At 45.9% G+C, this 226,211-nt stretch overlaps 4 protein-coding genes across 8 annotated transcripts; 2 read left to right on the top strand and 2 right to left on the bottom strand.

The window, feature by feature from the left end:
* Window positions 1–3,099: 3,099 nt before the first annotated feature.
* TIMM22 (translocase of inner mitochondrial membrane 22) lies at window positions 3,100–9,312 on the bottom strand. Its single transcript, XM_005888222.3, has 4 exons — window positions 8,930–9,312; window positions 6,874–7,070; window positions 6,190–6,262; window positions 3,100–4,148 (listed from the first exon to the last, which is right to left on the bottom strand). The coding sequence occupies exons 1-4, from the start codon at window positions 9,165–9,167 to the stop codon at window positions 4,072–4,074; spliced, it is 585 nt and encodes a 194-aa protein (XP_005888284.1). The 5' UTR covers window positions 9,168–9,312; the 3' UTR covers window positions 3,100–4,071.
* Window positions 9,313–27,882: 18,570 nt separating this feature from the next.
* On the top strand, window positions 27,883–190,634 carry NXN (nucleoredoxin). 2 transcript variants are annotated; one of them, XM_070390298.1, is made up of 8 exons: window positions 27,886–28,365; window positions 165,235–165,352; window positions 167,733–167,866; window positions 168,370–168,470; window positions 170,162–170,268; window positions 183,800–183,979; window positions 185,731–185,855; window positions 189,015–190,634. In XM_070390298.1, the coding sequence occupies exons 1-8, from the start codon at window positions 28,006–28,008 to the stop codon at window positions 189,195–189,197; spliced, it is 1,308 nt and encodes a 435-aa protein (XP_070246399.1). In that variant the 5' UTR covers window positions 27,886–28,005; the 3' UTR covers window positions 189,198–190,634. The 2 variants fall into 2 exon arrangements, with proteins under 2 accessions (XP_070246400.1, XP_070246399.1); XM_070390299.1 differs by lacking the exon at window positions 183,800–183,979 and having other exon boundaries at window positions 27,883–28,365.
* A 4,021-nt stretch (window positions 190,635–194,655) lies between these two features.
* MRM3 (mitochondrial rRNA methyltransferase 3) lies at window positions 194,656–202,600 on the bottom strand. Of its 4 annotated transcripts, none has more exons than XM_070390295.1 (4): window positions 201,710–202,600; window positions 200,826–200,993; window positions 198,522–198,721; window positions 194,656–195,946 (listed from the first exon to the last, which is right to left on the bottom strand). In XM_070390295.1, the coding sequence occupies exons 1-4, from the start codon at window positions 202,518–202,520 to the stop codon at window positions 195,917–195,919; spliced, it is 1,209 nt and encodes a 402-aa protein (XP_070246396.1). In that variant the 5' UTR covers window positions 202,521–202,600; the 3' UTR covers window positions 194,656–195,916. The 4 variants fall into 4 exon arrangements, with proteins under 4 accessions (XP_070246396.1, XP_005888327.2, XP_070246395.1 ...); XM_005888265.2 differs by lacking the exon at window positions 194,656–195,946 and having other exon boundaries at window positions 196,238–198,721; window positions 201,710–201,954; window positions 202,207–202,577; XM_070390294.1 differs by lacking the exon at window positions 194,656–195,946 and having other exon boundaries at window positions 196,238–198,721; window positions 201,710–202,596.
* GLOD4 (glyoxalase domain containing 4) lies at window positions 202,583–221,982 on the top strand. Its single transcript, XM_005888223.3, has 9 exons — window positions 202,583–202,736; window positions 205,954–206,003; window positions 206,546–206,666; window positions 210,616–210,760; window positions 213,524–213,660; window positions 214,588–214,674; window positions 214,948–215,061; window positions 215,151–215,237; window positions 221,632–221,982. Exons 1-9 carry the CDS (start codon window positions 202,647–202,649, stop codon window positions 221,695–221,697), a joined length of 897 nt encoding a protein of 298 aa, XP_005888285.1. The 5' UTR covers window positions 202,583–202,646; the 3' UTR covers window positions 221,698–221,982.
* The last annotated feature ends 4,229 nt before the right edge of the window (window positions 221,983–226,211 follow it).

Genomic DNA, 226,211 nt, shown 5'->3' with positions numbered 1-226,211 from the left:
GTAGAGACTCACCAGAGACCTGCTGTCAAGGCAGCTAGAGGGTCAGGAAAGAATCGGGGGAGGTGGGAGAGTCAGGTTGCCAAGGAGACAGAGCAAGTGGGCTGTTGAGAGGAGTGCCAGGGAGCGCTGGGCATCCCGGGCTGGGAGCAAGTTGTCATGGCGGCTTTTCTGGTGGAGCCAGGCTTCTGGGAGGGCAACCACGAGGGCTGAAGCAGGCGTCTCGAAACAGGCAGGCTCCGTCCGAGAGGGCTAGCCCTTCCTGGTGCCTCCCATACCTCGTGGTACCTTTGCCTTAGACGTTACACACTCCACAGCCAAGCACTGCCATGGGGCAGCCCCCACGGCCACGTGCGCCCCAGGGCCTGGGAAAGTCAGGCGCGGTCCAGCAGTAGCCAGCCGTCACGGTGCTGCCTCCTGCCCCTGGCTTCTGAACGCAGCCTGGTGGGTGAACTCGGGGGAACTCTAGGAGTTGGGGTGTGCCAGGTACCTGCCTGTCTCGGGACTGGGTTTTGCAGGGGACCCTGGTGGTGGATGCTCGACTCATCCGCAGGGTCCGATCCCCATGTTGAGGGCCGCTGCTCAGTACTGGAAAGGAGAGAGAAGCGCCTGCAATGTGCAGTTTCTTCTCTCCTGAGCAGCGCTGCCAGCCTCCAGCAGTTCACCTGGGAGGAGACAGCCCTGGCGGCAAGGGCTGGAGCTACAGGACACGGCTCCCTGGCTCTCCTTTGGCAGAGACTAGATTCCAAGCCCTGGGGGTTGGGGAGAAGAGCTCCCCATAGCTTGAGCTCAGGGTGGTTTTAAAGAAGGGTTTGGGGCCCTGAAGCCTTAGTACCGGCTCAGTGAGAGGAAGGCCCCGTTCTTGTCTCGTTTACACCTGTGGCCCCGCGTGGGCAGAACGGTACACATTCTGTGCACATCGGAGGATAGATGCCCAAGAGGAGAGAGGTACTGACGCCCTGGCTGCCTGCTAAGTAGCTGAGCGAGGAGCCCCACTCCCTAAGATAAGGGGCTTGGGCCACAGGTGGAGAAAGAATGCTGCAGTCTGAACATCCCCCATGTCTGACCATCCCTGGAGCCTGCTCGACACTCGGGAGCCGGCAGGTGGCCTGGAAGGTTCTTGCTTCCATGGCCACTAACTGGAATGAATTGGAGCCCCACCTAGAGCTATTTACAGCCCCTAACAGGTGCCTCCCACCTTCAGCGTCAGGTAGCTACTGCAGCCCCCCAACCTCTTAGGTGATGAGAATGGGAGGAAGGCTGGAAGGGCTGAGAAATGGGAAAGGCTCAGCATATTTACCAACTCGACCCCCAGAACCAGGAGGGGTGGGTACCAGACCTGGACTAAGCTGCGCTGAGGGAACAGCCCATGGATTCTCCTGAGCGGCAGGGACTGCACAGAATCCCAGCCATTGTGCCCAGCAGGGCAGGCTGTGCCGACAGGAGCCCACAGGCTACAGGAATCCACACACCTGTCCTTGCTGGCGATGGCTGCGGGCTGCCGGTGTTGTGCTGTTACAGGTATGATGGGACCCTTCATTAATATTTGACTTTCATAAGTTGGTAAGGATATATTTTTCTTTGGTCTATGTTCTGTTTCAACTTATGTAGATTATTATAAATTGATGTAAGCCACGTGAGAGGAAAATGTTAATAAAAAAAAAAAAAAAACCTGCAAAGCCCTGACATTTGCACACAACTCAGCCCTGCGGTGTGGACGTTTGTGTTCCCGGGAGTCCAGGGAAGATCACCAATCTAAATATTTAACTCTTCCAGCTGCATCCAGATGTGAGTTTCCAAGAATCTCCTTACTAGTGAACTCCCCCTGGTGCGTCCCTTCGGCCTGTGGGGACCATGGCAGTTTGGGAGATGAGCCCACGCCCTCGCCTTGCTCTTTCACAAATGCCCGCAGCTGTCACCAGCCAGTTCTTTTCATGAAAATACAAATGCCCCACCAGAGACCTGGCCATCAGTATGCCTCAGAGATGGCAGGAAGTTGTCTATTCAAGTGGAGTTTATTTTATGCAAACATCTCTACAATTTCCTTGGAAATTGCAGGTCTTTGGGGCAGCCTGCTGGCCTAATCTCTGTTGGGGAGGCTGGATCCTCTAGAGGTCCCAGCCTCCCTCAGGAGAGCTAGCGGGGTTAATGTCGGCTCCCACCAGCCTCAGCCATTGGACACTGTGTTTATTCTGGAGATCGGGAACAGATGTCTCTGAAAATTGGTGTTTGGTTTATGAGCTCATACTGCCTCCTTAGCCATCTAAAACAGGAAACTATTCATCTCCTCTCCTGACTGAATAGTCAGAGTGGACAATGCTTGGCTTATTGAACTGACGGCTACTGACAGCCCAGGACTCGTCATTCCCAAGGCAGCCTCGAGGGCAGCGGTGCTTGTTCTTGGTCGTTTGACCCCACGTGCTAGACTGGATTGTAGACGCCAGGCTTCTGGCACTGCTGACAGGTGGCAGGTAAGAGTGTCTGCGTGTGCTCTAACTGCTTACAGGTGCCTTGTTTAGGGACAGTGGAGGACCCACTCCAACATTTGTTCTCAGACCTGTGAGGATTCTCCAGGCAGCCTAGCAGCAGTGAAGCCTCTTGACCGAGACTGGGACAGGCATTCTATAGAACTACTCCACCTCCTCCCCCTGAGAAGGGCACGAGCCTTGTGCACTAGCTCATGCTCATTCCAAAGGCAACAGCAGACAAGGCCAGAGGAAGGTGTTACCAGCTGGGCTTGACATCATCACTCATGTACACACACACACACACACACACACACACACACTCAGGATGTCTAGATGGTTCAGCTGAGTCTGAGTTCTGGTTAAGGTTTAGAAGACAGCCCACAGTGGGGGAGACAGCCAAAAAAGGCACAGGAATGACTCTAGTGGGATAAAGGAGACAAGACCACTGGCTGCAGGCGGCTGGAATTACAGGCCCCCACCGTGCTCCCTGCTGGTCTTAAGTTCATCTTCACCCCACCACCAAGGCACCAGAGCAACGCAGCATCTGCAGCAGGTCCTGATTGTAAAAGGGCGTTTTTTTTGTGTATAGCACACAATTAGGCTGAGCTGCTACTGTCAGAGAAAGGCTACCAGGTCAAGTCAAAAACACCAATGTTTAAGTAAGGAACAAACCCCTGACATCAGAGGAACAGGGTGCTGGTGAGCAGCTCCTGAACACAGTCTGGTTGTAACCAGCGGCTGCTGGAACTGGGTCATCAGGATGACCACAGCAACACAACCCTCACAGTCTGTCCTTGAGGCGGGCCTGGGCGGATGGTCAGGGCAGAACACCCACATGTGGCTCAGACCGCGGGCGTTCCCACCGGCCAGCCCGAGGGTTTCGCAGACGAGGCCAGCAGGGTTACGCGTGGAATGTCACTGCGTCCTAGGACACGGTTAGGCTAGGCTTCTTCAGCGGAAGTCTGGGCCACTGCAGCAATCTCAGGATAACGCTGCTCTGCGGACCCTGGGAGTCGAGCATTCCCAGACTTCTCAGGAGCTGGCTCATGCTTTCTCCTTGGATGTTCAATCTTTGGGCCACCTGGTACTATTTTGGGGAGTTGTGGAATTTGAAAATAAAAATAAGCCAAACTTTTGAACTGTAGTATAAATACATACACACATACATCTATATGACAAGGATAGCAAGGCACTCGACAAGATGACACGACTGGTCGGACGGCACGGCTCCACTCGGCCCTGCCCTGAGGTCTGACATGGGTGACTGCAGGCGTGGGTCAAGTCCCCTCCATCCCCACAGCACCAGAGGCTTCGGGCTGAACCTTTGTGGGACTCAGTTCCTACAGGTCAACACACTGACTCCTTGACTGCCCAAAAGAGAGAGTCTGGCATGGCATCTACCCTGCACAGACTGGCTCGAGTCCAGGTGCAGAGAGCATGGCTGCTCAGAGGTAGCCGGTTGTAGCCAGGCGGCTCCCTCACAACACCAACTATGTGAGAGAAAACAAATGTCTTCAGTCTCTGAAGCAAGTGCCCTGGAGAAACTGCCCTCCACAGAGCAGCCTTGATCTTGGGCTGCCATCGTCCTTGCCGGACACCAGTGTTCTCACCGTAGGTAATAGTCAATCGCAGCGGAGAAAGCAGCGAAACCTCCACAGCCGATGACCCCAGCCTTCAAGCCAGCTGTAAAGCAAACATAAATGACATTACCTGTGGTGAGAGACGCTGGGTCAAGCTGCACTCAGGAAGAGTCTGGGTACTTAGAGATGTAAAGAAGCTGGTGAACATGTTCTCAGTCGTTCAGCATAGCAGAGCTGGAAGACTTTAGTGAGGCTGTGCACACGAGCTGATCCAGTGTGCTTTTATCTAACTGTATGTTCATTTAAGTTTCTCATTCCAAAGAACTGCGATTTCTAGTCTCGTGAAAACAGCTCCTCACAGGCAGGAAAGTGGTTAACAGAACCAGCCCTTGGAATCAAGTGAAAGCATATGGCCTGTTACTCTGATTTGTTTATGGAATAAATTCCTGGGAAGGTGATCAAAGCAATCCCAGAGGGAGCTGAGCCTCTCAAAGGCCCTGACAAAGCTGAGAGATGGGAAGACCAAAGAAGTTACGCCATAAATCACAAATGGCTGTGTGAGGAGGAGAATCAGGTTTTAATGACAGAAAATCATCCTGCCTTTCAGAAAATGAGAAAACAGCCTTTTTGCTTTGGGTAAGTCTGGGCACAGCAGATGGAGAGTGGCCCAGTGATAGACACTGTTAGGGAAGTTAAATCACTGACGCCCTGCTCTGCACTCTTGATAGATACGCCAACAGGGAGAAGTGGCAGGGAACCAGTTTCTTGGTTGCTTACAGTAGATAATCCAACATTTCTAGGATACCTATATTTGGCTTTCAAAGGGTGAACATCTAAGAACCCTAAACTGCAAAAACATTACTGTGAGAACTTATATATAGAATTAAAATGACGACTGCACAGTATGAAGAAAGATGCCTGTTTGAAATGCGTGGAGCTGAAAGTTAAGCAGAGCTTGCTGTTTGGACAAACGGGCTTCCCAGGGCTGAATGGGGTCCAGCTATGCTTCTGTACTATCCTGCAGAGCAACACATTCCAGAGATTACTTATTATTATGAAGTTCTTCCCATATGTTCAATATGGGGACAGTTCTTTATTCTAAGATAGATATAGTTCTCCATGGGTTTCACCTGGGGCTATTTGTCCCCTAGCGTTTCTCATGATGTACTCTGCATATAACTTAAATAAGCAGGGTGACAATATACAGCCTGAAGTACTCCTTTTCCTATTTGGAACCAGTCTGTTGTTCCATGTTCAGTTCTAACTGTTGCTTCCTGACCTGCATACAGGTTTCTCAAGAGGTAGGTCAGATGGTCTGGTATGCCTGTTTCTTTCAGAATTTTTCACAGTTTATTGTGATCCACACAGTCAAAGGCTTTGGCATAGTCAATAAAGCAGAAATAGATGTTTTTCTGCAACTCTCTTGCTTTTTTGATGATCCAGCTAATGTTGGCAATTTGATCTCTGTTCCTCTGCCTTTTCTAAAGAAGATCCAACCAGTCCATCCTAAAGGAGATCAGCCCTGGGTGTTCATTGGAAGGACTGGTGTTGAAGCTGAAACTTCAATACTTTGGCCACCTCATGTGTAGAGTTGACTCACTGGAGAAGACCCTAATACTGGGAGGGATTGGGGGCGGGAGGAGGAGGGGACGACAGAAGATGAGACGGCTGGATGGCATCACTGACTCAATGGACATGGGTTTGGGTGGACTCCGGGAGTTGGTGATGGACAGGGGGTCCTGGCGTGCTGCGGTTCATAGGGTCACAAAGAGTTGGACACGACTGAGCGACTGAACTGACTGATTTGTCCCCCAAGGTACACTGGAAACACTTCTACTTGTCACCACTAGAGGGTGCTACTGGCATCTAGTGGGGAGAGGCCAGGAACAAAACTCCTCTGGGCCAGCAAACACTCCTCTGGTCCAAAATGTCATCAATGCCAAGGATCAGAAACCCTGATCTAGATACTAGAAGTTTCCAAAATTGAGTTAACACAGAAAATGTGATTTACTTGTCAGGAGAGGAGAATATCAAGTTCCACATATGCCTTGAGCTGTCATTGGAACACTCATGTGTTTGGAAATCTCAACTTCAGCATGTTGTCCAAGGCCACAAAGAAAAGCATGTGAGAACTGTTTACTAACCTCTGAAACCAATGGCTCCTCCAGTGATGCAGCCACTAATGACACTGTTCTTCCAATCTGATTTTCCCCGGTACTGTGGGTGGAGAAGAGCAGTTCAGAGCCAAAGAAACAAGCCAGACAAGGAAACTAAGGAAGAAAGACAGGGTTTCTAGCTGGCTAATTTAGTCCCTCCCCAAAGGAAACCTATCTTTTTTTCTTTCAAAAGTATAATTCCTAAAATTTGAACGTGTTCACAAATGCTTCCTGCACACAGTACCAAAGCACTGAGCCAAGTGTCACATTTGAGAAGTAATCAGAATCTCTTCTCAGGTTCCCCAGTAAGTCTTCTTTAAAATTATTAACCAGGAATTCTCTGGTGATCCAATCCTTAGGACCCCATGCTTGCTTCCACTGCAAGGGGCCCGGGTTCCACCCCTGGTTGGGGAACTAAGACACTACAAGCCACGAGGTGCAGCCAAAAGCAATAGTAAAAAAATAATTAGCCAACTTCTGGCCTATAAAAACAAAAAATAAGGCAAGCCCAAATCATAAATTCACAAGTGTACATTAGGGACTACTTAATGGAAACTGAATCTAGCGAGTATCGGACACCTCTGACCTGCTTTCTAGTAGCACTGGGTATTTCTCTTGAGAACTCACAGGATGGAAACAGGCAAGGCTTTCTCAGGAGGCAGGGACACTTACAGATTCTACCAAACATTCAGTGCAAGAAAACATGGCGCCCACAATGGCAAAATTTTTGGCATAGGACATTCCTCTCTGGCCCATGTCTTTAAGAACTTCTCTGGCCGTCGGCGTGCGGTAAGGATCCTTAGGGTCAAAGCCCACGTTGGTATCGATGCCAGCGGTGAACACCCCAAATGCACCTCCCAAGACAAATCCTAAAAATGAACAGAGATGAAGATTTCCTTGGCACGTTTTTCAGATGACTGTAATAGGGTCATACTCAAATTGCACCTTTTGGATGGCCGCCAGTGAAGAGGATACCCCGTCCCCTTCTTGCCTCAGAAACTCTCCACTGGCCTGGTTTCCACATTACAAAATCCAAGGTCGATCTAGTTGGCAGCTGCTTCTCTGACTCTTTTTGTATTTCTTCCTCCTTTCATTTTCTAACATTCTTCAAGATTCCATCTTTAACCTCTTTCTCTCTCTACACTCTCACACGTAAACCCTCAAGTTCAGGTATCAACTTTGCAAATCACTCCCTTGACAATGGTGACATTCATAAAAGTCATTTGGTAAGTACCATATACCAATCATTGACACTTAACTGTCCCAGCCTTACTTATTCCTTGCAGTAATCCTGTGAGGTAGATACCATTTTCCATTCCTTTCTGTAGTCGAAGAAACTGAGGCTCAGAGAGGTAAACTAACTTCCCTAGGGTCACAAAGTTCCCAAATGGCAAATGCCACGCTGTGGTCCACAGCTGACCTTCCTGAGCCTGCTGGACATTTCTACATGGATGTCCTCTCGCCACCTCAAGGTCAGTATGTGTTCAACGAAATCATGGACACCTCCCCTCCAGACCTCCCAGCTCACGGCTCCTGTTCTTCAGTCACTCCCGCGCCAAACTTCAGGCGCACTTAAGGCTGTTCCTCTGCTCCCTCCTGTGACACTAAGTCCACAATTATCATCCAGCCTAGGGCCTTCATCACTTCCACCCTGGAGCCCTACAAAGACTCACTCATTATTTCAATAAGATATGTAAGAGATCTAGGGTAGAACACAATGATGAACAAAGACCCAGTCCATGTCTCACTGAGCTTCAGTCTAGCAAATTCCCTATATGGTCTCCCTGCCTACTGACTTTCCTTCCCTTTGCACACTCCACCATGAGTCATCAAGCTCTTGGTAACTCTAAAAACCCATCAATGACTGCCCTAATGCCTACAGGCAAAAAGCTCAACCTGCACCACTCCACCCCAACTTGAAATGCCATTTCTCTTTGTCTACCCTCATTCTCTTAATCCTTCAAGACACAGGCTCCAGTCTCACCTCTTGTGGCCTTCTCCCAAACAAAAAGATCTTTCTTCTTTCTGCTCAACTTCACGTTTCCACCTTCACTATATTCGTTTCTTAATTTCCTTTCATTTCAATGAGACTTCAACTCACCTGCAAATGTCAGCCTCTTAGCACACAGAAGGGACGCCTACATTCTCAAATCCTCAAAGGATTAAAAAACAAAACAAAAACATGCGAAGTCCAGACTTCTTTCCCCCTCGTTCCAGCTGTCTAGTCACACTGAGCTCACTGGCCTTTCTGTTTTTTCTAGCCTGAAGTCACTTCCGGCCAGACCTTTGCAAGTGCTGCGCCCCAGGTCTGCAGCACTGTCCTCCTTCTCAACACTCTCCTTTCTGTATATGTTAAAATATTAGCTTCATGAGAACAAGGCTCTTGTCTCTCATTCTCTTTCCACCGCTTGGCACGTGACAGCTGCTCAGTAATAATTTGCTGAAAAGTAATTATTTTATAGCGAACGAATGAATGAATGAATGAATGAAGTCAACCATTTTATAATCCCCAGGTCCCGACCCAGGACCGATTCTCTGATCGAATTTCCAGAGGCGAAAGCCAACCTCGGGGTCTAGGGAGGCGCTGCTCAAGTTCACTAACAGGCGGGGGTGGGTCAAGGTCGCGGCCCAGGGCCCCCTCGCCTCCTAGGTGCGTGGTCTTCTGAGCAGTGGACCCCGCTGCAGCCCAAGCCCTCAGCCTCCCAAGGGGCCCTTGGCCCCGCCTCACCTCCCACGCAGGCCAATGCAGCCTTGAAGGCACAGCTTTCCATCGCCCTCTCGATCATCTTCTGCTCCTCACTCTTGGCTGGACTCGGGATCCCGCCCAGGCTCCCAGGCTCCAGGAGCCGGGGCTGACGCTTGTCGCCCACCAAGTACTGCAGAAGAAGGCTGTACTGCAGCGGAGCTTCGGCGGAAGCCGCCGCCTCAGGTGCGGAGCCCCCAGCCTTGGGGGCGGTCGCTGCCATGACTGTGGCTGCCCAGGAAACCTGGCGTTCTTCTTCCCGCAGCAGATTCCACAAGCTTCCCGTCGGGCCTTGCGCGCCCAGCCACCGTGCCGCAACGGCAGATTCGCCACACCGAGCGAGCTCGAGGAAGCCGCGGAAGTCAAGTCCGTTCGTGCACACCCGGCGGAAGAGCTATCATGTTCTCCCCAAACCTCCTGTGAATACTGAGTCAAGCTTGTGAGTCATTCCTAACGACACTGACAAAAGATTTCGAATCACCAGACAGCGCCCTCTTCGCGGCTGCAGCGCGGGGCGTCCTGGAATTTGTAGTTCTGAGACACACCCCAGACATTTCCCAGGAAGCCCTGCGCGAGTACGCGCGTCTCCGCCACCTCTCGAGCTCCTGCCGGGCGGGAGGGCAGGAAGGCTGCAGCGTGCCGGGGCACCAGCAAGGGGTGCGCGCGCCTCGCCACTGTCTTTCCAGCCTAGAAATTCCCAGAGTGTGTTGTGAGATGCGGATGGGGTGAGGTGCTTTGCAAATTAACATGAAAACGTGATATGAATGTAAGGAATAAATGTTTTATTCAGTAATTGAGCCGTTGAGGGGAGAGAGAAGGGGCCAAAAAAAATGAGTGAAGTTTTAGACAAAAAAAGAAGAAAAAAAAAAAAAGGAAATCCCCTGGCTATCCACTGCTTGTTGCTGCTGCTAAGTCGCTTCAGTCGTGTCCGATTGTGCGACCCCATAGACAGCAGCCCACCAGGCTCCCCCGTCCCTGGGATTCTCCAGGCAAGAACACTGGAGTGGGTTGCCATTTCCTTCTCCAATGCATGAAAGTGAAAAGTGAAAGTGAAGTCGCTCAGTCATGTCTGACTCTTAGCAACCCCATGGACTGCAGCCCACCAGGCTCCTCCATCCATGGGATTTTCCAGGCAAGAGTACTGGAGTGGGGTGCCATTGCCTTCTCAGGACTCCGTGTTTCACTTCCCAGAGCCCTGGTTCCAGCCCTGATGGGGGAATTAAAAATCTCTCAAGCCGCGCAGCCAAAAAAAAATTAGTGAAGCTAGCCGAGTTTAAGCACGAGGTGGTTATGGCCAGATGAAGAGCGAGGGAGGCCGAGGCTGCTACTCCCTCCAGCCAGTTGTTGTCAGTGGAGTTGACGATGTGGCACTAGCATTGCGGTGAAAGCCACTTATATTATGCTGAATCAGCTGAAGTGTTTACTAGCTTGCAAACTCAGAACCTGGACGTTAACTGAGAGATAGCACCGTGTATGAACCCAGTAGTTTCTGTGGTACCAAAATGGATCCCAAACTATTGTATTGATCCAGACTTGCAGCATATCTGGTTGTATCAGCTAAGAGAAACATAAATGGAAACAGAAGATGGGGGGGCGGGTAGCCAGTCAACAGAGACTGAGAGACCCCTTTGGCAGCCAGAGTTGTCTGTGTCACCAGGCAGAACCTACAGTTCACCCTGCTTCAGCTCCCACCAGACCATGAACCCACTCATCCTAACTGGTAGCTTCCCAGTTGTTGAGTTCATCATTGCACTCGATGGCTCAGCTGCATTTGCTTTGAAGTTTCTTCAGTTTCTGTGGAGCTCCTCTCTCCTCGTTTTGCCAAAGCTTCTTCAGCTTGTCAGTCCTCTGTGCTGACACCTCTCCGCCTGACCCTTTCCTGTTGGTCCCCTTGGGGCTTCATCCTTTATCCTCACTCTGTCTGGGCAGCTCATCCACGCTCCTGACTTCTACTACCACCTGTACTGCAGGGTGCATGCAGGCATGTGTGCTAAGTCGCTTTAGTCATGTCTGACTCTTTGCGAGCCCCTGTACCGTAGCCCACCAGGCTCCTCTGCTCATGGGATTCTCCAGTCAAGAATACTGGAGTGGGTTGCCATGCCCTCTTGCAGGGGATCTTCCCAACTCAGGGATTGAACCAGTGTCTCTTCTGCATTGTCAGGCAGATTCTTTACCACTAGTGCCACCTAGTAAGCCCCTGTTACTGCAGCAGTGACTCCCAAATCTTCATCTCCAGCTGCAAGCCTTCTCATCAGCATGGGAACCAGACATTCCCTACAGGCATCTTTAACTCAGCACAACCTGCCAACCACCCATCCCTTCCAGAAGAGTGAGGGGTCCAGGGTTCTGATTCACGCAGAGGTCTTAAGAGCCAAAGTTAGATCTGAGAGAAGTTGGGACAGACTCCTAGGCAAGTCTCAGGCAAGGTGGCCTTGGAAAGCAAGGAACGATCTAAACAGTTAATCCCTGGGATGAGTTAGAGAGCAAGAGTCAATCCCACAATGAAGAGTCTGCATCAGAGTGCAGATGAGATCAAAGTCAGCAAGTGAAATCAAAGTCACCTGCTTTCCGCAACTAGAAAAAGCCTGCACGGCAACAACAAAGACGCTAGCAGGCAAAGATAAAAAATTTTTTTAAAGCTGTGGTACCAGTGTGACCATGGTGAGGCGGGGAGAAGCCTTTTCTGGAACATGATGGCCTGGATCACAGAAGGAGACACAGATACCCTGATCCGGTACCTCTCTTCCCCCACTCATCTCCTTCCATAGGTGGAATGGGTTTCACCTGATGGAAAGCTTGAACCTCTTCAAGCATATTCCACAAGTAAGAAGTTGTTTCCCATCTCTGTTTCCCTGGCCTGAACCTTTGCCTGTACTCTAGGGACTTTATCTGGCCATGGCCTCACGGGAGTCCAGTCGCTCTCACGTTGTCTGTCCTGGCCACAGGGATACAGGGTTGAGGCAGCATCTCAGTGGGGCAGAGAGAACAGGAGACACTTCATGATAAATGAGATTCACAGAGAAGTCAGAACACTCTGAATTGATGACCCATCACTTGGACTGATGGGTAGTGGCACAGATGGGGAGGTGCCAAACTGGAGGAGGGCCTGATCATCTCTGGCCCTGGGTGTCTGGGAGAGCCTGGCTGGCCTGTAATTGCCTCGGCTTGTCAGGAGCCCAGGAGTAAAAGAAACAGCACGAGTGGGATGGAATGAGGAGGTCTGAGTTGAGAAGCATAGTGTGTCCTGTGTGGATTTGAGTTGTATGTGAATTTGGTAACAGCGATTCGTCTGAATAGTCCCGTTGCTAGCAGGAGGTCTGGCCACATAGATAACTGAGTAGCCAACTGATGGATGGTGGGTACTGGATAAGTGACTTTGTATTTAAAGGGCCCTGATCCATGTCCTTCAAAATCAGAGGACAGCTAGGAGCTAAGGATGGAAATATGGCAGCTGAGAAACTCATGGAAGAAGATACTAACAAGAAGTGGCTGAAGCTTGGCTGGAGCAGATGCTCAGGAACCCCGAGAAGGTGACAGTATTCACCAGCATCCCCAGGATGACTTCCTCTTCATGTGAGGAATGTAGGTCAGAGAAGAAATCCAAGGATATTTGAGAATCAAAACTTGGTACGATCCTGGATTTCCTTGATGGTGCAGTGGTTAAGAATCTGCCTGCCATGGGTTTGATCCCTGGTCCAGGAAGATTCCACATCCTACAGAGCAACTGAGCCCATGTACCACAGCTGCTGAAGCCTGTGAGCCTAGAGCCTGTGCTCCACAACAAGAGCACCCACTGCAGGAAGTCTGAGCACCACAACTAGAGAGGAGCCCCCACTCGCCACCACTGAAGAAACCCTGCTTGCAGCAACAAAGACCCAGTGCAATCAAACATAAATAATAAAATAATAAATATATTTTTAAAAAAGACTTAGTACAATTCTGGCACCCCCTGTCACACGTGGTCACATAAGGCAGTGGGTGAGCTTTAACAGATGGCCACCTGAAGCCTGGCACATCTGTTTGGCTAGAGCTTCTGGTTAGGAAGGAATGATGGTGAGACACCCCATCCGAACAGAGGCTGCCCCTACCTGGATGTACTGCCATATTGCTTCACTCTCCGGGCACAAAACTGTCAGTGATCCCTTTACCCACTCGTCACCATCCCCAAAGCCAAAGTTTTCCGTGTCCTGATAGATGAATGAGAAAGCCTGGAGTGCTCTGGGTTTAAGAAGGAACTTTCCTAGGAGGAGCACAGCAGGCATGCAGCTTTGTTGGGGCCTGGGTCCAGGCAGGGCAGGTATTATTTTCGCTTGTAAATAACTTCTTTAGCCGCAGTTCAGTCACTTGTGAGCTCTGTTGATCTGCAAGGAACACTGACAGGTAGGCCTCTGAGCATACGGAAGAATAAGCCTGTCATTGAATGCATTGCTTGGGCGTCAGTGCCCTGTATGGACGAGAAGAAGCTGTAAGATTGAGAGCTGGACCAGGTCTCAGGATGCTGAGGCCAGCCTGGGTTTTAGAGGGAAACTTCCATCCCTCCATCCAAGAGAAGAGACTTTGGCCCCAAATGGGCTCTGTGAGCACTCAGGAGGCAGCACCAGTGTGAGGCTGGCAGGAAATGCTTTGGACTGTAAACTGGGAGTGAAAGGACAGAAGCCTCTCGCCCCAGTAGGAGACCTCAGAAAGCAAAGATCAAAATAAAGAAATAAACACACTAACCCTCGAAAAAGAAAAAGAGCAAAGATCAGCCTGAACCCATCAGGGGAGCAGTTAGCCAGGGGGGGAAAAAAAAAAAACTATCAGATTTCCAAATCAGGCTCCCCAGGGTCAAGGAAGCAGATCTGAGAGGCAGAAGAGAGGGTTCATCTAACGGGGTGTGGCTTTAATCGTGCACCCACAGGCAGATCCTGTTGTAGGGCTACAGGTTTCAGGTGGACCTGAGTTAGAACTTATTTTCCTCCTCAAACCTGCTCATCTTGAGCTTCCCACTGGGTGAATGGTGCTTCCATGTGCTCCATTAGTCTTAGATTCCATTCCTCCTGCATCTCCTATACACCTTTTAAATGTTTTTTATTTTTTAATATAAATTTATTTATTTTAATTGGAGGCTAATTAGTTTAAAATATTGTATTGGTTTTGCCATATATCAACATGAATCCACCATGGGTGTACATGTGTTCCCCATCCTGAACCCCCCTCCCACCTCCCTCCCCTTACCATCCCTCTGGGTCATCCTAGTGCACCAGCCCTGAGCATCCTGTATCATGCATCGAACCTGGAGTGGCGATTTGTTTCTTATATGATATTATACATGTTTCAATGCCATTCTCCCAAATCATCCCACCCTCGCCCTCTCTCACAGAGTTCAAAAGACTGTTCTATACATCTGTGTCTCTTTTGCTGTCTCACATACAGGGTTATCATTACCATCTTTCTAAATTCCATATATATGCGTTAGTATACTGTATTGGTGTTATTCTTTCTGGCTTACTTCACTCTGTATAATAGGTTCCAGTTTCATCCACCACATTAGAACTGATTCAAATGTATTCTTTTTAATGGCTGAGTAATACTCCATTGTGTATATGTACCACAGCTTTCTTATCCATTCATCTGCTGATGGACATCTAGGTTGCTTCCATGTCTTGGCTATTGTAAACAGTGCTGCGATGAACATTGGGGTACACATGTCTCTTTCAATTTTGGTTTCCTCGGTGTGTATGCCCAGCAGTGGGAATGCTGGGTCATATGGAAGTTCTATTTCCAGTTTTTTAAGGAATCTCCACACTGTTCTCCATAGTGGCTGTACTAGTTTGTATTCCCACCAACAGTGTAAGAGGGTTCCCTTTTCTCCACACCATCTCCAGCATTTATTGCTTGTAGACTTTTGGATAGCAGCCATTCTGACTGGCGTGAATGGTACCTCATTGTGGCTTTGATTTGCATTTCTCTGATGATGAGTGATGTTGAGCATCTTTTCATGTGTTTGTTAGCCATCTGTATGTCTCCTTTGGAGAAATGTCTGTTTGGTTCTTTGGCCCATTTTTTCATTGGGTCGTTTATTTTTCTGGAATTGAGCTGCAGGAGTTGCTTGTATATTTTTGAGATTAATTCTTTGTCAGTTGCTTCATTTGCTATTATTTTCTCCCATTCTGAAGGCTGTCTTTTCACCTGGCTTATAGTTTCCTTTGTTGTGCAGAAACTTTTAACCCATTTGTTTATTTTTGCTTTTATTTCCAATATTCTGGGAGGTGGGTCATAGAGGATCCTGCTGTGATTTATGTCAGAGAGTGTTTTGCCTATCTTCTCCTCTAGGAGTTTCATAGTTTCTGGTCTTATATTTAGATCTTTAATCCATTTTGAGTTTATTTTTTGTGTATGGTGTTAGAAAGTGTTCTAGTTTCATTCTTTTACGAGTGGTTGACCAGTTTTCCCAGCACCACTTGTTAAAGAGATTGTCTTTTCTCCATTGTATATTCTTGCCTCCTTTGTCAAAGATAATATGTCCATCAGTTCAGTTTAGTCACTCAGTCGTATCCGACTCTTTGCGACCCCATGAATCGCAGCACGCCAGGCCTCCCTGTCCATCACAAACTTCCAGAGTTCACTCAGACTCACGTCCATCGAGTCAGTGATGCCATCCAGCCATCTCATCCTTTGTCATCCCCTTCTCCTCTTGCCCCCAATCCCTCCCAGCATCAGAGTCTTTTCCAATGAGTCAGCTCTTTGCATGAGGTGGCCAAAGTACTGGAGTTTCAGCTTCAGCATCGTTCCCTCCAAAGAAATCCCAGGGCTGATCTCCTTCAGAATGGACTGGTTGGATCTCCTTGCAGTCCAAGGGACTCTCAAGAGTCTTCTCCAACACCACAGTTCAAAAGCCTCAATTCTTCGGCACTCAGCCTTCTTCACATAGGTGCGTGGATTTATCTCTGGGCTTTCTATTTTGTTCCATTGATCTATATTTCTGTCTTTGTGCCAATGCCAAACTGTCTTGATGACTGTGGCTTTGTAGTAGAGCCTGAAGTCAGGCAGATTGATTCCTCCAGTTCCATTCTTCTTTCTCAAGATTGCTTTGGCTATTTGAGGTTTTTTGTATTTCCATACAAATTATGAAATTATTTGTTCTAGCTCTGTGAAGAATACCATTGGTAGTTTTGTAGGGATTGCATTGAATCTATAGATTGCTTTGGGAAGTACACTCATTTTCACTATATTGATTCTTCCAATCCATGAACACGGTATATTTCTCCATCTATTAGTGTCCTCTTTGATTTCTTTCACCAGTGTTTTATAGTTTTCTATGTATAGATCTTTAGTTCTTTTGGTAGATTATTCCTAAGTATTTTATTATTTTCATTGCAATGGTGAATGGAATTGTTTCCTTAATTTCTCTTTCTGTTTTCTCGTATTATTGTATAGGAATGCAAGGGATTTCTGTGTGTTGATATTATATACTGCAATTTTACTATATTCATTGATTAGCTCTAGTAATTTTCTGGTGGAGTCTTTAGGGTTTTCTATGTAAAGGATCATGTCATCTGCAAACAGTGAGAGTTTTACTTCTTGTTTTCCAATCTGGATTCCTTTTATTTCTTTTTCTGCTCTGATTGCTGTGGCCAAAACTTCCAAAACTATGTTGAATAGTAGTGGTGAAAGTGGGCACCCTTGTCTTGTTCCTGACTTTAGGGGAAATGCTTTCAATTTTTCACCATTGAGGATAATGTTTGCTGTGGGTTTGTCATATATAGCTTTTATTATGTTGAGGTATATTCCTTCTATTCCTGCTTTCTGGAGAGTTTTTATCATAAATGGATGTTGAATTTTGTCAAAGGCTTTCTCTGCATCTATTGAGATAATCATATGGCTTTTATTTTTCAATTTGTTAATGTGGTATATTACATTGATTGATTTGCAGATATTGAATAATCCTCGCATCCCTGGGATAAAGCCCACTTTGTCATGATGTATGATCTTTTTAATGTGTTGTTGGATTCTGATTGCTAGAATTTTGTTAGGGATTTTTGCATCTATGTTCATCAGTGATATTGGCGTGTAGTTTTCTTTTTTTTGTGGCATCTTTGTCAGGTTTTGGTATTAGGTATTTGGTATTAGGGTGATGGTGGCCTCATAGAATGAATTTGGAAGTTTACCTTCCTCTGCAATTTTCTGGAAGAGTTTGAGTAGGATAGGTGTACGCTCTTCTCTAAATTTTTGGTAGAATTCAGCTGTGAAGCCACCTGGACCTGGGCTTTTGTTTGCTGGAAGATTTCTGATTACAGTTTCAATTTCCGTGCTTGTGATGGGTTTGTTAAGATTTTCTATTTCTTCCTGGTTCAGTTTTGGAAAGTTGTACTTTTCTAAGAATTTGTCCATTTCTTCCAAGTTGTCCGTTTTATTGGCATGTAATTGCTGATAGTGGTCTCTTGTGATTCTTTGTATTTCTGTGTTGTCTGTTGTGATCTCTCCATTTTCATTTCTAATTTTATTGATTTGATTTTTCTCCCTTTGTTTCTTGATGAGTCTGGCTAATGGTTTGTCAATTTTATTTATCCTCTCAAAGAACCAGTTTTTGGCTTTGTTGGTTTTTACTATGGTCTCTTTTGTTTCTTTTGCATTTATTTCTGCCCTAATTTTAAAGATTTCTTTCCTTCTACTAACCCTGGGGTTCTTCATTTCTTCCTTTTCTAGTTGCTTTAGGTGTAGAGTTAGGTTATGTATTTGACTTTTTTCTTGTTTCTTGAGGTATGCCTGTTAAATGTTTTTAAACCCATCCTTCCTTTTTAGACTCAATGCTCTGATTTAGCCTCTAGTCAACTTTCTTTCAGTAATTAATAAATTTTGGATGCACTGGATCTACACTGCTGTGTGTAAGCTTTCTCTAGTTGCCATAAACAGGGGCTACTTTCTAGCTTTGGTGTCCAGGCTTCTCATTGCAGTGGCTTCTCTTGTTGTAGAACACGGGCTCTAGGTGTTCAGGCTTCAGTTATTGTGACCCACAGGCTTAGTTGCTCTGAGGCATGTGGTATCTTCCATGAGCAGGGATCGAACTCATGTCCCCAGCATTGCAAGGCAGATTCTTTAACCCCTGGAGCACCAGGGAAGCCCTCTAGTCAATTCTCACTTAATAATTTACTCTTAATTGTTGTGCATGCCTCCGGTCTTGTTCTTCTCCAAACCATCCACAGGATGGTCTTTCAGCACCAAAGCGTGATCATATGTCCTGCTCAGAATTCTTCTCTGTGTCAGAGTAAAGTCTAAATTTGATGTGTTGCTTCTACAACTTGTGCCCAGGAAGACATATGCTTCTGTCCAAGCTTAGTGCTTTCTTGAACATTTCCATTTCCAGTGGTCTTCTTTCCATAATCTGTTTTGGATCTGGAAGTGGTGGCTCAGAATCATTCCAATAACGTGTGGTCTTTAGTGTTTGTGAGGTGAATTTGGACTTTAGGACTCCTTGTCATTTCTTTGATTTGTGCCCAGTTCTCAGTCAAGTGTAAATATATACAGTATTCTTGCCTGGAGAATTCCATGGACAGAGGAGCCTGGTGGGCTTTAATCCATGGGGTTGCAAAGAGTCAGGCACAATTGAAGTGACTTAGCATAGCACAATACATATATATATATATATGTAGGAATTCCCTGGTAGCTGAGTTGGTAAAGAACCTGCATGCAGTGCAGGAAACCTGGGTTCGATCCCTGAGTCAGGAAGATCCCCTAGAGAAGGAAATGGCAACCCACTCCAGTGTTCTTGCCTGGAGAATGCTATGGACAGAGAAGCCTGGCAGGCTCCAGTCTGTGGTGTCGCAAGAGTTAGACATGACTTAGTGACTAAACCACCACCATATATTTAAATTTTATTTTTAACTGGATAATTAATTCACAGTATTATGTTTTCTGCCACACATCAGCATGAATCAGCCATAGGTATACATATGTCACCTCCCTCTTGAACCCCTCTCCCATCTCTCTCCCTATCCCACCCCTCTAGGTTGTCATAGAGCACCCACCAGCTTTGGGTTCCCTGTGACATACAGCGAATTCCCACTGGCTATCCATTTTACACATGGTAACATATATGTTTCAATGCTACTGTCTCAAATCATCCCACCTTCTTCCTCCCCAACTTTCCAAAAGTCTGTTCTCTATGTCAGCATCTCTATCAACCTTAGATAGGTTCATCAGTATCATCTTTCAAGATTTTATATATATGCATTAATATATGATATTTGTCTTTCTCTTTCTGATTTACTTCACTCTATAATAGGCTTTAGGTTCATCTACCTCATTAGAACCAACTCAAAAAGCTGTAGAAATACAGCGAGTAATATTCCATTGTGTTTCTGTACCACAACTTCTTTATCTTTTCATCTGTCGATGGACATCTTTGTTGCTTCCATGTCCTAGCTATTGTACGTAGTGCTGCAGTGAACACTGGGATACGTGTGTCTTTTTCAATTATGGTTTCCTCAAGGTAGATGCCCAGTAGTGGGATTGCTGGGTCATATGGTAGGTTTACTCCTAGTGTTTTAGGAAATTGCCATACTGTTCTTCATATTTAAAAAAAAAAAAAAACTTATTTAGGCTACACTGGGTCTTAGTTGTGGCATACAGGATCTTGAATCCTCACTGTGGCACACAGGATACTTTTTAGTTGGGGCAATGCAGGATCTTTTAATTGCATTATATGGAATCTTTAGTTGTGGCACGTGAGATCTATTCCTTCAACCAGGGATCGAACCCAGTCCCCTTGTATTGGGAGTGCAGCGTCTTAGCCACCGGACCACTAAGGAAGTCCCAGAAAATGTTTATTATTATTTCTTAATTATTTATGCCTTTGACTTACAATATAGCCATGGTGACAACAGAGGTATCCTGTACTGTCTCCGGTGCCAAATCCTTAGACTCCAGCCTGATTCTGAAGGGTGATCTTAACATTCTGGAGCAGATTTCTTCCAGAGCATAATTGTTTGGAGGTTTTATTGACTAACAATCAGACTTGCTTACTATCTCTTCTGCTGTTGCTTTGGCTTTGCTTATGAAAAGCTGAATTGGAAATTTGGCCTATAGCCTGGCAGCCTGGTGGATGGTTAGAGCCTACTCCAGAATACTTGTGTAATGAAGCACACACACTGCTATATCTGCAGTAGGGTCACATCGATGACAAGTTGTAATCCTGAGATTTGCTCTGAAAAGTGTTGGCGGCAAACATAAATATGCATAATGTGTTTGTAGCACTTTGCATTTCTGACTCAGACAAGAAATACACGGCTTGAAAAACAAGAGACCAGACTCCTGCTTTGCTGAGGGATAAAATGAAATCTAGAAAGAACTATGATGGTGAATTCCTAAAATTACATATCAAGTGGGTGCCAGAAAGAGAAGGAGCACACTACTCTTGTAACCAGGGAGGACAGCACCCCTCTTTCCCTTCCCCTGTTTTTTTTTTTTTTTAATATTTATTTGGCTGCACTGGATCTATGTTTCAGCACATGGCATTGTTGATCTTCATTGTGGCATGCAGGATCTTTTTTAGTTGTGGCACGTGGAATCTAGTTCCCGGACCAGGAATGGAAGCATGGAGTGTTATCCACTGGGCCACCAGGGAACCTCCTCCCTTCCCTCATCTTGATCTTTGTCAAACCTTGCCTCCATATTTTGCTTCTTTCACCTCTCCATCAAACAATTTCCCTTATCAGTACATCTGCCACCAAAGACCAGGTTTTAAAAAAGGAAAAGATAAAGGAGATGCCAAAAACTGTACTAGAGAATTAATTTACAGGTAAAATCTTTTTACAGGGAACTTCCAATTAAATGGAATACATTTTTTAGGGAATTCCCTGCTGGTTCAGTGGTTGACTCCAGGCTTTTGCTGCCGAGGGCCCACATTCAATCCGTGGTCAGGGAATTAAGATTCTGCAAGCCTTGCAGTATGCCCCCCACCCCCTGAAAAGGAATACTTTGTTTCAATCAGTTTTTACTCAAATTTTGTTGACTCAATTATTTCTTGAAGTAAGTGGACTTGGAAAACTTTTATAATCAAAGTGTTCATTGTGTGCTAATAGCTTTGTTTTAATGGCATCTGAATGTGTGTGTGTGTGTGAAACACTTTGTCTCTTTTATTCTGAGATGTCCTGATATTCTTTAAATATTCCTTTCTCCACTTGTAGCATCTTAACCTCGAATAGGTTCTTATTTGAAAATTCAAAATATACTTTCTTTTTGGACTAGAATAATACCTTCCAGATTTTTCTCACATTTATTCCAAAGTTCTTCAATTTCCTTCCCTAAGCAACCTGTTACTATTTTTAAATGTCCTTCCAGATATATTTCATCCATATATAAACTTTACATTTATGTATATATATACATTTTTCTCTCCACTTAAAAATTTACAAGTGGTTGCTTAGTATTTTCTACGTATTCTGCACCTTGCTTTCTCTTGTGTTACATCTTAGAGAGATGTCATACCGGTGTATGTGATGGTGAATTTTATGTGTCAACTTGACTAGGCTACAGCATGCCCTGGTATTTGGAGATAGTATATTTCTCATTTGGGTTTCCTTTTCTGGCCCGTTTTTTTTCTATATTAATTTTTATTTATTATTATTATTATTTTTACTTTACAATATTGTATTGGTTTTGCCATACATAAACATGAATCCGCCACGGGTGTACATGTGTTTCCCCATCCTGAACCCCCCTCCCACCTCCCTCCCCATACCATCCCTCTGGGTCATCCCAGTGCACCAGCCCCAAGCTTCCTGTATCCTGCATCGAACCTGGACTGGCGATTTGTTTCTTATATGATATTATACATGTTTTAATGCCATTCTCCCAAATCATCCCCCCGTCCCTCTCCCACAGAGTCCAAAAGACTGTTCTATACTTCTGTGTCTCTTTTGCTGTCTCGCTTTTTAAAACTTTTTACTTTGTATTGGAATATAGCCATTTAACACAGGGCTTCCCTGATGGCTCAGTGGCAAAGAATCTGCCTGCAATGCAGGAGACTCAGGAGACGCTGATTCAATTCCTGGATCAGTGAGATCCCCTGGAGGAGGGCATGGCAACCGACTCCAATATTCTTGCCTGGAGAATCCCATGGACAGAGGAGCCTGGCGGGCTACAGGGGTTGCAAAGAGTCAAACATGACTGAAGTGACTGAGCATGCATGCATAGCCGTTTGACAATGCTGTGATGGTTTCAGGTGAACAGTGAAGGGACTCAGCCATGCATATACGCGTGTACCTGGTCTCGAGACTCCCCTCCCATCCAGGCTGCCACACAACATTGGGCACTCTGGCCCATTGTTAAAAACATATGTATTTATTTGGCTGTGCTGGGTCTTGGTTGTGGCACTCAGGATCTTTGTTGCATTATGCAGATCTTTTTGGGGGGCTCCAGCGCAGCAGTTGCGATGCGTGGGCTCTGGAGCACGCAGTCCTGGTAGTTGCAGCTTACCAATTTAGTTGCTCCATGGCATGTGGGATCTTAGTTCCCCGACCAGGCATCGAACCTATGTCCCCTGCATTGCAAGGCAGATTTTTAACCAGTGGACCACCAGGGAAGTCCCTCGCTCATTTATTGAGTGACCACAAAAGTTGCTGGTTTTGAGTGGAGTCCAGAAAAAAGGATGACTCTGCAGAAGGTCCAGGCTGCTGTAGAAGCTGCCCTGTCTCCCGTCATATGACCCATGAGATCCAGTGGTGCTTGAGGTAGGTCAGTGGCAGATAGGGATGCTGTTTGGAGCCTTTGGCAGCTGCTACAGGTGAGGCAAAGAAAAGTAGTTATTCACATTCTCTGTGGATAGCTACTCTCCTTTGGAGAAACCACACATGGCCTGCTACTGGGTCTTCACAGAAGCTGAATGCTTGGGCCATGAAATTACCATGCTCCCTGAGCTCATCATGAACTGGGTGTTATCTGACCCACCAACCCATAAAATCAGACGTGGACAGGAACACTTCATCATCAGGTTGACGTGGAATATGTGTGATAGGGCCTAAGCAAGCCCTGAAGGCACAGGCAAGTTACATGCTCACAGAATTCACATGGTCTTACGATGCTCTTACCACTCTGAAACACCTGGTTTGATGGAACAATAGAATGGCCTTTGGAAGATTCAGTTACAGCACCAGTTAGGTGATAGTACCTTGCAGGGCCAGGGTGAGATTCTCCAGAATACTGTGTATTCTCTGAGTTAGCATCTAGTGTATGGTATATAGACTTTATATTGCAGTATTTAAATATTGTTAATTTTACATGATCGTGTTTAAGTCATGTGCCATCAAGGTGAGTAAACATCCTCAAGGAATCACTATCTCTTATGGGGAAGGAATGAGTGCAGTTTTGGTTGCATACAGTCAAAGCTCAGCTCTTCATAATCCATATACTTGTATCATATTTGGCGGGATCATGATCTTGGTATTATCTTTATTTAGAGAGAAAGTGTAGTTTAAGGAGATGCATAGTGCCAAGTTGATAAGGGGTAGGCTTGTGATTTCTGCTTTATTGACTATGCCAAAGCCTTTGACTATGTGGATCACAATAAACTGTGGAAAATTCTGAAAGAGGTGGGAATACCAGACCACCTGACCTACCTCTTGAGAAACCTGTATGCAGGTCAGGAAGCAACAGTTAGAACTGGACATGGAACAACAGACTAGTTCCAAATAGGAAAAGGAGTACGGCAAGGCTGTATATTGTCACCCTGCTTATTTAACTTCTATGCGGAGTACATCATGAGAAACGCTGGGCTCGAAGAAGCACAAGCTGGAATCAAGATTGCCGGGAGAAATATCAATAACCTCAGATATGCAGATGACACTACCCTTATAGCAGAAAATGAACAGGAACTAAAGAACCTCTTGATGAAAGTGAAAGAGGAGAGTGAAAAATTTGGCTTAAAACTCAACATTCAGAAAACGAAGATCATGGCATCTGGTCCCATCACTTCATGGGAAATAGATGGGGAAACAGTGGAAACAGTGTCAGACTTTACTTTTTTGGGCTCCAAAATCACTGCAGTTGGTGATTGCAGCCATGAAATTAAAAGACGCTTACTCCTGGGAAGGAAAGTTATGACCAACCTAGATAGCATATCGAAAAGCAGAGACATTACTTTGCCAACAAAGGTCCATCTAGTCAAGGCTATGGTTTTTCCAGTGGTCATGTATGGATGTGAGAGTTGGACTGTGAAGAAAGCTGAGCACTGAAGAATTGATGCTTTTGAACTGTGGTGTTGGAGAAGACTCTTGAGAGTCCCTTGGACGGCAAGGAGATCCAGTCAGTCCATTCTAAAGATCAGTCCTGGGTGTTCTTTGGAAGGACTGATGCTAAGGCTGAAACTCCAGTACTTTGGCCACCTCATGTGAAGAGTTGACTCATTGGAAAAGACCCTGATGCTGGGAGGGATTGGAGGCAGGAGGAGAAGGGGACGACAGAGGATGAGATGGCTGGATAGCATCACCTACTCGATGAACACGAGCTTGAGTGAACTCCGAGAGTTGGTGATGGACAGGAAGGCCTGGTGTGCTGCAATTCATGGGGTCGCAAAGAGTTGGACACGACTGAGCGACTGAACTGAACTGAACTGAGGCTTGTGATACTTAATTTTATGTGTCAATTGACTGCGGTATGGATATTTGGTTAAACACTATTATAGGTATGTCTGTGGGGGTGTTTCTGGATGAGATTAACACATGAAATAGTAGACTGAGTAAAGCAGATTGCCCTCTCCAATGTGGGTGGGCCTCATCCAGTCAGTTGAAGGCCCAGACAGAACAAAATGTAAGGGAGAATTCACTTTCTCTACCTGCCTTCGAACTGGGACATAGGTCTCCTGCTGCCTTTGGACTCAGTAGGGACTAGAACTTGTACCATCAGCTCTTCTGATTCTCTGGCCTTTGGACTCAGACTAGAATTAATTATACCATCAGTTTTCCTGGGCCTCTGGATGACTGACTGCTGATTTTGGGACTTCTCAGCCTCCATGATCATGTGAACCAATTTCTTGTAGCAAATCTATGTGTTGGTTCTCTTTCTTTGGAGAACACAGACTGATACAGTGTATACAGAAATCTTAATTCTTTTCAGTGACTAGATTATATTCCAAACGATGAGTGTGCCATCTTTTATTCTTCCTCATTGGTACATAATTAGGTGCTTTCCAGTTTTCCAGTCTTTTTCTAAGTCCACCAATGTATCAGTAACTATCTGTACATATACATCTTTTTTTTCCTTTTCTTTTTTTTTTGACCTGGCCCATGTGGCATATGAGATCTTGATTATCTGACTAGGGATCGAACCTGTGTCCCTGCAGTGGAGGTGCAGTGTCTTAACCACTGGACCGCCAGAGATGTCCCAACACAGATATATTTTTGTGCACATATGCTTCTAGTCCTGAAGACCAAGGAATGTGATTCGTGAATCTTACGGATTACAAATATGTATTTGTCCAGTGCATGTTTTGTCTGATATCACATGCCTTAGAATGCAATTTCTCAAAAGGAAAACTCTGTAATGTGTATGTGCTATAAATGTCAGGCATGTTGTGGTTCCTTAACACATATTTTAAAACAATAATAGTTTGCAGAATAGCCAGTAAATTCATATGACATAATTAGCTAAATACCAGTAGGGGTATTTTCTTTAAGTGGGTCTCTTGAACCGCAGATTCAGAGAGCGTGCTCTCCATAAGTCGAAGGATGTTGGCTGTTCTTTACAGGAAGCCCAGAGAGTCCTTCAGGCTTCTTCTTATAACAAACACCCACTCGAACTATGATTTTGGAATCATTTCCATTGCAAATCCCCTCTTTCCACACCCCTTTAAAAGGCAGCTGCAATATTTGGCATGTAACCAGGGCCTGCTGCACCAACAATTCTCTAAATTTTATTTATATTTCATGCACAGTATGTTCAAACTCTCACTTTCCCAGGTGCCAGATGCTGGTTTGGACACACTCCAGTGGAAAGTGCTTTCCTGTAAAATAATAAAAGGAAAATGCTGAACAAACCACCTCTTTATACAGACTTGCACCTAGTATACCAGAGTTAAGTACTGTAATAATGACTTCACTATTTCCCCCAATTTGCAATCCCCCGAATTCCCTCCTCACCTCCCTCCACAACAAATACTTTGTCTCTAGGCATCAATAAGATGCTATGGTCCTCTTATATCTCTTCAGCGTTCACTTGAAAGCATCAGGGTATAGGAGTCTGTCTTACATGCTTTGGATCGCACCTGATGCAACCCATCCACAGGCATTTCAACTATATGATTTGGATGAGAAAAGAAAACATTTTAACCCACTTCCAGAATTTTAAAAAGATATCTAACAAATTAATGTCTGTTATGTTAATGGCTTTTATGTTTTCACTAAAAAGTGATGCTTTCCATGTGTTGGTAATAATACTGTCTCTGCAGTCACATAGAATTTTGCCAGGACTCTCAGAATGAACTCGGAATTCGCCTTTGTCATAGGGTTCTTGCCTGCCTAAAGGCAATCCTCAACCCAAAGAGCCTACTTATGAAATGAGCAGCAGTGTTAGGTGGATACTGAGAAAGTGGCTATCATTCAAGAGATTTCCAGTCCACCCGTGGTGTCTACCTCCGCCTCTTTCACCAGTTTCTGTGGTAACATTTCACTGAGCTGAGAACCAGTACAATTCCTTGTACTATTCCAGAAAAACTGGGAACCTTAGGCATGAAAATTTATGTTTGTGCCAAAAAGCTTGTGGTTATATTATGAGGTTTAAATGAACTCTTGTAAAGCGGGTTATGATTTGTGTGTGTGTGTGTGTGTGTGTGTGTGGAAAGCAGCTATAAAATACAAATATTCTGCTTGGTTGCTGGTATCCCGTTGTCTTTTCTTGCTCTTTCCACTAGATGGCGGTGGATGCCCAAGAAATAACTTGCAAAGGGCTGGTGGAGGGCGGTGAGAGGGGTGTTCTTTTCTTTCACTGGGTTGTTGGTAGCTGAGCTGGCACGCTCTTGTTCCTCTGTTGCAGTGGGCATGGTATTTTTCTTTTTTCGTGTATGTGTTGGGGGGAGGCCGGAAGACTTGCCACAGACCACCTGTTTAATCCAGGTTCAGTTTAAGCATAGGGCAGCATCTCGCCAGCTGGCAAAAAAAAAAAAAAAAAAAGAAAAATCCATAGAATTTCTCTCAACTATCAACAGACTTGGGTAGAAGCTATGGAACCGTTTCAGGAGAGCAGCCAGCATCGATTTAGAGATGCTTCGGCATCTGTTGCCTATATTTGTGGGGATGGAAGAGAGCAACTCGCTGGTGAGGAATGACCGCGGCGACTGCGATCAACCCACAAGTACTTATGGATTCCCTCCCATGTGCCCATCACCGGATCAGAAGCTACACAAAAAACATAAGAGGTGGCGTCCTTCCGGCCTCTTGTGGTAGAGAACACAAAACATACACAGAGAGATCATCAAGACCTAGCCGGACCAAGTTATCATTGTGTGAAGACGGTTAAGTCCTACAAGTATTATGAGATCAGTGGGGGTACAAACGGCCAACGGGATAGCCTGTGGGTAGAGAGAGTGCAGGGAAGAAGAACAAGGAGGGATAAGAGAACTCGGGTGGGAATCTCTGGAGAATTCCGGAGAGAATTTGGAATTAGGGAGCGAAGAGGAAATGGGAGGGAGGGGAGAGGCCAAGCCCGGCCCTGCGCGGACTGCAGCTTCGGAAAGGCTGGCTCAGCGGCCCCTTCTGCTTTCTTCATTTAGGTCCCAGGCATTTCCGACAGACCGGAGAGTCTCGGGTCAGCCTTCTCGCCGGGGCTATCTCGGGAGCACTTCGGCCACTCGGCGGGAGTAACCGCGCACTCCCGCAGCGAGGGCTCGGGAGGCAAGCGCGGCTACAAAGGGGGCGTGGCGTGGCGGAGGGGCGTGGCGTGGGCGTGGCGGGTGGGCGTGGCTCGCCTCCCGCCTGTGCCCGCCGACGCCGCCGCAGCTGCCGCCTCCGCCCGCCGCGCGGACCGAGGGAGCGGTGTCGCCGCCGCCTGCCCGCCCGGGTGCCCGCGAGCCCGGGCTGCGGTGGGCCAGGATGTCGGGATTCCTGGAGGAGCTGCTGGGCGAGAAGCTAGTGACTGGCGGCGGCGAGGAGGTGGACGTGCACTCGCTGGCCGCCCGCGGCATCTCGCTGCTCGGGCTCTACTTCGGCTGCAGCCTGAGCGCCCCCTGCGCGCAGCTCAGCGCCAGCCTGGCCGCCTTCTACGGCCGCCTGCGGGGGGACGCAGCGGCCGGGCCGGGGCCGGGGCCGGGGGCCGGGGCGTCGGCGGAGCCCGAGCCGCGGCGCCGCCTGGAGATCGTCTTCGTGTCCTCGGATCAGGACCAGCGGCAGTGGCAGGACTTCGTGCGGGACATGCCATGGCTGGCGCTACCCTACAAGGAAAAGCACAGGAAGGTGAGCGGCGCCGGCCTCGCCGCGCGTTCCCGGGAGCCGGTCCTCACGGCCCCCGGCGCCCCCGCTGCCCCCTCCTATAGTGCACGCGCTTCCCCTCCTGCTCCTCAGCTTCCCCTGCCTCTGCCCGCCCCGCGTCCCGGAACCCTGCCGGCTCGGGGTTCCCGCGGCGGCAACTCGGTGTCGATGCCAGGCCGCGCCCGCTGGGGAAGTTTGAAACCCCTCGGCCCCCGGGACCCTGACTCACGTCCTGGAGAGTCGAGGGCCGGGTCCCCCCATGTTGGGAGCCTCCCGTAGCGGGTGGCTGCGGTCGGGGGGGGGTTCCGACTCGGTGACCCCCAGCCCCGGGCAGAGGCGCGGGGAGGGGGCCCCTTCCTTCCCTCAGCCCTCGACTCCCCGCGGCTACCTGTGGTGGGGGGCAGGGCGCCGGCCCCCTACCCATAATGCCCGAATCAGGAAGTTTTCTCTCTTTACGAGAGAAATCTGCTTTCCTGAGGCTACCTCCTGCTGTGGCCGAAGGCGGGTCCCCCGGCGCCCTGGGGTGGGGGTGTCGGGCGCTGACCGTGGCTTTGGGCGAGAAGGGAGCTTGGTCGTCTCCCCTTGCCCTCCCTTCGCTCCCCCTTTTCCCTCCCTCGGACTAAACTAGAGGCCATCAGGGAGCCTTTCATTGTCTGGCTGTCCAGCCAGCCATCCCCCCTGATACCTCCCGGGCACTGGACCAGACCCGTCCATGTGGCTGTTAGTGGCTTGGTTGGTGGGCCACTGGTGTCTTGGCATCGAATTAAACGCTGAACCGATTCCTTAAGTGTAGACTGACCAGAAGAATGAGGATGGGGGAAATTTACACTCCTCTGTCAACTTCTCATTCCCTCCTCTCCCCCGGGTTTGCTGCTGAAATTAGCTTGGATTTTTGAGTGTGTCTGTTGGATGAAGATGTCTGTTTTAATAAAACGAATTCAGGAAATTTTGCCATGAATCGAAACAGAAAAAGTTTTGGAGCGCTCTTGCTTAATTAGTATGCCTGCTGCAACGTGTGAATCCAGCCGGGTTCTTTCCTGAGGAGAATCTCTGTTTATGGAGTGGACAGAAGGGTTCTGCTGGGGGCGTTTAGATTCCACTCTGGAGGATGGTAAGGGCATGCCATGTGTTTCTTTAATGCCTATAGAATCTTGTTGAGAAGCATGATTTAGATTTAGTGAGAGTAAAAGGCTTATACTGTGGCCCCAAATGTCTCAAGTAAATCATCCACAGAAGCAATGTAAGGTACAGACTTGGTATTCAAAGTATGAAACACAGTTTAACAAATAGAGTTTGTAAATTTAGCATTGGAAAAACATGGACTCACAAACCACACAGAGGCAACACTTCGCGTTTTAACCACTTTTTAGATGATCTTGCCCATATTTGACTTATCTGCTTGGTACAGGGCAGGGATATGAATAGCCAGTCCTTTTTTGCTCTAAAACATGGGAATCCTTTGTTTTCCTTGGTGGTAGTTTTTATGATCCTTTTGGGGAGGAGTAATGTCCAGAAAGTGATTTATCAAGAAATATTTTCATTATTATGGCCTATTTCTATTGTAGACCAAAGTCTGTGTAAAGTACTGTCCTTATTGGGCAATACAAATGATTTCTAGCTTTTGCAAATACACAATGATGGTAAAATGTTACAGACTTAAGGTCTATTGTTGTTTTCCCCCGTAAGTGATGGAAATAAATTTTCTGGATAGTAAAATAAGGAGCAAATTGAGATGTTTTGCAAATGCCTAAACCTTTTTTTTTTTTCCCAAAAAGAATATTTAACGTGACAAAAGACCCTGATGCGGGAAAGATTGAAGGTGGGAGGAGAAGGGGATGACAGAGGATGACAGGAGGCTTGGCATGCTGCAGTCCAAGGGGTTGCAAAGAGTTGGACACGACTGGACGACTGAAGAATAACAACAGCAACAACAAGCCATGCCTGCTTCACTATGTCTGATCAAGTCCTTTTGCACACACACAGACAAAGTGGTTTGTGACCCCAGCCTGGGCCTGTTCATTTCGCCAAGATGAGGGTCTCGATGAGACAGGGCAGACCCTGATTTGAAAATGCACTTCAGTTTGCTGGCACATGCCCTCGCCATGGTGTGTTAGCATCTTACCAATTTATTTTTTGCTCAGAGTTTTTCTGACTCACATTCTATAGTTCACTTTGTTCTCTAAAACAAGTCGCGATTTTTGAGAAGGTAGTTTCTGCCCCTGGATATTCGTGAATAGGCAACTTAAGATTTGATCCTAGAAACATTCTTTTTCATGGTGACATACCAGGTAAAAAAGCTCTATCCAGCTGGGTTTCTTATGGAAAACATACTCTTGGAAATTATAACAGCTGTGTACTTACTTTGGAAGAAATTATTCTCTCCCTTGAAACCAAAGAGATGTAAAAACATTCCTTTTCTGTAACTTCGAGTTTTTGTCTCTCTTGTTTGAAATCGGGGTGCTGAGAAATCTGTGTGCTTGTGATGCCAATTCTGCGATAATAGTGAAAAACCCAGGGCACCTCCAGTTCAGGGTGCTGACTCAGTGGACACTTACCTTCTTGTTGATGGACCCTGTCCCTGTTGTTTCACCCAACGATAAAAATAGCATTAAAGGTAAGGATTTTGTTTTTACATTGAAGGGAAACCAAAGTTCCAGATTACTAATTTTTTTCAAGTTCTCATTAACATTTATTCTTAAAACCATTCGTATACTTCCCATTGGGATAACAAAGGATATGGTTCTAATTAGTTATTGGCTGGCATTTCTCTAAAGAAAATTGAAAAATTATGGTGGGGAAAGAAAATGCCGTGTGGTATTTTTTCTTCTTTTATTAATTTCCCCCTTATTTAGTAAGAAAGTCCAGGGATAACCGTATATGTTAAAACTGCATTTTGCCTGGCTTCTCTCACCTTGATTGAGACTGTGAGAGAACACCAGCTAATAGGATTCCTGCATCTTTGAAAAAAAAAAAAAAATTATTTATGGAACATTGTCCTGTTTCTGCTTGCTTTCGTGGTCATTGCAAAGGTAATTGAAGCTTCATTTTTTGGCTTCCAAGCACACATATAAATAGCTGTGTAGAAATCATTAGATGACAATAGAACTTTGAGTGCTTTCATAAGAGCTATGTTGTCAGGAAACATAATCCTAAAGTTAAGGCAGTTAGATTTGTTTTAATAAGTAGGTTTGTTTTTTGTTTTGTTAATAGACATTTTTCAGATTTCTGGAGAGAAAATGTGATAAATAGTTGGAAAGTGGTGAAGATTTGGACTTTGGGGATTTGATCTACCTCTTTGCATGTGTGCTAAGTCGTGTCCGGCTCTTTGTGACCCCATGGACTGTAACCCGCCAGCCTCCTCTGTCCATGGGATTTCCCAGGCAAGAATACTGGAGTGCCATTTCCTTCTCCAGGGGATCATCCCAACCCTCCCGACCCAGGGATGGAACCCAAGTCTCAGGGATGAAACCTGAGTCTCCTACATTGGCAGGTGGATTCTTTACCACTGAGCCACCAGAGAAGCCCATTTATGCCTGGGCTGAATGCCTGATGGAAAACATTTGATCGGGTTGTGCGCCCTGACATGAAAAGAGGCAGTACCACTAGTCTTGCTCTGGACAGGTTTGATGGGCCCTGGCTTGGTCCTAGAACTTCCTACCCCGCAGAAAGTGGACAAGAAAGTTGGAGCAGGGGAGTGTCAGAGTCAGGGGTTCTGGCCTAGCATCTCTGGTCTACCCTCTTCAGCCAGGGCAAGTGGTATCTTCCTGTATCCTGTGTCGGTTGTTTGCTCTGGGTGATTGTGGTTCAGACTGAGTCAGAGACTTGGCTTAGGAGTCACCTCAATCCCTTGGCTCTTAGGATGGGCCAAGATTTGGTACCATTCCTGACAGTCTTACAGCTCCATCTCTCCGAACTCTTCCTCCCTCTAATCAAATACCCTAAGCCACCAAGAGAATGATTTCTGCAACACCGCCACACCGCTCTGCAGGTGACAAAAGATGGTAGAAAGGCACGGCTGTGAACACTGGACTTTTCTGCCTCCCTCATAAGAAGCCTGGACCAGCCAGGACAGCTCCCTCTGTTGACTGTGTTTCCAGGATCCATCTCATAAAAGACAACAGTCTGATTAAAGTAATAGGAGCACTTTGCCTCGAGAGGCTTTTTCCTCATTCCATTATTTGTAAAGAATTTTTTAGTCTTGTTTTTCTACTCTGCATAACGAAGCTGTCTAGTGTACTGGATGAAAATACAGACTCTTGTCCATCTGCCTGAGTTTAGATCCTTCCTCTGCCATTCATTAGCTGTGTGACCTTGTGCAAGTTACTCTACCTCTCTGTGCTTCAAGTTCCTTACCTGTAAAATGAAGATGACAACAGGACCCGCCCTACAGGCTTATTGTAAAGATTATACAAGATAACATACACGTGCCTGATGTATAGTGCGTGCTCAGTAAGTGCTAGCAATTGTTATTTGTTAATAAATGGCCGTGAACTTTTTAGTCATTCATTTTCTACATGAGCCTTAGGTATATATCATATTACATACTCACAAAACTGTGACGAGGTGTGTTTCTAACTTTTCAAATAAATGACTTTTATAAGCATACAAGGATCCGATCAAGAATCACTCTCGAAGAGATTACAATCGAGGAGAAAGATATAGAAAAATGGAAAAAAAAGCAAACAAATGTTAGAAACAACATCCCTGAAAGTACTGATTGTGCTGATATTTACTGAGCTTCGTACTTGTATTTGCCAGTGAAACTTGAGACAGCCAGGCAGGGAAGCCAGGCATGATAAAGGATAAGAGCTTTCAGATGATGGGGCACCCTTCTTGAGAGAGATTAATTACGCACTTGGATGGTCGTTTTTGTGGTTTGCCAAAGCCATTAGGCGTGTCTTCTGCGGATCCTGGCTGCTCAAATCTGGGCGGCATGGGGGTGGCAGGATTACTGCTCTTTCACGTGGGAAATGGATGGTGCCCGGTCCCCGGAGCTGTAGAAACCTCACCCCCTACGTTGGAGCCGCCTCCCTTCCCAGCTCTGGAATGTTGTAGGATAGGTTTGTTCAGACCTGTCGCCATTTGGGGTTTAGTACTCATCTTTTAGTTAGTGGCTCAGGCCTGACCCGCTGGCTGTCCACAGCTCTTGCTGATCGATTCCTCTTCTGATACAGGTTGGGAGGGAACCAGAGCACAGAGGAAAGCAGTGGGTTTTGGGGTTAGGGTCATTGATTTCATTTACTCATTTTTTCCCCCCCATCCCACCCCCTTTTTATCACTATGCCTTGTGGTTTGAGGCCTTGTTTTAATATCTGAGCAAATTGGAGAAAGAAGGCTTTGTATTGTATACAGCTGGGGTGGGGGGTGAGCAAGTCCCTCAGTCAGGGGGGCGGGCGGGGAGGGCTGTGGAAGGGGAGGTTCTTCTTTATTTCCTATGAGGACCTGGGGCCCCAGGGCTGGCCCCATTCTGAACTAGTCTGGGCCCCTTACTGTTGATCTTGTTTCGGGGGGAAACGGAGAGGAGGCTTGGCATAGGATGCGTTCTTTCTTCACGTTCTGAATTCCCAACGGTGCTCAGTGTTAACCACCAGGGTGCTTAGGTTTCTGTATTTCATTAACTTACCATTATGCTTATTCAAAGGCACTCGAAGAAAATGGCTTTGAGTTTAGAATCTTTCTGCTGATCCTGACTTTGACGAAGCTCTTGCATACTGTTCCTTTACATCTTGCCATTTAAAAAGTGACTAAGAGTTTTTGAGTCTCAGGAGTCATCCTTGATTCTCCTGCACTGCTCCCATCAAAAAAGGCTCCGAGCCTTGTTGCTTCGGTCTGCTTAACAGCTCTCAGCTCCGACCCCTTCTTTCCTTCCCTTGCTTCAGTTCACTTTTCACACGGACCACAGCAGCCTCCTCCATGGGCTCTTTGCTTCCAGTGCGACCGCTGATTCTCAAGACTAGAACTTCTCAAACTGTCTATAGTCAAGTATTAGTTTGCTTTTGTTAATTTCCAATCAGTTCACACACACACACACGTGGCCCTATTATACATAACTCCTGTACAGCTTGAACCACATACAGCTCCTCACTGAGTTGACAGCACATGGATTGGTCTCTGTCCTATTCAACAAGATGAGACTATTGATCACAGGCTTATATGTTGCTGGACTGTCGAGCTGCTATAAACCATTCTAGGTTCACACTCTCCACTGCTGTACCTGCCCTGTCGTGAACCAGTCACAAAGAACTGATGGATAAGCACTGGGCTACAGACCCTTCTTGAGCCCAGTGCTGCTCTTGACTGTTTCCAGAATGGAAAGACAAGTTCAAAAACACAACTCTGATTTTGTCATTCTGCTGAGGAATTCTTCAGTAGTTCTTCATAGCCTCTGGGGTCAAGTCCAAGCTCTGGAGCATGGTCCCCAACTCTTCTCCTGCCTCATCTCCCACCTGGGTAATATCTTCTCCCACCTGGCTGAGTTTGGATCTCTCTAAAATCAGCCCTGGTTTCCTTGCTCGAAGAACTTTTCCTGTGTCTTTCCTCTCTAGGTGGGATGGTTTTGTGAGCATCCGTAGATGGAGTACATGGTTAACAATTAGCCTCGTGTGTGTGTGTGTTTTGGTCTTTTTTATTTGACTCTAAAGCTGCTTTCGTTCAAAAATTTATTTATTTATTTCTGGCTGCGCGGGCTGCACATAGGCTTTCTCTAGTTGTGGCAAGCAGGGGCTACTGCTCTGCTGAGGTGTGTGGGCTTCTCATTACGGTGGCTTCTCTTGTGGCGGAGCACAGGCTCTAAGTGCACGGGCTTCAGTAGTTACAGTTCGTGGGCTCTAGAGCATGGGCTCCGGAGAAGGCAATGGCACCCCACTCCAGTACTCTTGCCTGGAAAATCCCATGGACGGAGGAGCCTGGTAGGCTGCAGTCTGTGGGGTCGCTAGATTCGGACATGACTGAGCGACTTCATTTTCACTTTTCACTTTCACGCATTGGAGAAGGCAATGGCAACCCACTCCAGTGTTCTTGCCTGGAGAATCCCAGGGACGGGGAAGCCTGGTGGGCTGGCATCTATGGGGTCACACAGAGTCGGACACGACTGAAGCAACTTAGCAGCAGCAGCAGCAGAGCATGGGCTCAGTAGTTATGGCCCACAGGCTCAGTTGCCCCATTGCATGTGGAATCTTCTCGGACTAGGGATCAAACCCATGTCCCCTGCACTGGCCACTGAACCCCCAAGGAAGTCCAACTGTAAGCTTCTTGAAGACAGAAACCAAAGGGGAAGATGATCAGTGTTTTGGTTCTGAGGATTGAATAATATGGTCATAGAAAGTAATAATATGGTCCCATGCAACTTTGAGATTGGTAACTTGAAAACAGTATTTTCCACATTGTGTGAGTTGAATGTGCACTTTCACTAGTACTTAGCTTGATTTTAACATTTAATATTAGAGTTAGGCCCTGACTGGATTGTATAATTGTATATACCCACAGTATGTGGGTGTTTTTGTTTTTGTTTCTTAATGAATGCTTTCAAGAGCACTTCTACAAGCAAGTAGATGTGTAACTCCATTGCCCTATAATTCTGTGCTCAAAAATAGAAAAAGACTAGCCTCTCCTTTTTTGAGATGTCTTCCCAGGTGGCACAGTGGTAAAGAATCTGCCTGCCAAAGCAGGAGAAGCGGGTTCAATCCCTGGGTTGGAAAGATCCCCTGGAGTAGGAAATGGCAACTTACTCCAGTATTCTTGACTGAAAAATCCCATGGGCAGAGGAGCCTAGTGGGCTACAGTCTATGGGGTCACAAAGAGCTGTACACGACCGAGCATTCATGCATGCCAAAAATCTCAGTCTGTTAAAATAGTCTCCTGTCTGCAGGCCTATCCTTCCATGTTTTTATATTTCCTAAATAATTTGTGTTTCTCTGGCGTCTTTCTTCCAAGGAACTCAAACTACATGTGTATTATTTTTACAGCAACTAGTCATCAGTAGGTATTAAGCATTTTAGTTTTTCAAAGTATATTTGAGTTGGAGCATTGATGCAAAGAGAACCGATTATTATTAATAGATCAGGGTCACAGTGTTGAGGATGAAAGCGCACAGCTGAACTCTCTTAAATTCAACTCGGTCCTTTCTGTTCAAGAAATTGGATCTTAAAAAGTGTGTACATCAAACATTCTCCAGGGAAGAGGAGGGAGCCTAAACTGCTCTTTCAACACATCACTTTCCGAGTGGATTCACTCTAGATATACATGATGGACTCTGAAATAAGATAGAGGTGGTTTAACCACTTAAAACGTTTGCTATTGCCAGGAAGACAGGAGAGTTAGAACTCTTTTTCTGTTGCTGCCTTTCCATGGTGGTGGTTTCTAAGGGCCTTTTAATGATCTGGCTTTTTTTAGATCAGCCAGTGAAGTGCCCCCAACTCCCCTTCATCCTATGCAAAGCCTTGGGGCTGCTTTCGTGCTTTTGTTCAGAGACAAAATTGAACTTCAGGTATCCTGCAGAGATCCTAGGACTAAATCAGTCCTCCCTTTTATGAGGTTTTTCAGAAACTGTGGTTCTAACTTCTAGTGAAATCTCAAACATGTGCTTTCTGCTTTATGACAAGTAAGAAGTATAGTAATTGAAAGTTGCTTGAGTGCTGTTACTCTGGAGTGAAAGCCTGTAATGGAAACTTTTGTTCTGTGGCATCTGTGATTAAATGCAAACATAAATTTTATGCTGCTTGCTGGTCATATAACTCTTGGAGCAGATACACAATGGATTTTTGTATGAGCTACACCTCAGAAAAACCCTTTTTTAAAAGTTTAAGCTTAAAATTCAGCATTCCTTTCTAGTACATCTGTTACTCACTCCCCATTAGATTATTTTGAGACATCAGTTAACAGGTAAATTCAAGTAATATTTCCACAGTTAATAATGCTTTTATCTTGGAGCATTGTTGAGTAGTCATAAAATAGGGTGTGGTCAGTTCTGCTGTTCTAGGGATAGAGTTTCCCGCTTTGTTTTCCTAGGAGAATTTTATCCAGCTGAATCGGGTTTTTTTTTTTTTTTAATAGTTTTTTTTTTTTGGTCCTTTTTGGTCAATATCCCTGGGATAAAAACTGAATGGATTGAGTGTGTTTAAAATCAGAAGACGCTGCCTTCCTGCTCCAGCCTCCCCCCGCCCCCCGCCCCCCGCCGCAACCCCCCATACATGATCAGGTCAAGACAGTTTTCTTTTGATCGTGGTGGCTTACAGCACAGCTGCCTCATCTGTTACTCATTTTTGGGGGGGTTTGACGTGAAATATAAAGATTCGGCAGAACAACGTGCACTAGGCAAAAATTACAGTGTAGACTTCTGAGCTCTGAATGGCAGTGGATGTGAGTCTGAGGACAGTGTGTGTTGACCTTTGGGCACGAGTTTGACTGCAACTTAAAAAAGTGTTTAAACCCACAGACCTTCAAAAATACCCCCATTATAAGTGGATATTTAAAATCTGTTGCACAATGAGTAAAAGAATGGACTCTGGATGGAGTTTCTTAAATTTGAATCTCATCTCTATCACCCTCTAGCAAGGTGGCTTTGGTGCAGATTACCTAACTGTGTGTCTCTAAGCTCCTGGTCAGTAAAACAGAGATGATCATATCTACTTTATAGGGTTGTGTTGTTAAGGATTAAATGAGTTAATATTTGAAAATTGTTTCGAACAGTGCCTGGTACATCGTCAGAGTCCCTGAAATGTGTACCCCAGGTGTTCGGTTATGCCATTCCATTTTTTTCTTAAAAATAGTTACTCAGCTTACAGGAGAGAAGGATCCTCAGCCTTTTTGTTTCTTTGTATCCCTTTACTTTCAGCACCTGGCTCTTTGCTTCTAATAACCTATCATGTAATCTGGTTTCTCTTCAGTTTCTAACTAGGACTATAATCATTCTTTGTCAGTTGTTGACGTGATGACATATCCTTGTCTTTGAATGTGGGTATGATTCTAGACTATCTCTTTGACTAATTGCATGCTCAGTTTTACTGAGTGGATTCTATTTTCACTTTTGAGCTGGCAGAGGAGAGGGGAGAGATCTTGGTCTCTGCCTATTCCCCCTGCCATTTATTTATTCGTTAACTTTTTACTATGGAAAACTTCTAACATCACACAGGTGGGGAAGATAGTACAGGGACCATCACCTGGCTTGCGCACCCCACACCCACATACAATAATCAACTCACAGACACCAGCTCCCCTCACCCCAACTGGGTTATTTTGAAGCCACTCCCAGACATCCTATCATTCCCTTCTTAAACATTTCACTAAGTAAGTCTTTAAAAAATAACCACAATATCATATCTTAAAAATCTAGTGATTCCTTTATATCAGCATACATCCAGCCAGTAATTCAATTTTTCATGAGGTTTTTTTTTTTTTTTTTTTTTAAAACAATTGGTTTGTTTGAGTCCAAATAAGGTCTACACATTGCCCATTTGCCTATGTTCCAAATATTTTTCCCCCTCTCCCTGACCATTTTCAATTATTCCCTTTAATTTAAACTTGCTCTGACTCTGGGTCTACGCACTTGCCACATCCCTTACCTTTTCTTAGCTGTGTTTCCCTCTTTGTCTAGGTCTGTGGAATGCTAACTCCTGGGTTGAAAGGGTCCTAGCCGCCTGTATCTCAGAGGCCCAGATGTAGGTCAGCTTGTAGACACAGGTGGCTCCGAGGCTGTCCTCAGGACCACTTGCTGGTGGTTTACTCGCTAAGTCATGTCCGGCTCTTGGAATCATGGACTGTAGCCTGCCAGGCTACTCTGCCCATGGGATTTCCCAGGCAGGGATACTGGAGTGGTTTGCCTTGCCCTTCTCCATCTCTGTGCTCTTCTGGCCTCTGTGTAGGTCCTGACCTCTTCCAGGCCGTTCCTCACAGTGGTGTGAGGGCCCCCAGCAGCTCTGGGCTTGCCTCCTGGCCTCTCAGAACTCTTGCAGGTGGAGGCCAGCTTGGTCCTCTCAGGACCAGTCACCATGGCCAGGGTGTGTAATACTCTGGCCAAACCTAAGTTACAGCTGCACCTGTGTAGTAAGAGCATGGGGGTCAAGAACTAGGTAGACTGAGCATCAGGAAATGGGGGACTCATGCCGGAGAATTGAGGGTGTGTAACTAGAGGGAGAGGCCAAGTATGCTGGGCCAACAGCATCATGGATGCCCAGTAGAGTCCTCTGCACCAACCCCATGAGAGGGTGCCCAGCACGTGGTCATCTAGCCTCTGCTAGAGCATGTCCAGTGACTACAACGTGCCCCTTCCTGAGAAGCCCTGAGATGTCAGAAAGGATTCTGACATCCACCATCGTCTCCCTGGGGACTTTAAAACTCCTCTCTCTTTCACAGGAAAGATCCCCTTGGTCCTTTGACCATTTCTCAGATAATGTGTATTCCAGTTTCTGCACCATCCTGGTCTTTCATATCCGAGCTCTCTCCAAGTTTGTCTAGGACCTCACTTAAAGAGTAGTCCCACACCATAAGCACAGACTCCAGTTCGGTCTGCACCAAGCACAAGGGTAAGCTTAGCACCTCCTTTGTTCTAGATCTTATCTAGTCTTATATTATCATAGTCTGAGATTGCATTCTCTGTTCTGATAATCACATCACACGGTGTTGATTCACAGACCTCCAAAGTCCTTTTAACAAAACTCGAAAAGTCCTTTTCACCAATCTTAATGTCTGAACAGAAAAGAACAGAGTCCCAAGTATTGTGTCTGTCACCTTAAAGAGTCAGTTTATTTATGTTTGATGAGTTTTTGCAGGCTGTTGGAATCTTTCTTATGCCCTTGCGGTTATTCACAAGGATCATTGCCCTTTCTGGCCTTTGAACTATGGGATCCCTTTCTAGACCTTATCTATGTCTGGTGATGGAATCCCAGAGCACAGGGACCCCCTCCAGGCTAATAGCAGCCTGTTGGTCAGCGGTTCGACCTACTTCAAATCCAGCCAGTTCTAAATCAGCCTAATTGTATCTCTATTCAGACCACATTTCTCCATCTGGTTAACATGTTTATCCTAGGAGACCTTAACAAACAGCTTGCTATCACTTAGGTATTTGCTGTTTCCCTTCCAAGGAAAGAGGGTCTGAAATGCTTTGTGTTCTGTAAGCCCATGCTCACTTCTAAATCGATCACTTTTCCTAAGTGTTTAGTAACTGTGATAACCTGTACGGTTTTATTTAAGGGTCACTGTCAACTTCGCCAACCTGTAGGTTGCATAGTCTCCCCCTTTCTGCCCTTTTGAAAATTGATAGTCCTTCCATCTGTGATTGCAGTTAGCTGATACACTGGCCACGTTTTCCCCCCTCTGATGTAATCCATACCTTATAGGAGGACTTGCAAGATCAGCTAGGCAAGCATGGAGTGATGGAACATTTGTTTTCTGCGGAGGACCCTGTGGCCAGACATTCCCAACAGTCAATACATAGTTGCTGCTGCTAAGTCGCTTCAGTCATGTCCGACTCTGTGTGACCCCATAGACGGCAGCCCACCAGGCTCCGCCGTGCCTGGGAGTCTCCAGGCAAGGACACTGGAGTGGGTTAATATATAGTTGGGAGCACTCAGTTCAATCAGAAGGCCCAAATCCTGTGCTTTCTGAAGGTAGTGTTTCTATACTGATTGCTTTGTCCGCATCCCAACACCCTCCCCCCACCCCCCACCCCTCACTGTCTGATTAGGGCACTAATAGAGCCTGAGGGAGTCTTTTCATAAAGCCACTTCTCCCCTTCAGGCGCAGGCAGGATGAGAATCTGCTGGCTAATTAAGTGTGGCATTTTGTTTCAAAATGAGCAAGAGACAATAACTGGTGACAAAGCAACCCAGTGTCCTTGTGTTGAAAGATTTTTTTTTTTTAATATTTGACTTTTTAGGATGAATTAGCCCATTTAATTTGAACAGTTTACCTTGCTTTAAAATGGATTTGCTTTCTTGCCCAAGTGTATTTGCACACTTACAATTACACATGAGTCTGTAACATGTTTTGCAAGCTTGGCACCTAAGAATTCTGACATTTCTCGTGTTAGGCACAAAGATGAATTGAAATTAAATGCCTAAGACACTTTCCTGGTGGAAGTGACTTGCCTAAATTTGCAGAAGGTCGCTGGCTTCAGCCCTTGGCTGTATTGTTTTAAGCTTTTACAAATGTTCTTAAGAGTAAAATACTACTTAATACCACTTGAACATCTTCTCTTTCATTTGGATTTGTGGGAAGTATTAACTGGCAGGGGCTGTGGTGTAGAACACTCTAATTTTGAAGCACTGCTTTCCTGTGAAGGCTCAATTAATGACTTTTTTCCCTGAGATCATCTGAGTCTGTTCTTCAGTTGATACAGCCACAGAGGCAGTAGTTACCAGGTGAATCCCAATCCTCGGACCAGGACATGGTGCTCTTTCACGTATGGGAGTGTGCTACATATGCAGCACAGATCATGGCTTCACTGCTGCTTGCAATAAAAAGCCATTTATATTCCTTCATTCAGTATATACTTAAACACTATTTTTCCACTTATTAACTTTTCGTCATTCCCAAGAGAAAGCCAGAGTTTCGTTGGTGAGTTGTAAGAATGACTCTTTCCAAAGATAACCCACTGCTAATAGTGTCTTGTATATCCTGCCAAAAAAAGAGTAGGCATAGACTGCCTATAAAAGTGTGTATGTTTAGATTTTTTTTTACACAGATTTTAGCATTTGAAATGATCAATATTCTGCAAAAGATAGTGCCTTCACATGTTGGAAGAAATTTCAAGTAAAATGAAAGGCCTGTGGGGAAAAGGAAGAGTTATGATGGGCCATCGTTTGCTTTCCCCGAAGCAGCCACTGTGGTCAGTTTCTTGTGTGTCTCTTCAAAGGTGTTTTGGGAAAACAGTATGAAGGTTGCTCAAGAAACTAAAAATGGAACTACCTTATGACCTGGCAATCCTACTCCTGGATAGATATCCAAAAAAAAGCAAAAACATTAATGCAAGAAGACATATGCACCCCAGTGTTCATAGCCACATTATTCACAATAACCAACGTATGGAAGCAACCTCAGTGTCCATCCACAGATAAATGGGTAAAGAAGATGTGATATATATACACAACGGAACACTACTCAGCCGTAAAGAAGAATGAAATTTTGCCATTTGCAGCAGCAGTATGGATGGATTTGGAGGGCATTATGCCAAGTGAGGAAACACAAGTACTGTATGATATCATTTGTATGTGGAATCTAAAACAATGCCACAAACTAGTAAAGATAACAAAAAAGCAGACTCAAAGAGAACAAACTTGTGGTTACCAGAGTGGAAAGGCAGTTTAGGGGTAGAAGATTAAGAGGTAAAAACCATTAGGTATAAAATAAGCTACACAGGTATATTGTACAACATGAAGAATATAGCTAATATTTTATAATAACTATAAATGGGGTGAAAGTTAAAGTTGCTCAGTCATGTCTGACTCTTTGCAACCCCATTGACTATAAAGTCCATGGAATTCTCCAGGCCAGAATACTGCAGTGGGTAGCCTTTCCCTTCTCCAGGCTATCTTCCCAACCCAGGGATTGAACCCAGGTCTCCTGCATTGCAGGCGGATTCTTTACCAGCTGAGCCACAAGGGAAGCCCAAGAACACTGGAGAGTAGCCTATCCTTCTCCATTGGATCTTCCCAACCCAGGAATTGAACCAGGGTCTCCTGCATTGCAGGTGGATTCTTTACTAACTGAGCTATGAAAGAAGCCCATAAATGGAGTTCAGTTCAGTTCAGTTGCTCAATTGTGTCTGACTCTTCGTGACCACATGGGCTACAGCACGCAAGTCCTCCCTGTATATCACCAACTCCTGGAGTTTACTCAAACTCATGTCCATTGAGTGGGTGATGCCATCTAACCATCTCATCCTCTGTCATCCCCTTCTCCTCCTGCCTTCAATCTTTCCCAGCATAAGGGTCTTTTCACATGAGTCAGTTCTTCGCATCAGGTGGCCAAAGTATTGGAGTTTCAGCTTCAGCATCAGTCCTTCCAATGAATATTCAGGACTGATTTCCTTAGGATGAACTGCTTGGATCTCCTTGCTATACAAGGGACTCTAAGAGTCTTCTCCAACACCACAGTTCAAAAGCATCAATTCTTCGGCACTCAGCTTTCTTTATAGTCCAACTCTCACATCCATACATGACTACTGGAAAACCCATAGCTTTGACTAGACAGACCTTTGTTGGCAAAGTAATGTCTATGCTTTCTAATATACTGTCTAGGTTGGTCATAACTTTTCTTCCAAGGAGCAAGCATCTTTTAATTTCATGGCTGCAGTCACCATCTGCAGTGATTTTGGAGCCCCCCAAAATAAAGTCTGACACTGTTTCCACTGTTTCCCCATCATCAAAATCCCCATATTTGCCATGAAATGATGGGACCAGATGCCATAATCTTAGTTTTCTGAATGTTGAGTTTTACGTCAACTTTTCCACCCTCCTCTTTCACTTTCATCGGGAGGTTCGTTAGTTCTTCTTTGCTTTCTGCCATAAGGGTGGTATCATCTGCATATCTGAGGTTATTGATATTTCTCCCAGCAATCTTGATTCCAGCTTGTGCTTCATCAAGGCCAGTGTTTCTCATGATGTACTCTGCATTTAAGTTAAATAAGCAGGGTGACAATATACAGCCTTGACATATTCCTTTCCCAATTTGGAACCAGTCTGTTGTTCCATGTCCAGTTCTAAATGTTGCTTCCTGACCTGCATATAGGTTTCTCAAGAGGCAGGTCAGGTGGTCTGATATGCCCATCTCTTTCAGAATTTTCCACAGTTTATTGTGATCCACACAGTCAAAGGCTTTGGCATAGTCAATAAAGCAGAAATAGATGTTTTTCTGGAACTCTCTTGCTTTTTCGATGATCCAGTGGATGTTGGCAGTTTGATCTCTGGTTCCTTTGACTTTTCTAAATCCAGCTTGAACATCTGGAAGTTCACGGTTCACATACTGTTGAAGCCTAGCCTGGAGAATTTTGAGCATTACTTTACTAGTGTGTGAGATGAGTGCAATTGTGTAGTAGTTTGAGCATTCTTTGGCATTGCCTTTCTTTGAGATTGGAATGAAAACTGACCTTTTCCAGTCCTGTGGCCACTGCTGAGTTTTCCAAATTTGCTGGCATATTGAGTGCAGCACTTTCACAGCATCATCTTTTTAAGATTTGAAATAGCTCAACTGGAATTCCAGCACCTCCACTAGCTTTGTTTGTAGTATTGCTTCCTAAGGCCCACTTGACTTCGCATTCCAGGATGTCTGGCTCTAGGTGAGTGATCACACCATCGTGATTATCTTGGTTGTGAAGATCTTTTTTGTACAGTTCTTCTGTGTATTCTTGCCACCTCTTCTTAACATCTTCTGCTTCTGTTAGGGCCATTTCTGTCCTTTATTGAGCCCATCTTTGCATGAAATATTCCCTGATATCTCTAATTTTCTTGAAGAGATCTCTAGTCTTTCCCATCCTGTTGTTTTCCTCTGTTTCTTTGCAGTGGTCACTGAGGAAGGCTTTCTTTTCTCTCCTTGCTATTCTTTGGAACTCTGCATTCAAATGGGTATATCTTTCCTTTTCTTCTTTGCCTTTCACATCTCTTCTTTTCTCAGCTATTTGTAAGGCCTCCTCAGACAACCATTTTGCCTTTTTTGCGTTTCTTTTTCTTTTGGATTGTCTGATCCCTGCCTCCTGTCCAATGTCATGAACCTCCATCCATAGTGCTTTAGGCACTCTATCAGATCTAATCCCTTGAATCAATTTCTCACTTCCACTGTAAAATTATAAGGGATTTGGTTTAGGTCATACCTGAATGGTCTATTGGTTTTCCCTACTTTTTTCAATTTAAGTCTGAATTTGGCAATAAGGAGTTCATGATCTGAGGCACAGTCAGCTCCCTGTCTTGTTTTTGCTGACTATATACAGCTTCTCCATCTTTGGTTGCAAACAATATAATCAATCTGATTTTGGTATTGACCATCTGGTGATGTCCATGTGTAGAGTCTTCTTTTGTGTTGTTGGAAGAGGGTGTTTGCTATGACCAATGCGTTTTCTTGGCAAAAGTCTGTTAGTCTTTGACCTGCTTCGTTTTGTCCTCTAAGGCCAAATTTGCATGTTACTCCAGGTATCTCTTGACTTCCTACTTTTGCATTCCAGTTCCCTGTAGTGAAAAGGACATCTTTTTTAGGTGTTAGTTCTAAAAGGTCTTGTAGGTCTTCATAGAACTGTTCAACTTCAGCTTCTTCAGCATTACTGGTCGGCACATAGACTTGGATTACTGTGATATTGATTGGTTTGCCTTGGAAATGAACAGAGATCATTCTGTCGTTTTTTTTTTAAATTACCTTATTTATTTTAATTGGGGGCTAATTACTTCACGATATTGTAGTGGTTTTTGCCATACATTGACATGAATCAGCCATGAGTGTACATGTGTTCCCCATCCTGAACCCCCCTCCCTATTCTGTCATTTTTGAGACTGCATCCAAGTACTGCATTTTGGACTCTTTTGTTGACCATGATGGCTACTCCATTTCTTCTAAGGGATTCTTTCCCACAGTAGTAGATATAATGGTCATCTCAGTTAAATTCACTCATTCTAGTCCATTTTCATTCTGATTCCTAAAATGTTGATGTTCACTCTTGCCATCTCCTGTTTGACCACTTCCAATTTGCCTTGATTGATGGACCTAACATTCCAGGTTCCTATGCAATATTGTTCTTTACAGAATCAGACTTTACTTCCATCACCCGTCACATCCACAACTGGGTGGTGTTTTTGCTTTGGCTCCATCTATTTATTCTTTCTGGAGTTATTTCTCCATTCTTCTCCAGTAGCATATTGCATACCTACCGGCCTGGGGAGTTCATTTTTCAGTGTCCTCTATCTTTTTGCCTTTTCATACTGTTCATATTGAGCTATGAAGGAAGCCCATAAATGGAGTAAAACCTTTTTAAAATTATTAATCACTATATTGTATACTTGTAACTTATGTAATATGGTACAGCAACTATACTTCAATAAAAGGAAAAAAAGATACTTCATACATACATAAGTAAGTACAAAATGACCCTGACACAGCCCTGACACACACACAAGCTTTTACACCAAGCTTTTTCGAGACCTCCTTGGCAGTCCAGTGGTTAAGACTCTGTTCCCAAAGCAGGGAGCCTAGGTTCAGTCCCTGGTTGGAGAACTATGATCTTGCATGCTGCACACTGTGGCCAAAAATTTAAAAAAATAAAACCAAACCTTTTATGTAGATCTTTCTCATATTCTTGGCTGCCCTGATAGGTGCTAGTTTTTTCTGTCTCAGGTGTGCAAAGACTAGAAATGTCGTTTTATAGCCCTATAATACCTTGGTATCTTGTCTGCCTTGATATTGAAGCCAACAAAAATGGAGACAAGGAACAGACCACCCTTCCCACAGAAGGAAAATGACTTAGCCTGACATGCTTATTGGGTACATTGGGCTAAGGAGAACTTAAAAGTGTTTTCTCTGTCTGAGAGGGGCCCCCCTTGAGGACTAACGTAAAAAAAATGAGAAGACAGTGTCTGTGAAATTCCCACTGCTGTGCCCTACTGTTTGGATAAATTCAGAGTTTTGTTCTCTGTTTCTCCTTCCAATAGTATTCAGATTTGTACAGGGACAAAAGGCTTCCCCAGACCAGTCAATTGTATTATGCTGTGCCTTTTGTGGGGACTGGTATTAGGCAGCTTGTATTCAGTATAACTTTTTGTTTATTAAAATATGCTGTACTTATAGAAAGTCTGTCACCTCCATAATCCAAAGTTATGGAATGAAGGGGCATGACAACTATTTTCATTATAGAAGGATCTCTATTTTATTAGGCCAAATTGTTTTAGGTTGTGCACTCCTAAGAGGTGTTGGAAGTGTGATTTCTGCTGCTCAGCAACTCCCCACAGCATTGTAGGACGCATCTATTGCTTTGAGAAAAAGACACAAATATTACACCTCAAGTCTTCTTTTGCAGATCGCACACACACACATTCCCTTTCCCCTGAATATTCCTTATTCTCTTCTGTAGGAGGCAGCTGAGAATACTTATTACTCATTCGGTGGTACATTCATGTAGGCAAGTGGCTTATGAAAAAATCAAAGGGTTGCTATGGGAATGAAATAGGTTTATTAAATAGATAGATAATAGAAATTGTGGAAAGCAAACTTCACAAAGATCTGGTGAACCTTTAGAGGGACCTTGACTTAAGAATGGAAAGGGAATTAGTGTCTGTTTAGAATATTTTCTCAATCGTTAGTCATAAATGCAGACTAAATGTGTCAGAACAAAATGATCATGCCTCATCTTACTTACCTTCTTGAAGGTCTTCTTTAAAGCTGTATATAATAGTCAGTCGGAAATGTCCTCAGTGTTCATCCCTGGGTGGTTGAGTAAATTACAGTGCTCAGCCTCATGTTGAACATGATTCAGTGGCCTTTGCGGGAATATATTGTATTCAAAAAAGCAAGATCCCAAATTACACAGATACCATGATTGCAACACTGTTTGAACAGTTGTATAAGAAGAATGATTGAAGCAAATACCCCAAATTGCTTAATGTTGTCTTAGGGTGGTGGCACCTATGGTTTTGGCTCACTGATCTTCAGGGGTTCTGAATGTAACCATTTTTTTGGTAATGAAAACTTAAGTACATGTGAAGAAAATAACAGGACTCTTGCCTGAAAGAGCGTGTATCCAGTTTTTGAATGCTTCGTCTGAGTGCAGGGTTTTCCTCCCAGTACTGGATCTAGCTAGCAGAGGCCTCTTGAGAAGGATGGGTATCAAGCCAAGAGACATGGGGGGAGAGAATCAGCTTGCCACCACCTACTTCACGAAAGCTTTCTGGAAAGAATAAACTCGAAAGTGACCTTTTCAAAAGCGGGGGAGAGTAGTCCAGTGAGTTAAGAAAGAAAGATATTCTGGATATAAATAACCATGTGGGAATGAAGCGGGGGGGAAAGCTGAGAAGGAGAAAGTTCATTTGATCCAGCTTGGAAAGTGAGTATGGGGAGACGACGCGTGTTGCAGAACCGATGAGTGACGGAGGTTTCCCGTGCTCCGTGGGGAACGTTTCAACCTTTTCTTAGGAAGACAAAACTCCTTTGGCAGATGGTCAGGAAAATACACCGTAGGTGATGCTGATTTGGAGGTGCAATTCTGTGGGTGCGATTTTGGAGATGCGACTCCGGAAAGCCGACAGCAGTGGTCTGTCTGCAAGGTGATGGTGGCCTCTCTCAGGGGGCTTGGGATGAGAAAGAAGGTCTGGATTCCAGACGTGCCACATAGTAAGAAACAGATGATTTTGGTACCAAGAGGCCAAAGTGGGACTAAGGAACCTCTTCCTGGGCCAGGTTGCAGAAATGTGTTTTGTATACGCTTCCATAGATCATAAAGCAGAAATTCTGGGTTAAGGGCTTCTGTTTGTTAAATAAAGGGAAGGAAATTCCTCTGGGGATTTTCCACTCCTGGACAGCAATGAGGAGCAGGGGGAAGCGATGACAGGGACTCAGACGCTCCCAAACTGGACTTCTTACTTCATGTGTGCTCATATTACAAAAATCAAGTTTGCAGTGCACTTTTCATTGCTTTGTATTGGCACTGCTCAGCCTTGGTCAGTCACATGTGTTTTGAGTATCTCATTTGCCTGGGGGACAGTGTCAGGATGCTGAGAAATTAATGACAAAACCCCTGCTCTCAAAGACATTGATAATTTAGCTGGGGAGACACGACATAATATATATGAGATTTACATATGTATATATGAATGATCTATATGGTATAAACAGATTCAGAGTCTATAGGATGATGTCTGGTGTGTTGGTTCTAATGGGACTGGGTGCCACGTGGAGCTCTGAGAACCGGAGCTCTGAGAACTGAATGTCTCATGACCTCATCAGACAACAGCCAGAGAGGCCAACCCCTGTCGTGGATGATCTGGTTCAGATTCATTTCTCCTTATTCTTTCCCTTTGAGACCTTGGGCAAATTACTTTGCTCTTTCTGAGCCTCAGTGTCCCCATCTGCAAAATGGAAATGATAGTAGTACCTACCGGCAGGATGGCCTTTGAATTTTGCAATGGCTCGTAATGTAAAAAGCCTCAGCCTAGTATGGGGCACTGGTCATCCCTCAGGAAGGGGTGACTATTCTCTAATGCCAGACCAAAAGGTTTCTGAGGGACCCTTGTGCTCTTCATCACTGTGTCATTTGTACAGAGTACATACGGTAGATCTGATGAATGCATATTTAGCACAAATATTTATTGAAAGAAAGAATGAACAGTTGGCAGATAGAAAGTGGAATGGAATTCCAGACATAAAGGTGAGTCTCAAAGTTAAAGGCATCCATTCTTTTGTATATTTGTGCTGCAATCACAATTAAACAAAAGCTCTTGTTATATCACATTGGCCAGTGTGATCATTGAGGGTTAAACCGGAAAGGATGTTGGGGATTGAGCAGGCGCAGCCCCCTTCTTTTACTGATGAGGAAACTGAGGCCCAGAAAGGAGGCAGCCACATGGCTGACCAGCCTCTGGGCTCCAGCCTCTAGGGTCCTCATTGCTGGGTCAGTAGTGTTCCTTGGCATTCTTCCTGGTGGCCCTAAAAAAAAGAGACTAACTCGTGCCTGTAAACTGTTGCCAAATTTTGCTCAGAGAACAGAGATAAGCATCCTGAAAAGAGGGAAATGCCACAGTCCTAGTTTTCCCGAGTAATTTTGTGTATCTTGGCCTCTAGGACATGGGACGATTTTCCGGGTCCCAGGAGCCTGTTCCTGAGAGCAGAGCCGTTTTCCTGTGGGAGGGCTGGGGTCAGGTCCAGGGTGCCGGCCAGACTGCCTCTGTGAAAAGCCTCAAGTGGCTGAAAAAACAAGCATGTTACCCCACTGAACAACAGCTCTTAAGGAGGGGATTACCAGGGCTGAAACGTGAAATGTAAAGAAAGGATTTAAAAAGAGCCAGGTGCTTCAAGTCCTGTGTCTGGGCTGATGAGGCTCCAAAGTGTTAAAGAGAAATTCCATTCGGATGAGTCTGCGGCCACAGTATTTGTTCGTGCTGGGCCATCAGGGAAGGGAGAGGGGGCAGCTCCCTGGGGCCTGTTCAGGCAGTCAGGGCCCTTCCTGGGTGGAGGGATAGTCTGGGTCTGAACCCTTGGCGCTGGGCCTGGGTCCTGGGTCACGGGAATTCGCCCTGTGCTCCAAGGAGGTCATTCCAACCTGAGCAGGAAGATGGAAGCCACCATGGAGACAGGCACAACTCTGGATACATACTTGGCTTCGGCCTCCAGCACTTGGAAAGGGGGCTGCTGGGCCAGATCAGCTATTTGACTGTTTTCCTAGAGAGAGAATTGAGATGTTCAGAAAATGGTCTCTAAAGTCAGTTCTTATTAATGCATCATCTTGGTGTGCTTTAAAATACTGTCAGAGCGACTTCCCTGGCAGTCCAGTGGTTAAGACTTATAAAATACTGCCAGAAACCCAGGTCCCCTTGAAGCTGTGGTTTGTAGTGTGCTGTGTACCAGGAGGAGATGAGGCGTGGAGGCTGTGGCGACTGCACACAGCCACGCCCTCCATGGTGACCATATGCAGGGCTGGTTTTAAGTGTGTTTCTCTTTGAAGACACTTTATTCAATACATATTGTTGGCTCAGTAATGCTGAACTTATGACCCAGCTCTATAGCCCTTATCTGAAGGAAGCTTATCTAACACACATTTTCTTCTTAGGAAACATCATAGCTTTCTTGCATTTGGGAACACTAGACAGCCCTTCAGCACGATACATGATACTTGGGGGGCCATTTCAAACAGGGAAATGACCAAAAAAAAAACCCACCAAGCACAAAAATGCAAAAAATGTGGCACCAAACAGACTGCGAAAAGGACGCTTGTTTATAGTAGGAGTTGAATCGAGCAGAGTGAGGCCTTGCTTGACTTCAGCTGGGAACACGTGTGGTGGGTGGGTGACTCGTATTTTTCACCACCCTGTGCACAACTGAGAATGACCACAGAAGTGTCGCCAGACTGACTGGGGGGTTACAAATAAATTTTAGCAAATGGGCAAATTCACAAATAAGGAACTCATGAATCATGAAGATTGACTGCACCCCTTTCTCCCACATATTATGCTGAATGTGCACCTATTATGCTAACCCCCACCTTTTTAATTGTGTTATTTTAAAAATTAGGAGGTACAAATTTGCAAAAGGAAGAATACTAAATTTCACCAACAGGGGACTTCCCTGGTGGTCCAGTGGTTAAGACTCCATGCTCCCATGCAGGGGACATGGGTTCAATCCCTAGTCGGGGAGCTAGATCCCACATGCTGTGCAATGGGGCCAAAACATTAAAAATAAATAAATAAATTCCACCAACCAGAGATCACCACTGTTTACATTTTAGTGCCTGGTGTCTTTCTGGTGTTTTTTTCTTTGCAACTATGTACCCATCTTGCAACTATGTACTTTGCAACTATGTACCGTCTTGGAGAAGGCAATGGCACCCCACTCCAGTACTCTTGCCTGGAAAATCCCATGGACGGAGGAGCCTGGTAGGCTGCAGTCCATGGGGTCGCTAAGAGTCGGACACGACTGAGCGACTTCACTTTACTTCATATACCCATCATCTGTACTTTTATTTTGTATGTGTATATACATAAATGTGTGTGTTTAAAGCAAAATTAGTATCATACCATGCTTATTTTATAGTTCCTTGTTGTTGGGAATCTAAAATTAGAGGCAGGGGAGTGATGGTCCGGTGCTTAGAACTTGGTGCTTCCAATGCAAGGGGCTTGGGTTCAATATCCTGCCTGGGAACTAAGATCCCACAAGCCTCACAGTGCAGCTAAGAAAAAAATAGGGGCCGCAGGGACATGAAGGTGTGGACTGTGTCCTGTTGGGGACCACTGATAGGTTCTAAGCAGTGACAGTCCATAATCAGATTAGATATGCAACCATGGTAGTCAGGTAGACAATGGACTTGAGGGAAAGAAACCAGAGTCAGCTGTTCAGTATGGTGGCTACTAGTTACATGTGGCTGTGAGCACTTTGAATGCAGCTGGTGCTTGTTGAGATGTGCTGAGTTAAATATACACTGGATATAAAAAAGTGTGGTACCAAAAAAATGTAAAATATCTCTTTAATAACTTTTTATACCAATGACATGTTGAAATGATCATCTTTTAGATAAGGTTAAGTAAAATGTATTATTGAAACTAATTTCACTTAAAAGAAAATTTTGGCTGCACTGAGTCTCATTTACAGCATGCAGGATCTTCAATCTTCATTGCAGTTTGAGAGGTCTTTAGTTGTGGCATGCAAACTCTTGGTTGCAGCATATCAGATCTAGTTCCCTGCCCAGGGATCAAACCTGAGCCTCCTGCATTGAGAACGAGGTGTTCTAGCCACTGGACCACCATGGAAGTCCCTCACTTTTTTTTTTTTTTTTTTTTCTGTTCTACTTTTTAATATGGCTACTAAAGTTCTTTAAATGGCGTATATTTGTATATTTCTATTGGCCAGCACTGAACCTGAGGGGGAAGGATGATGAGGGCCACCCCTGCCCCAGGGTCATGGGGATGGGGATGAGGAGGAGCAATGTATTTGAGAAACCTTAGGAAATACAGTCGATAGCTATGTTTTGGCTTTGGAGGGTGCTACAGACTGAATAGTTGTGTCCCTCCCAAATCCATGTGTTGATTTTATTTGGAGGTGAGACTTTTGGGCGGTAATTAGGTTTAGGTGAGGTCATGAGAGTGGAGCCCCTGTTCTGGGATGCGTGCCCTGATAAGGGAAAGGGTTCAGAGCTCACTCCCTAAGCCCCCAGTGCGTGGACACCGCAAGAAAGCAAACTGTCTGCAAACCAGAAAGAGAGCCCTCCTCAAATGCTAAATCTGCCAGACTCTTGATTTTGGAACTTCCAGCCTCCAAAACTGTGAGAAATAAATGTCTGCTATCTAAGCTGTCCAGTCTCTGGCATTTGTTACAGCAGCCTGAGCTAAGACAGGGTGAGACAGGAAGGAGTTAATGTCACCAGCGGAGGCAGGGAAAGTGGGGGCTGGGGGAGTAAAAGCAGTAGAGAAGCTCAGCTGTCTGGCTACTTGATTCCAGCTCTGTGGAGAGGAAGGTCTCTGCCTGGGAAGGATCTGTGAGTCATCGGCAAAGAGAGCCGTGAGAGGGACTGAGAGCCCCAGAGAGCCTGTGGGGAGAGAAAAATCAGTGGCCTGAAGGGGAGGTGCGGGGGAGAACCAGTGGTGATCTGGGGCCAGGACAGCACCGGAACAGAGGGGCACAGATCGGGGCAGGGTGCTCACAGAGGCCAAGGGAAGGTGCGTCAGAGAGAGGGTGAGTGATGCTGAGAATATGAAATGTCAGAAAAGCTGGAAAAGTACCTCATGGATCCATCTGTTTAGGAAGGGTACTATAAATCTTCATTGAGCCATGTCTATGTGTGCGTGCGTGCTCAGTCGCTGAGTTGTGTCTGACTTTCTGCAACCCCATGAACTACCGCCTGCCAGGCTCCTTTGTCGGTGGGGTTTTCCTGGCAAGAATACTGGAGTGGGGCCCCCCGGAATAGGAACTGCAAGGGATCTTCCCGACCTGGGGATCGAACTCACATCTCCTGCATTGGCAGGCAAAATTCTTTACTGCTGAGCCACTGGGGAAACCCAAGCCATTTCTGTATTTTATTATGATTAATAGTAATAGTTCACTTTTGAGAGCATTTACTTTGTGCCAGGCACAGCACACAGCATTGCAGGCTTTGAACAATGAATTCCTAAGTTATTATCCCCATTGTACAGATGAGGATACTGGGGCCTGTGGTCAGTGGCGCCTGCCAGGCTCCAGCCTTGATCTGTCTGACTGCAGCCCCCACAGTGTCACCTAAACTTTTTTTGCAACTCCCTTGCCCTGGCCAGGAAGTGTCCCTCCTGCCTCAGACATGAGTCTCTTAGGCCACGTCGAACCGCTCACCTCCCTTTAGTTCTGGCCTTGTAGGGGCCATGACCGTGGCCGGAGAGTGGGGGGATTTCTGCATTCCAGTGTGCTGAGGTCAGCGCATGCATGCAGGCACCCAGTGGTACTGATTTATAGGGCCGGGGCTTTTCTCTGGAGATAGCCTGGCCCCCTCTGTCCATGCTGTCTGAGTGGATGAGCCTCCACATCCAGGTACCCATTGTTTTTCTGCTTCCCATCATTTCTGCCCTGATGGCTGTTCCACGGAAGAATTCACTAAAGAATCCACAGGATGGACAGGACGCAGGGCAGAGTCCTTCCATCCCTCTGGGCCAGGACTTGCTGCACAGTGAGGAATGCTGCCCCCACCCCCAGCCCTGCCCAGGCTCATGCCTGAGGTTTTACTGCTTTCGTTCACTTCCATACATGGAAGCAGGGTTGCCAGCCTCTGCCGGGAGCGCGCCCGAAGCAGGAGGTTTACCTCCCCACAGCTGACAGACAGCCCCCTGGCTCACATGTAAAAAATGTATTTATTGAAAAAGACCCTGGATTTAACCATACGTGTCTGCCAAAAGAGAGCTCGGGCATCTCTACAGAGAAGAATTGTAAAAATTGCAGTCTGGTTCCTGAGTACTGGGGTTACAACAATTAGCTCCAATTCTGTGATGGTTAGAACGCTCTACTGATGGGAATGATAAGCTTTTAAATCTTCAAATAAATAAAGAAGCTTTGGAAGAGAGGCAGAGATCCATTTTATAAATATAGATATGCAGGTCTTTGTTAACATATATGAACATACAGACAGTTTTCTCACTGATGGGAGGAAAAGGAAAGAAAATCTTGGACCAAACCAAAAGGGAGTAGTGCTCAAAAACAACCCAAACCTGGGCTGTCCATCATGGCCAAGCAGCCAACTGATATATATCAATTTTAAAGAACTTCGATTCTCTTCAGTTCAGTCGGTCAGTTGTGTCTGACTCTGCAACCTCATGGACTGCAGCACACTAGGCCTCCCTGTCAATCACCATCTCCCAGAGCCTGCTGAAACTCATGTCCATAGTTTCATGGCCATCCAACCATCTCATCCTCTGTTGTCCCCATCTCCTCCTGCCTTCAGTCTTTCCCAGCATCAGGGTCTTTTCTATTGAGTTGGCTCTTTGCATCAGGTGGCCAAAGTACTGGAATTTCAGCTTCAGCATCAGTCCTTCCAATGAATATTCAGGACTGATTTCTTTTAGAATGGACTGGCTTGATCTCCTTGCAGTCCAAGGGACTCAAGAGTTTTCTCCAACACCACAGTTCAAAAGCATCAATTCTTTGGCGCTCAGCTTTCTTTATGGTCCAACTCTCACATCCATACATGACTACTGGAAAAACCATGAAAGTAAAAGTGAAAGTTGCTCAGTCGTGTCCAACTCTTTGCAACCCCATGGAATTCTCCAGGCCAGAATACTGGAGTGGGTAGGCTTTCCCTTCTCCAGGGGATCTTCCTGACCCAGGAATCTAACTGGGGTCTCCTGCATTGCAGGCGGATTCTTTACCAACTGAGCTATCAGGGAAAAACCATAGCTTTGACTAGAGGGACGTTTGTTGGCAAAGTAATGTCTCTGCATTTTAATATATTGTCTAAGTTGGTCATAACTTTTCTTCCAACGAGCAAGCGTCTTTTACTTTCATGGCTCTCTTGAGGAAATGCTTTTTATATGCTTAGTACTAGGGTCCTGGGTCGTTTGCTTTTGTTGCATAAATGATCAAGGGTCGGCATAAAAGTTAGACTTCTAGAAAGTAACAGTGGATTCTAAAAGTAGTTTGGGGAAATGATGAATGTGCATTTCTTACAGAGCTATCTCTACTGGTTTTCTTGAGCCAAATTTACCATATCATCTGGTTCTTTGCCCTGCTACCATTTTGGGTACAGTTGTTTGGATATATTTTACTGGATTTTCTTTGTAGTCTGCCTCCCCCTCTGAGATCTGCTGTAGTGGAATCTGAATTATTTGAAAGCTGTAATTCAAGATTGTAAAATTCTGGAAGCTTGGGACAGAGTCTGCTTTTGTTTTGGGGGACTTGATGAAGGGGTGAAAAGATTGCTCCCGGCCTGATGGTTTGCTCACCCCACCCTTCCCCCAAACACTATAGATGCTCTTCCGGCCTTAGATAAGATCTTTTTTTTTTTTTAAAAAAGCTCCTAGTTCTTTCTTATCATGATTTATTTTGAGCTTAAAAGAGCAAACCTTAAACTTCTTGATCTCTGTCCTTGCTCCCTTCCCCCACAGGATCCCTTTCTCTAATTGTATAAAAAGATTTTGAAATTCTTCCTTGATTCTTTCCTGCCTCAAGGGGAAGGGGTGAATCGGCACCAGCTTTATTGCTCCAGTCCGTGATGTTGATCTGAATTCCTTCTCTTGCTTTTTCACGAGTTGAAAGATTTCCTGCTGTGACTGATGGATGTGTATTCGGAGGGTATTGAATTTGAAAGGTGGATGGGACTGCCTTCTGAGTTAAAGGGCTCCTTTTAAGCAACCTTTTCTCCCCTCTTCTGTTTAAAAAAAGTGATTTCTCAAGCGTCAGGCTGTCATCAACCCCACTAATTGTTTAGCCTCCAAGCTGGGCCAGTAGTTGGGGCAAATTACTTCTGGCTGTAGAGCTGTTTAGCCCAAGCATTACCCTCCCAGAAGCTGCTCACCAAATGGCTGTTATCACAGGGTGTCGAGCCTGCACACGGGGTGAAGGATGGATAATGTCTGCCTGCACCAGTCCCAGCTGCTGCTCCCAGGCTGGAGCTCAGGCTAAGTCCCAGGCCTCCCCAGTGGGGTGGAGGGTCCTCACTTCGCTGCTCTTTCCAAATTGAAGAAGGGAGGTACGGTAAAGGAGGCCGGTGGAGGGAAGAGGAGGCTCAGTCTCTGCTCTTCCTATTCTCTTGGGTGATTCCACATCATTGTAGGGAATACAGGTCTCAGCCTCCAAGTGCAGTGGGGAGAGAAGACAGGGAATGGTGCTGGCATCCCAGTTTTGTTAAGCTTCCCTCAGGTGCTTGCTCCAAGTGCAACATCATGGGGTGTTTTCAACCCTGGCTGATAAATTAGGGTCACTGGGGAGCTTTTAAAAATGCAGATTCCTGGGTCTTGTTCACAGCTCTGTCCCCAGCGTAGAGCACATGCCTGGTACAGAAAACATGCTGTATGTAAAATGAGTGAAGTTCCTGAGCAACCCATTCTGTCTGCCCATCATGTCTAGGAGAGTGAGTAGGTACCAACTCTCAGCCCGTCATTCATACACAGAGTCCAGACTAGGCTGGAAGGTGTGTCCTTCCTTCCCACATCAAGTCCCCAGCAGTCAGACAGCTCTGTAGCATCCCACATAAGGTTCTGATGATGATCAGGGCTAACATGCTTTTAGGTTAATACTACGCTCACGTATTTAGTGCTTAGTGATCTGGAAAGACACAGAGAAGGAAGGATGCTGAGAATAAAGAGTCATAACAAAAATAAAAATCACAGCTTTTATTTACAAATCGGGCGTGCCAACTTTGCCAGGCCCTGTCTAAATGCTTTGTATTAAATTCTCACCCAGCACACTGAGTGAGGCACCACTGGCCTGCGTCATTTTCCTAGTGGTGGAGCCAGGAACTGAACTCTGCCTCTAGCAGCTGCCCTGGTGATGTGCTGAGCTCCCTAGTAACAGACCCAGGCTGTCGCTTAAGGTGGAGTCTTCCAGTTGCCAAGCACTGAGATGAAAAGGACTTCCCATGTGCTGCCTCATTTAATCTTCACACAAACTCTGTGAAGTAGGCATCATTACGCCCATTGTAAAGATGAGGAAACTGAGGCCCAGAGAGATAAGAGATGTGCCCAAAGTGGCAGAATCAGTCAGTTGGCTTTCTTTCTAAAACCTATTCTTTCTCCCTGTGTCCCACAGTGGCTTATGGGGGCATAGTTTTGGAGCATTTGGGAAACAAATATGGCCTCTTTGACAGGAATGTCTTAGCCTAGGTGTTACTGGAGATAAGGCAGGCTAGAGAATTGGAAAAGGGAGAGCTCAGAAGAGCGATTGCATGTAGACTCGGTCAACCTCTTGTCTCCTTTTCGTTAACCCAGCTGCCCCAACACACACACATACCCAGCTACCCCAGCATACACATACACACACACACACACACACACACACACAGCTACCCCAGCACACACACACACACACCCAGCTACCCCAACACACACACACATACACACACCCAGCTACCCCAACACACACACACACACCCAGCTATCCCAACATACACACACACACCCAGCTACCCCAACACACACACACACACCCAGCTACCCCAACACACACACACACACACACCCCCAGCTACCCCAACACACACACACCCAGCTATCCCAACACACACACACACACCCAGCTATCCCAACACACACACACCCACCCAGCTACCCCAACACACACACACACACACACCCAGCTACCCCAACACACACACACACACACCCAGCTACCCCAACACACACACACACACCCAGCTATCCCAACACACACACACCCGGCTACCTAACACACACACACCCGGCTATCCCAACACACACACACCCACCCAGCTACCCCAACACACACACACACACACACCCAGCTACTCCAACACATACACACACCCAGCTATCCTAACACACACACACACACACAGCTACCACAACACACACACACACCCAGCTATCCCAACACACACACACACACACCCAGATACCCCAACACACAAACACACACCCAGCTATCCCAACACACACACACACCCAGCTACCCCAACACACACACACACACACACACCAAGCTACCCCAGCATACACACACACACACCCAGCTACCCCAAACACACACACACACACACCCAGCTACCCCAGCATACACACACACACACACACCCCTACCCCAGCACACACACACATACACACACACACCCAGCTACCCTAACACACACACACACACATATACATACACACACACACATACTCTCCTGGCTACCCCAACACACAGGCACACACACACAGCTACCCCAACATACACACACACCTGGCTACCCCAACACACACACACACACACACACACACACACACACACACACACACACACCCAGCTACCCTAGTGCACACACATGCGTGTGCACACACACACAGTCTCTCCCTACCCCAGCGCACGTGCACGCACACACACACACACACACACACACACACACACACTAACATGTGGCTGCCCCAGCACACACACACACACACATACACATGAGTCTCTCCCTACCCCAACACACACACACACACACACACACACTCATGCACACTCTCTCTCTCTCCCCCAGGGAAGAATGTCTGTAACAGCAAAGAAAGAGCCCTTTGAGCAGCCAACAGGGTGAAAACAGCCAAGGTCCCAGGACCCCAGGGACATTTCCAGTCTGTGGTTTGCTGACCTAACCCAGAGGACCTCCTGATTGGTTGGTCATTTCTGAAAGATTAGCATTTCTATGAAAGGGCAGAATTGACAAGATTCTAGAGAAAGAGGGTAAGAAATGAGATAAGCAACTGGTAACACATAGAAGCTGGCTGCCCCAGACACCCTGAATGAGGAAGGTGCTGTTGGGTCACCTCTGCCCCGTGGCCCCTATGATCTGCTTTTAGGTACTGGGTCCCCCTGTTCATTATCTTGGGAGAAACATCCATACCCTTAGTAGCCACTGGCTTTTCAGTATCTAACTTCTATCTCTGTGATCTTAGTGGCTACTGGCTTTTCAGGGTCCAGCTTCTAACACTGTAATCTGGGAAACACTCATTTCCCAAGGTTCCTTGAAGACCCACTTGGAATTCTAGATCATGCCATTGGGCAGCAAGTTCAGATACCGACTGCCCCCTGATTGCATGCAGCACATGGGGAATTTCCACACGATGTTCCGTGCTTAAGAAATGTATAGGAATACTTTTCTTTTCTACAAAGAAACATACTTCTTGTCTGTTTTTCTGGAAACATAGCTCCCTTTTAGTGTATCTTCTCTTTTCTAACCTTTGGTAGAGACTTAGGAGAGAAGAGTAATTCCCTTTTGTCTCAGCTCCATCCTGTGTAAACTGCTAAGTGTGAGTCCAGAGGAGACAGGGAGAGTGGCGAGCCTGGGGCAAATGGAAGAGGAGTGGGGAGAGCATTCTCATCTCAGAGCAGCAGCCTTGCTGGAACGCAGACCTGGATGATCAGATCTTGCAAAATGTTTACAAACTGTGGGCTCTTCTGATTTCTAAGTGCTGTGCTGTGCTAAGTCGCTTCAGTCCTGTCTGACTCTGTGTGACCCTATGGACTGTAGACCCCCAGGCTCCTCTGTCCTCTGGGATTCTCCAGGCAAGAATACTGGAGTGGGTTGCCATGCCCTCCAGGGGATCTTCCCGACCCGGGGATTGAACCCACGTCTCTTACGTCTCCTGAACTGGCAGGTGGGTTCTTTAGCACTAGTGCCTCCGTTGTTAACTAATTGAAATTTAAAACGTTGTGTATGTGTGTCAAATGACACATCTGAGGGCCTGATTTGGTGATTTTAGCTTTAAGGGTAACTGCTGGGGCGCAACTCCCAATGCTGCCCTCTGTACCTGGTCTGTACCTGGCAGACCGGGAGGGGCGGGGGCAGAGGGGGAGATATTCACGAGTATGGATGAGTGGGTTCCAGGGAATTTAAAGAGAAAAGAAGAAGAGAATTTTCCTTTTTAAGGAGAATTTCTCTTTCTCCTTAAAGAGAAAAGACCCTACCTGGGTCAGAGAAGCAATAAAGAACAAGAGAAGATGGCATTCAGTCCTGTGAAAGGAATCAGAAGGCGAGCCCAGGACCCCTCGCATTGGTCAGAGAAGCTCCCCCAAGAAAGCGCAGGGCTTGCCTCTGCCTGGAGGGCAGGGAAGAAGGAACATTTAGGGAGATTTCCCAACAGGACTCAAAAGTGGTCATAACACTTACGCTCCACATAGCACTGGACTGGTTTCAGAGTACTTTCTTAGACTTCCCTCGTGGTTCAGTGGTAAAGAATCTGATTTGCGATGCAGGGGATGCGGATTCAATCTGTGGTTGGGGAACTAAGATCCCACGTGCAATGGAGCAACTAAGCCCAGGAGCCGCAATGAAAAAGATCCTGCATGCTGCAACTAAGACCGATGCACTCAAATTAATTAATTAATTAATAATAGAAAAACCCCAAACTCAAAATGCTTTCCCCAGTATGTATTCCTGACAACAGTGCTGGGGTATGGCAGAACTCACATTTATAGAGACTGAGGAAAAATAGGCCAGAGACCAAGCCCCATGCCCATGCTTTGCCTGCTCTTTTCCACATTATCCACCGAACCACCCTGTGAGGTAGGTGCTATTTAAATCCTCTTTCTTCACATGAGGAAGTTGAGGCTCAGAGAAGTAAAGTGACTTACTCAAGCCATGCAAGTTAGCAAGTGACAGAGGCAGGCATCAAAGCTCAGACCTGTCCCCTAAACCCAGCCTCTACATTCACATAAGTGTCCTGGACCACACAGCTGTAAAAGTCAGACCGGGGACTCGCACCCATTTCCTGGGAGGGCCTGGGATGGATGTGCTTGCTGGGAATAGAAGTGAAGAAGTCTGCACTGTGGGTAGGGCTGGAGAAGCGGACTAGAAAGTTTACACTGAATATAAAATGATTAAAGCAGCTCTTAAAGGGTTTTGAGCAGAAGCATGAGATGATGATTGTGGCGTGTGAGCAAAATTATTACGGTACAGTTTTGTTGGAGGCACTAGAAGGGGAAAGACCGGCCTTTGAGGCTAATGAGAAGGCGTGGGTCAGGGTGGTGACAGAGTGCTTGGCTTGTTACAGGGACAGGCCTGAAGACTGGAGAAAAGGGCTTTCAGCCTCTTTTGGCAATTCCACGAGTTCTTTAGGGAGAAATCCTCCCTGTTACGGATAGTACGTTGTGGATTATCGAGACCACCATTCAGAGAGCTTTCTGGCGAGCCCAGGGGGCGTCTGCTTCCATTTCAGAAAAATCCATTTTTCGGTTTTGTGCCATCTTCTCACTGTGTTTCACAGTTGGTAGGAGGTTTATCACTGTTGGGTTTGAAATTTTCCCCTGTGCGGCCCTCACCTGGAAGAAAACACTGACCCCACTGGCCACAATTTAAGACATTTTGACCTCTGCCCAAGCATTCTTGGATTTTTCTGTTTAGTTTCTAGCAGGAAATCCCAAAACAAAGCCTGATGTTTTCGAGGTAGAAATCAGGGAGAGATTTCAACCTTCCCTCCCCACATCTCTCACCACTTTCACCCCAACAACTGACAAACCCAGTTAATTTGTCAGATAAAAGAAAAAAACTCTGGTCACTTTTAGCTACTTAAACCACATAAACAAATACACAAAGATCCACCAGACTCTTGGCCCTTGGTCGTCTGTTTAACTGGAAGAACCCTCCCATGGCTCACAGCATCACCACTGATTGAAGCAGAGAGAACAGGTAAGAGAAGGTGCCTCAGCTCATAGGAGCACAAAGCAAGGCTTTTGCAGCTGATGGGAAAATCACTCCTTTATTTTTTTTTTTAATTTAAATATTTATTTATGATTCATTTTTATTTTGCTGCTCTGGGTCTTAGTTGTGGCGTGTAAGATCTTTAGTTGTGGCCTGTGAACTCTTGGTGGTGGCCTGTGAGATCTGTTTCCCTGACCAGTGATCTAACCTGGGCCCCCAGCTTTGGGAGCACAGAGTTGTAACCATTGGACCACCAGGGAAGTCCTGACTCCTTTACTTATTTATTTTTTTAAAAAATTGTTTTGGTCATGCTTGAACCCGGGCCCGTGGCAGTGAAATCAGCACTGAATCCTAACCACTGGCCTGCCAGGGAATTCCCAGAAAAATCACTCCTTTAGGAGGCAGTCCTTGTCCATAGAGGTCTCGTATAAACTTTAAACGTCAACGTCAGAAGTATATTTGATCTCCTTGGAATTTGGGTCTAATATGGGTGATATTGGAACAAGATATAGATTCCAAGCTCTCTGTAGAGAAGTTTTAGCAAGTTATGTATAAAAAAATTTTTTTTTAAATTTTTTTTAGTGGAAGAGTTGTTGAGCTAAATGACTTTTTAAAAGGTTTTATTTTCTATTGTGGTAGAGTATCCATAACAATTGACTGTTTTAGCTGTTTTTAAGTGTGTTGTGCAGCTGTCACCATCATATATCTCTAGAACTTTCTCATCTTCCCCAGCTGAAACTCTGTACCCAAAACTGTGTGCCTGTTAAACAGTAACTCCTCATTCCCTCCCCTTCCAGCCCCTGAGAACCAGCATTCTACTTCCTGTTTCTGAATTTGACTCACCTAGGACCCTCATCTAAGTGAAGCCATGCGGAATTTGTCCTTTTGTGTCTGGCTAATTTCACTGAGCATCGTCAGTCATGTTCATCCATGTTGTAGCATGTATCAGGATTTCCTTTGTTTTTAAGGCTGACTAGAATTCTATCATCTTTTGAATGTACCACATTATTGCTTATCCATTCACCTGACAGGAGACATAGAGCTAAATTTTAAGGTCTTTTCCAGCGTTGTGATTTTATGAATATCTGATTTTCCTTTTCTAACCTCTTTTTGTTGTTGTTCATGAAACAGGACAGCAATAATAGATTCTTTGGGCAGGGTTAATTTCATATTTGTTAGTAATGTTCTTTTAAAGAAAAATATATGATTTAATGACAAGGTATTATTGCTTAGTATGTTCAGTGACTGAGGGCTGGGAGAAGTGAGGTGGACAAAGTATGTTAAGTTGTTGAGAGTGTTGAGAGTACACCTTCCTGGGAGTGAGAGCAGAGGACCTGGCCAGGGAATCCTTCCGCCTTCCCATGGTGATCTCAGAACCCTCCGTCAGTAGATCTCCTTTGAACCTCCATTTTCCTCTCTGTGTCTTTTCTCTGGAGGTCCATGCACCAGAACAGTTAATATGGAGCTGGGAGGCAGTTGCCCACAGGGTAACCTCATGCAGGACAAGTACCTTGGTTGAGAGATTTAAAATTCACAAACATTTGAGTCAAGAGAGAATTATGACGCCTGAGAAGGAGCTAACCCTAATATTTACCTTTAGCAATTGACAGCTTATTTTAAAACAGTGAAGTATGTTGGCACAGGGAAGGGAGGATGGAGTCTCGCGCCTGTCTTCCCCATAGTAAATTCAAGGAGGCAAACACATGCTGTGAATTTATGGCTGTGCAGTGGAATCCTGTTTTTAGGCGTTTTGGAAAGCCCACTGGGTTGTTGTACAATAAGACAAGTGGTGAGGTGCCAGTTCTGAGTAGTAGTGGGGAGACTTGTCCAGGCGATAGCTTCGTGAGGGGAGCTGCCTTTGACCTCAGTGAAATTGATTTTTGGCAGCCCTATTGTTGCATTTTCTTTTTTTTTGGCCACACAGCGAGGCATGCAGGATCCCCGTTCCCTGACCAGGGATTGAACCTGCACCCCTTGCAGTGGAAGCATGGAGTCTTAACCAATGGACCACCAGGGAATTCCCACTACTGTTGCATTTTAAAGTTGCTCAAGATTCTTTTTTTTTTCTTCTGTTACCAAAACATCTATTGGGATTATTTTTTTCTTTTTTAGGAGTAGTACAGGATCCTTGTAGAAAGTTAGAAAGTACAGAAAAGTGCATAGAGGGGAAAATCACCTACAGGTCTTGTACCAGAGGTAACTGATGTTCCTGTGTCACAAGGCAGCCTTATCTTTTTTCTGTGTATGCATATTTCCATGTAAGAATATAGTCTTCTAAAAGATGATCTTCAGTAGCCACATGGTATTCCACTATATAAATGAGCCATTTATAATTCAACAATTTATAATTTAGCATTTAACAATTGCCAGTCATGGGAAATAGACCAGTTCCAAATTTTGTTGTAATCAATGCTTGTTAGAAACTTGCCTTTTAAAAATTTTGTTGTTTATCTGTTCATTGGCTGTGCTGGGTCTTCACTGCTGCATTGGATTTTCTCTAGCTGCAGCGAGCAGGGCCTACTTTAGTTGCAGTGGCAGGCTTCTTGTTGCAGTGGCTTCTCTTGCTGCAGAGCACAGGCTGTAGGCCCCCAGGCTTCAGCAGTTGCAGTTCCCAGGCTCTCGAGCACAGGCTCAATAGCTATGGCGCATAGGCTTGTTGCTCTGTGGCATGTGGGGTCTTCCTGGACCAGAGATCAAACCTGGATCGAACTTGTGTCTCCTACATTGGCAGGCGGATTCTCTACCACTGAGCCACCAGGGAAACCCCTAAACTTACTTCTGTATACATCCTTGTGCTTATTGTTCGTTGGTTTGGTAATAAATTACTAAGAATTACTTGGTGAAAGGTTCTGTTACATTTTAGTTATTATTTCCTTTTCATTTGTTCTAGCCTCAATTTTATCTTCTTTTTCATAACTTTAGTTATTTTCATGTTTTCTTTCCCTGCTTTCATTTTGTTCTTCTCAATGCTATTTGTTTATTTATTTGACCCCACCACACGGCAGGCAGGTTCTTAATTTCCTGACCAGGAATTGAACCTATGCTTCCTGCATTGGAAAGCAGATTCTTTTTTTTTTTTTGATTGATTTATTTATTTTAATTGGGGGATAGTTACTTTACAACATTGTAGTGATTTTTGTCACATATTGACATGAATCAGCCATGGTTGTACATGTGTCCCCCATCCTGAACCCCTTCCCTCCCCATCCCATCCCTCAGTGTTGTCCCAGTGCACTGGCTTTGAGTGCCCTATTTCATGCATCGAACTTGGACTGGTGATCTGTTTCACATATGGTAATATATATGTTTCAATGCTATTCTCTCAAATCATCCCACCCTCGCCTTCTCCCACAGAGTCTAAAAGTCTGTTGTTTATATCTGTGTCTCTTTCGCTGTCTTGCATATAGGGTCATCATTACCATCTTTTTAAATTCCATCAGTTCAGTTCAGTCGCTCAGTCGTGTCCGACTCTGCGACGCCATGCGCTGCAGCACGCCAGGCCTCCTTGTCCAACACCAACTCCCGGAGCCCACCCAAACTCATGTCCATTGAGTCAGTGATGCCATCCAACCATCTCATCCTCTGTCTTCCCCTTCTCCTCCTGCCTTCAATCTTTTCCAGCATCAGGGTCTTTTCAAATGAGTCAGATCTTCGCATCAGGTGGCCAAAGTATTGGAGTTTCAGCTTCAGCATCAGACCTTCCAATGAACACCCAGGACTGATCTCCTTTAGGATGGGTTGGTTGGATCTCCTTGCAGTCCAAGGGACTCTCAAGAGTCTTCTCCAACACCACAGTTCAAAAGCATCAATTCTTCGGTGCTCAGCTTTCTTTATAGTCCAACTCTCACATCCGTACATGACCACTGGAAAAACCATAGCCTTGACTAGATGGACCTTTGTTGGCAAGGTAATGTCTCTGCTTTTGAATATGCTGTCTAGGTTGGTCATAACTTTCCTTCCAAGGAGTAAGCGTCTTTTAATTTCATGGCTGCAGTCACCATCTGCAGTGATTTTGAAGCCCCCCAAAATAAAGTCTGACACTGTTTCCACTGTTTCCCCATCTATTTCCCATGAAGTGATGGGGCCAGATACCATGATCTTAGTTTTCTGAATGTTGAGCTTTAAGCCAACTTTTTCACTCTCCACTTTCACTTTCATCAAGAGGCTCTTTAGTTCCTGTTCATTTTCTGCTATAAAGGTGGTGTCATCTGCATATCTGAGGTTATTGATATTTCTCCTGGCAATCTTGATTCCAGCTTGTGTTTCCTCCAGCCCAGCGTTTCTCATGATGTACTCTGCATATAACTTAAATAAGCAGGGTGACAATATACAGCCTTGATGTACTCCTATTCCTATTTGGAACCAGTCTGTTGTTCCATGTCCAGGTCTAACTGTTGCTTCCTGACCTGCATACAGGTTTTTCAAGAGGCAGGTCAGGTGGTCTGATATGCCCATCTCTTTTAGAATTGTCCACAGTTTATTGTGATCCACACAGTCAAAGGCTTTGGCATAGTCAATAAAGCAGAAATAGATGTTTTCTAGAACTCGCTTGCTTTTTCGATGATCCAGCGGATGTTGGCAATTTGATCTCTGGTTCCTCTGCCTTTTCTAAAACCAGCTTGAACATCTGGTTATATAAATTCCATATATATGCATTAATATACTGTACTGGTGTTTTTCTTTCTGACTTACTTCACTCTATATAATAGGCTCCAGTTTCATCCACATTAGAACTGATTCAAATGCTTTCTTTTTAATAGCTGACTAATATTCCATTGTGTATATGTACCACAGCTTTCTTATTCATTCATCTGCCAATAGACATCTAGGTTGTGAAAGGCAGCTTCTTAGCCACTGGACCACTGGGAAAGTCCCTTCTCAGTTCTACAGGATTGGTTCTGTTGGGTATTTTAAATTGTCTTTAAATGGAAATTTTAAAAGTACAATTTCCTTATAATATTTTCTCATATTAGTCAATTAAAAAAATTTTTTTGGTCTGAAAACAAGCATACATTTTCCTTCTGTTTCCACTAGCCTACTCTTTGTATCTTCAATGGAACATTTTTTTAATGGAACTTTAAATATATATATATAATTTTATTTATTTTTGGCTGTGCTGGGTGTTCCTTTCTGTGCAGGCTGTCTCTAGATGCAGAGAGTAGGGGCTGCTCTAACTGTGGTGGTCAGGCTTCTCATTGCAGTGGCCTCTCTTGCTGTGAAGCACAGGCTCCACGGTGAGAGGGCTTTCAGTAGTTGCGGTGCCAGCTCAGTAGTTACGGTTCCCAGGCTCTCTAGAGCACAGGCTCAATAGTTGTGGCACACCAATTTAGTTGCTCTATGGCATGTGGGGGAGAAGGACATGGCACCCCACTCCAGTACTCTTGCCTGGAAAATCTCATGGACGGAGGGGCTTGGTAGGCTTCAGTCCACGGGGTTGCGAAGAGTCGGAGATGACTGAGCAACTTCACTTTCACTTTTCATTTTCATGCATTGGAGCAGGAAATGGCAACCCACTCCAGTGTTCTTGCCTGGAGAATCCCAGGGACAGAGGAGCCCGGTGGGCTGCTGTCTATGGGGTCGCACAGAGTAGAACATGACTGAAGTAACTTAGTAGCAGCAGCAGCAGCAGCAGCATGGCATGTGGGATCTTCCTGAATCAGGGATCAAACCCATGTCTCCTGCAGTGACAGGCAGATTCTTTACCACTGAGTCACCAGGGAAGCCCTTCAGTGGAACATTTTATACATTACTGTTGTCATGCTGAATATTTCTGGAAGCTTCGTAGTCTATATTGTTTGTCTTGGAATGAAGGAAGTTTTGTTGAGTCCTGTATTTGCCCATGGAAAGGGCAAATTTCTTACTTGGTTCCCCTCTGCCTGCCTTGTTGCTGACAGAACCTCGCTTTGGATCTTGAGTGTGTTAGTATAAATTTATGTCGCTCTTTCGGCCCTCCAGTCTCCCCATGGCGGGTTCTAGCAGGGAATGTCTCTTTTCTCTTTCTTCTGTGTTTGTTGTAGCTGCTGAGACGAGGTCAGCTTTATGCTTGGGGCTTTTTTTCTTTTTTCTTACTGATAGCTGTAAGCTGTGACCTTGGCCAGCCCACCAGTTTGTCACATCCAGGCAAACTCTTGCCGTCCTGATGTAGATACCAAACCTCTGCCTTTGGACCCCCACCCCGGGCTTTTCAGTTACTGCTTATTCTAACTCTCAGGCCACTCTGTCCTCCAGTGCTGGGCCCTGTATGTCAGGGATCATTGGCTGGGTTTCACCAAGGTCCCTTTCACTTATTTACTCTTTATGTTCTGCTGCTGATGCTTAGAAGGGCCATCGCAGGACTTCCCTGATGGTCCAGTGGTTAAGAATCCACCTGCCAGTGCAGGGAACACAGGTTAGATACTGGTCCGAGAAGATCCTACATACCTCAGAGCAACTTTTAGCTCGTGTGCCACAAATACTGAAGCTCACGTACCTGGAGCCCGCTTACTGCAACTAGAGAAAGCCTGAGCAGCAACGAAGACCCAGTGCAGCCAGAAATAAATAAATAAATAGTTGTTGTTGTTGGGGCTTCCCTGGTGGCTCAGCAGTAAAGAACCTGCCAGCCAGTGCAGGAGACAAGGGTTCGATGCCTGGGCTGGGAAGATCCCCTGAGAAGGAAATGGTAGCTCACTCTAGTATTCTTGCCTGGGAAATCCCATGGACAGAGGAGCCTGGCAGGTTACAGTCCATGGGGTCGCAAAGAATCAGACACAATTTAACGACTAAACAATAACAGCATAAATATTAAAGAATGAAAACAAAACAAAAAGAAGGGCAATTGCAAGTCTGGCCTTGGTAGCCTTTTCAAATCTGGTCCCAGCCACACTATTTCTATCTAGCAGCAATTCCTTTTCCTCCTTCCCTCCCTCCTTCCCTTCCTTCCTTCCTGTCTGTTTAGCAAGCATAAATCTTCCAGGTTGTTATTTAGGGAGGAGAGACTAGCCCCCTCAGCCTGCATGGATCCCTCTGGTTTTTTCCGCTGGGTGCAGCATTTCCCTTCCCTGCTGGCCTGCCGCTGAGTGCTGCTCTGGGCCGGATGACTTCAAAGCCACCCCCTCCCTCCCTGAGGTAGCTGTCCTTAAACTAAAACTCAAACGAAAGACATTTCTGAGCTCTTTAAAAATAATAATAATAACAATAATAAAACGTCCTGTGAATTCTCTTGCTTTTCATGTGGTTCCTTGCCTCTCTCTGACAGCATGACCTGTTCTGGGCTGCCAGCTCCAATTCCTTTGATGTCTGTCTCCAGGATACCTCCCTGGAATCTGTGCAGAGCCGAGTGAAATTGTCTGGTGTGTGTGTGTTGAGGGAGGCGGTAGGGAGAAGCCCCAGCAACTTTGTGTACGTGTTCGGAAGGAAATGAGGTTTCACTGGCAATAACCTTGGAAGAACATATGTTCTTCTTGATTATGGAGAATATTCCAGTGTTCTTGTCTTTTCACCACCCCACCTCCAGTTTTCCCTTCAGCCACTGCTTCAGTATTCCTGGCGCCCTGATCATCCATCGTCTAGTGGTTTCCTTCAGGTAATTTTGTTGTTTCCCAAATTCTTCAAAGCAACCTGTCTCTCCTCTGGCCAGTGCCTGGGATCTTCTTTTGAGGCATGCCTCTCCATTAAGCACAACAAAAAATTATTTATTATTACAGAGAATTTTAGATTACACAGAAGGGTCATAATCTCATGAACTCCATATACCCATTATCCAGCTGAAGCAGTAGTCAGTTCACAGCCAGTTTGGTTTCATCTATATCTTTCACAGCCTCCCTCCCCTTCTGTTATTTTGAGGCAAATCTCAGCTGTTGTATCATTTCAGCCATATTGAAATATGATATATAGAAGGTTAGAGTTTGAAGAACATCAGTAACACTGTTACTATACCCCCAAATTAATGATATTAAGTATCTAATCAGCATTCAAATATTTCATATATCAAAATATCATATCTATATATATGTCAGCATTTAAAATGACATGTATATCTTGATTCAGTCTCAAGATTTCTTAACTGTTTACCTAGTCAAAACCTAAAGAGCTGCAATTAGACTTTTCACCTCCAAACTAGCTAGGGGAATTCTGTGCAGGGCACTCAATTTGGGATGTGTGGCCAGGCACTTACCCAGAAGGGTGCTGGCCCCATGCTACAGACCTTCCTAGTCAGGCCCTGTGGCTGGAGCTCTGGGTTCTTTCTCCCCTTGGTCTTGGAGCCCCTGGAGGGTATAGACAATTTCCTCATAAACTTTGAGTCTCTGGGGTCACTTCAGATTTTTGTTCTGTATGTTGTACAAAGCTAAAGCATTTAAACATGTTGTTCCTTTTTTCTTATTTAATTGACTTACATAGCATTCGGTGCACCTAACATTGTTCTAAGCATTTTTGCATATTAACTGTCTAATTATCACAATAACTCTAAAGATAAGCTTATAGGGACCAGAGGAAAAGGGTGGCTTTTTGTCTCTCTTATATTAGTAGGTTTTGTGATAGTGAACACATGTCCCATATTTTCTGGGACACTCCCAGTTTTATATCATTTTAACTTTTTTAGAAAAAAATGTGAGTTTATACATGTGTGAACTGTGATGCCTTTGTGAAGTATTCCATATGTACTTGCAAGTTAGAAACTCTCTTCCAAGCCACATATTTTGAAAACCAGTTCAGCTGACATTCCCTACACCCCTGAAGTCAGGTGTTGGCAGCATCCTTCTTTCCTCACTCTTTGCATGTGAGACCAGGGTTTGGCGTCCCAGAAAGCAGGCCGGCCAGCATACCTTGCTGTCCTCTCCCTGCTTCTCGCCAGCTTAACGCTTTCATCCAGCTCTGTTCTTTTCCACAGCTGAGTCCAGTCTTCAGGTCACTCTGGGGACTGGGAGGCTTAGAAGGAAAGAGTCACTGGCTGAGTGTGTCCGTTCCCAGACAGGGCTTTCCTGGGGATGAACGCTGCCGTGTGTGAGGGCTGCACCTGCCCCACAGCCACGCTCCGAGCACGCATCACTGTGGTACTCAGACAAAGGGCAGCTCTTCCACTCTTAATGGGAGGAAAAAGGTAAGAGAGAACCGGAAGGCTTTGTCACGAGAACATGTTTGGTCTAATGAGAGAAGATTGCTTTAACCATGCATGTCCTCTGTACTGGGGCCTGATCAGGTGAGTGGGTGCTGGTGATACGGAGAGACCCCAGCCATCCTTTGGAGGCCGATTGATGTGAGCGGAGGGGATCTGAGGATAGTGTAGCCTTGTGGCAGAAAGGCTGTAGGTTTTATCTGGGGATGTTTGAAGGATGCTAAGCAGACCCCCATGTGGTTGGCGTGGTATGAAAGGTGTATGCCCTCAAGAACCACCGCCATCAACACCCACATTAATAGCCTTCTCTCCCAGGGCTTCGTCAGAGCAGTGCCTTCTGTTAAGGTCATGTTCTGCATTGCTCAGGACCTTATACGCAGAAAGCGCTTGATATATTCACATTGGGCTTCCCTGGTGGCTCCCCAGTAAAGAATCTGTCTGCAATGCATTAGACTCGGGTTCCACCCCTGGGTTGGAAGGATCTGCTGGAGAAGGGAAGGGCAACCCACTCCAGTATTCTTGCCTGGGAAATCCCATGGACAGAGGAGCCTGGTGGGCTACAGTTCATGGGATCACAAGAGTTGGACACGACTTAGCGACTGCACAACAACTCACATTGAATGAGCTGCACGTAGCTCATTGGTTGGAATACTCGTTCACTGCAGTCCTCCATGGACCCCAAAGCTGGTGTCTGTTTCCTTTCACACGACCTCACCAGATCTTCTCCAAACATTATCACCTAAGTTCTTCCTTATTCTGCCTTAACCAGAAGGTTCACAGGCTGAGGTTTCCCTCAGCCACACCTGGACCCGATCAATTTCCTAGGTCTCAGTTGCCAAGAATTGCCCTTCCCCAAACCCCATTGCCTGGTTGGCTACCCACGAAATGGCCTCTGGTTTCTCATCGTCCTGTCGGCACCCTCATCCAGTGGGAGCCCCCCACTTCTCAGTGTTGTTAAGCTGAGCAGGGCTTGGCTGTCACACAGACCACACAATATAGCAGAGGTGGTGACTTGTTGCCAGAGAAGAATCTGAGCAATTGGGGTGGAGACCTGCGGTTCTTCTAAAGAGCACAGAAAAGTGATGCAATCGTGAATGGTAGTAAACGATACTCTGCCCAACTAGAAAGTCAGCTTGGGAACGGGTTAGGAGAATGTTCTTAATTGGGTTGGAATTTGGCCCGACTTGGGATTTTATTGACCATCAGTCATCAATTCAAGATCTTTTTCAGAAGTGACTCCCTGGTTTTCTTCTTATTGTCCTGCCTGAGTTTCCTGAAGTCAGCACTTATTGCTTTTACAAAGTTAAGAAGAAAAATGACATTGAAATAGAAGCGAGAACGTCATATCATTTGTTGCATCGTATAGCACAGCATGTGATCCCGTCTTCCCCCATCTGTTTGTTTTTCAATTAATTCGGGGTAAAGGCTGTTTGTGCTCAAGGCTTAAGGACCTTAGCTGCTTGCATTGGAATCTGTGAATTTAGTCCAAATTGATAGCTCTCTGCTATTCATGACAGCTTTTATTTATTTATTTTATAAGAAGCCGCTTACACGAAGGCAGATTTTTCAAACTGGCCATGTATCGTTCAGGATAAACAGCTTGCTAGTAAGTGCATAATGGGGATATGGATTTACTGTAGGGGTCTTGAGTATTTTTTATAGGCATTGTTTTAGGTCAGTGGGAGGCAGAGATGAAAGGATGTTTCAAGATAAGCCTGTGAGTAATTTTGTGTTGCAGTGAGGGCTTGAGATGGAGGGGATTGGCTTTGGCATTCATGCCCTGTCCTGCTGCAGAAAGCGTCCTAGAGCAGAATGTGCTGCCCAGCACGCATCGGCAGGACAGGGACTCTCACTTTGGCTTGGGTTTGGGAGTCGAGCATGTGGTGAGTCTAACATTAGACAGTCAGTTCTTACCCTCCCCCAGCGCCCTATCTTTCTTGTGTCCCTCTTTGTGTGCACAAAGTCTCCCCCCACACCCCGCCTCCTTTCTCTCGTGCTCTCTCTCCGAGCAGTTGTTTAATTTATTTCTTGGCTGCTTATCTTTTTATTAATCAGATCTTCTGCGGCGGCCAGGCTCTTCTCCCAAAGGCCTTGCCTCGGTCTTGTGATGCACACTCACCAGTTAGGATGGTTCTGTGTCTTAGACGCACATGTTGGCTTCTGTCGGTAGTAAACGCAACCTGGAGGATAAAATTGTATCGGGAAAACCGAATTCCTCTTGCCTGATTGTGACAATATTGTGTCTTGGGCCCAGCAGTACCCAGAGTGAGACACTTAAGTCATCTTGCCTTTTGGAAATTTTGAGGATGTGGAAAGGCGTGAATTTTAAGTCCTCCTGGGAGATTCAGGTTGCAAATATTAAAGGGAAGGAGCTGTTACAAGTGGTCGTGAAGACTGGAACGGTTTAAAGAGGGAACCTGGATGCTCCATCTCTAATTTCTTTTGTGATCTTGGACCATTCAAACCAGTGGAAAGAATATTTTTACTAAGCACTGACAGAGCTTTCCTGTGTCTTATTGCTCATCTTTAAAAGAGGGACTGAATAATTCTAAGTTCTCTCCAGCTCTAAAATGCTAAGCAAATATCCAGTGGTTATGTGGATTCAGATGCAGTTGAGGGATGTATAGACTTTCTAAGAAAAACCAGTGTACTGGTTGACTTGAAATAAATAATCCATAAAAAGAATCTTAGAACAGTATAGCTAATGTGTTGTATAATACTGCTGCTGCTGTGCTGCTAAGTCGCTTCAGTCGTGTCTGACTCTGTGCGACCCCATAGACGGCAGCCCACCAGGCTCCCCTGTCCCTGGGATTCTCCAGGCAAGAACACTGGAGTGGGTTGCCATTTCCCTCTCCAATGCATGAAAGTGAAAAGTGAAAGTGAAGTCACCCTGTCATGCCCGACTCTTAGCGACCCCATGAACTGCAGCCTACCAGGCTTCTCCGTCCATGGGATTCTCCAGGCAAGAGTACTGGAGTGGGGTGCCATTGCTTTCTCCGAGCCACAGATAGTGAACACTTATTATGTGTGAGACATCAGCCTAATTTTTTGGAATTTATTAATCTACCTAACAACCCTATGAGGTAAGTGCTGTTATTGGCCCATTTTATAGATGCGTTAAACTAAGGTGCAGGGAAGTTAGATAACTTTATAAGATCGCAGATTGGTAAGTGATACAGCTGGGATTCAAATCCAGACAGGCTGACTTCAAGCCCAGCCTCTTCACCAGCATACCCTACTGCCGCTATGGTTCTTTCATTAAGAGTATGTCACGTAAGACCTCTGGCGTAATTTCCCAGCCCTCAAATAGCTTCGAGGAGCTTCGGGCCCTCTTTCATGGCAGTGAGAAGAAATGCCACGAAGTTGTTCTGAAATCCTTATCTTGTGGATGGCAGGCAGGGAGAGACAACAGGCCCCTCAGTGTGGCGCCCAGAAGAGACCTAAGAAAGTGGACCGCAGATGGGGATCTCCTGTTGTTCCTTCCCAAGTTTCAGTTCATCGCTTATGCTAAGACGCTAATCTTTCTCCAACACCACCCCACTCAGCAACTAACTTGAGCAATAGTTCGGGTTGCCTGCGGGGCCCATCCCTCCCGTCTGGGTGCTGCTCCACCCTTGCCCAAATTCAGTTTTAGTCTTCACTTCTCTCCAGGGCATTCCCCTCTCCACTCCCACAGGCAAGCCTGTGTCCTCACAGACCCCACGCCCCGGCTCATTCCCACTCCCCTCTCTTTGCCCTGGTTGTTCCTCCTGTCTGGAATGTCTTCCCTTCTACACTCTGCCTGTCCAAACCCAATTATGCCCTCCACAAAGCCTTCTTCAACTCTCAGATATTCCATCCTGGGAACCTTTGGTGTTATTTTCTTATCGGCAATTGGGCACTTACTTATGTTGATTTATAATTTTCATTTTGCTTTCCAAGCTGTATTATAAGCCCTTTGAAGGAAGGGAACAGGACTGAAAATGTAGATGACTCTGTTTTTGTTCAGGTGGGACTCTGACCAGTCCTAATTTGGTTTCTGGAACTTCCACTTTAATTTCCCTGATTAAGGCTAATTAGGCACACAGATCGGCTCATCAGCCCCCAGACCTAAATCCAGCAAGTCTTTTTGTTGTTGTTTAGTCTCTGAGTCATTTCCAACTCTTTGCGACCACGTGAACCATAGCCTGCCAGGCTCTTCTGTCCATGGGATTTCTCAGGCAAGGATACTGGAGTGGGTTGCCATTTCCTCCTCCAGGGGATCTTCTCAACCCAGGAATGGAACTCGCGTCTCCTGCATTGGCAGGCGGATTCTTTACCACTGAGCCACCTGGAAAGCAACAGGGCTGTTTAAGAGAAAGGAAAATGAGCCCTATTTCATTCAGCCAATAATAGGCTCCTGAAATTCATTACCATAAAAAAGCAAATATGTGGAAAATTATAAATCATTAATGACAGTCACCTGTTTCTACTAAGAGACGCTAGGGTAACTTTGGGGCTTCTGTTGATGACAGAATTCATGGGTGTATTGAACCAGGTATGATACATTTCATCCTGCCAACAATGATTAGTGGTAGCTTTATAAACAGAGTGTTAAGAAGGATTCTGAGGCTTTGTTTGCTTGTTGCGTCTGTCGAGGCCGTCATGAAATACTCTCTACTTTCCTTGAACTCTGACTCCCTTCAAATAGAAGCAGAAGAAAGGAGCTGCCAGAGCATATACCCTGGAGCCCATCGTCAGAGTCTATATAGGATGCAAGATCTTGCCTCCCCCTCCCACTTTGGTCTATTTTAAGCCAGAAATAGCCAGAGGATATCCGAGAGCTCTGTTCAGAACGTCAGGAGCCAGAAGTGAAGTGGTTGTTGCTTCCTTATAATAGCAGATGACTTACACAGAGCCATCCACGGGGCACTCCCACCCTACTCAGCTGCTCAGCCACCGGGTTGCCCGGCACTTACTCCTCCCGCCCGATGGCTATGGTAAATGATACCTCTCAGAAGACTCTTCCTAGGTGGGTCCTGGCTGCTGACTGCCACCAGCACTCACACAGGGCAGAGCTCACTTCCTTGTGGCCCTAACCCTAGGGAAACTAACTCTAGAGATTCCTTTAAAATATATATTTTCTGGGACTTCCCTCATGGTCCAGTGGTTAAGTATCCATCTGCCATTGCAGGGGACGTGAATTCAATCCCTGGTCCAGGAAGATCCAATGTGACGCGGGACAGCTAAGCCCATGTGCCGCAACTACTGAGCCAGCGACTACTGAAGCCCACGTGCCTAGAACCCATGCTCTGCAACAAGAGAAGCCACTGCAGTGAGAAGCCCATGCACTGCAACTAGAGAAAGCCTGTGCAAGGCCATGAAGACCCAGTGCAGCCAAAAATAATGTTTTTACTGCATAGTTTCTTAGAAGGGGCTCAGGCCTTCACCTGAAATGGCCTGAATGGTTTGTTAACACTTTAGCTGAGCTGTATTGTTTTGCTCAAGCCCTATGGTTTCCAAATAGGAGCCGCCATCAGAACCACCTGGAGGGCTTATTGATCTACAAAATTGCTGGGCTCCACCCCTGAGCTTCTGACTAGTTAGGGTTAGTGTAGGACCCCCAGATTTGTATTTCTTAATAGTTCTCAGGTGATGCTCCTGATATGTGCCTGGTCCAGAGACCAGACTTTAAGAACTGCTGCTCAAGGTAAAGGCTTCCCAGGTGGCTCAGCAGTAAGGAATCCGCCTGCCAGTGCAGGAGATGCAGTTTCCATCCCTGGGTTGGAAGATCCTGGAGGAGGAAATGGCAACCCACTTTGGTATTTTTGTCTGGAAAATCCCATGGACAAAGGAGCCTGGCTGGCTGCAGTCCGTGGGATCACAAAGAGTCGGACACGACTGATAACTGATCATGCACGAGTTCAAGGTAAAACCTTGCAACATTGGTTGGTAGCTAGATTGGGAGGCAGACTTTTTTAGGTGGTCTTTGCCTTATCTTTTTCCCCGTGGGTTTCTAAGTAGATAAAATATTTTTAAAATTATATACTATATGCTTGTCCAAAATAAATCAAATGATGCACATAGGCTTATAATAAAAAGTGATCTTCCTCTGTTTCTTCCCAAGAGATACCACTTTTAAGTTTTGTGACCTTTTTCTTTTTTTAAATTCTGGTAATTATATCCATATCTCTAAATTAATATATGTTCCTGCTACTCATTCTCTATCAGTCCTTTTTCAATATTATTTATTGCTTTTCTGCTAAGATAGATGATTATTTAGCTCACTTAAACTGACCTTGCTACGGACTTTCCTGATGGTCCAGTGGATAAAGCTCTGCCTTCCAATGTAGGGGCGCAGGTTTGATCCCTGGTCGGGGAACAAAGGTCCCACATGCCATGGGGTGCAGCCAAAATTAAAAAAAACAACAACAACAAAAAACAAACTCCCCAGTCTTAACTCACCTTCCTGGTTCCTTTCATATGATTGTACCACTTATTTATGGATCTCTTGATCACATTTTTAGCTTTAAATAACATGCTTGTACCTTTACTTGTCCTCTGATGAAGACTTTTTGTGATTTGAGAATGTTGGTATCTTCCTACTCAGCCCTTCAGTTCTCTATCCCCTGCCCATCCTATTTTCTGTACCTTTTACTTTGTTGAAGTTGATCATATTTATATTCTGTTATATGACTGATTCATGCTTTGTGTGTAGTTGAAAATCTGTAATTTTGTTCAGGGAAAATCCAGGTTGTATCTTATAATTTTCTGGACAGCTTTTTGTTTTTCCTGAAGTTAGTACCTGCCCTTTTCTTCTTGTATTATTTATGACCTCAATACTACCCCAACTCAGTTCAGTCAGGCATTCAACTGAGTTTCCCTCTTTCTCTCTCTCTCTTTTTTTTTAAATTAAAAAAATTTTTGGCTGCACCACACAACTTGTGGGAACTAAGTTCCTTGACCAGGGATTGACCCTGAGCCCTTGGCAGTGAAAGCTCAGAGTCCTAACCACTGGACTGCCAGGGAAGTCCTTTGAGTTTCCCCTTTTACCTTGGAGAGTCCCCTTTCCTGGGACTTCCCAGTCCTTCAATATGGACTGGTTATTCTCTGAATCTGCTACACAGCTGTCATTCTGGAACTTAGTTGGATTTCCAATTGGATTTTAACTCCAGTCACTGATTGAGTCCAAGCTTTTTTTTTTTTTCCTCTCTTTGTGGCCCAGATAGCAATTATGAGTGTTGTTACCAAGGAGATCTTAAAGAACAAAATGCATTTTTCGAGAGCAGAGCTTTAAAATTTAGTATGTGAGTTCAACACAGGTTAAGTGTAAATGAGAATCAGCTGTCTTTGGATTAAACAGTACTATACAGGTTTTTTTTTTTTTTTTTTTAAGAAGATTAAAAACGGAAGTATAGCAGAGATTCCAAATACTGGCCGCTTTCAGAACAGCCCAGCAGTTTTGCAGTTTGGACTTAATCTCCTCTGATGGGGTCAGCCTGGAATCAGGGCTGTCTCCAGAGGTTGAGGGGATACATAGTATGGTGGGAGATAGTAGATGAAGATTTGACCCAAGACCTGAGTTGAAATCTTGCCTTTGACCCCTGTTAGCTAGTTGATCTCCCTTATAGTACAGACAATAAACTCAGACTTCCTGGAATATTGGAGAGACTCAATAAACCAAAGGATACGTGAGCACACTGGAAAACTGAGATGTTCTGTATGCACAGGCTGTCACTATGAAATTGTGATCACCTGTCGGATCTTGCTGCAGGAGCAGAACCCTGCAAAGACTGAGAGTGGGAGAAGATTGAATTAACGTTTAACGCACAATCAAGTCACATTTACACTAAATTGGAAACATTTAATAATATGAACCAACATTTACTGCAGAAGCCACCAAGTCAAATGCCAGTATGGGCCTGGCAGGTGAGACGGGGTGAATTGGGCCATGGTGGGTACCCAAAATGGAGGGGCACAGCTCATCCAAGAGTTTGAATGGCAACACTCACCTCCAGCTGATGTCGCCCTGCAAGAATGAGGTCGGCTTTTCGAAGCTAAGAGTCTGGATTTTTTTGTGAAACCAGCTAGGTTCTACATGCTACTAGCTAGTTTAAATTTTTTCTCAACGTTGAGTAAGCTAAACAAAACACACGTCCAGTTCATCAATTTAAGGTCTCTGGTTTACTGTATGGGGATTAAATGTAACTTGCAGACATAAAAATCATTCTGAATTCCACACTTTGCTGATGATAGTGTTTGTCTTCTGCTAGTTTGGCGATAACTGTACGAATTTACACTATTCTCTGATACCTTTTTTCAAGAGAATTGAGAATAATGTTGAGCCGGACATGGCTAGAATGAATCCTTTAGAAACGAGAGAGAAACCTCCCTCTAGATTAATATTCATCTAATAATCTGCACTTTGGGGCGTGTTGGTTTAGCCACTTAACCAGTATACCTTATCTAGCTTTAGGTCTCCATCTTACGCACAGGATTCCATGGAGAAAATCTCATAGAGTGATTTACTTAGGAAGTCACATATGCCAGGCGTACCTCTCTTTTCTCAAACTGCCACTCTTACTTTTGAAGTAAAATAGGAAGTTAGATGTCACCTTTTTTTAAAGTGGTGCTGGGCCATTAGGGCTTCCCTGGTGGCTCAGTGGTAAAGAATCTGCCTGCAATACAGGAGACATGGGTTCGATCCCTGGGTTGGGAAGATCCCCTGGAGGAGGGCATGGCAACCAACTCCAGTATTCTTGCCTGGAAAATTCCATGGACAGAGGAGCCTGGAGGGCTGCAGTCCATGGGCCACAAAGAGTCGGACACAACTGAAGCGACTTAGCATGCATGCACGGGCCATTAGGATTCCCACTTCTGCACTCTGTACCTTTGGGTAGCACTTTATTTGCAGGACACTGTCATCTGCATCCACATTAGTAACTGAGAGCAGTCCTGCGAAGATGATGATGTTTCCAGATTTTTGGTCTCAGTCTGCTTGAAGCTTGCAGATAGTAGTTTTCCTTTATCTCCAGTTATCTTCTCTCTCTCAAAATTACAACCAGCTCAGTTTCTCAGAGGAGTTGCCTTTGTTATCACAAGCCTCTTGGCTGGTGAGATTCTAGGTAGAAGAAGGAACATGAAGTGCAGGCTTGAGTCATTGAAGGACAGCTAGTGAGGAGGTGGAAGGGGCTATCTCTAGGTGATTTTGTAAAAAATAATTTATTTTTAATTGGAGGATGATTACTTTACAATATTGTGTTACTATCACCAGATATCAACATGAATCAGCCATAGATTTAATCGGGAGGGAAGTATGTCCCCCACCTTCCTGAACATCCTTCCCACCTTCCACTGCATCCCACCCTCTAGGTTATCACAGAGCACCAGATTTGAGCTCCCTGTGTCATACAGTAAATTTCCACTGGCTCTTTAATTTTACATATGGCAGTGTATATGTTTCAGTAATACTCTCTCAATTCATCCCACCCTCTCCTTCCTGCTCTGTGTTCACAAGTCTGTTCACTATGTCCGTGTCTCCATTGTTGCCCTGTGAATAGGACCATTTTTCTAGATTCCATATATATGCATTAATATACAGTATTTGTCTTCCTCTTTCTGACTTATTTCACTTTGTATAATAGGCTCATCCACCTAGGTTCATCCACCTCATTAGAACTGAGTTAAATGCGTTCCTTTTTATGGCCAAGTAATATTCTATATTATATATGTACCATGATTTCTTTATTCATTCATCTGTCGATGGGCATCCTGGGTGGTATTTTGAAATTAGCTTCACCCTCTTAACTTTCAGCCTGTTTCTGAAAAGGACCTCCCTCTGTTCTCTGCTCCTAGGAGCCTGGTGCCCTCTATGCAAAGCTTCCCACATAAGAACCCCTGCCTTTCTGCCAGATCAACCCAGCCCCTCTGACTGCCTTATGCTTCTTTTACATCCTGTCCCTGTACTCCTTCTAGCTCTCCATCAGATCACCCATTCATCTTCAGCAGGGCAGGGTGAGGTCATTATAAACCGTTTTCCTGGCTGCCTTGGGTGGGAAGATGGACAAGTGAATTTAGCAGCAGTTGCTTTTGTTACCTACAATCAATCATGTTCTCCAAATTCTGAGAAGAGTGGAATGTGCTGTTAATAAAAGGAAAGGGTGGCGTTTGGGGATGGGAATCACGTAGTTAGTATATACCTTGCATTTGCAGATCTAACAATGCTCTGATTTTTCAAGAGTTTTCAGCAATCTCAAAGGTTCTTGACAGGTAGTAATTTTTCCTGAGACATAGATTTGACTTGCAACTCAGTTGTAACTCTTAACTAATTAAAACTCCTGTTGTGAAAAATGGCCCTTTCAAAAAGAATATCAGCTGCTCATATTAAAGATGTTAGGAAAGAAAAAGCAAAGATATCTAAAGAAGGGATAGGTCTTGGCCAGGAGGGGAAAAAAAAAAAAAGGAGTTTGGGGTAAATGAAAAACTAGAATGATAAATTTTGCTGTGCTGGGAATAAGTCCACTGTCTACTGTACTTCATAGAGAAACAGGGAACGTTTTCCCAGTTGCTTGAGCCAGGACAACATTTTTTCTGGTGAGATAGTTTTGGAGAAAGTTGAAAAGGGAGTTAACTTGCAGTGGGAGGTGAGACATTTGAAAAAAAAAAAAAAAAGGCAGGGAAAAGCCAGAAGCCTCTGCAATCCTTTCTGTATTTATGTGTTTGGGGATTTATGAAGCTGTCTGGATGTTCTCCGGAATGTCAGGGCTCCACTGGAACTCTGTCACTGGATGTGTTCAGGCAGGTGCTGCACGGCCAGCTGTTAAGAGTACTGTGAAGGAAATTCCCATTTTGGTTCCTAGGAGGCGTGATTCTTTGAGGTTTAACTTTCTGTCCCTTTTCCACTCCATCTTTATATGTATATATATATATATATACATAGACACACACACACACATATGTGTGTGTGTGTGTGTGTGTGACCAGCCAGAGGCAATCAGTGTTAAACTGAAAACTGAAGTTCAGTTTATGGTTGGCTGGTCCTTGCACCAGAATATGCTGGCTGCTCTCAGAGTGAACTTCAAAGCCTGCAGTTCCTTCACCTTCCCATCTCTGTTTTAGAGTCTCCTCCCACTACCACACCTTCCACCTCCCATCTTCTGATCACCCAAAATTGCCACCTAGACCTGTCTCTCAGCTCTATAAAACTCTTGCTCCTGTCTGATGGGCTGTCTTTTCTAGTTTTAGGAGTTTAGCAGATGAAGTAGTTGACATTGAAAGGATGAATGAGGCTTGGTCTTTAAATGTTTGAACTTTAAAATTAAATGATGCTTGATGGTTGCGAGGGAGGTGGTTGCTGGGGGAGCTGGGGCGGGGGTCTGGATATGGTGGTGGGGATGGGTGTGTTAGTGTTTTTTTTTTTTTTTTTTTCTTTTCTAATATTTGTTTATTTTTGTGCACTGGGTCTTAGTTGCAGCATTCCGGAGCTTTAGTTGAGGCATGTAGGATCTAGTTCCCTGACCAGGGATCAAACCTCGGCCCCCTGCATTGGGGTGCAGAGTCTTAGCCACTGGACCACCAGGGGAGTCCCTAATGGGCATGGAGTTTCAGTTTGGGAAGGTGGAAAAGATCTGGAGATGAATGGTGGTGACGGTTGCAGAACAATGTGAATGTACTTAATGTCACAGAATTATATATGGTAAAATGGTGAGTTTTGTGGTATGTATACTTTACCAGGATAAAAAAATAATTTAAAAAATTGAATGAGGGGACTTCTGTGGTGGTCCAATGGCTGACTCTGTGCTCCCAATGCAGGGGGCCCAGGTTTGGTCTCTGGTCAGGGAACTAGATCCCACATGCTGCAGACCCGGTGCAGCCAAATAAATAAATATAAATAAAATATTTTTTTTAAAAATTGAGGTTTTCACAAAGAATATTGCGTTAGTAATATGAGATCTTTAAGAGAATTTGGAAAATACAGAAGCACAAGAAAACTCTCTCTATGGCTAACATTTTGCCCTTTACTGGATTTGTATATCTTTCCAGCCTTTTTTCTGTGTAACTATAATTTTTATACAAAAGTGATACTAAACTATACACATTGCTTTGAAGTTTTCACTTACTATGTCACACATATGCTATGTCATCAAACATTCATCCACATAGCCTTAGTTTGAACAGTTGCTTGATATTCCATCATGCTGATCCCCAGATAAGGCTCTCCTCCCAGTATCGTATTTCTGCAGGAAGGGTGACCCCTTCCAGGGCCGAATGTGGCCTCTTGTCTAAAGCTCAGAAATGAATTGTCTGAAGAGACACACGTGTTGACAAAGCAAGAGACTTTATTGGGAAGGGGCGCCCGGGCAGTGGGGTGAGGGAATCCAAGAGAACTGCTCTGCTGCGTGGCTCGCAGTCTCAGGTCGTATGGTGATGGGGTTAGTTTCCTGGTGGTCTCTGGCCAGTCATCTTGCTTGGCCCATATCTAGTCTAACTCAGGGTCCTTCCTGGTGGCACTCACATCTCTCAGCCAAGATGGATTCCAGCAAGAAGGATGCTGGGAGGTTGGTAGAGCATATTACGGGCTGGTTCTTGGGCCCCTCCCAGATTTTCCCGGTTAGTTTTTGACAGCAGGCCCGTGTTCCTTATGAAGACCTCTTGTTGCAAGATAGCAAGTGCCTGGCCAAGGTGGGTGATTTTGCTCGATGGTTCACTAGCAATATGCACTCTCGTTGTAACCTAGGTATTTAGTACCACTTTTCAGAGTTTATAATATATATATTTTGGAGATTAGTTCATGTCTGTCTGCTTATAGGAGTATAAACTCCATGAGGATACGTACCACTCTTACGCTGCTGCTGCTAAGTCGCTTCAGTCGTGTCCGACTCTGTACGACCCCATAGACGGCAGCCCACCAGGCTCCCCCGTCCCCAGGATTCTCCAGGCAACAACACTGGAGTGGGTTGCCATTGCCTTCTCCATTGTGTGAAAGTGAAGTCGCTCAGTCGTGCCCAACTCTTAGCGACCCCATGGACTGCAGCCCACCAGGCCACTTTATCCCGAGTGCCTGGCTCATTGTAGGTGTGCAGACTGAAAGTGAATAATATGTTGCTAGACATGTCATTTTCTGATTTTTGTTCAGGGATTATCTGTAAAAGCTCCTTCACCTATAGATAAAACTTTGTACAAATCTGTAATTGTTCTCTTATGAAAATTTCCCATAATTTGAATGGTTTGTGTTTCTTTCTGATACAATAATACACACTCTGTGTAGAGTTTCAGAAAACATAGAAAAGAATAAAGGAAAACACAAAGCTCACCCCCTCCCCAATCCTTTTTCTGGGCTCTGGAATTAGTAGCATGAGGACCATGGTCTGTTCCTTCAGAGGTTTGGAATTGCCTGTGAACCTGTCTGAGCCCATTGCCTTTTGGGGCAGGTGGTAATTTGACAAGAATGTATAGATATTCTGCAATTATTACTACATTTAAGTTTTTTACTTCTTTGGTGAGTTTTGGTCTTTTATGTTTTCCTCAGAGTATTTCATCCAGATGAGCTATTAATTGGTGGAATTCTGAGGACATATTTTGTAATCAAGGTTCTCACCCATTACCAGTCTGCGAGGAAGTAACTAGCATTGCAGGCCCCAGGTAAAAGTGAGGCCTCCGAGAAACCGCATTTCTGGGGAGAGGGGCACCAAAGGGCAGGGTTATGTGAAATGCACTCTATGCAGGAACCTGAGAATCTCTTGGAAGGAGCTGCCAGAGTGTTTCAAAATTTTCTGTTGTATGCAGCAACGGCCAGGAACCTTTGTCTCCTTAATGACCCTGGCCTTGCTGAGGGTCTCTTTAGGGCTGAATAGCTGCAACCTTTCACCAGATAAAGTCAATTTGTCCTTCAGGAACATTACTGAGCTGCAGGCCAGCCTCCCTCAGTCACCTGGAAATGATGATATTAGCGTTTACCTAGTTCATGTGAGGATTAAATGAGATGTTGCCTGTAAAAGGCTTAGCGCTCACTAATGGTGAAGGTGTAAAAGCACCCCTGGGGGGGTATAATCTGGCTGGATAAAGCCAGAGCCCTTGGGGGGCCCACTGCGTGTAGGGAGACTGGCTGACGGGGAAAGGAGCAGCTCTGCCTGAGGAGGAAGCCGCACTGCTGAGCAGACTAAGTGCGGGCTAAAGAGGGGTGGCTGCAGGCAGCTGTAGGAGGGGCGATCCAGACAGCAGAGATGGCCTGACAGCGGGCAAGGGCTCAGCATGGCGTGCTCCGGGCAGCGGTGGTGATGCCAGCTGGACAGGCAGTCTGGGGCTGTATCATGAAAGCCAAGGAGTTGCTGCTTATTTCCTCATAGCAGTTAGGTGGGGGCCACTGAGAGTTTTCAAGCAGAGAAATGGTATGATCACAATTGTGGTTTAGAAAGATTGAGCATGAGAGAGAGGCTCAAGGCTGGATTTCTCTCTTGGACCACCTTAGTAGGTGGTTGTGGTTTGTAAGGTGAGAAACAAGTCCCGGGCTGGTGGGATAGTGGTGGCAAGGAAGGTAGAACAGGAGAAATCTGGAGGAATTTGCAAATAGTGGTATCAGAGTTTTTTTTGGTGTTTTTGTTGTCATTTTTGTTTGTTTGTTTGTTTTGGTTGTGCCATGCAGCTTGTGGGATTTTTAGTTCCCTGACCGGGCATGGAACCTGGGGCCTTGGCGGGGAAGGCATGGAGTCCTAACCACTTGACCACCAGGGTTGGAGAGGAGCAGGGAGGAGGTGAGCAGAGCTCAGGCTGTGGGAAGTCACACACAGCACCTTGTAAGAACGGAGTCTTCTTCCATCTCTCTTGCTCTTAGCTCCCAAATTAACCCCCTCCCCATCTTTCATTGGCTTCCCTGGTGGCTCACATGGTAAAGAATCTACCTGCAATGCAGGAGACCTGGATTTGATCCCTGGGTTGGGAAGATCCCCTGGAGGAGGGCATGGCAACCCACTCCAGTATTCTCGTCTGGGAAATCCCCATGCGCAGAAGAGCCTGGCAGGCTGCATCCATGGGATCACAGAGTCAGATGTGAACAAGCGACTAAGCACAGCACAGCACCATCCACCATCGTTTGAGCTGACTAGATCTTTGTTAAGCTCTTGCTTTGAGAATGTACCCCTTTGATTTTATTTTATGGCCCCATCCCACTTCTGACTAATGATTCTTGGAATCAACATCCACGAAGACAGGGTTAGCCCATTTATCTTTACCATTATGGTCATAGGGACCCACTTAAAATGGGTTTATGAGAACTGTGCCCTACGGAAGGTTTGAAGCAGGGAGCTGCATTGATAATGATGTCGTCAGACTATATAAGAAATACAGAGGAAGAAGTGGGTTTGGGGAAAGCAATGGCCTCAGTTTAGACATGTTGAGTTTAAGGCTCCCTTGAGATAATCAGGTGGAGACAGCAGGCAAAAGAGGCCAGAAGGGAGGGGCCAGGTGAGGAAGGAATGAGCAGTCGTCAGCACTCCAGGCATGGTCCAGGCTGTGGGGCAGATGAGCTCCTGTTTGGGGAGTGGGTAGGAGAAAGCCAAGGATGGAGCCAGCAGTTCTGGCATTTTAGGGGCAGGCAGAGGGGCTGGTGTAGGAGACCAAGAAGAGCAAAGCACCAAAGCAAAACAGCCATGAGAAGCAAGTGAAGAGCTTCGAGGAAGAGTTGGAGAGCAGTGGTTTCAGATCACAGAGTGGACTGGAAACCCGACCATGGATTTGCCATTAGAAGTTATCAGTGACCTTGCTGAGTGCTGACTCTGTAGAATTCCCAGGGCACCTATGGGGAGTCCAAAAGCAAGCTAGGGTAAGGAAGAGGAGACGGTAAGTCAAAAAGGATGGTGCCAAGGAAGAGTAAGAGAGCGGTGGCTTGAGGCTAAATGGCTAGTTTCTTGGATGACAGTGACCAGAGTCAGGTCAGAGTCAGCTGGTAGGTTGAAGAGAAGTGGGAGCGTAAAGGAAAATTCTCCCCTGTTCGTGCCAGTCACTATCTCAGTGCTTTACGTATGTGTGTCCTTCTCCATCTCCACTACATGCATGAACGTGCTCTTCTCACAAAGAGATGAAATAACTTAACGGTCATAGGGCATGGAAGTGGTAGGTTTGGGATAACAACCAGAGCGCAGCTGGAAGAATTGGTTGTGGGAGGTGGGGCACCATCTTCTGAGACTGGATGCCCTCTGCTTTCGTAGTGAAGATGAGACAAGACTGTTGAGAACAGAAGATCTGGTAAACTTTTGAGCAGCTGCTGGGGCCCCCAGGAAGGGAGCTAGAGGAGAATCACTGAAAGCATTTCTGAGATGTAGAATCCTCCCGATGCCACTGAAGGGGAGAACTGGAGGATGGATTAGCAAGGAGAAGTAAATCAAAAGCAAGCTGAAGCTGTATGGGTATAGTAGATGCTACCAATGGAAATGTAATTGATGAGACTGACCCCTGGGGAATAGGCTAGCCAGTACATCAGTCTGGGTAAGGGTGGAGAACCTGAGAGAGCACGGCAGCTCTGGAGGGAGCTGGTGAGAGCTGGTCACTTGGGGGCAGATGTTGCGGGGTGGGGACCTGGACCCTGGAACTGGGAATGTTGGAAGAATTGGCATAAGAGACAATGCCAAGCCCAGGCAGGCCTGACTTGCATCAAGGCCAAGGGATTTGTGCAGGTGCTCTGCTGAGTTGTGAATTCAAACTCCAGTGAGGCCTAGGTGTCCTCAGGTATCCCTGGCTGAGAGGGTAGTCGTGTGGGCATGTTGGCTCATTGGGCTGAATCTGAACAATCATAAGATGTCAGATTGTCCAAGGCCAAAGAGGTAGCTCACTGGTGAGATGAAGGAATGGGAAGCAGGATTTCTGAGTTCGCAGCTTTGGATTTGGGAGTATTGGGGGGTGTTAAAGATTCAGGATGTTGTCATCCTAAATGAATGTAAGTAAATGTCCCTAGCATGGAGGATGTTATGGGACTGGGTGGGCAGTCTTGATGGGTGATGGAGAGTTAGGATGCCCATGTGTGTTGAAGCCTGGAGATGAGTGAATGTCAGTTTGTAGGGTGGGCAGAGGCAGGTATAGACAGATGAGCTCAGAGATCACTGTGGTCTGCTAAGAGTGAGTGGCGGGTATTCCCAGGTGTTTCCTGAGGACCACTTTACATCTAGTTGGATTTTCTGAATTCTGTCCAACATTATTTTCCCAACTGTTTCTTGCCTTCAGAGGTATGCACTACCAGATAAATGTTGCTTCATGCTGTTCTCTCTCCCATCTAAGGACCAAGTGAGATGAAAGCAGGGCTTTCAACAATTGAGAGCTGGAGGATAGAGATTCTGTAACCTGCAATAAGAGTAGGTGTGTGGGGAAAAAATGGGGCTTCCCTGGTGGCTTAGATAGTGAAGAATCTGTCTGCAATGCAGGAGACCTGGCTTTGATCCCTGGGTCGAGAAAATCCCTTGGAGAAGGGAATACTCCAATATTCTTGCCTGGAAAATTCCATGAACAGGGGAAACTGGCAGGTTACAGTCCATGGGGTCACAAAGAATCGGATACGACTGGGCAACTAACGCTTTCACTTTCATGAAAAAGAATTTGACTCATTCTTCAGAAAGCTGGCTGTAGTAATTTAACTTCAGTCGTGCTGAGATTATAGAGGTTTTTCATTGTTGTTATAACAATACTCACATTTAACAGCATTGTGGGATTGAGGAATTATCACACTACATTGAAAGAACTTTGTAACAAAGCCTGTTTGATTGAAATAATTACTCCAGAAACTTGATTTAATTTATTGTATTATCTAAATCTTAAATTCACCAAGAGTTCCACCAGACCCTTTTAAAGTCAAGAAACTGAGACCATAGGTCTTCAGAACTGAAGTGAATTATGGACTCAGTAGCCAAACAAATATTGGAGTTATGAGCTCCCTGAGTCGAGTTCACAAAGGAAATAAGATGCTGTGATGAAACTCGCTGATACATCTTGGGCTCCTCCAGTTTCCTTTTCGATCCTCCTTCTTTTTGCCTCCAATCTGAATGTTTCAAAGGAAAATAACCTTAATCAAGACCAGATCTCTTTGGGCCCAGGGGTCTGTGGCTCTGTCTCTGGCACAGAGGACTGGGCCTCTCACAGACTCATTTGTCATTGTGTGATTGATTACAGAAGGAAAGGCTCTGTTGTCTTGGGAGAGGTGATACTGAATTTTCTGGGTTGTTTTAGTTTGGGGTACTTCTAGTCAGATAACGTTATAGGTAGTTTTGGTGTTTCACTTAGTTCATATACTTAATGAGTCTCTGTTTTGTGGTCTGTCCTGGGCCATGTGCCTTACATAATGTAGGAGCTCAGTAAACAATTTATTGTTATCCATTAGGGGTTCTGTCCACAAAATTGATTACAAAACACATTATTTTTTTCACTAATGAGCTCTCTGCTTTGTTTGGGATGTTCTCTCCTCCCTTTCCCATCCTGCTCATCCTCTGAAACTCCATTTTGCCATCATCTCAGCAAAGCTTTGTTAGAAAGAGCTGCTCCCTCCCATTGCTCCCATGGTGTACTTTGTACCTGTGTCCTGTTGAGCTGGACGCAGAGATTTACCTCCAGGAGTTGAACCAGACAGGAGTGTCCGCAGGGCGTGGGTAGCCAGAATTGGGCTGAGATGGTGAAGTGGGTCTGAGCCATGTTCCTGAGGTGACAAGCCAAGGCATGCAGAGGTACTGATGCTAATAAGTTCAAGGAGTAGGTGAGAAATTTAAAAATGGGGCACGAAGACAAGGGTCAGGAAGGAGGTGGCAGCATGACCAGAGGACTGGGAGCAGGTTGACGAGGAGCAAGGAGGATCTGGGACAGGTGCACAAGCGACAAGGGGGCACCTGGGACTTGGCTTGTGTTTCGTGAGTGAGAGAGTCCCAGACCCAGAGCACTTCATTCTTTTGTTCACAGAAGAACAAGCCATCTCACTGGAGGCAAATCTATTTGATTTGTATCTTCAACATGTGTCGTGGAACAGGATACAGAGTGTCTGATAAATGTGAGTAATGAATGAAGATGAAGACCTGTGGAAAATATCTGCCTTCTGATAACTGCCTGCCTTAGAAAATTTCTAAGGAGGAGATCTAATGTAAAGCCTGGTGACTATAGTTAATACTAGTGTACTGCTTGCTTAAAATTTGGTAAAAGAGTAGATGTTTAAATGTTCTCACCACATGTGTAGGGTCATAGATATGTTAATTAGTTTAATTATGGTACAGGTCATAATATATATGTATAGAAAATCACTACATTGTATACTTTAATATATAAAACTTTAATTTGTCAGTTGTTCCTCAATGAAGTTGGAGGAAAAAGAAGTACAGTGAAACACCAAAAAAAAAAAAAAAGAAAGGAAGAAGTTAAGGTGGTGATTGACCTAGAGGCCCTTTGGCTGCTGTAACTTACAAGGGTGCGTAATATTAAAACTCTCAGTACTTTGCCATAATTTTAGAACTCCAAGATCACTCTCCCATCTTTTCTTCTTTTCCTTCCCCTATAACATTCACTTCTGGGCCACAGGGATCCCTGGAATCCCTGAAAACTTAAGAATTTTGATTCCTTGGGTATTTACAGTAGCTAATCTAGCTGGGATGTATTTTTACTACCAGGAGGTACCATCATTTAACTATGTTCTTAAATTGTAATGTTAAAGTTTTGGGATATGTTTATGCAGATTTTTACTCTGCTTATTTAGCTTAGTAGGTTTGGAATTTAATATATTAATGTTACTTAAAGCAAGAGATTTGATCTTTAAGCATTTTAAAAGCCCCCTTCCAAGGAAAATTATATTAAAAATAACTTTGTTTACAGCAGGAAGAAATAGAATAAAAGGGATCCTGAGCCATAGGAACCTGAAAGCTCGTCACTCCGTGTGGTTTTTCCTATTTGATAACCGTGCTTTCTGGAATATGCAATTTTCTGCTTCCATCTCTGTTGTCGGCATGCCAGGATTTCCAGCAAAGTGGGCCCAGTGTTTTGCTGGAGGTTACTTTTCCTTGGAAGCAATTCAAATAAAATCATCATTCTGTTTCTCCCTTTTCATTTGGCTAAAACAATGCTTTGGCAGCTAGACAGGAGCTCTTAAGAGCTTCAGTATTTTTCTCCCAATCTTTGCCTTTCAAGAAGTGCCTTTTCCCCAGTGTGGTTTAAAACTGAGCCTAGAAACAAACGCACAGAACTGATTGCTTGGAGACCAAAACTCTAGGGAGGGGAAAAGACCTAGAGGAGAAACACTGAAAGTTCCAGCTCTGCCCGCTGTGCGTGGCTGCCCATTTCAGTGTGGTATGTCCTGGTCTCTGAGAGCTGTCACCCTGGCTTTGTTGGGCCTGCCACCATGCCAAGTTCCCAGCCCCGCCATACTCTTGTTGGTTGGGTGCTTTCTTTGTTCCTGCACCAAAACTGGTAGCATTATACTATGTATTAATCTGTTTTCACTTTACCCTTCTTAGAAACAGTTCCTAGAGGTCATCCAGAATTTTACCTTTTTATATTCTGAAGTTTCTGATCATAATCCCACTTATTTATTCTCCCCTGTATTGGGAGCCCGGAGTCCTAGCCACTGGACCACCAGGGAAGTCTCAATCATTATTTTTGAACTATCGCACTTGTATAGACATTAATGTGGTACCATCATGTTCAAATGGCAAGAACAAATAGAATGATGTTAAAACCTTCCCTGAATTTGGGAGGGCACACCATTCTTATTAGTGTTCTTGCCATAATGTAAGTGAGTTTAAGGTAGTGTAGGTGAAAAGAAGAACCATTTTTATTTTTTTTTCTGCTTCATTTTACTGGACAGGATAAGAGGAAGGTGCCAGGAGAGAAATAGTTTTCTGAGCACATCTGTCCTCTCTTCATTGCCTGGGGACTTTGTAGGTAGTTGAAGAACCTGCCTCATTGTCATTTTTTCCTGGTCTTGTATAGGGCCATAGTCTCTCTGGGAAATTGACCAAATCTCCTTTCTTTGCCCATTGAACTGGGTGTCGTGTGGAAGAGTCTCTGCTGTGACTAGGCAGGGGTCAAAATCTTCATCTGTAATCACTTCTGTTCTGAAACGGCAAAGCTGAGACATCTTTTACTGGAGGCAAAGAGGGTGGCTGGACTCTGGGAAACTGACAAGCATAAGGACTTTGCAAACAAAAGAAGAAAATGTGCCTTTCCAGGGATCTGCAGATGCTCTTCCCATGAATTACGTCACTGGGTGCTGGCATGGTTTGGTTACCAGCTATTTGCGCCTCCGAATTCTCCCAAATTCAAGGAAAGGATTTTTGGTGACTGTTAATTTTTCTACTCTGACTTCACTTCTTATGGAAGGAAGTTAACATATACTTGTGTTCAGAAAGTTAAGCTAAATTTTATTGGTGAATATAAAAGAGATGAATATCATATAAAACTTCTGTGTGGTTCAAAATACCAGAAACGAGATCTAAATGACAAGCCATAGACTGGAAAAGGATATTTCCAACACAGACAACTGAGGAAAGGGCCATTTCCCGCCCCGCTTCATGCATAATGAGCTCTTAAAATCAATTTGACTTCAGTTTAAACAGAGAAGGAAATGGCAACCCACTCCAGTATTCTTGCCTGAAAAATCCCATGGACAGAGGAGCCTGGTAGGCTATCGTCCATGGGGTTGCAAAGAGTTGGACATGACTGAGTGACTTCACTTCACTCACTTTAAACAGAGAAAGAAATATAAACATGTTTATAAACATGAAAAAATGTTCAGTTCCACTTATGACAGAAATGCAATTGGTAAAATGCGGTACATCACTAGTTGGTTGGCAAAAAGAAAATTTGATAACTTATGGTGTTGGACAGAGAAGGCAATGGCACCCCACTCCAGTACTCTTGCCTGGAGAATCCCAGGGACGGTGGAGCCTGGTGGGCTGCCGTATATGGGGTCACACAGAGTCGGACACGACTGAAGTGACTTAGCATTATGGTGTTGGAAAGGCGTGGAGAAGCAGGCACTGACACATGTAAACTGATGCCATTTCTTTGGCAGTGTCACTCAAAACATATGAAACCTCTGACCTCCTGATTCAGTTTCTAGGAATTTATCCAATAGAATTTACAAAGATAAACAAAGATAAGATGGTTGGATGGCATCACCGACTCGATGAACATGAGTTTGAGCAAGGTCTGGGAGTTGGTGATGGACAGGGAAGCCTGGCGTGCTGCAGTCCATGGGGTGGCAAAGAGTGAAACATGACTGAGCAACTGAACTGAAACAAAGATGTCTTCATCATAGCAATATTAGCTCCAATGTGAAACAGTGTAAATGCCTGTGAGTAAAAGACTAAGTAAATCATGATGTTTCATCTCCACAGCAGAATACTGACTGTTCAGTCATTGAAAAGATTTGTAGTTGGTGCTGCATAGAATGTGCTTTATGGTTAGCTTCTGTGCCCAGTGTCAGTTTCTTGACTCTTGACTCCAAATTTACTCTTCTTGACTGATCTATGAAAATGGTTCTGATCCTTTTATTTATTTTTGGCCGCACTGGGCCTTCGTTGTCACGTACCGGCGCTTTGGTGTGTGTGGGCTTTCTCTAGTTGTGACGAGTTGGGGCTACTCTCTAGTTGCCAAATGCAGGACTCTCGTTGCCATGGCTTCGCTTGTGGAGCACAGGCTCTAGAGTGTGCGGGGTTCGGTAGTCACTTCTCTGGAATGCGTGCTCAGTAGTTGTGGCCATGGGCTTAGTTGCCCATGGCATGTGAGATCTTCCTGCACCAGGGATCCAGTCCGTGTCCCCTGCATTGGCAGGCAGATTCTTCACCACTGGACCACCAGGCAAGTCCCAGTTCCGATCCTTTTGAATGATTTTTCTTTGCCAGCTGAGAGGTAGTATATTGATAACAGGCCCAGTTTCTAAAAACAAGGGAGTGGGGGAAAGATGATATTTATGCTTATTTAAATATACATATGCCTGAACATCTTCTGGAAGTTACATGAGAAGGGGTTACCTCTCAGAATGAGACTGGAATCTGGGGGGCGAGAGACTCACTGGAAGGCTTTTTTTTTTTTTTTTTTTTACCATGTGTGTGTTTTGTTTTTATAGAGAAAATGACAAAACTTTGGTTAGACATTAAAGGAAAAAAAACTTGCATTAATGGAGAAACAGACTAGCTGGAAATATGAAATATTGTAAAGATGTCATTTAATCAGAATAAATTTATAGGTTTAATGCAGTCATAGTAAAGAAAAAAAAAAAAACCCAAGTTGGAGGCAGGGCATGGTTTTTATTGTTAAGAAGCTTAGAGTACAGTTTGGGGGACAGAAACATAGTGTTCACCAAAAAATGCCTTGAACACTTACAAAGCAATATATCAAGCACAAAGTAATAAAATTGAATACATATGTATTGTGGGAACTTGGAGTCCTTTGAGAGAATAGACAGAATGGAGTTAATCAGCAAAGGATACTTAAAAAAAAAAAAAAAGCTAAAAAAAGATAAGCTGTAACAAGAAGGAAAGACTTTCCTATATTCTCTCAAATCTAGGAAACTGGCCTCCCAAACAAAGGCTTTTGCATGGAGGGAGGAGTTCTTTCTCTAGCATATTTTGTGTTGAGAAGACCTATGTGAGAAAGTCTATGAACTGTGCCCACAATTCTTGTTCTACTGCTGAATAAAGTGGCTCAAATGCCTCTACATTTTCACTTTTGAGTTTGCAAATGACTGAAAATTAAGTAATCAAGGACAGACGTGGGATTGGGTTGACCATGCAAGGAGTACAATGACTTGAAGAATCTGGAAACAATACTGACCACATTTGTTGGCATTAATTCATCAAAGCAATAATACTGTATAGAGAAAGGTTTTTTTTTTTTTTTTTTTTAAAGTCATCAGTTCTGAGTATATGTTGCAACTGAACTCCAACTTGGAACTGATGATAAATTCTTTTTAAAACACACACACACACACCATTATGCACTGGGAGCTTTAAAAAAATTCCCGCAGTATTTGGAAGACATTTTATCATCTCTCTGTGCCAGTTATAAGATTAGAAGTTAAGCCATAGATTGATTTAGAAGATGTGACATGTTGCTCCAGCCAAGAAGTGGATAAAACTTTTAGTAGAAAAATGATTGCTTTTGTAGGTCTTCACGAAATCTTCACTGTGAACAGGTGAAATGACTTTTAAGATTTTTCTCCTGGCAAATATGATAGGAGTATTTCATGATGATCCTTTTATAATGTCCATAGGGGATAGAAATAGATATTAAAGGAGACCTTAACTTGCTAACATTTCTTAAGATATGTTATCTATCGTACGCTGTTTCTCATTAGTCTAGTTTATAAGCATCACTCACAGTGGTGCTTTAACTTTCCTTTCCTTTGGAACACAAGTGTATAAAGCCTCCATTTTTCATCCTTTGAGAAACTTCCCAGAAATAAAGAAATGCTGTTTTTGTGAATCATCGGAGGTCAGCATGGTTTCTGTGGCTTTATTTTTCTAATTAGTGTAGGTCTGTCAAAATGTTATATTGAGGCTTTATTCTAAAGCTTCTTCTGTTTGGTGTCACTGAAAAGTAAACACAAAATCCACACACAAAAAGTAAACACAAAATCTTTTCCTTGCCGAAAAACAGAAAATTATAGACTTTCAAGAAGGATGGTTGGCTAATGTTTGGGTTTAGAAGCGTTTGTTGTGTCAAATTTTGCCATGTCTTATGAGATTATGACTGAGAAACAAAGATCAAAGAATTTTTAAAATCATCTCATTAATCTGTAACTTAAAAGTATATTGAGTTATATTATTCTCTTGCTAATTAGGACAGATTACTAGCAAGGGGTGTATTTATTAAAAGCGCTAGTTTTGGTTTCCAGTTTTTTTTTAAAACAAGGATCTCTTTTTAACATCAAAAGATTTCATAGATTTCCTCACATAATAGAAGTGATACTTTTGACTTTTTGATCTGCTGACAATTTTTGGTGCTCAGGTGGTTGGAAAACCTTTGAAATGACCCTGAGACCCTCCTCGAGGGGCCCTTGGCCCATGTTTGGGAACCACTGCCGTTCAGTTTTCAGATTTAACCATGACGGCTTCAGTCCAAAGAAGTAGAATATGGGTTTTTGAAACAGCCCAGTTGAATCTAGAAGAGAAAAGTCAGGGGTCAGAACTGAAATGGCTCTTTCTTTGTTGTTCCTATTCTAAGCCAGCTCTGTGGAACAGGAGATTAAGACAGTAAAAGTTATTTTGATTGTATCTTGTTCTCAGATCTTCACATCTTTTATGTCATAATGTTTACACCTTTTCTGTCCGCACCTATAGATGCAAAAGCTGGAATGCCTTTGATTTGGGGCTGCAGTGTTTATACTGGGGGCGGCCTGGGGGTAGCCTGGGAGGTAGAACAGAGAAATTGCAGGTAGGTGGGTAAGGCTACTGCTGTCACAGCAGTGGGTACTGAGTCTGGCACCGTTGAGGGTCAGCTTTGATGTGCAGTTACTTCTACAAATGTGAATACAACAAAACAGATTCAGCTGATTTCTGAATCGGGTAGGAGAGAACCTATTTTTCATTTTTTTCTGCCACCCAGTATATTCTGAAACTATTTATGAAAGTGGAAGTGTCTGAAGATGTGATCACATCCCCTTGAGGACACTCCAGATCTGATATCCGGAAAAAGGTGCATCATTGTGGGATTTCCGTCTCCCACAGGACACTGTCATGTTAAAGACTCTGAGCAGTAGAAGAACTTGCTGAACTTCATGTGGATCCAGGATTTCCCAAAAACTCATTTGGCCATGGTACTCCTGCTTATCTACCCACCCAACCCCCAAACATGAAATGCCTGGAAACATCATGCCGAGCACACTTTGGGAAAGGCTGATTTTATAAAAAATTTGGATTTTAGAAACCTCAGAAGCTGTAAGTATGTCTGAGCTGTACTGTGAGGATGCTGTTAGTAATGGTCTTTATGACTGTCTCCAGGTGAGGGGTCTGGTGTTTTCAGGGAAAGCGTACCTCAGATGGCCTTTAGGAAAGCAAGGATTTGTTCTCTGCTTGCAGTGAATTCTCTAACACGAAACCTTTCTCTCATTTCTCTTTGTATAAGTCACCCTTCATAAAATAATTACAGGCTTCCCTTGTGGCTCAGCTGGTAAAGAAGCAGCCTGCAACGCGGGAGACCTGGGTTTGATCCCTGGGTTGGGAAGATCCCCTGGAGAAGGAAAAGGGTATCCACTCCAGTATTCTGGCCTGGAGAATTCCATGGGCTGTATAGACTATGGGGTCTCAAAGAGTCAGACACGACTGAGCGACTTGTACTCACTCACTTATTCACTTGATCATTCCTCAAGACTGGTGTTATTGTCTTCATTATCATAACAGTTGGGAGGGGTTCTAGAAGGTCTTTTGTCCAACCATCAAGAAATATTTAAACATCAGCTCTCTTCTCAGTCTTAAAATAGCAATTGTTTCTAACCACCCAAATTCATAGATCATTTGGAAGAACTCTTTTAAAAAGTTAGAAGGCTGGAGGAAAAGAAACAAAATGGGGTGGGTGGGTGAATTGGGGTGGTGTTGTCCATCTTTGTTCACTAGCTCAGAAGGCGTCTTTTGAATTGGATAATTTTCCTGGAGCCAGGGCTAGTTTGTTCCCTCTAGAATTTGCTGACTAGGGATGTCTTCCTGTTTTTAAGGCAGGGTTTTCATTTTAACAAAATATCTCTTCCACAAAACAACTTAAATATCACTTGGAAATTCCGATGGGATTTTTCTTGTAAAGTAGGTTTATAGCTTCTTAGAGGGTAACAGAAATGTGCATTTCTTACTGTTCTGAAGCCTCTGGGAAGGAAAGACAGCTATGGGCAAAATATTTACAGATTGAAAACAACTGCTATTGATGTCCATGGATGAGCTGTTCTCTTACAGGAGCTGTAATAATGATTATTAGCGTTTGCACAGCACTGTATACAACACTTTCGTATGCATATAGCATAGGATCCTTACAACAGCCCTGGTAAGGGGAATCAGATTGGCATTTTTTCATCTCCATTTACAGTTGGTGAAACTGGAGCTCATCAATTTCAGATGGTTTTCAGTTTCAAGAAGATTGAAATTGCTTGTCCAGAGCCATTTAGTATTAATAGGCAAGCACAAAGCTAGCGTTTTTTGTTTTTTTTTTTTTGAGAAATCTTTTAAAAACATTCATTACCTACATGCCAGTCATTCAGTTCAGTTCAGTCGCTCAGTCATGTCCAGCTTTTTGCGACCACGTGAATTGCAGCATGCCAGGCCTTCCTGTCCATCACCAACTCCCGGAGTCCACCCAAACCCATGTCCATCGAGTCGGTGATGCCATCCAACCGTCTCATCCTCTGTCGTCCCCTTCTCCTGCCCTCAATCTTTCCCAGCATCAGGGCCTTTTCAAATGAGTCAGCTCTTCACATCAGGTGGCCAAAGTATTGGAGTTTCAGCTTTAACATCAGTCCTTCCAGTGAACACCCAGGACTGATCTCCTTTAGGATGCACTGGTTGGATCTCCTTGCAGTCCAAGGGACTCTCAAGAGTCTTCTCCAACACTACAGTTCAAAAGGATCAATTCTTCAGTGCTCAGCTTTCTTTATAGTCCAACTCTTATATCCATACATGACCACTGGAAAAACCATAGCCTTACTTGATGGACCTTTGTTGGCAAAGTAATGTCTCTGCTTTTGAATATGCTGTCTAGGTTGGTCATAACTTTCCTTCCCAGGAGTAAGCGTCTTTTAATTTCATGGCTGCAGTCACCATCTGCAGTGATTTTGGAGTCCAGAAAAATAAAGTCAGCCACTGTTTCCCCATTTATTTCCCATGAAGTGATGGGACTGGATGCCATGATCTTAGTTTTCTGAATATTGAGCTTTAAGCTAACTTTTTCACTCTCCTCTTTCACTTTCATCAAGAGGCTCTCTAGTTCTTCTTCACTTTCTGCCATAAGGGTAGTGTCATCTGCATATCTGAGGTTATTGATATTTCTCCCGGCAATCTTGATTCCAGCTTGTGCTTCCTCCAGCCTAGGGTTTCTCATGATGTCCTCTGCATATAAGTTAAATAAGCAGGGTGACAATATACAGCCTTGACGTACTCCTTTTCCTATTTGGAACCAGTCTGTTGTCCCATGTCCAGTTCTAATTGTTGCTTCCTGACCTGCATACAGATTTCTCAAGAGGCAGGTCAGGTGGTCTGGTATTCCCATCTCTTTCAGAATTGTCCACAGTTTATTGTGATCCACACAGTCAAAGGCTTTGGCATAGTCAGTAAAGCAGAAATAGATGTTTTTCTGGAACTCTCTTGCTTTTTCCATGATCCAGAGGATGTTGGCAATTTGATCTCGGTTCCTCTGCTTTTTCTAAAACCAGCTTGAACATCTGGAAGTTCACAGTTCACATATTGCTGAAGCCTGGCTTGGAGAATTTTGAGCATTACTTTACTAGTGTGTGAGATGAATGCTATTGTGCGATAGTTTGAGCATTCTTTGGCATTGCCTTTCTTTGGGATTGGAATGAAGACTGACCTTTTCCAGTCCTGTGGCCACTGCTGAGTTTTCCAAATTTGCTGGCATATTGAGTGCAGCACTTTCACAGCATCATCTTTCAGGATTTGAAATAGCTCAACTGGAATTCCAGCACCTCCACTAGCTTTGTTTGTAGTGATGCTTCCTAAGGCCCACTTGACTTCACATTCCAGGATGTCTGGCTCTAAGTGAGTGATGACACCATCGTGATTATCTGGGTGGTGAAGATCTTTTTTGTACAGTTCTGTGTATTCTTGCCACCTCTTCTTAATATCTTCTGCTTCTGTTAGGTCCCTACCATTTCTGTCCTTTATTGAGCCCATCTTTGCATGAAATGTTCCCTTGGTATCTCTAATTTTCTTGAAGAGATCTCTAGTCTTTCCCATTCTATTGTTTTCCTCTATTTCTTTGCATTGATCGCTGAGGAAGGCTTTCTTATCTCTCCTTGCTATTCTTTGGAACTCTGCATTCAAATGGGTATATCTTTCCTTTTCTCCTTTGCTTTTCACTTTCCTTCTTTTCACAGCTATTTGTAAGGCCTCCTCAGACAGCCATTTTGCTTTTTTGCATTTCTTTGTCTTGGGGATGGTCTTGATTCCTATCTTCTGTACAGTGTCAGGAACCTCCATCCATAGTTCATCAGGCACTCTATCTATCAGATCTAGTCCCTTAAATCTATTTGTCACTTTCACTGTATAGTCATAAGGGATTTGATTTAGGTCATACCTAAATGGTCTAGTGGTTTACTCCACTTTCTTCAATTTATGTCTGAATTTGGCAATAAGGAGTTCATGATCCGAGCCACAGATCAGATCAGTCGCTCAGTTGCATCCGACTCTTTGCAACCCCATGAATCGTAGCACGCCTGTCCATCACCAACTCCCGGAGTTCACTCAGACTCACGTCCATTGAGTCAGTGATGCCATCCAGCCATCTCATCCTCTGTCGTCCCCTTCTCTTCTTTCCCCCAATCCCTCCCAGCATCAGAATCTTTTCCAATGAGTCAACTCTTTGCACGAGGTGGCCAAAGTACTAGAGTTTCAGCTTCAGCATCATTCCTTCCAAAGAAATCCCAGGGCTGATCTCCTTCAGAATGGACTGGTTGGATCTCCTTGCAGTCCAAGGGACTCTCAAGAGTCTTCTCCAACACCACAGTTAAAAAGCATCAATTCTTTGGCGCTAAGCCTTCTTCACAGTCCAACTCTCACATGACCACTGGAAAAACCATAGCCTTGACTAGATGAACCTTTGTTGGCAAAGTAATGTCTCTGCTTTTCAATATGCTATCTAGGTTGGTCATAACTTTCCTTCCAAGGAGTAAGCATCTTTTAATTTCATGGCTGCAGTCATCATCTGTAGTGATTTTGGAGCCCAGAAAAATAAAGTCTGACGCTGTTTCCACTGTTTCCCCATCTATTTCCCATGAAGTGATGGGACTGGATGCCATGATCTTCGTTTTCTGAATGTTGAGCTTTAAGCCAAGTTTTTCACTCTCCACTTTCACTTTCATCAAGAGGTTCTTTAGTTCTTCTTCATTTTCTGCCATAAGGGTGGTGTCATCTGCATATCTGAGGTTATTAATATTTCTCCCAGCAATCTTGATTCCAGCTTGTGTTTCTTCCAGTCCAGCGTTTCTCATGATGTACTCTGCATATAAGTTAAATAAGCAGGGTGACAATATACAGCCTTGACGAACTCCTTTTCCTATTTGGAACCAGTCTGTTGTTCCATGTCCAGTTCTAACTGTTGCTTCCTGACCTGCATACAGATTTCTCAAGAGGCAGATCAGGTAGTCTGGTATTTCCATCTCTTTCAGAATTTTCCACAGTTTATTGTGACCCACACAGCAAAGGCTTTGGCATAGTCAGTAAAGCAGAAATAGATGTTTTTCTGGAACTCTCTTGCTTTTTCCATGATCCAGCAGATGTTGGCAATTTGATCTCTCGTTCCTCTGCCTTTTCTAAAACCAGCTTGAACATCTGGAAGTTCACGATTCACATAGTCAGCTCCTAATCTTGTTTTTGCTGACTGTGTAGAGCTTCTCCATCTTTGGCTGCAAAGAATGCAATCATTCTGATTTTGGTGTTGACCATCTGGTGATGTCCATGTGTAGAGTCTTCTCTTGTGTTGTTGGAAGAGGGTGTTTGCTATGACCAGTGGGTTCTCTTCGCAGAACTCTATTAACCTTTGCCCTCCTTCATTCTGTACTCCAAGGCCAAATTGCCTGTTACTCTAGGTGTTTCTTGACTTCCTACTTTTGCATTCCAGTCCCTATAATGAAAAGGATATCTTTTTTGGGTATTCTAGAAGGTCTTGTACGGAGAAGGCAATGGCACCCCACTCCAGTACTCTTGCCTGGAAAATCCCATGGACGGAGGAGCCTGGTAGGCTCCAGTCCATGGGGTCGCTAAGAGTCGGGCACGACTGAGTGACTTCACTTTCACTTTTCACTTTCATGCATTGGAGAAGGAAATGGCAACCCACTCCAGTATTCTTGCCTGGAGAATCCCAGGGACAGAGGAGCCTAGTGGGCTGCCGTCAATGGGGTCGCACAGAGTCGGACACGACTGAAGCGACTTAGCAGCAGCAGCAGCAGCAGGTCTTGTAAGTCTTCATAGGACTGTTCAACTTAAGCTTTTTCAGCATTACTGGTCAGGGCATAGACTTGGATTACCGTGATGTTGAATGGTTTGCCTTGGAAACGAACAGAGATCATTCTGTTGTTTTTGAAATTGCATCCAAGTACTGCATTTCAGACTCTTTTGTTGACTATGATGGCTACTCCATTTCTTCTAAGGGATTCGTGCCCACAGTAGTAGGTATAATGGTCATCTGAGTTAAATTCACCCATTCCATTCCATCTTAGTTCACTGATTCCTAGAATGTCGATGTTCATTCTTACCGTCTCCTGTTTGACCACTCCCAATTTGCCTTGATTCATGGACCTAACATTCCAGGTTCCTCTGCAATATTGCTCTTTACAGCATCAGACTTTACTTCCATCACCCATCACATCCACAACTGGGTGGTGGTTTTGCTTTGGCTCCGTCTCTTTATTCTTTCTAGAGTTATTTCTCCACTGATCTCCAGTAGCATATTGGGCACCTACCAACCTGGGTAGTTCATCTTTCAGTGTCCTGAAATGCCTTAACATGTATTACCATTAATTAACATGTATTACCTACCATTAATTTCACCTCTTTTTGACCTGTTTTTTACCGACTTATTCCGCTGCATTGGGTCTTCATTGTGGCATGTGGGACCAGAGTGTGCAGGCTCAGTAGTTGTGGTGCAAGAACCTAGTTGCTCTACGGCCCGTGGGGTCCCAGCTCCCTGACCAGGGATCAAACCCTCATCCTCTGTGTTGCACAGCTGACTCTTAACTACTGGACCACCACAAAAGTCCCTCTTTTTAACCTTTTTAATGCGACTATCAGGAAATTTAAAATTATATAAGTGGCTCACATTATATTGGGTTGGCCAAAAAGTCCATTCGTGTTTTTAAACATATTATAGAGCAGCAATGGCTAGAACCATTTTCTGTGGTGTTTTAAGAGCATAATTTGTGTCTTATACAGATAATATGCCTTTATGTTTTATTCTCCTTCTGGCATATAATCACACCCTCCATTATTTTGGGTGGGGGTGGGTTGATGTGTTCTGAAGACTGCTTTAAGAAGCTTGTACATTATGGAACTTCCCTGGTGGTCCAGTGGTTAAGACTCTGCACTTCCACAGCAGGGACACGGAGTAGTGAGCTAAGAACCCCACATATTGCACGAGTCATGTGCTTCTTTCTTCAAAAGAATTATATGCTTAAAATTTTTTTTTTATTATTTTAAAAGAAGCATATAATTTATTTTATAATTTTAATGTAATTTATACGATTTTAATGGCACCACCTTCCAGGGAGGGCTGATTGATTGGCACTGTCCTTCTTTGGGAGCTGTCTATTAGACCCACGGTGCCTCGAGTGTGAGAGTGTGAGTTTGTGTGTGAACACACACACATGTGTATGTATGCGTTTGTGTGTGACCAGGAGAGAGGGGGAAGGAGGATGGGAAACAGATTCTCCAGGGCTCTGCCAAATTTTGTGGTCCCCACCCTTTAAGAGTCTGATTCTTGACTGGTGGGGAGTAAAGACTTGGATTCTACCCCTACCTCCCCCTCCCCTTAAAGAAATCCGCCCTGTGGATGAGTCTCTGTGGCTGATGGGAATACACTGAACCAGAGCAGGGAAAAGGCTGAAAATCACCACATTAGAAAGGATCACTTTATAGCTCTCAGCTTGCAGTAGAAAGGACCATGGGGAAGGGTTTTCTTTTATGAGCATTTCCTGATTGGTTTCATCCCGTCCTCTGGTCCCTGGTGGTGATGGGAGGTTAGGGAAGCAGAATCAGTTGTTCACCAGATGGAAGGCCGAAATCCGGGGCTCACAGGTGTCTTTCTCCACTAACTGTCCCCGTTGGCAGCCCTCGAGGCCAGCCCTTCCCGGGCTCAGCGGGGCTTACAGCTTAACTGTTAAATCAGCAGATGTTGTGAGGCATGTACAGACAGAGTTTGGTCTAATTCAGTCTAATTATTAAAGTTCTTGGCAGGAATTCTGCGTGAATCACCTCCAAAAAAATTTATATTAAAGTTAATGCTATACCTCTGACTCTGAGCCCACAAAACTGAGAAAACAACTCCCGAGTTCTAAGTCCACAAGTGTGGCCTTAACTCCCCCTTGTCCATAGGTCTGGTGACTTTTTCCCACCAACAAAAGCATGTGAATTTTATTAAGAACTTGGAAGGGTGGGGGAGGGCTCCAAGGGGACCTCTCCAGCAGGGAGTTACTCTGATCCTTGAATTGAAGCAGATGTCAGGTCCGCAGGCCATGGGGTCAGACTGCCTGACTTCACATCCTGCCAAGCCCTCTCTGGGTAGTGTGGTTTGGGGCAGGTTCCTTAATCTCTCTGAACCTTAGTGTTCCTCCTGGCAAACGGGCATGATCAAACGCAGAGATTTGTCTGGATACTGAAAATCCATACTGGATACATGGGCTAATGCAGATCCCGCTCACAGCAGTGGTGGAGGTGAGCACCTGACGCTGTTAGCGCTTGTGTGGCTGGTGGTGGTTGTCACTCACTGGGCTGCGCTGTTCTGGGTGGCGGCACACCGGGTCCCACTCCTGGGCACAGACCCGAGAAGACCATAATTCAGAGAGGCACGTGCAGTACACCCCAGTGTTTGTTGCGGCACAGTTTACAATAGCCAGGACATGGAAGCAGCCTAAATGTCCATCAGCAGAGGAACAGATAAAGAAGATGTGGTGTGTGCATTGTGTGTGTGTGTGTGTATTTGTATATATATGTTTGTATGTATATACACACACACAATGGAATATTACTTAGCCATAAAAAGAATGAAATTGGGTCATTTGTAGAGACATGGATGGACCTAGAGTCTGTCATAAGGAGTGAAGTAAGTCAGAAAGAGAAAAATAAATATTGTATATTAATGCATGTATGTGGAATCTAGAAAAATGGTACAGATGAACCTAGTTGCAGGGTAGAACTAGAGATGCAAACATAGAGAACAGATGTGTGGACATGGCAGAAGGGAAAGGGGGGTGGGATGAATTGGGGAATTGACATATATAGCTGCCATGCATATAATAGCTAGCCAGTGGGGACCTGGAGTACAGTGCAGGGAGCGTAGCTTGGTGCTCCGTGATGACCTAGATGGGTGGGATGGGGCAGGGAAGGGAGATACGAGAGGGAGGGGACGTAGGCATACATACGGCTGATTCGCTTCTCTGGACAGTAGAAACAATACAACGTTGTAAAGCGATACCCCAATTTTAAAATGGTACGTGTAGACAGGCACCAGTATATGCTGTGCTCCCCTTTCTTCCCTTCCCTCCCTCCTCACTTCTTTATAAACAGCTTTTGGGGGAAGGAAAACGAGCCCTGGGAAGCCCGTGGCATTGCCACCCAATGACAGTTGGCTTTGAATAGCCTCCCTTCTCTTCTCAGCCTTGGGGCTGGGGCGGGGCCCAGTGAGGCAGCCTGCTTTTTTGTGTGTCTTTTGTCATCGCTGCTCTCCCACTGATCCGTTGGTGCCAGTCTCTGTGGAGGGATGCTAAATTTCACCACGATTTTCAGGGTTCAGAAAGACTCTCTGATGACTTCTGCTTGTTGAAGGTGATGAATATCAAATGTTGATGCTTGAAATAAAAAAAAAAAATTTTTTTTTCCATTCCCTTTATAGTTTCTAGCATGATAGAGCTAATGTTGATTTATGCCTGGGATGCATTATAGATATTTGTTCTCTGAATGTGTGGGAGCAGTGAATAACATAAGATTGGTGAGAGGTAAGTGGATAGCAGTAAGACTTGCCCTTGCTTTCAGGTTCACTCTTGACTCATCAGCTGGGGCAAATGCTGCTGGGGTATTTTTGGGAGATGACCATGGAGGCCTGACTGGTCTTGCTGTCCAGCTGTCAGACAGATGGAACTTTCTTAGACCAGGTGTAAATGACAAGTTGAAGGACAAATCCAGTTGAAGTCATATTTAGTTGATGTTTGTTGGGTGCCTACATTTTTGCTGGGCATTGTTCTGGTTTTAATGATGACGTGTCATTTGATCCTATGACCATGAAGGAAATCAAGACGAGGGCACGTGAAGTCACACCAAGTCAGGACAGAGCTGGGAGGTGAAACCAGGTCTCTTGTTTCCCAGGCCAGGGTTCTTACTTGGCATAAACTGCAGAAGTCAGTGACCACTTCTATGCCAGCTACTGTTATCCCACTTAACTTAGATATCACACCCCCTCCCTCCAAATTGCTGAATTTGGAGAGGCTAAAGTAGAGCTTTCCTGGTAGTTCAGCTGGTAAAGAATCCACCTGCAGTGCAGGAGATCCCAATTCGATTCCTGGGTCAAGAAGATAGGCCTGGAGAAGAGATAGGCTACCCACTCCAGTATTCTTGGGCTTTCCTGGTGGCCCAGATGGCAAAGAATCTGCCTGCAGTGAGGGAGACCTGGGTTCAATCCCTGGATTGGGAAGATCCTCTGGAGGAAGGCATGGTAACCCACTCCAGTATTCTTGCCTGGAGAATTCCCTTGGACAGAGGTGCCTGGCGGGCTACAGTCCATGAGGTCAAAAAGAGTCAGATACGACTGAGCAGCTTAGCACACACCAAGTAGATGCAAATTAGAATATAGACCTCAGGGACTTCCCGGGTGGCCCAGTGGTTAAGACTTCACTTTCCAGTTGAGGGTGGGGCGGTGGACGCGGGTATAGGTTCCATCCATGGTCAGGGAGCTCGGATCCCACATGCCTTGTGGCAAAAAAAACAAAATGTTAAAGGGAAGCAATATTGTAATGAATTCAATAAAGACTTTAAAAATGGTCCACATTTTTAAAAAAAAGAATAGAGACCTGTCTTCTCAAAGTCCATGCTCCTGCCTCAGAACCATCTTACCTCTCAAAAGATGCTTCCAACCTAACAGATTGGGTCATTTTTAACATCTGTGCAGAGCGATCGCAAGCTTTTCAATATTACAAACCTTTCTTTCCTCAAAAACAAAAAAGGCCGACATTCTTGGCCGTCTTTTTTGTAGACGTTAGCTTTGGAGTGATTTTTGGCCTTGTAAGTAAAGTGCTGAAGTGGAGGCCCAGTCCCAGTGGTAAGAATTTGAAAAATTAATGTCATTCATTTTTTCTGAACTTGCAGCTCCCTTTTGCCTGTAAATAAACTCACCACCTCCCGTTCCCACCCAGGGAGGATCCCCTATGCTAGCCATGGTTTGCCAACAGCCTTTTGTCAGGAAAGAGATTTCCTCCTGACTTTTTTTTTTACCTAATCTGTGACTGGCTGTTTCTACAAGAGGTGGGGAGTGGAGGTGGGGGAAGAACTTAGGTTTCAGAGCCAGACGCCTAGTCCAGTTTTCTGCCTGTGTGACCTTGGGCAAGTCTGCTGCTTCTAAGTCTGTCTGGCCATCTCTGAAATGCTTGTGTGTCCTCTTTAGCTTTTTAGCTATAGCTTTTTAAAAAAAGTATTTATTTATTTTTGATTGCACTGGTTCTCAATGTGGGGGAACAGCATTGCCCTCCAGGAAACCTGTCATGACCAGGAGAATGTCCTTCAGTGCGCTAGGCAGCCCACACCACAGACACACTACTTGGTTACTTAAAACCCAGGTTGAGAAACCTTGAGATAGAGGAAGAATGGCCTGGGAGGCTGGGGCGGTACACAGGGGGAGGGAGTAGGGGGTCAGGCTGAGGTGGGAACAAAGATGAATCGCTAAAGGAAAGAAAGGGGCAGCTGTGGGCAGGGAGTTATTTGAGAATTGAGTATTGTTCTGAGCTTCTGGAACTTCAGGACGCACAATGTCAAGTCATCCTTAAATAATCCTGAAGCAAGGATTAATTTAACACCGAACTGCAGAGCACCCTGTATTGAAGACGTCTTTGCTAATTACCCTGGGACTGGGCATTATGGAGCTAATAGCTTATGCTGCCTGTAATTTCTCTATTTTCTTTCAACAATAGCGGAACAAGCAGGATGTCAGTAAGACAGCCCAGCATTTTCCTCCTCTTACTAAATTGACGTGATTGCCTTTCTCTACCTGACTGACGGGAGAAGAACACATCCGACCCTGGAAGGTGCTTTCAAATAAGAGTGGAGTTTCTTTCTTCTTTCTGGACACATGGCCCATCCTGTTAATTGAGTGTCCCCAAAGCAGTGTTGAGGAGCCCGTGGTGGCTTTGTTTCCACTTTCCCAGGACGAAGCCAGGCCTCTGTGCTGCAGCCAGGGTGCTCACCCAACTGTGGCCCTCACACCTCCGCCTCCCCTTCCCCAAGACAGAGCATTCAGGTTCTCCAGTGCGCCTGGCTCGGGCTTGCCCGGGACCTGCCAGGAGCTGAAGGTTGTTTTCTTTTTCCCACAGGAAATAATTTTCCTGGGCATGGCAGTCCTGCGTTGCCGATCCCTTGCTTTCACGAAATCTCACGTGTGTGTGACGGTGGCAGTATTGTTGGGCGTGCTGCAGTTTCCATTCCAGATCCCATGTTTATCTGCTGCAGGGATTTTTCTCTGAGAGGCATAATTTAAACAGTAAGGTAGAAGGAGGGACAGATTTGAAAAAAAAAAAAAAGAATAGTCTGCGATTCTGGCAACTAAGAAATGGGCTGAGGGGTAGTCGAGTGGCCACATGTGAGTGGTTGAACCTGGGTCAGTTCAGTGGCCGGGGCTGTGCTTGGTTCTTAAGGGAGTTTTGAACTAAATGAGAAAGTCCTATTACCGGGAACAGCTTTTTCTATAAAAACAAATGCCAATTCCAGAGAAACTCCCCTGGGCTAGAGTGGATGAGATGAAACATGGTGGGGACCGGGTAGTTTAATAAATGTTTAGATTCAGTTAAAAATGAAGTCAAAATACAAATAAAGAGAAGAGCTGAAACCATTTAGGGAGCGTGGACCGTGCACCAGGTGCTGGGTTCAGTACTAGAGACATACTTAATCCTCCTCACAGCCCTGAAAATTGTAGGAACAATTCATGAGGCCCGTTTACCAAAAGGTTTAGCCTTGGAAGAAATCGACAGAATGATGTTGGGAGAAATGAGGTCTCCTTGAGCCAGGAAGTATTATTGTATGGGCTTCTGGGTGGTGGTTAATTTCGTGTTGTCCCCACGCTGAGCTTTGTCATGGCAGCGCATGACAGAGCCCTTCAGCACAAACCAGAGCACTTCTCCTGGTTTATGTGTTACCTTCTTGCACTTTTCCACTTCTTTGGGGAGCCTCTTTTCCCCCTCTTTCTTTTAAAGAAGATGAACTCTAAAGGGAACTATAAAGGGAAGGAGTGAGCAGAAAAAAGGAGAAGGGAAATCAGCCAGAAGTTAAAAGAGAGAGCTGGTCCTTATTAGTTACCTATTTTACATGTAGTAGTGTGTATATGGGCTTCCCTGGTGGCTCAGTGGTAAAGAACCTGCCTGCCAAGGCAAGAGACACGGGTTCAATCCCTGATCCAGGAAGATCCCCTGGAGAAGGAACTGGTAACCCACTCTAGTATTCTTGCCTGGGAAATCCCATGGACAGAGGATCCTGGCAGGCTACAGTCCAAAGGGTAGCAAAAGCATCGGACATGACTTAGCAACTAAACGACAACAACAAAGTGTGTATATGTCAATCCCAATCTTGCAAGTTATGAAATAGATAACTAATAAGGGCCTCTGTATAGCACAGGGAACTCTACTCAATACCCTGTAATGACTTAGGTGGGAAGAGAACATAGATCTGCATGTATGTATAACTGATTTACTTTGCTGTACACCTAGAACTAACACAGCATTGTAAACCCGCTGTACGCCAATACATTTTTTTTTTTTTAAAGTGAGAGCTGGGACTCCAGGGAAAACTCTGAAGTGGCTGGCCGAGTGGGCTGCAGGGGAACCTGTGTGTGTCCTCATTTCAGGTGTGGCGCTGCCCTGCTCTGCCAGGTGGATTTAAATTTCACATGGTCACATCTCCGTTACACATCCTGCTGGGAGGGAGCATGTTAGCACAGGTCTTATAAAGCAGGGGAGAGTAGACGGGGGCCCCTCTTTCCATCATAACTCTGCCAGAGCCATGAGAGCTGCCAGCAGGAGGATCCTGGATCAGGGAGGGTCAGGTATAGTATTTCGTGTGGCCTCCTGAAAGCCTCAGGCTTGGCTCAGGCTTCTGGACTGTAGAGAGAATTCTTGACAAAGTGAACAGCAAGGAGGGTGTTCTTACCAGAGACTGAACACAGTGGAGAAGGTGTCCCCTTTGAGGCCAGGACAGGAAGGTGGAGTCTCTGTCCAGCCTCCGCTTGGATTTTCCTCAGAGACTTCCTTGCTTTCTCCTCTAACAAGATGTCATTTCAAGGAGTCTCCATAATCCATGTACACTCAGAAAGCTCACCTTTCCACCCTCCCTCTGGACGTGTGACCTGCTACAATGGGACTACTGCAGTCAACTCAGCAGTGAGGGGCACTCCGTCTGCCCTCCACAGCAGGGTTCTCAACCGGACGTTTTTGCCCTTTAGGGACATATGACAATGTCTGAAGACTTTTTAAAAAATATGTATTTTCTTATTTATTTGGCTGCACTGGGTCTTAGCTGTGACACGCGGGATCTAGTTTCCTTACCAGGGATCAAACCCAGGTCCCTGCACTGCAAGTGTGGCGTCTTAGCCACTAGATCACCAGGGAAGTCCCTGTCTGGAGACTTTTTTAAAAATTAAACGTTATTTAGAGCAGTTTTAGATTTATAGAAAAATTGAGCAGAAAGTAGGAAGTCCCCATTTATACCTTTTTTTACCCCAGGTCTTCTGTTATTCAGTTCAGTTGCTTAGTCATGTCCAACTCTTTGCGACCCCATATACTGCAGAACTCTATGCCTCCCTGTCCATCACCAACTCCTGGAGCTTGCTCAGACTCATGTCCATCGAGTCGGTGATACCTTCCAACCATCTCATCCTCTGTCGTCTCCTTCTCCTCCCGCCTTCAATCTTTCCCAATATCAGGGTCTTTTCCAGTGAGTCAGTTCTTCACGTCAGGTGGCCATAGTACTGGAGTTTCAGCTTCAGCATCAGTCCTTCCAATGAATATTCAGGACTGATCTCCTTTAGAATGGACTGGTTGGATCTCCTTGCAGTCCAAGGGACTCTCAAGAGTCAACTTCAACGCCACAGTTCAAAAGCATCAATTCTTTGGCGCTCAGCTTTCTTTATAGTCCAACTCTCACATCCATACCTGACTGCTGGAAAATCATAGCTTTGACTAGATGGACCTTTGTTGGCAAAATAATGTCTCTTCTGTGCTTTTTAATATGCTGTCTAGGTTGGTCACAGCTCTTTTTCCAAGGAGTAAGTGTCTTTTACATGGCTGCAGTCACCATCTGCAGTGATTTATTCCTGTTATTAACATCTTGCATTGAAATGGTATATTTTTAATTTGTTTTCTTTTTAATTGGAGTAAATTGCTTTACAATGTCGTGTTCATTTCTGTTGTACAACAGCATGAATCGGCTATACGTATACATATATACCTTCCCTCTTGAGTCTCCCTCATTTGTTGAACCAATGTCGTACAATGTGGTACAATTGATGAACCAACACTGATAATTTAACTAAAGTCCATTGTTTACCAAAGGTAACACTCGTAATTCTGTAGGTTTAGGTTTTGACTGATGCATAAAATGACATGTACCCCCCATTACAATAAGTACAGAATAGTTTCACTGTCCTAAAATCTCCCATGATTTCTGGAGACTTTTTGGGGGAAATGTGTCCTTATTGCGGCATGAGGGATCTTAGTTCCCTGACCAGGAATTGAACCCTTGCTCCCTGCGGTGGAAATGCAGAGTCCTAATCATTAGACCACCAGGGAATTTCCCCCGGAGACATTTCTGATAGTCACAACTGGGAGAGTGCTGCTGACATCCAGTGGGCAGAGGCCAGGAATGCTGCCAAATGTTCTGTAATGCACAAGACGATGCCCTAATGAAAAGCCAGTAGTGCCAAGACTGTGAAACCCCGCTGTACACACTTGTACAGGTGTTGTTGTGTGTGCGGTGGATGTGAGGGTCGTCAGGCTCCAGGGCTGCAGAGGAACCTGGCATTTTGGATGGTGGGAGGCCTGACTGTGCATCGGCAGCGAAGAGGGAAGATGTGGAAAGTCCTGAGGAGAAAATGAACTGTAACTTGCAGGCAGCATTTCAGCTGTAATCACTCACACATATTGCTTTAACTCTCACCCTCTTAAATTCAAACCCTGAGGCCTGAGTCCAATTAAAATGCCCCAAATTATAATTATTGGGTTGTGCATGGTGGGGTTAGCTTAGGTTACTCTCAAATTAAATGCAGTCGGAGCATCCGGAACTAAAAGCCCAAGTCTTGGGTTCAGATCCCCTGTATTTAAGCAATGTCAGTGATTTCTCACTGCTTCCGTTTCCTCTTCTGAAAAGGAAAACAGTTGTCTTTCTTGTCTTGACTTAGAGTGTGTTTATGAATTGCTCTATGCCGTGTACTACACTGTGCTTCCCTCATAGACCAGTCGGTAAAGAATCTTCCTGCAATGCAGGAGACCTGGGTTCGATTCCTGGGTTGGGAAGATCCCCTGGAGAAGGAAATGGCAACCCAGTCCAGAATTCTTGCCTGGAAAATCCCATGGACAGAGGAGCCTGGCGGGCTGCAGTCCATGGGGTGGCAAGAGTTGGACACGACTTAGCGACTAAATCACCACCAGCACTGTGAGCTTCTGTGACACCACTGTTGTGTTATGGGCAGCAAGACATACTGTTAAAGAAGTAATTAATTAGAAATTTCCCAAGGAGTGGCATTTTTATACTGGAAAGGGCTTATTCGGGGCTTCCCTTCTGGCTTAGTGGTAAAGAACTCACTTGCCAGTTGAAGAGACACAAGTTTGATCCCTGGTCCAGGAAGATCCCACATGCCACAGAGCAACTAAGCCAGCGCATTGCTACTACTGAGCCCACTAGCCGTAGAGCCTGTGCTCCGCAGCAAGAGAAGCCACCGCAATGAGAAGCCCCCTCTGTCCACGATTAGAGAGCAATGCCCACGCGGCAACGAAGACCCAGCACAGCCAAAAATAACTAACTAAATAAATAAATTTTTTTTTTCAAAGAAAAGGGCTTACGTGGATGCTGAGGTTTGTGGGTGAGAGTGGTAAGCTATAAGATGACTGCTTTTCAAGACGAGATTTATAAGGGAAAAAAATACAAGGTTTATAAAAGTCAGCAATTCCTGCAAATGGAGGGCTTGTGCTCAAGAATCGGGTGGCGTGGCTTACACGGGTCCCGCAGACCTCTCATCGCTCCCTAAGTCTTGTCATGTGGCGCAAGGCCTTTATTCCTTTGATAGGCCTGGGAGGAGAATCAAAAAACCAAGCTCACTCCCTTAGAGAAAGTAAATATGGATAAAGAGAAATTGTCCTTTTCATAAATTACCTCCTCCACCCTCATCTTCCTGAAGTCATAAAACCCCAAATGTAACCAGAAAAATGATCTTCTGGAAAAAAAAAAAAACTTCCTTTGTGGGTGGGTCTTTGGGCTGGAGAGGGAAAAGCTTTACAGAACAAAAAGCTTCCAACCAAGGCATGTAAAACAAGTTTTATTAAAACATTAATTATCTCCCACCTGCTGGTACCTTGTGAAGTTCAGAGGAAAAGGGCTAATTGAGAACAGCATTTGATGTTCAGGAGAGTTGCTGGGCTCTTTCCTCTCCTTAAAAGGGATTTGTTCTTAATCAAGATTATTTCCTAATAAGTAGGTCCACACACTGAGTTCGCGTTTGCATTTTTTTGATAGTTTAATTAAGATCTTTCACACGTGCGGTGTCGACTTTGGTTATTTCAAATTTAATGTCTTGGCAAGCCTAGACCTTGGGTTTAAGGCATTTGTCTTTAGTGATAAGGGCTCATGAACTGGCCATAGTCACGTCCCAAGTATCCTTGGCCTTAAACTTGAAACCCCAGGCTTCACTCATTTTGTATCCTGCAGCCCCACAGGAGTCACCCGGCTGCATTTCTCATTTAACTCCACCTTCCCACCGTTGGCCTTTTGACCTGAATTGCAGAATCACTCCAGGTATTGGGGCTCAGAGCTTTTCAGTGTGTTGCAACTACAGTATCTTCAACACCTATTAAGCACTTAGCGGTCAGGTGACTGATGGGTGGAGGAGCTGAGATTTGAACTTCTTTCCTGACCGGAATCAAGCCTTTAGCCAGAAGGCTGTCCTGCTTTCTCTTGCTATTCCCCACAAAGACTTAGAAACTAACTCCCACTTTCTGAATCTTGTTTTTATGAGTCTGGAATTTTGAGTGGATCCATCAAAGTTTATTTATATTCCAGTGTATCAAGAAAGTCCTTTGACATCCCAGCTGTATTTTTTCATTGTGATTGATAATAACAGTTGTCTAAAGACTTTGGAGCTCTCTCTCTCTTTTTTTTTTAAATCTCGCTGAACTTTCTCCAGCCTTGTTCTAAGATGTGCATTCTCTTTCCTTTCTCTCCCTTTTATTACAAGCTCCTTTTGCCCAGTCTGGTCTCCTTTTCTATGCCTTTGAATGGCATCTGTGCCACATCCCTGATGGGTGGTATCAGCCCAGGTTGAAGGGGAAGGAACACTTCCACTTCCTGAGCACCTGCCATGCCCCAGGCACTTTCTGAACATGGATTATCGCCCCTAGTTTCCTCAGCAACCCTGTGATAGCTGTAAACTGTCTTACGAACAAGGGAACTGAAGCTTGGAGAGGTTCAGTGTTTAGCTCAGGACCTCATGGCCGGTGCGGTATTACCGAACAAGGATTCAAAACCAGGGCTCTGTGACATCAGCCTACGTTCTTTCTACTTGACTTTGCTTCTTTCCATTGCATGGGAATTGGGTTTAATGGCATTTTGCTTTTCCTTAGGGAAGAGAGGCAGAGAAGGCTTATAGAAACACATGGAAGACCTTGTTCTTCCCTACCTCCCCAGAAGCCAGAGGCCATCTCAGTAATGGAGGTTCACTTCCATCAAGGGGGTGGAAGCACTGGGTCATGTAGCTGCTTGGCTAGCACACGCGTTCTTTGTATTTTTGTTTATCTATGGCTGGTGCTGACAAAACAGATTCTTTTCTTGGCCTCATCACTCAGGAGAAGTGAGCTGTAGGATTTTAGTGAACAGAGTAGAGGACTAAAATGCCTGTGATTTGAAAAATCTCCAAATACCTGGTGCAGGAGAAGGTATCCTTGTTGACTTGGTGACAGCTTCCTGCATCCCACTCGTGAATTGCACACTGCCCTGTTGCACAGAATTCTGCACATACCCTCTCCTCCCCACCATCCATCCCTCACTGCTGTGGTCTCTTCCCTGCGAGGGTACCAGCCAGTCCACCAACCAGTATTTATTGAGCTCCTGCTAGATAAAAGTTGGTTTGTTGTGCCCAGACTGTCTGGCAAAAATGTCAGAATACATAATAGACCACGATCAAGGCATTCTTCCTTTTGATTTAGGTCAGAATTCAAAGTGCCCAGAGGAGTAAGAGCTATTATTTCTCTACCTTCTGTATGTCATGTCTTTCAGGATCACAGGAAAGGATTTTGATCCACTTTCTAGAACTGAAGCTTTCAGGATCCAGCCATTTCCCTTCAGAACCTTAAAAGTCATTGTGCCATTGAGACTTGATTTCCTGCCCTTGCGTCCCTTTTTCCTGCTGATTTACCCTGCTCCTCCCTGGAATCCCTGGCTGTTCCCTCACCACAGTGACTTCTAGTAGCCTAGCAACATTGATCTCGTGGAGCAAAGCCACCCGGGTACTGCTGGCTCTGCCAAGGAGAGATCACGTGAAGGTATCAGGTAGCCCGCAAAATATATCTCCTTGGACTAGATATTCCTTTGGCTTGGTAAGGGCAAACCTCTTTAGTCCAGCCTGGATGTGAGGGGACCTTCTGCTTGCTTTATTGATTTTTTTTTTAGCCAAAGCAATGTTAGCAGAGCCAAGAATAATGCTGGAAAGATTATGCACAGGATCATGGTCTTGCACAGTTTCCTGACAGCAGTCCAGCCTGCTGTCCACTTGGGACCCGAGAGCTTCGGTTGAGAAACCCTGTGCTGCGATCAGAACGTGATGGATCTGAACACAAGCCTTTAGCTTTTGATGGACCCTGCCTCATGGCAGCCTCTTGCTGCCTCTTATGTGGCTCCCAGCCAGGAGTTTTGAGCTGTGTTCAGAGCCTTTGTTTAGGATTTCCTAAGGGACATCAAAGGCTTCCCAAGTGAAGCAGTGGTAAAGAACCCGCCTGCCAGTGCAGGAGACACAACAGATGCAGGTTCAATCTCTGAGTCGGGAAGATCCCCTGGAGAAGGAAATGGCAACCTACTCCAGTATTCTTGCCTGGAAAATTCCATGGACAGAGGAGCCTGGTGGGCTATGGTCCATGGGGTAGCAAAGAGTTGGATACAACTGAGCGCGCGCGCACACACACAAGGGACATCAAAAGCATGTCCCCGGGTGGGCACAGAGCCTGTCTTCAGGATGAAGCGTCTGCAAAAAGAAAAGGAAAAGACTGTTTGATTCCAGAGACTCTTCATGGCTGAGAAATGGAAGACTGGAAGCAAGTGATGCTGTGTGGAATCCTTAAACCCTTCTTAGTGTCTGCCTCCTGCTCAGACCTGTACATCTTGTGACTACAGTCACTATTAATCTAAGCCTTGCCCGATCTGTGTGGGACCTGTCATCCTGGGAAGACCCTTTCCTTGGGACTCTCTCTTGTACCCCCTCATCCCACCCAGGAAACATGGCTCAGGACTGCTTTGTCTGAACTGTCCCTCTTACCCCTGAGATGACACTTGCCAGACTCCTCTTTCATACACACTTCAGTTATTCTTCCTTGTCTTCAGCTGTATATCTGGTGGGGAAAGCCCCACGTGTTAATAAACAGCGAGTTTTAAAACATCATTTTCATTGTGTCTAGAAATTACAAGTACAGGACAGTGGGCAACCCTGGCAAGCAATGTGTATGACTGTTACCAAACTAGGATCAGCCAGCTCTCCACGAGGATCTGCAGTTTACCAGCTGACTTTATTGGGGTGGATTAAGCAGATGTGAGAGTGTGGCAACTATGTTTTTGATTTTTGGTCCCCTAGGATTTAGATTGGTGCTTTGGATACAGCTGCTTACGAATTTTCAGCACATGTTCTAGAAACATGTTTTACCAGGACCTCCAGAGGCGATGAGACATCATCTCAAGCTGGTTCATTGAGTCATAAGGGGCCATCCATCCCTTTTCTGGTATCTGACTGACTGTATCCCCATCCAGGACACTGTGTTTCCTCATTATCTAGGGGACTAGAAACCAGATTAGGAACCAGAGGGATTTTTAGAAAGGCAGGTGGGTGGAGAGGTGGGGGGATATGACCACTGAATTTCTGTCCCCCAGGCTGTGCTGGCCTGCTCCTGGTACTTGCTTCTGTGAACCCTTATTTTCTCTACTTGTTGCTGACCACACCCCACATCACCACTCACAGTGCCCCAAGTCTTTCTTTAGATGTACAGTAAGTCCCCTATATATGAGTTCAGTTCCAATAGCACCCTCATAAGTCCAATTTGTTCTTCAATCCAACAAAATTAGCCTAGGTACCCAACTAACACAATTGGCTACGGAGTATCTGGTGTCTCAGGCAGTAAAGAATCTGCTTGTAGTACAGGAGACCCGGGTTCGATCCCAGGGTTGGAGAGATCCCCTGGAGAAGGAAATGGCAACCCGCTCCAGTCTTCTTGCCAGGAGAATCCCATGGACAGAGGAGCCTGGCAGGCTACAGTCCATGGGGTTGAAAAGAGTCAGACACGGCTGAGCGACTAACACACACTGTACTGTAATAGGCTTACAGTACTGTTTACACAGATAACACATAAAAAGCGAAAGCAAAAACTATAACACTTTTAATCTTACAGTAGAGTACCTTGAGAAGTACCGACTGCTTCTCTGCTTGCTTCTGGACGTCCTGGGCTTGAAATAAAGATGCTGTACCACTGTGTGATACAGTACACCATACGGTACTGTACGGTAAAGCACACAAAAGCACAACCACCCGCGCAGGGTGCATGCTCTGACAGTGTACGCCAGACGTGTGAACTAAGGGGATTAGACATGTGAACCGCGTGTTCAAACCTCTGAACGTTTGCAACTTGAAGGTTCACATGTAAGGGACTTACTGTGCTCACCCCACTCACCAGGTCGAGGTCCGTGGCCTTGCTGCCCTCGTTTTTGTACCTTGACCTCTGGGCTTCCGTCTCCCCTGAACTCTTTACTAAGTGAGCTTTCCCCTGAGCTTGTCTGTTCAGGAATTTCTGGTTTTCCCGGGGTTGTGCCTGCTCTGGGGACAGGATTCCTGAGCTTGTCCTCATAGGTGGTCTCCCTGGAGGGGAGGTTTAGTGTCTTCACCCAGGATGTTTATGGCCACCTTTTTTCTTTCTTTAGCCTGAGGTCAGGAAGGTGCTGTAGGAGTTTGGAGCTGTGGATGTCATCCAGGAACAAAGACTACTTTTACAACTGCCAGGCTTCTGCCCAGGGAGCTCAAGGGAGAAAAGGAGAGAGGAGGAGAGACCTCAGCTGTGAACAGGGTGTTTCCACGACTGAAAAACTAAGATTCAGTAACAGAGGGTCACGTTCCTTTATCCAGATCAGCTCTCTTCTTCCCCACAGTCTTTCCCTTCCTGTTCTCGTTGGCCCAGTCCCTGCACGTGTTGGTATGAAGGACCAATGAGTGGGAAGCAAAGAGAAAAATAGTCCGTTTTATTTTTTAAATTTAAAAATGGGAAATTTATGTTCTGTGAATTGATATCCAAGACCCAGTGGAGGGAGGAAGAGGCGAGATCATTTCTTAGAGATCTTTCTCTCACCCACCCACCCTTCCTCAGGAGAGATGAAACCATCCACCCCCACCTTCCTCCTGGTGCTCCAGGGCCTGGCTTCTAGGGACTGTGCTGGCTTGTATCTCATGGTCACTCATGACCAAGCAGAGTCCAGTTCGCTTTCCTCACTCACTCTGGGTTCTGCAGGCTCCATGCTCCATGGGATCCCAGTTCCAACGGCCCAGCTCTGTGCTTCCTATCACCTCTCGGGAGGATGCAAGCTGATTGCCTCCTTATGTCCTCAGCGGCCAATAGAATCCACCTCGCCTTCAACAGACAGCTTCCCACAAATATCCTCTAGGTCCTCAAGCCTCCCGGCTTCTCCTCCCAGAATGACATGCAGCACACCCCCGTCCCTTCAGGCGATGCTCACGTGAAACATTATCTCCTGGGTTCTCCGTTCTTAACTGCTGTAAACATACTGTGATTATATCCCTCATTCTCTCGAAATTCGATACATTAAGTCCAGTTCTTCATTCTAACTTGTAGCCCCAGGATGGGTCTGAGCAGGTAGAAATGTGATGTGTGGGGTAAGCAGAGTTGGAGACCTGCTATTCAGCCCTTTGGCAGCTGCCTGGTGGCACAGAACAGACCCCACTCCGGCCGCCCTCCTGTCGCTGCCCATTGAGCGACCTCAGCAAGGCCATCACAGAGTCACAGTGAGTCTTGGTTTCCCATTCTACAAAAAGGGGATCTACAGCCATATAGAAAGTGAAAGTGTTAGTCGCTCAGTCGTGTCTGACTGTTTGTGACCCCATGAACTATAGCCTGTCAGGCTCCTCTGCCCATGGAATTCTCTAGGCAAGAATACTGTAGTGAGTTGCCATTTCCTTCTCTAGGGGATCTTCCCAACCCGGGGATCAAACCTTTGTCTCCTGCCTTGCAAGTGGATTCTTTACCATCTGAGCCACCAGGGAAGCCCACATCCATATAACAGTGACTCAAAAAACATTGTCTCAAGTGTGGGATTGACTTGTCACACTGCTATAATTAAAATGGATAACCAACAAGGATCCACTGTATAGCTCAGGGAACTCTGCTGAATGTTAGGTGGCGGCCTGGTGGGAGGGAAGCTTGGGGTACATATACATGAGGGAATGGATACATGTATATGAATGGCTGAGTCCCTTTGCTGTCCCCTGAAACTATCACAACATTGTTAACTGACCACACTCCAGTGTGAAATGAAAAGTTAGAAAAACGTTGTCTTGGGGGAGCAACAAGGTTTTCCATTTTGTCTTCTGGGGAAGCAATGTGGTAATGGGCAACAAGGTAGGTTTTTGGCATCAAAACTCCTTTCTGTTCTACTTTTACTATTCCACGGCTCTGATTCCTTAAATAAAGTTACTTAACCTCTCTGAACCTCAGTTTTCTTGTCTGTAAACATGGGGCTGACGACGATGTGGCAGTGGTTAAATTATGTGAAAGGCCAGGGCAATGCAAGGTATACAAGAGGCACCTCATACGAGGTGATTGTAAGGAGCTTGGTTGTTGGGGCACTAGAGATGCTTGACAGTTGGGTGTGGCAAGTGACTTAACCCTGGAAAATCTTTTGGGTACTGTTGAGTTTTGCCAGCAAGCCAGGTAACAGTATCGGTGTCTTCCCTGGATGTCCTGGATGTTCACTTTGCTCTTCAAGGTAAGTGAAGTCACTCAGTTGTGTCTGGTTCTCTGCGACCCCATGGACTATATATAGTTCATGGAATTCTCCAGGCCAGAATCCTGGAGTGGTTAGCCGTTCCCTTCTCCAGGGCATCTTCCCAACCCAGGGATTGAACCTAGGTCTCCCACATTGCAGGCGGATTCTTTACCCAGCTGAGCCACAAGGGAAGCCCAAGAATACTGGAGTGGGTAGCCTATCCCTTCTCCAGGGGATCTTCTTGATCCAGGAATTGAACTGGGGTCTCCTGCAATGCAGGTGGATTCTTTACAAACTGAGCTAACAGAGAAGCCCAAATGACATGCAAACCATTTCAGGCCTTCACTATGCGACCTTCATTCATTCACCAGAGTTAAGCTAGTTCCTGTATTTTCCTAGTGCTTGAAAAGGTACTGGCTGAACACAATAACCACTATTTATGGTTGAGTCTGTACGGACAAAAGAAGCCCAAGCATCACCCTGCAGAGTGATGATTACTACTAAATGAGCTCATGTGTGTAACACGCTCACACCAGTACCTGGCCTGGTCATGTGAGCTATTTTGTAAGCATACACTCTCCATTCCAGCGTAAGAAGATGTCTAAGGCTGAGGACCAAGGAGGGCCGCTTTGGAGAGAGGCTTGTGCGAATAGGTGGTGCTTGATCTAAGTCTTAGGGAAGAATAGGGGCTCACCAGGTGCACAGGTGTGAAGTTGGGGGTGGGGAGCATTGAGTGGGAGGAGGGTGTTCCAGGCGGATGTAACTGCCGGAGCAAAGAGCTGTTTGATGCACGAAAGTGATGGACTGCCTTCACTTATCTAGCTGAGGAATTTGGTTTTTATCCTCAGGATGTCTGGGGATGATAAAAGATGTTTTCTTTTTTTTTTTTTTTTGTTTTCTTTTTTAAATAATTTTTTTTAATTAGAGTATAGTTGCTTTGTAACGTGTTGTTTCTGCTGTACAACAGTGACTCAGCTATTTGTATATGTAAATCCCCTCCCTCTTGAGCCTCCCTCCTCCCCCCCAGCCCCATCCCACCCCTCTGGGTCATCACAGGGCACTGAGCTGGGCTCCCTGTGCTCACAGCAGCCTCCCACTGGCTGTCTGTTTTACACATGGCAGTTGTATATACATCAATGCTACTCTCTCAAATTCGACCCGCCCTCAATAAAAGGATGTTAAGTAGAGTTTTGTTTTTGGATAAGGACAGATTGGGGGACCAGCCTGGAAATGGTTGAGAGGCAGATGTAGTAACCTGGATCCAAACTTCCACTAAGGCAGTTGGGATGGAGGGCAGGCAGGGGATGGGGTCGTGGGGGTGGGGTGGATTCAGGAGGGGAAGTGACTGAGTAGACAGGAGGAAGAGGGAAGCGTGGGGCTGGACTCCCGGTCTTCTGGCGTGGGAAACCAGGTGGAGGCTTGTTGTGCCATTTACCGAGACCAGGAACAATAGCAGAGAAAGACGGGGACGGGAGGTGTTCACTGGTGGGAAAGGGAACATGCCCAGCTGGAAGGTGCCACGTGTTCACTCTGCAATTTTCAGTTACTTACCCCTGTGTGCTCAGTTGCACAGTCGTGTCCGACTCTTTGCGACCCTATGGACTGTAGCCCACCAGGCTCCTCTGTCCATGGGATATTCCAGGCAAGATAATGGAGTGGGTTGCCATTTCTTCCTCCAGAGGATCTTCCCGTCCCAGGGAGTGAACTCATGTCTCCTGTGTCTCCTGCATTGTTGGATGGATTCTTTACCACTGAGCCACCTGGGAAACCCCACTTACACCCAGACCGAGGAACAAATGTTTGGTTTTTCTTTTTGGCATAAGTTTGTGTGTGTGTGTATAACTTAATACAATAAAACACACAGATCGTAAGCATTCAGTTCAATGTGTTTGGACAACTGTTATGTAAATATTATTCAAAACAAGGTGTAGAACATCTTCGATTTTTGTAGAAAGTGCCCTGACACTCCTTTCCCCAACCCTTACCCCATCGCTTTTGGTCTCCTGCCACTATACTTTAGTTTTCCCTGTTCTAAAATGTCGTGTAAATGGAATCATACCTAGGTCCATAAGGATAGTCCCTGTTGTTGCGTCTATCAGAGTGTGCTCTTTGTTATCCCTGAGACTATTCCACTGAATGAGCACTCAGGTCACAGCTTCTCCGTTCTTCTACGGATAGAGCTGTGAATTATTTCCAGTTTGGGGTTGGGGGGGACTGCTATAAACATTTTTGTAGAATTCTCTTTATGGCTAGGTTTTCCATTTTCCGTGGGTGAATAACATGAGTAGTATGGTAGGGTTGTAGAGTAAATGTATATTTATGTTGATAACAGTTCTTCAGGGTAGTTGTACCATCTTATCCCCCCACCAGCAGTGTTTTCGCTTTGTTCCAGCTCCTTACCAGCATTTGGTGTTGCCAGTCTTTACTTTTTGCTGTTCTTCTATGTGTGAAGTGGGTTTAATTTGCTTTTCCCTGATGACTAATGATGTGGTAAACCTTTCCATAAGCTTATTTGGCCATCTGCCTATCTGTTTTTTGAAGTGTCTAGTCAAATCCATTGCCCATTTTTTATCAGGGTGTTGTTCATCTTTTTATTGTTGATTTGTAAAAGTTCTTTATGTAGTCCGGGTAGGAATTCTTTGTCAAATACACATTTGCATACGTTTTTGGTTTAATTTTTTTTTTTTGGCTGCACCAGTCAGTATGTGGGATCTTAGTTCCGTGACCAAGGATAGAACCCTCACCCTTGGCATCGGAAGTACAGAGTCTTAACCACTGAAACACCAGCGAAGTCCCTGTTTTTGGATTTAATATCACTTGGTTCTACCCATTTAGAGGCACTAAACACTAGAGGCATTTTCAGATTCTTGTCAGGAAGTTTTAAGATGTCACATGCTTTAGTTATTATAATCACTTATTTTTGTTGTTGGAAATAACAATAGAATGTAGATTTTGCCTTCTGTTCTAGCTTTGCCATTCAGTGACTCTAGCTCCATAAAAGTCACTTAACTTCTCTGAACCTCACTTTTCTCATATATGAACATAGCAATGGGGATGATGCCCATCTCTCAGGGCTGTTTTGGAGATTAAATGCAATTATGTGTATGAGGGGCACTGTTCCTAACTCTTGCAGGTGGGGATTTGAGCTGAGCTGTGCCCACGCAGGCACAGGTGGAAGGGGGGTTCAGGATGGGTTTTAATATAATAAAATTTTATATACAAAAAAAAAAAGGATTGTAAATTCCAAACTTCAAATCTCACAGTGGAGAAAATATTGTAATTGAACTCTCCTGTGTCCAGCCTCAATGGTTCACAGCCCAGTACTATTTCATTCATAGCTACCTACACTAACATTTCCTCCCTGGCTTACTTTGAAGCAAGTCCCAGATGATATATCATTTCCATCATGACTGTTTTGGTGTGTATTTCTAAAAGATAAGGACTCCTTCAAAACATACATGCACACAACCAAAATGTCATTATTACTTAAAAATTAATGACTCTGTAGTAATACTGTGTTATTTTTTTATGGTTTATTTGAATGACTTGTCTAAATTTTGATCATCACAACAAGCTAGCTCCCTTTTATCCTTACTGGCTCTTCTTTTTTTTTTTATCAAAAATTTTTTTAAAAATTGAAGTATGGTTGATTTACAGTATTGTGCCAATCTGTGTGATATACTCAGATGTACGCATACGTACATTCCTTATTTCTTTTCTTTTCCATTATGGTGTATCCCAGGAGACTGGATATAGTTCCGTGTGCTATACAGTAGGACCTTGTTTATCCATTCTAAATGTAATAGTTTGCGTCTACAAGCCGCAAACTCCCAGTCCGTCCCTCGTCCCCACTCCACCCCCGCCGCACCACGCTCCCCCTTGGCAACCACAACTGTGTTGTTCTCTATGTCTGTGAGGCTGTTTCTGTTTTTGTAGATAAGTTCATTTGTGCTTACTGGCGCTTCTTGAACTTGTATATAGGCTCTTTGGGGTCATATATTCTGCAGTTCACCTGTCTGATTCCCCTTCACTTTTGAAAAATATTTAACTGTGAAAATTTATGTATATATGTAGTATTTGGCTGAGCTGGGTCTTATTAACAGTTGCAGCATGTGATATCTTTAGTTGCAAACTCTTGGTTGTGGCACGTGGGATCCAGCTCCTTGACCAGGGATTGACTCTAACCTGGGCCGCCTGCCTTGAGAGCATGGAGTCGTAGCCACTGGACCGCCAGGGAAGTGCCTCTTCATTTTGTTTTTCTTAGAACCTTTATATCCAGTATAACATACATCCAGAAAGGTACAAAAGACAGAAATGCACAAGTTGATGCAGTATTATAAAGTGAACTCCCAGGTTCAGTTCAGTTCAGTAGTTCACTCGTGTCCAATTCTTTGCAACCCCATGGACTGCAGCACGCCAGGCCTCCCTGTCCATCACCACCTCCTGGAGTTTACTCAAACTCAGGTCCATTGAGTCGGTGATGCCATCCAACCATCTCATCCTCTGTTGTCCCCTTCTCCCCCCGCCTCCAATCTTTCCCAGCATCAGGGTCTTTTCAAATGAGTCAGCTCTTCACATCAGATGGCCAAAGTATTGGAGTTTCAGCTTCAGCATCAGTCCTTCCAATGAATATTCAGGATTGATTTCCTTTAGGATGGACTGGTTGGATCTCCTTGCAGGTAACTGCATCTAAATCAAGAAATAGACCCTTGTCAGACTCTCAGAGCCTCCCGTGTACCCTTCTCCTTGCACAAACCCCTCCTCGCCTTCACCCTGACTGTTATGGAGGTCACTTTCTTGCCTCCCTCAAGAGTTTTCAACCTAAGTGTGCTTCCCTAAGCACTGTGGTTTAGTTTTGCATGTTTGGGAGCTTTATATGAGTAGAATTATTTATTAATCTAAGAATAAAGTCACATTTGTCACCCTTTTCATTTAGAATGAGTGTTTTTGTGTCAGAAGAACTCTTTCAGCACACTGAGATTTTCATTCCTGTTTTGTCTTTCACCTTCTGTTATTTTGGACAAGCTTCATTGTCCTGCCTTTCACGTTTAGGCTCTTTTTCACTTTTTGGACCTATTTTCAACCTCACTTTTCACAAGAAGTCATTCCACAACCATTCAGACTCTAGCTGATTGTCCATTGTTCTCACACCTCACTCCAATACCTGACACTTTCTGAGTGTGAGCAGAGGCAGGGTTTATGCCTCCTGGCAGAGAAGGAGCAGAAAGGGAGGGAGAACTTTTGACATGTTTGAACCAATGGACCCTGGTCTGAGCACTGGCTCCATAACCCTGGTTATGGGACCTAATGGAGAAGGGACTCATGTCAGATAGCCATATCCTATTTTCATATTTTAAAAAAATCGTTTGACCATACCACATGGCATGTGGGATCTTAGCTCTCCGACCAGGGATCAAACCCATGTCTCCTGCATTAGCAGCACGGAATCTTAACCACTGGATTTCCAGGGAAGTCCCTAGCCTTATCCTATTTTCAGACCAAATGCCCTGATTAGTTTCCAGTTAGAAATACCTGTTTTTCATAGTCAGCTTACTCTTTTGGCAGAAAGGATGCTTGGTTCCTGGAGAAGGCAATGGCACCCCACTCCAGTACTGTTGCCTGGAAAATCCCATGGATGGAGGAGCCTGGTAGGCTGCAGTCCATGGGGTCGCTAAGAGTCAGACACGACTGAGTGACTTCACTTTCACTTTCCACTTTTCATGCATTGGAGAAGGAAATGGCAACCCATTCCAGTGTTCTTGCCTGGAGAATCCCATGGACGGATAAGCCTGGCGGGCTGCAGTCCATGGGGTCGCACAGAGTCGGACACGACTGAAGCAACTTGGCAGTAGCATGCTTGGTTCCTGAATTTGTATAAGGAATTTGACCAATAGACCCCCAGCTCTGCTCCCTTGGGGAAGGGGGTTCACCTTCTCTTTTCCTTGCTTTTCCCTTTCCCCAGCCCCCTCCCCTCCCGCCACAGCCCTCCCATTATTGGGTCTTTATGTGTGCAGCTCACAGTCACTTGGAGGGCTCCGTGGCTTTTCTGTGGCCTCCTTATTTTGAGTCTGATTGTTTGGTTTTAATCAGAAAAATAAACACTTATTTTGAATTTTCTCCCTGACCTATCTGAGCCAGGTTCAAAAGATTTTTTTTTTAACTCTACCACATGTGAATTACAGGAAATGATCTCCTGTTGGGGAAATGGGTCATTTCCAAGATTTTTCTCTCCAGGAAAATTGTAACTTATTAGTTTACTAAGAACTGCTCAAACAGGCAACAAAGAAGCACTTATTAAGATATTTTCTCCTTTTATGTGTTCCTAATCACAATCTAATTATAAACCTCAGTCCTGGTAGTTAATCCAAAGTTATTTAATTAAATTCTTTAACTTTACATATGAGGAAATTAAAAAAAAAAAAAAAAACCCTATACAACATACACAAAAGAGAGAGAGAATGGTTTTCTCAAGGGTTTGGGTTGCCTTCAGAGACCAGGATTAGGAATTTTGCCCTGAACAATAAGACCATCCCATTCCCCCCGTAATGATTTTTTAAAAATCACCATGAACTCATTTTTTAAAACATTTCTTGAATGAAACCTCATCCTTGAGTTTGGTGCATCAAAAGATTTGCTTGGAATAATAGTGGAATTTCTCTCCTTAACCAAACAGAATATGGCTCAGAGATTCTACTTGAAAGATGAATTGGTCTTAATGTCATTTTGTTCGTCATTCTCTTCTTGGACCTAAACAGTGCTTCACCACAGTGGGTATTGTGGTTGAATTCCATACCTGTGAGAGAAGCTTCTAGAGACCTTTGGCTTAAAACGCACATACTTAGCCAAGTTCTTTCTTCTGAATCATGCTTTTTGCTGACCCTCTTGCCGGAGGCCAAAAAGAGGCAGTTACAGGAAGCACCTCACTAGGAGCTCAGAATGTAGCCACCCAAGTGCGAAAGGGTGACACCCACGCGTCGCTCAGCCTGTGGTGTCCTCAGCTGGTTGCTGGCGAGGCCTCTGGTGGTCTTACTCCGCTGCCTTCACCTGTCTGTCTTCCACTTTGTTTTCTCCTCCTCTCTCTACCCACCCATCCTTTCTTTCGTGCGTTCATTCAACAAATAGTTGAGCTTTCAACTGGTTCTACTGGCTTTTTTATTTTTTAATAATTTTATTTGTGTGTTGTTTATTTTGGGCTGTGCTGGGTCTTCGTTGCTACGCAGGCTTTCCCCTGGTTGTGGGGAGCAGAGGCTACTCTTTGTTGCAGTGTGCAGGCTTCCCATTGCGGTGGCTTTTCTTGTTGAGGAGCATGGGCTCTAGGGCACAGGGGCTTCAGTAGTTGGGGCACGTGGCCCACTAGGGTGGTTCCCAGGCTCTAGAGCACAGGCTCGATAGTGGTGGCGCACAGGCTTAGTTGCTCTGCAGCATGTGGGATCTTCCTGGATCAGGAATTGAACCGGTATCTCCTTCATTGACGGGCAAATTCTTTATCACTGTGCTACCAGGGAAGCCCTCTACCTGCTTTTTAAGGCTCTGGTTAGCTCTGACAACAGGGTTATACTGACCGTTTACCCAAGCTACAAACCTTGGCATTTCTCAGCTCACTCCCCCCATTCTCCGAATCTTAACTAGATCCCAGCGCCATTGTTTCAAGTAATCTCTTAACTAGTCCACGACCTCCATTCTCATACACTCTGCACAAGTCCCAGGATGACCTTTCTACAATATTAGTTGTCCATATCACTGCCCTGCATACAAACCTTTATTGTTGATGTATTAAGTCCAGAACTCCTTGGCATGGATGCCAAGGCCTCCTACCACTGAGCCCACCTTAATGCCACCCTCTACCATGCAAATCTGCTCCAGAGAGCCTCAAACCACCTCTGTGCCTTTGTGTGTGCTGATTCCTCCACTGGGAATGGCCTTCTCACCTGCTCTGTTTAGTGAAGTTGTGCTCAAAGTAAGCTGTATACATTCATTGTCCCTGCATCTGTCACCAACTCTAAGAAACCTTCCCTCCACTGTGTTTATCACTTGGCTCTACAGATCTCCATTATGGCATTCATCTCCTGTATTCTCATTAATTCTTGTCTGTCTCCCCATCCAGACTGTGTCCCCAGTGTGCAGCCCAGGTTTTCTAGGTCTGGCTTCATTTCCTATACTTTGTTTCACTGATGACATCAATTAGAGTTAGGCTCGTCAGTCCACATGGCTTCAGGCTCACCCTGTCCCACTGCTCCCCACCCTCCTCACTAGCCTCCAATGCTTTGTATTCCACCGTCCTGAAAACTTGCAGTTCCCCTCAAACGTGCTGCACTTTACCCTGTCTCTTGCTCTGTCTTGGATGCCTTCCCCCGTCCTGCTCATGACCTGCCTAATAAAATCCAGTTCATTCTTCAAAAAGCAGCTCAGATGTCTCTTCTTCCTTCCCCTTCACTTGCTCTAACTTGTAACAAGATTAAATAATAAAAATAGCTAATACTTAACATGGCACGAACTCTTAAGCCCCAGATACTATTCTAGGCATATGGTTCTTGACACAGAGTAAGTGATCAGCCAATGATAACTAATATTATTTCTCTTTTTAATTATAAGTTGCAGTATGTTAATTACACTGTTAATGTGTTTCTTCTTCTTTTGTCATTTTCATCTTTTGTTCCAGCTAATTTATTTACTTATTCATCTAGAGCAGATTCCGGTTCTCATGCAGGACTCTCTCTGCAGTGATGACGGGTTGCCTTTGTGAAAAAGGGATTTTGTGTGAAAGGAGAGAACTCATGCAGAAGAATGTGATTCTGTGTTAAGAGTGAGTGTTGGAGAATTAAAAGAAACAGAAGTGTTCATTCTCATGAGACCCCCATTTGCTTCCCCCGCCTCCATCCCACCCTTTCATTGTCCTAGATGAAAAAGTGACTGCCTCCTGTTTTTCCCCAGCTGCTGCTGCTGCTGCTAAGTCGCTTCAGTCGTGTCTGACTCTGTGCGACCCCAGAGACGGCAGCCCACCAGTCTCCCCCGTCCCTGGGATTCTCCAGGCAAGAACACTGGAGTGGGTTGCCATTTCCGAAATGGTTTAAGTGCAGGTTTAAACACTTTTCCTTAATCAACTGTGGGAGAGTTTGCTTTTTCTTTGGTGGAGGGAGGCAATTTCCTACAAACTCATTTGGATATTATCATCATCAACGTGAACAAAGCTTCTAGAACTTCACTTCCCCTAGCCCATCAAGCACAAGGGCTCAGAAGGTCTCAGATAAGCAGAAGCTAGAAGTTTCCAGTAAGAGTCTGATGTCATCCAGTGTATCAGCTTGAAGGTGATAGACTCTTTCTGTGATGTGCAAAAGTCATCGATTTGGGCTTTGTGTTACTCTTGGTTCTCTAGAGAAACAGAACCAATAGGATCTGTCTCTCTAATATAGTTAGTGTGTGTGTGTGTATATATATGTATGTTTCTAAATAAAAAAATTTATTATAAGGAATTAGCTCATGGAGTTCTGGCGGCTGAGAGGTCTCTAGATCTGTATTTGGCAAGTGGGAGGCCAAGGAGAGCCAATTAGCTCATGGAGTTCTGGCGGCTGAGAGGTCTCTAGATCTGTGTTTGGCAAGCGGGAGGCCAAGGAGAGCCAATGATGGAAGTTCTAGTCTGAGTCTGAGTCCCCGAAGCAGGATAAGATCAATATCCCAGCTGGAAGACAGACAGAGAACGAACTCTTTCTTAAGCAGCCTTTTGTTCAGTTCAGGCCTTCAATGGATTGGATGAGGCCCACCCACATGGGGGAGGGCAGTCTGCTTAGTCAACAGATTCAAATGTTAATCTCATCCAGAAACACGACAGACCCGGAACAATGTCTCACAAAAATCTGGGCACCCTGTAGTCTGATCAAGTTGACCCAGAAAATTAGCCACCATAGGTGTGGTGCTCACACATGCTGGCTCACCTGTCTATCCCTCTTTTAACCCTGTGGTTCACTGTCCTGGCCTTGAGAGCTTGGTAGCTTAGCTGAAAGATCAGGACTTGGTATTGGAACACTCCATGTCATCCCAGGCTCTTCCATTTACAGCTGGTATTATTTCAGGCCTTCTTTGTTCTGTATTAGAACCACAGCCCCTCCACATTTTTTTTTTGGCTGAAGCACACATGGTGTATGAAATTCCACGCATAACATACTTCCACGGGCGTGTCCAAATTTTGACAATTCCTCCCCCATGCCCCCACCCCCACGTTTCCCAAGAAATAAAACCAATAGCACCACGGATGCCTTGTGACGTGTTGTTCATAAAAGCATTTTACAAGCTCGGGAGTAACTCGTAAGAGTTCATCAGTAATGGAGCAGGGCTAGATCAGGCATGGCTAAAACATGTAGTTCCCAGTTAGCTGGTGTACTTGAACTTTTTCCACTCGAGGAAGCTTATGAAAAACAAATGCATGTGCTGTGATTTACATTTGAAGAAGAAATGATTTAGAAACTTGTGTGGGAGTGGTAGCAGTCATAGATTTTATTGTTTATCTCATCACTGAGGTGATGATCCTAGACTAGTCTTCAGCGATGATGCTGCAAGGAAGAGGCCTGAGAGGTGTATACGCTTTTGATTAATGCTGGTTGCAAACGTGTCTCCAGAATTAGAGCCGTGAAGATCACTGTGCTTAAAATCAAAGCCAAGGACTTCGCTGGTGGTCCAGTGGTTAAGAATCTGCCTGCTAATGCAGAGGACACAGGTTCGATACCTGGGCCCAGAAGATCCCACATGCTGCAGGGCAACAGGGCCCGTGCACCACAAATACTGAACCCATGCTCTGCAACAAGAGAAGCCACCACAATGAGAAGACTGCACCCTAACAAAGAGGGTACGCAACTGGAGAAAGCCGGCACACAGCAACAAAGACCCAGCACGGACATAAATAAATAAACAAATCAGTAGAAGGGTGGTGACATTTAAAAAACAAACAAAGCAAAGCCTATATCAAAGCTCTGAAGGTGCAGATGATTCCTATTTGCTCAGAAGGAAAGACTAAGGGGCTAGCATTCTCCTTTCAACCTGGCCTTTCCTAGTCCATGATGTCCCTTGAGGCCTCCTCTCTCTTCAGTTCAGTTCAGTTGCTCAGTCGTGTCCGACTCTTTGCGACCCCATGGACTGCAGCACGCCAGGCCTCCCTGTCCATTACCAACTCCCAGAGTTTACTCAGACTCATGTCCATTGAGTCGGGGATGCCATCCAACCATCTCATCCTCTGTCATCCGCTTCTCCTCCTGCCTTCAATCTTTCAATCTTCGGTCTTTTCACATAAGTCAGTTCTTCGAATCAGGTGGCCAGAGTATGGAGTTTCCTTCAGCATTAGTCCTTCCAATGAGTATTCAGGACTGATTGCCTTTAGGATGGACCGATTGGATCTCCTTTTTTTTTTTTTTTTAAATTCTACTCTTTTGTATTCTGTGGGCAATTGAGAGCTAAGTCCTGCCAATTCTTCCTCCAAGTGTCTCTGGGAAGGCCAGCTGTCAGTGAGGGGCAGTGCTAGGCAGAGGGACTAGTGTGCTAGTCCAAGGGACTTCTATCTCTTACCAGATTATAAAAATGAGTCTGTGAAAGCTTGCTGGTGAATCTTCCAAATCACACAGTAAATTCAAGGTACTTTCTCTGTTGCTGTCGCATGACAGAAGTAGCACTTGGCCAAGTTAACATTCCCTTTCTTTCTCTGTTAACCTGTATCCCTGTGTTGGAGAACTAGGGTTAGGAAGTGATTCAGGAGCAAGTAGAAGCCAGAGTTCCAGCAGAGGCTTAGAGCAGGGCTTCTCAACCTTTGCACCGTTGACATTTTGAGCCAGATGATCTTCTGTTGTGGAGGTGCTGTCCTGTGCGTTGTAGAACATTTCACAGTGTCCCTGCCTTCTGCCCACTACATGCCAGTAGCAACCTCTTTCCCAGTTGCAACCACCAAAAATGAAATTGCCCTTGGTTGAGACTGACCGGCTAAAAGCAAGACCTGTGCCTAGCACCATCCCTCGCTGACAGCTGACCTTCCCAGAGACACCTGGAGGAGGAATTGGCAGGATTTAGCTCTCAATTGCCCACACAATACAAAAGAGTAGAATTAGTTTAAAAAAAAAATCAATATTTTACCTATTTCACACTTTCTCCTTCCTTTTCACTCATTTCTCCAGATAATTTACAGAACTGAACATTTGAAATGAAGGGTCTTTTCCTGGTGGGTAGAGGTAGAGAGCTGTGTTTCCATTGAAACCTACATACACCAATTATTTTTACAGCCTCTTTATAGAGTATTAATTTTAAATACTGCAGAAATATTACTCAGGGTATAAAATATGTGGAAGCGAACAGGGATAGGAACTCTTGCCCAACTGCCTTGAGAAGATGATCCCGTTTGCAGCTCAGGGCCATTTCTGGCACTCCGGAAACCTTCTTCCACTTTGTGATCTGTGTAGGTCTGAACCCTGATTGGATCAGAACAGAGGTGTGTCAGGCTGCCCCCTGGAATCTAAAGTCGCCTGCCCTAAGCTTCCTGATCAGAGAGGCCGAGCGGGTACCTTGTGAATCAGAAGCTGGGACGCTTTGGTGTCAGTGTCAGGAGCTGCAGGAACCAGTGTCTCTTCTGGATGCCTCTCCAAGGCACTCTGGCTTTTGATGTAGCCCTGTCTGTGTGTTAGGGCTGCCTGCGCTGTAAAGAGGAACAAATTGGTGATTGGAAATTAACAGATAATGGAACAGAAAAAGAGACATGAGGAATGGGACTGCCTTGCAGATGGGGTTCACCCAAGTCTCAAGGTTCGTCTTTGAGAAGGGCCAGACTTGATAAAGGCCCCAGGCTGGGTGTGTTGTGCTGCCTGCCTGCCTCCTTGTTTCTAGAACAACTGGACAGCCTTGAAAAGACCATCCAAGCCCAGGCAGAGCTGACAGCCTGGTTTCTACATGCTCTGCACATTTCATTTGTGGGGTGATTTCTGAGATGAAAGCATCTTTCCTCTTTGTCCTTCCTGGATATTCCTCTCTGCTCATTTACTCTTTCTGCAAACACATGCTGGATGGTGAACCTGGCACAGGGCCTGTAAGGCACTTGGGCAACCCGGGTGCCTTCTCTTGCGGGGGAGGGTCTCAGTGTCGGTGGTGGCAGGAGAGAACTGTGGCATGCATGATGCAATGGCATCAAGTACAAGGATGAGGGCCAGGGTGCATTCGGTCGTCCTCACACTGCTGGCTGGACGGGACTTTTGAGAGAGATGAGGTCAGGGAGATTTTAGAGATTCTCATCAAGCCTGGAGAAGGGATAGGAGTCAAATAAATGGGACAGAGAAGGGCAATTCAGAAAGAGGGAATAGTATCTGCAAAGGATAAGATGGGGTGAGTTCAGAGAACTCTGAGGTGCATGCATGCTCAGTCGCTTCAGTCATTTCTGACTCTGTGACCTCATGGACAGTAGCCCACCAGGCTCCTCTGTCCATGGGATTCTCCAGGGGAGAACACTAGAGTGGGTTGTCATGCCCTCCTCAGGGAATCTTTCCGACCCAGGGATTGAACCCGTGTCTCCTGCAGCTCCTGCATTGCAGGTGGGTCCTTTACTGCTGAGCCACCAGGGAAACTGAATGCTGAGATACAGGTGGGCAGTTGGAAAGAGTGACAAGAGCTAAAGTTTTGTATGGTAAGGAATGAAGACTTCATCTTACAGGTGTCAGAAGGGTTTGAAACAGAAAATGGTTTGAAACAGGTGTTTTAGTAAGATGACACAGCCTTCAGGTGGCTGCTGGGTAGGAGATGGAGGTAGGTGGTATCAAGAATGGCAGTAGAGGTGGTCCTGTGGTTAAGACTCTGAGCTTCCACTGCAGGGGGCACAGGTTTGATCCCTGGTTTGGGAAGTTCTGCATACTATGCAGTGCAGTCAAAAAAAAAAAAGAGAGAGAGACATGGAGCTACTGCAGAGGTCCAGCTAGGAGACCATACACAGCCAGACCCACAGCCTTGCCCACAACAAAACACATCGCCCACTGCGATCCTCAAAATAGGGCCAGGTTCCTAGAACTCTGAGGATCTTTCATAACTGGGCAGAGTCCTCATCCAGGACATTCATTTAACATTCTGCCATATCCTGCACATCCTTTGCAGGTTAATTGACTATTAATACAATTTGTTTAAACTTGAATCTCCCACATTAAGCTGTTTTTCTCTTAATCACGAATTTGGGATTATCCAGAAGACCAAACCCAGGCTTTGAGAAAAAGCCATTAGTGTCTTTCATCTACATAGTTTTACTGAATTTTTCTTTCAACAAAGGGACGGTATTTTTTTTTTCTTTTTTTTTTTTTTTTTTGTTGCTGTGCATGCCCTGAACACAGTTTAAGGGACTGGAAAGAATTCCCTGGAGAAGCCAGGGAACTTGCTGACCAAGCTGGCATCACTTTTCTTTCCTGTAAAATGTTTCCACTCAAATGTTCTGACTCCAGCCTGAGGCTGGCACCAGCTGAGCGTTCGCAGCAAAGTATTTGAATGTTGGCCTTGCCCTGACCCATGTTCAAATCATTTGTTTCACTAAGAGTATGTATTTTGAGATAGCAAACTAGATTAGCTTGTATCCAGCAGTTTAATTGCTGATTCAGTTAAAAAGTCTTTACTTGATGGGGCCTGGCCTGAGATGGAGTGACCTCCAAGGCTGCCATGACTTTTCAAAAGAAAAAACCTTCCCCTTTTTCCTTAAATTATACAAGCAGAACTACATGCACATGGTTAAACCTTCTAAGCTGTACTTAATGAAGGATACAGCAGAGGTATAATTTGATAACCACACATCCCCCTAAAATATGAATATAAATGTATAATATATCCTTCTCTATGTATTTTTTGCATACATGTATGAGTAATGCCTGTTTTACAGGCTTCGCAGGTGGCTCAGTGGTAAAGAATCCGCCTGCCAGTGTGGAGACACAGGTTCAATCCCTGGGTTGGGAAGGTCCCATGGAGGAGGAAATGGCAACTCACTCCAGTATTCTTCCCTGGAGAATCACATGGACAGAGGAGCTCTGTGGTCTCCAGTCCATGGGGACAGTCCATACAGTTGCACAGAGTCAGACACCACTGAGCACGCATGCATGCACACTACCTATTTTATTTACAAAAAGCTTTGATTTGCAAAAAAATTAACTCTGTATCTTAACAACCTTTCCCTTTCAGCCCATGCTGACTTGCTTCAGTCTTTGAAATCCTAGCATTGTTTTCCATTGAGGGAATATAGCATGGTTTACTTGCCCAGGCCCCTGTAAAGAATGTTTCTTCCCTCGTCTAGTCTTTTGATATTTCAAATAACACTATGATAAACATCCTTTTTTATATAATTTAATTAATTTATTTGATCACACCAGGTCTTGGTTGTGGCATGTGGGAATTTTTAGTCGTGGCATGTGGGAATTTTTAGTCGTGGCATGTGGGATCTAGTTCCCTGACCAGGGATTGAACCTGGGCCCCCTGTGTTGGGAGTTTAGCCACTGGATCACCAGGGAAGTCCCTAATAAACAGTCTTGAAGATACATTTTTGCATACTTTTGCATGTGTATCTGTAGAATAAACTACTAGACTTGTTAGGCCAAAGGATGCAGCAGCAGTGACACAGATTGGATTTAGCACTCTGCGGCACTTTTTTCCACATTCAGGAACAATTTGAAGACCCTTGGTTTAGATCCTCTGACAAGGAAATGGGTTAAGACTTACTCTCTCTGTTCCCGTCTTTTTTTTTTTTTTTTTTAATTTTGACTGCCCTGGATCTTTGTTGCCGCTCTCAGGCTTTCTCTAGTTGTGGCGAGCGGGAGCTCCTCGAGTTCTGGTGCGTGGCTTCTCGTGGTGGTGGCTCCTCTGGGGGCTGGGCGTGCTAGGTGCACAGGCTTCAGTAGCTGCGGCAGGCGGCTCTAGAGTGCAGGCTCAGCGGTGCACGGGCCTAGTTGCCCTGCAGCATGTGGACTCTTCCGACTAGGGGTCGAACCCACGCCCCCTGTGTTGGCAGACAGATTCTTAACCACTGGACCACCAGGGAATCCCAAATTCAGTCTTCTATTTGGGGAAATTTCAAATCTACAGAAAAGTTAAAGAATAGAACAATGAATGCCCGTTGTCTACCCCTCACCTAAATTTACCAGTTGTAAACATTTTGCTGCTTTAAGGTCCTTAAGTGATGCTGCTGCTAGGCTAGGGAGCTAATTTTTTTTAAGAACGTCTGACATAAATCTACACATGAGTATGAATAGTGGGTATATCTTTTTTCCCTGAATTATTTACCAACAAGTTGTACACTTCATGATGTTTTACTCCTAGCCATTTTAATCTGTATCTCCTAAGATTAGGGATGTTCTTGTCATAATAACATTATTATCAGGCCCTGTCTGATTCTTCTCCTTGTGTCATCATGAGGCCAAAAGAGGCAAGGGAGCTCTCTAGGGTCTGTTTTATAAGGGCACTAACCCTATTCATGAGAGCTCCAACCTCGTGGCCTAATCACCTTCGAAAGTCACCACCTACTAATCATATTCAGTGTTAGGATTTCAGCAAATGAATTTGTCAGACACAAACATTCAGTGCATAACAATTGGTGATGTTGAGTTTAAACGCTTGGTTTACATAACTAGATCTCTCTCTTATAAAGGTATTTTCTCCTCCCTAGTTAATAAGGAACAAATGGTATGACACTTTAGGACCGTAGGAGTATGTGTTCTGTGTCAGATAACCTGTCATTCTGTGGCTGAGGCATCCATTGATATATTGATGATCCTTGCCAAAGTCTGTTTTTACATTGGTCATTGCAGAATGTTGATCTTCAAATTCTGTTACTCATCTACATTTACTAGCTTGCATTCTTTTGTAAAGAAGAGACTTTTGTGGACCTCCCTCCTTTTTTAGTATCACTTCAGACTCTTGGATTTAAAAAAAAAAATGATATAGTACATTAACTGCATTATTATTATTTTTTTTAGTGCTCTAATTATTCCCAACTCAGTAAATGAGAATCTTTGCAAGATGGCTCCTGGGTTCTGTTAACATGTCCCCAACTTTCTATGAGTAGCTCCTTGCTTTTCTGACACTGTAAAGTGCTCAAGGTCAACTTTCCTTTCCTCGGCCTTCGTGGAATCAGCGTTTCTCTAGGAAACTGTTTCCTTTTGGTGGAGAAATGGTATTTAGAAACCAAAATCTGGGCATGAACTGTGCTTATTGCTAGGGTTGTCATTGCTTCCAGATACTTTCAGTAGAACTAAGAAATTTAATTTTTTAAAAGAAGTCTTGAGTTCATAGTGATATGTTCACTTTAGAACCAGCGTCACAGGGTACTTCCCTTACTGTGCCCATGCATATTTATATCCCTAATGCCACACAGTGAGATCCTTGTTTACAGATTGACAACACTGATATCATGGCCAACAATAAACTTGTTAAGTTCAACATTTCTTTTTCTTTTTCCTTTCAAGCTTAGTGCAGTTTATTAAGTCAGCTGCTGATGTGGATCTTTTCAGTTCTTTTTGTCCTTTGACTACATCCAAATAAGAGTGAACAGTCAGAAAACTGTATCTAAAAGTTTGAATGACTTCACTTTTTTGTGCAGAGAATGTAATAATTGTAACAGGCTCATGTTTCTGTTCATATTCAGATTTAGGATTTGCTTTTTCATTCATACATTTAAAGCATTTTATTAATACATAAAATATTTTATGGTGCAAAAGCCAAAGCTGTATAAAACAATGTACTAAGGTAAGTCTCACTTCTGCTGCCGGAAGTAACCATTTTCATGAGTTTCCGTCTTCCTTATTTTGAAAACAACCAGTATCAGTCTGTATCAGGACCTCTTCTTTCCACACACCCACAGGAATGGTCTGAGATGCTGCTGCTCAGGGTCAGCCACAACGAGAGAAAACCAGTGAGAAACAGTGACATGTGGTAGTCCCTCTCTTACCTCACTCTGTTAATTTGCTTAGCTTTGTCTATTGCCTGGTAATCTGTGCAAAAGGCAAAGCTCTCCATGGGAGGATAATTACCCGGTGACTGGGAGGCCCTGAGATGCAAGCCTTTCAAGTAGAATGAAGATGTCTGAGTTTGGTTTTGATGGTCCGTTTAATCGCCTTTGACAGGGGCGGAACCGACTCTGTATCCCTGAAGCAGATCTGGGATCCGTGAAACAGATTTTGACTAAGCAGATAAGTTGCTTCTCTGGCGGGCCTTTTAGTGCAGCTGTTGTTTTGCATTTGAGTAATTTGGGCTTCCTTTTCCTTTTCATACAATATTATGTAGTTTTAATCCCCTCCTGCCTGAGAGTTGCTGGGAACAAATTTTTTTCTTTAGAATAAACATTTTGGGGAAGTTAACTTTTCACATTTGTTGTTGTTTTTCTTTACTTGACGTTAAGAAGCTTTTATAAGCAATTAAAACTAGGAGAAAACCCAAACCAAAAATTCCCCCTAAACTCCCGATGACCTCAGTAGAAATCTCTTCCAGTGTTTCTGGTCTTAACTCCTTGGTAAGCTTAGGGAATGATTCTTTGTCCCACTTCCAAATGACAATTTTGAACTATCAGTAAACGTGGGTGAACACTTTTAATAGATTCCATTAAAACATGATTTTGGGGTGAGACTGAGAAGAGTTAATCTTAAAACTAGAGCTGGGCAGGAAACTTGATCTGAAAGCATTTCCTGGAATGGGTCCTTTTCTCGAATGGTGAATGTTCTTGGTAAAGAAACTCTCTGAGACAGTGGTGATAGGATGGCCTTTGAACCAGATCCTTCCAATATTGAATCATTTTGTCAGTTCTTCCTTGGGATGATGAAGCCCATTTGGATCATGGCAGGGTGCTCAGAGTAGAATAAATAAACTCTGAAAATTGACTACTGCTTGCTCTTGGCTAGATATGGGATAGAAAGGGAAGTATGAAGTATTCCCTGATTTTTTCCCTTCATTCCAGGACCACCTTTGTGGTTTTTCATGTCACAATACCAGCTGTATTACCATTTGCTTCATATTTTTCTTTAAATATACTCACTTTAAAATTTTAGATTTATGTCATTATTAAAAAGGGAGATGAGCAGGTGCTGGAAAAAATGTTAATCACCTATTGACATCAAACTAAGACTTCTCCCCTAAGTAATGGGAAGTGCTAGAAGAAAAGTGAGAATGGGATAACATTTTGGCTTAGTATTATTTATTGGGGAATACTTGGGCCACCCAAGAAAATATCTCCATTAGGTATAGATAAGGAATTCCACTTAGAGAAACACTGCCCAGTGCCATATTTTGACTGCCCTGGTTGTATTTGGGAAGCAGGGCGAAGGAGGTAACCATTGATACAGATAGCTTCTATGCTCAACTTTTTAAAATGTCCTTCAAAACTAGGGATTTCATAGTAGTTTGACATATGTCTTAAAAAAAAAAAAACAAACCCTCATTTTGAATCAAGGTACTGGGGTTTCCTCTAGAAACAGAATGCATGCCTACTTATTCTAATGATTATTCAAAAAAGATTTTAAGTTGACTTATATGGAAGCATAAACCATGGCATGATAAAATAAAGGTGAAACAAAATAATTTAGACTTGGAAATAAGATAGATGAATGAAATAGGAAAAATAAAGAAGGAGGGGACAAAATAGAATTAACAGTTGGTCATGGTGACCTGTATACCTGGTACATGGGAGCATAAGGTTTTGCATGAGCTTCCTTTTTAAACAAGAAAAAAAAATATTATTTATTTGGCTGCTCCAGGTCTTAGTTGCAGCTTGTGGGATCTAGATCCCCAATCAGGGATCGAACCCCGCCCCCTGCATTGGGAGCATGGAGTCAGCCACTGGCCTGCCAGGGAAGGCCCCTCACAAATTTCCTAATAGCCACTGAGAAAAGGAAAATTGTGTCTGTTCCACAATCCTCAATATCTGTAAGATAAAATAAAACCAGCTGCTTAGGAAAAACATGAGCATTTCTTCCAGGAACCTCATAGAGAGGAATTTCTGTGGTCTGTTGAGTGATGCCTTCAACGAAAGAAGAGAAGCCAGAATGAAAACCTGTTCTAATCTGTTGAAACAACTCCCCCAGGAAATATTTCCGATAGTGACTCTTGAACTATTACAGTACAGGTTGTAAATAGGCCTCCATAGCCCAGACTTGAGTTCATGCCCTTGTCCTATGACCTTTTTCCTATTTGAAGAAGGGAGAGGTCCCTCAAAGCCACAGATCATCTGATGTTTCTGGTCGATTTCTCCATGGAATAGTGGTAAAATGTTTTAACAGGGGTGTGGGGTAGCCTGTCCCTTGTGTAAAACTTCAGCCTGAGAAACCCTGATTAATTAAGCAAGTAACTAATCAGTATTCTCTGTCCTCTCTTGTACCAAGGATGAGTCAGTTTCACTTTACTGTGGGTGATATGGCTGGGCCTCCTAGACTAATTAGCTCGGATTTACCTTGGTTCAAGTGAACTTGGCCATCCAGATGCATGGCAAGCTCAGTCACAGAAATTGGAGTTTCTAGTGAAAGACAAATGCTGAATGAGACCAGCAGAGCCCTGCTTTAAACCTGGTAAGATGGCAGCCTGGAGCATGCTCCACAATGATTTAATATTCTTCTCTCACTGGAGCACGTCCAGTCTCGTCAGGTTCCCAGAGGTAAAGACCTCAGTGAGAAAGCTTTCCTGAGGGGTTTGAGGTTTGTTTTGTGCTTACAGATGCCTTGACTTTAGAATGTCTGCATTCTTTTATTGAGAGTTTTAGGCCTCTTCTTTCTTCAGCCATCATGGAAAAGAATTTTGGCAGATGCAAGGCTAGATTGGACCCCCTTATCTGCATCTCCCCTCAGGGACTGCTGTTGACTGGCCTGTCTCATATGACAGGAATCATTTTCTGCTGGTTTTGATTGAGTTCTCTGGCACAGCGGCTAGGATTTGTTGTAGCACATACATTCCCCTTGCCAAGGTACACAGCGTCTTTAGACTTAGAGGCTTGTTTTATGTTTCCCCCCCAAACTTAATTTATTCTACATATCCCATGGCAGAGCTAAACATTTGTGGGTATTTGGCTGCCAGAACTGGAGGTGGATCCGATGGGGCCTATGTCTATACTTGTTGAAGAATGGGAGAGTTGCTTTCTTCTGGGGCATATTTTCAGAGAAAGTTGTACTAATTGAAACAAAGCTTTTCAACAAACTTATTTTGTGAATAGCACTTACAGAATAAATTGATTGTAGGGGAACAGTCTGTTATTTTATATTAGCCTTAGGGACAACATTTTGGACTGGGTAGAAAGTGATGCCCTTCCTCTGCCTGTAACGTAATGCTGGGCATAGCTGTCCTGTTAGGACATGGTGGGACCCAGGAAATGCAAGGAGTGAGAAGAGCGGGGGCCACAGCCTCTCCTCTTACTATATGCTAGTGTGTGAGAAAATTGAAACTTTTTTTTTGGTCATGCTTCGAGGCATGTAGGATCTTAGTTCCCTGACTAGGGATCAAACCCATGCCCCCTATAGCGGAAGCTCAGAGCCTTAACCACTGTACCACCAGGGAAGTCCCTAACATTTTACAGCTCTACTCAGCTAAGCACATGGGAATCCTTTAAAGGATCTCAGCAACAGTCTCCACTTCCCAGGACCTGCTGTGATGGGGATTTTCAAGGAGCTGAACAACGTTATTGAGAAGAGTAAGGTAGGGTGGGAAATGAGAATTAGAAATAGTGATTCCAGATTTGTTCATGTGATCAATGAATATCTTTATTGTGTGCAGACTCTGTGCCAGGCACGTTACCAGAGGCTCCATGGTCAGCCCTGCCCTCATGGAGCTCTGCCGGCCAGTGGGGAAGACAGACATGATTAGACAAGTCATACAAATAGATCATGAAAATGGTGATCAGGGCTACAAGGGAAGTGTACCCGGGGGACTTGGTCTAGACTTGCAGGGGGGCAAAACAGGGCAGTGGGTTCCCCTGAGGAAGTGATATTTGATCTGAGATTTCCAGAATGAGTAAGAAATAACTGGGGGGTACTTGCCTGTTCTGTGTTAGGATTCTGAACTTCCACTGCAGGGGGCGCAGGTTGGATCCCTAGTTGAGGAACTAGGTAGATTTCCCCATCTGCCAAAAAAGAAAAATAACTAGGGAAGTTGAAGGGCTGTACGGGCAGAGGGACTCAGACTCCAGTGGGCATAAGCGTTTCCTGGGCTCTTCCTTAAGATTTGCATGTTTGCATCTTATCCTCAGCGAGGTCAGATTCAGTGGGTCAGAGGTGGGGCCCCCAAATCTACATCACCCCAGGGGCTGCTGCTGCAGGTCTTCTGGGGAAATACCAAGTTCACTATTGTTGGGAAAGCTCTTTCCTGCCAATGTGCAGTGTTTGCCGAGCTCCAGGCCCCCTTCCTGTGGGTAGATGTACTTAGGTTTGGCATAAGTGTAACCCCAAGTGCTCAGGGGAACCTTGCCGGTTTCCTGGTCAGAGAGAGTTTTATGAGGTTCCTTGGTGGAGACACCACTGGCTGTGGCCGAAGTGAGTTCTCCCTACCTGGTCTCCTGGGGAGAAGTCATCACAATGCTCCACAGGTGGCAGGAAAGCTGAGATCAAGCCAGGAGGTTTTCCTCCCTGGTGAAGAGCTTTCTGGAGACTGTGGGGCCCCGGCTGGCTTGCAGGGGTAAGCCAGGCCCACTGGATTTCCATCCCCCTTTCTCGCCACTGCCTCGGTTGGCACAGGACCTGAGGAATTTGAGGTGGCAGGGCTGTTACTGGGATCGGAGCCGCTGGTTAAACTACATCATGTTTTTTCCATTCTGTGTTTCAAATGTCTGGTCAGATCAGGAGGAAGTGTTGACGTACACCCCTTCTTTACAGCTCAGGAACACTCGCTCATCTCCTTTTCAATAGAGAAAGCAGACCTCAGAGCCTTTGGCAGCCAACGGGGGGCTAAATCCAATGTAATAATTGTTTGGGCTTTTGCTCTTTTTATTTTGACACTTACCCTCTATTTATGGTAAGCAATACTGGTTTTCTGTTTACAACAGCAAGATCAAATTTCCTTTCAAAAAAAAATTTTTTTTTTTTTTACAATAAAGGCTTATTTAAAGCAAACTAAGTAAGAGAGTTGGGGATATAAACCGGAAATGATATATGTGAACAACTGAGTCTGGGAAGTATGGGGGGCCTGGAAGGAGCCATCTGGATTTTCCATCTATGTTTAATCCTCATAGCAACCCTGTGAGGCAAGAACAGTCTTCTTCACTGTTTGCAGCGGAAGTGACTTTTTCAGAGAAGTGAGCTAACTGGCCCAGCCTGGCCGGCTTCCCTCTGCTCTCACAGATTGCCCTTCTCAGTGACTGGGGGAGACGGGGAGCCACGTACTCACCCTGCTGGGCCCCTCGGCTCTCCAGCTCGTTCTGTCCCCCCGCCCCCCGCTCCCTGGGCCTTTCTCTGCCATCTGCAGAGGAGCTGGGCCTCACCCTTGGTCCTGGCCTCCATCACCTCAGCCCGGGGAGCTCTGGGTGTTCATTGTTGCGAGCAAAGAGCAGAGCTAGAGGGCACTGGAGCCCAGTGTCTTGACTGAATTTCCCCGCTCTTGGACACGGATGATTCCCTGGGTGGTCTGAAGCCTGGTCTGAAACTTGTTGACATTTAACAGTTCGGTCCTGCTAAAGGTTGACAGGATTATTGTGCTCTTGAAAATGGTCAGCGTGTCCCAGAAAGTCCGTGCTCCTCCTGGGGAATCAATTTGTGTGTGGTTTCTATTCAGAAGGCCTCAGCAGTTTGTTTCCCAAGCAAGTGATCAGTGGCATATTCAAGGTCTGATTCACTGGGATATTTGCATCCGGAGGAGAAAACCGGTCCAGTCGCAACCGCAGAAACTTGACACACTCTGTCCCTTTGGGTTCTGCGGCCCTGGTGGCTTCTGGATTCAGCCCACGGGAAGTTTCTGGCGTGTTTGGGCCTGGGAGTGTTTGCAGAGGGCTGCCCCTGGCCGAGCTGGAGAATGAAAGTTGGTAAAGACTTGCTGTATCTGCTCCTGAATGTCACACGTGCTGTTACACCTTGGGAATGTGGAGGACATGGGTTGTTGTTTTTTTTAAAGTAACCATTCATCTTGTCTGTAGAGGAAACCTCAGGCTTTCTTCATTCTTGACTCATCTCAGGGCAGAGTCTCCTGGAGCCATAGAGAATGCAAAACCTTCCTGGAGGGAGAGCCACCCTTGCCTTGGGAATGGGGGGCGGGGGGGGAAGATATATATATTCAGTTCAGTTCAGTCACTCAGTCATGTCCGACTCTTTGCGACCCCATGGACTGCAGCACACCAGGCCTCCCTGTCCATCACCAACTCCCGGAGTTTACTCAAACTCATGTCCATTGAGTCAGTGATGCCATCCAACCATCTCATCCTCTGTCGTCCCCTTCTCCTCCTGCCTTCAATCTTTCCCAGCATCAGGGTCTTTTCAAATGAGTCACCTCTTCACATCAGGTGGCCAAAGTATTGGGAATAGGGGCGGGGGCGGAATATATATATATATATATATATATATATATAATGGGTTGTGGGATGCTGGGAAAAATTGAGAGCAAGAAGAGAAGGGAGCAAGAGGATGAGATGGTTGAATGGCATCACTGACTCAATGGACATGAGTTTGGGCAAACTCTGGGCGATCATGAAGGACAGGGAAGCCTGGGGTGCTGCAGTCCAGGAGTCGCAAAGAGTTGGACACTACTTAGCAACTGAACAGCAACAATATGCACACACACACACTTCTTTTTCCAATTAAAAATGTACTTTGGGACTTCCCTGGTGTCCATTGGCTGAGACTGCAGGCTCCCAAGGCGGGGGCAGGGGTTCGATCCTTGGGAACTAGATCCTGCATGCTGCACAGTGCAGCCTAAAACAAACAAAACCTTAAATGATTATAAAAAAAATACTTCATTGAGTATAACTTGTTGCTTTTCCCAAAGGAAGATATAAAATAAAATTTAAAAATAAAGAAATATGCATAGATATAAAACAAACCAAAAAAAAAGGCCTCTTCTCTGCAAGTTTGTGACAGGTTGCCCACTACAGCCACCGTCCCTGAGACCCACACGTCAGAGAGGCAGGCTGGTTTTTCTCCCATCTGCATGCAGTATTTTAGGCTCACAAGCAAGAAGCACTGTATTTTAAGTCCGTGGCTGGCAGAGAGCAGAGGCCCTTGTCCTCATTTGCTCTGTCATCTTAGGTGAGTCATCTTGCTTCCATTTTTGCATCCATAGCATGGGGGGGAGTTTGTTCCCCAGGGCCCCAGGATCCCATGGGGACAACAGAGGGGCTGCGATAAGAAAGAGACTGGAAAGGGTTAACAGCATACTGTCATTCTGCTTTTCTTTCACCAGAGTTTGAAGCAGTGAGGGCTCCATGGTACACAGAGCCCTCCATGCATGCATATCCTCACATCTGTCTTAGCTAGGAGTTGTTTACAAAGGACAGAAATTCGCTCAAGCTGGCATCAGTGGTTTGGGGCAGGCTCTCAGTTGTTAATCACATGAGCATCCAGATTCAGGAAATAGGGTTCAGCTGGGATGCGGTGGGACCAGAATGGGATTTCAGAAACAGGTCCCTCTCGCCCTCAGGGGCTGTGCAGTTTTGTTTGTTTCTTGGTTCTCGACTCCCTAGTGACTGTCTCCCACTCTGTCCCATTTCTGTTCCTTTGTGGGGATAAGAGTCTGTAATACTCTGTCCCTTCCTTGCTTGTCCCTGGTCCACCAGGGCTACTCCTGTCTCGATTTTACACGAGTTTGTGTCCCCACTCCACCACCGCCTAATCAGTCAGTTTAGTTCAGTTCAGTCGCTCAGTCCTGTCCAACTCTTTGTGACCCCATGGACTGCAGTACGCCAGGCCTCCCTGTCCATCACCAACTCCCAGAGTTTACTCAAACTCATGTCCATTGAGTCAGTGATGCCATCCAACCATCTCATCCTCCATCGTCCCCTTCTCCTCCTGCCCTCAATCTTTCCCAGCATCAGGGTCTTTTCAAATGAGTCAGTTCTTCAAATCAGGCGGCCAAAGTATTGGAGCTTCAGCTTCAGCATCAGTCCTTCCAATGAACACTCAGGACTGATTTCCTTTAGGATGGACTGGTTGGGTCTCCTTGCAGTCCAAGGGACTCTCAAGAGTCTTCTCCAACACCACAGTTCAAAAGCATCAGTTCTTTGGCACTCAGCTTTCTTTATAGTCCCAACTCTCACATCCATACATGACCACTGGAAAAACCATAGGTTTAATTAGACGGACTTCACGTTTTTCACATCCCTGCCACACTTAGAAAGTGATCGCTGTGTGTCTTCTGGGATAAAGGGACAAGGCAGTTTGTCACCAGAGGCCAGGGACTCGGGCAGGGTGGGGTGGGGATCTGGCTGCCCCTAGGGCTGAGAGTATCAACATGGCACCTCCTCTAACCTCTTTGCAGATCACTAGTCGGGGAGCTCTGCCCTTACTGAATCCAACTTTGTGTTCACTTTCTAAATTCCCAGGAGCAAGTGGGGATGGTCTCAGGTCAAGTGTCCACAGCTGCTGCAGTCACCTGTGGCCTGAGGTCGGCACCAGAGACCAGACATGCCCGGGGGTCCCTGCTGTGGGGACGGTGAGGGGGTGAGCAGGACAAAGACTGGCATCCAGGTGGAATGTCCACATGGTGAGCAGGTCCAGGAACTCACCAGACTCCTTTTCTCCTTTGAAGGCAGGGGACTTTGTCCTCAATCTCTATATCCCCACAGCATCTAGCATAAATACTTGGTAAGTTTTATAATTAATTGATTTTCTCTTTTGGCCGCACCATGCGGCATATGGAATTTTAGTTCCATGACCAGGGATTGAACCCTCGCCCCCTGTAATGGAAGCACAGTCTTAACCACTGGACCACCAGGGAAGTCCTTGGTAGGTTTTAGGCGCTTGAGAAAAGTCTGTTGTTGAACGAGCACCTAGGCCTGTGTGGGGTTGTGGGAGGCCTGACATCCTGCCGAGCGTGACCTTGACCGATCTGGGAACTCAGCCTCTGGCCTCCTGCGTCACATCATCAGACCCTGCTTCACCCCCGTTTCTCCAGGACACCTCACAACCAACCAGGGCCTTCCTGCTGTTTTCAGTTTTTCTTGTTACCATCTGAAGCCCCAAACCGAGAGCCGTTGAGCAGCGAGGCAGGCCGCCCGTGTTTTTTTTCTCAGAATGAGGCATTTGGAACCAATTGTGTGGTGGCCCCTTGGAGTTAGCTGTTTAGAAGTTAAACAACACACACTAACTAATACAGCATTGTAAAAATGTCTTTCCGGACAGTGTCTTGGACTTTTGTGTTTCTGTGGAAACGCCCATCTAAATTTCCTGCTTGATTTTTTTTTTTTTCCTTAATGGTCAGACATTAACTTGGCAAATACAGCTATTTTTTAAAATGCTGCTGATGTGAAAGCAAACGGTGACCATACCTTTCAGAGATAAGACGTCAGCATTCAGTCATTGGAAATAAATGGGTGGTGGTTGACATCCTGCTGGGAGTGTAGAGACCCTTGGCTTAATTAATAATTTCATCTCAGATGCTGCACTCACCCTGTTTTGTGACAGCTTTATTTAGCAGAGTGAGCGACGTGAACGGATGTTTCTTTGCAAGAACAGAGGGATGTAATACTTTGTTCTGTGTTGACTCCCATATTTATTTCTGTATCGGGTCTGTAGCTCTTTCTTATTCTACATGAATCACTTGGATGCATAAATTCAAGGACATATGTTTGCAGCTCTCACACATCTGTCTTGAATTTCATCTTTTCCACCCTGTCTTCTACTTTCCAAACAATTTACCTCCCTCCTTCTCTCTCCCTGCTGTTATTTATTTCATTGTGCCGTGGAACCCTTTCATTTCAAGAGCTGACGGAGGGGAACAATGCAGGCCACACACTCCATTTCTATATAAAGGCATCTTGCAGCATGCTGAGCACAGCTCTGTGTCGGGTGCGAGTCTTTCTGCTCAGGACACAGCTGGTCCGGAGCACATGGCAACCTGGCTCACCGGTTCCCGGTGAGGTAATGTTGCTCCCATCATGGACCAGTCCAGCCCAATTGATGGCGGGCCTTCACGTGCCTGACTCCGGGCAGAATGGGCCCTTATGCCTATCCTCTTTGATCTCTTTTTTCCTGCCTGGGAATTTCTCACATCACTGTAAATGTTTCTTTTCCTCCCCTTGTCATTTGGCTCCGTGGGGACTTCCTGAAGCAGGAAAGTGGTAACAAGGGGTTTAACTGGGCACTCAGAAAGTTCTGCCAAGAAACAGAGCTCTCTGTGCAGCCAGGGCAAAAAAAGAAAAACACCAAAGAACACCAAACAAAAAACCCTGATGAAATAACAATCAAATAGGAAATTGAAAGGAGTAATGTGCTGAGTGTTAATAGCTCCACGGTGGAGCAGGTACGGATGGTGCTGAAATGATAAACATCTCTGTGATAAACATCACAAACCATACTTCCGGCCCCTATTTCATTGGGAGAGAGGACATGGAAACCCTGCTCACCCGTCTGACTTGTAATTTACAGCACTCGGGTTCATAGGTGTTACACAATCGCATTCCTGATTTCCTGGAAGCTCAGGAAAGTTCTGAGCCTATCTGCCTGATTTCTTTTTTGGATAGTAACTTATTTAGTAGCTGTTCCCTGGTGGCTCAGAGGTTAAAGCTTCTGCCTGCAATGTGGGAGACCTGGGTTCGATCCCTGGGTCGGGAAGATCCCCTGGAGAAGGAAATGGCAACCCACTCCAGTATTCTTGCCTGGAGAATCCCATGGGCGGAGGGGCCTGGTGGGCTACAGTCCACCACAAAGAGTCGGACGCAACTGAGTGACTTAAGTTTAGAAACCACGATGAATACGTGAGAACAAAATACTAGCTTGCTTATTTTTCATGCTGCATCTATAGAGTCAAAGGTGAGAAGCTAGTAAATGTACTTCCTTGGCCTGAACATCACCATCATTTTCGTTGTCGTCATCATCATCGTCGTGGTCATCAGGATGTATTGAGTACCTGCCAGGTGTCAGGCACGTCTGACACGCAAAAGCAGCGTAAGGTTTGTGCCCTGGAGGGAGTCGTCAGATGAAAGAGCTACAGTATGGTCTTTGGTTTTGAGCCCTGAAAGAATGAACGCAGTAGGATTCTAGAAGGGTGGGGATCCCTTTTGCTGTTGACTTGCTGGATCACCTCACATCTTTCAAGTTCTCTTGTTCCCATGATTTGTGACCTGTCTCTCTCTCTCTCTCATTGGATCTTTTCACTGGTACCTGGCCCTAGGGGTTCACTTGTGGACGGTAGATCTGTAATGGATATGTCATGCAAGTGCTGCGTTTGAGAGTCAGTAGAGAATCAGAACCTGGAGCTCAAAGGTCATGGCTTGCCAGCCAACCCAGAACTAAGTAGGCGAGGGGAGTTCTGTTGTGCTCCTGCGAGAACCTACACTAACACGGTCTCCGGAGGGAAGGCCTATTTTAGATGAAGACAGTTTGCTAGTATGGGTTTTAATTTTGTTTGTTTGTTTGTTTGACCAGCCCACACGTGTGGCTTTCGAAATCTTTGTCCCCCGACCAGGGATCAAATCTGTGCCTCCTGCAATGGAAGAGCCGAGTTGTAACCATTGGGCCTCCGGGGGATTCCCTGTGTTTTTATTTAAAATTTTAAATTAAAACCAAACCTTGCTGGCGGTTTTGTTTGTTTTGGGCAAGAATCCTTTTATCAGCTATAGCCAGTTCCTAAACTTGACGTCCTTACATTTTGTGTTGAATCATGAGGATGACTGGTTGTGGGGGATGCATTGATGGCATCTACCGCTTTGGGCTAAGGAGTGGGGAAAGCAGGAGATACCATCGCTTTGATGTGCAGCTTCTGCCAACAGAATCCCCAACCCACAATGAACAGCCCTTCTCCTTCCCCAAAGTCCTTGTTCCTAGGGTTCCTCTCTTTCCTTTTTGTTTTGTTTTTAATCTTTTTTTTTTTTTTTCCAGAATTTATTTCTCTTTGGTGTGAACTTAAACATTCTGGGTTGAACCTATGAGGTGACACATTTCTCAAAGGAGGTGGCAGACCCCAAGAGCCCAGTGTTCCAGCAAAAACACACTGCTCAGGGCGAATGTGGGCAGACTTTCCTAAGAATGTCAACAGAGGGGGCTCCGCCATGGTACAAACCACAAGAACCCTGTCCCCCCGCAGAAGCGATGGCCTCAGGACATGGTCTCTTCCATTGCAAACCAGTTCTGGCTCCTCATCCTCTCTCCTCTGAAAACTCCCGGGCCCCTGTCTTTATTTCTGCTTCCTTGCCAGCATCTGTCATTCTTAGCCACCCCCTTGCTGTTCCAAACCACTCCGGCCCAGTAGAGGCTTTCATACCAGATGGGGCTTGAGGAAATCCCTCCGTCAGCTTGTGAAACTGCAGCAGGGGGAAGCGGAGCAGCCTCTTCGTCTGTGGTGTCGGCCAGAAAGAACTTGGCAGCCATATGTCCCTTTGTGCTCCCAGCAACTGCTCATCTCCTGGCCTGTTGAGTCACTAGAGCAGGAAGTTGTGTGGCAGAGTCAATGAACCTCTTTAATTGGTATTGCAAGTGGAACCAGGTTCCAAGTGTTCAGGGACCAGGACTCTCCAAGCCTGAGGTGAGTGAGAGGGATCAGGAAATATTTTGCAGTTCAGCGCTTTTGAAAGAGTAAGAAGAAAACATGTACATCTTCTGTCTTTATATTTGTGGGCATCATTTTTCCCAGCTTTTACCTTTATAAAAAAAAATTAAAAAAAAAATTTTTTTTAATGTTTTGGCTGTACCTCGTAGATGAGGGACCTTAGTTCCCTGACTGGGGGTCTAACCCTCACCACCTCCCCTCCTACCCCCACCTCCAGCCCCCAGCTTTGGAAGCACAGTCTTAACCATTGGACCACCAGGGATGTCCCTGTCATCATTGCTTATCTCGTTCATTTGTTGGTGGTGGTGGTGATTGAAGCCAGTCCAAAGGTGCAGTTTTCTGAAAGGAGATTTAGTCGCAGACTTGTCTGGTGAGTGACTCCCAGGAGGAAAGGAGATGGAGGCCCTGGCCACTGTGTCTTAGAGCGCTTCTTAACTGCTAGTTGTAGACAGGACGCAACCTCTTTCATGACCACCCACTGTGGCTTCCTCACCAGAGTCACAAAGCTGCAGCCCACTGCTGGAGCTGCAGTCAGGCCCCAGGCCTCCAAGCCATGTGAAATACCACTTTTTAAAATGTTTATCTTCTTTCTTTTTTTTTTTTTTTTTTTGGCCACACCACACAGGCCTGTGGTATACAAATTCCCTACCAGGGATTGAACCCAACCCCTCCCCACTCCCTAGTGAACTTGTAGAGTTCCAACCACTGGACTGCCAGGGAAGTCCCCATTAAATGTCTTATCCTCTCATGCCCACTAGCGTGGCCACCATCAGCCCCTTTTGTCCCGGGTAGTCATGGTTAGACTTAGTGGGCATTTCTTAGTTGTTCTGCCACTCTCCAGTTAGGAGAAAGAAGGATCCAGGGGCTGGATGCTGGTCTGGAAAGTGTCTGTGTTTACATGAAGAAGGGGAGCTTTTGCCCCTCCCAGAGCCGCTGCCGGAGAAGCAGAGCCTCCTCTGCCCCCCCTCCTTCCTCAGAGTCCATCTGCTTACCTTCTGTCAGGAGGTCTCTTATAAACCATTCTGTATTTATTTGTGTGGATTATTCTGAGCCCCATCCCTGGCGGGTCTGGTGGCCCTGTGGTGTCCTGATTGTTACTGTCAAATACTGCTTTTTCTTTTTTTTTAAGAAATTAAAAAAAATATAGTTGTGTTTCAGCTGTACAGTAAAGTGATTCAGTTATAGATAGATATATTCTTTTTTCATATTCTTTTCCCTTATAGGCTGTTACAAAATATTGAATATAGTTCTCTGTGCTAAATAGTAGGTCCTTGTTAGTTATCCATTTTATGTATAGTAGGGGAATGCTGCTTTTTTTTTTTTGACAGAAATGTCTTTGTTTATTTGAAATTTTTTTTTTTTTTAAACACTGATGAGGGCCCAAACTTCGACTTCTGGATGTTAGAAATTTTTTCCAACTTAATGAGGAACTAACAATTGTGCTGTCACTGTTTTCCAAGTTGTCACTAAGATCTTAAGGCTTTTAGTGATCTCTGTGATGTACTTTTAGTCAGATGTTTGCCATTATTACCTTTTATCCTTACATGGGCTTTGGAGAAAGACAGACCTGAATTTGAATCCTATGCTGCTGCTGCTAAGTCGCTTCAGTCGTGTCCGACTCTGTGCGACCCCATAGACGGCAGCCCACCAGGCTCCCCCGTCCCTGGGATTCTCCAGGCAAGAACACTGGAGTGGGCTGCCATTTCCTTCTCCAATGAATGAAAGGAAAAGTGAAAGTGAAGTCACTCAGTCGTGTCTGACTCTTAGCGCCCCATGGGCTGCAGCCTTCCAGGCTCCTCTGTCCATGGGATTCTCCAGGCGAGAGTACTGGAGTGGGTTGCCATTGCCTTCTCCAGAATGCTGCTTATTAAGTGCTCTTGGAGTTTGATTATGTGCAGGGTTTGTTGCTGTAAATGGACTTTGGTCAGAAAGATTTCATCAGATTCCATACCAGTAGAATCTGGAAGGACACACGTTAGCAGCATTCTCATCTGAGTGTTTACTGTATGCAGGGATGGTTCTAAGCACGTCATGTGTGTTACTTATCCTCACGGTAACTCAAGGAAGTAGGTACGACAACACCATTTTGCCATTGAAGAGAGTGAGGCTTGAGAGGCTGTGTAGTTTGCCCAAGTGGCAGAGCCAGCATTCAGACCCAGGCCACCTGCCTGTGGAGCCTGTGCGCCCAGCTGCTACATGTGTTTCCCTCCTGTGCTGATGCAGTGAGGATCGGGGGGCCCTAGAACCCAGAGGTCAGCCTAGAGGAAGGATGAAGGGGCAGGGGTGGTTCTGTGTCGACCCTAAAAGAAGCACAGTGTGCACCCCGCATCCTGGGGACCGGCAGGTCTTTGACAAGTTAAGACGGAAGCAGAGCTTGCTGTTACCCCGTGAAGTGTGTGTGGTGGATGGCTGGCTGCTGACGAGGATAGACATTTCTTAGATAAAGAGATAAAAGGAAGAAGTAGCATATCAGATCCGTCACCTCATACTAGCAGCAATGTGATTTCTGTTGTAAAAAGAGTATCTTGCGCAGCAAAGTGAGGCTGTTACGAATTTAACATGTTCCCACAGCACCAGGCTGGGAGTAGGCAGCACTTACTCTGTAGGGCGGGCTTCCCAAGTGGTGCGCTGGTAAAGAATCTACCTGCCCAATGCAGGAGACGCGAGTTTGATCCCTGGTTCAGGAAGATCTTCTGGAGAAGGAAATGACAACTCACTCCAGTATCCTTGCCTGGGAAATCCCATGGACAGAGGAACCTTGCGGACTACAGTCCATGGGGTCGCAAAAGAGTCGGACACAAGTTAACAACTGAACAATGAAGACAGCTCTAGGGGGCTGTCTCCTGGCCTGGGTCCTCTGTCTGCGGGCGTCCCAAAATGGCACAAGGCGTAAGAAGTTATTTCTCCCATCCCTCCTCTACCAGAATGAGAAACGACAGCTGATGTAGGTGCTACATGGAGTTAGTGGGGTCAGCACATTTTCCCACTTGGTGTCAAGGAGAAATGGCAGTGTCCTCTTTGACCTCATCATCATTTATGACATTTATTGAACACTCACTGTATATCAGGCAGTGTTCTAAGTCTTATATATGTATTAATCATTAATTCATTCTAACAACAGCAATATGGAGCAGGTTATTTTTATCCTCACTTTACTCAAGAATTAGAGGCTCAGAGAGGTGAAGAAATTTGTCCCAGGTCACCCAGCAGGCATGCAGCAGAGTTGGGATTTGAACCCAAGCATCCTGGCTCCATAATCATGTTCTTAACCATTTTACCTACACCATACTGTGCTCTGATAGACAGAAGTACTGAAAAAAGATTTGCGTGACCCACAGGGACCAAACTCAGCCCAGAGCTGTTGGTTCGTGGGGCTGCCCCTACTTGGAATCACAGTGGTTTCATGGAGGATGTTTGAAACAGTTAAGCGTGTTTGATTGAACACACAGAGCCATTCCTGGCACGTTCCCTAAACTAGGATGGAGCCAGGCTTCCTTCTGGCCCCTTTTGCTCACTTCTCCTGGCAGTTGCTATGTGTTAATGCCTGTACAGAAGTAGTTGTAAAATAGCTTTGACGTTGACCGTTTTTACCATTTTCTACTTCTAAACAGTAATGTTCCTAAAGGCGGGCCTGGTGTCTCACCCGCTTCGTGTCCCTTGCAGCACTTTGATTAGTGTTGAATATTATTCACACCTGATGAGTGTCTGGTGGATTGGACAGCCCACCTAGGTCAGCTGTAAATCAGCTGGAAAACTTACCATTCTGGGGTCTGGGGAAACGAAGAGTAGATTTCTAACATCTCTTCTACACAGTTCTTCTACATCTAGTCTTTTTCTTTCTCTACAGCCTGGAGTAGCAGAGACAGACCCAGAAGGAGAGTGTGCAGTATACTTCACACCTGGCGCTTTGCACGAAGCAGTGTAGACGTGTTATTTTGTAAACCTCTTGCTCTACGACCCTTAGGGCACAGGTCCTCCTTCTGAACGCAACTGTAGTGAAAGGGAAATTGATTGTTAATCTAGTTTCAGAGATATGTCCACTGGGAGGACTTTGATTTCTCAATAACGTGGTGCAGGTTCCAATCAGCCCAGCCCAGCCCAGCCCACCCGCCCCTCTTCCTTGATCTCACCAGTCCTTTCTCTGTGTTGGCTCCAGGCAGAGGAGAGCTGGAGAAGGGAGGGGATGAGAGTCACTGTTAGATAAAGGGAGATGAGCTCTAATTCCACCAGCACTGGCTTTGACTGATGTGTTCTGCAGTTTAAAGAGAATAAGGAACGCCTCTCCAAGTCTCCCAAAAGCACAAGGAAGAAGCCCTTTAAATGGCTCAACTTGACTGTCGCTGGGCGTCCAGTCTGGTTGGCCTGTCCACAGTGTCTCCTCTCTTCCTTTTTTTTTTCCTCTCTTCCTTTCTTCCTTCCATTCAATCATTTCTCCATTTGCTCACCATCGTTTACTGAACCAGGTAACATGTGCCAAGCACTGTACTTGGCCAGCTGCTGTACCGGGCTGGGGAACTGCAATCTTAGGCCAAATCACACACTGGGACTCCTGCCTCAGAAGCAAGGCTTGGTCTTAACTCCGGGAATATGAGGACAGGGTCCTAGTAGAGCATTTAGAATGGCCCTGGAATAACAATAACAACAGCAACAATAGAAGCTAACGCTTACACAGTACCTAATCTGGGTCATGCTCTATTCCTTTTTGTCTTGGCCCTGCCATGTGGCATGCAGGATCTTAGTTCCCCGACCAGGGATCGAACCCGCGCCCCTTGGCGTGGAAGCGTGGAGTCTTAGCCACTGGACCACCAGGGAAGTCCCTGGCCCTATTCTAAACACTTTATACATCGACTCTTCACAACAGCCCAGTGAAATGTAGGTGCTGTCATCTCCATTTTGCAAGTGGCAGGAGCAGAGTTGGACCTGGGCTCCCGAGCCTGTGCTGAGCAGCCTCCAGTGTCCACGCCGTCTTGACACTGGGCAGTAGGGCCTGGGGTGGGGGGTTTCCCTCTGACTGTGCGTGTATGATGGGCTGTGGTCGTGTTTGGTGAGAAGGGGTGGGACACTTTTGAGGCTCTGTTTTCACAGACTGCTTACAAAGAGGATGGCGTTGACTGTCGCCAGCCTTCGGTGGAAGGGCTGGGGTGAGGTCTGCCTGAGAAGGTTCCAGCTGACCTTGCCAAGGGGCCGGCTGATGAATCCTCCATCTGTGTTAGCTTTGGCTTGATCCCACAGTTTCGCAGCAGCTGTTGAGAAATAAAAACTTAGACCCCCAGTCAAGTGCAAGACCCAAGCCTCCGAATGAGAGGCGGATTCCATATCACCCTCAGGAGCTGGGGCTTCTCAGAAATGGCCGGGTGGCATTTCCCTGTGGCAAGCGCGGGTGCTGACTAATCCCACCAGGGTTTCTGATCAGCTCGGCTTCAGAGTCTGCATTTTTACAGTTTACCAGTTCCCAATCCCATCCCTTTTGATTTTTGCTTCGTAGTTTCGTGGGTCACTGTAACAGCGTTTCTGGACAACATTCCTGGGACGATAGTTCCAACCACAGCCCTGGATTGCTAACCAGAACCAGCCGCCAGGCTGAGGAATGGGAACTGTTAAGTAACCCGATAGCCCGGTTTGTCATCCTTTTTTTGCTTTTGGCCAAGTCGAGCTAATCTTGTCTCCTGTTTCTTTTTGTCTGTTTCATCTTTGCTTCTGGATTCTAGGCTCTGGGCATTTGCTGGGAACCCATTCTCTCGGTTGCCTGGCCTCTGGGTAGCTATGAAAGGAGGTGGGATGTGGCATGGAAATGAACTCTGGGTGGACATTGTGCCAGGACAGTCACTGGGGAGAGAGCAGGCTTTGGATGGAAGAGTCACGGGGTCTCTCCTACATGCAGCGGTGGCCCTTCCAGTGAGCTAGCTCTTCGTCTTTTCAGCCCAGATCACCTGGAAGGAGTTCTTGCCCTCAGTCCACCTCCCTGGTCCAGGCGCCGGGACGGGAACCTCCTGACTCAGCTTGTCTCCCTCCTACGCTCCTTGGTAGCAGACTGTATGGTATTTCCCACTTTCAAGCAGAATCAGACATAAGGTCAGAGTTCTCTTAAGAGAGAAAAGCAAAATCCAGAGCGTCCGCTTAAAAAATAAATATCCAGATGCCTCTTAAAATCTGGAAATCCAAAATGGGAGGTGGATGAAAGAAAAAGGGGAGGGGAGAAGACATCAGACCACATAAAACTGGCCCCCAAATATGTGTGTGTTTGTAGAAGGTGCTTACGGCAAAAAGACCACTGGCTACAAAAGGAAATCCCCGCTTTCTGAGGAGTTTTATGTGCAGCCTACCCTACGGTTGATTGATTTAACTTTAAAATAGAGTTGACAGAAAAATGTTTTTTGAAAAGGATGCTGACAAGACAAGGGGGAAATAAGCATAAATTTGATTCAGATATTAATGATGTGCCCCATGTGTGTAATGCTTTAGTTTTCAGAGCGTCTCCATACACGTTACCTCGTTTAAGTTCCGTATTCATCCTGTGGGGTGTGTATGACCGTGCTCGGCCAGCAGGTGTGACCTGCCCAAGGTGTGGTACTGTGTCACCCCCTGACATCTATTGAGGCATCCCGGCAGGATGGAAACCCAGCCCCTCCGAAGCCTGTTGACTTACTCCACCGCTGTTTTTTTCCTCCCAAGAAGAACTTTGAGATAATGTAGAAGCACTTATGCTCCTGACTGTGTTTAAATGCTCTAACATCATACCAAGGAGGACTTTGAACTCATTTCTTGGGGATCCTTAAAAAATAGTGACATTAGCGCTCTGTCCCAGGTGGTTCTGCTCTTCACCATCCTGAAGGCAAAGGGATGAATCAGAGACCACTGATGGTGCTCGGCTCTGAATGAGTTGGGGAAGATGGCAGCCGCATACAGTGTGGTTTTAATGTCCCGCCTTTCACCATTTCATCATCTTAGAGTTTAGGCAAATGCTGGTTCTCATTAGGGGAAGTTTTCGCAAGAGTAAAGATGGAGCAGTATCATAGTTCTCCCAGTTGAATCAAGGTTATGCCATGTACTAAAGTGAACTGTTAAAAGAAGGTGATCTTTTTCTGGAGTCCATAGAGCTCTTGGAATCAGGTTCAATCACAGGCTTCAAGAAATTCACAAACTCTATGAAATTACAGACTTTTTCATATATGGGTATTTTCCTCTGGGGAAAGGATCTGTATGTAGCTTTTATCGTCAAAAGTGATTGTGACCCCAAAATGGTTATGAAACCAGAGTCTTAAGAGGGCTTTTTGGAAACCTTGAGTGGACTTGAGATGTTACCCACACTTGAAAAGGCACAGAGATGAATCTTGGTGATCGTTTCTTTAGCGCATTTCCAGTTGGCATAAAAGAATCATCAAAGTGGGCCTGTGGGACATCAAAGTGGGCCTGTGGGACTTTTCTAACACAAGGTTCTCTTTCTGATTCAGGTATCAAAATGAACATGGTTGAAATGATCATTCCTGTGCCTCCTGCACAGTTTCAGAGCAGAGTAACCAGGATACTACAACCTGAGACAGATCATCCCGAGCAAATATGATATGACAGTAACTTGTGCTTAGTCGCTCAGTTGTGTCCGACTCTTTGCGAACCCATGGACTGTAGCCTGCCAGGCTCCTCTGCCCATGGGACTTTTTCCAGGCAAGAATACTGCAGTGGGTTGCCGTTTCCTCCTCCAGGGGATCTTCCCGACTCAGGGATCAAACCCACGTCTCCTGCGGCTCTTGAATTGCAGACAGATTCTTTACTGCTGAGTCATCGGGGAAGCCTGATATTACTGTACCTCCCATATTTAAAATACCCTCCCTTTGACCTCATCAGGTATTTTTCTAGCGGCAGTCCCATTTCTTTTCTCCCTTTACAGCAAAACTCTTAAAGAGAATTGCCTGTAGTCACTACCTCAGCCCCTTATCTGCCATTTTCTTCTCTTTTTATAACCTCTCTTCTTTCTGTTGTTCTCCTCTTGATGTTTCACATGTCGGCAGGAGTACTCGGGCTGGTCTGGGTCCCAGGCCCACTGTAGACGTGTGTGTTGGATAGAGGTGCTGTCCCTTTTCATTCCAGTGTGTGTGTCAGCTTCACCCCTGCACTGACTACCCTCCCCCCAACCCCATCAAGATCATGTGTGACCACCGGTCTGTTCTCTATTCTCATCCTACGCAACGTCTCAGCAGCATTTGACCCAGTGACCTACACTCTCCTCTCTAAAACACTTTCCACGCCTGCCTATTGAGACACCAGAGTCTCCTTTTTTTTTTTCCTTTTTTTCCTATGTCTCTCATCACTCCTCAGCCTGCCATGGGTGTCCCTGGCTCTCCCCTAAGGGTCCCTTTTCCTCCAATGCCATGCTTTCTCCTTGGAATGACCTCACCCGGGGCCCATGGCCCCTAACAGCATCTAGGCACTGAGGATCCCTGATTTGTATCTCATCCCTCCACCCCCTAGTCTGGATTTCTTTTTATTTCTTTATTTTTAAACAGTAACTTTTCTTACTTGTTTGCCTGTGTCAGGCCTTAGTTGAGGCATGCAGCATCTTCGTTGCATCACGTGGGATCTTTTGTTGTGTCTCATGGGCTCTCTAGTTGTGGCACACAGGCTCCAGGCTGGGGGCTCTGTAGTTGCATTGTGTGGGTTTAGTTGCCCTGCGACATGTGGGATCTTAGTTCCCTGACCAGAGATCAAACCCGTGTTCCTTGTATTGCAAGGTGGGTTCCTAACTACTGTACCACCAGGGAAGTCCCTACTCTGCATTTATAAACCAGGTGCCTACTTGAAATCTCCACTTGCATGTCTAACAGACACCTCAAATGACTCTTCTATCTTGATTTTTCCCCTCTCAGACTTCTTGCTCTGCCACTGTCCCTCATCATGGTTAGTGGAACTCCTTGACACATTTTTGCTCAAGCCTCCAAGTCACAGTACAGTGCCCCCTTGACCTTTTTCTCTCCCTCACGCCTTCCTTACACCCATTTGTCAACCTGCCCTATTGACCGTCTTCAAAATGCACAGCCATGTCCTCACCTTCTGTGCTGCTGCAGCCCAGGCCCTTGTCGCTGCTCTCCACTCCTGCCTGGGCCCTTGGCAGTGGTCTCCCGAGTTGGTCTTCCCCTGATGTCTGTCTGTTCACAGCAGCCACAGTGACCTTTTAAAAGATAAACCAGGCTGCACCACTCGCCTTAACCCTCAGCAGCTTCCTGTTACAGTTGGCCCTGCGTATCCTGGATTGGTTCCAGGATCCTCATAGATACTAAAATCCGTGGCTGCTCCAGTCTCATATACAAAATAGCATGGTATTTGCATATAACCTACGCACATACTCAGGTATACTTTACATCATCTCTAGATTGCTTATAATTCCTAATACAGTGTACATATAACACACAGTTATACATATGATGTAAGACTATATAAACAGTTGCCTGTGCTTGGCAATTTAAGCTTTGATTCTTGGAACTTTCTTAATTTTTTTTTTCTGAACATTTTTGATCTATACTTGGTTGAATCTGTATATATGGAACCTATAGATATGGAGAGCTGACTGTATGCTTAGAATAAAATTCTGTTATTTTTACCAGTCTACAGGGCTTGAAACATCCAGTCTGTGAGTGCCCTTCTGGCCTCACTGTGGCCCCTGACTGTCTGGCTGCATCCACTCTTGCCTTCCCTATTCAGCCTTCCCCCATTTGCACATGACTGTTTCATGCTGTTACTGAGGTTTGTGCTCAAATGCCAGTTCTTCAAAGATTCCTTCCACAGCACTCACTAAAACCCACCCAGCATACCTTTGCTCTTACCCTGCCCTGGCTTCCTTTTATTATCTGTAAGTGCTTGAAATTATTTTCATCAGATCAGATCAGTCGCTCAGTCGTGTCCGACTCTTTGTGACCCCATGAATCGTAGCACACCAGGCCTCCCTGTCCATCACCAACTCCTGGAGTTCACTGAGACTTGCGTCCATCGAGTCAGTAATGCCATCCAGCCATCTCATCCTCTGTCGTCCCCTTCTCCTCTTGCCCCCAATCCCTCCCAGCATCAGAGTCTTTTCCAATGAGTCAGCTCTTCGCATGAGGTGGCCAAAGTACTGGAGTTTCAGCTTTAGCATCATTCCTTCCAAAGAAATCCCAGGGCTGATCTCCTTCAGAATGGACTGGTTGGATCTCCTTGCAGTCCAAGGGACTCTCAAGAGTCTTCTCCAAGACCACAGTTCAAAAGCATCAATTCTTTGGCGTTAAGCCTTCTTCACAGTCCAACTCTCACATCCATACATGACCACAGGAAAAACCATAGCCTTGACTAGATGAACCTTTGTTGGCAAAGTAATGTCTCTGCTTTTGAATATGCTGTCTAGGTTGGTCATAACTTTCCTTCCAAGGAGTAAGCGTCTTTTAATTTCATGGCTGCAGTCACCATCTGTAGTGATTTTGGAGCCCAGAAAAATAAAGTCTGACACTGTTTCCACTGTTTCCCCATCTATTTCCCATGAAGTGATGGGACTGGATGCCATGATCTTTGTTTTCTGAATGTTGAGCTTTAAGCCAACTTTTTCACTCTCCACTTTCACTTTCATCAAGAGGCTTTTTAGTTCCTCTTCACTTTCTGCCATAAGAGTGGTGTCATCTGCATATCTGAGGTTATTGATATTTCTCCTGGCAATCTTGATTCCAGCTTGTGTTTCTTCCAGTCCAGCATTTCTCATGATGTACTCTGCATATAAGTTAAATAAACAGGGTGACAATATACAGCCTTGACGAACTCCTTTTCCTATTTGGAACCAGTCTGTTGTTCCATGTCCAGTTCTAACTATTGCTTCCTGACCTGCATACAAATTTCTCAAGAGGCAGATCAGGTGGTCTGGTATTCCCATCTCTTTCAGAATTTTCCACAGTTTATTATTATTTTCATATATACATATATGTAAAATACATGTTCATATAATATATATATTCATATTATGTTGTAGCTGCACCGGGTCTTAGTTGCAGCGCACAGGATCTTCGTTGCAACATGTGGGATCTCTAGTTGTAACGTGCAGACTTAGTTGCTCTGTGGCATGTGAGATTTTACTTTCCCGGACCAGGGGATTGAATTTGTGTCCCCTGCATTGCAAGGTGGATTCTAAACCACTAGACTGACTGCTGGAGCACAAGCCAGGGAAATGCCCCTGCTTTGTTCTTTCTTGTATCCCTTGTGCTTAAACCAGGGCTGGCACATAGTAAGTGCTCAGATAATATCTGTTGAATGAATTTCAGCTCTCTTGTAAAAAAAATATGTAGGGAAAAGCAGTGTATTTATAACTGTGAGATATAGGTATATCTCCTAAACATCAGTAAGTAGAATAAAGATGAGCAAAAAAATGAGGCATCATTTTTTTTTTCTATCCAATTGAAAAAAACCAATGGTAGTGATAACAGTTGGTGAGGGTACCAGGAAATGGGTGCTGTGATTTACCATTGGTGGAAATATAAAATCGTCTACGTTTTCATAAATGATGAGTCATGGGTGATTTTTATCTCAATTTTTGTGGCTGTGTTTTCCATTTTTTTGCATAGTTACTTTTCTCCCCCAATAATTCCTTTTTAAATCATAAAAATCTGATAATTTTAATCCCCACCCCTTTCCTCGCTCTCTTTTTTTTTTTTTATTAACCTGGCTGGATCCTGGTACGAGCAGACTTATAAACCTGATTCCAGCAGTAGGATGGTCTTGTTTTGTTGTTGAACCTCTCAGAATGTTTCATCTGAATCCTATATCAGGATTCTCAGGAACAGTGCAAAATCAGTCACTGAAAACTGTGTGTGCAGAGTCACTCTTGATCAGAAATCCTGGCTGGTTTGGGGTGCCCATCGGAAATGTGGGGCTGGGAAAAACATGCAGCCTTAATGGGGGCCCACCCAGTTAAAGGTGGGGTCCCACAACACTTCCTGCCAAGACCCAGGTCTCCATAGGCAGGGGAAGCCTCCCATTTCTTGTCTGATAGATACCCTGCCTGACTCCCTGGCTGCTTGGGACTGAGTTGAAAACAATGATCACAGCCACACACGCCTTTCCGTCTGCTGTGCGTGGCTGATGCCCGTTTCCCTGGACACCTCCACACCCTGTTCTGTCAGTGCCTGCACAGCCAGCCCTCACACAGCCAGCCCTCCTGTCTGGGCCCCAGATCCCCAGAAGGGAGGCTTGCAGGTGACAAGCCAGCGGGCCATCCTGCGGCCTAAGCCTTGTTTCTTTTCTCCTCTGGAGGTGCGCTGTTAGTTTGATGATGATTATGTCATTTCTGGACTTGGCAGTTCAGTTCCAGAGTACCTGGCGGCTCACCTGAGCGGCGTCCCCCCAGACGTCTGGGAGCTCACCAAAGAGCCAGCACTCACTGGGCTGCGAGCCCTGGGCTGTCGCCTTTATGCTTTCTCTGCCTCAGTCCTCTTCGACCTTGGCCCTCTGACAGTTGGCACAGCTGACCGCAGGAACCTGCCAAGGACCAGGGGTTGTTTTGAGTGGCACAGGGAACTGAGGGTTGGGGCTGGCTGAGGGTTGTGCTTCCCTGGTGTTCGCAGGCTGAGTGGCACACGCTTAGAGCGACTACTGATACTCCCTGTGCAGGGACCTGGTGAAGTGGGGAGAGGGGCTGATTTCAGTATTGGTCACCTGTTGGATACCCTTTGTCCCTTCTCCCTTGGGGCCAAGGGGACACAGCCCATTACCTGCCTGCTGATTGGGTGGAGAGTCGCCAATAATAAGCCCCGCTTCCTGCCTCAACCACCTGGTGGATATCTGATTGTGTTTGAAAAATGCCTGATCCATCTTCATTATGCTTCTTAGAGACAGTGCCTGTCGGGGAAGTAGGAGTGAAGAGACCACCAGGACAAATGTGGTCCTCTGTTGGCGTCTGCTGTGACTTAAGCCTGGTTGAGACTCAGACCCAGGGTCCCCTCCATTGTCTCAGACCTCAGGACAAGTGAGATTGTAGCTTCTCTTGTCCCTTTTGCCCAGCCAGTCCTGCTCTTAGTCAGTAATTCATGTATCTGTACCTTCGTGTTTTCCAGCCTACTTCAGGAGGCTCCAAAGAACTCTGCCATCTTGGATTTAACCACCTTCTTTTACTTTTCTTCTCACAGCTTAAACTTTGGAACAAATATCGAATTTCCAACATTCCATCGCTCATATTCTTAGACGCCACTTCCGGGAAGGTCGTGTGCAGGAACGGGCTGCTGGTGATCCGCGATGACCCAGAGGGTAAGACCTTGCCATGTCTTCCCACCCTGCCCTCCTCCCTGTTGGTAGAGAGTGTAAAAAGGAAATACATGAGTGCGGGGTTATTTGGCTAGAGAATATTGTCTTGATGAAATTATAGTATTCTCCAGGTCATGGTTAAGGTTTTTACAGAGATCAGAATGTCCCTCGTGGGGGCTTTAATTCATGGGCCAAAGGAGAAGGAATCTGAAAAAGGAAGTTTAGCTTTGAGGGCTGAGGAGGCCGTTGAGAAGCAGTTTGAGCCCAGCTACTGACTTACATTGCTGTTTCAGCAGCAGCTCTCACCTCCACAATCAAGAGGCAGCCTGTGTGGTTTGGGATTTTTTTTTTTTTTTTTCTCTTGAAAATGTTACCATAGCATGGGGGAGGAAGGAGAGGGTGATATGAATGGAGAGAGTAGCATGGAAGCATATACACTATCATATATAAAATAGATAGCCAATGGAAATTTTCTGTATGACTCAGGGAACTCAAACTGAAGCTCTATAACAACCTAGAGGCGGGTGGGAAAGGGTATGAGGTGGGAGGGAGGCTCAAGAGGGAAGGAACATATGTATACATATGGCTAATTCATGTTGATGCATGGCAGAAATCAAACGAATGTTGTAAAGTAGTCATCCTTCAATTAAAAATAAATAAATTAGAAAATATATATTACGATAGCAAAGTTGCAGTCTCTGTGTTGCTCTCCTGGCCCTAGCGCCCCTCATTTCTTGAAGTGAAAAAGTGAAAGTGTTAGTCACTCAGCTGAGTTCAGCTCTTTGCAACCTCATGGACTGCAGCCCATCAGGCTCCTCTGTCCATGAGATTATCCAGGCAAGAATACTGGTATGGGTTGTCATTCCCCTCTCCAGGGGATCTTTCTTACCCAGGGATCGAACCCGGGTCTCCTGCATTGCAGGCAGATTCTTTACCATCTGAGCCACCAGGAAAGCCTCATTCCTTGGTGTTGCCCAAATCCTAAGCCTTGGTCTTCCTGTCCAGCTGGGTGGATGGCCGTGTCTGGGTGACTCTCGTCACCTTGCTCAGAGGCTGTCCAGGGCCTGTTTCTTTCCCCTGGGCACTGGAGTCATACAAAGGCTATAAGATCTTCCGTCCCTCATGTATTCATCCAATTACAGAGTTCAGCCCTAATCACAAATTTTCCCAGTAAAAATTTCATCTTCAAAAAATTGCCCTCAGTAAAAACCAGGGCAGTTACAATAGAACCAAGTCTTTATCTTCTGAAGTGTAAACACACAGGCACGCACGCATTCACACCCCTGCCCCCAACTCTGAAGCTTGTTAAAAACCCAGCTTCCCCAGCCCTACCCCCAGAGATTTTTGGTTCCATGTGTTTCAGGGTGGACTCAGCCATCTGCTTTTCCAGCCAGGATCTGCTTCTCTCTCCCGCTCCCCATCCACCCCAGGCGATTTTGAGCCAGTGGTCCCTGGACCACCCTGTGAGAAAACGCTGTTCTGTTGAGCGGGGAGCATATTGTGTGCTCTTCCTGCCTGGGGCTTATGTGTCATCAGAATGTCAACCATCTGGGTCGAGTGGTTTTGCACTTTCCTTTCACTAGACTGAAATTCTCCTCTCACTTGGTTCCCTGGGCCCCAACCCAGACCAGCTGAATCAAAATCTCTGGAGGTGGGACCCAGGAGCATCAGATTTTAAAACTCCCTGGCTGATTCTAAAATGTAAAGTTGGGAGCCACTGAGAGCCCGGGGTTGAAATTGAAGAAACTCACAGTTAATGGGCTTCCCTGGTGCATCAGTGGTAAAGAATCCGCCTGCCAATGCAGGAGATGCAAGTTCTATCCCTGGGTCAGAAAGATCCCCTGCAGGAGGAAATGGCAACCCGCTCCTGTATTCTTGCCTGGGAAAGTCCTGTGGACAATGGAGCCTGGTGGGCTACAGTCCATAGAGTCACAAAGAGTCGGACATGCTCAGTGACTGAGCATGCACGCATACTTGGTTAATACCCAAGGCAGTGATTCCCCAACCGTCCCATTGTCACAGTTACTTGGGGAGTCATTTGGCCTTGTTTTGGCCGTGCAATCTTTAGCCCTGCCCCAGGATCCTGAGATAGGGGTGGGGAAGGGGGTGGCGGGTAACTTTGGCTTCTGTACTTTTCAAAAGCTCCCCAGGAGATGGGTCCTGTGATCCTCCAGGTTCCTCCAGGAACCATGGCTTTGAGGATAGGTAGGGATCTGCCATGAACGAGTCCTGCTTTTATTCCTGCTCTAGCTGCCAGTCCTATGGATATGTTAGCCAATACCATTTGGTGATAAAGTTGTCGCGCTCTGCATCCTGGAAGCCTCTTGGGTCAGAGGCCCCGAGGAAGAGTCTTAACCTTCTCGCCATCTGTTGCCTGTTTCAGGTTTGGAATTCCCCTGGGGACCTAAACCCTTCAGGGAAGTCATTGCAGGGCCCTTGCTTAGAAGTAACGGGCAGTCCCTGGAGAGCAGCAGCCTGGAGGGGTCTCACGTGGGAGTCTATTTCTCCGCACACTGGGTGAGTGCTGGGTCCCTCTTTCATCCAGACAGAAGGGAGCAGTGATGTCGCCGCTGAAACTAGCTGGGGTTGGCTTCTGGAGGTGTGACTGCTCAGGTGTCATTTCCTGGCATTCCTGCTCTCTCCTGGGCCTCGTGCATTGCTGGCATGCTTCCAGTGCTTACTGTTACGAATGATATTAGCAGCAAGAAAAGGACTTCTTTGGACTGGCCTGAAAGGAAGGTCCTTCCCCCTAAAAAATACATAAATAAAAAGAGGAGTCCTCCTAACCCATTCTGATAAGGCTCCCCACGTTCCCTTAGGGGATTCATTTTAACAGCTGCCCGCTGACCCCAGATGCTCACCATCACAAGAGGCACATTTATTTCTGCCTCTTCCATAAACTGGAAATGCGATCCACATCCAGCGTGGGTCTTGCTGAACCGGCCTCTGCTGGCAGGCGGCTGGGACTGGGGCAGGAGAAGGCAGGACGGAGGCCGAAGGCTCCCATTCATTTCTTGCAGTGTCCACCCTGCCGAAGCCTCACCCGGGTCCTGGTGGAGTCCTACCGGAAGATCAAGGAGGCAGGCCAGAAATTCGAGATCATCTTTGTTAGTGCGGACAGGTAACGTGTGCTGACGGGTTGGCGGACAGGGTGGCGGTGTGTCTCCCCTTTTCCACAGGTGGATGGATGGCTCTTGCCTTTCATGCTCTGTAGCTGAGAACTTGGGGCTAGGGCTTGGGGGAGACCTATCTGGGATGATTGGCAGAAGGGCAGATATATTTCATATTTAATCATGTAATGGTCTAAAGGGGAGCCAAGAAAAACCCATTCTTGCTGTCAGTATTAAGGGACATCCTTATCCTGGCCTGGGGCATTGGAGATTAGGATGCATTTTTTTTCTGGTCAGTTCAACTTTTTGGATGGTGGTGAGTAGATATGGAAGAAGGAGGATGTAAAGAAAACAGCCAGAGACTAATGGAATATGACACCTGTCTTAGCTGGCTCTGCATTCATTTTTCTTAGCTCTGGCCACATGCTTTTTCTGGGGTCTGCCCACAAAACAAAAAGTGCAGGCTTTCTTCCCAGAGTATGTCAGGGCCTTTTAGCCTCAATTTCCTCTGTTTCTTGCCCTCTCGCTGGCTTTACTCATCAGTGACCTTCCTTCGTCGCAAAACTGCAGCCCCAGTTCAGACTGAGCCACCAGGCTTCCTTTTCACAGAAGGATCGCTGAGATGCCAACACACTGAGGGCCTTGTATGCACTGCCATATCCTTAATGCCTGTATGATGCTATGCTCAGTTGTACTGGCCCCTGGGCCCACCCCTCTGCTCCCTAGGGCAACCTTGAAGCCATGTCACAGGGCTTTTTAAAGCTTAAAAAAACCCATCAACTTGGGAATTCCCTGGTGGTCCAGTGGTTAGGACACTGTGCTCTCACTGCCAAGGGCCCTGGTTCAATCCCTGGTTGAGGAACTAAGGTCCCACAAGCTGCACCACCAAAAAAAGAAGTCTTCTTAAAAATAAAAATAAATTAAAAACATCAACTTTATTGAAGTATGATTTACATACAGTAAAATGCATGCATTCTAGGTATAGAGTTCAGTGAATTTTGACTAATGTATGTACTTGTGTCACCAACACAGTGAAGATATAGAACATTCCCATCAATGAAAAGACTCCCTCGTGGGATTCCCCTGTGGTTAAGAATCCTTCCAGTGAAGGGTGTGGGTTCAAACCCTGGTCAGGGAACTAAGGTCCCATATGCAATGGGGTGCAGCCAATTTTTTTTTAATTCTAAAAAAAAAAAAGAACTCCTGTGCCTTTTCTCAGTTGCCCCCAAATTCCAGCCCCACAGATCTCTGATCTGCTTCTATCACTTAATTCGATTTATCACTCTTAGAGTTTCTTAGATATGGAATCATAGGTGTATGCTTGATTAAAAGTGTTCTGTGCATATCACAGTTATATGCACAGATTACAAGCATTACAGGGAAGGAGGTGTCTGAACATCTAGGCTCCTAATTAAAGGAAGACCTGTCCATGTTGAAAAGAAAAGCTGAGCATGAATTGACTGGGTAGGCTGCAGAGGAGCAGTCTGTTGAAACGCCTGGCGTTTCAGCCTGGCGTCCACCTGCTGTGTGGGGCCTTGTGCACTGGGTCGGTCCTTCCCCAGCCTGGCGTCCGGGGAGCACAGTGATTAGAAACTGGGGCGTCTGTAGGGCCCTGGACGCAATTTGGTGGGAGGCGAGGAGGACCTGATGGTGGTGCCTTGAGGAGTAATAGAGCTCTGTCTCTGTGCATGTGTCTCTGTAGGTCTGAGGACTCATTCAAACAGTACTTCAGTGAGATGCCGTGGCTTGCAGTCCCCTACACCGACGAGGCCCGGCGGTCGCGCCTCAACCGGCTATATGGAATCCAAGGTAGGCGTTCCCGACTCCGGGGCTCCTTGGAATCTGGCTCATCTGGGTTCACCACCTCTTTGGCTTTCCTTCTGGAGGGGAAAGAACATCTTTATTTCCATGAATATTCACATTTTTCAGCATCTTAAAAATATGCGGTGGGTTTTGTGGTATGTAGATTATACCTCATTAAAGCCGTTTTTTGGAAAGAAAAAGTGCCTGTCTGGGTGAGACAGCTACTTCTCACCACCCAGCCTAGTGGGTTCTGACATACTTGGGCTACAGAGCTCACACGCCCAAGTGACCGGGTCAAAACCTGTCTTCAGACCTGAGAGTGACCTTTGGTTCCATCACTCAGGTTCTTTGAGCCTCGGTTTCCTCATGTGCAAAATGCAGATGATAAATTACCACAAAGAGTTGCTGGGAGCATGAATTGGATAAAGCAGATCCAGTACTTCTCACCATTGCTGAAGCCTCAGAGTAAAGGGTGAGGAGGGAGTACTGCCTTGTAGGTGACAGAACAGATTTCCTGAGAGTGTCAAAAACTTGGACTTGAAGTACTGATCATGGTGTTTTCAGAAATAATGGTTACTAGTGAGACAATCTGCATTTTTATTCTTTGTTATATGAATACCTCTTTCCCAGCCTTCATCCAACTCACTGGAAAAGACCCTGATGCTGGAAAAGATAGAGGGCAGGAGAAGGGGGTGACAGGATGATGGTTGGATGGTATCATTGACTCAATGGACATGAGCTTGACAAACTCCAGAAGATGGTAAAGGACAGAGAAGCCTGGTGTGCTACAGTCCCTGGGGTTGCAGAGTCAGACACAACTGAGCAACTAAACAGCAAGCCTTCACCTAGCCGGGTTTTTTCTTGGTGGCCTATTAAGAGTTAAATTCATTCTGTTTGTATTAGTGGTACCAGATCCTGGTCAGCCCTAGACAGTTAACAGCTAATATTTGAGTTCTCAGTATTCCTTGTTTTATAGGAAGTGGGAAAAAAAGAGACAAACCAAGATCTACCCACAAACTCCACAGCTTGTGGGGGGACTTATCAGGTTCTTTAACTTTTTTCTTCACCATTTAGAGTACGCATATTGCTTTGTTAGGAGCTAGTTTCAAGAAATTGATGTTTCATCTAAAGCTGGTGATTCTTGGGACTTCTCTGGTGGTCCATTGGTTAAGACTCCATGTTTCCACTGCAGAGGGCTCAGGTTCATTCCCTGGTCGGGAAACTAAGATCCCATATGCCCTTCAGTGTGGCAAAAAGTAAATAAATGACTCTCAATTTCAAATGTACGCAGTTACTCCCTGGGGCTTTTGTGAAGATGCAGATTCGGACTCAGTGGTTCTGGGGTGTGGCAGAGATCCTGCCTTTCTAGCAAGCCCCCAGGTAATGCCAGTGCTGCTAGTCCAGGCTCTGCACTTTGGGCGTGAAGTCGAGGTCTGTGAATCCTTGAGAATCCTTCGAGAATTTTGGAGCTTTAGGTCTCCTAGTAATTAAAAAGATGAAAGCAGTTTTCCTTCCAAACAGAAGTGGAGTGACATGACATGGTTTACCATTCCAGCAGGATGGGTACCAGTTGGTTAGTTTAAAGGAGATGGTGCAGGTGTATTTCCTTCCAGCACTCTGCTTGCAGAGACTTAAAACATGTGTGCCTTAGCATAGAAGCAGTATTTCTTGAGATAAGGGATGACCCTAGACCAAGGGTTAAATTGCCACTTGATGCGGATAAGTAAAACTGCATGTCTCTCAATTCACTTATTCATTCATTCAACAAGTATTTGCTGAAGGCACTCCCCTACTGCTGACTGACCTTGAGCAAGTTACTTTATCCTTTTTTTTCAGTAAAATTGGGAAGTCTCAGTGTTGGGTACAGAGTAGGCATTTAATATTTAACTGACTGACTTAGGGAGAAAGGGGAAAATCTTTTATTTTACAACCTAAAAAAGATAAAGTTTTGGATGTCCGAAAACTTGCTAACAGAAAGGCAACTAACAATATGGCAAAGAATCTATTTCCTTTATAGAAAAAAAGAGCCCTTTCCAGATTTGTTCAGTCACGTCTGACACTTTGCGACTCCATGGACTGCTGCACGCCAGGCCTCTCTGCGCTTTACTCTCTCGGAGTTTGCTCAGACTCGTGTCCATTGAGTCAACAATGCCATCCAACCATCTCATCCTCTGTTGCCCCCTTCTCCTGCTGCCCTCAATCTTTCCTAGCATCAGAGTCTTTCCCAGTGAGTCAACTCTTCACATCAGGTGGCCAGAGTATTGGAGCTTCAGCTTCAGCATCAGTCCAAAAAAAGAGAGAGAAACAATTTAAAAAAAAAAAAAAAAATATATATATATATGTATAGGATATAAGGTGGGCAATTCAGCTGATGCATATTGTCAGAATGGATAAGAAAAATATTCAGGATAATTTTAATTCATGATTTACAGATAAAAACACTGAATTTGTACCTGTTACATTTGCAAAGAACTCTACTCTCCAAAAAAGGATAATCCCAGTGTAGGGAAGAGAGCAGGCTGCTGCTGCTAAATCGCTTCAGTCGTGTCCAACTCTGTGCAACCCTGTCCCTGGGATTCTCCAGGCAAGAACACTGGAGTGGGTTGCCATTTCCTTCTCCAATGCATGAAAGTGAAAAGTGAAAGGGAAGTCGTTCAGTCGTGTCCGACTCTTAGCGACCCCATGGACTACAGCCTACCAGGCTCCTCCATCCATGGGAGTTTCCAGGCAAGAGTACTGGAGTGGGGTGCCATTGCCTTCTCCGAGCAGGCTGCTAGGAGGAATCTAATCAGGACAAAATTTCCAGGAGAGATTGGCGATGCACACCAGAGGCCTTAAAAAATCTACAAAACCTTTGATTTCAAAATCCCACTTGTAGGAATTTATGTTCAGGAAGTTACCCTGTAGCACCTAGCAGAAACTGGACTTCTTTGCAGTTGGAGGTGCATTTTTGTGTTTTCTCTCATCTTTTGTATACTTTGGATTTCCTCACAGACCACAATTCTTTGCTTGCTTTAGCCCCGAGAAAACTCAGAACTGAATTTCTAACCACGTTTAGCAGTTTTGCAAAGCTGACAATTTCTCTGCACGCCCTAGATCCTAGCTTTGTTTTCTCTTCCTGCCTTGTTCTCTTCTCAGTGGGATGTTTTCATTTGTTTAAAAAATATTTTGTTTAATTTATTTGGTTGCACCAGGTCTTAGTTGTGGCATGCAGACTCTTAGTTGCACCATCTAGGAACTAGTTCCCTGACCAGGGATCAAACCCAGCCCCCTTGCATTGGGAGCATGGCGACCTAGCTACTGGACCATCAGGGAAGTCTCAGTTTTCATCTGTTTTTTATTGAATTATACCATTCACTTTTTAAACTGCCTCCAATCCTTTTTGGAAAAAAGGTGGGGTAGATTTAAATGGATAGGTTTCCATTTCTTGAGTTTCCACTAACCACTACTATACACTGAATTTGGTGGGAAATAAAAAACCAGAAGGTTATCCCAGTGCTGCCCTGGAGTGGATAAGATGAGATCCCCTTTGGGAAATAACTTCAGTAGGGTGATGTCTTTTGAAGAACTAGAATGTGTTGGTCAGATAGGTGACACTTTGTATGACGACTCAGGAAATCAAACTCATCCCATATAGCAAAGTGCGTGCTGGGCCTCGCTTGGCCACTCTGGTCCATCAGGTGGGCTCTCATCTTCTTTCCAGGCACAGGTCCTCAGTGCAGCATAAGCTTTTTCTTCTCTGAGGAAGGGAGTTGCCCTTTCTTGGATGCAGAGGCCAGTGAGGTGCAGATCCTGTTCTTAGGGGTCGATACTAAGGCCCTGAGATCACCTGAAAGTAATAAATTACCAAAGGATGGCCTATATCACGCACAGCCAGTTTGAGGTGGGGGTCTCTCCTTTCCTTTGCTCCATGAGATGCTTCTTGGGGCCCTTGGGCCCTTGGTAGTGGAGGAGACACAGAATAGCAGTCTCCTTGAGGAGAGATCATGAGGCCTGTGAGAGTCCACGCTAGTTTTAGACACACTACTGAGGCTGGAGGGTGCGCTTCCATCAGATGTTGGCAGGACATGAAAAAATTGATTGTTTTCTGTCTGCCTTCCGAGAGCAGAGAAGGGAACTCTCCTTTCGACTCCTCCAGCTGTCAACATACAAATAGAACAGCGGTCAGAGCCCTGGTTGTTAGGTGTGGCCCAGACAGCCAGCACGCGGGTGACCACAAATGAGCAAGAAGAGAAAGGAGCGTTTTCAGAGATGCATTCATTTGGCTCAGCCTCTTAAGGCCTGGCAGTGTGTGGATAAGCACATATGTGGTTCCCAGACTTCAAGGAGCCCTCATCTGAGGATCAGAAAGCTGATCTGGAGAGGCCCTGTGCCCAGGCAAGCAGCGGCCAGGCAACCACACAAAAGAACCCAGCTCTGCACTGGCCCGTCCCGCTGCTCCTTGTCTGCTGGCTCCGCAGAGCGCTTGCCCTGCCGTCTGCAGCAGTCTGTCTTCAGCTTGGACCTGCCTGCTTTCCCAGCTCCCCACCTCCTCCTTCCTCGCTCTTGGGTTCTCCCCCTGGCAGAGCGTTTTGTGCCAACTTGATCATTGACCTCTTTGGGTGGGCCTTAGGATTCATTCCTGTAAACAGCCTGTCTGACACTACTGGTTCACCCTGATCTGTCCACCTCTGACCCTATCTAGCCAGAAATGCACTAAAGCACAGTGAGAGGAATGTGAAAGAGCCTCACAGGATCCTTCTCAAGGCAGCGTTTAATGGAGGGCTGCACAATGGAATAATCTAAGTTCACAGGAGACTCTGGCTTGGGACTCTGGAGCCAGGAAGTTTCCTGGAGGAGGTGACTCTCAAGCAGGGCCTTACAGAATGTCTGGGATTTAGGTAGAGGGCTTGGGACATTCCAGGCCAAAGGCCAGAGCAAGATGTCCATGGTGTACTATATAGGGAGACTGAGTGATAAGGCCGGTAAGCACCAGGCTGTGGTCCTTGAACTTGGCCCTTTGGACTTTGGAGCTTTTGGAAAATTTTAATTAAAGGAAAATCAGTGCAGTAGAGACATTTAAGCTAGACTGGAAGAGAAATCCCAGAGGCACATTGTTTGTTGGCGTTGTTCAGTCGGTCAGTCGTATCCAACTCTGCAACCCCATGGGCTGCAGCACACCAGGCTTCCCTGTCCTCCACTATCTTCTGGAGTTTGCCCAAGTTCATGTCCATTGAGTTAGTTATGCTGTCTAACCATCTGGTCCTCTGCCACCCTCTTCTCCTTTTGCCTTCAATCTTTCCCAGCATCAGGGTCTTTTCTAATGAATTGGCTCTTTGCACCAGGTGGCCAAAGTATTGGAGCTTCAGCATCAGTCAGTCCTTCCAATGAATATTCAGGGTTGATTTCCTTCAGGATCAACTGGTTTGCTCTCCTTGCAGTTCCAGGGACTCTCAAGAGTCTCATTATCCCCTGGGGCACGTTATCCCCTGGGATTTCTAATGAATTCTTTGTGCTGCCACTGCGGCCAGGCCTTAGGCTGTGGCTCGTGACAGGCCTGCCTGTGGGGAGAGAGAGGCCGCTCCCTCGGGCTCCAGGGTCAGCGGACCTAAGAGGATGCAGGCAGCCTCTGCATCCCCGTGTCTAGCTCTAGCCTCACAGGGTCGCTTTCGCTTCATGGCATTTTTGGGGTCCCCTGAACATTAAGGGTCCGGTAGCTTAGTAGAAGCGCATGTTGTTAGTACAGTCTTGTGCTGCTTCTTCCTGTGATCTTACCAGTCAACATTCCACTGCCTTTGACTACCAAAATACAAGATTAAAATATAGATATACTTCTCTACTTCACATAGATATATAGAAGAGAAAATCCATGACTTGTTCTAGGGGTCTTGGGGATGGGGTTACTGAGAAGATGCCTTTGCACCCTTGCACAGGCTGGCCCACGAACAGAGTAACAGGGATGTGGAGGGGTGATTGGCTGGGGACCTGAGGTCCCAGGGCCATCACTTTCCTCCCTGTTGGCATCTCCCATGGCCCAAACTACTCCCTGACCCTGGATGTGTGTCTCTCTCCTTAGCAGCCCTGCTTTAGTGGGGGTGCGGAATCCTCCTGAACTCCCTGTCTCCCTCCTCTCCGCCATGGAACCATCTGTTACATCATCAAGTCTGTAACTTGGAGTGTCTGTGCATCTGCCCATCTCCTTTCTTCTTTCTTGCTCCATTACAGCTCCCATGTCCTCTCCAGGTGCCTCACCCTCCCGGCACCTCCACTGTTCACCGACCTGGAAGCTCTCTGCACCCCATCACTGAGGGGCCTTTATGGAGGTCTCACTATGTAGGCATGAGTGCTTAAATCACTGGCCATCAGTGATTCACTCAACCTCCAGCTCTTCTCCCTTCCCCAGATGTTGAGGTCCGGGGGTGGATCTTAAAATTCCAACCTTCTAACCACGTCTCTCTGGTGACCCACACCCATCATCTTAGCATCCCAAAAGAGGCTTTTACTCCTTCGATTGGAAGGGTCTTGGAAACTCTTGTGTCAGGATCTGGGACTAAGACCAAATAGTATAACAAAAGATGTTCCTATCACCCCTTTCATTCAGGAAATCGTAAGAGTCTTAGCTCTGTTCCAGGAACTGGGGGTGAAGGCCAGATATACACGCCTTATTATGTTGCAGTATCACAATGTACACAATCCATACCATACACCATGCACGCACAGAGTCCTTGGAGAGTCTCGCCGCCTGTCTGGCTCGGCAGATCTACGGGGCTGTATCTGGGAGAGCTCGCGCTCCCTGCTTGACTCTGTCCTCAGCTCTCACCCCACTTGCTGTGTCCTCCTGGATGTCTTGATGAGGGTTCTTTCACAGCGTGGAGTCGGGTATCTTCCACTGCCTGCACCCAAGCCGAACCGCCTCCACCTGGCCTGTCTTCGTGCCCGGCAGTGTGCAGATGACTTGATCGGATTGTCACTTTGTACATTGAGGCCCACAAGGGCAGAGCTCCCCTGTGTCACCCGGACAGGCTCAGACTGTGCAGGAGAACCCAGAATCCTCTGGGCGCCTCGGGAGCTGGGCTCGGAGCACCCCTGGATTCTGAGTGTCCCCCAGCGTCCCAAGGAGGCCTTGCACAAGATGCTGCCACTTCATTCAGGTGTCCATCCAGGTGGTGCAGGGAGGGTCTGGGACTTGAGGAGGTGTCTGCTCCTGGGCTGGGTGCTGTTCCCTCGAGTGATCTAGCCTCAGCTCTGGCTGCCTGAGTTCACCAAGGCCTGGCATGTGGCCTCCACCTGCTTCCTTTGCTTGGGGAGCAGTGGGGTTGGCCTCCCTCCTCCCAGCATTTTGTGCAGACCGGGGAATTTGTAGCCCTATAAGCTGTTGACAAATGTGTTTCTAAGGAAAGGGTTTGGACACACTTGGCGAAAGGCAAATCCCATTAGCCATTGTCTAACGCTGGCTGTTGAGAACACCATGTTCTCTGCAGGGATGCTCGGAGCGCATTCTCTCCTGGGTTAGGGGCCTTCGCTGGCTTTGTTGTCTCCCCTCCCCTTCCCGCTTTGGGGCCAGTGGATAGGGCCCAAGCAAGCCCTGGAGGCACTGCCGTGAGGCCCTCGCTCTCCCAGCACCTGTTTTTCTTCTGTTTCTCTCCTGCCCTCTTGTTCCTTACCCTCATCCTCTAGCTTTCCTCTCCTTTTCCCTTTTCCCCACCTTCCTCATCCACTCCCTGCCCTTCTCCTCTCTCTCCCCTTCTGAGCCCCTTTTTGAAGAATGGATGTGAGGCAGTGTCTATTTTCTATAGAAATGAAACACTCAGCCGTAGTGGTTTTCTTTTTTATTATTTATTTAATTTTTGGCCGTCCTGGGTCTCCGTTGCCTCGCAGGCTTTTCTCTAGTTGCGGCGAGCGGGGGCTCCTCTTCGTTGCAGCGAGCAGGCTTCTCCTTGCAGTGGAGTCTCTTGTTGCGGAGCATGGGCTCTAGGGTGCTCGGGCTCCAGTAGTTGCAGCACGAAGTCTCAGGAGTTGCAGCGTGTGGGCTCTAGAGCACAGGCTCAATAGTTGTGGTGCACAGGCTTAGTTGATCTGTGGCATGTGGGATCTTTCTTGGTCAGGGATTGAACCCATGTCTCCTGCATCGGCAGGCAGATTCTTTACTACTGAGCCACCAGGGAAGTCCTCATTGTGGTTTTCAATGAACCGAGGATAAGGGGCTGACACTGCTGTATTTGTAGGCAAGTCTCAGGATTTAAAGGGCTGGTGCAGGCTGTCTGGAGCTGCCCCCTGGGCCTGGGGAGGGTAGCTGGGGGCTGCCTCGGGGCCTCCAGAGCAGCCTCAGTGCTCTCCTCTGCTCATCTTGTTTCATTTTGAGAACATAAAAAAAGAAAAACCAGGGAAGGACAAAGAATAATATAACAAACACCCCTGGGGCCACCACCTAGAATTGACACCTTTGCTTCCAATATTTAGTATAGAAATGAATGGGAGCTTTAAACAGACACCAAGCTGGGTTCCCTCCACTCCTCCTCGGAGCCCCTTCCTTCTCCCCGGGGTGCTGGGGGTGCCCAGCAGTGACCCTACCACCCATTCAGTGTGAGTCTTCTTCAAATGCTTGCTCTGTGGCTGTGAATCCATGAGTAATGTAAGGTCGTGCTGGCTGTGTTTGTAGAAGTGTACTTAAGTGCTGACATGCTGTAATAGCGTTCTGCAGCTTGCTTTTCTCACTAAACATTATGTCTTTGAGATTTATCCCTGTTGATATTTACATCTGGTTCATTTCAGTGCCATGAAGTGCTTTGTTGTACTACAGCCTGTTTATCTGTTTATCAGTTCCACTGTTGGTGGATATTTGGTTGTTTCTGGTTTTTCTATAAGAATGCTGCCATTTTAAATGTCTTCTTCGGGACTTCCCTGGCAGTCCAGTGGTTAAGACTCTGCACTTTCCCTGTAGAGGGCATGGGTTTGATCCCTAGTTGGGGAACTAAGATCTTGCCTGCCTTGTGGTGGCGCCAAAAAAAAGGTCTTTGTGCCTCCTGGCATGGCCACATGGGCCTTCTGGCCAAGTTCAAGTGAGCCTAATCCCTTTGACCTCCCTTGGGTTTTTCTGAGCTTCACCTCCCAAACTAGCTGCCTTCTTCCTTTCCTTATTAGCTCTCCCAGCAGGGGAAGATTTCGGGGAGCAGGAGAGAGAAGAGGGATGTGATGAATGGAATGGGTGGTGGATGTGGCCAAAGCATGGTCTGTATTTGTCATCCCACCCCTACTGCCCCTCAGTTCTTATTTGATTTTTATTTAACTTGAATGAATTTATCATAAGACAGTTTAAGAAAAATGTATATCTATCTCACCCGCATTCCTGCCTTCCTCACACAACTGTTTTCACTTTTCTGGGTCCCTTTTGGTCTCTGTCTACAAGCATATTTCTGCACAGTTGTAATTGTACACATAGCACTGTGTATTCTGTATTTTCGATTTAACCACATATTACAAACATTTTCCATCCTGCTACAGTCTTCATGATGACCGTGTATTTCCATGATCATGTACCTTTTGTCCTGCCACGTGCCCTAACCTGCTCTATCCTGTCCTGGGGCCTGCCTTTCCTTGCCTTTCTCTTCCCCAGTCCCAGCAATCTTTGTGCTCACACGGTCATCTAGCAGCAGAGAAACAGCCCTGCCCGGCTCCTCTCCCACCCGCCGACGGTGCTGCCCCCAGACCCACCACCTCCTTCGAAACTCCCTTTCTTTGGCGATAGAAAAGCAGCCAAACGCAACCTGGGACAGTCTCAGTAGGTGCGACTTTGAGATTGTTTTACATAGTCACAAATCGGCTTCTCCAAGAGGAAACAGCATGGAGCCAGCTCCTTAGGCCTTTTCTTTCTTCTCTAGGTTTTCAGGGAGATGGTGAAGGGGATTCAGAGGCTCTGGCATGGTCTACCCGAGCTCCCCAGGGAGGCGCCTGGGGCCGAGGCCCTCTCTAGGAGTGTAGAGTATGTGTTCTACGCCCAGAGGTTGAACTTGGGGTGGTGCACGTAAGAGAGCACCGTCTGTAGACGTGGCAGCATCACGCCGGCCCTGGAGCCCGCCCTGTGGTGTTGATCTCACTCTGTCTTCTGTTTCTTGAGCAAACTCCCTCCAGCCACCGTGGAGGTTCCCGTGTATATCACTAAAGCAAGTCTTCTCCTTTTACTTTTTTAACTTATTTTTATTTTTTGGCCGCACCGCACGGCTTGCAGAATCTTAGTTCCTCAACCAGGGACTGAACTGGGCCCTGACAGCGAAAGTGTGGAATCATAACCACTGGACCACCAGGGAAGTCCTCGGCACTGGTCTTCTATCCCTTCTCGAGAGCCAGAGGATCAACCTAGGGATGACTACTACTACTACTAATAATAATGGACTTAGTTATAATGAGAGCTGATATATATAGAGTGCTTTGTGCCAGATATCCTGCTCAAAAGCATTTTCTGCTTGGCATCTTTTTACTCCTTCCTACACCCAAGTAAGATCAGAAACTCCCACTCCCCCCATTTGACGGTGTGTAAATGAGGCTCTGAGCAAGTAAATGACTTGCCTGCATCTTCCTTGGAACCCGCACTGTAGTCTCCCCGCCCCCGCCCCCGCCCCCACCCCCACCCCCCGCACTGTCCTAGCTGGGAAACAAGTTCAAGAGAAGCAGAGATGAACTGTTCCCTTTTCATTCCCTTCAGAGAAGCCTCTTGCTGGTGTGGAAGTTATTTTGTACAAAGGCATCAATTAGAAATTTTCCATTTCCTTTAAGTTTCCCATTAGAGGCTCTGCCCTATTTTCTCCTTGGAAGTCTCTGCTTCGGGGAACCTGCTTCAAGGGACGGGGGAACAGGGAAGGCATGAGGGTCTGAATGGGGAAGCGGGTGAATGGGAGAGAAAGGGGAGAGGTGATCATATCTCAGCCTCCTTCCCCCACAGCCTCAGAGAAAAGGAAAGTGGGTGGTGCAGAAGGTATGGATGCAGGAACGTGCCCTGCCCTGCCCAGCTCCTCCTTGGGGATGACTGCCCTCCAACCCATGGTGCTGTGAGAGTCCCCGCCAGCAGACTGGCCTGGTAGAAAGAGCAGCAGTTTGCCAACAAGCAGATCAGGCTTTCTGTCCCAACTTGGCCACTTACTGGGCAGATGACCTTGGGTAGGCAACTTGACCATTGGCAGAAGGAGGATAATCTTACATCCCAGGGTGAGGTCCCCACACTGGGTGGAGCACTGAGCAGATGCCACGAGATTGAGCTTCCTTCTGGCTGGTTCATCCCCAGAGAGGTGTACACGCTTAGGGCTCTGGGGCCAAACTAACCCAAGATCCGGTCAGTGATGGGAAAGCAACTGGTGCTTGTCAATTCTTTTTCCCAGTCCATGTGCTCGAAATGGGCTTCTCTGGATTGAAATCTGTGGTCACTATACCGAGTCGCTTTCTGTTTGTGCTCCACAGTCAACCTAACCTTGTCATCTTGGGCTTAAAGCACCAAATACAAGGGCCTTTACTTTTGCATAGCTGTTGGGGAGGGGTGGGGAGGGTCCAGGGGAACTGTCCCTCCATGGAATCGGCTGAGGAACCCCCAGTAGTCACCTGGGGGCTCGAGTCCCTGCCTTGCTGTCCTGGTGCCTCCCCCCCACCAGCAAGGACTGGAGACAGGCCTTAGCCATGGCAACAAAGAAGCCCATTAGTCACCTGGAGAAACCAAAGCCCCAAACCAGAAAGCAAGCCTCTCTGCCTTTGGATTTTACTTTCCCTCCCTTCTCCATCCTCTGTGCATGCCTGCCCACCCGCCACAGACCAACCCAGCATCCCATGTCTGGGCTACAAACAAGCCTGCTGCTGTGTCTAATCATAGCAGTGGGCAGGAACCTGGTTTACCCCAACACTAGAAATTGCCCAATTTCAGAAACTGATTAAACAACTTTGCCAAAGCATTTTTGAGATGGGGCATGGCACTGGGAGGCGTTCATCTGCAGCCAGCTGGCCCTTCGTGTCATGGGCCCCAGCCCCAGGCCCCTACAGGCTGCTGACTCAAGCCCAGCCCCATCTGGGATAGGGAGACCCCTGATGTGAACCGCAGGTCTCTGGGAGATGCCGAGCAGATATGAGATGAGGCTGAAGATGCCCCGTGTCTCTTGTGCTCTGGGAGCATCCTAAAAGCCCCCAAAAGCGCCTGCTCTGGCCATGTGCATTTGTATGTGATGTGTGTGGTGGGAAAGGCAGTCCCTAGAGGGTGCTTCTCTCTGGATCTGCTCCCCAACATGCCAAGCCTCTCCTTCTCATAGGTGTGAACATAATGCACTCGTTTTTCCTTTTGAAGGCAGGTCCACCCCTGCATGCCTGCTGCCCCGGCCACCGCACAGGTTACAAAACACCATGGCTGTGTTTCTGGTACCTCAGCATCCCTCCCCCCTCCCACCCCCCACAGAGAAGAAAAATGTCAGTGAAGCAAACTACTGACTCAAAGCTGTAGAATCTATAAATATTAAATTGCTCTGGCTTTCCCTGGCCCATCTAGCTCCAGTCAGCTCCAGTGGGGAGGTGGCTGGTTACTGCAAGGAGGGGAGGGACCAGTGCGGAGACAACTGTCCTCAGAGGTCAAGGCCGAGGCTGCCTCCATGGGCTGAGGTCCCTGGCTGGAGGAGAAGCAGCAGAGAGTGGGGTGCAAGGAGCAGGGAGCTGGAAAACCCACATGCCCCTGTAACCCAGAAGGGGTCACCTCTGATTCTTCCATTTGAGGCTTTATGGTTGGAGGGAGACTGTGGTTTGTGGGGAGCTGGGTGTTGCATCTCTGACCCCAGCCCAGGACTCTCATGTGAGGGCAGCAGCACTGCCAGTACGTTCCCTCCAGGGACTGTTCCCCCAGAGCGGGCACTGGAACCGCCCCAGGCAGCGGGGCTGGAGATGGTGGCTAGCTGTCCTCTCCCATCTGCTGCCCCAGGCTCCTCCTACCACAGGCCCCCTGTGCTCCCCCGGGGGGGCCCTCCTGCTATGATCTGTGCTGGTCTATACACCCTTGTGTGTGCACTGCAAGGGAGTATGCGTTTATACCACCTGCTGAGGTTGAGACTTCCTGCAGGCGGGGGAGCAGCTCCTGTTTCTTGGGGACCTCATGTTGTTGCTCAGTTGTGTCCGACTCTTTGCGACCCCATGGGCTGCAGCACACCAGGCTTCCCTGTCCTTCACTATCTCCCGGAGTTTGTTCAAGCTCATGTCCATTGAGTTGATGATGTCATCCAACCTCTCTAGGCTTTCTCATTTTTCTTCTATGTACTGAGACCCAGGGCTGAAGTTCTTAAATACACAGCCTCGTTGATCCTCCCATAGTGGGGTAAGGTGGGAACTGCAGCGTGTTCACCACATGGCAGCGGAGGGTCTGAGGTCCAGAGGGAGGACGTGACTTGCTCGGGCTTCTGTGGAGAAGTCCCCTGCAGACCCAGAGGGGTTCCACGGCTCTTCCGAGGTGGAGCCCGGATTCCACTCGAGGACTAAACCGTGTCCGGGGGTGCTGTCCCATGGACTGTGGGGCCATAGCCAAGCTCGCTCGCTCGCTCTCTTGCAGGCATCCCCACGCTCATCGTGCTGGACCCGCAGGGGGAGGTGATCACGCGGCAGGGACGGGTGGAGGTGCTGAATGACGAGGACTGCAGGGGCTTCCCGTGGCACCCCAAGCCCGTGCTGGAGCTCTCCGACTCCAACGCCGTGCAGCTCAACGAGGGCCCCTGCCTCGTCCTGTTTGTAGGTAGGAAGCTCAGCTGAGGGCCCCAGGTGGAACAAGATGGGCAGAGCTCACTAGGGGGCCAGGGGGGTCTGTCCCTGCAGCTTCTTTCAGTCACCAGCAGTGCAGAGCCTGGGCCTTTGTCTCTGGCTGCCGTGCTTCTGACCCCGGTGATTTATTCATGCTTCTCCCCTGTGGCGGCTGTGCAGGGAGCTGCTGCTCTGCTTTCCTTCTAGCTGCTCCCGGCCACCAGCTGGGAAGAAGAGGTCAGGCCGGGAGGAAGCCCTCGGCCCGCTGATGAACAGACCCATTGTTGGAGGCGGGGCTGCTGCACAGAAGCTGCGGGGGGATGAGGGGGTGGGGTGGGGCTGGGCCCCCTCAGGCCAGGGTTCACCCCCAGCTGCTGCTGCTTCTTTCCTGTGCTCTGAGGAGCTGCCCCAGGGTGGCATCTCTGGGGCTGAGAACCCCTCTGTCTCCCTGCCTCTCCCTCTCGTGCTCAGTGTGTGACCAGTCTGCCCTGCAGGAAGACACAGGAATACCTGCGGCAGGCTCCCAGCAGGCCCGTAGGGTGACCCCTGGTTCCTTCTGCAAACGGAGTAACTGCTGGCCAAGGGCCATCTCACCCTCTGCCTTAGGTCTCATTGCTCGGTTCCACTTAAGTCTGGGTACCAGGATCATGGCCGAGCTGCTGCCACCTGTAGTGAAGGGGCTGGAGAATGTGTGTAGCATCCAACCCCCATTCTCTGGAAGTCTGGTTTGGGGTCCCCCAGGTGGGGAGCCCATATGTGGACTGGAGGGAATCCTGGCTTGCAGGCTGGCCTTGTACTTGGAGGACAGTGGCCCTGGGAAGGGATGGCCTTAGGGACCCATTCCCCTTGGGGCTTTACTGCCTGCTGCAGGCTCACACGCCCCCAGTCTGGAGCCTGGGAAGCTTTTATGAAGGAGGGACAATTGGGAACATCACTGGCCATCTGTAGATGTGGAAACAGGGTTCCAGGGAGGCAGAGCAAGTTTCCACCATCACCAAGCTAATCAGAGGTGAATCTAGAGTGTATGTGGCTGAGCCTGCACACTGGGCCTCCTGGGAGGACTTCTGGGTGAAGGTCCTTTGCAGGCACCTGTCCCCCCTCCCCTGCTTTGCACTGGGTCTTGGTTCCGGGGTTCAGCAGGGGTGAGGTGCTCCCATGCTGCTACTTCACTGGAAGCAAGAGATGCCCAAAGGGGGTTCTGGGAGCCTGGCTGGGGGTTCCCTACAGTCAGCCTGTCCCCTCCCAGGCAAGTCCCACTGCCAGCTATGAAGTTGGCATGCCAGTGCCCTGGTGCTTCCCAGCTGCCATCAAAGCTGATGATCAGACCGCAGTCCTGACCCACCACCATTAGGAAGTCAGGGATCCAAGGACAGAGCATCTTATTCTATGATGGAGAGAAGAGCACCAGGGCCTCAGGTTCTGGCTTAGGAGAGGCTCAGCTTCCAAGGTGGGTTTGTGAGGAGTTCAGTGAACAGGATTTCATTTGCCTGAGCATTAGTGCTAGATGGTGAAGTGAGTTCTTCCTGGGGGCATGATGCAGAACAGCCTGCCTGCGAGAACAGTGAGGAAGCTGGCCTGTGCCTGGGGACACACCCTCTTGCATCCAGGAGGTGAGGTCAGTGTCCCAGGGCAGGCTTTGCTTCCATTCAGGGCCGCCCAGATGGGCATGTGGGGCCTGGACCTGGACACCACTCCATCTGATTGACAAGCCAGTGCTGCTTTGTGTCTTTCTCTCCCTTATCACAGATTCTGAGGATGACGGCGAGTCGGAGGCGGCCAAGCAGCTGATCCAGCCAATAGCTGAGAAGATCATTGCCAAGTACAAAGCCAAAGAGGAGGAGGCGCCGCTCCTGTTCTTTGTGGCGGGGGAGGTGAGTGCTGCCGGGGCCCCCCGGGCTGGCTCCACTGGCAGACCTTTAGAACACGAGCGATGTAGCCCTTGGGGATGTCTGAAGGGGCCTGGGCTTCTGGGGTAATGGTGCTTCTACAAGAGCCCACAGACAAATGGAGCACGAAAAGGTGTCATCAGTCAAGGAAAACCAGTTCCGGCCCTTGCTGCCTCCTTCTTCCCATCTCTTACCCAGCAGTCCCCGGGCAGCAGGGGGCCCTCCTAGAACAGAAGCTCCCTCTTGCACCCACCCCGGCTGCTAGGGAGCCACAAAGATAGTGGACAGCGCTTACTCCTTCCGGGCTGGGTCCCAGCCAGGCTCTTGATGCTTTACAAAGAGACTGTTTGGTTAGTCTTCGGACACCCCTCCGCCCAAGGGACCTTTTCCCATCACCGAACGCTGATGGGGATCGGACTATCACTCCGACCTGCAGTTACCCCGCCAGCCCAGGGAGAATGCTGACGTTCCTAGCATTCCTGCCTCTTCCACCCCAGGCCTGTCCCTAGAAGGCCTCCAGCTGGTAGGGGAGTGGCTCCCAAGGTAGGGGAGCCTGGGTCCCGCAGACGCGTAATCTCTGAGATCACGTAGGTTGCGCAGCCACGCCCCCTCGGTTCCCCACCCCGGAGCCACCCTCCACGCATGCGCAGCTGCCTCTCCCCACCCAGGCACTGGCCTCAGTCGGTTATTGACAGACACACATTTTGAAGCCAGTGCGCCCCTCCCCGACCCCGCTCCACCCGTCCTCCTTGCTCCCATCTGTACCTCTAGTCGGTCCGAGCCCTGTGCTCATTTCACGCTGTGTTTGGATCCCAGGGGCGGCCAGACACCCTGAACCACCCATTCATCACCTCAATAGCCGCCCCTGCCCGGTGGGCCCCTGGAAGACAGCTGGAGTCACCCTGCCTAGCCGTGGGGTGGAAGGGACAAAGCCGGTTCACAGGGCCCTGCCTTGGGCTACACAGCCCACTCCACACAAAGCACAAATGGAAGCCGCACTGAATGTATTAAACTCTAACCCCTTCGACCAGAACAGCGGCTTGGAGAGAAAAGATGGGCTCAGGAGAGGGAAAGGGCTGAGCCGGGGTGGAGGCGGGGCTGCAAGGCTCCAGTGGCCGCCCTAGAAACAAGGCCAAAAAGGAGCGCTGGCAGGTTTCCTATAGGCCCGGCCAGGCCAGGTGCCGCACCTGCACCACCCACGTGCTCGTCGCCTACCCATCCTTAGGGGTTCACAGATGAGGAAAGTGAGGCTAGGAGAGGGTAAGGCTGCTGCGAGGCTGGCCTGGCAGGGCTGTGTGCCCAGGCTGGCTCACTCTCCCAGAGCCCCATGTGAGCCATTATTGAATCCCTTTTATAGGATTTATGAGACCTGGCCTCTGAGAGGTTTCTTGCCAAAGCCTCACATTAAGTAGGTGGCAGAGAGAGGAGTGAATGTGAGATCAGGAGTGACTCTGGAAACAAGCTCTCACTCCCTCTGTCCACCGGGTCCCGTACAGGGCTGGGCCAGCCTGGACCAGGATGTTAGGCAGAGGCCCAGGGGTATAGGGGCATCCACCACTCCAACTCCACACCCCCCCCACCTAACCTTCTCTGCTCTGAACCCGGGCTCCTGGCCTTGGCAACTCTCTTGGCCAGTTCTCTAACCTCAGAAGCAAGACAGTGGGAAAGGAAGCGGGCACAGGGCGCTGGAACCGTCAGGCACCACCTGGGTGCCTCTGAGCCCAGGACTCCAGCCCTTCACAGTCAGCCTGTGGCTGGGGCCTTTGTCTTGATCCCATCCTCACCCACAGACAGAAGTTGTCCTTTCCCGAGCCTCAAAAGACATTAAAATTCATCTCCCCATGTTTGCTCAGAAGGAAGGGAGGCAGCAGGCACTGAGCTTGGCTTTCTAATGGGAGTTGGATGCATGGGATTTGTCCAGGTCTCTCCCCTCTGTTTATCGTGAAGATTGTTTATTAACCCAAATGGAGGGCCTGAATTGGGTGAACACTGCCAGAGATGCTGAATCACCCGGCATTGCTGGGAAGTGCGTGCTGTTTGTTGGGTGGAGGAAAAAAGACGATCACTTATCTTTCCTAAGAAATTGCCCTTTTAGAAAGAAACGTTTTTTGTCTCAGAAACTGCTTGCCAGCCTTTAAGGCCCAGAATACTCTGAGCTCTTTTTCTGCAGGTCTTCTCATTCAGTGGAGAATTTTGCACATTTTATAGTGAAACAACCTGGGGATGGGTATAGAGCGTCCATTTCCTGTTAACAGCAGCATGAAAAGTAACCTCAGATGGCTGTGTGTATGCATGCTCAACCCTATTCAACTCTTTGCATCCTCAGGGACTGTAGCCTGCTAGGCTCCTCTGTCCATGGGATTTTCCAGGCAAGAATACTGGAGTCGTTTGCCATTCCCTTCTCCAGGGGACCTTCCTGACTCAGGGATTGAACCCAGGTCTCCAGCATTGGCAGGCGGATTCTTTAACATGAAGCCACCTGGGGAAGCCCAATCTCAGATGGCTGCCCCCTTACAAATCTTTCTGTCTTTGGATTTCTGTTTGCCTTTATATTTACTAAAGGTATACCTCATACTAGAGAAATTTATCAGGACAGTCACTGGGAACCTACGATTACTATAGTAATGGTGTAAAACCTCAGTAGTACTTCAGAGGCCTGGGCTTCTGAACTGGTTGTGCAACTCCTGCCCACCCCCTACAGCTGTGGGGATGGGGGTCGGGGGTAGGGGGACTGAGCTGTTTTGTTAAAAACATTCCGAAGCTGAAGTCCAGATAGCCCTCTGCCCACAGTGGGGCTGCAGGTAATTGAGAGTGGGTTGCAAAAGTAAGTAATCAAAAGACATCCCATTTTTACAAGTTAAAGTTGCTTTCATGCTAATAAAGCAAGATGACTTGCCTGGGGTTTGAGCTGATGCAGAGAGTGAATTTGATGAACTAGCTCCCCCTCGCCCTGGTAGGGCAGGGTCCCCTGCTCCCCCTCTCCATGCTCCCCATTCTGAAAGCCCATCTTGCCTGGAGGTCAGGGCTCTCCAGGATGGTGGGGTGGGGTTCCACTCCATGGTGTCTGGGGAGTCCGGGCCCATGGGATTCTCTACCCTCTTTCTTGACAACTCATTGGTTTTCTTCCCCTCTGGTGACTTCCAGGATGACATGACTGACTCCCTGCGAGATTACACCAACCTGCCCGAGGCTGCCCCTTTACTCACCATTCTGGACATGTCAGCCCGGGCCAAGTACGTGATGGACGTGGAGGAGATCACCCCCGCCATTGTGGAGGCCTTTGTGAATGACTTCCTAGCAGAAAAGCTCAAACCAGAGCCCATCTAGTGGGGCCCCAGCTTCCCGGGACCTTATTTAAAACTCATTCTTCTCCTCCCCCTCCCCCCTCTTCCCGTCACCCTTGGACTTTTCCAGAGTGTTCCGAATCACACAACCCAAGTGTCCAACCTCTCTGTGGTGCCTTGTTTTCTGCATTAACTCCTCAGCTAGCACCCTAGGGTGCACATACTCTCCAGCAGCAGAAGAAACCACCGTGTTTGGAGACTCTATTCGGGGATTCGTGGGGCTGGCATAACCGGCCAGAATGAGGGCTGCGGCACGCTCTTGGTCGCTGGCTCTGGGTGAGGTATTTCGCGCGCCCCCGGGTGTTCTAACGCCGAGTGGGCACAGACCTTGGGTGCGCCGGCTCTGCCGCGGGTGCTAGAGCGCATGCGCAGAGCCCCAGCGGCTCAGAGCCACGCGGGCGCTCAGGCGGAGCCCGGTGGGGGCACGGCCCTGGAGGTCTTGGTGCAGAACTTCTGCCTGCCAAGACAGCCTTTCCTCAGTGACTTGGTCTGTCTTGATCTGAGGAGAAAAACACCAGCTTGTCAGTCGGTATCTTGGGCAAGGGAGGAGCTCCAGCTGTCAAAGGTAACTTGTGTTCTTTTCTGATGAGAAAGAGTAGCTACCGTAATGGTTCACGGAGTAATTGCTTACTTTGATGGAGCACCCCCCATGTGATAAGAAAGAGCTGCTTCTTCCTTCCTTCGAGCTCTTTCCCCCTTGATCTTGACCTTCCCCCAGTTTCTGCCGTCTCAAATGGACAGCCCCTCCCATTTTAGAATGTTGTTAGTAAGTTCTCCCCTCTGGCCATCTTCCCAAGAAGAGGCAGTGACGGACCTGCATTGCCAGAAGAGCACTGTGCCCCCAGCACCCTGTGGCTCTGGGCCTGAGGCCCCTGGAGCCTCTGCCCACCCTTGGTTACCCCTGCGTTCCCTTTTCTTCTCAAAGCAGAACTTTTAAAAAGAGACAAGGAGTTGCCAGAAGCCTAGCTTTTCCCTAAGAACCTGCAGAAAGGGCTGTGCCCTAGGGAGTGCAGGCTGAGGACAGGTCAGCTAAAAATGGGCCCTGTGTTGGCTCTGCTGGGCCCAGCTCAGCTCCTTCTTTGGGCTGAACTAACCACAGAAAGGAAACTAGCAGCTGTGCTCTTAGGATTTGGGGTAGAAGGCTTCCCCGGGTTTCAGCCTATCTCAATCAGGTGTCAGGGCCTTTCGGATCATCTCAGGCCTCACCTCTGGCTCCACTCACAGCCAACCAAGACCGTTTATTTGGAAAACCCAGCCCCTTCCAATTAGCTGTTGACAGCATTGCTTCTTGCTGAGTGGGATTGTTTGTTTGTAGTTCAGATGGACAAGTTGAGTTGGTCATTAGACTATTACTGTTGCCAGCCTGAAATGCAATCACCTAGTAAGAAATAAAACAGGCATCTCTGGACGTTATCAACCATTTGGCCTTTCCTGTCCTTCATAACAAAAATCTTCTGGCTAGTACTGTGCTCCATGGGGTGGGCAGTGAGGGCATGGGTGGCACATACAAGATCCTCTTGACTTTCACCAGGTACTTGGCAGCTGTGCTTCAGGATTTTTGAGAACCAAGCCCTAACATGGTCATCTGTCGAATCCTTCAGAAGCCAGGATGCTCGTTTGGATGAGAGTGCCAGAGGCAGATCCTTGCTGGAGCGCTGGCCGCCATCGCTTGGGGTTTGACTTGCCATGGCAGGGGGTGGAGTCTCAGATGACAGGCATCCTTGTGAACTCATGCTCATTCCCCCTCCACAAGGGAACATGTGCTCAGAGAGCCTGAGAAGGCCAGTTGGAGAAACACAAGGAGTCCCACAGGGGTCCTCCTGTGAAGAATGAGGTTGGAGACCCTCAAACCTGGCTTTGTACAACCCCCTAGGACTAGGGGCTGCTCCAGGAGACCTGCCAGTGTCTCCCTGGGGAGGTAGGAGGATGGAGACAAGATGAGGTCAACCTCACTTGGAGGATAGTTGGGATTTCTGTCTGTGCCCTGTACCATGATGGCCTTGGAGGAAAGGTGGTCTCTCTCAGCAGCTACTTATTTTCTGAGGCAAAAGGAACAAAATCCAGTGAGGAGTCCTCATAAGTAACTGCAGCAGAAAAATGAGGTCATCTATGATCCTTCTATGCCCAGCTGAACTACTTGCTACTAATGTCCACTGGACCCACGACACCAGAATTCCCCTCTTGAAGGGGGTGTGGAGGTTAAGATCAGTGGGAAGTTTTACTAAAAAGGTACACCTGGTTTATACAGTGGCAACTTTGGGGGGAAATGCCAGGGGAGAGTCACTTCGCCAGTGAAGAATCTCTATAGTGCAAGATGCTAGAGATCTTAAAGGTTATTGATGCAGACGAAGTGGGTGGCTTCTTAATTCCTACTAAGCAGCTCCAAAATACCTTAAAATTCTGGTCGCTAATTAGAAGCAGGTTAAAACACCAGCTGTGACATATTCAAGGGCTTCCGCCAGCAGCAAAGGAAACCGGGCCCTGCAGCTTGGGACAGGATGGTGGCTGTAAATATGCCACCCTGGGGTTACAAGTCTCTGGTCACCACAATGACTTCCAGATCTGATTCTACCCTTTTTTTTTTTTTTTTTTAAATGGAGTTGAGATCTTTTTTTTTAAAACCCATCTTCAACAGTAAAGATCTCCTTAAGAAAAAAAGAAAGGTATGTTTGGGGGATAGGTATTTATGTGTTAGTCACTCAGTCGTGGTGGACTCTGTAGTAGACCCCATGGACTGTAGTCCACCAGACTCCTCTGTCCATGGAATTCTCCAGGCGAGAATACTGGCATGCATGCCCAGTCACTTCAGTCATATGTAATTCTTTGTGACCCAATGGACCATGGCCCACCAGGCTCCTCTGTCCATGGAATCCTCCAGGCAAGAATACTGGAGTGGGTAGCCATTCTCTTCTCCAGGAGAATCTTCCCCACTCAGGGAATCGAACCCGAGTCTCCTCCATTGCAGGTGGATCCTTTACCATCTGAGCCATCAGGGGAGTCCAGGTATGTATAGCAGGTCGCTGTAAAAGCTGGAGGGTGACTGAGAACCACCTTCTCTTTCAGGAGCAGGGTGGGGGTGCTGGTTGCTCCCCTAGCCTCAAGTGTGTCCTTGGAATCAGTGCCTCCCACGTATCTGAGCACAGGGAGTCTGTTCTGCTGTTTTTGGCATTAGCCAAGCTTCAAGTGGTAATTTTCAGCCAGACTGTGTTTTTTCCTGTTGCCTAATTAAAGACACTAAAAAGCTGTTCTCTCCTCCTGCTGCCTTGTTGCAGGGCAGCAAAGGGAACTCTGCAGTGATAGAGACATAGTAGAGTCTGCTGGACCCAGTAAGGTCACCCGAGGGAGAAGCTACACACACACACAGGCGTGTCCACGTGGAGAGGCCTTGGAATGGCAGGTCTGGGAGGGGCCCGAGTGAGTTCCTGGTCCAGCCCCTCCACGGTGCCGGCGTTGTTTCACTGTGGACCCCCACCCCTCCCTGGGCAGGCCTCTGCTTGCCTGCCAGGACCAGGACCTCAGCAGGACAGAAGTGAGGGATGTGGGTTGTGGCAGTGCCCCTGCAGCTTCTTTCCAGATGCTGCTGTGTGGACTGAGGATGGGCTAGAGCTCAGGATCTTCCATTCACCCTGAAGCAGCTGCGTTCAGTGAGCCCTAAACCTAAGTCGCTCTTTGCTCAACACCAACCCTTGTTGAGCGAGCACCCACTCCTTTCCTCCAAGCAGGCTGCTCAAGGGGAAGTTCTCTGCAGACAAATGGCTATTGTTTGTTAGCTTCATTATTGTTTATTCGTTATTAGCAAGTAGTGCATGTGTGAAGGAAGGAATATTTTCCAGGAAACAGTAGGCTCAGATGTAGCAAAGTATGATATGGAGTATACTCTATGGCTGGGATTTCTCCTTCTGGAGGAAGTCTGACATCAGGATGTTCTAGATACACCTTTAGTGTGAAAGCATGAAGAGAAGTCATTTATATTTCATTGTTCAGCCTGTGTCCCACCCCCTGGGCCTTCTGGAATACTTTCCCAAGGCAGGAAATGTGTGGCTAGATTTAGGTAGGATGGTTCTGAGGAGCTGTTGGGTTTCCATGCAATCACACGCCTCCTCCCGAAAGCCTCTGTCCCCCAGCCTGTAGGCCAGTGTGCAGCCAGCCTCACGTCTGATTCCTGGGTGCACTTGCCTCACACAAGTAAGCCAACCACATGGGGCTAGAAGTGGGATACAGGAGAAGGCATGGTTAGAGCCCAGGCCCCCAAACCAGATCGCCTTTGACATCAGAGGATATGAAGTCCCCAGCTAGCCAAACCACTCTCTGGGCCTGCAGTCACAGAGGTGCAAGCAAGGCTGGGAGGCCAGACCCTCATCTCCTCATCCTGTATTCTCTCCTTGCATTCTGAGGAAGCAGCAGCTGTGGGGATGGGCCTCTCCAACTTCCCTGTAGCTCAAACTGTGAAGAATCCGCCTGAAATGCAGGAGACCTGGGTTCGATCCCTGGGTCGGGAAGATCCCCTGGAGGAGGATGTGGCAACCCACTCCAGTATTCTTGCCTGGAGAGTCCCAGGGACAGAGGAGCCTGGTGGGCTACAGTCCATGGGGTCGAAAAGAGTCGGATACAACTCAGCGACTAGCACCAGCACCTCTGCAACCTCGAGGCCTCAGTTGAAAAAAGTTGCTCTTCCCTACAGATGTGGCCAGGACAGAACTGATGCCATTGCTACGTGCAGATTTTTGGTACACGTGCTTTGGGCAGCGGCCTGGCTTCCTGAGGCTTTCAGTGCAGCTGAAAAAGCAGCTTGCAGCTGCTCCAAGGTAACTCGGGACCCTGGGTTAGGGACTGTCAAGTCACCCACAGCAGCGCATCAGCTTGTCTGTTCATCTGGCTTCTAGCATATTTCCTTTGCATATTCATTGGTGTAAACTAAGTAAGATCTTGGAGTTAAAAGGTGTTTACATGAGTGTTTTCTTTAAAACACATTTTCCAGGTGAGCCAGCCAGGTCAGCTCCCACAGAGGGTGGAGGCTGCTTGGCCAAGAGGGGTCCACAGCACAGCAGATGGTTTTCAGTACCAGCCCGGGTGTGGTGCTGTTTCTGGGGTCTTCACGTGATGTAACAACAAAAGTGGAGCTAAAGGCAGCTCAGCTTGTGGTGACATCTGGTGTTGTTAATAACCCTGGGGAACGTGCTAGGAGGTTCCAGGTGAAACGTAGAAACCAGTTCCTCAAGGTTGGCTTATCCTCTGGGCCTTAATGACTTTTTTCCCCTTAATTGGCGTGTGATTGCTTAACACTGCCATGTTTCTAAGAGAAGGCAATGGCACCCCACTCCAGTACTCTTGCCTGGAAAATCCCATGGATGGAGGAGCCTGGTAGGCTGCAGTCCATGGGGTCACTAAGAGTCAGACACGACCGAGCGACTTCACTTTCCCTTTTCACTTTCATGCATTGAAGAAGGCAATGGCACCCCACTCCAGTATTCTTGCCTGGAGAATCCCAGGGACAGAGGAGCCTAGTGGGCTGCCGTCTATGGGGTCACAGAGTCGGACACGACTGAAGCGACTTAGCAGCAGCAGCAGCAGCCGTGTTTCTGGTACAGCAAAATGCATCAGCCACATGTATGCATGTCCTCTATTCCTTGGATTTCCTTCTCATTTAGTTCACCACAGAGCACTGAACAGTTCCCTGTGCTATACAGTAGGTTCTTATATATGTATGTCCTCTACCAATTCATCCCATCCACCCTTCCCGCTTTGGTGTCCATACGTTTGTCTGTGAATGACTGAAATTCTAAGGTGCGATAGCAACCGAAGCTGGGGAGGGGTAAGGGCTTTTATGCCTCCCATCTTGAAACTCCTAGAGGGCGAGGTGGCGGGTTCCCAATGGATGTTCAAAGAACCTGGGGACATCAGCGTTTGCTGAGGGCTGCTTTTCCAGAGTCTCCATTCAAAAGAAAAAGATGTGCTAGTTTTTTTCCTGTAGCAGCTGCTTCCCATTTCTGTCCATTTCCTTCTTAGTTTTTGGTCCAACTTTCTGTACTTTTAAGACTTTTGCCGAGAACGAATGACAATGTGGATGGATCTCCCACTGCAGCAACTCTGAGCTTGCCACAGGCCCAGGGTGGTAGAGGGAGACTTGACTCCATCCTCTTGATTGCTTTTGAACTGTGGTGTTGGGAGACTCTTGAGAGTCCCTTGGACTGCAAGGAGATCCAACCAGTCCATTCTGAAGATCAGCCCTGGGATTTCTTTGGAAGGAATGATGCTAAAGCTGAAACTCCAGTACTTTGGCCACCTCATGCAAAGAGTTGACTCACTGGAAAAGACTGATGCTGGGAGGGATTGGGGGCAAGAGGAGAAGGGGACGACAGAGGATGAGATGGCTGGATGGCATCACTGACTCCATGGACATGAGTCTCAGTGAACTCCGGGAGTTGGTGATGGACAGGGAGGCCTGGCGTGCTGTGATTCATGGGGTCGCAAAGAGTCGGACACGACTGAGCGACTGATCTGATCTGATCTTGATTGGAACAACTTGTATCCAGGAGAAATCCCCACTCCTCCCTTCAGCGTTGGGAGTCGTTTTGAGGTGTGACTGCCCTCTTGTGGCAGATACCACCACTACAGCTACGTGCGGCACAAAGGCAAGGGGCAGCTTGGCCAACCTTCTGAAGTTCTGAAGGCTTCTTTCAGCCGAGCAATGTTCTTTACTTGTCATGTGCTGCTCAGTTTCATCCCTGTTTCCTGGGGAAATGGTGACATAAATATTGGTAAAAAACTGAGAAGGATTCAAGATAGCTAATTTCCATCAGTAGGTAAAAAACTTTACCACCACTTGCTCCCCCATGATCATTTAAAAGGAAAGACTGCCCCTTCCCTCTGATAAATTATACCCAGAAATATATAAAGAACTCACAAGGCATGGTATACAAGTCATTGATCATAAAGAGAAGGGGACGCAAATTTATTTTCCTTCTTACAACCAGGATGATAAAACCAGCGTAGGCTCTTTTGCAGTACTGTTTTTCTGAACAAAGACAAGATATAGGTGTGTTGTTCTTTCATTGGTTTTTATTTTGCGACAAAAATCAGCAGGGACAAAAACCCAGGAATAAAAATAAGAGGAGGCTGGTTTCATGCTGAAAAGGCATGGAGCCTCTTTTCAGTGATGTATGTTTCTTTAGCACTTTTCCGAGGTGTTGGGAGACTGTCAGTAGAGTGGTATTGGTCTGTGGGTTGTCCGCCCATTTCACCTGCAGGCATTGTGGCTGTGAGGCTGGCAGAGGAGGCCACACGCAGCCTTTGTGGGCTCAGCACAGAACAAAGGCTGCGGGCTCTTCTAGTTTCTAAAGGCCAACAGGGATAGACGCTCTCAAGAACATTCCAGGGGCCACTGTCACCCAACATTTATGTGGGGCCCTGGGCAGGTCCAGACCAAAGCAGCTTCCAGCCTGTCAGCCTGAGAGAGCACAGCCAACCAGAGAGATTGTTCCTGCAAAACCCACTCCTCTCCAACATGACAAAGCAGTCCCACTGGGGCCACTTGGGCACAGCCATGCGTGACCTTTTGGTTTACCAGGAACCTGGGCGAGGTGAAGGGGTTAGGAGAGGTCCCTAGTTCCTTTGGGGCATGCTGCAACTCTTTGGACCTCCCTGGGACGAGCAGCTGAGGGGCTCCCAAGGAAGCCCAATCAAGGCAGGAGCCACCATATGGAAGGGAGGTGCTCACACTACACTGCTGGCATCTCAGTCTCCAACCATATTCTCTCTCTTTTTTTTTTTTATTATTATTTTTTTTTCAACCATATTCTCTGTGGCTGCAAAAACACTGCTTAAAAGTCAGTCCCATACTCTAGTCCCACCCCCCACTTCCCATAGTGACTTACAGTGATCACCACCTGCCCCTGCCCTCATGTCCCTGGCTACATCCCACTGGTGCTCAGTAAGGATTCAGCCTGCCCTGGTTTAAGAGAACAGCAGGGTTTTGCTGCTGAGCTGTGGGCTCAAGGGCCCTGAGTGTTCATCCTCAGAACTTCCGCCCCTCTCTGTGCAGGAGCCTCTGTTCACACAGCACCAAGAACACTGGTGTTCTGTTTATGCTGGACGAGGGGTTAATGTAAACAAGTCATTCCATTTAACCAAAAGGGTTACACAAAGCAGGACTAACAGCAGGAAGCTATTACAAAGAGTATGGCTTTGTTGAGAGATGCAGGATTAAGCTGAAGATTTAAAAACTGCTTTTTCCTTTTCTGAACTGAGAGTCTTCAAATATCTGCAGAGATGCAAAGAAGGTATAATACCAACTGATGAAATGAGCTGTTTCACCAGAAATGGGGGGAAAAAACTGTGTCATACATAAACAGTGTCTAAGTCATGGCCTGAATGAACAATCAAAGAGATTAACACAGCTGAGCCAGAAGAACCACTATTAACCACTATTAACACTACTGAATGCCTTAGCTGTACCCTTAGCTTCCTGGGTCATTAATCTCTCAGCAATGTCCTCACCACTAGGCCAAGATGAAAAGATGGGCATTGACACCCACTGACCACACTGAAATAAATAAAGCATTTTAACATAATCTACTGGTCTGCACTTCACAGGGGCTTACTTTCCATTGACCAATGATCAGAGGAGTAAGTGACCAAGCCTGGTCATTCTAACCAGCCCTCCCTGACTGCAAACACCTGCAGCTGTGGAGGGAGGGGTCCTCCTGCCCAAGATGATGCCTTCAGCAACTTTCTGGGCACAAAGATGCTCTTTGGTGGACAATTTTTAAAAACATAAGAGCCACGAGGAGCACTTACTCCATGGGAGCACTTACTGTTGTCTCTTACCCACCCACACACATATAAAAATCAGTGGGAGGATGGGAGACCTCAGGAGGAATTTTGACCTTCCTTATTTTTGAGGCTGAGCAGAAAGTCATGGAAGTTCTTATTTTTCCAGTAACCAGAGACAACTTCAAGCTGAGGACGGCTTCCAGACACCCTCCTCTCAGTGTTAACGCCCGTCCCTCACTCGCAGCTGTCTTTTGCCTTCAAAGAGCAGGATGCTCGCGGCCATGGCTGAATTCAGGCTGTCCACGCCAGGCACGACGGGGATCAGCAGCCTCCCGCCCCCTGTGCTCTCGGCCAACTGCAGGGACTCCAGGCTCACGCCGTGGGTCTCCCCACCTATCACCACGGCTGCCGGTGCCTCTGTCCAGTCTGAGTCGTAACTCTGGACCTCAAGTTCAGGGAGCCAGCATTGACTCGCTCCACTCTCTAGATCCTCTTCCTCATACTCATGAAACTTCAGTGGGCGTTGGTCACGTACCCAGCCGTAGTCACTGGCCTTGTTAGACCTCTGGGCCTGGGCCTGCACGTAAAGGCCGCAGTTGTCAGCCACGTAGACGCGGGTGTCAGTGGGCAGGTGGTCGGGCACTGCTTCCCAGTCCAGGTTGTTGATGATGGGCACCTGGAAGTGCGCGCCCATACCTGCCCGCAGCACTTTGGGCTCCCAGGCATCCACGCAGCCTAGCAAATGAAAGAAGATTCAATTAAGATTATGAACCTTCCCAGACAAGGGGACTTTGAAGGAAGTCAGATTGGTTCTGGATCAGGATAAAGCAAAAATGTCCTATCGTGGCCTTGGTGGCTGGGACCTCTGCCTCCCCAGCTGTGGCAGCGTCCAGCAAACTGCTAAAACAGCTTTTTTTCGTTCCTTCAACATATACCACACAGAATTCCATGGTGGTCTAGTGGTTAGAACTTCATACTTCTACTACAAAGGAGCATGAGTTGGATCCCTCATCCGGGACCTAAGATCCTGCAAGCCATGTGGCATGGCCGAAAAAAAAACCTCCCACACATGCCAGACATTTGGACAGGAGATGGGAGAGCCTGGAAGTCCCCAACCTCAAGGAGCTTGTAATAGAGAGGGCAGTGGTGCTGGGATGACATTTCAGCAGGTGACTATATTATCAGTAACGACTAAAGTTAAAGAAGCATGAACAGGGTAACAGAAAACCCTTGTGCACAGAGTGGCAATCAGGGAAAAACCACTGGGAGAACACGACACTGAGCTGGATCGTGAAGGACAGGAGGGTCTTGTCAGGGAAAGACCAGGGCAGAGGAGAGTTACAGAAGCGGCAATCGCACCACAGTCCAAACACTAAGTATGATAATCGAGCCAATTAATGGGGCTGAGGCGGGAGATGAGGCAGGAGGCAGGAAAGGACCAGTTTAAAGGAGGCTGGTGTGCCCAGGCGAGGGGTTTAGGGTTTCACCCAGAAGACAATATAATGTCACCGAAGCATTTTAAGCAAAATAGGGACAGAATCTGGTTTATATTTTAGAAAGACCCATTTGGCTTCAATGTTGAATCTGGACTGGAGCAAGGAGGACACTAGTAATGGGGAAATTACAACAATCCTGGGAAAAACCAAGGCCAGAGCCATGTCCTGCACACACCCCGTCTTTGCAGTCGTGCTAAACCCAACCGCCTCCATGCATCAGCAGACACATGGCCTTTCCCAGTGCCACAAGCCAGGAGACAGCAGGACTGGGGCACCACCTATCTATTACCCTCCCTGACTTGTTAGCACACATCTCCTCATTATAAGTTATCTTAGAAGCTAATCTGTCAAACTTCAGGAAAGGTTAAGTAGGCAAACCAAGTTCAAAAAGGAAAAAAAGACATGGAGAAGGTAACACTGTCTATGTGGGTCCCCAAGCACAGGCTCTCCTGAGCACTGTGGCAAACGGGCTGGGAGGTGGGCTGTGTGCCAAGAGGCTGGCAAGTCGGGACAGAAGAGGTGCCATCTAGTCCACCCAGTTAGGAGTAAGGAACAAGCTGAGATTCCCCCTCATCCTCGGGTCCTCTACGCTGGGCACCACATCAGGTGTTCCCCGCCTTTCTCTACCTCTCCCATACCAGCCACCAGCAACAATGTGAAAACCTCCTGCCTGGGTGATATAGGTCCATTTCCCCAAACCACACTTGCTCTCAGAGCTCTCAACAGTGAGGCAGGTGAGTGGGATATGGATATAGGGACCCCGAGCCTCACTTTCATGCTGGCATAGAGATGCACCCCAGGGAGGGATGATGGGGGGAAAGAGCTGGGAAGAACAATACAGGCGAGTCTCAGCAATGGGACCACTTCTCTTACACCGAACGGCAGCTTCACTGTTTCTGATGGATGATCCTCTCCCTCCTCCTCCTTCCAGGCTGTAATAGGTCTGTTAGGCATATCCCAACTGCCAGGCAAGTCTGTTTGGAACCAAGGCTACAAATTTCTCTTTATGATGAGAGGACAGAACCAAGTGTTAAAACCAGCATCTATTTCTTTTAAAAACCTAGCAGGTGTCAAAATAATTTTAAAGATAATCAACAAGAATGAGCATGCCAGGCATGGTGCTGAGTACTTGACATTCATCTCACTTAATCCTCAGAACAACCCTACCAGGTAGATTCTGTTACGCCTGCTTTCCAGATAAGGGAACAGATGGCTCACAATGCTGCTCACTTACACAGAGCTACCAAGGGACAGATCCAAGAACCAAATCCATACACATCTGCCCACGGAGCCAGCTCACTTACAAACAGCCACCTAATCCACCCAGTAACAGGCGATCTTACCTTTGGTGAGTAACACTTTGCTGCAGCCTGCCCCAGCAGCAGATCGCAGAATTGTCCCCAGGTTCCCAGGGTCACGGAGATTGTCACAAATCAATGATATGGGCAGTGTGTGGCGAAGCTGAGTCTCAGGGTATGTCATCTTAACATGGTCAGGTTTGGCAAAAATCCCTGAGGAAACAAGAAATGTGATTCATTTGTCTGATGTGGGTATGGGGAGTAATTTGACGTTTTGGTTATTTACCACTCTTGGTGTATTTGTAATTACATACATGTAAACATTCCGATGGAATAAATTCAGTGTGCCCCCCGCCAACTCCCTCATAACTGCTTTCAATAGTGGAATGTATCCTTTCAGAACTTCTTCCATGCACTTCCCTACATGTATGTCCATCTACCCATATATAAGTGCTTTTTCTTTTATAGTAAAATCACACTCTATGTAATTATTCTGTGATCTAGTTTTTTTTTTTTTTTTTTTGGCCAGGCTTAAGTGGCTTGCAGGATCTTAGTTCTCCCACCAGGGATTGAACCTGGGCCCACAGGCAGTGAAAGCACCAAGTCCTAACCACTGGACTGCCAGAGAATTCCCAACATTTTCTTAAGTTTTAAATGAACATTAAAGGTTGAAGTGACTCCCAAAACATAAGGTCTGAGGAGGAGTGATTACTCCCTGCAGACTATAAAAACTCACAAATCAAATGATGACAGACAACTGGCTTCAGTTTCCACTTAAAATACAAGATTCACAGATTTGAAAACTGTGTTGTAAGAAAAGGTTAGGCCCAGTAATATTGTGAATTTCATTTAAATTTGTTGCCCTGAGACAAGTATGAACAAATGATCCCAAGCCTCCCCTTCTACAGACACAGTGAACAACCACTGACCCATTATTCCCTGTGGTGTTACCAGGTCGGACCAATCCTTGATATCCTCAAATTTCACCTTAATGAGGCTAACACCTTTCAGCTTTTCAATGGGCAGCTCTTTTATGTATTCCAGACGGCTGAAGAAGAAAATTTGGGGCACAGCACCAGCCTTGAGAGCGTCTGCAATCAGCCTACGACCTTCCAGCAGGATCTTCCCCTGCTTTTCTCGAAATGGCCTGGACTTAACTATGGTCATCACACTGCTGTGGGTGGAAACAAAAAGATGGGTAATTACCAACATCCTCATTACGGACACACATCGAGTTCTAGCAGACATGAAGAGCTTCGTAGTGAAAGAAACAAACGAACTGTTAGAAAGACACTTATTCTGCCCTCTGTGCACAATAAAAACCAGAGAGGTGTGCTCCAAGAGAACGCAAGGGAAAGAGGTCAAGCTCTCGCCATGAGGAGGGAGGAGAAACGAGAAAACTCGACAAGCCTCGGGAACACATGACCTTAGCCTTTTGTCTCCAGGGAAAGCCTTATCATAGCGAAGCCCCGACTCTTCCCAGGTGCTGGGCGTCTGGGATGCTGGCCCCTGAATCTGCTGCTTCTGTCGCTGCTCCCGGGGACTGGCCTCTGCCGCTGCCTTCCGAGGCTGTTTCCCGGGATCGAGCTTCCGTTCCACAACCTCACCAGATGGAAACAGCACTTTCACGGGGCTCCGCCGCAGTGCCCGGACCCAGCGCCGCGCATCGAGGTCCCAAGCCTGCACCACCGGCAGCAAAGGTCGCGTACCCAATCCCACGCGCTTCACTAGCGCCGCCATCTTCCCCCGCCCCGTGGGTCGCGTCACGAAGGCGCGCCGGCGGCGGCCAGTGACGTCACTAACGCGCCGGCGTCAGCTGTGGTTTGTGCGCCGCCGTACGCGTGACCGGTGGTAGTGTAGGTGGTCATGGCGAATCGCAGAGCTCTGCACTTCGTGTTCAAAGTGGGAAACCGCTTCGAGACGGCGTGTTTCTATCGCGATGTCCTGGGGATGAAGGTGCAGGCGGGGCGGAGAGGGGCTGGAGCTCGAGGGGGGTGCGAGTGACTGAACCCCACCTGGCCGAGGGAGGAGAAAGGGGTGCGATGTGAATTTCACTGCGAATTCGGGTGTCGGACCTTAGCCCCAGGACTTCCCATTATCTCTGTGGTTTTCAGGTTCAGGAAGCATCACGAATTGCGGCTTGGGTTAGATGGACTTTGAAAGGGGGCTCACACTTACTAGTTGCCGACTGTGTGCGCACACAGGTCCTTTCAGTTTAAGTTGTTTAACGAATGTTTATTCCTGTCTTTGCGAAGTTTCCAGTCTGTGAGAAAGACAGTAAATAAAAGGTTACGTAATACTCTTCCAGTAAACAATGACTCTTCTGATTTGGAGCCTTTTGGTTTTAGATACCAGCATAATTCAGAGCTCTACTTTTCTTGGGGCTGGTTTGAATGGATCACTCACTCTGTCTAGGTGAACGATCCAGCTTGTCTCAGAAGTGTGAAATCAGAATCCATTCTCCTTTCCAACACCTAGAAGTGGCATCTCCCCAGCTGTGATTCTGCAGAGATCACCTGGGTGGCAAGCACAGGTGGAAGCTGTTGGAAGGCTCCTGCTACGGAGGGACTTTAGATGTTGTCAACTGAAGGAAAAATTAACAACCTAAGATTTTTGAGTTAATTTTTATTTGGGGACCTTCCTAAGGACTCTAGTGTGGAAGACAGCCTCTCGATAGCTCTGAGGAACTGATCTGAAGAGGCAAGGGAGGAGCTAGAAGGTATATGAGATTTTTGCTTGAAGATGGGGAAGAACCCAAAACCATGTAGGAACATCAAAAGATTACTACTAAGCACAGAAATAGGCAGCTCAAGTTAATGGTTTTAGTGCTTTTCTGTGCGTGGCAAGATGGGTTCTGAGTACCTTGAAATTTTTCCTTAGAAATGTATCTTAAATGTCTAGGACCAGAATCCAAAAGCAGAGAATGCTTCTTGTTATTTTTCCATCCTGAATTCCCCTCAGGGTGTGCTGTTGGTGAGCAACTGCATTAGCTGATGGTTTGATCCTTGTTGAAATGGAATTGCAGGCAACATTGTTTACAATGTGCAAGAGTAAGACTTAATGTAGAGACACTGCAGAGTACAAAGGGAATTACCTAAATTCATCAATCATTTAAAGAATATCACCTATTTCATGGTTCTGTTTTGGGCTTTGGTGACAAAGATGAAAATGACCCTGTTATCTGTCCTCAGTTAAGATCCTGGTTTGGTGGGAATTGTATTTGTACTTTGCAGATGGTAATGGAAGTTAAAATGTGGTGATAGAAAACCACAAAACTCTCCCTTAAAGTGTTTCCTCATTGATTAAAGGGTGGTTGTAAAGATTAAGTGTTATTATATATGTAGTATTTGACATGTGGTTTGTATTATGTAAGTATTAGCTATCATTATTATAAAAGTACAAGAGGAGAGATTTAACTCTGACCTGGGTCCTCAGGAAATAATTCATAGAGACCTTGTACTTGAGTTGACCCCTAAAGATAGGATTTCCACAGACCTAGATTATAGATCTGAACAGCTAATGCACAAGTAAGATATGTTTGGGAAACGTAACTAGATTTACGTGCCTTTAGCTTAGATTACTTAGTTGAAGTTGAGGAGATGGGATACCAGGACAAATAGCTTGGAACTGCTTCTTATAGTATCTTGAATAATATGCTAAGGAATTTGGATTTTATGTCATAGTAAATGGGGAGCTATCTTACATTTTGGAACAGGGCAGTGATGTGATGAGAGCTGTGCTTTAGGGGCTTAATTTTATGGTGGCTTTAAGGAAAGATCAATAAGGATGATTTCCAGTAGTCTGTGAGAGGTGTGATGAGAGCTTGAACTGCAGCAGTAGCTGTAGGGCTCAAAAAGGAAAATGGAAACTGACACATTGAGATCATACTGTGTAGTAGGCTCTGTGTCAAATGCTTTAATAAATTATCTATTTTCATAAGATATTAGACTCAGACCCTAATATGTTGTTCTCAGAGTTATGCAACTGAAACCATTTGATGTCATTTTGGGGTGCTCCAGTGAGCTCCCAGTACCCTAGTCCTTTATGTCTCTATGCAGGAAGAATTCAACCAGAGGCAAAGTGATAGATAAGAAGCAATTTATTAGAATAGGATGCTTGTGAAGTTTACAAGCAGGCAGGGAAGGGATACCATGCCCCAAGAACTCAGTGGGCTACAGTTTTATAATCAAAGGAAAACTGGGGAGGGAGAGAACTTTGTGTTTCTTGGGTAGACATCATGCTTCCATCATCAGCTCCTCCTCCAGGTTGGGCAAGGGGGTTTCTTGTCTCTAGGTGGTCAAGCTAGGTCCACAAATTATTATTTCTTATGTGTGCAGAGAGCGAGTCCTTGGGATCTTTAACTTACTGAGCTTACTGGGCAGAATGTGGCTCTTGTGCCACCAGTGTTTTATTGTTGGGGGCATATCTTGTGCTTCTGTGGCATGGCTTTGTTACTGAGCAAGCCTGCCTGGTTTTGTGGTTACACAAACCTGCTTTCTTGAGTAATCATTTACAGGGTCTCCCATATTTTTTCTACCTACAGTCCCCTACTGGGATTCACTATTGAATCAACTACTTTGTCCCTTTACTCTGTCCCTATCACAACTAAGTGAAGGCCACGCTTTTTTTTTAACTGCACATTACCGCTTCCTGATGTAAGTACATTTCACAGCTTTGCTTGGCTGCCTGACCCTTGCTATCAAGCTGTTCCTTTTTTTCCGGCCGTGCTGGGTCTTCATTGCTGCCTGGGCTCTTCCCTGGTTGTAGCGAGTGGGGACTGCTTTAGCTGCGGCACCATGGCTCCTCGTGTCGCAGAGCACGGGCCTCGGTAGTTGCAGCTCCCGGGCTCTAGAGCACAGGCTCAGTAGGTGGGGCCCAAGGGCTTAATTGCTCAGCAACATGTGGGATCTTTCTGCACCAGGGATCAAAACTGTATCTTCTGCACTGCGGGCGGATTCTTTACCACTGAGCCACCAGGGAAGCCCAGCATCAAGCCACGCTCCCTTACCTCATTTTCTAGCCTGGGAAGTATATCCAGCTCGTCATCTTCTGTTCATCTTAAATGTAAAAGCCTGCAAATGATAATGTCTGTGTTTTGACATTTTAGTTTGTGCTAAATATGTGGTGTGCAGTATGAAGAAAACTTTACCATTTATTCTAATTCCCTTACCAGATTCTTCGGCATGAGGAATTCCAGGACGGCTGCAAAGCTGCCTGTAATGGGTATGACACTTTGTTTCTTAACATTTCCTTAAGGTTTGAATACCCCTGGAGAATAGAAAGCAGTTTCTCAAAGCAGGTAGAAGGCAGCAGCGGAAATTAAGGAGGCAATAAAAAACAGAAATAAGAAATTAGGGAGGCAGCTTCAGGGTCACAAAGAAATGTATTCTGTGGATGAAGCAATGTCTTATCGAGTATCTCTTAGTTGAACTCAGTAGTCATGGCCTGAAATTCCAAGGCCTGATGGGAGTTGCATGCTTGTTGACAAATATGCAAAACATAAGTTAAGGTCAGGTGGGAGAACTGTCCCTACAGGATGCAGCTCCCTGCTTTCAAGGAAAGGTAGATGAGTCTTTCCCTCAAGTAAGTGCCAGACGGGTGGTCCTGGGAGCCTCTGTTGACGGGGCCGTCACGTCCTTACAGGTACTTGGAGGGCCAGAGGGGACTGCCCACTTCTTGTTCCAATAGCTCTCTGAGAGCGGCCTGAAGCAGATTTTTGTCTGTGATCACTGGGTTGGATTTTTTTTTTTTTTTCACTTTTCTAGGCCTTATGATGGGAAATGGAGTAAAACAATGGTGGGGTATGGACCTGAGGATGATCACTTTGTCACAGAGCTGACTTACAATTACGGCATCGGCAGCTACCAGCTTGGCAATGACTTCCTGGTAAATATCATTTTGTTCTAGCCAGTTTTTGGCTTTATGTTTGAGAGGTCACTGAGACAGCTGTAGATAATGATGACTAACTGAATTGATGACTTTGGGCATGGTTTAGTAATCAGTTTCATGATTTCTATTTAAAAAAGAACTAAACTGGGGTGGGGTGTGGGAGGGAGGCTCACGAGGAGGGGATCTAGGTATACAGTTAGCTGATTCATGTTGCACAGCAGAAGCTTAACACAATGTGGTGAAGCAGTTATATTCCAATTTAAAAAATAATGATAATAAATAAAAATGTATTGAATATTAAAAAAAATAAAAAAGAACAAAACCAAAAAACCTGCTTGGGCATCTTGTCTCCAAGCTGGCTTCAGGATGAAATGTGTTCTCCCAGCATTTAGAAATCAAGTTTGAGATGTAGAGACAGCTTTGAAGGAGACAGGCCTCCCCTTGGGGAATGGCTGAACCGTGAGAGGTGGAGGGGCCAGAGTCATTGGTTCATCAGATTCCCAGCACCATCCAGAGAAATGTTTTCTCTCTAGTGGACAGTTGTGATTGGTTCAGGCGATTACAGTCAATCCCAGCCACAGAAAAATCTGACAAGGTTTTAAGGATAAAAAAATGGCATTGCATACACTGTATTCATTCATTCAGGACCTCAAGTTATTGTGCATCTATTATAGTAACAGTATTGAAACCACTGGGTGTTGTTCAGGGGGCTCTGAAGAGCTCTGGTGCCATAGTCTTTTATGACTCAGCACAGAAAAGAATTCAACTCCAGCTAAAGTGATAGATAAGCGATTTATTAGAACAGGATGCTTGTGAGGCTTACAAGTGGGCAGGCAAGAGATGCCATGTCCCAAGAACTTGGTGGGCTACAGTTTTATAATCAAAGAAAAAGTGTAGAAGGAGAGAATTTTGTGTTTCTTGAGTAGACATCATGCTCCCATCATCAGCTCCTCCTCCAGGTTGGGCAGGGCAGTTTTCTTATCCCTACATGGTCAAGCTAGGTCCACAAATTACTGGGTTTTTTTTTTTTTGTATGCAGAGATCTTGTCCTAGGGATCATTAACTGACTGAGCGCGCTGGTCAGGATGTGGGTCTCGTGCCACCATTGTCTTATTCTTTGAGGGCATGTCCCACACTTCAGTTGCATGGTTTTGTTACTAAGCAAGTCCTGCCTGGTTTTGTGGTTAAGCTCACTTGCTTCCTTGAGTAATCATTAGCTTACAGGGGTCTCCCATATTTTTTTCTCCTTACAGTCCCGTAGTGGGATTCACTGTTTAATCACCTACTTTGTCCCTTTAGTCTGTCCTATCTGTATCTACCACTTGCTAATCAGTTACTGCGAGATACAGTGTCACTGGGCCCAGATACACAGCTGGAGTGGAGTAATTCGTTCTGACTCAGGATCTGCCCAGGAAATCTACCTCATGTTATTTTGGTCATTTGCTCTCATTATTCCTGTTAACTCATTCATTAACTCATTGACACATTAAAATAAAGGTAACTAGATGGAAGTTTGTACAAGGGTCTGATATCTGCAAAAGTGTTTTGTAAATGGAAAGGATGGCTCAGACTTAATATATTTCTGTTTCTTTTTCTCACTCTCCGTGCCACTGACTAATTCATCTAACATATTTCTTGTGACTTGCTCTATGGCATATCCCTTGTTAGATGCTGGGATACAGTAGAGAGTGGAGCATGTTTCCTGGCCTAAGGAGCTCCCTGTCTGATGGGGGAAACAAGTAAAGAGACAACAGGAATACAGTGTGACAAGTCTCAGATTGGAGTAGGAAGAGGGGGATGTGGAAACACACAGGAGGAATCTCCAGCCTGTTCTCTGATGGGTGAGAGTTCAGGGAAGGCTTCCTGGAGGAGACATGCGAGCCAGGTGAGGGAGACGTGCACAGGCCTGGAGGTGAGGGGGAGCCTGGCGCTCAGAGAACTGTGAGTCGAGCAGTCTGACTGGAGCTTAGTGTGTGGAGGAGAGAGAGGGTAGAGTTGAGGCTGGAGGAGTACCCTGGGGACGCATCATATCAGGACACTTAGTTGTCCTTCTAAAAGCAGAGTGGAGCCATTTTTAAGCAGGAGCATAACACAGAATTTGCAGTATCCAAGAACCCCTGGCTAGAGCAGGGAGGTTGGGTTGGCAGGGAGCGAGACTGAAAGGAAGGCAGCCAGCCCAAAGGTTATACAGTGACAGCAGTGGGAGGGAGAGTAGATGGATTTGAGAGAGGTCAGAGATAGCAGTCGTAGGATTTGGTGCTTCAGTGCATGTGAGCATCTCTGTGTTTCTTCTTATCTTTCTATTTATGCTCCAAATTTAAATCAGGCAGAGAAAAAAGGGGAAAACCAACTTGGTGCCATGAACCAAGGAGAGGGGGCCCACAGACTGACAGACGATAAATAATAAATTTGAATGAATGAATGAATAAATAAATAACCTAATATTGTTTTAAATATGATCATTGCAATGGGCAAAGAACGGAGAGAGAAAAGGAGCTTTGGGGTAGGTACGAATGACCAGTTTCGAGTAGGGTGTCGAGAGTAGCTTTTCGTGAGAAGGTGACATTTGAACAAAGGCTTGAAGAGGATAGGAGTTAGCTGTGTGAGTGTCTCAGGGAAGAGCATTTCAGCTAGAAAACAGCCAGTGCAAAAGCCCTCAAACAGCATGTTTGAGAAAATGCGTAGAGGACGGTAGAGAGGGGTAAAGGGGGAGGAGATGGGCTCAGAAATGACCTGGGTCAGGGGCGAGGCTGCCCTGGCGACTCAGGGGTAAGGCGTCCACCTGGCAGTGCAGAAGATGCAGTTTCGATCCCGGCCCAGGAAGATCCCACATGTCTTGGAGCAGCCAAACCCGCGTGCCACAGACGTTGAGCTTGCACCCTAGAGCCTGGGAGCTGCGACTACCAAACCCACGTTCTGCAACTGCTGACACCCGCCCACCCCAGAGCCCGTGCTTTGCAACAAGAGAAGCCACCGCAGTGAGGAGTCCTCACACCACGTCTAGAGAGGAACCCCTGCTCCCCACACTAGAGAGAAACTCTCATGGCAACAAAGACCCAACACAGCCAAAAATAAAAAATGACCTGGGTCAGATCGTCTTGGCCCTTTTAGGCCATTGTAAGCCATCCCAGGGTAAAATGAAGAGCCATCAAGGGTTTTAAGCGGAAGAATGACAACATGGGATTGCCGTCTTGAGGGCAGACAGTAGGGTGGGTTTCAGAATGTTTACTCCAGTCGCAGAGTGGCTGATGGATTAACAAGACTGAAGGCAGAGGCTGATCTACCATCCAAGCTAGAAATGAGGCGAGATATATTGGAAGGCATAGTGTACATTCTTAGGTATTTTGATTACACTTAAATAAAGGATGCCTTGATAGTTGTTTATATTTTTTGGTTTTAAAAGTAAAAAGCAAAAAAGTTTAATTAGGTAGCTGGCAAGCCAAGGATAAGATCAAGATTTCTCTGACCAGATCTTGAAAATGAGGGGGAATTTTCTCTGTTAGTGAAAGTGAAAGTCGCTCAGTCGTGTCTGACTACTCTTTGCGACCCCATGGAATTCACAGTCCATGGAATTCTCCAGGCCAGGATGCTGGAGTGTGTAGCCTTTCCCATCTCCAGAATATCTTCCCAACCCAGGGATCGAACCCAGGTCTCCCACATTGCAGGTGGATTCTTTACGAGCTGAGCCACAAGGGAAGCCTGATTTTTGTTATTCAACGGGTCTAATTTCTCTGGCATTTGAATTTCTGGCCAACCATCCACAATGTTTGGAATCTTTGTGGGAGAAAAATGTCCAAGACTGACTTCAAAATTAGCAGAAAGTTTTGAATGCTGCTTAAGTCTTAGGTGTTTGACATAAAGGCAGCGGGGTTTTACCCCATTGCCTTCTAAAGGAGATCTGTTGCGGTTATGCTCTCGGATGATTATCTTCTGTCATTTGTCCTAGGGTATCACGGTGGCTTCCAGGCAAGCTGTCAGCAACGCTAGGAAGCTGAAGTGGCCGCTCGGTGAAATGGGAGGTGGTGTGTTTGAAACCAAAGCCCCTGGAGGATATAAGTTCTATTTGCAGGACTGTAGTCCACCTCAGTCAGGTAATTATATCTGGACTGACAAAAGCCCTCTGTCTAAAGGCATCTGGAGGAAGGAGAGAGGGAGCTTGACTTCCGTCTCCTGTGGAGTCTCCATGTTGACATGACTTGTCTTTCCCAAGCCAGTGTTGTTACTTGTCCTCTAAGAAATTATATGCTCGTGTCAAAACTTCAGCGCATCCCTATCAGTGTTCTGGACTGGTTCGGTTCTACTGGTAACTTGTCGATGTAGGATACTTTCAGCTGCAAATATCAGAAAACCTACCTCTAGGTTGAATGGTTAAAAAAAATGTCTTAGTTCATAGAGCAGGTGTTGTCTTGGTCGGAGAGACTTCAGGGTTTGTTGATCCAGCAGCTCAGCAACAGCATCCAAAACCCAGATTGATCTCTCTACCCTCTTGTCCTCAGGGGTCCCCTTCTCCCCTTCACGGTGGTAGGGTGACTGCCAGTAGCATTTGGGGCTACCCGCCCGCACACTCTCATCTGGTAGGAGAAAGAGAAACTGACTTCCTGTGGCTCTTCATTAAAAGCGCAGCAAAACTTTCCTAGAATCTTCTAGCAAACTTCCTGGTCAGAGTCGACTCACATACCCTGCTCCTGAACCAGTCATAGGCAGGCAAGAGAAGCAGATTTATCCTTAGACCAGTTAGTCGTCTCCTCTGGCTGAGGACAGTTTTCCAGATTACAGTGCTGGTTCTCAGTGAGTACAGGTGAGTGAGGTGAGGAGCCCACCACGCTGACCCCCACAGTGAGCAGGAGAGAAACTGCGCTACATTTCAAGTACCTCAGAGGCATCCTCATGCATCATACGTGTATTGCTGAAAATTCTGCTACCTGCTTTGCCAGAAAGAACCAAAAGCAAGAAAAGGAAAAGAAAAAAAAGCTGGTGAATAGCAGGGGCACTTGTGCCAGCCATTCCCTCCATGAGCACAAGCCCCAAAGTGGAGACCTTCTCTTCCCCCACGCTGGTCTGCCTCAGGTCCCAGATGCCCCTCAGACTGAGTCTGATGGTTGTGACTAATGTTACATGCTTTTCATCCAGAGCTCAGAAGAAGAAAGGGCAACGATTCCAGTGTGGGAGGTTAGACTGGTGCTGTGGGACTTACTGAGAGATGGTATTTTGGAACTTCCCAGGTGATGTAAGGGATTTCCATGACTATTTTTATTGATAGGTGATTGGTGCTTGAAATACTAACTTTGATATCTAACTCCTGCCATGAATTTCGCAGTACACTTTTTCCATAGTCTTCATGATACTTCAGTGTGTAAAATAATGGTGGGCCCCAGAGGCCTGAGATGTTTTCGTTCTTTGCGGTGATAACACCGTGGGAGCCTTAATCTCTGGTTGGTAGTATAGTCAGGTCTCTCAGTCTGGGTAGTGTCCATCCTTGGAATGAATCACTCTTGTGTAGTCACTCCCACTGCAACTATTCCTGTCCCTGCATCCCTTCAGGGTGTGAGTCAGTTGGGATTTGTTGATTTCTCAATGAATGGGGAACACTTAAATCTGCCAGGGAGAGGTTCCTGTGACAGACACCTTGCTTTAGTCATGGTATTGCTAGTCTAGCACACAGGCTAAGGCAGTGAAAATGGAAGAAAACTACACTGAGTTTACCACAGTCAGATGTAGGCTTGGAACAGCTCTTCCAAAAGTCACTTTACAAGATAGAAGTTTCCAGTAATATTAAGCGTTTTAATATAACTGTTATTCTTTTTTACAAAAATACAGATTTTTTTTTCTCCCTAGACATACAGGCAGAAAGAAGAAAACAGATAACCACTGTTAACATTTTAGAGTATATCCTTCCAACTTTTTGATCCAAAGAACTAATTACATAATCGGATACATACGGGATTCTACTGTGTGACATCATAGGAAGAGAAACAGTTGTCTGTTGTTAGAAATTCACTTTGTCCCTGGTGTCTCGTTGTCATGAGCAACTCTGTGATGAGTGTCTTTGGTGAAAGCCCTTCACACATCCACAATTATTTCCTTAATTGCTGAAAATGGGATTGTTCTTTCAAAAGCAGGGGACATATTTTAGACACATTCTGTCAAAATTGTTGCCCAGAAATATTACTAATTTACACTCTGCCATTATGGTTTTTCCCATTGCACTGTAATAGTTAACTCTGTAAACTTTTTTAAATCATTTGCCAATTAGATAACAAAATGTTTTATTTGAATTCTAACTTTGTGAGGTTAAATGTGCTTTTGCATGTTCCTCCTTTTGCTTATTTTTCTAGGATGGGCATCTTTTTCCTATTAATGTTGAAAGGTGACTTAAATATTAAGGACTTCTTGCTCATTTTTGTTGTTAAAAAAGATGTTTCCTACTTTGTAGTTTAGTCTTTAATTTTGATTGTAATTCTTGTTTTGGTTGTTGTGTACAAGTTTTCCATTTTGTATGATTAACCTAGCACATTTTCTTCTTCATGATCTTTCTATCTTTGATGTCAGATTAAAAAAAGATCTTTCTCTATCCCAAAATTGTTTAAATAATCACCTATTTCGAGTATTTTCATGGTTTCATTCTTTCAACTTAACCCTGTAACCCATCAGGAATGTGTTTTGCTGTCTAGTTTAAAGGTGTCACTTCTTTCCACCGTAAGAAGCCAGTTATCTTAATGCCGTTTATTTAACAGTGCCCTTTCATACTGACCTAAAATCCCTTTCTTATCATAAACTAAATTCTTAAATGTACCTGAGCCGGTTCCATTCCTTTGCACTGCCCTGTCCATTTCTGCTGTTTTGTTACCTTACAGATCCTGTATTAAAAGTAACTCTAGCAGTGTCTGACCTTCAGAAGTCCTTGAACTACTGGTCTAATCTACTGGGAATGAAAATTTATGAAGAAGATGAGAAGAAACAGAGGGCTTTGCTGGGCTATGCTGATAACCAGGTGAACGATCTTAGAAAGAAATAATCTGTTACTTTAGGTTTGACTTATAAATGAGGTTGACATGAAGGTTATTCACATAGTTTCTTCATAGTAATTCAGTATTTAGAACAGAAAGGAGAAAATAAAAACTGCCAGGAAACTCACCACCCAGATGTTACCTTTATTTATATTTGGAGATATATCCTTTCAGGAGTGGATTTGTTTAGTCAGAGGAGATGTAGGCAAGACTTAATGCAGTGATGATCATCTATTTTCCTCTTTTTTTAAAAAAAAAAGTAACATTTGAGCATGATATAGTCCTTGTACTTTGACCCAGCAAGTCTACTAAGAATTTATTTCATAGACGTACTCATCCTACATGTGCACAAAGGAGTGTGTACAAGTTTATCTCTGTGGCGTTATTTGTAACAGCAAGATATAACCTAGGGAATCCCTGGTGGTCCACTAGTTAGGACTCCACGCTTTCACTGCTGAGGGCCTGGGTTCAGTTTCTGGTAGGGGAACTAAAGCCTGCAAGTGGCCCGGTGTGGAGAAAAAAAAAAAAAAGAAAGAAAGAAATAGCCTAAATGCTCCAAGGATTCAGTAGTTGAGTGATTTATGGTTCATGCATAGAATGGACTACTAAAGCAGCCATCAAAAAATGGGTCTTTATGTGCTGAGATGGCAACGTTAATTAGAGAAAAACAAAGGAAAGAATAATATATAAATTATGTTACCATTTGTATGAAAAAAAATAATAAAGGATATATGCCTGTGCTGTGTATCTAGAAGGATACACAGGAAACTGCTGATTGGTTGCCAGTGGAGTGACAGTAGGAGGGAGACTTAGAATTTACTTTATTTCTTTATCCTGGTTTGAATTGTCTGGTTTTTTTTAATCACGAGACCTGTTCTGAAAAATAAACCCACTTTCTCATGTCTTTTCAGTGTAAGCTGGAGCTGCGGGCCATCCCGGGGAAAGTTGATCATGCAACAGGTTTTGGACGCATTGCCTTTTCTTGCCCTCAGAAAGAGGTAATGTTTGGTACCAGGTCTTCTGTTGAAACTCTGTGACTCGTGACTTCCAAGAGCTAGGAACCCTGGCCCACCCTGCTCCAGGTTCATGCTCGTTGTGGCTTTGGTATGAAGTTCAGCAGTTGTCTCTAGAGCAGCTGAGATAATAGAAATCAAACAGGTGGTGCTAGGGTTCTCTCTGGTTGACCTGAGAGTCCTCCAGGGCTGCCGGGGACCACGGCCCCAGCATGGTGTGGCACCCCTTGCTCACTGTGCCTTTTTGTTTTCCTCAAGTTGTCAGACTTAGAAGACTTGATGAAAAGGGAGAACCAGAAGATTCTGACTCCCCTGGTGAGTCTGGACACTCCAGGGAAGGCGACCGTGCAAGTGATCATTTTGGCCGACCCTGTAAGTATCACCCAGGAAGGGGACAGGCTGCCCCCAGGGTTTTCTTCTGAGGTGTCTCTCTGCCAAATTTCTTTTCTGTCTTGGTGTAGGATGGACATGAAATTTGCTTTGTGGGGGATGAAGCATTTCGAGAACTCTCAAAGGTGGATCCAGAGGGAAACAAATTATTGGATGACGTGAGTCTCATTTCTAAATTCCTGTCCCCTTTGGCCAAAGGGGATAATGTGTATGGAGAAGGGCAGTTCTTACTTTCAGAACTCTGTCATTTTGCTGTTGGGGTGACTTGAGCCAGAGACTTGTGTCAACTTCATGACCACCTATGTGACTCTTGGCGCGGTGCAGCATCTGCGCCTTCCCTCCCTTCGGGCTGCCTTGAGGAAACCACTGCTGCTAAATACATCACTGTTCTGCTCAGAGACCGGAAGTGCCCGACCGCCATCCATTCTCACTGTCTTAGCCCCTTGGTCATATCTTCTCCATTCTACAGCATCGTCCTCTTCCTTCCTGGCGAATTATTCTCACCAGCGCACAAACGATCTCCAATATCTTGAAAAACTCTTTATTCACCCCATATCCATTCTCCAGGTTCCTTCTAAAAATCTCCCTGCACGCCATTTCTACTTCTTTGTGTGTGTGTGTGTGTGTGTGTGTTTACTGTCTAATTTTGTCAGGATAGTGATTGATGGAGTAAGTCATCCCTTTTTAATGAAAGAAATACAGAAGCTAGTTGTTTGCAGGTGGTGAGAAGGGCGGGGTGAGGGACAGCAGAAGAAACTTCATTGGAGTTGTTTTCTGAGGCAGAGCGGGTATTTTGCTTTCAGAATATGAGAAGGAAAACAGAAGAAGTACATCAGATTGTGCCTCATAGTGACAAGGCTCCTGAGGAGGGGAGTGAGGGCTGCCACTCCAGATGAAGCTGTGTGGCCTGGGGATCTCAGCACAGATTCCCAGCATCTCTGAACCCAGATTTCCTGCCTGCAAAATGGAGGAGACAGTCACAGATTTCTTTGGCCATGAATGCTATTATCTCATAGTTGGTTTGTTGTTTTTTTTTTTTTATTGAAGTATAGTTGATTCATAATGTTGTGTTAATTTCTTTGGTACCATTTCTACTTCTTGCCTTCCATTCACATTTCACTCTGTCTCGCACTGGCTCCTATCACACAGTGAAACGCTCGCGTTGACATCATCAGTGACCTCCCTCTTGCCAAATCCAGTGACTGCTTTCCATCCTCATCAGACATGATCTAGCAGCCTTCGAAGCCATTGTGTAGTGTCGTTCCCCAGCTTCCCGCTCATAACCTCGTAGGTAGGCGGTGCTCGGTGAATGCGTTGCTGCTGCTGAAAGGAATGAATCCACCAGTCCTGGTTTCACTTAGTATCTATGTGACTGACCTTAAGAAATTTACTTCAAGTCTCTAAACTGCAGTTTTCTTATACAGAAATGCGAGGAAATAAGGTTATCCGCCTCCCAGGATTGTGTGGTTTATAGTGCTTGGCAAACTCCTGACATAATAACGGACACTCAGTTGAGGTTTGTCAAAGCCAGAAACGTACAGAAGCTTTAGTGTTTCTAAACGTTACCACGAAGGAAAAACAGAATCTCCGGCCTCTCAGTTGCCAGACTGGCTAGACTGTTCTTGCTGTTTCATCACTGACCGACTTCCTCATCTCTCTTCTCCCTTGATGTTGGAGACTCTGCCATCTTCCTGTCTGTCTGACGGCTCCCCTCAGCCACAGGCACCTTTTTCTGTGACTGGTCCTGAAGTGATGTTGCCCACGGTCCCACTCTGGCTGTCTTTTACTCTCCTCGTACATTCTTTCTTTTCTCTGAGAAGTTACCTGCTCCTCTGGTTATCTCTGCTCTGAGCTTCAGCCATCATCTGTTCTAGTCTTCTTAATTTCTAGTTCCCACTCCCCTCTAAGCTCTAAACGGGCGTTTTTGATTGTTGTTACTAAGGTAAAGAATACATTGAACTTAAGTGTACAGAAATTTGGTGTTTATGTTGATAAATTTTGATACTTTCATAAACTCATATTCACTACTCAAAATATAGAGCATTTTCATCATTATAGAAAGTTCTCTTATGTCCGTTTTTAGCTTCCAATTCCTCCTCCCAGCAGCAACTACTGTTCTGATTTCTGTCATACTGGCTTTGTCTATCCTTAGACTTCATATAAATGGAATGGCTTCTTTCAATAACATTTTTGAGATTCCTCCATGTAATTGCACATTCCAGAGTTCTCTTTTTTTCCTTTTGCTGAGTTTTGTGGATGTAGTAATCTGCTTATCCATTCTTCAGTGGTGGACATTGGAATTTTTTTCCAGATTTTTATCTATTATAAGGAAGACTGCTATGAACAGTCTCATGTGACTCTTTTGATGGACTTATGTTTCATTTCTCTTGCGTAAATGTGAGGGGAGGAGAATTGCTTTTACTTTCTAAGAAGCTGCCAGTTGTCCAAAGTGACTGAATATTTTAAACTATCGGTCGTGTATGTATAGAAGAGTTCCAGCTGTTCTAAATCCTCACCAGCATTTGTGTGTTCTCTTTTTGTCTATTTCTTGCCATAATTTTATTTTTAATTATTGTTCAGTCACTAAGTTGTGTCCGACTGTTTGAGACCGTGTGGACTGTGGCACTCCAAGCTCCTCTGTCCTCCACTATCTCCTGGAATTTGCTCAGATTTTTGTCCATTGAGTTGGTGATGCTATGATTAAAAATTCCAAATATACACAAAAGAGAACAACAAATCCCTATGTGATTATCACCCATCAACTCTGCCATAATTTTTCATCATTCCTTTCCACCCCACTTTTTTTGGCAGTGGAGATGTTTGTTGGAGAATTTTAAGGCAAATTTCAGATGCCATGTCATTTCAACCATAAATACTTATGTGTTTTACACATTTTAAGTTAAGGAATTTTCTTGTATACCACAGCGACATCATCACACTTCAAAAATCAACAATGTGGGACTTACCTGGTGGTCCAGTGGTTAAGACTCCATGCTTCTGATACAAGGTACATGGGTTTGATCCTTGGTCCAGGAACTAAGATCCCCCATGCCACATGGCATGGCCAAAAAAAATCAACAATATATCCTTAATGTCACCTAAAATCCAGTTATTAAATTTTCCCTGGCCATCTAAAAATGGTTTTATATATTAATTTGTCCCATGTATTTTGTTTGTTTCTTTACTGCTCTGTGTATTTTTTAATTGGTTTTAATATGATTGGACTATATCAATATGAATAACTTACCTGATCCATTGAGTTTCATGAAAAACCAGCCAGTAGACACACCAATGATGTATTTTACATTTTAGCCATTCTCTAACCTCTAAATATGAATTTATTTTCACTCTGTGTGTCTTTGCTTACATTATTTTATTATCCTAGAATGTCCTTTTTCTCATTTGAATATTTGCATATTTTTCAAGGTCCATTTAAATCCACATTTTAAAAAAATTTGACTCTTTCTTATCGATGGGTTGGACTTCTGGATACGAGTCATTTGTTAGGTAATCTGTAAAGATGAGCACTTTTCCCATTCAGTGGTTTGCCTGTTTATTTTCTTATAGAGTCTTTTGAAGAGAAGACATTTCTTTCCATCCAGTTTATCAACTCTTCCTTTCATGCCTCGTGCTTTTTGGGCCACACTAGTGTTACAGCCAAAGAACCTCTAACCTGGACAAACCATGAACAGTACAACTCCACATGCCTGTAACTTACTTTGTCTTACTTCAGATCCATTCTTCGTTAATATTATAGAAAAACAAAAGTTACTATTTATTAAGCATCTCCTATATTGACCTGTTCTTAAGTGCCTTACCTATATTCTGTAACTCTTACCATAATTTGCAAGGTGGATAGCATTCCCCTTTGAGATAAGGAAACTGAGTTTCAAAAGAATAAGTCACTCAATATTATACATTCCACAAGTTAGCAGGGCAGGGGCCCAAAGAGAGGTCTTTCCGGTTTCAAAGGCAGTTCTTTTTTCCTCTTTTGTACTCTGCTTCCTTCCCTGGTAGTTACTGTATATCTATTATCACAGTTGTTTAAGCTAGAATCCTCAAAGCCAGTTTTTCTTTTAACATTTAATACGCTTTTTTTAAAGCATTTCTTTGTTTGGCTGTGTCGTGCGGTGCATGGACTCTAATTGGTGGTGTGTGGGCTTCAGGAGTTGCGGTGCACAGGCTTAGTTGCCCCCGGGCATGTGGGATCTTGGCTCCCTGGCCAGGGATTGAACCTGTGTCCCCTGCATTGCAAGGCAGATTCTTAACCACTGGTCCACCAGGGAAGTCCCTAATATGCTTTTTCTTTTACAGTACTTTTAGATTTACACACAGAGCCATTTCTGAATACTGTTGTTCCTCACCACTACATTCTCTTAGCAACAAGTCACCAAGAGCTGAGAGTTCTCCCTGGGAAATCCTCTGTCTACTTCTCTTTTGAAAAGGCTCTCATTTTCACCTCCAAATACTGCACAAACCTCCTCCCAGCTTCTAGTTAATCTCTGATGCCAGCAGTAGGCTTTCTAAAGTATAAATCCAATAAGTTAAAAAAAAAAAAACTGTTAAATCTTCTGATGGCCCTTTGTTGCCTCCAAGATAAGCTCAGAGCTCTGACAGAGCACGTGATGCTCCGGGCCACCGTGTGTGCTGCCTCCCCCCCGCTCACCTCCTTTCAGTCCCACTGAACCACTTATATTAACCAAGGTAGATCTCCAGCCTCCGCCCAAGGGCTGCTTTCCGTTCTCCCCTCCCCACTTACTCCGCTCATCCTGCAAAACTCAGAAGCTTTCTTGGGTTTTTCACACCAGTTTGTTGTTTTTCCCTACTTTCAGTGGCTCCTAGAAGACAGAAACATCTGTGTCTTTGGGATATGGGGAGGTTTTGGTCTTTTTTGGCATAGTTTTGATTTTTAAATTCACCAATGTATTTTTAAAATGCGTTTAAAAATCAGAAACACACAAAACAAATAAGACCTTTTATTTTCATCAAGGGCTTCCCAGGTGGCTCAGTGGTAAAGAATCTGCCTGCCAATGTAGGAGATGCAGGTTCAATCCCTGAGTTGGGAAGATCCCCTGGAAGAGGACATGGCAACCCACTCCAGTATTCTTGCCTGGAGAATCCCATGAGCAGAGGAGCCTGGTGGACTGAAGTCCATGGGGTTGCAAAGAGTCAGACATGACTTAGCGACTGAGTGTGTATTTTCATTGAAATGAAAAATCAGATAGTACTAAGATTCTATATAAATGCAGTGATGCCATCTCTGAGTCCCACTGCCCATGGCAGCCACTCTCAGCTTCACTGTTTCTTCATGTTCAGTTGCAGACAACATCTTTTGACTTCCTGAAGTAGATGAATGATTTTACACTAGTTCTCCAGCCAGCTAGTTACTCGTTTCCCCTGGTCTGATATCACGGTTTTGTGGTCCTGTTATACACCAGGACACACACGCACACACATCTACCTGCAAAAGAGCTGTTTCCATACCTGAACCCTCAACTATTTCATGTGCTCCTCAAAGCGTCAGACTTGATCTCTGCTGCCACACCTGAACCCAGCATAATACCTGCCTCATAATGAAAACTGGCATTTTTAAAGGTACAGTTGTCACTTAGTATCCACAGGGATGGGTTCCAGGACCCACCGGGAATACCAGAATCCTAGGATGCTCAAGTCCCATAGTCAGCCCTCCATATCTGCAGACACAGAACCCGTGGAAACAGAGGCCTAACTGTGATTCAGTTCTTGAATGTATTTCCCTTCCAAACAGCTAATTAGCTTACACTTGGTTATATTGGACCCGGCATTTTAGGAGACTTCTGTTGTAAACCCTGCTTCCTGCCAACTTCCCTGCCCCCTTCTAAGACCTCAACTCCATGGACTAATACAATAAAAGGACTCTGGTGGAACCAAAGCATACTGTTTCTTAACAAAGCTTTTTTTAGTTAAGCGGCCCCAAATGAAATAGTACCAACATCAGTGAAATAGGAAGAAGGTGTGGGAAAAGGAATCAGTTCCAAGCTCATGACTAAAATGTCAGAATAACTTTTCACATTTGGTCTCATGATTAGGCTGAGTCTCCTGATCACTAAAGATTCTTGAGAGGGGGCTTCCCTGGTAGTCCAGTGCTGAAGACTCCGTGCTTCCGCTGCAGGGAAGCGTGAGTTCGATGTGCAGTGGGGGAACTAAGATCCCATGTGCTATGTGGCACAGTCAAATAAAAATAAAGATTTCTTGGGAGCCTACCGAGATGCTAAGAGTGCCAGCACTTTCTGTTCCAAAGAGCCCACAGCCTGGTGTGCTCGGCCTTGCTCTCCAGCCAGCCGTCAGCCACACTTCCTGGCTGCAGGCTCTGCCCTTTACTCTGCAAAGTGAGAACTGACAAGCAATTGCTCGATACCCAACAGCAACCTCTGTCAAAGTAAACACAAGACTCTACTGAGTGAACATCTTGTAATTATTAATTTCTTGATTGTGGGCAGTGAGGTACGAAGTAGATCGTTAAGTTTTATTTTCTGGATTGAGACTTAAGTAATTCCAATTTCGTTTCTACAGGCAATTGCAGGAGATAAAAGTGATGAATGGTTTGCGGCACAAAAGAAACCAAAGGCGACAGGTTAACCGCAGACATCACATGCAGCAAGCGTCGGTGATTTTTGGCCGGCACCCGTGAGGCCTGCCTCGTGTGATGATGCTCTCACAGCTTGCTGGTTCCTGTACAGGCAGAGAGGCTGGGGTGGTGACGATGCGTGTATTTTAATCTCTAAAAGCTCTGATATATTTTAGAAAATCCTATCATCATCAGTTCATTTAAAGAACTCTTGCTGTCATCTGTGCTGTCACTGCACAGGTACAGTCTGCATGTAACTCTATTAGATCAGTAATAAATTCTTCTCCAGGCTGGGACAGCTGTGTGGAATATGACCTTTGATGGAGGGTTGAGGGAATTTTGATAAGCATGTAGGTTTAATGAGAACAACCAAATCCAGATAAATCCAAATCAGTTACTTATAGCAGGAGTCCTTCCAGGACCTGGAGACAGTATGCTTTTCTAATGTCTTACTCTGGCAGGCCTTGACATAGAAAAACTTGTAAAGAAATTTCGTGCCTTGAACCAAAACATTTGGTTAACATTCCGATATTCCTTGCTTTAAATTTTTTAGTCAGAAAAAAACAGAAGGATGTAATGTGTAATGTTGCTACATGCCTGGCTCTGTGTTAGTTTCTCTCTTTCTCTCTCTCTATATATATGTATATCTTTTTGCTTTTAATCCTCTTAAGAGACCATGTTAGATTTCTTAGAGATGGATTAGATGATTTCTTCAGTATGAAAAACTTTTAAAATATTTTCTTGTTTTCTTTTTGATTCTGCAGAACAAATCACTTTTTATCACTGGAAACAAGTTGTGCATTTTTATTATGAAATGTTTTTTGGAAATTGTGCTTCTGAAGTCAAGCTGTTACAACCAATTTGTAAGAATCATTATTTAAACGTGGTGGTCAGTTTCACACTTTAGGGAAGAAACTAAGGAGATTGGAAAGGACTGACTCAGAAGTTACCAGTTCCTGCACAATATACATGAAATTACTTGTAAATCATAGCCTCTAAAACCAATTGTGAGTTTCAATGCAAACCAAACTGTTCCTCCTGTCCTCAATTGGTTCACCTTTTTCCTATGCATAGGGAAATTATTATCTGAATTTTGAGTAATCAAGTAAATGCCTCATCTGTCTTCTTTAGACTATGATTCATTCATTCTCAGATTTTTTGTTGGATTATTAAGTAATTCTTGATGGTTCTCTCTAGTAATACTGTTTTCCTGAAAAGAAACTATACTTTTCCCAGTGTGTTAGACTGCTTTGTTGTAGCTTTCTGTTTTGCAAGGCATGTGGCATCTTTGTTCTCTGACAAGGATGGAACTCACGCCCCCTGCAGTGGAAGTATGCGGTCTTAGCCCCTGGACCGCTAGGGAAGTTCCTGACGTGGCCTTCTAAGATTGTTATAGTAAAACAAGTGGTTTATGTAAGTACTAAACAGGTGGTAGATTCCTCTTTATCTTACCCCAATTTTTTCTCTTGAATGTTGAGCTCTGCACAAGAGAACTGAATGCTGTTTAGCTGTCTGGGACATTTTAGCCTTATGATATCAGCCCTCTTTTATTTCTCTCATTGCCTGTCTTTTTCCTTTGTTGCAGTCTTTAATATTTTATTCATGCTAAAACCATTTACTTTACCACTTTCACCTTTTATCAGCAGACTTCTGCACAGGGCAGCTGCTAATTTTAAACCAGAAGTTATTACTTTCCCTCCCCTGGGGATGTAAAGGTTTAAAGATGGTTTTGTCCACACTGGTGTTTTTAAACAGATGAAATTGGAAAGTTCCTCCGTTTCTCCAGAGTTGTGTTTTCAGAGTAGTGATTTTGTTTTTTTGACCTTCAGGGTTGTGGTCCTAATATATTAAGTTGAAGTTCAAATCTCTCGGGTTTAAATCCAGAGAGACTGTGATATGGGAGTTCTCCCAGGTTAGCCTGGAGAGTTAGTATGAAATCCCCATTTGTCTGACATTGGGATGGAATTAGCAAAGCTAGGGACTTTCAGTGCTCCTTAATGTGACTTTCTGCCTATCTCACCTGACCCATGATGTCATTGTGGTCTAGCAGAGTTTCCAGGAGCGTTCCCCCTTGTCCACTGAAATTTATGATAGAAGTTGATGGAAAATTTCAGTTTGGTCTAAGCTGGCTTTCCTTTACCCTTGAGAAATCTGTAGAAAACTTATTTACTCTGTCTTTAAAGAGAAGTAAAGAAGCACCCTTGCCTCAGACCTCTTTATAAGGTAATAGAGTCAGTGGTTCAAAAATAAAAACAGTATAAAAAGGTACTTACTGAAAAGCCTTGTTCCTCCCCATCAATCCCATACCCCCTTTCTCCTCATTAAGCATACATGTATGTTCTTTCTCTCCCTTTCTCCCCAAATTTTAGCACACTGTGTATACCATACCTTACTTAAAAAAAAAAAGTATGCTGCAGTTGTTGTCTAGAGTCCTTATAATTTATTGAGTTTTATAATGATTTACGGAATGGTATGGCTATATAATACAGCACCTAAATTGACAACATATTTTGGAACAAGGTGTTCTATTATTATTTTTACTATTAATTCACATTTAATGTGAATCATGGTCCTAAAAGCATCAAAATGTGTTCATAGTATCTTGCAGAGAGAACAGCACCATTGTACAGCCTGGGTCTTGTCCAATTTATAGTTAAGAGGAATAGTCCTTTATAGTCACTGTGGTATCCTGAGTACACGTGATTGTTACGTAATGCGGCTAGTCTGTAGCAACTTTTTGAAAATATGTGAACACAAGTTCTTGAAGGAGATACCTGGCCAGATCTGGTTTCCTTTACCCTTTGAAGTCTTCTTTATGGTTGTTGCTTCTGTTGTTAAATAGTCCTCCATGAACTGGAGCTGGCCTGATATCATGAGCTAGGAAAATAGTTTGAGGAGAGTATTGGGAAATTCCATGCCACAGCTGACTTTCTTCTCTGGAATGTCTTTAATAATACCATTTAGCACTCCTGTCTAAGGGCACCATTGTGCATTGATGACTCCATGAAAACACTAAGAAGAGACGCTGAGCTTAGGTGCCTTAGTCCCAGCACAGGTCAAGGGATGTGTTGTGCTCCCCAAACAAATCCCACTTACATATGTATACACACTGTCCCACAAACATCCCCAAGCAGAAACCAAGGCTAGCTAAGGGACTGGGCCCAAGAAAAATTTGGTTGCATGGTCTTAAATGTGTCTTTCAGAGTCTGGGATTTTGAAACCATCTATTCCAGTGTTTCTCAACTGCTGTGTTGTGATGCATCAATTCATCAATTGCAAAGTGTGACTTCCCTCAAAACATTAACTTCACCAGGCCTGTGTTCAGTAGGGGCTTTTGGTAGTGGGACTTGACTTCAGCTTTTTGGAAGACCAGGCCCCACCCCCACCCCCAACCCTATCAGTTCAGTTTAGTCGCTCAGTCATGTCTGACTCTTTGCAACCCCATGAATTGCAGCATGCCAGGCCTCCCTGTCCATCACCAACTCTCAGAGTTCACTCAAACTCACGTCCATCGAGTCGGTGATGCCATCCAGCCATCTCATCCTCTGTCGTCCCCTTCTCCTCCTGCCTCCAATCCCTCCCAGCATCAGGGTCTTTTCCAATGAGTCAACTCTTCGAATGAGGCGGCCAAAGTACTGGAGTTTCAGCTTTAGCATCATTCCTTCCAAAGAACACCCAGGACTGATCTCCTTGCAGTCCAAGGGACTCTCAAGAGTCTTTTCCAACACCACAGTTCAAAAGCATCAATTCTTCAGCGCTCAACTTTCATAGTCCAACTCTCACATCCATACATGACCACTGGAAAAACCATAGCCTTGACTAGACGGACCTTTGTTGGCAAAGTAATGTCTGCTTTTGAATATGCTATCTAGGTTGGTCATAACTTTACTTCCAAGGAGTAAGCATCTTTTAATTTCATGGCTGCAATCACCATCTGCCGTGATTTTGGAGCCCCAAAAAACAAAGTCTGACACTGTTTCCACTGTTTCCCCATCTATTTCCCATGAAGTGATGGGACCATATGCCATGATCTTAGTTTTCTGAATGTTGAGCTTTAAGCCAACTTTTTCACTCTCCTCTTTAACTTTCATCAAGAGGCTTTGGGTTAATAGTGAATCAACAGTCCCTGGAGAGACAAGGGGCCTCAGACTCCTTTCCCTCCTTCTCCCCCTCCCCTTCCCAGAGGCTGAACTTCAGGAGATCCGTCTCACTGACCTCAAGTCAGAGCGTGATTCTGCCCCAGCTCCTCTGCTTCTGCTGAATATCTACATATGCTCTGGGGAAAAGGAAGGCTGGGAACTCAATCCTACAGAAAGCCAGTTTCGACAGAACTTTCCCCTCAAGGAGAGAGCCTTTTCATACATTTTGGATACCACCCCCACCCTCCCCCCCAGGACTCTCACTTTTTATCACAGACACCATTCATCAGTTGTGCAACAACAGTCACTATCGTGCAGTTAAAGTGATTTATTGAGGTCTCGGCCTCGGTGGTTGGTACAGCCTGAGGACATTTTGGTCCTCAAAA

Source organism: Bos mutus, chromosome 19 (assembly GCF_027580195.1).
Source record: "Bos mutus isolate GX-2022 chromosome 19, NWIPB_WYAK_1.1, whole genome shotgun sequence".
In the NCBI taxonomy this organism is placed as follows: Eukaryota; Metazoa; Chordata; class Mammalia; order Artiodactyla; family Bovidae; genus Bos; species Bos mutus.
Note: the sequence above shows the minus strand (reverse complement) of the source record. Positions and strands in the feature narration are given on the sequence as shown.

Coding starts and splice junctions, on each gene's coding strand:
- TIMM22 (XM_005888222.3), bottom strand. CDS start 9,167: ATGGCAGCGACCGCCCCCAAGGCTGGGGGCTCCGCACCTGAGGCGGCG. Junction 6,263..6,873: donor CTGAATGTTTGGTAGAATCT/GTAAGTGTCCCT, acceptor CTCCACCCACAG/TACCGGGGAAAATCAGATTG. Junction 4,149..6,189: donor AGGAGCCATTGGTTTCAGAG/GTTAGTAAACAG, acceptor TTTGCTTTACAG/CTGGCTTGAAGGCTGGGGTC.
- NXN (XM_070390298.1), top strand. CDS start 28,006: ATGTCGGGATTCCTGGAGGAGCTGCTGGGCGAGAAGCTAGTGACTGGC. Junction 165,353..167,732: donor GATCCGCGATGACCCAGAGG/GTAAGACCTTGC, acceptor TGCCTGTTTCAG/GTTTGGAATTCCCCTGGGGA. Junction 185,856..189,014: donor TGTTCTTTGTGGCGGGGGAG/GTGAGTGCTGCC, acceptor GGTGACTTCCAG/GATGACATGACTGACTCCCT.
- MRM3 (XM_070390294.1), bottom strand. CDS start 202,520: ATGGCGGCGCTAGTGAAGCGCGTGGGATTGGGTACGCGACCTTTGCTG. Junction 200,994..201,709: donor AACACCACAGGGAATAATGG/GTCAGTGGTTGT, acceptor TTGTTTCCTCAG/GGATTTTTGCCAAACCTGAC. Junction 198,722..200,825: donor CAAAGTGTTACTCACCAAAG/GTAAGATCGCCT, acceptor TTCATTTGCTAG/GCTGCGTGGATGCCTGGGAG.
- GLOD4 (XM_005888223.3), top strand. CDS start 202,647: ATGGCGAATCGCAGAGCTCTGCACTTCGTGTTCAAAGTGGGAAACCGC. Junction 214,675..214,947: donor TTTCTTGCCCTCAGAAAGAG/GTAATGTTTGGT, acceptor GTTTTCCTCAAG/TTGTCAGACTTAGAAGACTT. Junction 215,062..215,150: donor TGATCATTTTGGCCGACCCT/GTAAGTATCACC, acceptor GTCTTGGTGTAG/GATGGACATGAAATTTGCTT.